This window comes from Artibeus jamaicensis, unplaced genomic scaffold, assembly GCF_021234435.1.
Source record: "Artibeus jamaicensis isolate MK-2021 breed Jamaican fruit bat unplaced genomic scaffold, CSHL_Jam_final contig_786, whole genome shotgun sequence".
NCBI classification, from domain to species: Eukaryota; Metazoa; Chordata; class Mammalia; order Chiroptera; family Phyllostomidae; genus Artibeus; species Artibeus jamaicensis.
The window spans coordinates 3,689,091-3,925,755 of record NW_026521971.1 but is presented as its reverse complement, the minus strand read 5'-3'; the positions used below and the strand labels follow the sequence as shown (position 1 = coordinate 3,925,755).

At 41.5% G+C, this 236,665-nt stretch overlaps 5 protein-coding genes, 1 long non-coding RNA gene, 2 other non-coding genes and 1 pseudogene across 21 annotated transcripts; 3 read left to right on the top strand and 6 right to left on the bottom strand.

Moving 5' to 3' along the window:
- Positions 1–742: 742 nt before the first annotated feature.
- On the bottom strand, positions 743–39,759 carry LOC119044169 (thioredoxin domain-containing protein 15). 4 transcript variants are annotated; one of them, XM_053672734.1, is made up of 6 exons: positions 39,492–39,759; positions 34,286–34,550; positions 6,338–6,822; positions 4,821–4,984; positions 2,962–3,092; positions 743–1,142 (listed from the first exon to the last, which is right to left on the bottom strand). In XM_053672734.1, the coding sequence occupies exons 2-6, from the start codon at positions 34,545–34,547 to the stop codon at positions 946–948; spliced, it is 1,239 nt and encodes a 412-aa protein (XP_053528709.1). In that variant the 5' UTR covers positions 34,548–34,550; positions 39,492–39,759; the 3' UTR covers positions 743–945. The 4 variants fall into 4 exon arrangements, with proteins under 4 accessions (XP_053528709.1, XP_053528710.1, XP_053528708.1 ...); XM_053672735.1 differs by lacking the exon at positions 39,492–39,759 and adding an exon at positions 38,816–39,428; XM_053672733.1 differs by lacking the exon at positions 39,492–39,759 and adding an exon at positions 38,474–38,789.
- LOC128628498 (uncharacterized) lies at positions 17,361–20,742 on the top strand. 2 transcript variants are annotated; one of them, XR_008392900.1, is made up of 4 exons: positions 17,361–17,446; positions 18,269–18,359; positions 19,679–19,722; positions 20,230–20,742. It is a non-coding gene; the product is annotated as an uncharacterized LOC128628498 (long non-coding RNA). The 2 variants fall into 2 exon arrangements; XR_008392899.1 differs by having other exon boundaries at positions 19,512–19,722.
- On the top strand, positions 23,142–23,277 carry LOC119044176 (small nucleolar RNA SNORA21). The gene has a single exon (XR_005081557.2). It is a non-coding gene; the product is annotated as a small nucleolar RNA SNORA21 (small nucleolar RNA).
- A 6,919-nt stretch (positions 39,760–46,678) lies between the features above and the next one.
- Positions 46,679–97,630, bottom strand: DDX46 (DEAD-box helicase 46). 5 transcript variants are annotated; one of them, XM_053672754.1, is made up of 23 exons: positions 97,437–97,630; positions 96,316–96,504; positions 92,967–93,110; positions 89,402–89,501; positions 83,211–83,376; positions 78,266–78,417; positions 77,259–77,372; positions 76,552–76,717; positions 75,723–75,843; positions 74,952–75,127; positions 73,869–73,990; positions 72,051–72,129; positions 70,227–70,309; positions 64,737–64,901; positions 64,074–64,236; positions 62,509–62,702; positions 59,351–59,488; positions 58,885–59,034; positions 55,243–55,419; positions 53,616–53,834; positions 52,782–52,926; positions 48,710–48,783; positions 46,679–47,227 (listed from the first exon to the last, which is right to left on the bottom strand). In XM_053672754.1, exons 1-23 carry the CDS (start codon positions 97,451–97,453, stop codon positions 47,180–47,182), a joined length of 3,102 nt encoding a protein of 1,033 aa, XP_053528729.1. In that variant the 5' UTR covers positions 97,454–97,630; the 3' UTR covers positions 46,679–47,179. The 5 variants fall into 5 exon arrangements, with proteins under 5 accessions (XP_053528729.1, XP_053528731.1, XP_053528732.1 ...); XM_053672756.1 differs by having other exon boundaries at positions 55,246–55,419; XM_053672757.1 differs by having other exon boundaries at positions 77,259–77,369.
- Positions 97,631–103,565: 5,935 nt separating this feature from the next.
- On the bottom strand, positions 103,566–113,066 carry CAMLG (calcium modulating ligand). Of its 2 annotated transcripts, XM_037150875.2 has the most exons (4): positions 112,788–113,065; positions 110,763–111,223; positions 108,890–108,955; positions 103,566–104,683 (listed from the first exon to the last, which is right to left on the bottom strand). In XM_037150875.2, the coding sequence occupies exons 1-4, from the start codon at positions 112,957–112,959 to the stop codon at positions 104,492–104,494; spliced, it is 891 nt and encodes a 296-aa protein (XP_037006770.1). In that variant the 5' UTR covers positions 112,960–113,065; the 3' UTR covers positions 103,566–104,491. The 2 variants fall into 2 exon arrangements, with proteins under 2 accessions (XP_037006770.1, XP_037006771.1); XM_037150876.2 differs by lacking the exon at positions 108,890–108,955 and having other exon boundaries at positions 112,788–113,066.
- A 9,209-nt stretch (positions 113,067–122,275) lies between these two features.
- On the bottom strand, positions 122,276–188,268 carry SEC24A (SEC24 homolog A, COPII coat complex component). Of its 5 annotated transcripts, XM_053672767.1 has the most exons (24): positions 187,821–187,911; positions 186,797–186,881; positions 172,043–172,522; positions 167,617–167,787; positions 166,879–166,956; positions 165,960–166,120; positions 165,494–165,666; positions 164,564–164,666; positions 160,799–160,925; positions 157,968–158,077; positions 155,496–155,608; positions 154,174–154,292; positions 147,922–147,977; positions 146,632–146,838; positions 145,650–145,770; positions 145,180–145,338; positions 136,768–136,941; positions 133,718–133,828; positions 131,719–131,894; positions 130,223–130,360; positions 128,534–128,638; positions 127,683–127,775; positions 122,966–123,069; positions 122,276–122,699 (listed from the first exon to the last, which is right to left on the bottom strand). In XM_053672767.1, the coding sequence occupies exons 3-24, from the start codon at positions 172,500–172,502 to the stop codon at positions 122,585–122,587; spliced, it is 3,174 nt and encodes a 1,057-aa protein (XP_053528742.1). In that variant the 5' UTR covers positions 172,503–172,522; positions 186,797–186,881; positions 187,821–187,911; the 3' UTR covers positions 122,276–122,584. The 5 variants fall into 5 exon arrangements, with proteins under 5 accessions (XP_053528742.1, XP_037006762.2, XP_053528740.1 ...); XM_037150867.2 differs by lacking the exon at positions 186,797–186,881 and having other exon boundaries at positions 187,821–188,268; XM_053672765.1 differs by lacking the exon at positions 186,797–186,881 and having other exon boundaries at positions 160,799–160,922; positions 187,821–188,266.
- A 1,544-nt stretch (positions 188,269–189,812) lies between these two features.
- Positions 189,813–189,921, bottom strand: LOC119053365 (uncharacterized; annotated as a pseudogene).
- A 2,229-nt stretch (positions 189,922–192,150) lies between these two features.
- Positions 192,151–192,255, bottom strand: LOC119053366 (U6 spliceosomal RNA). The gene has a single exon (XR_005083283.2). It is a non-coding gene; the product is annotated as a U6 spliceosomal RNA (small nuclear RNA).
- Positions 192,256–199,018: 6,763 nt separating this feature from the next.
- Positions 199,019–225,288, top strand: SAR1B (secretion associated Ras related GTPase 1B). Its single transcript, XM_037150866.2, has 7 exons — positions 199,019–199,167; positions 209,255–209,330; positions 211,140–211,259; positions 216,780–216,845; positions 218,380–218,483; positions 219,475–219,606; positions 221,723–225,288. The coding sequence occupies exons 2-7, from the start codon at positions 209,273–209,275 to the stop codon at positions 221,837–221,839; spliced, it is 597 nt and encodes a 198-aa protein (XP_037006761.1). The 5' UTR covers positions 199,019–199,167; positions 209,255–209,272; the 3' UTR covers positions 221,840–225,288.
- The last annotated feature ends 11,377 nt before the right edge of the window (positions 225,289–236,665 follow it).

The window sequence follows — 236,665 nt, the reverse complement described above, 5'->3', positions numbered from 1 at the left end:
ATCAACTGTCATACCTGAATTTAAGATCTTTTAGAAACAGCTTTTCAAAAAGTTTGTATAAATTACACGTGTTTTCTACATGTCTTAAAACTACACTAGAATCAACTTGTGAGCAAGAACAGTGTTTTTATTTCTTTTGGCTCTCACTAAATGTAGCACAGTGCTAACATTTTAAGGTTCACTTAATGCGTTAGCACAGAACCGAAGCTAAAGAAGCTTCAGTATGATACCTTCTAGCATCTGCCTTACCCAGAAAACACTTCTTAAACCACTTCAGGTTCTGTCCATGAAGTTAGAGGTCCCAGGCAACAGGGTGTTTTCCCATCGGTTGCTACTTGTAAGGTCACACTTAGCAATTCTAGTTTCTCCTTCCCATCACAACACTCTCCCCTTAAAGTGTGAGAGAGCACCTGCAGATGAACAGAAAGCCCCACCTTCTTAGACATTCAGGAGTCAAGAGTTTTCTAAAACTCATCAGAAAGGCCTGTTTCTGCCTTTTATATAGTTAGCAGATTGCCCTACTCGTTATTCCACCAGAATACACCACATTTCAAACTGGATCATTCCCTTAAAATACTGGATTACCTGGCTGGGGCATGTGAGAGGCAACCAACCCATCGATGTTTCTCTCCCTCTCTTCCTCCCTCCCCTTCTGTCTAAAAAAAATAAATAAAATCTTTAAGAAAGAAAAATACTGGATTATGTTCTGGTAGTAAAAACAAGAATAGTGAAGTCCACTGGATGTTTTTGCATTGTTTTATTGGAATACTAGTTAAAACACCAGTTTATAATTTTTTACACATTTAACAGTTCAACGAATGCATGATTCTTTGACTGCAGTTGTCAGCTCTTCACTGGAGAGAGAAAATGTATGAAATCGCAGCATTCATTTCTGAAACAAAGGACTGAATGAAATGCCTCTTTCCAACGTCCTTCACTCCATCCCTACTCCGCGTGCTCCTGCTCCTGTCCTGGAATTAGCCGCCGGATGTTCTCAGTTCGAATGGTAGCATACATAATAAAACTAGTTAAAAAGAATAAGGAGAACACGAGCAACCAGTCCACATTCCTTGTCGTCGTGCTGGGAAGAGGGCCTACTTGGTCAGCTTGACTTACCACCACATTCTTCTTGGCTTCTATACCTGCAAGAGAAATCACTTGTTTCCAATCAGATAGAAAACGCACCCACCAAGGACCTTTCTGAAGTATTCTGCATGACTCACAAAATGACGTGCAGTCTTAACCGCCACTGCTGATCTGTCTGGGACGGGTCTCACTTGCCTGTCGGTGTAGTTTATGATTTGCCTTCCCCCCACCATGTCAAAGGAACAGGAATCCATGCAGCTGTTCTAACTAAAACACTAGAATTTCTGTGCGTTCCTAAGATGTTAAGAGCTGTCTTTCATTCTCTTTATTTTTATTTATTAATTTTTAGAGGGAGAGGAGGGAGGAGAGACAGAAACATCAATTTGTTGGTCCACTTATCTATGCATCATTTGTTGCCTCTCGTGCGTGTCCTCACCAGGGATCAAACCTGCAACCGGGATGCCGCTCCAACCACCGGGCTACCAACCAGGGCCTTTTGTTCTCTTTAGAGACCAACGCTCAACAAGTAACTAGTAAAGCTACTCTCAGGAAACTACAGAAGGTATAAATTCAAAATGCTTTTAATTTTTTCCTTTCTGTTTTTTGGTCTCTTTGTCCTTATATCAAAATGCTTTTAAATGAATTTACTGAAAGAAGTGTTAGCACAAGCAACAACTGGGATTGCTGATCACTGATTTCATTTGTATCCTATGTTTTCTTTAGAACATTGAACAAAATAGCTCCCCCTCTCCATATCCATCTGAATGGCAGGACCTGAAATAGCTAACCACCGGGTGCAAAGCTTTCTGTGAGGTCACTCAGCTTTGTTCTTTAGTGTCAGATATCAGTAATTACATGCAACTTAATATATATGGAAGGTATGTTATAATTCCTATTTATTTCCAGGGAATATACTTTGGGAAGAAGACGGATGCTCATTATTGAGGTGTTAATGCTTTTGAGGAGCAGACTTTTGTAATGAAGGAAATTTCTTCAATGTACGATGCTCAGACTTTTACAGAGTAAAGAAAATAAGGCCATCTGGTTTGGCAAATACTAAGGAGTTAAAATAGCATCTGCAAATGGATTAGTAAGTGGAATGCTATCCAGGAACAAAAAACATAGCACAACCCTTCACAATGGTGCAGATGGACCCACAGATATAATGGGGAGTGAAATAAGCCAGACAGCCCATACTTTGCCTCCATTGATATCAAGTTCAAAAACAGGCCACACGAGTCTGTGATGTCAGGAGTCAAGACGGTGGTTCCCGCTGGGAGGGCAGGAGCAGCAGTGCCTGAGGGGGCCGGTCGTGTTCTCTTTCAGGATCTGAGTGCTGGTTACCCAAGGTGTTCACTCTGTGACAGTTCATCACCCAGTTCACTATTGACTGATGCATATTCTTGTGTAAATATGATACTTGAATGAAAAATAGATTTAAAAAGGTATCTACATTCCCAGTCAGGGCACATGCCTGGGTTGCAGGCCAAGTCCCCACTTGGGGGCACACAAGAGACAACCACACATTGATGTTTCTCTCCTTCCCTTCCTCTCTCTAAAGATAAATAAAAATAAAATCTTTTAAAAATTTAAAAATAAGTAAAAACAAAAAGGTATCTACAGGTGTATGGTATGCAAATTGTCTGAATAAAGCTGTCCATTTTTTAAAGGTGTCTTGGATCATGAAAATCACCTATTCATGGCAGGCTGGTTGGGAGACATTCAGCAGGCCCACGACAGTTACTAGACGAGGAGTCTCGCTCCTCACCGCGATCTTGAACCCTTCGCTTAAGGGTGACAGCGGACTGGAGCCCACAGAAGGCACATCCCCCAGCAGTAAAATGTCTTCGTCTACAGCACATTACTTCTACCTACCTGTCTGGTTAAAAATGAAGATTTTCAGCGTCTCCAGTGTTCGGTCTGTGTGATTAAATCTAGCCATCGGTTTAGCTCCTTGAAATAACAAGATGTTAGGAACAGCTACCGTGCCAAACCTGGTTGAAAGGCTATGAGAGAAAGTCAGAAAACCTGAATTAACAGTGGGCATTCTCGCGCCATGACCGTATGAGAATCGATGGCAATAACTGAGACAGGATCTGATACTGCACAGAGGTTTCTGGCCTCCTTCCTCATGGGTCACAGTTGGGGGCATAAGTTCCTAACTTCCAGATCAAAAAATTCTAACTCATGGGCAAAGCACACTGGGTCAATTTACTTGACAGAAGACATTTCAAACTCTCCAGAATGCCCACCTCCACCCCTCACAAAAGATTCAACTTACAGTAAACAATTAGTAAGTTGGCAGTAAGGAATCTATGACAAACACACCAGGAGGTTCACAACTGGGGCGGATGACTGAGAGGTAATGTGACCTGCGTGGCTCCGCTCCACCTTTTTGTAACGGCAGCGTCCAAGCTTGGAGTCAGAACCCTCTGGATCAGCCTCAATTCTGCCTCTGGACCAGGTAATCTGTGTAACCTGCAGATCACCTTTCCTCTTTAAGCCTCAGCTGCTCCCATTATAAAATGGTGATGTTGGACAATCAGGGTTTTTTCTTTCATAGACATGCTGTAACTTAAATATTAACAGGAGACAAACTTGCATCCCACACTGTCCACGTAAGAACAAGTACCCTGTATTCTCCATAATTAAGGCACCGTACCAGACTTGGAGAAGGACGCGTGCAGATGGAGGAACAAAGCAGGTGATAAAAGCCTGCAGGGAACGGGGATGTAGTGGGGGTCACAGTACCAGACCCCAAACCAAAGAGTTCTGGGTGAGTGATGGAGCTACCCTGCCAGCCTGGAGAAAGTGAAGGGCCCAGTCAAAGCTGGACACTGGGCTGAACCATCCTTCCCATCAATCCCATCAATCTTAGGCCAGGCTACTTAGATCTACTTCCCTGATGCCCTGGTGAAAATGACTAATTTGTCGGGCAGTTTCCTTCTTCATGAGCAGTTTCAGGTGAACACAGGCAGTCACCCACACCAAAAATCCCCAGAGCACAGGTCATCAAGTCTTACTCCATGTTTACCACCTACCTGACCCTCACCCGACCTCCTGCCTTCACTCACACACAGCGCTCTGCTGGGAGGGCCACACACCGCTATTAGCAGAGGCAGAGGCCGAGGGGCGATGTGCCGCCTCTCACCAGAGTCCTCAGGAACTTACCTTACTGAGCACTTAAAAAAGACAAGAGTCCACTCAACAATATAAAAGAAATATAAAGTGGGTAAACGTCACTTTAAAGGGCTAAATTAATTCACTGAACTAATTTATTGAATGTCTAGTAAGGAATATTCATGCAAAAATTAATGTAAGAAAGGAAAAGGAAGAGAAGAAAAAAAGAAAAAGAAATCGTAAATAAACACTGAACAGGGTTGCCGAGAGTTGGGCTGTCAGGGCTGGGGACCTAAACTGCAGACGAAAGTTGCAAAGGAAGATCCTACTTGTGATCTGATTCTGCCACTTGGTTCTGGCCGAGACACTAGAAAGTTCTCGGGCCCCTCCCCTGGCATCAGGCAGAGCCACCACACAGAAACAGTCCTCCCTCCCCAAAAGGGGCCTCCAGAAAGGCAGCCATTAGCTTCCTCAGTCGGCTGACACCCCTCACCCCTCACCCACACTTGCCTTCCCTCTGCTCACGCCACCTCCTCTCCTTACTGATCACCACCTCCAAGTAACTGCCACTGTCAGCCCAGCGGGTAAGTCAGAGACCGACACAGGGAAGATACCTGCTATGCTGAGATGCATCCAGGGCCAAAAAATGAAGAGCTGGAAATGCCCGGGGCAGAGAGTTAAAATGAGGAGCCAAACTGGCAGAAAATCGGCACCAAGGGGTGTAAAACAGTACTAGCGTACAGTCACTGCCGTTGGGGTCTAGAAAATCCATAAGGTCCTGCAGTAAAAGAAACAAGAGTTAAAGTCAGCGGTCAATGTACCTTTTCTGGAAGGACAGCCAGGAAACAGGAAACACTGCTGCCTCCGGGGAAAGGAGTGGGAGCGGGCTGGGAGGGGGCCTGTGGTGTGCTCCTTAAAACCTGCATTCTGAACCATTGCATCCCCATCAATCAGCAGAAAAGTACTATCAAATGACAAGTTACAAACTTTCCTCTAGGCTTTCTTAGTATTACTGTAGAGCCATTTTAATACTTCTCATAATATATCCATTCAAATACTAAGGTACTCACAGGGTACAGGCCACCGTCCCAGCCCTTGAGTTCTGCAGTTCACACAATCCAATGGTATTATGAAAAGCACCGTGATCTCAGGCCCGAATGATCATCTCAGTACACCCAAGTCTATACTAAGCAATTGGATCAATGTATTTGGCCAAAGGTTAGTTCAAGTCAAAAGTGCACCATCCCCACCCTGGCTGGTGTGGCTCAGTGGATTGAGTGCTGGCCTGGGAACCAAAAGGTCTCCAGTTCGATCCCCAGTCAGGGTGTGTGCCTGGACTGCAGCCAGGCCCCCAGTTGGAGGCCAGCAAGAGCCAACTGATTGATGTTTCTCTCACACACTGAGGTTTCTCTCCCTTCCTTCCCTCCTTTCCCCCTCTCTAAAAATAAATTTAAAAACCTTTCATCCACCATGTTACAGTGCTCTCTCCTTCGTGCCACTCCTGGCCATGTGTGAGACACCTGTCCCACCTGTGACAAGTCACGGTGCTGACCAGGCCCTGAGGGCAGGGTGTGAGGCCAGGGCTGACCGTGCTCTTAGAGGAGCTACGCATGCTCCACACGCCTTACGTGTCCTCCTGTAGAAGAAGCAGTCACAGCCTCCAGAGCGCGGACCTCCCCGTGTTCGTGCTGCTGCCTCACAGAACGATCTAACGGAAAACTGTCAGTCCTCCTCACCTGCGTATTCTCTGGGGAGTCACGGTCTACCCAACTAGGAACACATGGCTTGGTTTGGGACAACTGTCAAGGAAGTCACCCAAGAATAAACACTGGACTCACAATCCACATTTTTTAAGTGGCTTCTGTTATGATTCTGAAGTCCACTGGGATTTCTGTCATGGGGCCTGGTGGTGGGACAACCCCAAAAAGCATAACAGACACTAGTTACTTCTCCCCCTTTTCCTACAAAGATCGCAGAGAGCCAAGTCCATCCTCCCTGATTCAGCCACTGACCACTGTCCTACTTACAACATGATCAAGATTACCACCCCCATTTGAAAGCTGATCAAGAATCTCGAATCATGATATCGACGTGCTGAAAAGGAGAAGAGCACTAAATCATTTTTTCCTACCTGTGACGTATTTAAAATTTTCAGGGTGAAATTTTCGATGCCAGTGACGTTCCTCTCCTCGCAGTTGACCTTGGGGGATTTCTGGCTGTCCGTGTGATTGGAGTCCTCCGCAGGGGCTGCGTCGGCCCCGGCTACTTCCGGCTCCGGGTAATCCTCCTCATCCCTGTCCGGGAAGTTGGCTCCGGCGCTATCCAGAGAAAAGAGGTGCTCCCGGAGGCTGCACCGAGAGTCCTCGTTCCCTCCGGCCCTGCAGGTGCCATCGCTGGGCTCCGAGCTCCGTTTGCCCTTGGCTTCCCCAGGAACCACAGACAGCATCGCCGCGCTGTCGCCTTCCGCGTCCAGCCCCAGCACTGCCCCGGCCTCTTCTGCTGATATGTCTGGGCCCATCAGGCCATGCGAAGGCTCCTCTTCGCTCATGTACACAGCCCCCACATGGAGCGGGGGGGCCTGCTGCTCCTCTGACCATAAGTCACCGTGTTTCTTCTCTGCAACCAAAACGTGCCAGCATGTTCACAGTCATATTCAGCTTCCAAACACATAAACCCAAAAGATTTACAGTTCTCCTCAAATATGACATTTTCCCTACAGAGAAAAAAGCTATCCTTCCCATTAAACTACCAGAGGGCCCCGCACCATTCTCCAGGCCCTGAAGAAAGTCTCAAGGAAGTACTAGATTAATGAATGCCAAATAAATATGGGACAAGCCCTGAGCGGGTAGCTCAGTGGTCAGAGCACCGCCCTGACACACCAAGGCTGCAGACTCTCTCTCTGGCCAGGTCCCCAGTTAGGGGCATGTGAGAGGCAACCAATCAGTGTTTGCCTTGCACATGTTTCTCTCCCTCTCCTTCTCCCTCCCTCCCGCTCTAAAAATAAATAAAAATTTAGACTTCCAGCCAAGATGGAGGCGTAGGCAGACACACTGTGTCTCCTCACACAACCAAAAGAAGGACAACAACAAATTTAAAAGCAAAAAACAACCAAAACAGACAGAAAATCGAATTGTATGAAAGTCCAACAACCAAGGAGTTAAAGAAGAAACATCCATCCGGACCGATTGGAGGGGCGGACACGGGCAGCTGGGCAGAGAGGACTTGTGGCAAGGCAGTGGCTGGCGGACCCAGCAAGGTGGCCGACTGCAGAGCGGGTGGTCCCACATTCACATGCAGATAAACCGGGAGGAACAACTGGGAAGTGAGACAGACCACACAACCCAGGGTTTCAGCAGGGAAATAAAGCCTCAAACCACTGATTGAAAACACCTGTGGGGGTTGCCACAGCAGCGGGAGAAACTCCCAGCCTCACAGGAGAGTTCACTGGGGAGATGCACAGGGTCCTAGAATCCACACAAACCTACCCACACAGGAATCAGCATTAGAAGGGCCCAGTTTTCTTGTGGGTAGAGGAGGAAGTGACTGAAAACTGACAGAGAACAGAGCAATGACACTGTTCCCTCTGGACCCCTCCCCCATGTACAGCGTCATAAAGCAGTGATGTAGGTTGTCCCACTCTGAAGAATACCTAAAGCTCCACCCCTTACTACGTAAGGTGCAAAAAAATGGCCCAAATGAAAGAACAGATCAAAGCTCCAGAAAAAAATACAACCAAATGACAAAGAGATAGCCAACCTATCAGATGCACAGTTCAAAACACTGGAGATCAGGATGCTCCAGGAACTCACTGGGTACTTCAACAGCATAAAAAACACCCAGGCAGCAATGAAGGTTGCATTATGTGAAATAAAGAAAAATCTACAGGAAACCAACAGTGACAGGAAGGAAACCAGGACTCAGATCAACAGTCTGGAGCAGAAGGAAGAAAGAAACATTCAACCAAAACAGAATGAAGAAACAAGAATTCAAAAAAATGAAGACTTAGGAACCTCCAGGACATCTTTAAACATTCCAACATCTGAATCATAGGATTGCCAAAAGGAGAAGAGGAAGAGCAACAAATTGAAAACTTATGTGAACAAATAATGAAGGAAAAATTCCCCAATCTGACAAAGGAAATAGACTTTCAGGAAGTCCAGGAAGCTCAGAGTCTCAAAGAAGTTGGATCCAAGGAGGAACACACCAAGGCACATCATCATTACCTTAGCCAAGAAAAAGATAAGGAGAGAATCTTCAAAGCAGCAAGAGAAAAGGAGACAGTTACCTACAAAGGAGTTCCCATTAGACTGTCAGCTGATTTCTCAAAAGAGACCTTACAGGCAAGAAGGGGCTGGTAGAAAGTCTTCCAAGTCATGAAAGGCAAGGATCCACATCCAAGATTGCTCTATTCATCAAAGCTATCATTTATAATAGAAGGGTGGATAAAGTGCTTCCCAGATAAAGTCAAGTTAAAGGGTTCATCATCACCAAACCCATATTATATAGAATGTTAAAGGGACTTATCTAAGAAAAAAATATGAACAGTAAAATGACAACAAACTCACAGCTATTAACAACTGAACCTATGGAAAAAAAAAAACAAACCTCAGCAAACAAGTAAAATAGGAACAGAACCACAGAAATGAAGATCACCTGGAGGTTTATCAGTGGGGGAGTAAGAGGCAAAGGGAGGGGGAAAAGGTACAGAGAATAGGTAGCATGGTAGGTACTTAGAGAATGGTAGGTAGAAAATAGACAGGGGGAGGTTAAGAATAGTATATATAGGAAATGTAGAAGCCAAAGAACTTATATGTATGACCCATGGACATGAACTAAAAAGGGGGAATGTGGGTGGGAGAGGATGTATAGGGTAGAAGGGAATAAAGGGGGGGAAATGGGACAACTGTAATAGCATAATCAATAAAATGTATTTTAAAATAAATAGCCCTGGCTGGTATAGCTCAGTGGATTGAGCGCAGGTCTGCGAACCAGAGGATCACGGTTCAATTCCCAGTCAGGGCACATGCCTGGGTTGCAAGCCAGTTCCCTGCAGGCCAGTTCCCAGCAGGGGACGCACTAGAGGCAACCACACATTGATGTTTCTCTCCCTCTCTCGTTCCCCTCTAAAGATAAATAAATAAATAAATAAATATATATATATATATATATATATATATATATATATTTATTTAAAAAATAAAATAATTAAAATTTTTTAAAATAATTTTTAAGTCAAAAATAAATAAGTGGACAAATACATACCTTCAAGCAAAACCCACCACTTGCCATGTGAATTATAAACAAAAGCACTTCAGTACAGATATTCAATTGTGAAAATATAATACAAACATTTTAACATTTCGTTTGATGAGACTATCCAAGAAAATGATGATGGCTCTATAGAACACTATTATGGCAAAGCATTGTTGCACACATCATAACAGTTCTGTGAGATGGACGGGACAAAGGCCATCAGCCCCACTGAACAGATGACCAAGCAAAGGGGTACGGAGAGGTACAGCACAGTGCCCAGTGCCCGATGGCACACAGCTAGCCAGCGGTGGAGCCGGGTGCAGGAGCGGCAGCAAGGAGAAAAAGAAACCCTCCTCCCGCTCTGGAGCCATGAGCTGGGGCCCAGGTAACATGCGCGGACAGGGAGAGAGTCCCGGGCAGGCCTGTGTGTCCGTTTGGCAACCGCTCGCCTCCACAACAAAGACTCCTACCCTCCAACCCTCATTGACTCAACAGCTACCAGACCCTGTGCCAGACACTGACTAGAGGGAACCAAGGAGCCCCGCTACACTCACACGGGCTCGCCTTGTGGCTGGGGAACCACCAGCTGGGGAATGAGCTCTGCCAAGCCACCAGCATGTCGCCAGATTATGAATGACCAACTAGCCTCAGAGTTGGGCAGGGGTCTGGGAGCCTCCTAAGGTATGCACGTTCGTACAAGGTCTTAAAGAATATTCCCATAGAGATTGGCAGGTTCATTCAGTGATTCAAAAACATCCCACTTCTGGCTAAAATGGAGTAACAGGGATCAGATTTACCTTTTCTCCTAAAGTAACCCAAAAAACAGTCAAATGTGTGAAACAACAGTTTCAGAAGACTAGTCCTCAGGAAAAAAGGACAGAGATCCCAATAAACAGTCAACCAAATGAGACGAGCCCTGCCACTGAAACAGCTTCCTGCCCCCCGAGGGAGTCCCCACCACGGCGTGGGGGAGGGGACGCACACACAGAGCCCGGTGGACTCACTGAGGTGAGGGAATGGAGCCGAGGGTCGGAGACCGTGGAAGCTCCGGTTTGCAGGAGAGAATTCTGAGGATGGAGGGGCTGCAGAGCACAGACTCCGGAGATCTGCCGGGGGTCCCCGGGAGTGGTCAGCGCATGCGTCTAAACTCTCCAAAGCCAGGGAAGAACCACCCAAAAGGATTAGAGACGACAGTACCCAACATTCACACAGACCTGCAAATAGTACCTGTACCCAGCAGCCGGACCGAAAAATCTCCTATTTCATGGGGCACTGGGCAGAGTACACAGAGGACTCGCCTTGGTAGTGGAGCACAAGTAACCCTGGAGTAAGTACAGCTCTGCTCCCATTAACAAACTTTAAAAGCATGGATCGAATTGTTTTCAGCAGTTTTTCAGAGGTTGACCTTAAATGTACTGCAGAACAAGACTCAAGAACATTTATAGGGATACTAAAATATCCATCAAGATAAAATTCGTCTCTAGCATCCAACCAATGATTTTCAGGCAAACAATGAAGCAGGAAAATGACCCAGAATGACGTGAATAATTAACCAACTGAAAGTGACCCAGAACTTGCACCAGTATCAGATTAGACAAGCATCCTGACAAGTGTGGCTCAATGTCATTCCACAAAGCAAAAGGTCACCAGTTCAATTCCTGGTCAGGACACATGCCTGGGTTGCAGGTTTGGTCCCTGGTTGGGGCATGCAAGGGGCACAACTGATTGATGTTTCTCCCTCACACCAATGATTCTTTCCCTCTCTCTCTCTCCCTCCCTTCCTCTCTCTCTAAAAACAAATACAATCTTAAAAAAATTATTGGACAAAGATATTAAAGCCATAATTATAACTATGTAACAGGAGTTCAAAAAATTCAGCAAATATAGACGTAAGATTTAAAAAAAACAAATTATACTTCTAGTAATGACAACTACAATTGTCTCAAATGAAAACTGCAGTGGATGGGATTAATTGCAGATGAAACATCACATTAGAAAAGGGTAGTGAATGTGAAGGCATAGCAACAGAACCAATCCAAACATGCAATGGGAAAGTGTCCCAGAAAAAAAAATTAAGAGCATCAGTGAACCGTGTGACAATTTCAAGTGGTCTAATGTACAGATAATTGGGAGTATCTGAAAGAGAATAAAAGGTGGGGGTAGGGGAGGGACAGAAAAAGTATCTGAAAGAATAACTATAAAGTACTAGAAAGAAAATAAGTACAAAAGGAAAAAACTACAAACCTACAATTCTATGCCCAGCACAAATCCCTTTCAAAAAACAAAGGCAAATAAACACATACATACAGAAGATGAAAGAACTCATCACCAGCAGATCTCATGATGAGAATTTTAAAGGAAGTCCTTCAAGCAGAAGAAAAATGGTAACAGATGGAAACGTGGGTCCGCCTGAAAGGATGAGGAGCACTAACTACATGGATAAATATATGTAATTCTTTCTGAAAGTCTGGCAATGAAGAAGAAAAACAGGGTAGTGGCTGCGGGCAGGCAAGGGGCTGAGGGAGGTTTCTGTTTTGGTTTTTAAGACACAGGAGATACAGAGCTGATGGGAGAGCGTGTCAGCAGGGAGAGGTGACAGTACAGGTTAGACAGGGCCGAGTACAGGGCTTGGGCAACAAGGAGGGGCTTTGGCAGAAGAGGGTGCAGCACCTCTGTCACTACGACCTGGAGGAAGGGCTGGGGGCCAGCGCAGGGCACTCTGAATTTTGGTGGGAGTGGGCTCCACACTGGAGGTCTTTCTGCAGCCTTTGTTTGATGAGCACGTGCTGCCTGAATAATCAGACAAATGAACCTGTTTGCTGCATCCTCCACAAGACGAAGCAGGAAATGAAGCCAGAGAGGCAGGAAGTCTGGAGAAGGACAAAGGGTGAGCTGTTGGAGAGCCAGCCCGACTCCCAAATGCCCCAGCTGTGCAGAGACCAGCTCTCTCTGAACCTAAGCAACATTCCAGGGCCGATGAGTGAACAGAGAATGCCAGTGTCCTAGGAGAACCTCGGGAGAAGAAAAAATCAGAGGACAAATTAGAATCGGGTTCTCTCTGAACAGCCTCAGCGAAAAAATGGACAGCCGTCCCCCAGAGAAAAGCAAGAGGGGGTCTGAGTGACGCAGAGAGCTGGCATTTTAAGTTCGGCAGTGTAGTTTCCCCTCCCTGTGAAGATGTTTACGTAGACAGTACAGATTAGGGAGAAAGTCTTACGGCCTCAGGAACCACTGTTTTCATTCAGGTATTGGGAGAAAGAAAATGTTGAATTGCTCCACATAAAGACAGAAATGACTGACCATTTGAGAGCCACTGAACCCTCCCACAGTGATGCACTTTCAAAAGAGATTGCTTCTGACCCTAACAAGCTGCGTGCAGCTTGATCTGTCCATAAGGCGAAAAGTATTGCATTATTGGCAGCAAGGAAGATGTCTGGAGAACACGGGTGGGGGCACCGCGTCCCCTCTGCCAGAGAGCCCCAGCCTAGTCCAGCTCCTCCGCGCTGTGCAGCTTTCCTCAGAAGGCCTCTACCAGCAGCAGGGTTTGGTTTTGTTTTTCAGAAGGGCTTCTGTGGCAGGGGAGCCACGTGTGGGAGCACCAAAAATACCACTGGAACGCAGAAATTCACAGGGATACTGGCATATTAAATGAGAAAAGATGTGCACGGTCCCTAGCACATAATAGGACTCCATGAATGGCCGCAGTGATGTTAGTGATGATGATGATTTGACTGATGTTTACAATTCGAAGAGATGGAAGGGCACCGTAACTAAAGTTGTATTAATACCTCTGCTAAATACATTCTTTTTTTAAAATAAGTAATCACCTTACCTTTTAAATTTTTTTAATTTATTTATCTTTATAAGAGAAGGGAAGAAGAGAGGGAGAGAAATATCAATGTATGGTAGCTTCTGTGCGTCCCCTGCTGGGAACTGGTCCCTGCTGGGAACTGGCCTGCAACCCAGGCATGTGCCCTGACTGGGAATCGAACCTCCATCCTCTGGTTCACAGGCCCATGCTCAATGCACTCAGCTACACCAGCCACAGCTGCTAAATACGTTCTGGATGCACCCACTTCTCCCATCCCCACTGACACCCCTCAGCCCAGGCCACAGCCATCTCTCACCCCAACAACTGCTGCAGCCACCTAACTGGTCTCCGAGGTGGGCCCTCTGTCTCCCCCTCCAGACGCTGTCCTCACGGCCCACGTGGAACTGAAAGTCAGAGATGGACCTGACTGTGTCACTCCTCCGCTGAAGCCTGTTCCACAGCTGACCCGCCCAGTGTGGGAGTCTGCACTCAAGCCTGGATACCAGGCCCCTCATGATGCGGCCTCTGCCCACACCCTGGGCTGGTGCCACCGGCACTTCCGGCCCCTGAAGGTTCACGCTCTCCTCCTCCTTCCTCGGAGCTGCCCAGGGTAGTTTCTCTGCGAGGAGAGCCCTCTGCCCCCTCTTCTGGTTAATCCAACTCATCCTTCAGCTCTCACCCTGAACTTCATGTGTGAGGTGAACTTTGCCCCTCTCTTGCCCTCAGACCAGAGGGGGCCCCCCATTACAACACCCAGGAGTGCCCCAGAACTCCCCTGGAAGCATTTTCCACTCTTGTAATTGACTTAATCATTTGCGGTCATTTAATGCCTGCCTTCCCTGTAAGACGGGAGGACAGGCCTGCTTCTCCGTCTGGCGCAGCATCACCCTCAGTGCCCAGCCGTGTGTGGCACCTGAAGGCCACTCAGTGAGAATCTGCTAAGTGACTGTCTAGCAAGGACAGGCCTGGGGGCACTGAAGCCAGGAGTCACCTCCCATCCCTGGACACCTGGACAGCGCTGCCACCTCCAGTTGCTAATCTGCCAGTGGTGTCCTTTGCAAAAAAAACCTGGAATGGACTGGGTGAAAAAGGTGAAGGGACTGGGACCTACACGTTGGTCGTCACAGCATGGCCCCAGGGATGGAGAGTACTGCGTAGGACATAGAGTCAATAATATTGTAATAACTCTGTACGGTGCCAGTTGGGCACCTGAAACACCAAGGGGACCACTCTGTAAAGTATATGACTGTCTCACCATTCTGCAGTACACCTGAAACTAATACAAAATAAGTCAATGTAAACTCTACTGGAAAATAAAATTTAAAAATAAAAAAGCCTTGGACTTTCAGCCACCCTGAAAAAACCCCAGCTGGTGGAGGTTCCTAGGTCCCCCAGCCACAGTGACCGATGACCGCCCCCACCACCCACGGCTGGTGTTATCCTTAGGTCTACAGGAATATGGCCCTGACTGCCAAGCAGACTCACTGAATGCAACACTAAGTCAGTCCCCTGAATCAGCCAAGAAACAAAAAGCACACTCAACTTGGGCCATTTGAGGAAAGCTTAATAAAGGGACCACCAACATGGGGCTGGGTGTAGGGAAAACACAACCCACAGTAAGGAACTCCAGCGCCAGTAACAGCACATGGCAGACCAGTTACCACTCAGAGGTCTTCTGAGGCCAGAGGCAGAAACAGCCACAGAACCCTGAGACAAGGATGGACTTCTAGAAGCTGGGACTTTCAGTGGAGGGACACAACCTACCTGTGACGACCACTGAGGGAAGGAGCTAAGGCTAAGAGAACGGTACCCCGACCTCTCTCTCCCCTCATCCAACCCAAGGGAAGCCAGGAGGCAGGAGAGACCATGCAGGGCAGAGAAGGCTCGAGAACACTCTGGGAAACAAACAGAAGATACCTGGCACATGCTGTCCCTCTTCAAGGCTGGGGGTTAGGTGTGGTGACGAAAGGGCAGTACAGACACTTCACTGTGAAATCAGACAGGCCTGGGCTTGAATTGTGGCCCCTCATCTCTGGTTGTTTCATGTTGGCAAAAGTTTTATTGATGCTGAGTTTCACCTTTCTCATCTACAAAATGGTGACGATAACAATATCTACTTCATGCGCATTTAAAGATTAAATAAGAGGCCCTGACCAGGTAACGGAGTTGATTAAAGCATCCTCCCAATAGCCAAGGTTGCAGGTTCGATCCCAGGTCTGGGCACATACAAGAAACAAACAATGAATGCATAATAAGTGGAACAACAAAATGATGTTTCTCTTCTTCTCCCTTCCTCTCTCTAAAATCAGTAAATTAAAAAAAATTTTAATAAAGATTAAATAAAATGATGTTGGTAAAGTACTAACACAGCAGCAGCCTCATAGTGAGCACTTTCATTAACGGTGATTATGTTACTATTCCTCAACCTTCTCTCCCGGCTTAGCAAGCCAGCTGCCCTGCCTCCACCAGAACACCCAGACAAAGGAAAGACCTGCCCATTCCTGTCCTGAATGACAAGCAAGACCAAGGGATGTGGACTTGAATAGGCCTGCAAGGAGTGGACTGAAGAGGCGACTGGAGGCAGGCTTCCACTGCTGGAACCGCCCATGCCCCAGGGCGGCTGCCCCGCCCCGCACCTGAGGGCCAGAGAGCCTGCCCTGGCCAGCAGCAGGGCACTCTGGGGTGGGGGCGGGAAGGGGTGGAACCTGACCTAGAGTGGCCTTATTTATTTATTTTTTTGAATCCTTACCTAAGGACATACCGTTGATTTTTGAGAGGGAAAGAGAGAGAAACATAGATGTGAGAAACACCCAAGGGCTGCCTCTCATAGGCCCCCAACTGGGACAGAACCCACAACCCAGGCACGTGACCCGATCAAGAATCAAACCCTCAAGAGCAGGGCGATGATGGGGGGGGGGGGGCGCGGGGATAACGGCGGAAAACTGTAAGAACATAATCAATAAACTACGCTTTAAAAAATTAAAAATTTAAAAAAGAATCAAACTCTTGAACCCTCAACCCTTTGGTACAGGGATGACACCCGACCCACTGAGCGAACCCCGCCAGGCCAAGAGTGGCCAGCAGTGGCTGGTGTAGCTCAGTGGATTGAGCGCAGGCCTGCGAACCAAAGGATCCTGGTTTGATTCCCAGTCAGGGACACATGCCTGGGTTGCAGGCCAGTTCCCAGCAGGGGACACATGAGAGGCAACCATACATTTGTATTTCTCTCCCTCTCTCCTTCCCTTCCCCTCTATAAAGATAAATAAAACCTTAAAAAAAAAAAAAAGAAGGTGGTCGAGCAGGCTTTGCAAGTCTGAGAGACAGGCTAGGCCACTCTCCAGCACTGCAAATTCGGGCAGAGGACCAGGCCTCCCTGAGCTCCACATCTTCCTCGGTAAAACGGAGGTAGGAGGTAGGAGGAAGGAGCGAAGCCGGCCCCGGGCCGCGGGGACTAAATGAGGTAGGATGGAAAGCGCCGGCGCAGCTCCGGGCTCCCAATAAGGGCGGCACAGACGCCCACTCTTCATTATGATTACTACCATAATAACAAAGCGCTCCCCAGAAAAACAAAATGCTCCGATAAGCGCTACTCCACGATCACCCGACCGCCAGTCCTCGGCTGAGGGGGTCTGGGAGTGGCCGGGTCACACCTGGGACTCTCCGCCCTGCCGTTGCCCCCACTGCGGACCACGCACGGGGGCCACCTGGGGAGCGAGGTCGGGACGCGGGGAGAAAAGCTCGCCAGAGGCGAGGCGCGCGCTGCGGGCCTTTGCTCAGGTAGAAGACCATCGGCCAAACAGTCCACCAATTGGCCCGGTCATTTTGCGAACGTCCACCTGCCGCCCCCGAACCGCAGCCCCAGCCTGCACTCACCCTCCTGGCTGCGGGCGGGATACGCCAGCAGCCACAGCAATACTAGCCACCAACAGAGGAGCCCCATGGTGCCAAGCGGCGGCGGAGACCACCGCCCAGCGCGAAGGGAAAGCGTCGCGCAGCAGTGGTAGACGTGGTCCCAGAAGGAGGAGGGCCGTGGGAGGACAGTGCGCGGGCGCGGCCCGCGCCGCCATCTTGGAAGCTGGAAGCGGACGCCATCTTGGTGTCGGGCGACCTGCTTCCGGCTTGTAGCCTACGCGATGGTCTCAGGGATCTTCGCGAGCCGAGCACCAAACATTTCAGGTCATCTGGAACTTTCCTGTTCCTGACCCCCAACTTCTGGGCGCGGGTCCAGCCAACACCCGTGGCCCTCTTTCCGCAGGGGCTAGCCTGGCTGCTGGCAGCACACGCTGCACCTGCTGGGTGCTGTATGATTGGGCCAGGAGGGCAGGAGGCCTCCTCCTTGCAGTGAGTGCCCCACTGCAAACCCTCCAAGCTCCTGTTCTGCCGCTGCTACCCTACCTGGGGCTGCCGGATAGAGTACAGGATGCCCTGTTAAGTTTGAACTTCACAGGAATAATAAATAGGTTTTTACTGTAAGAGACAATGAAATTCAAGTGTAACTGAATGCCCCCTAATTTTATTTGCTACATCTGGTCGTCTTAACCCTAGATGTCTGCTCAGGGCAGGAGGCTTTCATTGGTTTTGTGGACGTAAGAAACATCCAAACCAATAGAGAATTTTTGTGAGACTGAGCTAAATTGACATCAATTGCCAGGAAGCAAAATCTCAACAGATTAAGAAAAAGCTTTAGAGAATGGCAATTTTGCAGCTTCCGAGGGGATGGACCCCTGGAAAAACTGGAATTATCTTGTAGGCGTCATGCTCCTTGTAACCCATCTGTGTCAGTGTACCAGTTGGTGGTGTTGTGAGAGGCTGCCTTTGGCTTCGGTGAATTTTTCAGTACATTGGCCCATTTCATGATGGGTGATTTATAGGCACACCTGGCCATACCATGCTGAGTGTGCAGCAGTTTTTGACCAAAAAAAGACACGACCCCTGTGCCCAATTCCCCCCATTCACTTGATCTTGCCCCTGGCAACTTTTGTTTGTTTGTTTCCCCAGATGAAGAAAGTCCTGGAAGAGAAACATTTTGCTAATATGGAAGAGGTGAAACAAACGAACGAACAAACAAAAACAGCAGAAGCACCAAAAGGTATTAAAATCAATGAGTTCAAAAACTGCTTTGAGCCCTGGCTGGCGTAGCTCAGTGGATTGAGCGCGGGCCTGCGAACCAGGGTATCGAGGTTCGATTCCCAGTCAGGGCACATGCCTGGGTTGCAGGCCAGTTCCCAGCAGGGGACTCACGAGAGGCAACCACACATTGATGTTTCTCTCCCACTCTTTCTCCTTCTCTTCCCCTCTCTCGAAAAATAAATAAAATATTTTTAAAAAAAACTGCTTTGACCAGTGGGGAAAAAATCTCGATTCCCAGTCAGGGCACATGCCTGGGTTGTAGGCCAGGTGTACCAGATGGAGGCCCATGAGAGGTAACCACACATTGATGCTTCTCTCCCACTCTTTCTCCTTCCCTTCCCCTCTCTCTAAACAATTTTTTTAAAATCTTAAAAAGAAGAAGAACCCGGGCTTCTTGGCCATGTGGTGAATTCTGGTTCCAACATTTATAACAGTATATGGTCATTCAGGTCCGTAGCTTTTCTCAAAGTTCAGTTCCTTCATCTATAAAATGGAGATGAAATTATAGAATTATATGGATTATATGAGATGTAATGTGATCAGTGCAGTTACTGATACACAATAAGTACTTCAAAGTGGTAGTTGTTACTAGTTAGACTATATGATTCTAGTAGAGGAACCATAGTCCCCTTGTGCCCATCCCAAATTGTTGGACCAGAAAGTTGCATGATCAATCTGCCCCCGTGGATGATTCTTATATTCTAAGTAGGTTGGTTGGAGCATCTTCCCATAAGCTGCAAAGTGGCAGGTTCAATTCTCAGTCAGGGCACGTGCCTGGGTTGTGGGTTTGGTCCCCAGTCGGGGTGTGTACAAGAGGCAGCCAGTTGATATTTCTCTCTCACATTGATGTTTCTTTCCCTCTCTCTCCACAATCAGTGGGTGTGTCCTTAGGTGAGGATTAAACGTAGATAGATAGATAGACAGACAGACAGCATGCTTTTGCTGCAATAAATTCTCCAGCAGGTCCAGGAGGATGTGACATGGCTCTAGAGCTGATCACTACAGCCATCATTTCGCTAACTACCTCCCTCGCCCCCAACAGTGCAATAACAAACGTTTCCTTCCTTAAAACTTACTGTCTCCCTGTTCCTCCTCTCTGCCCAATCCGAAGGTGCACAAAAGGCCAATAGGACAGAGAAGTAAGGGGATTTAGGATGAATGAAAAGGAGGCCAATTTGACTCATCCAGACACTCCAATACGGATGCCCTACAGTTAACCAACCACTCCTTCCTCTTTTCCTTGTCCTCTCCCTCCCTGTGTGTGTCGGCTCCTTGGAGAGGTGCGCTTACAGATGTTGGAATCCTCGCTTAAGGACTTCTCAGTAAGTACAGTCAACAGGAGAGAATGCACGTTTGACTGTCCACCACCAGGTGTCACATGCACTTATTTTGGGGGAGAAAATTGCCTTCAAGCTTGTCTTGAAACTAATTTTATTTTCGAGTGTTTTTTTTGGTGGGGAGCAGGGGAGATGGGTAACAGTTGACATCATCCTTTTCTTTTGGCTGAAATGAGTTCTCTGCACCAGCACCCTAGGACCTGGGGCTGTTCATACAAGAGGCCGGTAACAGTTGGGACTGTTACGCACAGCCACGCACTTGCACTCCTGGTGTTTTTTGTCCCCCTCGATGTGTTTGCCTATGTTATTTTAATGTAGTGAGTCACAAGGACCTCTCTCCTTTTTCTCTCTTCCTCCCTTTCACATCAACACACCAGTATTTACTTTCGTTTTGATCACTGTGGCAAAGTGTATTTTCCAAAGATTGCAGCAGTAGTGTGCCCCATCCCACAGGCTGTTCTACAAGTAAGTTTGCCACTGCCCCATCAACAGGTGGGATCGAATTCCCCCGCCCCTTGGATCTGGAGGGGCCTGTGACTCCCACGTGACCAACAGAATGTAGCAGTTTGTGACATGATCCTGTATGACTTCCAAGGCCACACTACGTAGGCTTTACCCTTTTGCTTGAAGATTCATACGGGATCCCTGAGTCCCAAAGCAGTTGGACTGTGCAGAGGCTGCCGTGCTCAGAGGAAGGTCACACCAGCTTGCACAGAGCGCCCCGACGCGACGACATGAAAGGCGATGCCCGCCGTCACCAGCGGATCCCAGCCTCACGCTGTTCCAGCTTCAGAGCCCCTGGCAGGCTGCTGCCTGCGAGGCCAGAGCCAGAGAGGCCCGGCTGGAGCTCTCCCCGAATGCCTGGCCCCCAGAAACAGAGATTAAAAGTGTGTTGTTGCTTTAAGTCACTATGTTTTGTGTGACTTCTGAGAGAATAGATAACTTTATTTTGTATGAAATTCCTTTAATCTAAGGAAGATATTTTAATAAATTTTAATAAATCAGTACTTGGGGCATATATGCATGGTTTTATTCCAAGTTCCTTTCCCACTTTTATCATTTGAATGTTATCTGCTGATGGACTTCAGTTGACCCCATGTACTCAGTACTGTCTCATCAATAATAGGTATTCTCTCTAGTAATAACGAAAGGAAACTGACTTGATCTCCTTCAATAATTCCTCCCAAGATGTGTATTTGAGGAGAGTCGTGCCCTGAAACACAGGTAAAGCGATGTATAGTAGTTGCGGGAAGTACTACCTGCCTGAAACTCATACAAAATACTGTCGAATGTAAAATGTAATTGAAAAAAAAAATTTAAGTAACTACAATTAAAAAAAAAAGAATGCTATCTAGCATAACCACAGCTTACACCTCCACTGTACTAGGAGACCTCTGCATTCCCAGTGTGGGTGCCGAGTCCTTGGCATTTGTGTGTTCATTCGGGCGGTTTTCTCCCGGAGACGTGTTTCCCGTTCGACTTGCTGGGAAACTGCCGCACGGAGAACACGGCTCGGTGTCACGTGATGGGGTGTTTCTGACGGAGCTAATGTCAGAACACCAGTTGGAAGCCAAGACTTTATAATAGGGTTTGCAATCAGTGACTCATTTCAAATGATATCACACCGTTCATCAATACTTTTGTAATAGCATATGTAAGCAAATCTTAGATTTCAGTAAGTTAATTGTATTCAAAAGCTAATGAGGAGGGGTTTGAGACACAGAGAGGATAATGTCTGAGAAGTGGGGAAAGGGATCCAGAGAGGGAAAAACTTGAGAGAGAGGAATACCTCCTCCATTGGAACAGAACAGGATGGATGCAGATCAGCTGTTTCCCCGTGAAGAGGAAAGGAGAGCAAGCCTGGTGATACACAAATCTCAGGAGAGTGGAGAGTGCAAACCTGAAATAGCCCGAACGAAGAATGGCATGGGAGCTAAGAATACAGAAGAGCTCTGCGGGAGTGCTGGGGGTGCAGCGGTGGTTGCCAAGTGACTGTAGTGACGAATGGCACCGTTAAGTGTCCCCCCAGCAGCCCGCAGCAGCCCGGGAGTTCACAGTGGCTGGAATTAGCCCAGAGTTAGTGTGTTTCCAGGCCTGTGGGATGGAACGACTTTTCAAATTAGTTGAAAATTATGGTATTTGCTAATGTTTGTCAGAATAGTTAAGTCTTAACATTATTTCTAAAGAGCACTTTCAAGAGATGGCCATTTCTTAGGTTCATGAGTACAGGGTGTAACCTAACAATCATTGTAATCAGTGTATTCGTTATGTTGGGGAACAAATTACCCCAACACTTTGTCTGGAAACAGCAACAATCATTTCTCATCCCACCTACTGAGGTGGGCTAGGGATTCGGGAGCGGCCTAGCTGGACGGCTCTGTCCACAGTCAAGATGTTGGCTGGGCTCCAGTCAGCCGAGGGCTTAATGGGGGCAAAGGTCTGCTTCCAAGATGGCAAGTTGGCGCTGACTGTGGGCAGAAGCGCTCAGCTCGTAACCATGGGGATCTCTCAGTAGGACGATTTGTGTGCTTGTAACACAACAGCCAGCTTTCCCCAGACCACATGAGCCAAGCAAACCCCCAATATCTTGTATGGCCTACCCTCAGAAATCACACATCCTTCTTTCTGCAGTATCCTGCTGGTTACACGATGTAGGAGAGGACTATCCAGGTTTTTATATCCTGGTACCGATGCCAGGAAGTGAGGATCATCACCAGATGTGTGGGAGGCTGGCTTACCACAGCTGAAGAGAAAGATTTGGGTACTATAGTATAAACACCTGATGATGTTAATAATAGGAAAATTAAATTAAACCCTACCCAAGCCATGACCTAACGGTTGATTACCTACTTATCTAGTGTGTTCTTCCTTCCCTTTTTAATTCACTGAATTTGATTTTTTTCTTTTTTTGAGAGGCACCTGAACTTACAACAGGATTTCAGAAGTTGTTTAGGAAGTACAGAATCTTAAAGTAATGAAGAAATTCCTAAATTATGGTTCAGTTCACTGTGTTTGACACTGTATCCAATGGAGCATTTGAAGACACTGATTCATTAACCCTACCTTCAAATTATTAAAACTGACATCAAAATGATGACTACAAAAAGGGAAATGGGCCACGTATCTTTTGTTCTAAAAACAGTACATGCAGTTCCCAAGAAGGAAGATAAAATCATTCAAGTGTTGGAAGTAAGTACCCTTACAGCCAAGCTTTCCAAGGGAGCATACCTGCCTCGACTGGGGGGTCCTCTTCTCACCCCACTCCATCCCCACTCCCGGGAACCCCCGGATTACTTGAGGGTTAGTGGAGTATCTCATGATACTGCCTGGCGTTCTGCTACTACCAGTACCAAAATGCCCAAATAAACGGGAAAATATACAAACTTAAAATGTGAGCATCTGTGCCCCTTTGAAAAGCACTCGTTGGGCCTTTTGCTAATGACCCACTGAGCCGTCAAGAAAGGGCAAAGTAAAAACACCGCTTTTGGGTGAAGTGGCAGCATGTCGTGTTGTTTCACTTCAATCGGTGGTGTGACAAGGGGTTAAAAATAATAGTAATAATAATAAAATTAAATAAAATAAATAAATAAATAAAATTGAGCATCTGTTTTTATTTTATTAAGATACTTTGTTAAAAGACCTTTTAACAAACTATAGTATAAACACCAGATGATGTTAATAATAGGAAAATTAAACCCTACCTAAAAAATGTTTTATTTTTAGAGAGAGAGGAAGGGAGAGGGAGAGAGAGAGGGAGAGAAGCATCCATGTGGGAGAGAAACATCCATCAGTTGCCTCTCATAAGGCCCCAGCTGGGGGCCCAACCTGCAACCCAGGCATGTGCCCTGGCTGGGAACTGCTCCGGTGACCTTTTGGTTTGCAGGCCTGTGCTCAACTGACTGAGCCACACCAGCCAGGGCTAAATGACCTTTTTGAGTGTATAACAAAAACTAAAATTATCGTACTATCACATGCCAAGTGCTGGGTTAAGTATTTGATTATATATCCCACGAAGTTCTTAAAATATCCTTGCCATAGATATGTTACATATGTTAAAAATAAAGAAAATCGCCCTGGCTGGTATGACTTGGTTGGAGCATCATCTCATAGAATGAAAGATTGTACTTTCAATGCCCAGTGAAGGCACATATCCAGGATGCAGATTCAATCCCTGGTCAGGGCGCATATGAGAAGGCAACCGATGTTTCTCTCTCTCTCTTTCTCTCTCTCTCAAAGCAATGAAAAAATATCCCCAGGTGAAAATAAATAAATATATATAAAGAAAGAAAATAAAATACTAATTTTCCTAAGGTCTCACATTAAACGACATATCCTGAATATGAACCCCAACTCAAACTCTGTCAGTATGTGAAATGACCCATATGTATTATTCTCGTTTAATTCTCACTACAAGCCCATTTCTGAAACTTAGAAAAATTAAGCAACAACTTGAGAAAGTTCATAAGCTAGTGAGTTGTGCAGGGACTCAAATCTAGGTCCACCTCCACATCCAATGTATTTTGCCGCAAACATAGAAAAGTGACATATTACGGATACAAAGTTAAGATGAACCCAGTAGGCCACGGAAATAGGTGGGGAGTGCCCTGGAACAACGCGTAACCAGTATTCAGTTTATCTTCTCAAAATCGGGACTCAGACAAAGGTCAACAATATCTGGCTTCATGTGAGCAACGGCAGCAAAAATACTACTTTACCAACTGCCGTGAAAAGAGTGAGCCTCTGTCCAAGTGCTCCCGTTGGCACGGAAAAGCCTCTGTGGGGTGTCGCGGCGGGGCCGAGAGGAAGAGGAGGCTTGGAGGGCGCTCTGTCAGAGCAGGGCACTGGGTGTGAGTAAGGTGTCCGTGTGCAGGAAGGACTACAATTTGACAACAAAAGGGATGTACTTAGTGGCATCTCACACTTCCAGCATCTGCTCAGAGGGACGCCCTGGAATCAGTTTACTAGGAACACACGGACGAACTGGAAGGCAGCACTTCGAACCAGTGCCTTTGATTTTCTTTGCTTTCCCTCCTGACCCCACCTCTTTCTTTAAATATCCTCTGTTTACAAAAAAAAAATTTTTTTAATGTGTCATTGTAAGGATTCTTGCAAATAGTTTTCATATTTTGTAAGACGGCAATTTTTTTAAATAGAGGACATTTCTTCTAAGCCACATACACCCTAAAATTCAAGACAGCTTCCCTGAATTGCCTCACTGAGTCCAAAGACCTGTCTGTGAGTCTGGGACATTTTATCACACTAGGGTTACATCAGAATGATGTAGCAGCCAAACTGGTTCCTACTGGCCAAAGATGGAGCAATTTGAGCATAAGAATGAATAATTTCAATAGCAAGAGATACTTCACATTAGAATCCATGAATTCATACTGATATTATTAAAATGTTTTTTAGAACTTCCGGCCAAGATGGAGGCGTAGGTAGACACACTGTGCCTCCTCACACAACCAAAAGGAGAACAACAACGAATTTAAAAGCAAAAAACAACCAGAACTGCCAGAAAATCAAACTGTATGGAAGTCCGACAACAAAGGAGGTAAAGAAGAAACATTCATCCAGACTGGCAGGAGGGGCGGAGACGGGCAGCTGGGCGGAGAGGACTTGGGGCAGGGTGGCACCTGGAGGACCAGGATGGGCCTGTCTGTGGCTGTTGGACCAGGTGAGGTGGCAGCTGACTGACTGGGCGGTCCCACGTTTACATGCAGATAAACTGGGAGGAACAACTGGGGAGGGAGGCAGACCACACAACCCAGGATTCCAGGGGGAAAATAAAGCCTCAAACCTCTGACTGGAAACACCTGTGCAGGTTCAGGTGGCAGAGGGAGAAACGCCCAGCCTCACAGGAGAGTTTGTTGGAGAGACCCACAGGGTCCTAGAATGAACACAAGCCCACCTAGGAATCAGCACCAGAAGGGCCCAGTTTGCTTATGGGAAGTGAGGGAAGTGACTAAAATCCAGTAGAGAGCAGAGCAAGCGCCACTGTTCCCTCTGGACCCCTCCCCCATATACGGCGCCACAACGCAGCATCATGGATTGCCCCAACCTTGCCAATACCTAAAGCTCCGCCTCTCATGTAGCAGGTGTGCCAAGACACACAAAAAATGGCCTAAATGAAAGAACAGAGCAAAGCTCCAGAAAAAATACAATTAAATGGTGAAGAGATAGCCAACCTATCAGACCCACAATTCAAAACACTGGTAATCAGGATGCACACAGAAATGGTTGAGTATGGTTGCAAAATAGAGGAAAGAGTGAAGGGTAGGCAAAGTGAATTAAAGGAAAATGCACAGGGAACCAACAGTGACGGGAAGAAAACCAAGTCTCAAATAAATGGTTTGGAACAGAAGGAAGAAATATACATTCAACCAGAACAGAATGAAGAAATAAGAATTCAAGAAAGTGAGGAGAAACTCAGGAACCTCTGGGACACTTTAAATGCTCCAACATCCGAATCATAAGGGTGCCAGCAGGAGAAGAGGAAAAGCAAGAAATTAAAAACTCATTTGAAAGAATAATGAAGAACTTCCCTAATGTGGCAAAGGAAATAGACTTCCAGGAAGTCCAGGAAGCTCAGAGAACCCCAAAGAACTTGGATCCAAGGAGGAACACACCAAGGCACATCATAATTACATTACCCAAGATTAAAGATAAGGAGAGAATCTTAAAAGCAGTAAAAGGAGACAGTTACTTGCAAAGGAGTTCCCATAAGACTATCAACTGATTTCTCAAAAGAAACCTTACAGGTAAGAAGGGGCTGGAAAGAAGTATTCCAAGTCATGAAAGGCAAGGACCAACATCCAAGATTACTCTTCCCAGCAAAGCTATCATTTAGAATGGAAGGGCAGATAAAGTGCTTCCCAGATAAGGCCAAGTTAAAGGAGTTCATCATCACCAAGCCCTTATTATGAAATGTTAAAGGGAAATATCTAAGAAAAAAAGATGATAAAAAACATGAACAGTAAAATGACAACAAACTCACAACTATGAACAACTGAACCTAAAAAAAAATGAACTAAGCAAACAACTAAGAACAGGAACAGAATCGCAGAAATGGAGATCACAAGGAGGGATATCAGCAGGGAAGGAGAGGAGAGAATGGGGGAAAAGGTACAGGGAATAAGAAGTATAAATGGTGGGTAGAAAATAGACAGGGGGAGGTTAAGAATAGTATGGGAAATGCAGAAGCCAAAGAATTTATATGTACAACCCATGGACATGAACTAAGTGGGGAAGAATGTGGGTGGGAGGGGTGTAGGGCGGAGGGAATAAAGGGGGGCAATGGAACAACTGTAATAGCAAAATCAATAAAATACATTTTAAAAAATGTTTTTTGACTAATTAACCCTTTGGAAGATGCTGGAGAACCAACTCTATTCAGATGATTGGAAAATAAAAGGAAAGAATCAGGAATTTATGTTCCTGACAAAGATTATTATTTCAGGGTAACCAAATTATTTGATAAGGGGAAGGTTTTTAGCATAGAAATATTTGACCCAATTGATACTGAAACGATAGAATTAAAATTGAGCCCTGGCTGGTGTGACTCAATGGATTGAGTGTTGACCTGCGAACCAAAGGGTTGCTGATTCTATTCCCAGTCAGGGCAGACGCCTGGGTTGTGGGCCAGGTTCACAGTAGGGGCACTCGAGAAATAACCACACAGTGATGTTTCCCTCTCTTCCTCCCTTCCCCTCTCTAAAAATAAATAAAATTTTTTTAATTGCAATTTTGCGACTGCTAATGTAATAAAGAATGTTGGCCAAGATCACCAAAGGCTACAGCGATGGTTGATTTGATGTGTAAATTTGACAGGGCTGAAGGGATGCCCAAATAGTCAGTAAAACATTTCTGGATGTGTCTGTGAGGGACACCCATTTTGTGAGACACTCAAAATCCAACACCCATTCATGATTTCAAAAATAAATCTCAAAAAAGTAGGATCAAAAGGAAACTTTCTCAATCTATTAAAGGGCATCTACTATAAACATGTATCTAACATCATACTTAATAATGAAAGATTGTTTCCCCTTAACCTCAGGAAAAGGCAGTGATGTCTGTCCATTTTGACTATTTCCTTTTTTAAAAACATTTTATTTATTTATTTTTAGGGAGGGGAAGGGAGGGAGAAAGAGAGGGTGAGAAACATCAGTGTGTGGTTGCCGCTCACTTGCCTCTAACCAGGGACCCAAGCCACAACCCAGGCATGTGCTGTGACCAGGAATCAAACCAGCAACCCTTTAGTTTGCAGGCTGGCACTTAGTCCACTGAGCCACACCAGCGTGGGCCATTTTGACGATTTCTATCTAACATTCTATTGATGGCCTAGCCAGTGCAATAAGCAATAAAGAGAAACCGAAGGTGTACAGTTCAAAAAGAAGGGACAATGTTTTTTAGGTAGATGATATTGTTCCTAGAAAATTCCATGGCAACTACCAAAACAATACCAGAAAGTGATTTTAGCAAGGTTGCCTGATACAAGATCAACGGACAAAAATAGATTGTTTCTATATACTCACAACAATACCAAAGTGAAATAAAGAAATCAATTCCATTCAGTGTCATCAAAAATACTCAGGAGTAATCTCAGTAAAGAAGTGCCAATTCTGTACACTGAAAACTATAAAACACTGCTGACTGAAATCGAGGGAGACCCAAATAGATGGGCAGATAGATCATGGCCATGATTGGAATATGATAGCACATCTCTCCAAACTGATACAATATAACCTCTAACAAAATCACAGGGCTTTTGTAGAAATTGACAAACTTATCCAGGAATTTATATGGAAACACCAAGACTGAAATATTCAAATCAATTTTGTGGGAAACCTCCCCCCAAGACTTAACACTAACTTAAAAACTCAAGACAGTATTGCATATAGATCAGTGAGGTAGGCAAGGAAGTCCAGATGTAAATCTACACATTATGTGGTCAACTGATTTTCAATAAACATGCCCAGGTAATTCAGTGGGGTAAAAATTGGTCAGCCATACAAAATACAATGAACTGTACACTTACATTGATTGACATCTTTGATATGTAAATTATGCTTCAATAAAAGTACTAAAGAAATTCTTTTTACAATTATGAGACAACTTGAAGTTTTAACTGTCTACTTGATTATATTTAGGAATTATTAGTTTTTAAGGTATAATGGTATCATGCTTATGTGTTTTAGAAAGTCTTTAGTTTTAGATGTGTTAAAATATTTTAGGATAACCTAATATGATTTGGAAAATTTTGCTTCAAAATAATTGAAGAGGACAAATTAGATTTACAGATCAAAACAAGTGAACAAAAACCCCAGAGAAGTATCTTGAATTTTTATTTCCAAAACTTGATGGTCACTACACTCTACACTTATTAAATTCTGTGTTTGTAATTTCCAAAATAAACAGAATTTTCAAAAACTTCACAAAGCTTTTTTTTGGGGGGGTAGATTGTGACAGTCCTATAGTTACTCAAAAAAAAATCATGAGTTTCATTATCAGCCATTCTGCACATGGCACACTGAGGATGCATAACACGATGTAGTTACTGGTCTTCATGCAACAGAGGAGTACAACAGCCACACTATGTAGCTCCCACCAGGATGTAAAAGCCAGCGTTATCACAATAACGTTTTTCTTGTGAAATTCATCTAAAACGTAGCCTAAAGCTTAGAAATAGGCAGATGAACTGTAGTAGCTTCACTGGTTCTGTGCTAAAATTAATTAGCTGATTTGAGAAATAAAGTATGCTAAAATGTCAATTCCGAATGAGTAAAAACTGGCATCACATTGTTTAAGTTCTATGTATTAAGGCATTTGTTCTCTGCCAGGCATTCCTTGAAGGTAGAGACTGTGTTATTCAGTATGTGACCTACCACACTGTAGAGTATGTGCTCAATAGTTACTAAAGTTTGTTGACTTTAATAGGCTAGCTGAAAGCTTGGGAAAATTACTACTTAAAATGTTTTTTTAAAGCACAATCCAAGAAAAAAATATAAGATCCATGGTCATAAAAAAAGGTGTAATATTTACCATTCCTCTACTTAAATAAAGTAGTAAGCAAGTTGGCTTTAAAGTAATGACTTTATTAATAAATATACATCCATATGATGATGTAGATACAAATCATGAACACTACTCCATTCCCATACACATAATTGCACACGAGTAGCTCAAGTTCATGGACATAAAAACATACACAGTATCTATTCAGACTTTTTACAGCAGAGGACAGCGTGCTTATATCAGTTCATTGGTAATTATTTTCTCCACAGTTATCTGTGGAAAAAGGAAACGGTGAAACTTAAAAGAGTCAAAGTGGTCTGATTACTATAAATCACACACTTGATTTACTACAGCATTAAATTTTCCAAAAATTAAATACATTATATGTGAGAGCAGAGATTTATCTACTTGGAGGTGAAGGGGAAAAAATAAAGATTTAGATACACCCTAGAGTTTAATAGGATATAGTTAAGCTATAATAAAAACAGAAACCTAATAGCATTAAAATATTTTATGTCCAAGGAAAAATGTTTTCAACAACTGCTGTGAATTCTTTTATTTTACTATAAAGGGATCATAAAATTTTACTGCATATAGAGACAATGACTGACAAAGTACCAGTTATCGTCAACATCCCCTGAATTATCGTTTAAAGCTTCTTAGAATATAAAAGAGGTGTTGTTGTTCCTTTTTTTTCTTTAGCTCATACACTGGTTTTTCTTACACTGGATGGATTATCTTTAACGTAGTAGGTGGAGTCAGATATTTTTTTCCTCCTTAACTGAATCTCTATTCTTATTTCATGAAAATATACATGTAAGTTTACACAAACATCAGTTTGGAATGAATATTGCTTTTACTACTCTAACAGATTTTTTTTAAAAAGTAAATAAAAATATAAAGAATTTCTTCAATTGAAACATTGATTTTAAAAAGTCCCAATATTAAAAATTAAGCCAATACTTTTCTTCCAACACAATGTGTATTTTTTTAATATCCAGTGCAAAACTCCAAAGACAGTATCAAAATCATCCCATACTAAAGATTAGTTTTGCAAGGTTATATTTGTCAAAAGATGAAAATTTCATCTGCATTATCTCATTGGTTAACATGAGAATAAATAAGGCATGTTAAAACATTTTTAAAAGAAAAAAGTATAACAAATGACCAGCAGATCATTTTCTGAGCAACAGTTTCAATATAGAATAGTGAAACCTATTTTGTGAAGAGAATTATACAATATAAAATTAGCAATTCGCCTTTAAAGGAAGAATCATACAGTCGGAAGAAAAGTCCAGTTCTCCCCAAGTGATATTAAAGTATAGGCATTTGTTTACATGCTATTTCAGTGTTTATCATGACAACAGACGGTGTTACAAAAGATGTACAATGTAGTCTTCAGATTATAGAGAAGTAAAAATATTTTATATTTTAAGACTTCGTGTTATTACTTAGATGTGTCTTTTTAAAAATGTAATCTTTTATTGTATTTTTTGTCCATTACCATTTAGTCCCTTACACCCCCTCCCCCACTGAGGAGGTTTCCTCTTCAGCATGGCACCAATAAACTGTTCACAAGGAGAAAAGGAAGTAGGATCAGGAGATGCTCACCAGCACACAGACATAGTAGTCCACGCAACTGACACGAACAGAAAAAGTCAGCTTCCCAAACGATGTTATCCACTCACTCCCTTTTTTCCCTAAGACACAGCTCCTGATACTAATAAACACTGTTACGAACATACTTCCTTGATTTCAGCATTTCACTGAACATGTATAAAAAGTTCAGCACACAGGAATCTACCTGCTCTACTTCCTGACACACAGCACAGCACGCTGAGTGGATGTGCCGGACAGTGCGGAAAGGGCAGGGAACTGAACGGAGGTAAGGGCAGGGAGGAAGGAAAGGTTACATGTAACAAAATCAGGAATCAAAATAAACTGAAGGACAATGTCAAATGGACATACTAAGAAACACAACATGCAATCAAATGTACAGTAGGACATTTAATTAAACGACTGTACTCAGGAACTCAAAAGAGGATTTCTAAGCAGTCAGCTGCTGAACATCACCTTGAAAATAGCTAAATGACAGACACATCATAAAAGTGGATAAACATATAAATAAAGATGTAAGCATTTGTGTGTGTCAGAAGTTATACTGCTTTGAGTAAATTACTAAAATTTTATATTTTAAGCTTCTGCAAGAAGAAACTCGTGTAGCAATTTAGCTGCCAAAATGTTACAACTGATTATGTAGTCACCCAACATTGTTCTCTATGGTTTGTGCAAGGTTAAAACTGCTGAGGTCACTGTCTCAGATGCCAGTGCGCACAGTTCCCACGCACAATGCTACACCTCTCACTGTAAAGAGCAGCACACAGTCCAGCTCATCGTGTCAGGCATCACTGCAACACCTGAAGGCTTGCTGCTTTTCTCCTGATAAAAAAGGTATGAAACATGACATCCATTTGCAAGCAGAGGCTGCACTAACTGGGAGCAAGCCTGAATAACACAATATACGCCTTTTTAAACTTTTAATTATCTTTTCTTTTAATAGGAAGCATGGATTTTTTTAAAAAGATTTATTTACTTTTAGAGAGTGGGGAAAGGTGAGAAAGAGAGGGAGAGAGACTTCGATGTGTGGTTGCCTCTTGCACACCCCATACTGGGGGCCTGGCCCACAGCCCAGGCATGTGCCCTGCCTGGGAATCGAACTTGGCGACCCTTTGGTTCGCAGCCCGTGCTCCATCCACTGAACTACACCAGCCAGGGCACTTTTAATTATCTTAAGTTTCTGGGTCCTGCAAATCTACTTTATAATCTCAAAAAGCATTTTAAATTGCAAATACATACATTGTAACTTTAAAGTTCAGTGGAATTTTTTTCAAATCCAAAGTTTATAATAGTTTATTTAGAACAAACACAGAATAAAATATGTATTAATAAAGAATATTATTTTCAGAAGGGGGGCAAAAGAAATTTCCTTCTGTCCTTACTATACACATCTACCCGATATTTTTTTTTTCTAACTACCTTGCTTCGAGAGAAAACACTGTTGGAAAAAATCTGGAGTGGAGGGGTGAAGAGAGCCACAAATAGATTTGTAATTAAACTAACCAACGTTATTTTTTACATGTTTCATGTACAGGTGGATTCCTATATATTTCTTAATATTTGTGTTCTGACAGTCAGAAAACTGAGTGCTGTTTGTATCAGTGTTACAGCCTACCATGTCCAAAACTGAAACCACAGTAAGTGCTAATGCAAAGGGACAATTCCTCAGAAAAAAACTAAAAACATTCTGAATATATGAGTAATAATAATAAATGTTTTAAGCATGTTTTGAAACTAAGTGTATGAAAAACAAAATATAGTGAATGCAGTTCCACGCAAACCTTAAGAATGTTTTTTTCTATTATATTACATATGCTAGTCTCAGAATGCATCGTATTTCACCAATAATGTAATGTGCAGTTTTCATTAAAAAGCTTATTTTTTTTGTAAATATGAATTGTTTGTAGTGTTCAGTACATATGGTCTTAGGCAATTAAAAAATATACAACCTATCATTGCTGAAAAGCAAACACTAAATAATTCCTTTTGGAACAATGGTTAAATCAATTAATGCCATTTAGATCAATAAATAAGAAGCTGCCTAAACCCAGAACACTAAAAATAAAAATTTTAACATCTAAAGCCTATGTAAATGCCAAAGCATACAAACAAAATATCTGTGTCTTGTCTCATGAAAATACATGTTACAAAATTTCACAGCCATACTTCAAACAATCTTGAATCATTAGTTTGTTTTGTTCCATCAACTAAAAATACCTTAGATATTACCTTTAGTATACTGTAGGCTTACTTCACAGACTAATAGGTATAATGGTTTCAGTTGTTTAGCACATGAAGCATCTATTTAGAATAGCCCAAAAGTAGTAATGAAATATGAGACATAACCATACTCTAAAGAAAAAGCAAATATGATTTGGTTAGGTGTTACACTTGAACCTATGTACAAATTCAAAGCCACTGCTCATGCCCTGAGTGCATCTGTCAGCATACGGTGGTTTTTGAGCAAAAGCAGGGGGGAAAACCACCCAAACAAACAGGAAAACAAATTTGGAAAGTCCAGGCCAAAAAATCTTGTGTGTCAAAATAAAACCAAGAAGCTTTGGGATTATTCACAACCTTCCTTTAAACCTGGCCCTCCTTCCCTGCCTCACTCACTCACTGGGAGGCTTGACTTCACTGCTATTCTCCTCTACCCCGTGCACCGCTCTGCCATGCATCATAGGGTAAGGAAAAGCAGCAGTGCCACAACCATAACCAAGATCGGCGAGGCGGGACAGAGCTTTGATGCTGCCCGGAGGTCTCCCTGGGCTGACTTTGTACCCTGCAGCTTTGGTTGTGCCCAAAGGTCTGCCTGGACTCGTCTTAAATCCAGCTGCTTTGGTGGTCCCCAGGGGTCTGCCTGTGCTGGTCCGGTATCCTGCTGATTTGGTGGTTCCAGAAGGCCGGCCACGCTTACCAGATCGATTGAGACTTTTCTTTTTCTTTAGTTCATCTTTTATCTCTATGCTTCTGCCACTTGTAGTCTGCAAGTGCGTGTCGTTTAACGGGTCTGGCCTCTGACAAGCCATTGGTTTGTGGCTGACTGTGTGGCTGTATTTGCTTTGCTGGGAGGAGTATATGTCAAACTGATCGGCAGCTCTCATGGCATCTTCACTGAGGCAAGAAGGCTTGCCAGGCCCACAGAAAGCTGGATTACTGTTGGCAACAGGATGCATCATTTTCTACCAAAAATAAAATACAAATATGCATAAATACACATATACAAATATATATCTGCATGACAGCATTCAGTGGGAAAACAGTCTGTCTTCCAGCAACTATGCAGGCTACCTAAAATTAGGCCGACCAGGCAGGGCTCCAGACCACTTATAAACACACACACTTCAGCAGATTCAAAGATACTTGTTTTTCTCAATTTAATCATGGGTAGAGACAAAATGCCATATAAACTCAACGATAATACAGATATAGTAGCTATAATACTCTCTGCTTAGGAAATTAAAAGGTGTGTAGGTAGAAAAATGTTATATTCTGTAGGAATATCTTCTATTTTCCTATATAATCTATATTCTCTTTTCTTTTAAATTACTAAACCCCAAAAGGATAACAGTAAAGACAAGAACTCTTATTAAGATGATTTTTTCAGTTTGCCTAACATTCTTAGAATGTGTCTCCCTTTGGCCTTTTATTGTATTTCTCACATGTATAATTCTGATCTGGCCACAGTTTCCAAAACTCACTCATCATTACTGCAATTTATTATTTATACAGAATCCTGAGTGTATGTTACACTTTACAATAGATGGAATGTACCAAACAAGGAACACAATCTCTTGGCCTAATGTCTGGACTCCCTTCAAACTACTCTATTCAAACAGAAGGCAATACCAATATAAAGAGTAAACAAAGGTTTCCATTAGCTAAAATGTTTGTTAAATGAGCGAACATTTATATAAACAATTGAGACCTATATTACAAAAACGTGGGTAAAAACCGTAACAAAATACTTTGCTTTGAAGGTCTGGTTATTAAGACAAAAAGCTGAATGTACAACACCGCTTTCTCCCTTGATCATAAATAGCACGTGGATATGTTTCCCTCCCAGGAGCCCCGTGACACACCGCCTAAAGTCTGTTTCGTCTGTAAGGGCCACCCTGAGATCTGTTTTCTCTTTATAAAGGCTGTACCACCACCACCACTGTGACAAACCAGGGCTAACAGCCACATCATTAAAACACACAGAAAATGAAGAGTTTACGAAAAAGATAAATATATGGGTTCTGATTCAGAAAGAGTCTCAAATGTATACGAAGGCCTAGCCCCAAGTTGTTAGATATTTCCTTATACCCTTACCACATGCAAAAGTGCACCAAAACCTCACAAAAGTAGTTACTCTCAGAGGCAAAAAACAGTTAATGAATGTGAGTCAAAACCACTGTAAATTTATTTCAGTTTATAAAGGCCAGAGGAAATGGGGATCAAGTCACAGAATTGAATTCTGTTAAATTACTAAGTATTTGCTGAAAATCATCAGATACAGGGCTGTTAGCCAGCTGGCTTAAAGTCTTAACTGTCAAGGAAAAACACTGACAATGAGAAACTATGTGTTTATGACAGAAGCCTTATAGTCTTAGAACATAAAACAAGACTGAGCTAACTAAACACAAATATAAAGGAGTAATTCTTCACTCATTCCTCAGGGATACAGTGAGAACTAGGTTACTAATTATCACTAGCTCAAATTCTAATTTCAGATGAGAAATAAGGAGAGATCATCAAGACATGTTCAAAATGTATTAACATTAGCTGGAAGTTAACAGTTTTTGAACATTTTCTATGTGTCAGGTAATAGGATTACACTTTGCACATTATCTGATTTAATCATCACCACAACTCTATGAGGAGCATACAATTATTAACTCTGTTTTACAGAAACTGAGGCAGACTGCAGCAACTTCCCAGGGTCACCCATTAGGAAATGGTAAAGCCAAATACGAATCAAGATCACCTGCCTTCGGAACCAACAATATCAGTATAGTGTAAAACCGTACCAGGGTTTCTCAATAGTAGCCCTGTTACCTGGGTCATAATTCCTCATTGTGGGGGGTTGTCCTGTGCATTGTAAGATGCTTAGCAGCATCCCTGGCTTCTACTCGTAGATGTTTGTAACTACACCCTCTTCTTTCTCCTCCCAACTTCTGACAACCAACAATTTCTCCATTCATTGCCAAATATTCCCTGGGGGACAAAATCCACCCCCAACAATGAGAATCACTCAACTATACTAAAATGAAAATATAGGACTTAATTTAAAATATTTCTGATTAAGTTTTTATTTACTTCTTTAGCCCCTACCTATTCAAACATTCACAAAACCTTCCTGTTGATAACATCTATAAACATTTGTTTTCCAAATTGAAGAGGAGCCAATACTGGGATTTGTGCAGGGACCAACCACATTCCTCTCCCCTTCATGTTATAAGCTAATTGAGGAATATGCACAGACATTAGATAGGAATCAAAACACTAGTTTATTTCCAATAAAGATGGAATAGAGACCAATCGCAAATACAAAGAGAAACATACTCAGACTTTTGAGCAGAATATTGTAGAGAAAAGGTGGCCCCTGTTTCAATGTTATTATTCAGAAATCACCCTTCTGGAAAGCTCTAGTAAAAAGAGGCAGAAAGGTCCAAATTCTCTTCCATAGGAAGCACTGCCAGTAAATGGAGAAAAACTTTTCCCTACACTGCTTTATAGTTCCTTTTCACTGCTGTATAGTTCATGCTTTTTAAGTTCCTATCACTAACTTACCAATACCTTCCCTCAACCCTACAGTCTTTAACTTCATTTTTTCTTAATATATCAGAACATTTACCATCTATTAGCACTCAGAATATATAGAATCCCAACTTAGATTTGTGTTAGAATTTTATTTCATTTGAAAACTTTTATAAGAATCTATTTCAGCCAAATTGATGACATATGCTGGGAAGCAAGATCTCAAATGCTCCCACATTAACACTGGGCAATTTTAGAGGCAAGATGCTATTTGACATCCATTACTCAGAAACCAACCAACACTGGAAAGAAAGAAAAAAAACAAAACAATCACTGTAAAAAAATAGTTCTGCCCTGACTGGTGCAGCTCAGCTGGTTGGGTGCCTTCCTGCAAAAATGAGAGGCCTGGGGTTGGATTCTGGGTCTGGGAACAGGCCTGGGTTGCAAACTCTATGCCCCTTCTCCCCGAGAGGCAACAGTTTTGATGTTTCTCTCCCTCTCTTCCCTTCTCTCTAAAAATAAATAAATAAAATCTTCATAAAACTTTCCCAATTAAAAAAACTAAAGTATTCCTTCAATTTTTTTAAAACAAAGTACCTTTCCCCAATTCCTTTAACCTTTCCCAGAAATGTATGCATTTGGTTTGTATTATGTTAATTTACTTCTGACAAAGCTCACATTTACTGAGGACCAACACCATGCAAAGCACTAATACACAAAAAAGGAGTAAAGCTGTTTATTCCAACAAAAAGACAACGACACAGGGACTTAAAGTACATTTCTAAGGGCAGTTTTCTGTATATTCTGCATTTTCCTGCCCCGCTGCTGCCAAGAAAGCAGTGCAGTATTTTGCTTATTCCCTAACTACTTAACAACCTGGGCAAGAAATTTATTTTAAGTTACTCATGTAAATAGTTATCTAAAAAAGAAAACAGAGCTAAAACCAATCTTTTTCTACTTTCAGATTTCGACCTGTTAAGACTGCACCATTAGATCCTTGTGTGTGTAAACTATTTACATGGAGGTGTAAGTGTGCCGTAGTTGTATATACAGGCATTAATCCTGCACTTAATAATCCTTTCCCACTCCCACTTCAGGGCTCGCTGTTACTTCTTGAAGGACTCTTCCCACACTACGCGCAGAGTTTACTGAAAGTACGCAGAGCACATTTCCTATCTCGGAATTAATTCCACGATTCTAGAAAGTCTGGACTTAGTGAAAGACAAGCATTACAGAACAGACTGTGTGTGGACTACCAAGAGTTAGTTAATTATCTATTAAAATAGTTCACTGAATATAAGGGAGCCAACTAGGAGCTTCTATATATTTTAACTATGTCTAAGTTAGAATTTTTAAAGCTTACGGTAAATTTTGCCATCCCTGGAGTTGTTCTGACGGTGTGTGTAGCCCCTAAAGTCTTCCGGTGAGCTGTTCTTTAGGAAACAATTCCTTTCCCTCCCCCTGAGGGGTGGAGGTCATTAATACCATGAAGAACTATATTTTTAGTAACTTTCAAAACATTCATGAAGCTTTCTAAACACGGAGGAAATCTGCCTTTCGAGAATTCCAAGTTCTGCCCTCTTCCAAAGATCCAACGTCATATAATTCTCAGAGATGTATTTCAGATCATTTGGCTTCTAACAACTGTACAGGATCATAGACGAATTTAAACCTCTAAATGAAAGTCCGTTTGTGACTCACCCACCTCAATCACCCAGAAAGTCCACGCAGCAAAGACCAAACAAATGCCAATAGCTCCGCGTCCTGCCCACCACGGAAAGTTTTGACACTAGGGCAGAGCGTATAACGGCCTCTTTGTCTTCTTTCCACTCCTTAATTGCGCCCTACGGCGCAGTTTCCCCACTGCCAGAATCCTTAGCTGACAGTAGGCCTTGGGAAACGCAGTACCTGTTGTGCCTGAAAGCGATTATTACTGTATTAGCAATAACAACTTTGCAGACCATACACGCCCACGCTTAGAGAAAGGGATGTGCGCCCTCCATAATCGAAATCTCCCGTCCGCCGAGCGAGCACTCGGAGTTGTGCAAGCTGCAGAAGTCCACAGGCCACTCCATCGCGATGTCCCCGTCGAAGAGGGCTGCTGATTTTGACCTCTGAGGGAAGAAAGGATGACCCCTCCCGTCCGCAGCAGAGGAATTTCCCCCCATTAATGGCTCCAAGCCCAGGGAAGAGCAGGCTACGGCCCGGGCCCCTCCTCCCGCTCCGGGCTAGGCCAGAGCTCCTCCTCAGGCGCGGGTCCGAGACCTCGCCTCACTAGCTGGCAGGGCCCCGTTCTCGCCATCGTCTAGACTTCTCCACGAGACCCCGCGGCCCCGACTCTACTCCCAGCCGAGCTGACAACTCCCCTCGCGTCCACCTACCTCAGCCGCTAGTAGCCCGGCACCTCAGCGCGCCCAGGGGCTGCCCATCGGCCGCGAACCTCACGCTGGCAATGCTCCCTTCCAAGCCCGCCGCCTCTGCACTGCGCGGAGAAGAGCCCAAGGCAGAATGGCAGACACGTAGGTCGGCGGCGGCGGCGTGGCGGAGGATGGCTACCGACTACGGCTGCGGCCACAGTTCAGGGTCCTGCCCCGAACGCCAAAGGAAGAGGCCAATACAGCCCCGCACTGAGAGGGGGCGGGGTGGGGCGTGCGCGAGCCCATGAGGACCGCGCACGCGCACGCACATCGCGAGATCCAATCTCCCGCCGACGACCAGCGCGTAAGCTCGAGGAAAGGAAGGAGGCAGCCAGAATGCGCTTGCGCGTCGTGGGACCCGCCGGAGGCGGAGCGTAGACGCCAGTGTTTCAGACTCTAGTAGACCCTGGGCTGCTGCCGGGATGGAGGTACCCACCAAGAGGGAAATAACTTTAGTGAGTTGTTTCACCCCAATTCTGTGATGATGAAACTACTGATCCCATTTCTCAGGTTACAGGATTAGTAAATGGTGGAGTCAAGATTTGAATACAGCAGTCTTGTTCCAGCTTTTAAGCACTGTTGGCACAGATTTATTTTCTCATTGTGCTAGGCGCTGCTCCAAGCATATTAAAGACTCGGCTTCTGCCCTGTAGTTGCTTATGTTGGGTAGAGTGAGACCTCCACCTGCAAACAAAATACAAGTATCCAAATAATAGGTGGTATTTGGATTCTCAGTTCTAGGATTACATGATAATGAAATGCCCGATTTTGTGGGACACCCTTAATTTAAAGTTTTTACATCCATGACCTCCTCAGAATTGCCATATTCATTCATGCTCACAAAAAGTAGTTTGCTTACAAACCCGCCCACTCTTTTACATAGTTATTGAGATTTCTGGCATGTCAGTCACCCCATATATACCATTTAGCAGAAGGGGTTAGTTTCCGTAGTTGTTCTTCCATGAATTTGAAGATGTCAGAAAGGCCAGTATCTAGAATTAGGAAGGCTGCTGAGAGGAAGACACTTGATTAGAAGTGCAAAGAGGCTAGAAGTGGGTGCCTGTCCTTTTTGCCCAGTGTTTGAGGAGATGGTTCTCAGCACCAAGCTCTAACGTGATGAGCACAGAGCAAGTTCCCTGGCCAGGTTCTGCTGTCAGTAGGAAAGAAAGGAGGAGCAACTTTTCTGGGTGAACACACAAGCCAGGAGTGAAATCAAATTCAGTACATAAAACAGGCAGGCCCATTCATTTTCTGGCAGGCAGTGTTTCATAACTTGATTTTAAATACCATTCTAATTACTATGAAAACACTAGAAAACAAGACTGATCATACTAGTATTACTTACATATAAAATGAAAATACCCATATATAAAACAGCTAAAATGTGTACACATAATGTGTTGGTTTATTCATATTAAATATCACTTCAACAAACTTCTTTAAAATGTTTCCCTAAGCATGGCTTCTTTTTTAAATGGAATTTGAGAATGCATTAGTTTCCCATACCATCACTATTCCAGATCCATAACTTTTAACTTCTATCTGAAATGGCATTTGTATATAAAATCACTTAACAGAAACTTTTGTATTAACAAGGTCAAATAATTTACAAGCCCAAATTCTCCTTTGGAGAAGGAGCCAAAGTAACAGAGAAGTCAGATATTCCTGGGTTTGAATGCCATTTTGCTATTTGACTCCTTTGGTACCTTGGGCAAATCACTGCTATGAAGACAATGCCCTCATTGTAGGGCTGTGCAATTAAATGAGGTACTAGGTGAGTAGAGATGTGATTTTAAATTCCAGGTCTACCACTTCCTAGCTGTATGACTGTGGATAGTGATTAGTCAATTCAATTCAACAGGAATGTATTGAATGCAAGGAACTACATAATGCCATTTCAGATAAAAGAGAACTAAGGTTCAAAACATATACTAGGGATACAGGATAGACATGATTCCTGACCTCAAGAAGTTTACATTTGGTGAGGTAGACAAAAGCTCAAATAATCAGTATAGCATTAAATGAAAAGTGATCTGGTGTTTTCTGATAATTATCTCAGGTTGGTCTTAATGAGGTACACAATACAGGTATACAACGTACCACTACTTCTGGAAGTAGAGGTTTTTTCAAGAGCGTAGCCATTTATCATCACTTCAATTACAACAAAAGCATACTTTTCAATCTCACATTATTTGATGTACCTCCCATTTCTTCTTCAAAAGCATACACCCTGGCCTCGACCAGAGTGACTCAGGTGGTTGAGTGTTGTCCCGCAAAGTGAAAGGTCACCAGGTAGGTTCCCAGTCCGAGCACATGCCAGGATGCGGGCCCAGTCCTATATGAAGCTTGTGCCTCCTATAGGCTGATTGTGCAGGAGGCAGCCAATCGATGTTGCTGTCACATATCAATGTCTCTCTCCCTCTTTTCTCCCTCCCTTCCCCTCTCTCTAAGAATAATAAATACAATCTTTAAACAAAAATGATGTACACCCTTGTAATATAATTTGGACTCAAAACTTTTCTTTTTCTTCTCCAAACCTTCAGCCTGGCCCAGGGCAGGCCAAACCATAAAGACAAATCACCAGTTAGTAAGATTTTTGAATAAAAAATAATAAAAAAGGTCACTGTATATGTGCAAAAGGAAGGACATAAAAAGAATCTGTCTGGAGCTGAGAACTGGCTGCCTCTAAAGACCTTTCAAATGAGGCAACAAGTATTCTTAAACACTTTAATGTCAAAGAAAAGATACACATAGAAAAAAGGAATCTCACTTTCTAGACTTTAGTGCACCACCAATTGTCCTTACAGGTACATGGCTTATAAAACAATTTTGAAAGTTACAGTAATATTGAAACATATCACAGGAAAACCCACTCCCACTTACCCATTGTAGTGATAACAGTACCAGTATTTACCAAGTGCTTACCACATATATACCAGACACTGTCTTTCTATGCTTTAAGGCTTTCTATGTTGTTATTTCACCTCATTTTCACAACTCTGAGAAATAGATATAATATTCTCATTTTATATACAAAAAAACAGACGTTTCAAAGCATTTAAGCAACTTGCCTAAGGCTGTCCAAGTACCTCCCATACATGTAAATTTATTTTTAATTATGTATACAAACAGTTGTACCAATACTGTAAGGAAATAGTATTCATAATATATTTTGTAACAACACATCATAAAACCTACTCAAAAAAATTTAAAGGATGATTTTAAAATAAATACAAATAGATGCTCTGGTGTAGTGTTCCGGCTTCCCAATGGCTTACTATACATGTGCCCCACTTTTGAGACCACTGCTTTGTATCAGAGAAGTCAAAATCCAAGAGCAAAAGAAAGTCAAGATCATCACTTGTTTTCAAACTTGAATGTGTATCACAGAATCATTACCACCCCAGACACACTAATAATAGCAACAGCAGACCAATAAAAAGTTACAGAGGAACTTATGTCTCTTTGAAGTTTCCAGGCATGCACTCCCCCGCTCCCTCCACCAAGCTTTCCAAATCTGAAACTTGGGCCTAGGATGGCTTTTGGGATAGAGAGGACTCTTTTCCAAAAATCCACAATATAGTTCTGGGTATCTCAGCTCCCAGAAGGCTCTTAGGCAAAGGCATGGAGAAGAAATACTCCCTTCAAAGATCTCTGCACTGGCTGGACCCAGGCACCTGAGAGCCTCCAAGGAATTCAGGAGTAAAGGTCAAGGACACTTTAACATCCAGAACAGCTACAAGTGCCTGGAATTGATAGGCTGCTAAAAACCCATCTACTACAAAATGCCAAGTTCAAATGACGTGCTTTTTCTGTGGACAAAGAGCACATTTCTCACACGGAATTCTCACATGTTCTTTATTCTATAAATAGAAAAAACTAAAAAAGGAACTAAGATTTAAAACATGTACTACCACGATTTTCCAAATATTAAAAATGATTAGGATTTTTAAAAATTCTAAACTTTTTTACCATAATACCAACAATGTATGACAGAGTAACAGTTACAGTTCCCCAAAGGGATTCAAACTTTTTCATTTCATAGTTTCCCCCTCCACAACAGAACAAGGTTAATGCAAAGTTAAATTTTATTTTTGAAGGCTGGAGCTTCAAAACCATGTACTCCTATAGGCTGATGCTATGTTTGGAAGAGAACAAGGTCAAGAAAAAGAATAGAAAGTAAATTCTTCACCAGTCACATGATTTACAGTAAGTACTTACCATACATATATAAACTAAGCCAACTGGCACTAAAAAGGTGAAACCATTGATAATTGTGGCAATTTTGCAAAGAATACATTTGTTCACATTTTTTCTTCACATTTCCACTTGGATTCTTGCCTGAGGAACCTGTTAGTTGATACAGAACTTACAATCTTGCATCAAGTATCTGCATTGGCAACATGTCAGGGAATCTTTACCCAGGGAGGGAAGTGTAGCCACTGTTAGCTCCAGAGAGCTGGGCTAAGAGACTGTCTTTTTTTATTAGTCGGTGTGAACAAAGATGTTGCTAAACTCCAAGTTAAAAGCCCCACTCATCTGAGATTTTATTAAGGTGTTCTGATGGTTACACTTAAATAGAATATAAAGTCTACCCCTCCAGATATACTCATTTATTTGCATTCTCTGTATATTTATTCGCACTACATTTTTAAACATTAACTTCCACTTTCAAGTAAACAAATACTATCGGGGGGGAAGCTTTTCATGTCAGAAACAGAAAGTATAAGAAAATGTCAATAAATTGCAATTCTTATTTAAAACCATGTACCAAAATGTGAACTGGTAGCTCCAGACTCCAATCTAATAGGAAAAATATTCTCATGCACCACAATGGGCTAGCCACGCAAAGCTCCTGCCTGCTCTGAACACTCAGCAACCATCATCTATAAAGCACCAAAATGGAGCATTTTACTATAAACAAAGTGTAGCTTTTTACCCTAAACTTCATTGCAGCTCCTATCTAAGCAAGTACTGTGTTATCTGTCACTAAATGACTGCAGGATGGGATTATCACACAAAGAAAGGCAGCACAGGGAAAAGACACACAGCCAAGTTACACATTTGGAGGCTGGGCTCTCTAGCCTTTCTTAAAATGCTAATGTGTTAAGTTAGGAAAGGACCCCACTCGGGCTTTGTGGGAATTATATAATCTCAGGCATTCAAGAATTGGCTCTACTCAAACACCTCTGTATGTGGAGGGGCTGACTGCTTTGAAGGAACCATCACACTCAGAGGTACACTGTGCCTGTGAACACCCATGTGCACTCACCAGGCTAGTAAGCCCTGATATACAGCAAATGATAAAGTATGTAAAGGGAGCTGGAGAGAATTCAGCCATTATCATTTAATTCTATACTTTCCTATCCACGAGAAGAGTGTCACTGTGGTAAAACACCAACTGGCACACGAACCAATTATTTCCCCTATAGTTTATCTGTCTTATGCCAAATACAAGTATCATCAAAGACTAAGAGGTTGTTTAGGAACATATGTTTGAATAAAGCTGTATATTTAGGGTAGTAAGTTGCCAGAATTTGAAAATAAAGAGAGGCCTGACCAATGTGGCTCAATTGATACAGCATCATTACGCAATGCAAAAACAGCTGCAAGTTCCATTCCTGAGTAGGGCACATGTCAGGGTTGGGGGTTCGGTCCTGGGTCGGGGCACATACCAGAGGCTACCAATCCATGTTTCTCTCTCACATTAATGTTTCATTCCCTCGCTTTCTTCCTCCTCCCCCCTAAAAATAAATGAAATCTTTAAAATAAACACAGAATACAATACTTTGCTGCCATGACTACCAATATAAGCAAATTCAGATAAACAGCAAAAGAAAGACATTTCAGCAAAGATAATTTTAGGAAAATGCAGACTGAATCAACTTTATTTTATAAGGAATTTAGAAAATACGACCAAGTACTGATATTTTGTTAAAAACAAATTATGTATCATTCAAATTTTAAAAATCAAGGAGCTGATGTGACACTAAAAATGTAGTAACAGAGAAATGTGTTTCATTGTAGAACCAAATACTATCGATGGTTTGTATCAACTAGATATACAAATATAAATTAGTAATGCTGAAACACGGTAAAACGCCGAGTCCCAGAGTGATCCAGCAGGCTGAAGGAGCGCCAATCACCACCAAGGCAGGACTGCCGCACATTCTAGCAAAGAAAACAAACTACCACGAGGGAATGAAAATAAGAAAATAAATAAGCTGTGAGGAAAAGGAGCCCAAGATGCCCGGAATTTCAGGGTAAATGATTTATTTGGTTCTACTGGCCTGTTTTTTCCATTTTCTTCCTCTAAGAAAGACAGTGGATATGTGAAGCATCTAAGAATATTTCCCAGTTAATATTGTAGTTTTTCAGTAATAACACTATATTGCAGAAATAATGATCAGTAGTCATCACTTAGTAGTCAGTACAGTAATACTGTACTATTAAATTGATTTGTTTTAACAGCAATAGTATCCTTTCATTGTTTTTCTTTTCTTTTCTAAAATCTCCAAGTCAAGAATATTTGAAGGAACCATCTCTTAATTTAAGAAATACGTCTATTTAATTCTTAAAATTTTTCTTTTTTCAAGAAGTGACAATAATATAAAGTTATATACTATACCAGGAGTCTTGAAAAAAATATTAGGTAATCCAATTACAACAATTTAAATTAGAATACTTCAGGAAATATATCTAAGGGCTCAAAAATATGATTTACGATTCTTGTGAACTAAATTTGACTGAGGTGCTTATGTCTAAGTCTAAAACATGGAATAGTGACGTTTGAAAATTTTAAAGAAAATTCACAACCTACACAATAATCCTAAAGAAAAACTAGATTAAAATGAGTAGGGTGTTTATATGTACATATGTATAAACAAATATTTTCAGGGGGTAAAAGGAATTCTATTAGTATTTACAGACTCAAATTGATTTTTTAAAATGAAGATTAGAAAAAGAGTTAGTAGCTAGGTATAGAGCCAGAGGTTTTGAGGGGAACCTAAAAGTAGTAAATACTAAAACTCTTTGCAATGTAAAGAAATGCAAAAGACTCTTATACTACAAACCTTTAATTTTACAAAACCAAAAAGCAATCCAACTATTGCCCATTTATGATGATAAAAATCGAAACAAAAACTCTGAACCCATTTTGTAAAAATTCTATTATAACATTCTTAAATCCAGTTCATATTGTTCCACTGAGTTAAGTAAGATTTAAGCTCAAGGGGGACACAAAATCAGACAGAAGTGTACTTTTCCTACGGGGATGATCACCATTTCAGCACAAGAGGGTAAGATGAACAGCCCCTTCGCAACCTGTGTACTTTATTAACTTCAATAGAAAGTCCAACTAGTTCCCTTTTTTAAACTTCTGGAATACTACCCAGATATTTAAAATGTTAATATTTAAGCTTTACAATAAAGGACATCATACTCTGAAAACAGGCCCGCTTTCAATATGGTCTGATAATTCTTAGGGGTACTTACTGCAAGAGGATTTCTTTAGCAAATACTGGTCTCTTGTATTTTAAAAAATCATCAAGGCAGAATTTAAAAAATCTTAATTTACAATACAGTGTAAACTGCAGACAAGAACTGCCACACGTATCATGACCGGCACAGGTAAAGAGTTTTTTTCAGATGTTTTATAAAACTTTGTATCTTCCTTTATTTGTTGGTTGGTATGAATTTTGCTATAATAGAGAATAAAAGACACATGGTAAGAAAATGTCAAAGAAAAAAAAGAAACATACATTAAGGAAATTTCCTTTACCAACTACCAGATATTTAAAATACAAGCGTTACTATTACATGGAGGCAGAAAGAACTGCTCAGTAACAAATCCCTCCTGTGTTCACACGACAACTGGCCAACCGTTCTGCACTGACTAAGGGGGGTGGCGTCAGGTTCTTTTCTATGGCTCCTTGATGGAACACTCGCAAGCAATTGATTTAAAGCTTGTTTTTCTTCTTCCCTCTTGTTTTGTGTACATTCTATTCTTTAAACTTTTTATCCTCCCCTAAAGAATGTTCTATACAGAGAATTTTAAAAAGGCCTCAAAAACACATTCTTAGAGAAAGGATAACATTTCCTTCCAAAGGGTCCTCATCCCAATATACAAACTGTACAGAAAGTTTCTAAGCTTCAACCAACACTAGAGACACGGGGATGTTCTGGCTCCTTTGGAAAGCTGGTCCATGAAAGGTGCCTTTCCAAAATCAAATGAAGTCCTTACCTAAGTGTAAAAGCACTGATAACACCTGTAACTGCCAGAAAAATGTAGAGAAACTGGAAGGTTCACACAATGTTGGAGGGGATGTAAATTAGCATAACCACTCTGAAAAATTATTCTGTAATACCAACTTAAAGCTAAACTGCACATACCCTATAATTAGTGATTCTACTTCGAGGTTTCATAACCAAGAGAAAAGCATCCTGATGTGTATTAGAGAGACATGGAATAAAATATTTATAGAAGCATTATTTGTAAAAACCCAAAACTAAAATAATCCCAAATCTAATATATAAATAATTGTATGTTCACACAATTAAATGCTATATAGCCATGAAAAAGAATGAACTGCTACTTTTTCATGGAATAAGGACTGATTTCCTAAAAGTAATATGGAATAAAAGAAATTAGATATGAAAGGGTACACTGCATTGGATTCCACTTTACATGGAATTCAAAAATAAGCAAAACTAATCTATGATGTTAAAAGTGATCATTGCCCTGGCCGGTGTAGTTCAGTGGACTGATCACAGGCTGGGAATCAAATGGTCGCTGGTTCAATTCCCAGTCAGGGCACATGCCTGGGTTGTGGGCCACGTCCCCAGTATGGGGTGCATGAGAGGCAACCACATATTGATATTTCTCTCCCTCTTTCTCTCTCCCTTCCTCCCCTCTCTAAAAATATATTTTAAAATATTTAAGAAAAAAGGGGAACATTGTTACATCTGGGGGAGATGAACAGTGAAGAGGGGCCCGAGGAGGGATTCTGGGGCACTAGGAGACATTCTACACATCTTGGTGTGGATAGTGACCACATCAGTGTGCTTATGACTCTGTGAAAATTCGTCCAGCTATGTTTATGATTTGCATGCTTTTCTCTATGTTACAGTCTAATAGAACATTTATTAAAACAACAAAATAAGTCCTTGAGGTTTTCACTCACCAGCCGGATCAGCTCTTCTTTAATGAGCCTGGTGATCTCTGCCTTCGCTTTCTGCACAGCCAGTTCATTGGCACCTGGTGAGCGAGTGGAAACATTATTTGTTATCACCAGAATCACACTGGGTATTCGTCCATGTCATGGAGAGCCACCAGGCACACTACAGATGACTTTCAGGAACACTGTGCTGCCTGCCAAGATAGCCTTTCGCTACCCGGAACAGCACTTCCATTATATAATGGCTGCTTGTTGTTCTCCCCCCTTCTAGAGCTTCACATGAAACCCATGAGGTCACATCACATGCAGTCTTAAAGCTGTTCTTGGTATGTTGATTAGGGAGAGTGAAGAAAAGATGATTAGTAATTTGTCCAAAGAGAATAAGTTAAAGGGAAATACAACTTTCTTGAATCATTTATTTAACAAATATTTATCAGACATTCTCACAACATTATGTTCTTTAAAGTCAACGAATGTTTCAGAAAGGTGTTATCTCAGCAAAGTCTTAAAGATGAACAGAGAAATCACCAAGCTAAAGGGGAAGAGATGGCATGGAGAAACTTTTGCAAAGGGAATCACATGTGCAATGGCACAGATGCAGAAAGGCATGCTTAAATGCTGCAGGTAAAAGATGTACATTGTGGTTGGAACAGAGTGGGAGAGGATGTGGCAAGGTAGCCAAGTGGCTGAACAGCAAGCTGGAGACATTCGTTTACAGTTACTAATTCAAGGAACAGTAAGTACCCATCATGTCTGACATGTTGTGAGTCATTCATTATACAAAGAACCCTGTGCTCATTAGTCTTTAGACCACTAGAAAAACCACCTTATAAAGATATTACAACCAGACGAGTCGCTAGGAAGAAGTCTGCCAGAGTAACTTTTAAATATCACTTCTCCCAAGCAGCCTTCCCCCGACTTCAACACAGTTACGGGTTTTCTCCTCAGTGCTCTCACAGGACTGTGTTCATACCACCGTGAAAGCACATTTTTTTTTGGTTGAATGGACAGACAAAATGTTTTTTCTGACTAGATGTTAACAGTAAAGAAGAGATACAAAGTAACATGCTGAGAGTTGAGCAGAAAGTAAAATAAGAATAAAGAAGATACTGAATCCAAGAGAAAGAACAGGTGTTATCAGCAGTGATGCTGGACAAAATTCAATTCTGAGATCACTGTAGCCCAGGTGCTCCTGGGGCATCAGCTGGAAACATCAGCAATGCCAGTGAAAACACGGCCCAGTAGTTCAGGAGAGCTAGAGATCAGGGAGCCGTCAAGGGGACGTGAGAACAGATCTGGGGCCTGGGACAACGACACAGAGGAGGTATGTCTAGATGGACAGCACAGTGGATGCTAAGAGGAAAAGAAGGGGACCAAAGAAGCAGACTGGAGATTAAGAACTAGGAGTGGCATGTCAAAGAATAAAAGAAGCCCTGACTGAAATGGCTCGGTTGGTAAGGCCTCCTGCAGAGCAAAGGGTCACCATTTGGTCCCCGGTCAGGCCACGTGCCTGGGTTGCAGGCTCAGTCCCAGGTTGGGATGGTGTACAAGAGGCGACCTATCAGTATTTCTTTCTCATATCGATGTTTCTCTCTCCCTTCCCTCTCTCTGAAAATAAGTAAGTTTAAAAAGAATAAAAGGAAAACTGGGCTTGCAATGCGGTGAACTGTACCTTAATTATTCTGTATAAGAAAACAAAATGAGGAAAAGAATTCATGAGAAATGGAAAAAATTTCCAACTTACTACATGTGAATAACCCTGTTGACCCCAAAGAGAAGGAAAGGGGACGGGGAGGGGAGAATGTGGAGGGAGGGGAGGAAGAGGAGGGAGGGGAGGGAAAGGAAGAAGAGGAAGAGGGAGAAGAAACGGTTGAACAACAGGAAGGACAGGGCCACGAGTACAGCTGGGAAGTCACAGCATCGTATCTAAGTCCTCCAAGCTCCACCAGGGACCAACCACCACATGCTGAAGCTGCGGGCAATGGAAGGGAAGAGGGAGATGAGAGTACAGACGAGGGTGGAATCGAGAACCACGCCAGACTGAAGATTACACCCAAAAAGAAATCAGGAGGAAAACATGCTGCTTGGCACGAGCTGGTGTGAGTGAAGCTTGCCGATACTCTGCTATTTTAAAAAGAAGGAAAATGACTCTCACCTAGGCTGAAATGGAAGAATGACTTTTCTATTTTAGTTAAAGCCTGACCATTTGGACCAGTTTAAATTTTTGACTTACATAGCTTCTTTAGGTAATAGGTTACATATGTTTATAAGCTGCCATGAAAAAGAGGCATTTCCTTTCATTGGTCCTAAAACAACTCTGGCTGCTTTTAAGGGATTCTCCACTAATAAAAAGAGGGTCACAAAAAAGACTATAAATTATACGGGGTGGCTGGGCATGTGAGTCCTTCCTGTTCTCCTTCCCGCTGCCTGGTGGGAGGCCTGGAGCTGCTGAGCCTCCAGAGCCTCTAAGGAGCCAGGCGGTGGGGTCCCTCCAATTACAGAACGAGAAACAGATGACATCAGGCTCCTTCCAACACCTGTTTCCATCCTGTTAGTGTTCAGCTGATTTGGTTGCAGTTTCAAAATCTAAAAGATGCTTTCAGTCCTAATCATCTATGAAAATCTGCACAGAATTAGATCATTTTAATTACCAACTCCCAGCTCCTATCCAGGATCTTATGTCTGCCGAATTTCCAAGATTCATTTCTGAAAAGGTTATCTTTATCCTGGGGACAGGGTGCTTAGATTATAAAAATTAGACATTATTTCCTGAGTTGACAGTGAAGAGAAGTGACCAGAACCACTCTCAGTGGGTGGAAAAGCCAACGGGAGCTGCGGGCTTCTCCTGTCATTTCACTTTGTAGTATAGGGGGTGTGTTCCGATAAAGTTATATGTAAACTGAACTCTGATACATTAACTATACTATATTACACAAGCATAATTACCTTTAAATTAACAAATTACATAGAGGATCTTCTGTCAGATCAGTCATGTCTGACCTCTTAATGAGGCAGGAATTTAAAATACTGGTTTTGCTTCAATACCCATGACATTCAAGCAGAGGCCCAAGGCCGGCTCCGTGCGCACCAACTGTTTTGTCACCGGACTCCCCTGCATGGGGGCCAGTGAACAGAGCAGTGAGGGCAGCCTGTCCAGTTCCAAATGCAGGAACGTATCAGTATTATCTTCTCTCCTTGAAAATCTGGGTGCCGGCAACCCCCCTCTATTATTACTACACAACCAAAAAGTGTCACATGATTTAGAAATCACGGAGTAACTAGGAGACTAAAAGTCTTTCAGGATACACAAAAGGGTGCCATTTAAAAACATGACTTGAGCCCTCGCTGGTGTGGCTCAGTGGACTGAGCCCTGGCCTGAGAACCAAAGGATTGCAGGTTCAATTCCTGGTCAGGGCACATGCCTGGGTTGCGGGCTGGGTCCCGGGGGTGGGGGGGCGGGGGGGGGCGGCGGCATGTGAGAGTCAACCACACATTGATATTTTTCTCCCTCTTTCCCCTCCCTTCTCCTCTCTCTAAAAATATATATATTTTTTTAAAAAAGAAAGAAAATAAAATGAAAAGTGTTTTTTAAATTTATACATGAATGTATGAAATAAAGGTTAAAAAGCAAACCAGATCACTCTTAGTTAGTGCATTATTTATATCCTTTCAGTTATGGTATTAATTGTCCTCTTGTTAGTTTTTTAAAGGTCTGCGCGAACTTTTATGGACATAATTTCAGAGGCAATATTTGCTTAAACATTCATTAAGTGGACTATTAATATAGTTGATTTACTTTCTAACCTAAACTTTGACCAGATTGTTCAACTTAATACTAGTATAAACAGATTAATCCTTAAAAGAAAAGTCCTTTATATTTAGTTATTTTCAAATTTGACTTAATTGTCAAGGCTTAAAGACTCCCAAACACAGATTTTTCACCTTTGTATGTGTACTAAACTTCTAAATAAAAAATGAAACTTTTAAAATATGTACCCCCTATTTTTTAGAACTGATTTCACATTCTCTCTCCCTACCACATCTAGGTCAACCTTGAAACAGAATCAACAGTACATACTCTCAATTGCCAAGTAAATTTTCCGCTCTCCTTCCTTGGGTTCCTTGCCAGGTGGGAAGTATGTGCCTCTGATTGTAATTGCAGCTTCGGAATATTCACTGATTCTCTGCAGAGCTTCCTTGGAGGTAACTTTCCACCTAGCGGTCTATAAAAGAAAGGGTGGGGAGAAAACTCACTTCATAACAGGAATTAAAAGCTGAGTGTACTGACAAAAACTAGGCTGTCTAATTCATAACATGGTCAATTTACCATTACAATTAACAACTTTATTATAAACTCACTTATATCCTAATGTACCCAGCCCTAGCTGGTGTGGCTCAGTGGCTTGAGCACTGGCCCGAGAGCTAAAAGGTTGATGGTTTGGTTCCCAGTCAGGGCGCATGCCTGGGTTGCAGGCCAGGTCCCCAGTGGGGGGCATGCAGGAGGCCACCAACCGGTGTAGGGGCACAGGGGTATTGCTGTTTCTCTCCTTCTCTTTCTTCTCCCTTCCCCTCTCTCTAATTGGTAAATAAATAAAATCTAAAAAAAAAAATCCTAATGTACCTAGAACACAGTCATAAAAATGGAATTTCTATTGTTGTCTCCCCCATCTAGATAAAAAAAGTAAAGTAGCTACTATTTAGTTCATGGCACTTCGTAAAATATGATTTTTCTAACCACTACAATATAAACCTGAAAGTAATACAATACAAATAATATCGACTATAAACTGTCATTTAAAAAATAAAAATAAATAAGTAAAATAAAATGTTCATGAGTTTTAAAGAAGGGATTTTCACTCCTATGAAGCAAAATTTTCTACTCTACAAAACAATTCTTAAACTTGTTACTTGCCTGTGGGAAGTCATTGATCTCTAATTCTTCCTCATATCTCTTAAAAGATTCATTCTGCCCACCATCCTGTCTCTCCTCTTCCTGTTTCTCCAAAGGCACATAATTGAGCTTGGCATTGATCTTCTCAGCAAGTTGCTCTGCAATGGTTTTTGCAGACACAGTGGGAGCCAGGATGGTGCCACCTCTGAGAATTGCATTGGTGGCCTGTTGCATCACATCCTGCAATTAAAGGAGCCTACAGTCAAATCTCAAATGAGGGCAGAGATAAGATCAGGGACCCCACTAGTTACTCTCTGGGAAGCCACGAACTAAAAGCATCTTTCTAATGCAGAGACCAAACGTATGTGCAATTTAGCAGTACACACTGGTAACTGACAGTTTGACATATCTCCCTCACTTTGATGAGAAAACTACAGAACATTCAACTCTTCTGTTAAATAAGGTTCTACTGGATCATGGATAATTAAGCAACACTTGATATTTAACACAGTATATTTCTAAAATCATTTACACGCTTTGGGGCTCCTGAGAATTTTCTCTAAAACAGACTGTCCACTACGACCTCTAAGTTCCTTCTCTCCCCACAGCCCAACCGAACATTTAGTAAATTACAGTAAATGACTTACTCAGGACCTTTTTGGTTTTTAATTTGAACTTAATTTTACTATCTGCCTAACATGTTCAGAATTATTCTGTGGGTAATACATGAATCATACGTCAAGATCTTCCAACAATGGTGAAAAGCTACAGCTATTTGATTTCTCCAATAGAGTCATTAACAGTAATAATCCCAGAAAATTTAGGTCCTGCCATCCCTGCTCTCAGAGGTGGCACGGGCTTGGGTACAGTCAACACCTTGTGATAACTCAATGGTTAACCAAAGCAGATGCAAAGACCAGAGGAATCAAGCCTGCCTGTGGCTGCCTCGCTCGGTCAGTGCACTAGCACTGGTGCGGTCATCCCGGGTTCGGCGCTACAGACCTCAACCCATACAGCCTGCTAGACAGAGGGCCCTGCAGGTCCCCAGACTCAAAAACCTTCAGAATACTGTTAAAATTAATACAACATCCTTTGGGAACACTGTGAAATTTCTACCCTTAGTTAAAAATTTAACAAGCTGCAAAGAGAAAGATAACATAAAATATTGAACACATTTTCTGCTGTTTAAATCCACGTTACTTTGAGTCATGTAACTAACTTGGTGTTTGCACTTCCACGGAATTGTATGTGTGCCCCAAAACCCACCCAATAAAAACAGATCAAGAGAGTTACTTCTTTAGATTCTGGTAAGAGCGATCAGAATCGTACTTTAAAACCTCTCTATAGCTACCACACTCAACAATCAGGACTTTCAGAACAGGCATTAAGACCTCAGTTAACCACACTGGAGAAATCACTCGAATACAACAATCAAAGGATTCTGTATTCAGAATGTTAAACTTTCATGCACTCAGTGTCTAGTGGACTAGTTCACTTGTGCTGACCGTAATTCCTAAAAAGCATTTAAATCAAAGAACTAGTACGGGGCCAGTGGCGCAATGGATAACGCGTCTGACTACGGATCAGAAGATTCTAAATCAAAGAACTTATGGAAAATACTGACTAAATCTCAGAACAAAATACTTAATACCTGAGACTCAATGCCCAAATTTTTCTGAGCATTGATTCTAAGAGCCAATCTCTTGGCAATTTCTAACTTCTCAGCATTTCCTGCAGTTGGAGCAGGAACACTAGATGTTCCAGGAGCGGCCATATCCTTCACTCTCTTCTTTGAATTAAACATGCTTTCAATTTGCTCATCAATCTAAAAACAAGAGAAAGTTAATAGAAATGAGATTTAAAATACCAATTTATGTATACGTGCAGCAAATAATAAAAAATATTTCTACCAAAAGTCTGGTTATATTTATGTTAATTCAACCACACAGATCAACAGAAAAATATACCAGCTGTTGGTTAAGAGTAACACGTTTCATTAAAAAAATCCATTGTCTCCTGGCTGGTGTAGCTCAGTGAATTGAGCGGAGGCCTGTGAACCAGAGGGTTGCAGGTTTGATTCCCAGTCAGGGCACATGCCTGGGTTGCGGGCCAGGTCCCCAGTGGGCAATCACTCGAGGCCAATGGATTAAAAACAAAAAAAAGAGTCAGTGGTTTTCAGGGGGATGGGTACAACATGTTCCTAAAACAAGGCTCCCCAAATTCTTCCCAACTCCTAAAATGCAACTAGATGTGCCTTAAATCTTGGGTAACAGAATTACAAAAGAACGTTTTACTGCTTTACTCATTTGAACCAAGAAAGAAAAGAAATTAAAGTTGGGTTCCCCATCAAAGGAAAAGCAATGCGGAGGGCCTCCGCTCTGCAGGGATCGTATGATTCCTGCAGCGACTACAATTCTCAGGCTGGCCACATCCACCCTGTAAACTGTTTGCATTTCCTTTTAAAGCCGCCTTTCACCAAGATGATGACTGACACTGCCAACCACAGAGACGTAAACCCCTTCATATACTCACATTAGGCTAATAAGGCTTTGTCTCCTAGACCACAAGTCAGAGGAAATTTTGTTCAAGGTTTAAAATTAATTAGGTTAATTTAGAAAGCCCTTTAACTGAAATAGCTTCTTTTAAAAAATACTTGTTATCTGCCCTGGTTGATGTAGCTCAGTGGATTAAGTGTGTGGGCCTGCAAACCAAAGGGTCGCTGGTTCGATTCCCAGTTGGGGCACATGTTTGGGTTGCGGGCCAGGCCCCTGTATGAGGCACACAAGAGGCAACAACACATTGATGTTTCTTTCCCTCTCTTTTTCTTCCCTTCCCCCTTCTTTAAAAATAAATAAATAAAAATATTATTTAAGAAATCTGTTATCTAATAAGGGATTTTAGTTATGAACTACTTTTAACCTTACCATTTAACTGAGTAAAACAGCATATATAGCATTAAAATACAAAACAAATGCATAAAAGCGAAATGGAGAATGTATATGCTGCTACCTGGCTGGGTTAACTTTACTTTGAACTTTATTCACTTCAGTATTGTTTTGATTTTTTTACCAACAGTATATATCATTTTAATAATCAGAAAAACAACGAACATACTGCATTTTGAGATTTTAAAAAATGTTCAAAGTACCAAAGGGTCACCAGTTCGATTCCCAGTCAGGGCATGTGCCTGAGTTGCAGGCCAGGTCCCCAGCACAGGCATGTGAGAGGCAACCACACATTGATGTTTCTCTCCCTTTCTCCCTCCCTTCCCCTCTCTCCAAATAAGTAAATAAAATCTTTTTTAAAAATAAAAATAAAAAATGTTCCAAGTGACAAAAAAAAATGAAGCGTAAAATCAAGGCCATGAATTCTTTAACACTTTTCCCTTCAAGAGGTGGAGCCTGTCCTGGAGTGTGGGCTGGACTGTGACTTGCTTCTAATGGACAGAATGAAGTGGCAGCGCTGGTGTGTGGCTTCAGAAGTCTCTGAACGTACTCGGAGGACTAGTCGTCCTCAAACGTACTCGGTCTTCCTCTTTGCTCCCTCTCTGAGGTTCACTGCTCTGGGGGAAGCCTCTGCCGCCTTGTGAGGACATGCAGGTGGGGGGGGGCGCGGTAAAGAACGGAAGGAAGCATTCTGCCAACATCAAAGTGAGGGAGCCATCGTGGAAGAGGATGGGTCCGCATCACTGCAGTCGGACAGCAGCCTGGCTGCCACCTATGCGACCCCCCGCCAGAACTACCTGGCTAAACTGCTCCTGACTGCCTGACCCTCAGGAACTGAAACAACAAATGTTTATTGTTTTAGCCAACTAAGTTTTGGACTGACTTGTTACACCATTACAGATGACTAAAACACTGACTTAACTGAACTTCAAGCCAGTCTGACACACTAGAAAGAATGGCCTGGTGTTCATGGGGGACCTGGGTTCCGGTCCTGGCTGCACCTAACAGCCAGCGTGGTGATAGACTAAATACTTTTCTGGGCCTCAATTTCCTCAACTGACAAGAACTGACTGAATTTCTGATTTCCAAAAGTGTGTTCTAAGCTGAGGTTTAACGGAGTATGTCAAAAAATGTGTATGATCAAAGATCAAGTATGTTGAAAAATTTCTGGGTTAAGCAAAGTTAAATAAGCTTCTTTAATTAAGGAATTTTCACATCCTGTGATATGCTGATACCACTACTAGTGGTATATTCGAGGCACATTTTTCCAAAATTCTTTCATGATGAAAACATCTTCTTGGATACGCTTTTGCTCCTTTTATGAGTGAAACATAACAGTCTGACAAATTTGTAAAAAAAAAAAAAATCTTCTAAAGCTCAAGCTTCCGAGGAAAGTTCTCTGAAACCTTCAACTTGCTAAGTCTTCAATGTCCCTCTTCATCGATAACAAATGATTCCACAAGCTAAGGACACGGACTTTAAAGTAGAATGCAATGGGCACGGGTCCCAACTCATTACCTCCATAGCTATATAATCTGAAAAGGTTATCATTCGTTCAAGCCTCAGTCCCCTCAATGATAAAATGGGAATACGCCAGTGTCTACCTCTCATAAGGAAATAAAAATAATTCCTGGCATAGTGCATGGCATTTAGTAGCACTCAGTAAATGTTGATTATTATTATTAATAAGGATGTTCAATAACAATTTAAAAAGATAAACATTAGCCCAATGCTGCTAATGGTACGGGGAGCCAGGCACTCTGACACGCCACCACAGTGAGTGCACACTGGTGCAACTCATCTTGCTGGAGGATAATCTGGCAGTGTTTTAAGACCAAATTAGAAATACCTTTTGGACTAGCGATTCCTTTTATACACTCATCATCCAGACTGAATCTGATGAACATGCAAACTTAAATGTACACAGATGAAGCAATGAAGTATAGTTTATAAAGTATAGCATATTCCAAATAATAAATATACAGAAATAGCCTATATGTTAAAAAATAGGGGTTTGATTCATTAAATGGTAGAACATCCATAGAACAGAATATTATGTAGTCATCAAGATTGATGTAAGAGTGATTATGCTAAAAAGGGGAGATTTCAACATAAGGCTGTTACTGTAAAATAAGCCATAAAGCAGCATGACCTCATTTTTATGAAAATACAAACCAAGCTCATATATGCTTATATGAGCATATAAGCATACATGAGAACAGGCTGGGAAGAGTACAAACCAAGTTCCCACTAACTGGCTATCTCAACAAGCGCATTGTAATACCACCAGTACAAGAGGAACAACTATTTCAAAGGGCAAGAACAAGGTTTAGGACAACACTTACGTCGACTGCAGCATCCTCATCATCCGAATCTTGCAGACCCAGAGCCGCTTTCTGCAGCTTCTTCCTCTCATTAGCCAAAGCTTGTTCTGTTTCATCAAACTTGAATCCCTTACCAGAGAACCCACTACTCTTTTTAATTATTTTCCCCTCCTTTCAAGAAAAAACAAAACAAAGTTAATTTCATAGTAAAAAAAAATTAATCTTCGGGAATTTACAGCAATTAAATATCTTCAAGGAGTAGCAGTATGCCAACTTAACAAAAACACTTCATCTAGCATGTGAAAAAAATAAGATCCCCAGGTAAACCACTCAAAATACTAAGTTGAAGCAAAAGGATTTTGTTTTCTCTTTTTTCCCTTTTTAAAAAGATAAATGCAAAGAATTCTTTCAGGATTTAGGAGTGTTAAATATTCGATACTTAGGCCCCCATGACAGTGTGCACTAAAACGGGAGCTCCAACACTCACAGCTTTCTGCTGGTCTTTGAAGTCACTCCACAGCTTCTCCAGGTCGGGAGGCACTGTGGTCCCCGACAGTTCCAGGGCCTTAATGATGTCGCCGGCATAACGCGCCTGGTCTTCTGTGATAAAAGTGTACGCGTAACCCTACCAGACGGGGACAGTGACACTGTTAAACACCAGCAAGGTAAATCCTACTTAGATAATTCTAAGTCACCCAATAAATCTTTTTTTTTTTTTAAAGATTCTATTTATTTATCTTTAGAGGGGAAGGAAAGGAGAGAGGGAGAGAAATATCAATGTCTGGTTACATCTCATGCGTCCCTTTCTAGGAACTCGCCTACAACCCAGGCATGTGCTCTGACTGGGAATCGAACTGCAATACTCCAGTTTGCAGGCCCGCGCTCAATCCACTGAGCTACACCAGCCAGGGCCCAACAAATCTTTTTAAGATTGACTCCTTACTAAAGAATTTAAAAAACCATAAAAAGCCCTACTGAATTCTTTAATGGTTGAAAGTGGAATATCTAAGTTTAACATTTGAAAATAAAATAAGCAAAACCAGAAAAATCTCTAGTTTCTTATGTACAAGTAGAAATGTTATTTTACATAAGTGAAATACTATCTATTGCATTGGCATAGATAATTTTCTTTAATATGGTATTTTCTTTCCCTCCTTTGCTTACAGTCCCTTCCTCCACCACTGCACCACCCTACCCGAGCTACCATATCAACCTCCTAGAATGTAGCTTCCCATCTATTCTATAAAGTTTATTTATTTTTATAGAAAGGAGAAGGGAGGGTCAAGGAAAGGGAGAGAAACACTGATGCAAGAGACAAACATCAATCAGCTGCCTGTCATAGGCGCCTGCGCCCCAATGAGGGGCCAAATCCAAACCCTCAACCCAAGCGTGTGCCCTAACTGAAATCGAACCAGCAGCCTTTCGCTTTGCCGGATGATGCCCAACCAAATGAACTACACCAGTCAGGGGCCCATATTTTTAAAGACAAATAAAGCGTACAAAAGCGTATGTGTGCCCTGGCCGGTGTGGCTAAGTGGACACTGGTTTGACTCCCAGTCAGGGCACATGCCTGGGTTGACGCCTGCTGCCTCCCCAGCTGCCCTGCAACACCCTGTGCTCTCCCCTTGGTGCTCTTTGGTCTGGGCTGTGCCTGAGACTTCTCAGATAAAGTCATGGGTAAAAAAACAACAACAAAAAGAGAAGCATATGTGTATATGCATATGGTGTATAATGGTTTTCTATACAAAAGTGAGTGACTTTTAAAAATTTATTTATTTTTGTAACCATCTTGCAAAAACTGAGACAGTGACACCATCTCCTTGGGATCGCTGAAACCTAAGGCTGCACAGGTCCCCAGCAGCTTTCGGTTCAGGCAAGACAAAGACTAAACAAAGTTCAAGTGCAGGACTTGCAAAACACAGATGCCATCTTTGCAAAATACTCGGCCTCTACCACTGAACTGCTATAAATTTTAAAGTATGGTTTAATATTTCAGCAATATCTAGTCACCAGGTCTGACCCATGGTCTGCTTCTGCACCGCCCATGAGATAAGAATGGCATTACATTTGTTTAAGGTTGTATACACCTGCACACACATATATGACAAAAAACGTACATGGCCTGAAAAGGCTACAGTTATTTTAAAAAGAATTTTTAACATTTTAATGCAGTTCATATCAGCACATGTGATTCGTTTCAGCTCCTTCACTGCCCAACCTGGGGCAGGGACTACTTCAGTTTCTCTGCCTTCTCTTTGTTTATGACAACCAAGGTACAGAGGGATCTGCTGCATCACACTTTGAACTTCACATTATCCTTGCTTTTCTTGATCTTAACAGATCTGGCATCCTTTTGCCTGTCTGGGAGCAGATAGTCCTTGATTTTTTTAGTTTTGTGAAGCACAGCTACGAAGGGTGGAGAGCACATGGCCAGCATCTCAAATGACCCCCTATTCCCCACATACTGACCTCAAGAGTGTCAAGTCCTGGCCGGCTGGCTTAGCTGATTTTCCCAATAAACCTATGTCATAGGCTCGATCCCCAGTCAAGGCACATACCTAAGTTGCAGGTTTGACCCCAGGCTGGGATGCATACTGAAGGCAACTGATCAATGTCTCTTTCTCTCTCCACCCCTCCCGCTCTCTCTAAAATCAACAAACATATCCTCGGTGATAATTATTTTTTAAGTGTCAAAAGACACTTAAAACGCTACAGTTTTTACTATCTGGCCATTTACACAAAAAGTTTCCCAAATCCACAGAGTAACTCAGGTTGAAAGAATAAATGCCATCATTAACTTATTAGCTGTGTAACTTTGGGCAAGTAATTTGATCTTTATGTGCCTCAACTTTTCACATCTATTAAATGAGATAATATTATCAAACCTCCAAGGGAAGTTGTGAAGATGAAATGATAAATATAAACAAAGCACTACTGTGGCGGGCACTTAGTCAGCCCTCCATATATACACCCTATTACTATCAATGCCATTATTGCTTCCACACGCAGAAATGACTAGGGTTGGAATACCAGCTATGTCATTATCAGTGTTTCCAAGAGCAGAATATTCTGCTCCTTCAAAAAGAATGAATCCGTTCCCTCCTTCCCCCTCCCTCCTTTCTCCCCTGCCTCCTCACCTGATCTCACCCGCCTGCCCACAGCTCTCTTCCCTCCCCTCTCACCCACTGGAAAAAAAAAAATTAGACCTATATACTTAACCAGAATACATGAGTCAAAAAAGCAAGAGATATGTATGTATGACAACAGGGGAGATTAGTATGGGCATGAGTATATTTTATGATTCCACATTTTTTTCCAAAAGCAATGAAATATTCTGATTTATATACATGGATGTATATAAAAACTTTCAGGCAGGTAACAAATCCTAAAAAGGGACATACCAGTTAACACCACCTCACTATAGACGACAGCAAGGTATCTGGTAATTTTCAAAATATTTAGACATGTAGAGCATTAACAATACTTACAAATATATGTACATAAATGATGAACACCTCAACTATTCCTCATACTTTGATGAATGAGGATTTTCAAAATGTTTCCATAACTCTGATTAATTACTCTTTAAGACAGTAAACACTTATACTTTAATATAGTAAAAATCAACCTAAAATTATTTTTTACTTTGTTGCCTGCTCTCCCAGTCCGTCCTGCTCTGTGCACATAATCTTCATAATGGTTGGGGCAGCTGTAATTTACTACCAGAATCAGATGTTTCACATCTAGACCTCGGGCAGCAACAGAAGTGGCCACAAGAAGCTTGCAGGTCCCATTCTTAAAGTCATTTATGATGCTATCTCTGTCATATTGATCAATACCTGCAAGTAAGTTACACATAAGAGTTGTAAAGTCTCATGTTCAAATTAAACTTTCCACTTTCTCTGACACCCAGAGAAAGAAGTTAAACAGGAAGTAAAGGACAAATCCAACTTATAATAATCGCACATCCAACAACTGTGACATAGAAAATAAAACACCAAGGAAGTGTATTGGCAAGATCAAAGGCTACTGCTATTAACTCATTCATGAGCCTTGTAAATCTGCCCCTGCTGCCTGCTTTCGTGTATGTAAAGCTTACAGTTGCAGAAGCCCAATCTCAGATTCACTACCCTGAATTCATCTCGTCTGGGGAGCAGCTGAAGAGAAGGCAGGCAGACTGAGCCTGTGTTGACAGGATTTAGATCTCGCTCCTTCTGCAGGTTTTATGGAGACTCGCCACTCAGTTTGGTCCAAGGCTTGTTAAAAATGCAGAATGTCAGATTCGCCCCCAAATTACTGAAATCAGATTCTGCATTTTAACATGATATTTGGGTGGCTACCTATGCACACATTAAAGTTTGAAGTACACTGGTAAAATCCACCCGATAGGAGCCCTCTTAAACATGTCACCCCAAGAGCCTCAAACTAAGACCATATGCTCTGCTTGAGCTTACAGAATTTTACTTTGTTTATTTATTTTAAACTTGGGGGAGGGTGGGAATGCGGCTGGGCAGTTAGGTAGGGAAGTCAAAACCTGAGTAGAAATACAGTCTTACTAAAAAGAAAGAATTTAGGACAAACTCAGGACTAGAAAAGAGAGGCTAAACCCCAGGAAAAACAGAGTGGCCACACTCAATTATGTATAAAAATGCTTTACAAAATATTTGATCCCTAAGCTACATATTCATGAAACAGGAACCAAATAAGCCTAGTCATGGCTAAAAAAATTAACAGAAATTTCTGATACCACCCATTACAAAAAAAATTGAGTTTGGAATATGGGTCCAACCAAGTTGATTTCCTGTTTAAAAAACATAATTCCCACTCACTTAAATCCCGATATATTTAACAATGGTGGTATTATAAAGAAATTAAAATGTTACTTTAAAATTTCAATTAAATCCCTAACATGAATGATGAAAACCTTTAAGTAACATGACACAATGAAAAAATATATAACATGAATCAGAAAGTTTTAATTTCAATTCCTCCTTAGCTGATTGATGGCTACGAAATTTGGTCAAACCAATGTATTATCTTATTTTACTTAAAAAATGGAGTCATAATAATAATAGCACTGCTGTAAACAAAAGTGAGATAGATGATGTAAAATCTAGTTCTAAATTAAGAGTACAAAGTAAACATCACTCAGTACACAGAACAGTACCTGACCCAGTTAGGTATTTAACGGGCATTTCATTAAACATTACCTCCATGAAGAGACATGCAAGGATAAGATGCTCTCATTAAATCTTTCAGAAGACCATCAGCATGTTCCTGCTTATCCACAAATATAATGACAGATCCAGATTCTTGATAATGGCCCAGAAGCTCAAGTAACTTCAAGAATTTCTTTTCTTCTTCAATCACAATCTGAAAACAGCAAATTAAAGTTAATGGAATAAAAATGCAAATAAATCTCTTGAACAAAAATACCGATTTTATTTGTGGCAAATGGATAAATGACAACACCTTGCTAAATCCCTAGGAAGACTTAGAAAAATTTTGATGATTTAGTAAACAAATAGGACAAAAAAAACCTCTAACTTTCAGAGAAGCAGCAGCCTGCAAACATGCACAAATGGTCCCCTCTCTTCACTATACACCCCATTAACCAAAGAATGAGACCCCTATGTGATGCTCCCACCTACCAGCCCCCCACTTCTGGGGGGAGAAACTACAAGTGTATCTTAAACAGTCAGTGTCATGAATAGCACATGTTCAAGTGTATCTAGTAAACGAGGAAAAGGCTGCAGTTGATGTACACTATTTAGTTTTAGAAATTATCTGCCTGCATCACAAGAGCGATCTCAAAAGGACCACACACAGCCTAAGCATCAGGGGAACTGGAGTATCCTAAGGACTGTACCCACCACTTGCTGCTCCACATCCGAGCAAACCACACTCCTTCCTCCAACCTGCACTTCAATGGGTTTACTCAGGATTCTGCGAGCCAAAGCCTCCATAGCTCTGGGGAAAGTAGCTGAAAACATAACTGTCTGCCGATCAGGACGGACATTATCCACAATGCGCATGACCTGAGAAAACATTATAAAATCAATATGGTGAGTGTGATCTCTAAAAATCAAATGATGTTAAAACCAAGCAGAAGAAACTTTTGAAAAGATCTATTCAGTGACTTAATTTGCTTCTCAGTTTTCCTCTCTCGAGAAATGACAACTCTATCTCTGGCTGGTGTGGCTCAGTAGATTGAGTGCTAGTCTAGGAATCAAAGGGTTGCTGGTTCGATTCCCAGTCAGGGCACAGACCTGGGTTGCGGGCCAGGTCCCCAGTAGGGGGTGCGCAAGAGGCAACCACACACTGGTGTTTCCCTCTTTCTCCCACCCTTTCACACTCCTGATGTTTCTCTCCCTCTCTATCTCCCTCCCTTCCCATCTAAAAAATAAATTAATAAAATCTTAAAAAAAAAAAAAGAAAGAAGAAATGATCATTTTAGTTATCCACGTGTTTAGGCCAAAAAATCTAGGCACCATCTTTGACTCCTTTCTTGTCACACACCCAATCCATCAACAAATTCAGTAGTCTCGATCTTCAAACTGTATCTAGGATGTAACCATTCTCCACTGAATACCACTGTTTACCTTCATTTATTCAAAACACTTTTATTGAGCAACCATTATGTGCCAGGCATTTTTCTAAGTGCTTGACATAAGCAATAAAAACAGACAAAAACTTGTATTTGTGGAGCTTATATTCTAATGGGTGAGACAGATAAATATATTATTCGTCAAATGGTGATAAGAGATACAGACACAACAATGAACTTGGACATACTGTTGAGGAGGTGGTGGGATACAGGCCCCTGAGGCCTCAGTGCCTACAGAGCCCTGGAGGAGTCGAGAAGTCCTGGGATTCGCGGGATGACTGGTGTAAACGAGCAAAAAAAGACCTAATGAGAGTTTCAAGCAGGTAGTGTTGAGTGGTCAGAAACTGGGAATGGTGAAGGTCTTGCCAAGAATATAAAGAATTTTAGGATCACATTTTCACTCCAATCTGAGATGATACGAAATCTGAGAAAGGAACAGTTCTACCCACACACTTGTAAATCCTGGTTTCCTAGCTAAACCTCAACCAGCTCTCACCTCACCTGTGTCCTAAAAGGTCTCCCCGCCTTCACCCAACCAATCTAAACTCTGTTCTGCACCAGTGCTTTCAGATAAAACTATTGGTTGACCACAGACATTTACTTTTCTTCCCTTGAAAAACTCTGTAAAAATACAGGGATTTAGTCCTTTAGTCAAGGACTAAAGGTGGATTTAGCAGTAAACTAAGAATAGAGTGCTTAGTTGAATAAGGCCATGAAGCACACATACACCGCCCATCACCCTCCTCAAATATATAACGGTATTATTTAATCCTATTATTATTTACCATAACTACTAGAGGAGATAAGTCGTAACAAGATAAGCATACTGGAAAGTGAGCTTGGATAACTCAAAGCATAGCTTAATCCCAAAGCATCTAGCTTACACCTAGAAAATATCATACAAACATGACTGCTTTGAGCCATATTTTTTTTTAATTAAACAAACAAATGAAGACAAAGATGACAGAAAATGGCAGCAATATTTTGATTAAATGGTATCTCACTTAGCCAACCCAAGAACTCTGAATACCACAATGAGAACGAACTGGACTTTTGAGAAGCAGTTCCCTCACACCCAACCTATCACGTTCCTCTTCTTCCAGACGGTCACACTTCACCACCTAATCCACCTAATTTTTGCATAAATCTGGGTCAATTTAAGTCTTCTTTAAAGCATTACAGAAGTTCCATAATTTTCTACAGATGTATCTTACATAACTTTTATCAGGTTTATTTTTCATTGCTTTTGTAAAATATTTTCTAACTTGCTGGGAAAGAAATGTAATTGATTTTGTTCATTGACTTTGTATCCAGAAACTTTACTATTTTCTTATCAATTCTAATTCTTTCCCCACAAATCAGTCTGAGTCTTCTCCAAGGGTGCTGCATCTCTACTCTCCAAGCATGAGATTCTTCTCTACTTGCTCGGACCTCCTCTAAAATGCTGACTGCTGAGTATTTACATTGCTATTTCTCTCCCTCCCTTCCCCCTCTCTAAAAATAAACAAATACAAAAAATTTAAAATAATATTTTTAAAAATGCCTTTCCTATATTTAGACAATGGTTTTTTTCTTTATTCTAAAATAGGGTGGACTATGTTACTTAATTTTTCTAATCTTAAACTGACTTTGCATCCAAAAGATACCGACTTCAATATGCTATATAGTTTCCTAATATATTTTTTAGAGTTTTGTGTCATTGTACATGAGACTGCAACTTGTATGATGTTATCAATATTACACTGTCCTATTTTAAAATAAATGGACCATTATGAAAAAGTTTGAGTTTCTTAAAAAGTTAACCTTTCTTTTTAAAGATTTTATTTATTTGTATTTAGACAGATGGGAAGGGAAGGAGAAAGAAAGGGAGAGAAACATCAATGTGTGGTTCCTCTCATGTGGGCCCTACTGGGGACCTGGCCCAAAACATCCTGCAACCCAGGCGTGTGCCCCGACTGGGAATTAAATCAGCGACCCCTTGTTTTGCAGGCCCGCGCTCAATCCACTGAGCTACACCAGCCGGGGCTTAAAAAGTTAATTTTTAAAAATATTTTATTGATTATGCTATTACAGTTGTCCCATTCCCCACCTTTATTCCCCTCCACCCTGCACACCCCTTGCCGGCCACACTCCCCCCTTTTAGTTCATGTCCATGTGTCATAAGTTCTTTAGCTTCTACATTTCTTATACTATTTATTCTTGCCCTCCCCCTATTTTCTACCTACCGTCTATGCTACTTATTCTCTGTACCTCCCCCCTCCTCCCACCACACCCCGCCACTGATACCCCTCCATGTGATCTCCATTTCTGTGATTCTGTTCCTGTTCTAGTTGTTTCTTAGTTTGTGGGGGTTTTTTTCTAGGTTCAGTTAAAAGCTGTGATTTTGTTGAGTTAAAAATAAATTTTCATCAAACCCAGCAATTCTACTCTTTGGTATCTACCCAAGAGAAATGAGGAAATAAATCCCCACAAAGACTTGTATGTGAATGCTGATGGCAGTAATAGTCGTAACAGCCAAAATGCGGAAATACAAATGTTCATCATTTGTGAACATTTGCTGGCTGATGGAGAAACGAAATACGACACAGACCCAAACAAAAGTATCGAAGTACTGACAACGTGCTGTGACGCGGCTGAGCCTCCAACACAGTGTGCTGAGGGAAAGAAGCTGGACGCCTATGCTATGATTTCATTGATGTGAAATGTCCAGAAAAGGCACATCTCTACTGACAGGAAGCAGATCAGTGTCTGCCTCGGGCTGGGGGTGGGAACAAAAAGTAAGTGTGAACGGCACGAGGCACTGTTCCGGTAACGGATACGCTGCAGCGCAGGCCTGTGGGGAGGGCCGCGCAAATCGCTGTGTGCACCAGAACTGCTGTATTACACACACAAACACAGGTACGTTTTATGGTGTATAATTAGACTTTAACAGAGCTCTTTTAAAAATAAAAGATTACAATGATGTTATTAATTGGTGAGCATTCCTTCTTTTTCATACTTTAAAATAAAGTATAATTAGGAATATAATTATTCATTCCATGAATGTCTGGAAAAATTTGCTAGTAAAAAATAACCAGGCACTGGTATTTTCCTTGTGGGAAAACTAAAAGTTCATTTCTTTAATAAATGTTAAGACTATTTCAGTGTTCTTGTTCTTGAGTCTATTTAAAGCTTTCAAATACACTGGCATACACAAAAACGAACGTGGAGAAAATACATTTGCAAGGGGAAGAAAATTCTCAACAACCTAGTTCCACCTTCCGTCTGAGTCTTCAATTCCCTCTACTCGCTTTCTAAAAATAAACCTTGGGCTCTACTCAAACACATGTAAGAAAAGCACGTTCAGTATCTGCCCCTCCCAGAAACTAACCTGTTTCATCTCCAAATGTCTGTCTAGTCCTTTGTCACATTATGCTCAGATCAAGCTCTGCACATCTTCCCCAAAGAATAAATTGTGTTTCTTTCTTTCTTTTTAAAGATTTATTTACCTATCTACCTAACTACCTATTTATTTGTTTGTTTATTTATTTAGGTGGAGGGGAAAGGAAGGAAAAAGAGAGGGACAGAAACATCAACGTAAGAGAGAAACATCGACTGGCTGCCTCTCTCGTACATGCCCCAATGGAGGACCGAACCCGCAACCAGGCCTGTGCCCCAACAGGGAATGGAACCGCCAGCCTTTCACTCTGCAGGGAGACATTGAACCGACTGAGCCACACCACAGTGACCTTTCACATGACAGACTTCTCCACAGTGCGGAAGGATGCTGTTAAGTCCTCTCCTCCAAGTTAAATACTCCTCACATGGCTCAAGCGTCACCATGCCGTTTCCTCCCTTTCGCACCCCCCGGATCTCACTCAGAATGCGGCCCTGAAACTGAACCACAGTGCATGCACTCTCACACGACGGGCAACACATTTCTAGAGATACATAAATAACTGAGAAGACTGCAGGCAATTTTAATCTTATCCCTTTCCAATATCCCATTTCTGTCACTGCAGTTTGTGATTTAAAACAATTTCTGGCAACTCATTTTGCCCTTAACAAGAATTTCTAGCATCTTTTAACATGTATTTCTCTAAGTTTATAGCACTAAAATTCTGTATTTGAGCAAAGAGCATGTGTGAGGAATACGAATGTCAGGCAAATGCTTCAGGCCTGAGATTCTACACCCGGAGAATGCAAACATGTGCTGACTAGACCATGAGGTGGTCAAAAGTACGAATTAAAGCAATTTATTTGGGAGTATACAATAAAACTACAAAATACAAAATTTGAAAACTTAAAGCTTCTTTTATTAGCATTCTAATTTTACTAATGATGGGGTTTTGTTTTGAGTTTTTTTAAATTACCGATTTAGAGAGAATGGGGAATACGGAGGAAAAGGGGGGGGGGACATCAATGTGTTCTTCCACTTAATTATGCCCTCACTGGTGATCCTTGTATGTGTCCTGACTGGGGATCAAACCCACAACCTCGGTGTACTGGAACGGTGCCCTGAACAACTGAGCTGCCCAGCTGGGGCCCACGATGGTTTCAGATGGCCAAGGAAAGCCTGCACAAGTACCTCCTAAGTGAGTTTTATGGACAATTAAAAACATAAGCATCTATTTCAATTTCATATGTCCCTAACCTACTATATAACCACACAACAGAAATGTGTGTGAGAATTTTAGAGACCACACAAAAATTTCATTCTTATGGTTGTTTCATGGTTTATTTTACAGTTGAAAACAGTAAGGAATTTAATGATTACCTGTGGTTCAAAACCCATGTCAAACATTCTGTCTGCTTCATCTAAAACAACATACGTCACTCTTCGAAGATTTGTGACCCGACCTAAGATAAGGGGAAAAAAGAGACAGAAGGAAAACTAAAAATCAGTCACCATTCATTTCATGGCTACCAAGAACATTAAAAAACTGTAAAGGGAACTAAAATGCCTGACATAACCAGAGGGGCAGGTTAGGTATCTTTAAACAGTGGAAAGAAATTCTGGTCTACAATGTCTTAATCTAATGGCAAATACTTTCTGACAATGGATATATGAGGCCCTTTAGTTTGTCAAACTCGTCTCTTGCATACCATCATAGGGCCTGAAGAACCTGTAAAATTCAGAAAACAGCCCTCTCCAAAACACATCATAAAACTAAGACTGAGATGAAGCATCGAGCCACATCAGCCATTATCTGACCGCACCACCTAGGAAAAAACATATTAGAGATTACAGCGTATGTGTGGAAAGCAAGTTCCAGTGCCAACTATTTCAGAAGCAGAAAACCTTTCTTTGTATTACCTTATAACCTACTTCCATAGAGTAGGAAACTTCTAACAGGCACGCAAAAAATTAACAAGAAGCTATGCAACACATTAGGTAGCTAACGTATCGCACAAAAACTAAATACCAAAACGTATCACATAAATACATTTTTCTATACAAAGATACAAACTCAATTTTACTAAGTGCTCCCACTGGTTTAAATACATGTGACAGGCTTCTTAGGCAGTGAAAATTAAATACATAGACAGAAAACCCTTTCCAAACAATTAACACAGGCACTTCTATCAATTGTTGAATCAATCACCTAGCAAACAGATATTAAATATAACCAAAAGCACAAATACGGGAAAAGGGTAAAATTAATCAAGATGAATTTCAGAAGGAGACTGAATCAATGCAGCGTTGAAAAGAAATAAGGGATTATTCCATCAGCATTCAACCCAAAACTTCCCTTATGCTAGGCACGCACGGTGACTTATCAAACAGTTTTGCTGCCACTCTGCCAGCTTCACACAGAACTGGAATTAAATATATACAGAAATTCCAGCAGAATGCTGTTAGATCCATGCTCTATTTGGTTTTTAAATCTCTATTGTGTATTTTCTAACTACTGCAACAAAAACCTTTGAAAGCATTTTCTCCAAAAAACAGAAATAAGCCCCAATAAATGCTTTCTAATATTTAAGTATTCCAAACTACCATTTGCAGCCCCAAGTAATTTTGCAAGGTTGGGAACAGCATTAAATTACCTACCTTTGATGGTTTAAGTCTCGGAAGCCCAGTTCTATAAATCTTGAAGGGCCTTTCTCCACAGAAGTTAAATAATGTCAACAGTTTAGTAACAGTTTTGATAGGGAATAATTTAACAAATTACAACATTTGAGCTAAAAACATGCAATATTTACAAAAGATAAAATTTCTTGAAGCTGCAATATCTTAATTTATCCAGTATTGCAAGAAAATACTAACACCCGTATAGAAAGTCTAAACTTTACAACAAAAGAAAAGATAGCCCCCCACCCTTCTAACAGGAAAGTTGGGCTAAACCTGGATAAAGAATCCATGTTAAGTGCTATAAAAAGGTCAGATAGAGCTAGTTTTGAAAACAAATTTTCATTTAATTTGTAAACATATTATGAACACTTACAACAATAAAGCTTTTTACAATACAAATTTTAAGATATTACAGCTTTAAGAAGAAATGTAGAAACCTTTAGATGGTTTCTTCTATCTGCTGTGATTTAACAAAAATGTATAGAATTCAAAAAGGAAAAATGAGAAAAAAAATCCCCAACTTACCACTGTTAGCTGCTAACATGTCAATCATTCGACCAGGTGTACAAACAATAATTTCAGCACCTCTTTTCAGTTCAGCAATCTAATTAGAAAAATAAAAGAACTTTTATAGTCTGTTTATCGCTACTGCTTATTCAAAGAGATTTGAAATACTTCCAGGGTCTTTGCACAGCTCCATGAAGAAACAGGTCTGATCAGAAGAGCCCACGGCCCCCCGTTCACTGCACCGGCACGCCGGGGCCCTGCTAACGTGCAGTGGCCACACGGCTGCACGATGCTATAACTTTGAAATCGATAAAAATCAGAGATTTTCACCAATTTTAATTTGACAATCCCTCAAAACCAAGAAGGAACTTGAGACAGCAGTAAATAAAGTAATTATAAGGTGAATGTTTTTCTTTTTTAAAAAAGATTTCTTTTTTTAGAGAGAGGGTAAGGGCGGGAGAAAGACAGGGAGAGAAACATCAATCAGCAGCCTCCTGCACGTGCCGCGACAGGGGACCCAACCCACAACCCAGGCACGTGCCATGACCAGGAATCGAACCGGCAACATTTCCCTCTGCAGAACAACACCCAAGCAACTGAACCACACCATTTAGGACTATAAGATCAATGTTTTTCTAAACGAGAATTGTTTCCATCACGATTCATGAAATCCATTAAGTCCAACCAGCATTTTAAAAATGGAATAGAATGAAAAATATTACAGTGTGTTAAGACTCTAAAACTTCTGTTCGACTTATATGTATAAACATACTAATCATGCATGTCCCACGTTACTTTGCAAATGAATTTCTTACTATAGGCTGTGGTAAAAAAAAAAAAAACTGACAAAGATAAACTTAGAAAACTAAGATCAAGTGTTCAAAATAGCACTGGGCTAAGAGAAGCAAACTTTCCTAAGGTGTGTTCTAGAACCTGAAAACACAAGTCCTCAGAAAGAGTTTTGTGGTTAACTAAGGTCAGAAAATGCCATCTAATTTAACCCATTTTCCTAGCAATACAATATATTGAACCTAAGCACATTAAAGAGGAAGAAGTCTTGTGAGAAAGCAACTTGTTTTAATTTTGTATAATCCGCCATGTCCAAACTTATTTGATCATAGAATGAACCCAGCTTCTTTCTTCTAGTTAAAGCAAAATATCCAATGACTCTCTTTTTTTTTAATGTATTGGTTTTAGAGACACAGAGGAAGGAAAGACAGAGAGAGAAACATCCATTTGCTGCTCCACTTGTTTATGCATCATTGGGTGATTCTAGTGTGTTGCCCTGACTGCGGAACAAGCCTACAACCTTGGTGTATCAAGACAACACTTTAATCAACGATGGTCACTGTTTAGAAGACACTTGGAGAAATGTCATATTAAACAGTGACTGAAGGTATGTTTAAATAATTCTTCCTGAAATCATTAAAGAATTAGCTGAAAATCTGATATTAATGCATCCCACTCATTACCACCTTTCAAAGGTGTCACATAAATTAGAGAAAATACATGGTGTGCAGAAATCAGAAGACCTAGGTTCCTAGATAAACTACACCTTGTTAGCCTAAGGACTTTGGTCAAAGTACTTAACCTTCCTGAACATTTTCTTACATATAAAATAATACCTGCCTTCCTTGAGCAAAGAAAGAGAAATGAGAAAGCTAAGGTATAAGGAGCACTAAAAAATTCCAATATATAACCTATTCATAATTCATTCTTAGTATTTCTTTCATATGTCACTGTTTAAGATTTTAGAAGCAATCACTGTACAAAACATCACATTATAAAATCATTCAATTTAAGAATAAAAATAGTGAATGTCCCTTTCGTAGCTACCTGCTCACTGATTCCTGTTCCTCCATAAACACACACCACTCTCAGCCCCAAGGTCTTCGAAAACTTCTTGCACTCCTTCGTAATCTGCAAAGCCAGCTCTCGAGTTGGCGTCATGATCACAGCTGAAAAGAGAAACATGTCAGATGCCTAACCACCAAAATTCTTGAGAGGCCATGTTTTAAAGTGTTAAATTTAACTTCTGCAGTAAAGTTTAAATCTCTTGGTCTAATTTTTCTTTTTGTTTTGTTTTATGTACCTCTGAAAACCCTGTTTCAAAAGCTTTATAAAATAGCAGAGATTGTGATGGAGGACAGTTTTAAGTAGATTTAAGACCATGTTATAGGAAAATAAATCAGTTGAATACCTACTCAACCATCACGAAAATACTTGGTTGAAAGAATGCAAGTCATTCTCAACTGCAAACCACAGAGCAAAGACAATCAAGCTACTCACTGTGCTGCAGAGCCATTCCCCGGTTTCTGGAAACAACCTTGGTCTGAGGGGCACAGACAGAGAAGAAATATACTGTGCCCTAAATTTCCAAGAGAGAAGCTGGTAACAACCTTCCAAAACCCTACTCAGATTTGCAAAAGAGAGCTCTGCCAAATGAATCAAGAGATCTGAATCGGAAGACCAAATACTGAATGCAGCGCTGGCACTACAGCCTTTAAGGCCAAAAAAAAAAAAAAAAAGAAAGAAAGAAAGAGAAAGTAAATACACTTCCCTACAATCTTCTATGTTGAGTTTATAAGTCCACTGATACTGGGCTAAAAACAAACCTCAACATAAATGAACAGATAGATGCACGAGGAGTCTACCTGCCGAGTCAGAGTTTAAAAACTGAGCTGTGCCAGGAGAGGCTGTTTTTGTACTTCTGAGATGTCACTCCAGAGCTCTGAAGATTCTCACTCCACCTGCTGGTAAGGGGAAATCAGCCCCAAAGTGCCAAATTTATAAAGGAAAGGTATATATACATAAAGATATCTTTACTGTTTAATTAAGAACAATATAATGTGTCAGGTCTTTCTGATTAACTGACAACAAAATTGTTATCTGAAAAAAGTTTAATGGAAGAAATTGTACCTATTGGCCCCTCTCCTTCTTCTAATGACCTCTGATCCATGATATGTCTAAACATGGGCAACAGAAAAGCAATAGTTTTTCCACTTCCGGTCTTGGCAATGCCAATCAAGTCTCGTCCAGACATTATAGCAGGAATTGCCTGAGATTGGATTGGTGTGGGCTTTTCATAGCCGTGCCTTAAAAAGAAAACCAGAGGAAAACAAGGTAAAAAAATTAAGATCTCTTCGGCTGTCAAAGTTCCCTAAGAATAAGGTTTTCCAAAAATATGGTATATCCATGCAGTAAAATGTTTTTTGGCAAAAAGGAATAAAGCCCTAAGACACTGTATGTACATCCTGGCTGACCTTGGAAATGATTATGCTAAGTAAAAGAGGTCAGTCACAAAAGACTCTACACTGGTATGCTCGCCTTTATACAAAATGTCCAGAGCGGACAAATCTACTGAGCCAACAGGGTAGTGGGCTGCCCGGGAAGGGGAAAAGGAAGCGGACAGACTACTAATGGACACAGGTCTCTTCAGGGGATGATAAAAATGTCCAAAATTTGTTAATGGTGAGAACTCCATAACTCCACGAATACACTAAAGAATCACTGAATTGTACACTTTTAAGGATAAATTTTGAAATGTAATAAATTACCTCAAAAAAGCTGCTTAAGAAAAGACTTATTTTTCTCTTAAGAGTAAAAAGTATAACCACAGAGGTATTTGTGTGAAAGGACACTTTTAAGCAGCGAGACTTTGTAAAATGAGAACAGCCACCACACACTTACTTTTTCAGAGAATTTAGGATCTTCATGGAAATTCCACACTGGACCCAAGACTTAATCGGCTTGGGGCAACCTTTTCCCTTGACCGTGATGCCTTCCATTTCCAACCGAAAGACATTCACCTCTACAAAACAAAATCCAGACTAACAACTGTTAATTATTGTTCCATTATTAGTGTCTCCTACTTTCCATGAGGCATGATAACATTAAGAATCTATTTTTTTTTTTAGTGCTACCACAGATTATTCCATAGAAAAGCAGTGAATAGCTCAGAGAGGCAGTTAAAGCAATTACTGTTGCAACCAACTAGAGATGAAAGGAAATATCCCTAGTTCTACAAGTTGGCTTTTATTTTATCTTCAATTCCAAGAGCAATAAAAGAACAATCATTGACAAGTAATATAACCGTCATCTTCTCCAAGCAAGAGCTGCCCAGATTACCCTTGTTCTACCAATATTACAGATGCCACTGGTTCCTAACTCCCCAATCCCAGAAGGAAAAACTAAGAATATGCTGTTTGCTAACTTCCCATGAAAAGTATTTCCAGCCCTAAAATTCCCAACTATATGGGCCAAGTTTTTTCATTTTTTTAATACTTTCAGAAATACACCAATTCCTCACAATTCTGAATTTTTGCAGATGATTTTTCCACTCTCTAGAATGAATTCTTGCCTTCTAATTTCCTCTTTCAATTCTCCAAGTGCATGAGGCAATTCCCCCAACTCAGGTATCAACTAACAGGCCTATCTACATCCCTCCTGGATGAAAAAAAAAAAGAATATCCTCTTTTGTTCCCACAATAACCAATATATATGCATAAAAGAATTTTACCCTCTTGAGACATTTTTGCTAGTTCTGGAACTTCAACATAAAAGTTCTTTCTGAATGGTTCGTATTCAATCTTTCCATGATCCACTGGTTCCAGAAGCTTTCTCTGTTTTGTCTGATAGCCTGTGAGAGCTGTCTGCAGGTCCACTTCTTCCTCTTCTGAAGAATACTGTAATTAAAAAAAAGTGCTAAACTCATTTCTATTTTCTCCTTATGGCAATCAACATCTCTAGCTTTTAAAATCCTCCTCTCCTACAACATGTTCTTTGGCTTTTACTTTTTAAAATTCTGAATTTTTAAACCTGGTATTTCTTCTCTTTTCCCTTGTAGAAAGTTGCATGAAAAGATAAAGCTAAAATAATAAGATAATCTCATACAGCTTTAATCAAGTTTTGCTATAGTTCCCTATATAAATCTTAACAATGCAGGTTAATGGGAAGAAATTTCACTGCCACTTCATTTCTTCCCTCCCTATCGTGTGTCTGAGATGAGCTGAAGAATCGCAAGACAGAATCAAAAGTGAACATACAGCAAGAGGTCAAAGGTGTCAGAATGCGCTACCAGCTGGGTATTCAGCCACTGTTAAGAATGGCAAGAATTCCTGACAGCAGTCTGCATAACTGACAAGCCCATCTCCATCAGTGCTTCCTGGTAAATATCCACACTTCCAGGGCAGTATCATGAACAAAGTCAAATTAACGAAAAATTACCTCCATGGCATCCTGGTCATTCTCCATCAGCTCACCTTTCTTCTTATCAGCATCTACAACTGCTTTTTTGGTTGTCACAACAGTGACAACTTTTGTCACTGTTGGCCCAGACTTCTGAAATAAAAAAGGAATATAAGATATTCTGCAAAGCTGAAATAGAAATCATACACCAACTGAAATAACTGTCACAATTTATAATTTGAATTAATTTAATTATTACAGGAAACTAAATGAAAAGACAAAAAGTCGTTTTCTCACTTGTTTAAATTTTACAGTGCAACACATCACATTGTATTTTATAATACGTTAATATGGGGTGGGCAAAAGTAGGTGTAGTTAGCTGTTTGTATGGAAAAAGCACACTGGTTGTGATTATTACAATAGCTTTATTAACTGTGTTTCACATACTCACAATTTCTGTCAACTCTATATATATGTACTTTACTGTATATGTAATTTTAAATAATATTATGTAAATAATTTATTTTAAAACACTACTAAATGGTACTTTTCACTTATTTGACAAGTAAGACACCATTCTGGGAGCTCAGGATAAATCAGTAAACAAAACAGGTCAAGGTCACTGCTAATGAGGAGCTTTTATTTTAGAAGACAAAAGGGACCAATAATAAACATGATGAAAAATTAAATTATATAATTTGTCAAATGGTAATAAATGGCATTTAAAAAAGAAAAACAAACTAGGGTAAAGGGGACAGGAATGTGAAAGGTGCAAATGCTGGCCAGGTCCAGGGAGGACAGGACCTACTGAGGAGGTGACAAGTGAGCAAAGGTACTAAACAAAGATGACGATGGTGAGAGCATTTACAGCTGAAATTCACCAGTATCTCTGGTACTGAGAAAAAGGACTGGCATTTCTGAGATGGGAGGAGGAAACAAAAACATTATAAAGTCACTGAAGTCACTGAGGTCAATGCAACAATCAAAATCAAGTTATCCATTCAACTAGGAATATAAATCTTCAAAAATAAAATAAAATTCCGTACCTTTTCATTTCCCCCACCACCTTTTACACTTCTCATATTAAACTTTTTTACTTCCTCCTTCACTTCTTCCATATAAGCATCTAATGGATCTAACTCCTCACCCTCCATTTCATTCCCTTCCTTTTCAGCTTCTGCGGGATCATCTTCATCATCTAAAATATGAAAATACACTTTCTTTGCACATGTTTCAAAAGCAAACACTTTATAGTCAGACCACGCACCCCCATTCTCTTGCTACGCAAACACCCTCCTTCCCAGTTAACTCCAGCACACTGCAGTTCAAATACAATTGAAAGTCTTTAAACCTAGCATGTATTACTTATGAATAATAAAAGAAATAAATTATAATAAATTACAAATTATTAAATTGAAGCAAAAGAGTGTGCCTAAAAAAGGGAATTTCTCAAGAGAATGCTCCTTTCTGTTACCTACACACACTATTTGGAAACTCACAGCATACAGCACTGTTCCCAACCACCAAAGCAAACAAGCCCTAAATGATTCCACAGAGCTCATCTCAAAGGACTTAATTATACTTTTACTGGGCACAACTGGAGGTGTTTAATTGCAATAAAAAGTATCAAATTTCAAAAAAAGTCCTATGTGAGCAAAACATAAAAATGAATTTCCATAATGCAATATAGAATTGTACACCTGAAACCTATATAATTTCATTAATCAATGCCACCTCAATAAATTCAATTAAAAAAAATGAATCTCCAGTATTAAATCTTTTTTAAAAATACATTCTTTTCAGACTTCCGGTCAAGATGGAGGCATAGGTACATACCTTTGCCTCCTTGTGCAACCAAAAGAAGGACAACAAATTAAAAAAACAAAAACAAAAAAAACCTGCCAGAAAAACAAACTATATGGAAGTCTGACAACCAAGGAGTTAAAAAACAAATATGCATCTGGACAGGTAAGAGAAGCAGAGACCAGAAGCTGGGGTGGAGAGGACTGGCGGCAAGGCAGCAGCTCTAGGACTGAGCAGGTGGCAAGGTGGCGGCCTGCAGACTGGGCAGATGGCAGCTGGCAGCACAGGTGGTCCCACATTTGTGTGTGGATTAACCAGCAGAACAAATGGGGAGCGAGACAGATCATGTACCCCAGGGTTCCAGCGCAGGGGAAATAAAGCCTCAAATCTCTGACTGAAAAAAACTGTGGGGGTTGTGGCAGCGGGAGAAACTTCCATCCTCACAGGAGAGTACACTGGACAAATGCACAGGGACCTAGAATGTACACAAACCCACCCACCAAGGAATCAGCACCAGAAGGGCCCAATTTACTTTTGGGCAGCGGAGGAAGTGACTGGGAGCAGGCAGAGAGCAGAGCAAGTGGCCTTGTTCCCCTTTGGGCCCTTCCCCCACATAAAGCACCACAGTGCAGCGATGTGGGCTGACCCACTCTGGTGAACACCTGAGGCTCCACCCTTTACTACGTAACAGGGATGCTGAGGAGGAAAAAAAAAAAAATCAGCCCAAATGAAAGAACAGATCAAAGCTCCAGAAAAAAATAGCCAACCTATCAAATGCGCAGTTCAAAACACTGGTAAACAAAAGGAAGCTCACAGAATTGGTTGAATATGTTCGCAAATTAGAGAAAAGAGTGAAGGCTCTTTCCGCTAAAAAGTGAAATAAAGGAAAATGTACAGGAAACCAACATTAATGGGAAGAAAACTGGGACTCAAATCAATGATTTGTACCAGAAGGAAGAAATAAACATTCAACCAAAACAGAATGAAAAAAACAAGAATTTTAAAAAACAAGGAGAGGCTTATGAACCTCCAAGACAACTTTAAACGTTGCAACATCTGAATTATAGGGCTGCCAGAAGAAGAAAAGGAAAAGCAAGACATTAAAAACTTATTTGAACAAATAATGAAGGAGAGCGTCCCCATTCTGGCAAAGGAAGTAAGACTTTCTGGAAGCCCAGGAAGCTCAGAGAACCCCAAAGAACTTGAACCCAAGGAAGCACACACCAAGGCACATCATAATTACATTACCCAAAATTAAAATGAAGGAGAGAATCCTAGAAGCAGCAAGAGATAAGGGGGCAGTCACCTACAAAGGAATGCCCATCAGACTATCAACTGAGTTCTCCAAAGAAAACTTACAGGCAAGAAGGGACTGGAAAGAAGTATTCCAAGTCATGAAAGGCAAGGACCTACATCCAAGATTGCTCCATCCAGCAAAGCTTTCATTTAGAATGGAAGGACAGATAAAGTGTTTCCCAGATAAAGTCAAGTTCAAGGAATTCATCATCACCAACACCTTATTATACGAAATGTTAAAAGGGACTTACCTGAGAAAAATAACAAAAATATGAATAGTAAAATGACAACAAACTCGTAACTATCAACAACTGAACCTAAAAAAACAAAAGCAAACTAAGCAAACAACTACAACAGGAACAGATTCATAGAAATAGAGATCACATGGAGGGGATCGGCAGGGAAGGGAAGAATGGAGGAAAAGGTACAGGAACAAGACGCATAAATGGTAGGTAGAAAATAGACAGGGGTAGGTTAAGAATAGTATGGGAAATGTAGAACCCCAAAAACTTGTATGTATGACCCATGGACATGAACTAATTAAGGTAGGGGAATAATGGTGGGAGTGGGGGCACGGGGCGGAGGGGAATAAAAAAGAGAAACAATGGGACAACTGCAATAGCACAATCAATAAAATATATTAAAAAGAAATGTATTCTTTTTATTTACTGACTTTATCTTTAGACAGAGAGAAGTATCATTTGTTGTTACACTTACTTATGACTTCATTGGCTGATTCTTGTACGTGTCCTGACTGGGAACCGATCCCACAACCATGGCATGTCAGAACGATGTTTGAAACACCTGAGCTACCTGGGCAGGGCCCCAGTATTAAATCTTACAATTACACTATTAGATATCAAACTAAAAACCCTGTTAAATATGTTTAACTATTTTTTTAAAGATTTTATTTATTTTCAGAAAGAGGGAAAGGGAATGAGAGAGGGAGGGAAACATGGAAATAACTGATCATTGGCCTCTCACACACCCTCAGCTGGTCCGCAATCCAGGCATGTGACCTGACTGGGAATCAAACCAGTGACCTTTTGGTTTGTAGGCCAGTGGTCAATCCACTGAGTCATAGCAGGCAGAGCTAATTACTTTCTTTCAATTACCTTTCTTTAAAGCACAGAAAGAAAAACTAGTAACACATTCTTTATTCAAGACAATCTAATTTTTTAATATAACTCAGACATCACCACCACTTAAAGACACAACCCATTCATCTATGTAATCCACTCTTAGTGAACTTTTTTTTTTAAAGATTTAAGATTTTATTTATTTATCTTTAGAGGGGAAGGGAAGGAGAGAGGGAAAGAATATCAATGTACAGTTGCCTCTTGTGTGTCCCCTGCTGGGACCTGGCCTGCAACCCAGACCTGTGCCCTGAATGGGAATTGAACTGGTGACCCTTTGCTTCACAGGCCCGCACTCAATCCACTGAGCTACACCAGCCAGGGCTTCTTAGTGAACTTTAAGAGGAAATGAAAAATTCACAGGAATTGCCTCAGAAAATGAGGCAAAATTCCACTTTCCTAGAAAATTCCACTTTCTTCCTTCACTAACAAGTCAAAATCAGATATGGAGGGAAAATGTTTCTGTTTTAAATCATAAAAACTCAGAGGAGAGACCTGAAAACATTCCCTTCCTTTACCTCATCCCTAACATTCTTGTTTGTAGTAAAAACTAAGAAGCTATTTCCGGCAGTGCTCTGGGGGGGGCGGACGACAAGCCCGCACCAGTCCAGCCTGCCTACGGTGTGTTACCACCGCCTTTCTCTCTCCGGAGCTCCAAGGGCCCTTCTGCTGCCCCTGAAACTTGTTTCCTCAGCCTACACAGCCTAGCCTGCTCACTTCTACTACCCAACTTTCTAAATAAACTTTCTCTTATAATTTCAAAAAAAAGCTATTTACTGACTATGCCTTTAAGTGTCCACCTTTCCACTCTAAAGTAAAATCAGTTATGCTTTATAAACACTACTTTACAATTTCAAACTTAACATATGTGTTAAAAAGGGATATTTAAGCCCTGGCTGGTGTAGCTCAGTGGACTGAGTGCGGGCCTGTGAAGCAAAGGGTCACCGGTTCAATTCCCATTCAGGGCACAGGTCTGGGTTGCAGGCCAGGTCCCCAGCAGGGGACACATGAGAGGCAACCACACATTGATGTTTCTCTCCCACTCTTTCTCCTTCCCTTCCCCTCTCTCTAAAAATAAATAAATAAAATATTTTAAAAAAAAGAAGTTTGTCTTAAAAAAAGATATTTAAAACCTCCATACATACACCCAGAAGAACTGAAAGCAGGGACTCAAACAGAATAACAGCAGCATTATTCACAACAGCCCACAGGGGCAGGCAACCTACATGTAGCAGATGAACAGAGAACAAAGTGCGGTGTGTACTGTGTGTGTGTGTGTGTGTGTGTGTGTGTGTGTAAAACATGTAAGTGTTGTTGAGGCATAAAGGAAAACAGAATTCTGATACATGCTCCAGCACGGATGAGCCCTGAAGACACGACGCTAAGTGCAACAAAAGGACAATTGTACGATTCCCCTTTTGTGAGATACCGAGAATAAGCAAATTCACAGAAGCAGAAAGCAGAATAGAAGGGATGGGGGTGGAAGCAAGATAGACTCATTGTTTAATGGGTACAGAATCTGTTTGGGATGAAGAAAAAGTTCTAGAAATGAACAGTGGTGATGGTTGTACTTTGAATGTACTTAATGCTGTGAATTATACACTTGAAAATGGTTAAAATCATAAACGTTACGTTGTATATGGCTTTCCACAATAAAAGAGAAATGGTCTAAAAAATACCAGTATTAGAATTACTCATAATTCTAGAATATTCTACATGAATAGTTGTAGGCTATTAGTCTAACAAGTGAACATACCATCATCATCTTCTAAACTCCATTTCTTCCCCTGTTTCATCTCTTCAATTTCTTTTTTCAGTTCCCCTATGTTCTCCATGGCCTTCTTGCGTTGCTCTTCTCGCCATTTTTCTACCCTTTCTTTCCGCTTTCTCATTTCTTCTTCCAGCTTATTTTGGTCAAAGTTCTTTGGGGGAAAGAAAGAGACAGAGGAAAGCAAAGATTAACAATTTTAAGTTACTGTTATATTCCAAGTGATATTCCAAATATTTTCTTCAAAGTATAAAAAAAGGAAAAAACAGATGTATATACAAACTTCTACGATGAGACCAGATTGAGACAACATATCTTTTAAGTATATCTGTAAATACACCGGCAAAAGGAAAACAGAAAAAAAGCATCTTCACCTGAGAAAGCAGAAAGCCAGACTTCAAACATCATAAATTAGGCTCATTTTAGTTACAAGAAATATGTACACATAAATTCAACTTCTTCCTCCAAGCAGAAACTACCTGACTTATCAAGCCAAGTTCTGTACTTATCAGTTACTCTCAACTCTAACTCCTCTGCAGGGGTGTCCAACCAGCGGCCCAGGATGGCTATGAATGAGGCCCAACATAAAATTGTCGCTTTACAATAAAAATTATGAGAAATTTTTGTGATTACATGTGACAATGTAAAATATGTGGCCCAAGACAACTCTTCTTCCAGTGTGTCCCAGAGATACCAAAAGGTCGGAAACTCCTCGCTTCCAATACTGCCTCCATAAAAAGCAATTTTCTATTAGTGGGAAATAACACTTATTTATCAACACAATTAAGAATTTTGTGGGACTTCCAGCTAAGACAGAGGCATAGGTAGACACACTGTGCCTCCTTGCAACCAAAAGAAGGAAAACAATTTAAAAACAAGAAACCACCAGAACCAACAGAAAATCGAACTGTATGGAAGTCCATAACCGAGGAGTTAAAGAAACATCCATCCAGACCAGTAGGAGGGGCAGAGATAGGCAGCCTGGGTGGAAAGGACTCGAGGCAAACCAGCAGCTGACAGAGTGGGCGGTCCCACATATGCATGCAGACAAACCAAGAGGAACAACTGGGGAATGAGACAGACCATGGAATCCAGGGTTCCAACACAGAGAAATAAACCCTCAAAACACTCACTGAAAATAACTGTGGGGGTTGAGGCAGCAGGAAAAACTCCCAGCCTCACAGGAAACTTCCATGGAGAGACCCACCCACTGGGGAATCAGCACTAGAAGGGCCCACTTTGCTTGTGGGTAGTGAGGGAAGTGACTGAAATCCGAGAGAGAGAGGAGCGAGCACCACTGTTCTCTCTCAACCCCTTCTCCACATGCAGCATCACAAAGCACCAAGACATAGGTTAACCCACCCACGTGAGGGTTAACCCACCACATGGGTTGCCCCTTATATGTGGCAGGCGTACCCAGACCAAAAAAAAAGGCCCAAATGAAAGGACAGATCAAAGCTCCAGAAAAAAACACAACTAAGCAACGAAGAGGTAGCCAACCTATCAGAGGCATAGTCCAAAACACTGCTAATCAGGATACTCACAGGACTGGCTGATTTTGGTCACAAATTAGGTGAAAAAATAAAGGCAATGCTAAGTGAAACAAAGGTAATGTACAGGAAACCAATAGTGACCGGAAAGAAGCTAGGACTCTAATCAACGGTGTGGACCAGAAAGAAGAAAAACATTCAAGCAGAAAAGAATGAAGAAATAAGAATTCAAAAAAATGAGAGGCTTAGGAACCTCTAGGACATTTTTAAATGTTCCAACATCTGAATTATAGGGGTGCCAGAAGGGAAAGAGGAAAAACAAGAAATGGAAAACTTATTTGAACAAATAATGAAGAACTTGCCCATTCTGGCAAAGGAAATAGACTTTCAGGAAGTCCAGGAAACTCAGAGAGTCCCAAAGAAGTTGGACCCAAGAAGAAACACACCAAGGCACATCATCATTACATTAGCCAAGATTAAAATGAAGGAGAGAATCCTAGAAGCAGCAAGAGGTAAGAGGACACTCACCTACAAAGGAGTTCCCATCAGATTGCCAGCTGATTGCTTTTTTTCCTTTCAATATATTTTATTGATTATGCCATTACAGTTGTCCTATTTCCCCTTCATTCACCTCCACCCTGCACACCCCTCCTCCATTCCCCCCCTTTAGTTTATGTCCACGTGTCTCAAGTTCTTTAGATTCTATATTTCTCATACTATTCTTGCCCTCTCCTATCTATTTTCTACCTACCGTCTATGCTTATTCTCTGTACCTTCTCCCCCCTTCTCCTCCTCCCACTCCCCTGTTGCTAACCTTCCATGTGATCTTCATTTCTATGGTTCTACTCCTGATCTAGCTGTCCACTTAGTTTGCTTTTGTTTTAGGTGTGGTTAATAATTGTGAGTTTGCTGTCCTTTCACTGTTCATCTTTTTTATCTTCTTTTTCTTAGATAAGTCCCTTTAAACATTTCATAGAATAAGGGCTTGGTGGTGATGAACTCCTTGAACTTGATCTTACCTGAGAAGCACTTTATCTGCCCTTCCATTCTAAATGAAAGCTTTGCTGGATGGATAGAGCAATCTTGGATGTAGGTCCTTGCCTTTCATGACTTGGAATACTTCTTTTCAGCCACTTCTTGACTGTAAGGTCTCTTTGGAGAAATCAGCTGACAGTCTGATGGGCATTCCTTTGTAGGTGACTGCCCCCTTATCTCTTGCTGCTTCTAGGATTCTCTCCTTCATTTTTATCTTGGCTAATGTAATGATGATGTGCCTTGGTGTGTTCCTTCTTAGGTCCAACTTCTTTGGGACTCTCCCAGCTCCCTAGATTTCCTAGAAGTCTATTTCCTCTGCCAGATTGGGGAAGTTGTCCTTTATTATTTGTTCAAATAAGTTTTCCACTCATGGCTGTTCCTCTTCCCCTTCTGGTACCGCTATAATTCGGATGTTGGAATGTTTAAAGATGTCCTGGAGGATCCTAAGCCTCTCTGCATTTTTTTGAATTCTTGTTTCTTCATTGTTTTGTTTGGTCATTTTTTCTTTTTTGTGGTCCACTCCATTGACTTGAGTCCCAGTTTCCTTTCCATCACTATTGGTTTCCAGTGCATTTCCCTTCATTTCAATGAGTTTAGCCTCCACTTGTTCCTCTAATTTGTGACTAAAATCATCCAGTTCTGTGAACATCCTGATCACCAGTGTTTTGAACTGTGCATCTGATAGGTTGGCTATTTCTTGGTTGCTTAGAGTTATTGGCTCTGGGGCTTTGAGTTCTTCTTGAGCCATGATGTTTTGGTCTGTTTGTGCCTGTTATGTATGAGGGGCAGAGCCCCCGGTGTTCACCAGGGCAGGGGAACTCAGTCCCTGGGTTGTGACACTATATGTGGGGGCGGAGTCAAACAGGGGCAATAGCGGTCCCCTCTGCTGCTTCCCGCCGCTGGGGCCTGCACAGTCTGTCTCACTGCTCACTGCTTTGCCTGGTTTATCTGCGCTGGAATGTGTGACTGCGGTCAGCCTGTCACCTTGCGCCCTCACTGGGTCTGCCCGTTGCAACCCCATGCCTAGGATCCACCCACAGCTGCCCACGTCTGGGTCTGTCTGGGTGAGTTTTCCTGTGCAACCCTGCTCCGCCAGCCGCTGACTCCGCCCCTCTTACTGGTCTGGCTGAATGGTTCGTTGTTGTTGGACTTCCATACAGTTCAATTTTCTTTTTTGGCTGTGTTTTTGTTACTAAAACTTTGTTGTCTTTAAACTTGGTTGTGCGAGGAGGCACAATGTTTCCACCTCCACCTCCATCTTGGCCGGAAGTCTGATTTCTTAAAAGAGACCTTACAGGCAGGCAAGAAGGGGCTGGAAAGAAGTATTCCAAGTCATGAAACTCCAGGACCTATATCCAAGATTGCACAGTAAAATGACAGCAAACTCACAGTTATTAATAACCACACCTAAAACAAAAACAAAAGCAAACTAAGCAAACTAGAAGAGGAACAGAACCACAGAAATGGAGATCACATGGAGGGTTATGAACAGGGGAGTGGGATGGGGAGAGAGGGGGAAAAGGTACAGAGAATAAGTAGCATAAATGATGATAGGTAGAAAATACACAGGGGGAGGTTAAGAATAGTATAGGAAATGTATTAGGCAAAGAACTTACATGTATGACCCATGGACATGAACTAAAGGAGGGGAATGTGGGTGGGAGGGGGTGTGCAGGGCAGAGGGGAATGAAGGGGGGAAATGAGACAACTGTAAAAGCATAATCAATAAAATATTTTTAAATAGAATTATTTTTGGTCTTTTATCCATTAAGTCTAACTTTTGTAGAAACAAGCCATTCTAAAGCCATTATCAAGATTATTAATAATATCTTAAAAGAAGACAGCAAATCATTTTCATGGCCATAATCAGAGACTTAAGGATTAAGCATTATATAAATCAGAACTTTATATGTTACAATTATAGACAGGTATGGAAATACACATGTCAAAAACAGGCAATTAAAATACTTCAAAACAGTATTAGTAATGGTGTTTTGGGCAGCTGCGATTACAGAGAATTACTTCTGACTTTCCACTTATCTTGTGGTGTGGCTATATAATGCTGGTATTTTTTTTTTTAAAGATTTTATTTATCTATAGAGGGGAAGGAGAGAGGGAGACAAACATCAATGTACGGTTGCCTCTAGTGCATCCCCTGCAGGGAACTGGCCTGCAGAGAACCTGCCTGCAACCCAGGCATGTGCCCTGACTGGGAATCGAACCGCGATCCTCTGGTTCACAGGCCCGTGCTCAATCCACTGAGCTACGCCAGCCAGGGCTGATGCTGGTATTTTAAAAATTAATTTAGCTCTGGCTGGCGCAGTTCCAGCGTAGTCCCACACAGCAAAGGGTCACTGGTTGGAGACCCAGTCAGAGCACATGCCTGGGTTGCAGCCCAGTCCCCTATTGTGGCTCAGGCGAGAGGCCGTCGATGAATGTTTCTCTCACCCATCAATATTTCTCTTTTTCCCTCCCTTCCCACCCTCTAAAAATAAACAAAGAAAATCTTTAAAAATAAAAACAAAAGACACACAACTCAAAATGATACCAATTACCTCCAATTAAAATGGCAAAAATTAAAATTTCCAATCCTCAGTTGGCAAGGAAGAAAACAGACATTTTCATATGTAATTTTCTTTAAAAAATTACAACTTAAAAAAAATATTTTTTAGAGAGCAGGGGAGTGGGGGAGAAAGAGAAGGAGAGAAACATCAATGTGTGGTCACCTCTTGCATGTCCCCTAGTGAGGACCTGGCCCGCAACCCAGGCGTGTGCCCTGACTGGGAATGGAAGAAGTGACCCTTTGGTTCACAGGCTGGAGCTCCATCCACTGAGCCATGCCAGCCAGGGATATACAACTTTTTCTTTCTTTTTTTTAATGGTAATTTGACACCACTTTACCTTATGCTACAGTCACAAAAGACATGTACAAGAATTAATGCACCACTGTTTATAATTGCAGAATAGAAACAACCTAAATATCCATCAAAGGTAATCTTTCTACCTTTTTTCAACATAACACTATAAGGTCATTAATAAAATTAAAAAAAAAAACAAGAGCCCTGGGTGGCGTCGCTCAGTGGATTGAGTGCTGGCCTGTGAACCATAGGGTCACAGGTTCAATTCCCAGTCTAGGGCACATGCCTGGGTTGTAGGCCAGGTGCCCAGTAGGGGGCACACAAGAAACAACCACACATTAATGTTTCTCTCCCTCTTTCTCCTTCCCTTCCTCTCTCTAAAAATAAATAAAATCTTTAAAAATGATCATAATAATGAGCTATATCTATGTACGCAGTACAGAAAGCTGTCTAATATAAAAACAACTGAAGGCAACAAGGTATTCTATTTATAAATAAGGTGGTGGGTATACTGTTGCTTTTTATTCTTAAGGCCTTATATAGTGATAAAGTAATTTACATTTTAAAAACAAACAAAAGCAAGATATAAAATGGTGTATATGGTATAATCATAGTTTGTTAAATGTGTATAGATATGCAACTTTTTTTCCAAAAATATTTCACAGAAACAACTATTAATTGTCTTTCTACCTTATATATGTTATATATTTAAAAATAAACATATAACATTGAACAGTAAGAATGTCACTGCAGAAACAAGTTTGAGTTATATGGTTATTTATGTTAGTAAACATACGCCAGCATCTTTTTCTTTTTCATCCTCCTTATCATCTTTGTCTTTTTTCTTCTCTTTCGAACTTTCTCCACCATCTGTTTTCTCTCTGGACCGAGACCTTCTAAAAAAGAGAGGAAGACACATTATCTATTTGTGCTTGGAAACATTCATTTTAAAGTGATGTTACAGACTCCTCCTTTACTTTTTAAGTAAGAAATAAACTTCCAATAGTCAACTGCATTGTTAAATTCCATTAATTCATACCTTGGAAATATAATGATAAATTAATGCTATGACTGTAATTACAAATATTATTAAATATTTACCAATTTGCCCAAGAAAAACTGGACATATATATTTTAAATCCCAATAGGTTTAAATCCTAATCGGTTTAAATCCCAATAAGGTACCATATGTTGACCCTCCTTATGGTACCTTAAAATGAATAAAATTTGATTTTAATATAATCAAACTGGTTGATCTCCCCCCCAACTCCCCATTATGATTAGTGCTTTTTAAGGTTCCTAAACTTGGCTGTAAAGAAGGAAATTTTATCCTCTGCAACAGCATGGGTGGGTGAGCCTGGAAAGTATTATACTAAGTGATGTACGCCAGTCAGAGAAAGACGAATACCACCTGATTTCACTCATATGTGGACTCTAGTGAACAAACTGAACTCACAAGCAAAACAGAGACAGACTCATAGAGAGAGAAGAGCTGACAGCAGTTGGCGGTGAGAGGGGCCTTGCGGAGAGGGGATGAAGAAAGAAAAAGGAAAAGGAAGAAAGGGAGGGAGAGAGAAGAAAATAGGAAAGAATAGAAAAGGAAAGAGAGAAAGCGAAAGCAAAAGAGAAAAAGCAAACCCACGGACATGGTCAACAATGTGGTGACTGCCGGGAGGAGGACAGACGGGGGCAGTGGGGGCGTGTACGGCAGGATAGATGGTGATGGGAGGAGACTGAATGCCTTGTGGTGGTGAGCATACAACACAGTGCACAGATGATGTGTTCTGGACTTGTGCACCTGCAACCTGTATAATTTTGCTGACCAGAGTCACCCCAGTAAGTTCAATAAAAAGGAAAACAGTAAAGTACCTAGAAATCTTTCCAGATTTGATGAAAATACCCAGAAATAAATAAGATGTTCTCTAGTAGAAACTTATAGTTTTGGCCTTTGTCTTGGACCTGATGGAAAGGCTTGTTGTGTACAGAATGAGGCAGCAGTCCTACTTCCTTACAGGACACCGAACATCCCCAGCACCACTTACTGGAAAACTTTTTCTGCCTGATCACATTACCGCTGTGATGTATCAAACCACCACGTTTGTGTGGCTCTGCTTCTGGGCCCTTTGTATGGTTCCACTAATCTATTTCTCTACCCCTACACTACAACCACACTATTTTAATTTCTACAACTTTACAGCAAGTGTTGGTATGTTATTCTTCAAGAGTGTTAATGCCCTTTGCATTACCAATTTTCTAATCAGTTTGTCAAATACTTATCTATTCAGTCTGCTAATAACTCTTAAACATGAACACAGGTTGGGAGCTAATACAACACTTTTCCTGCATCTCCTAAAACAACCATGACTTTTCTCCGTTCATCTTATTACTACAGAATATCACGCTGATTTTCTAATGGTAAACCAATCTTCCATTCTTAGGATAAATCCAACTGGTTTATAATTGTTATCTGTTTTAGAGAATTCAGGATGCTATGTTTAGATTAAATAGAGACTAATTTTCTTTTCTCATACTGCCCTTGTCAAGTTTAAATATCTATGTTCTCAACTCATAATTTTTTCTTAAATATGTTTATTAAAACTATCATTAGAGTACAGCGACACACCAGAGTAAGAAAATATTTGCCACTCATATAACAGACAAAAACCAACTACCCAGGATATTTAAAAACAAAACCAAAATTTTCCTATAAATCCATGTTTACAGAGAGAACCCAATAGGAAAATAAGCAAAAGATGTGAACATGTACTTCAGAAAAGAGGAGAGCCAAGTGACTGATAAACACATGCAAGTTCAACCTCATCGGTAATCAGAGAAATGCAAATTAAAACCACAACCATATTGGTATTACATGTCTATTCAATTAACAGAAATGTAAAGGGCTGACAATACCAGATTATCGTCAAGGGTATGGAGCAACACAATTCTCATACACTGTTTGTGGGAGTGTAATTAACAATACTCTTTGCAAAGCACTTAGGATTACCTAGTGAAAATAAAGCTATGTTTACTCTACAACCACACAATTTTTCACTCTTAGATATACACACTAGGAAAACTCATGCATATGTCTACTAGTATCATAAGTGTTCATAAAAGCTCACGAGTTATAACAACCCAAACATGACCATCAACAGAATGGAAAAACAGTGGCAGAGCAGCACGAGTATTCACCAATGAAAATGTACTACTGTTACAAGCAACAAAGATGAGTCTCAAATAACGCTGAGCAAAGACACAAAAGAACACATGACTCATTCATGTAAAGATAAAAAACATGTAAGTCTAAACTGCTTTTTCCAGAGACAAATGCAGGTGGTAAAACTATAAAGAAATATAGGACAATTACTAGCACAAAAGTCAGACCTGGTTTTATCCAAGAAAGCAGGAGCTGGGGTACAGAAGGGATGTGGAGGGCCTTCCGGGGGTGCTGTTCTATCTCTTGACATTGGTAGTGGTTACATGGATGCTGCTCTATAATTATTTAATAAACTGCATGTTTATATTTTATTCATTTTTGTGAATTTGTTTATATAAACACACACATACACTTTTTAAAATTTATTTTTTTTTAATTTTAATTGTTATTCAAGTACAGTTTTCTGCCCTTTACCCCGATCCCAGCCCACCCCCCTAAAATTTAAAATAAGCCCTGGCTGGTGTGGCTCAGTGGACTGAGTGCCAGCCTTTGAAGCAAGGGGTTGCTGGTTCGATTCCCAGTCAGGGCACGTGCCTGGGTTGCAGGCCAGGTCCCCAGTAGGGGGTGCACCAGAGACAACCACACACTGTTTCTCTCCCTTTCTCTCTCACTTCCACTCCAAAAATAAATAAATAAAAACTAAAAGAAAAAATTTTAAATAACCCCAATGGTTTTTATCACACTGACAATGTTATATAAAAATATAATTTACAAAGTAAAATATGACATGGGAAAAATACTTATGACTGATATAAACACTAAACAGAAAAGAGATACAAGACCATTTATAAACTATCCCATGAAACCGCTTTAGAAACAACAGGGAAAGAACAGACCACTGGCAAGAGAAATACAGAATAAACATATTATGTCTAACTGACCTAACAACTCGAATTGAAACACATATGTTTAAATTATACAAAGTTCACCCAGCAGCAATTCAGCAATGCACACGAATTCGAGTTATTTCTCAATGTCAGAAAAATTAAGAAAATCATTTTGAAGGAAAAAAACACAGTTCCAACAGAGGCATTTATCAACTACATTTCTGACGGTTATCACATAATGGGTCAGGTGCATTACGGGTGAAGGAACAGGGAAGAGGGTTCCCCACCGCTGCAGACGCAGCCGGGTGCCACGTTACCTGTTCTCAGCTTTCTTGCTTTTGTTGCCAGGACTGGAGGATCGGGATCGCCGGCCGCGACTCCTACTCTTCGAGCGTCTCCTGTCTCGACTTCGGGATCTTCTTCGCTCTCGACTTCTGTCTCTTTCTCTACTTCTGGAACGCCTGAGAAAGGGACATGTTTCATATATTCTACGATCAACTGGAACTATTTCAACTACCAAACCAGCTAAATAGGGAATAATAATGCCAATTCTTAGAAGTGGTCACTCAGAAAACAAAGGTAATAATTTCAAAATGAAGTTTACAGAAAAACATAGCTAATCTGTAATAATGGCCTATAATACAGAAAACCCAAATGTGAAAGATAGCCTAAACCGAAGTATAAGGATAGACAGAGACAGGGCTGTGGGAAGGTCACAGAAATGAAGACGAGGGGACAAGAATATCTACCCTCACGCTGCCAGTAATTAGTGACATGACACAGAGCAGATCAAACTCTCTGGGTCTGTTTCCTCCTCTGCAAAATATGGAGACTTTGCAAAATAATCTCAATATCCTTTTTTCTGTAAAATCTTGTGATTCTACTTTCACACCAAAAAGGTCAAGGACCAAATCTTAAATAAACAATTTCACTTCACAAGGTCTTGACTGAACTGTACGAAACTGCTCCTGGGACCCCATAATATAAAACTGAGAGAGTCAGCACTATCTACCTCGTCGAGGGGTGTACTGGCCCTGAGTATTAGGTAATACCTTTGCATTCTCTCCTTCCAATGTTTGAAAAAGATAAAGTCTGTCTGTGATCAGAGCAACTGTACAACCTTGTCTTCTTTCCTATTTCAATGAGAAACTGTTTCGTCTTTGGTGTGGGGAGATTATTTTTATTTAAAGATTGTTTTTCACCCCCAGAAAGTGCAAGGTGAAAGGTTCAAGGAATGGCTGCTTCACTGGATATGTACTCAAGTAAAAGAAAAAAATCTGATGTTTTTATTTATTTATTTAATTTATTGACTGCACAGAAACAGAAAGGGAGGTTGAGACAGAGAGAGAACCATAAATTTCTTGTTCCATTTATTCATGCATTCACTGGTTGATTTCTGTACGCGCTGTGACCAGGAATCGAAACCACAACCTTGGTGTATGAGGACAACGAACGCTCTAACCAGTTAAGCTTTGGGGCCAGAACCAGATGTTCTTTTACTAAATCTAAAACAGTTCTGCCCTGCCCTGGCTGATGTAGCTCAGTGGATTAAGCACAGGTCTGCAAACCAGATGATCGCAGTTTGATTCCCAGTCAGGGCACATACCTGGGTTGCATGCTGGTTCCCTGCAGGCCAGTTCCCAGCAGGGGATGCATGAAAGGCAACCATACATTGATGTTTCTCTCCCTCTCTCCTTCCCCTTCCCCTCTAAAGATAAATAAATAAAATCTTTTAAAAAATAAATAAATAAAACAGTCCTGCCCTGCCCTGGCTGGTGTTACTCGGTGAGAGCATCTTCCCATACACCAAAGGGTGGCGGCTTCGACTCCTGGTCAGGACACCCACCTAAGTTTCCAGTTTGCTCCCCAGTTAGGGCGCCCACAGGGACAACTGGTTGATACCTCTCTGTCACATACATGTTTCTGTTCCCCCCCCCCACTTCCCTACCCCTCTCTTTAAAATCAATGAGTATGTCCTTGGATGAAGATTAAAAAAATCTAAGACAATTCCTTCCCCCTAAATGTGACACATACAAGATTCCACCAATGGGTGCATGGACAGGCAGAACAACAAAACACCGTTTCTCCATTTCTCTTTCCCTCCCTCCCTCCCTCCCTCCCTTTTCTCTCTATCTCTCTGCCCCCCATCCCCTTCTCTCTTTCTCTTTACATCTCTCTATTTACCCTCCATGCATAGTAAGTATAAGGCCCTGGAACATTCCTACAGAATGTCAACCATCTGGATCAAGCAATTGACAAACACACGTTGCCCTGCCTGGGTAGCTCAGCTGGTCAGATCATGTTCCCCATACACCAGGGTTGCAGGATCAATCTTTGGTCAGAGTGCATGTAAGAATCAACCAATGAAAGTGTAATTAATGGAACAAATCGATGTCTCAATCTCAATCTCCCTTTTCTCCCTCTCTCTGGAATCAATTTTAAAAAACTAAATCAACAACAAAAAACAGTTCTCTAAAAGTCTCAAAAAGCCGCAGCCAGCATGGCTCGATTGGTGGAGCATCATCCAGCAAAGCAAAGGGTCGCCAGGTCAATTCCCAGTCAAGGCACATGCCTAGGCCACAGGCCCAGCCCTCCCTCCCTCTCTTTCTCCTTTCTTCCCCTTCTCTCTAATCAAAAAGCAAGCAGGACCTGGAGCTGGCGCCACCCTGTTCCTTCCTGTCAGCTTTAGTGCCTTCCCTGAACACAGTGGTCAGCTCTCTGGAGATGGAATTGGAATTGAACCCCACTGAGGGTCTTTCGTTGCCTCGCCTGTTGCTTCTTTCTTAACCTATCTAAGGGGGGCTTCCAGGGTTCTCTCTGGATACAGAAAATACAACCTAAGTTTCCAAACTTAAAATACTGTCTGAGGGTCTTTGTTCTGGATCAATGATTTTCGACCACTGTGCTGCAAGAATTTTTGAAACATGTAACACCTCACTATTTTAGTCAAGGGCACTAACTGCTTTTCCCTTAGACTGTTCTGTCTTGAACCATAAATATACAGGTCATATAACAGAGTTGCAACTTATTGGTCATGTCACGTAACAAGGTTTAGTCTGAATGGTTACTTCTTGGTACCAGAAATCCTTATAGGCACTTGATTTTTTTAAAGTCACTTTGGCCCTGGCTGGTGTGGCTCAGTGGAGTGCCAGCCTCTAAACTGAAAGAGTGCTGGTTCGATTCCTGGTCAGGGCACATGCCTGGTTTGTGGGCCAGGCAGGCCCCTGGTTGGGGCATGCAAGAGGCAACTGACGTTTCACACATCAATGTTTCCCTCTTTCTCTTTTTCTCTCCCTTCCCCTCTCTCTGAAAATAAATAAAACCTTATAAAAAATAAAATGTCACTTTGAAGCAAAACAGGTAATTACTATTTCTATTGTAAATCAAACAAAATTATACCTATTTTCTTGTCAGATTTCGAAAAAACATATTTTTGGTGTGCTGCAGAATGTGAGTAAATAGTTCATATATGCCACAAGATGAAAAAGATTGAAAAATCGCTGTTCTGAGCAAATCAGTTCTAGTCCCAACCAAGCAAGCTGAAATTAAAACAAAGAGGCTGCAAGGGGGCCACTAAATTCTTGTCCAAAACACAGTTTTGAGGAAACCTGATTTAGCTGAGAAGGCTCAATTTATCATGGGTCCTTTGGAGACTAATGTCCTTACCTCAGGCGCTTCCTGTCCCTTGACCGAGACCTTCTTTTATCCCTGCTGCGAGACCTCTCTCTCCTTCTGTCCCGATCTCTGCTCCTAGACCGTCTGTCATCCCCACGTTTACTTCTTTTGTCTGAGGGTGAGCGACTTCTAGAGCGACTTCCAGAGCGTCCCCGCGATGCTGATCGCTTCCGGTAGTGGCTAGAACATTAAGTTACAGATTAAGTTTAGCAGACACAGTTACCTTCTACTATATCTTATTTACTACATTTTTCAAAAAAAATTTCGGCAGACAAATTAAATACTGAAAGGACTTTTTACTCATTTTTTTAAAATAATTCACATTAAAGAGTGAACCCTTTTGCGATAGCACAGACGGAAGGGAAAGAACTATCTTAAAAGGGCAGCAAGGAGAGTAAACAAAACAAACCAAGCCCCAAGCAGCTTACATTCTATAAAGGAGGACATGACAGTCCTGGCCGGGTTTGCTCGGTTCATTAGAGCACAGTCCCAATATTGCAAGGTAGTGGGTTCAAAACCCGGGCCAGGACACATACAAGAGTCAACCAATGAGTGCATAACTAAGTGAAAGAACAAACTTGATGTTTCTCACTCCCTCTCTTTCCTTCCCTTCCTCCCCTTCCTCTCTTTAAAGTCAACCTAAAAATTTTTTTAAAGCAAGACATGCCAAGTATAAAACCAAATATACAAAATGCCATGTGGTGCTATAGAGAAAAATAAATCAGAGTAAAGAAAAAGGAAAGGACAGGAAGTAGATTTGCTATTTTATACCAGGGCAGTAAGAGAAATGAAAATTATAGTCTACACTCAATCTGAACATAAAGACTAGCCTACCGAATTCAACAACATAAGAAAAAAGGTAATACAATCATGAACCGGTCCAGAGGCTTGAACAGGCCGGTGGTAGTGCAGGGGAACCCTGTGCCCGTCGCCGGCCAAAATACGCCCACTCCCTCAGCCCGGGGCCCCCAGCCCCTCCAGTGGCCTCCGACAGAGCCGGGCACACGTGGGGCTGCGCCGGGCCAGGCCTGGCCCCGCGGCCACTTCAACTCCCGCCTCTTGCCCCCGCTCCAAGGAAGCCGCTCGCCCGCCCGCCCGCAGCCCAGCCTCACCGTGACTCCCGGCCCATGCTGCGGGCCACGGGAAGGCGGCGCCCTTTGGGCCGGCGTGCAGGAGGACCGGACAAAGGCGAGCGCCACGCTACACTCTTCTCGCAGGGGAAAAAAGCAGCACTAACTGGAGGTAGAAGGTACAGCGCTAGAACCCATCCGCAAGCAGCCAACGAAAACAGGACTTGTTGGCGCCGGTGGCACAAGGAAGGAAAGGCGCGCCGGAAGCGGCTGCCTCCTGACAGCACCACCTATCGGCTGGAGGCCGCGCAGCGCTGATCGCGCAGATAGGAGATGCCTTGGCTGGGTGTTTCCTGCACCGCGATGGAAGGCCCCTGCCTGAGTCTGGGAGAGACTTTCCTGCAACAGCCAGCGGGGTGCAAATTGCATTCCTGCTCTCCTAGGACTGGTACTGACATCCGCCTTAATCTGCGCTGAGTGATGCTACAAATATCTCCATTCACTCTCATTCATTTATACATTAATTCATTAGCATATTGATATGTGTCGAGGGGTGTGCTGAATCCCGGGGAGTTTACAGTCTAATGGGGCACTACGTTACTAAAACACAAGCAGATGTAATACAACAGGAAAGAGATTCCAACATAGGAGGGAGAGTCAGAAAACAAGCTCCCTGAGGACGACATCTTTAAGTGGGAGACTTGAAGACTGAGTAAGGAGTTAACTTGATGGAGAGAAGGAAGAGCTTTAAAAAATTCCCAAAATTATAATGGTTCTCAACATGACCGGTGCCGGAAAGCTTAAAAAAACAAAACAAAAACGGACGCGTGTATGCCATCCCTATAATGACTTCATCGGTCTACAGTGCTTCCTGTGCATTGGGAATTTCCAACATTCTCATCTGGTTCTTAAGTACAGTCAAGGTTGAGGAGACTCGCCCCGTGGGAGGCACACCGATATGTTATTTTCACAGAAAGTTGTAATGGAGTTGGGGAGAGGCTCTCGTATTTTCGTACTTCTGTACTGTTTTACTTTCCTACACCTAAGGATGGTAGAAAAGGAATGTTTTGCCCTGTCTGGTGTAGCTCAGTGGATTGAGCGCTGGCCTGTGAACCAAAAGGTTGACTGGTTTAATTCCCAATCAGTGAACATACCTGAGTTGCCGGCGGGTCCCCAGTTGGGGGCAGGTGTGTGGCAACCACACATTGATGTTTCTCTCCCTGTCTTTCTCTCTCCCTTCTCCTCTCTCTAAAAATAAGTAAATAAAATCTTTTTTTAAAAAAAGTTCTGTCTTGATTGTTGCCATTGTTGAGTGAATGTATGCATTTATCAAAATTCATTGAATTGTTCAAAAGTTGATGCACTTTACTGTATGTAAATTTTACCTCGATGCATTTGATTTTTAGAAAAATATAACCAAGCCCTGGGTGGTGTGACTCAGTAGATTGAGCGAGGGCCTGTGAAGCAAAGGGTAGCCAGTTCCATTCCCAGTCAGGGCACATGCCTGGGTTGCGGGGCCAGGTTCCCAGTAAAGGACAGATGAGAGGCAACCACACATTGATGTTTCTCCCTCTCTTTCTCCCTCATTTCCCTTCTCTCTAAAAATAAATAAATAATTTTTAAAAAAAAAGGAAAAGGAAAAATACAACCAGGCTAAGGCTCCAAAACCAATTTTGCACTTCCTCTGTGGCTTACTACCCTCCTGTAGCGACAGTGCAGTCTGTGCCAAAACTTAAGGAAGGCTTGTGCTAATATGTGACAAGAACAGACACCAGTGTGGGGCAGGTATCAAAGCCACTCTAAGTTGTTTCTGGATTCAACCTAAAGCATGCAAGTTTCAGCCAGAAAGAAATAGGAAACCACTAGTGACAAACTGGCAATACTAAGAGGTATTCAAATTCTAGATATACTATTCCAGAGGCATCTCTCCAAACACTGACTGTTAAATTAGATGCAAACTGTGAGGGGGAGAAAAGAAATAAAGATACTCCCTGGTTTTGAACAGAACTACTGTGGATTGTAGTGAATTTGTGGAGATGGGAAATGCACGAAAGCAGCAGATTTGGTGGGGAAAGAAGAGAAAATCAGTGGTTTTGTTTTGGTAATGTAATGTTTGAGATGCTCACTAGATATCCGGAAGGAGATAAGGGCTCCTGATGGGAATATAGGAGCTTAGAGTTCAAGGGAGAATTAGAGGTTGGAGAGGTAAGGGTCACAAGCACTTTACACAATGCATAATAACATGATATTTGAAGCAACAATGGGATGAGGCCATGCAGATTTTTGTTGTTGTTGTTTGAATGTATTTTATTAATTATGCTACTACAGTTGTCCCATTTCCCCACTTCACTTCCCTCCACCCTGCACACCCTCTCCCACCCACATTCCCCCACTTTAGTTCATGCCCATGTGTCATAAGTTTTCTAGCTTCTACATTTCCCATACTATTCTTGCCCTCCCCCTGTCTATTTTCTCCTTAGCATCTATGCTACTTATTCTCCATACTTTTCCTCCCTCTCTCCCCCTCCCACTCCCCTGTTGCTAACCCTCCATGTGATCTCCATTTCTATGGTTCTGTTCCTGTTCTAGTTGTTTGCTTAGTTTTTGTTTTAGGTGTGGCTGATAACTGTGAGTTTGCTGTCCTTTCACTGTTCATCTTTTTTATCTTCTTTTTCTTAGGTAAGTCCCTTTAACATTTCATATAAGGGCTTGGTGATGATGAACTCTTTGAACTTGACCTTATCTGAGAAGCACTTTATCTGCCCTTCCATTCTAAATGAAAGCTTTGCTGGACAGAGCAATCTTGGATGTAGGTCCTTGCCTTTCATGACTTGGAATACTTCTTTCCAGCCCCTTCTTGCCTGTAAGGTCTCTTTGGAGAAATCAGCTGACAGTCTGATGGGAACTCCTTTGTAGGTGACTGTCCCCTTATCTCTTGCTGCTTCTAAGATTCTCTCCTTCCTTTTAATCTTGGCTAATATCATTATGCTGTGCCTTGGTGTGTTCCTTCTTGGGTCCAACTTCTTTGGGACTCTCTGAGCTTCCTGGATTTCCTGGAAGTCTATTTCCTTTGCCAGATTGGGGAAGTTCTCCTTCATTATTTGTTCAAATAAGTTTTCCACTTGTTGCTCTTCTTCTTCCCCTTCTAGTACCCTTATAATTTGGATGTTAGAACATTTAAAGATGTCCTGGAGGTTCCCAAGCCTCTCCTTATTTTTTTGAATTCTTGTTTCTTTATTCTTTTCTGTTTGGTTGTTTCTTTCTTCCTTCTGGTCCACTCCATTGATTTGAGTCCTAGTTTTCTTCCCATCACTATTGGTTCCCTATGCATTTTTTTTCATTTCACTTAGCATTGCCTTCATTTGTTCATCTAATTTGCAACCAAATTCAACCAGTTCTGTGAGCATCCTCATCACTAGTGTTTTGAACTGTGCATCTGATAGATTGGCTACCTCTTTGTCACTTGTATTTTTTCTGGAGCTTTGATCTGTTCTTTCATTTGGGCCATTTTTACTTTTTTGTCTTGACACTCCTATTATGTGGTGAGGGGCAGAGCCTTACACCTGGTGAGGTGTTCACCAGGGCAGGTCAACCCACATGGCTGATTTGTGTCACTGTATGTGGGGGTGGGGTCAGAGAGGGAACAATGGCACTTGGTCTGCTCTCCTATTTCAGTCCCCTCTGTTGCTTCCCACAAGCAAACCGGGCCCTTCTGGTGCTGGTTCCCAGGTGGGTGGTTTTGTGTATGTTCTAGGACCCTGTGGGTCTCTCCAAAACACTCTCCTGTGAGGCTGGGAGTCTCTCCCGGTCTCTCAACCTCCAAAGGTGTTTTCAGGATTTATTTCCCGTTGCTGGGACCCTGGGTTGTGCAGTCTGTCTCATCCCCAGTTTCTCCTGGTTTATCTGCTCGTGAATGTGGGAACATGTGGTCTGCCAGCCGCCCTGTTTGCCGTGCCCCTCCAAAATCTGCTGCCTCACTGGTTCCACCTGCTGCCACCCTGTGCCCAGGGTCCACCAGCCACCACTTTTTTACCACGACCCGTCTCAGCCTGGCCACCCGACTCTGCCTTTCCTACCCAGGTCTGGATGGATGTTTCTTCTTTAACTCCTTGGTTATCAGACTTCCATACAGTTCCATTTTCTGTCAGTACTGGTTGTTTGTTTTTAAATTATTGTTGTCCTTCTTTTGGTTGTGTGAGGAGGCACAGTGTGTCTACGTATGCCTCCATCTTGGCCGGAAGTCCCATGCAGATGTTAATGTTACAACTTAAACAGGTCTTTATTTTTATTTTTTAAATTTAATTATTGTTCAAGTACAGTTTTCTGTCTTTTACTCCCATCCCAGCCTACCCTCCACAACTTAAGACAGGTTTTTAAAATCACATATCAATTTTAAGTGAAAAAACTAAGACTTGGGAAACAAATTTAATCCTAGATCACTAACCTTTTTTGAATCTAAGCTGATACCAGAGCCCAGGCCTCAGGATTGACCAGAGCTCTAACTTCTTTTTAAGAGAAAACCTCGAAGTGACAATTGACTGGCTTTTTATGCCCCCAATATATGTATGGCAAGTTTGCAGTAGGTCTACGTCCCAAAAGAAGCAGCTTTTATTTTTTAGTACATGTGAAAAAAAGTACAAGCAGACGTTGTTTTATTGTGGTTTGCTTTGCTTTACTGCGCTTCACAGTTTTTTATAAATTGAAGGTTTGTGGCAGCACCATGTCAAGCAAGTCTATTGGTGGCACTTTCCAAGACTCAAATGATGTTTGGGTTTTTTAGCTGTAACTTTTTTTATTGGTCTTCTCCTGCCTTTGGACTCAAAAGGAAACATCTGGCTCTTCTTGGGTTTCCGCCCTGCTAGCTTTCAGACCGTGATTTACACCATCAGTTCTCCTGAGCCTCAAGCTTGCTGACTGCAGATCTGGAGACTCCTCAGCTCCATAATCTTAGGAGCCAATTCCTTATAATGAATCTATCATCCACTTAAAATAAATATTCGCTTACACCTCAATAATGTCAGCTGATGATCGTTGGTGTTAATGCCAGCAGGAATCCATGATTTGGGCTGCAGTGAAGGAAACTTTACTTAGTGCTGACAGTTCAAGGGCCAGAGCCTGGCCGTGAAAACAGCACCGCAGCCAAGCAGCCCCACAGTGGCGTGCAGCAGCACGGTGGTGAGGCTGCCCCAGGCCAGGCCACCCCTCAGCTGCCACGGCTGCTCCGCCCTGCTCAGCCCCATCCTTACCACTCCGCTCCAGTGTTTCAGGTCCAGTGGGGGAAACGCAGTCCTCAGCCTTTGGTAGAAAGTGCACTCCTGTAAGTATTTCTGAATTAAAGTTATGTAATGTTTTGTAGAGGCAATGCTGCCGCACACTTTAATAGACTAGTGTAATCATAACTTGTATGCACCCTGGGAAACCAAAAAATCCCCATGCGCATTACAGATACTTTCGTCACGGTAGTCTGGGACCAGACACGCAGCATCTCCAGGGTGGTCCTATCATTATACTCCATTGTGTCTCCAATGTATCACTTTTAGCAAATGACCCTGGGCTTCCAAAGCAGGCTTTTATTCTAATTAACCCAGTTCTGAGTATCTCAAAACCTTCTTGCTATTCTTAGGACCAAGTGTGAGGCACGTGTCCATTATACTAGTCAGGTTAAAAAGCTACTGATCAAAGATGTTGCCTTTCAGCAACTGTCCTACTCAATCTAGTTTTAACCCATACACATTGCAAGTCCCTAAAATTTCCAAAGAAAATTCTTTTTAATTATTCCAAACACTGAGAAATATTTGTTTGATACTACTCAACACAAAGTGGCATGAAATCAACACAGGTACTCACAGCTTCTGCTTTTGAAATAAATTAAGAACCTGTAGTTACTAAACCTTTGCACATTATCAATTGGCTAAATGGAGCCTTTTATTTTTATAAGAGACAGAAAAGTAAAAACGTGCAGGTGAAGACTACTAGTGTCTCCCCAGAGGCTGGAGGCTGGGGGAGATGTGCCAAGTCAAGGATGATTTCCAATCAATACTAGATTCCTCGCGGGATCAGAAAAAGTGTGTGCTTGTAACTGTATTCTAAGTCAGAGGCCTAGACCTCAATTACATTTACTCTGCATTATTCTGATTCAAAATAAGGTGACAAAAACCAAGACTTTGTGAGTAATTTTAAAAAAGGATATGTTTTTAATATCACAAGGATTAATCAAATAGACCATACAAAAATCTGTAAGGAAATGTAATACCAAGCGATATAACACTTATGTTTCATACTCTTTTAATACAAACCTTCCAAATATAACAGTATTACCAAGTTAAAGGGACATTTATGCTATTGAGTTGCATACTTCAATTCTTCACATCCCATTTTTATATCTAATCATTATAGTCTAGTTTGCTTAAAAACATACTTCTGAAAGTTGAAAACTCAAAAGTGAAAAATTCCAATTCTCAGATGGGTAATAAGAAATGTTTCATAAATAAAAATTCAAGATTTCACAAATACCTTCTAATTTCACATGTATGAATCTTAACCCTTCCTCAAATTATAATATTTGCACTGGAGTAAGAATTAAGATACCAATTCAACAAGAAAAGATACAACTGGCTACCTTATTGAGCCCTTATAAATTAAAATGTGCAGAGTTAACATTAGACAGTGTAGTTTCTTTTGTTTTATTTTTAAGACGGCTCCATTTCTCAGGACAGAACAACATAAATACAAGATGCAGTCTCCAGTTACAAGGAACTGGCCAAGACCATGTTCTTCTCCCCCCCCTCAAAAGCACTAGCTCAGCCCCCAAGAGAATTACAAATTGAAGAACTTAAGGAACGGGTAGACTAGGGATTCTAACTAAAGCAAGATCAGTTAATGACACTGGTACTCTATTCTTCGCATCAGTATTAATACAAACTCGACCCTTTCAAATCAGGGAAACTGCCCTTCCACTCCTAATGAAGTAGTTTCACAACTCCCACAAAGTAAAAGAGTCACATAAAGGTGTAAACCGATGGGCCGCCTTTAGAGACACTGCAGTGCGGAAGAGAAACTGGTTTTCTTTAAGCGTCTCCTTCCGGGCTCTGCAGGCGTTATGGTCCCTCAGAGCCCCAGTACTCAAGCAGTTCATGGCAGAAGATGAAAGTGAAAAAGTAGACACAGAGATCTGTGAAAACTTCGCCCATTTTGCTGTAGGTATCCATCGATCGGTTTATTACTTCAGCAGGAATTCCAGATAACAGCAGGGCAGCTGTTAGGACTGTGGTCTTCATCTTCTTTTCGCCCTGTACAGAGCAAGACAAAGAAATCTCACAGCTTTCAGACGGTAACTCAAACTCTCCAAGAACATCATCAGAGCTATTTTGGCCTGATTTCAAAACTGTTAATGAAGTTTCAAAATAGCAATCAATAATAGTATCAATAAACATTTACTGAACATATAATATATAAAGTAGCAAATGCTAAGCAGTAGGGAAAAAGACACTATTCTTGCTATCAAAAATTAAGCCCTGGCTGGCGTAGCTCAATGGACTCAGCTCAGGCCTGTGAACCAAAGGATCAAGATTCGATTCCCAGCCAGGGCATATGCCTGGGTTGCAGGCCAGTTCCCAGCAGGAGACCCACGAGAGGCAACCGCACACTGATATTCTCTCCCTCTCTCCTTCCCTTCCCCTCTAAAGATAAATAAATAAAATCTAAAAAGAAAAAATCTTTTAAAAAGTAGAAAAATTAAATAATAATAATAATAATAATAATAATAACAAATCATATATGTAGCCCTGGCTGGTGTTGCTAAGCAGGCTTAGTGCCAGCTTGTGAACCAAAGGGTCATGGGTTCGACTCCCAATCAGGACACGCGCTGGATTGCAGGCCAGGTCCCCGATGAGGGGTGTGTGAGAGGCAACCACACACTGATGTTTCTCTCCCTCTCTCTCTCCCTCCCTTGTCCTCTGTCTAAAAATAAATTAAATCTTTAAAAGAAAATTGGATAATGTGTGGCATAGTAGCTCAAAGGAAATAGAAATCACCCCAGGGTCTTATATATAAATAAAGCACGAGGAAGGATTTCAGAAGGTAAAATTCAAAACAGGCTTTCAAGTATTAGGTGGGCAGAAGTGAGAGGAGAAATTTCAATGAAAGTGAAGTCCCATGACAAACGCCGTCAGAAGAGTGACAGGTGTGCTGCAGGACAGTGAGTTACTTTGTGACAGAACCGCAGGAACAGTCTGTGGAGCCGAAGCCCACGCAGAGCAATCCGCACTCGACTGCACACGCGGGAGGGTGCCACCAGACACCGATTTCCCAATTTTCTAGTTTCGTTTTTTTGGAGATTCGAGGCTAAATTTTCATTTACTTTATTGATTTGATGTCACTAAGTCCAGTGGCATGACACAAAAATTTTAATAATATAAAAAGCTACAGTTATCAAGAGAAATCAAAGCCTATGTCCACAAAGAGATTCACACAAGGAAATTCTTAGCTGCTCTGGTCATAATGACCAAAAATTGGACAACCAAAAAGTCTATCAACAGATTAGACAAATATTTACACAATATTTGTCTAATATGGTTATATTTACACAATAAACTATTACTTGGCAAAAAAGGGGAGGGGGGAATAAACCACTAATACACTCCACTCAATAACATGAACGATGATCAAAATACTATGCAGAATAAAAGAGGCCTTGTGCAAAAATGTCTGTCTAAGAACGATTCAATTTACATGAGGAACTAAAAACAGAAAAAAGAAATCTATCTTGGGAGAAAGAAAATCTGACCTTCGGAGTATAGAAGTCTAGAAAAGGCATGATGGAATTCCCTAGAGTCAAGTTCTAAACCTTTAAAAGAATTTGGGCTTCACAGGCCAGACAAAAGTCATTAAATGGTGCACTAAAGACTTGAACTCATGAAACTTTCACCAAAAAGAAAGAGAACCATAAAGACACACTGAACTATAATGATATGTAAGCCAAAATGTGCAGGGGTAAAATATATCGATGTCTACACCTACAACATATATACTTTGTAATGCATAAAGAAAAAAAGACGCATTAAAAACTGGATAGATCTGGCTAGTATGGCTCAGTGGACTGAGTGCCAGCCTGCAAACCAAAGGTTTGATTCCCAGTCAGGACACAGGCCTGGGGTGCAGACCAGGTCCCCAGTAGGGGGTGCAAGAGAGGCAACCACACATTGATGTCTCTCTCCCTCTCGTTCTCCCTACCTTCCCCTCTCCCCCAAAATAAATAAAAACAATAGATAGAAAACTGGATAGATACAGGACGAATATAGTGAAATGTTAATTATAGAATCTAGGTCGTTAAGTATAAATGGGTGTTCCTGCACAATTCTTTCAACTTTTCGGTGCTTAAAAACTGGGAGGGAAGCATAAGGGGGATAAATGGTAATGGGAAAAAGTACAATAAAATTTTTTTTTAAAAACTGTTACAAGAAAATGTTTTGAGAGAAAAGTAGGAGCAGTCACCCTTCCTTCTCTGTCCTCCATTCATCCAGTAACCTGTATACTCATGCGCTGTTCAAAGTTTCATGTAATATTCTTCCAGTTTCTTTACACATACATAAGCAAAGTCAAGTATCTATATTTTCTTCCTGTTTATGAAAAAGAAGTGTAATGTAGATCCTATTCCATATTTTGATTTCTTCTCTTCATATTTCTGGGCAAGCTTACCTTTATCATACATGAACAGCTTATGAATGAATAGGCAATAATTTTTTTCAAATTTTATCTTTATTGTATTTTTTTTCCATTACCATTTGGTCCCCTTATACTCCCTTACCTCCAGCCATAATATTTTAACTAGTCACTTGTTAGTAAACATTTAGGTTGTTTACAAACTCCCGCTATTGCAAAACTAATCAATATTTCAAGGGTAAATTTCTAAACAAATGCTTTTATTAAAGTTATTCTTTTGGAGCATCTGAGATCTTGTTCCCTGGTATATGTTGTCAGTTTGACTAGAATAAGCTCTTTTTTGTTTTTGAACAATTTTTTTAAAAGACTGTGTTTATTTATTTTTAGAGAAAGTGGAATGGAGGGAGAAAGAGGGAGAGAAACATCAGTGTGTGGTTGCCTCTTTTGTGCCTCCAACTGGGGACCTGGCCCACAACCCAGGCACATGCTCTGACTGGGAATCGACCCTTTGGTTTGCAGGCCAGTGCTCAATCCTCTGAGCCACACCAGCCAGGGCTCAAATAAGCTCTTATAAATTTTTTTTTGTTTAATTTATACTTTTGGAGAAGGTCAATAAATATACATTTGGATCTGACCAGTGCGGCTCAGTTGGTTGAGTGTTGTTCCACAAAGTGGAAGGTCACAGGTTCGAATCCCATCAGGGCACATGCCTGGGTTACACATTCAGTCCCGGCTGGAACACATATAAGAGGCAACCAATTCATGATTCTTTCTCACACTGATGTTTCTCTCCCTCTCTTTCTCCTTCTCTTCCCTTTTCTCTAAAAATAAATAAATAATCTTTTTTAAAAACCTTTAAAATAAATATACATCTGTACCATCAAAAAGTGTTTAATTAAAAATAACACCTCTTTCTTTTACTCTTTTACTTTGTGTATTTGACTTATTTGGCCTCTTAAAAATATAAATGCTTCAGCCCTGGCTCACATAGCTCAGTGGATTGAGCCTAGGCCTGCGAACCAGACGATCACGGTTTGATTCCCAGTCAGGGCACATGCCTGGGTTGCAGGCCAGTTCCCGGCAGGGGACTCACAAGGGGCAACCATACATTGATGTTTCTCTCCTCTCCTTCCCTTCCTCTCTAAAGATAAATAAATAAAATCTTAAAAATATATATATATATAAATGCTTCGAATCCATAAAAAGATACAAGGTCTATCAGCGCCATACAAATCACTAAGCAAATAACCAAGTAGCTGCTTCTCAGCAAAAGACCCACACAAAACTCAATCACACAAGCAGAATTCTCTCCTGTGCCAGATAAACCAAGGCCCACAAACTGTACATAATCTGTAGCCAAGCAGACCAGGCAAGCACTGACATTCCCCATGGTTCTGTTCTGCAATTATGGCCAAATATTTCTTGCAAATATCAGGCCCTTGGCATTAAAAATCAAGTGCACTGTTAAGTGTCCACTAAGGAGCACAGTAAGATAACTGAACCCATTTAACAATTAATTTCCTTTATCATAAACAAAATGAATTACTAAATCTTTACTAAGTCATTAAATTGAACACTTTTCTACACTTTTTTTCCCACCAGTCCATGGTGGACCAACATTGTTTAAAATACGACACAAATGTTATGGCAATGTACAGTTGCTATAAAAGTGTCTCATCACTCACTTTCTGAACTTATTACAGAAGGAACAAAAAGTTTGACTGGTGGACAACTGATTCAGACCAAAAGTATGACAAATTTTGGAAAGTTCTTACAATTGTCTAGTCATTAATCAATCTATATTCATCACCATAATTTAGAAAAGATGTATTTACCTTGGGAAAATATTTGTATAGTCCCATGTATGCAAGTTGTAAAGTAAGAAATGGAGCAAATATCGACTGTGAAGACAGAAGATAGTTATATATTTCCAACATAATCATTGAAATCACAATGAATCAAACTAACAGCAGCTATAAATTTTAAGCAAAAAACTGTAAAAAATATTTAATTTTAGTAGCTGAAAACAGTCTTGTTTCTGCAGAAGAGTGAATAAAGGGATTTGATTTATTAACATAAACATGTTTCTCAAGTCAAGTCACCTCTTAAGTGTCCTAAAAAAATGTCTTCCCTCATAAAAACTTACCTTTTATTCAACTTAGAAGTATTCACTGGTGATAGATATATAATAAATACATCATGCAGTAACATCTCTCTCATCTGGAGGTAATTTATGGATCATTTAAAAGCACACAGAAAAGGCCCAGTACTCAAAGTAGATGCCCATACATTCCTCAGACTTTGGGGCAAGAAATGAACTCATATACTACATCTGGCTCTCAAATGACAAGCTACCCTTATTAACGATAAAACAGCTTGGTGATCTTACTTCTCACACAATAAAATAAAAAAGATAAAAATAATACCTAATTTACACTTATTTCTAAAATTAAGGCTATTATGAAGGGAATGAAAGAGCAAACATTACTAGATGGAAATACAGTGAGAGCCATGAGAAATAACAATTGAAAATGTGACAGCTCCCTGGCTGGTGTGGGTCAGTGGAGTGGGCATCAGCCTGCACACCAAAGGGTTGCCAGTTGGTAGGTCTGATGCCTGGTCAGGGCACATGCCTGGGTTGCCTGGCAGGCCCCCAGTTGGGCGCAGGCAGGAAGCAACTGATCAATGCTCCTCTCCCTATTTTTATCCCTCTCTTCTTCTCTCAGGAAATAAATAGATAAAATATTTTTTAAAGTGTTAAAAAAATAAGAAAATCTCATAGTAAAGAAAAACAGAAAGCCAAAAAACTCATGCAAAAATGAGGAACAAAAATAGAACGACTTTAAAGCATGAAAGCACAGAGCGCTTGCAGATGAGAAAAAAACAGCCGCCTGGCTCACTAAATGCTGAAAGCCATGAAAACAGTCACATTTGTTCAACAGATTCTCTTTAAGATTTACATAGAAACAGGTTTTTAAAATTTTTGTGTAATAACATAAACCATAATTATCTAAAAAATTTATTATCTGCCTAAACTATTATGAGCTATGCTTTTCTTCCTTCTCCCACAAGCTGTAAAACGAAAGGATCTGTAAATCCCAGCTTTCAATGAACAGCCATTGGCACATGAAGGTACAGCAAAAATGGACGGCATTTCTGTCACACTGCATTCATTATAAAATGCGGAATTGCCTTCTGAACTGTAAAAAACTTCACAGTGCATCATGTTCAGGACCACACGAACTGCAATGTAATGCTTAAAATTATTTGAGAAGTGTAATTAATATGCAGTGTGTGTATGTACTTTACCCTTTGGGTTCAGAACACACTGCCTGGGTTCAATCCCAGCTGTCATTTAGTAGCATTGTGACCTTGGGCAAATGATTTAACCTTTATGAGTCTTCATTCCCTCACCTACAAAACAAAGATTTTAGTTCAAAGGGATGAATCAGTTAAATGAATCAATGCATGTAAATCACTTAGAATGGTACCTCCATGTAGAAGGAGTTTAGCAATTTTTATTAGGCTCTGTACTTAACCAGAATACCTCCTACAACTAAGGTGAATAGCAATTTATAGCACATCTCCAAATAGTCCTGTGACTGGCAAACAGGAAGCGAATACTGACAATGAATTCTATGGGTTTGTTATTGTAACTATTAACACTCATTATTATAGCTAATTTTCATTTCCCGTTATGTTTCTTACCAAATATTTGCAAACAAAAGCTCTGACTCCAAAGGCGAGAAGAGCACAGCCCACCAATCTAAATATTCGGAAAGAGTCAAATTCCTCTGCTGTGTTTCCATCCTCTTGACTGGGTTTTTCACTTATCAGCTGTTTCCTTAGCTTCATTGCTTCTTCAAATCTGGAGAGGTACTGTTCTAGGCCGTGGCGAGACCCCCTCTGGACAGTGTCTGCTGTCAGGTCCCCTCTGTTTCGCTGCCGGAACTCCAGGCTCCCGTCACTGCTGCCCTCAGGTGGTTTAATGAAAGAGTCCAGTGTGTCTCCCAGCTCAGTCCCCTTTCCCTCTGCCACACCACTCTGCTGGTCAGTTGTTCCTGTACTGACCGAATCACCCAGCACTACTCGCTTTGACACTGAAGGAATGGTGAGGGAGTTCAGTTTATCACTGTCCTGTTGCTTTGATTTTGTTTGACTTTCTTCTTCTGAGAAAAGAAATTTAGAAGTCTTATGTACAATATACAGGCAAACACCCTTCACAGTAATATTAAAAAACATGCCACTGAGCTAGAACTCTGAATCTAAATTAACCGATTCTGCATAAAATGTAAATTAGTTCCTTCCTCTACATCCTCAAAATATGTAACTCCAAAAAGAGTACCCCTACCGAGACTACAAACCAAAATTTGGGGGTAAAGGCCAGGTAAGCAAATTGGGAAGGACAGGTAGGGAGGCAGCCGGCTTGCAAGGACCAAGTTTTCGGGCGTAATCCACCCCTGCAGTATGGCTGTTGCATCGCCTGCTCCAGCGTGTTTGGTTAAAAACAGAAACCCATTAAAGCTTTTAAAAATCTGTATTGTAATACTGCATTTATGAATACCGAGTCCTATCAGCACAGGGCGTGGCAAGGCTTACGTAATCCTTCTGGAGTCAGGGAGCCATTAGCAGGGACGCAGGGGGTTTAGGATGCTGTTGTCCTTTAAAACAAAACCAAACCTTAACGACAGAAAACGTTTTCGAAGCAACATTACAAACTACGGAATGTCCCTCGAGAACGACAGTAAATACTTTGGGCAAGAGTAAAAACATTCTATTAGTCATTAAGGGCAGAGAACCTGAAAGAGTCCACTGGCCTTCCTCAGCAAGCGTTGGACCTGTGACCTGTCTGTAAGTTCAGAACTAAGTTCATGGACCTAAAGCCCCACGAAAAAGAAGTCACAGGGACCTACGGAGCTGGCCGCCAGCGACTGAAGGCAACGCTCAATGGGAACACCAGCACGTCCTAGGGGTTCGATACAGACTCACATAAAATACGTAGACAGTCACGTAAAAAGTTTTAAAGGAGCTCATTGTGCAAGCCATCGGGGGAGAAATTCGGGACTCGCACGAGTTACAGGCAGCGCTCGTAACTCAGCAATCTATCACGGCAATCCCGGCGCCCCAGGGAAGGAGGCCTTGGGCGAGCGCGTCCCACTTGTTGGGTCCATAGGGACGGCCACTCCGAGTTTCAGACCTGTAGGGGACAATGCTGAGGGCACTCAACCCCGGCCGCAGGAGCCCCTGACCCACGCAGAAAGGACGAGGGAACAGTACAGTAAAGACAAGCTCCCGTGGGCTGGCAGTAGCTGCCAAAGGCAAACGAAGGCGGACGCTGGGGAACTGGCGGGGAGGGACGGCATCTGGCCCAACTAGCACAGCAGCACGCCGGGCAGACCACGCGCGTGCCCTTCCACAGTGACGCCGTGGGGGAGGGAGGAGGGATCGTCTCGGCAGGCTGGGCAGAGGGCACTACCGCGAGTCGAGGGATGGGAGTGGGGGGGGGCGACCCTGGAGTGAGGGCTTCGCAGCAGTCGGTGAAGGGGCTGAGACCGCTGAGCGAAGCCCCACCCCCGAAAACTCAGCAGAGCGACTAGACCGTCCGAGGGTCGAGTGAGAACCGGCCCGGAGCAAGGCTTGATCAAAAAGGTCAGCGGGACGGAGAAGGAAGAAAATGCTCCTGGGGACTGAGAAGGGTGGGCAGGACACTGGGGGAAAAGCGGAGGACCTCACCCGCGCCGCTCCCGGGCCTGTGGAAGCCCATGATCCGGTTGATGCGCTGTTCGGAGTTCATGAGAAGCTTTCTGCGCCGCAGCTCGGCTCGACGCTGGGAAGCCGACAGGCCTGCGCCCGCCGGGGCCCCCGGCCGCTCCCCGCTGTCAGTAGCCACGGTCACCGGCTCCATCTTCCCTTCCACAATCTGGGGAGTAGCGGCGGTGGTACTGGCAGCCTCAGGGGCGGAGCGATGACTTCAGACCCCCGCCGCAGGCTGCGTCGCCGCGCCGGACTGTAGACCCGCCCCCGAGCACCGCCCTGCAGATTGCGGCATAAACTCGCGCGCCGCCGACCAGCCGGAGCGGAGGCTGGAGCCGCCATTTTGAATAAGGGCAGTAGGGTTGCCCCAACTTGTGCCCCCTCCGCTGTCCTTCACCTTTCCCTTCCCCTGCCAATTGGCCCCTCTGCTGCCCAGGCGGAATTGAAGAAAGTTAGCACACAGCATGACCAGCGGGGAAAAGAAGAAAATGAGTGGTACAGGGATGCAGATGGCTGCCAGAAAGCAAAATGGAGGTTGCAGCGGCAGACACTTGTTTCCACTGACCTTCCCTCGCGTCGCTTATTGGCCGCGGGAATACGTAACTCCGTAAGTCCCTGCAGGGAGCGTGGCGTTTGGGAATTTTTGTTGATGATTCCTAGTCCTCAACCGTTCCTTTCCCAAGTGTGTATGGTTTGTTCGGGGCTTCCCTTACGTCTATGTTCAAGGCTTTCCCTGGGCACCCCCCCCCCAGTCCATTTCTATTTAAATCCCTTCCAACACTCCCCTTTTTTAAATTAAAAAAATAAATAAATATAAATATAAATATATATATTTAAGATTACAATCTATGATGCTATAATTTTTTTAAAGATTTTGTTTATCTTTAGAGGGGAAGGGAAGGAGAAAGGGAGAGAAATATCAATGTATGGTTGCCTCTCATGAGTCCCCTGCTGGGAACTAACCTGCAACACAGGCATGTGCCCTGAGTGGGTACTGAACCCTCCACCTTTCACTTTGCAAGATGCTGCGAAAGCAAATGAGCCACACTGGTCACAGCGAATTTTTTATTTCTTAATTAGTTCACATACAATATAGTAGTAACAAATGGTGTTCATAGTTACTAACATTTACATGATTTATGAAGTGATCCTGCCGTAAGTCTAGTACTGATAGGGGATTTAAGAGTTGGAAAATTTTAGTTTAAATAATAGTCAATAAGCTTAGGAATCAATGCATGTAAAAGCTTTTGTTCCAGGAACTGAAGGTATGACCTACCCTGACTCCAGGAGACCGTAACAGTTCCACCTTTGTTTCTCAGTGGGACTGTAAGCAGTTCAAGATGGTATCTGAGCCACTGTACTTCAGGGTGAGACGACCACGCACAGGACACAGCTAAAGACCAGCGCCCAAAGCAAGAATGCTGGAGTTCTTTTTTTTTAAAACCCATTTAACTCCTCCCTGAATGTCAAAACCCCTCACCACACCTCATTTATTCCTTGCAATAAAAACCTTGGCCTGGAAAGAAAAGACAAGATGGTCTGTTTTGCCATCTTCTCAGGTCGTCAGCCATCTGAGAAAAGCACCCATAAAGATTCAGTCCCTGTCTCTGCTTATTGGGCTTGGTAGTGACAGGCAGCCTGAACTCCGGTGTCTTTTCCGGTTTCAATTCCTATACTCTTATCTGCCTTTTTCTGCTCAACCCTTACGACCCACTCCCAAACTAAAAACTTATGTATGTATTTTTCAGACTATAAGATGCACTACCCCCATTTGGGAAGGATAATGGTTGTTTATGCTGCTGTTGAGTTCTGTTTATATTTACATTGGTGCAATATTGTTATTTATGTTATTAAATATTTTACCACATTTTTTACTTCAAAAATTTTTTTTCCTATTTCCCTCTACAACATAGGTGTGTCTTATGGTCAGAAACATGTGGTACTTATTCTGTTTACTGTCTGCTTCTCCGTGAAGATAAGCTTTGTGTTTTGTTCACGGCTGAAATGCACATCAGTGTGAGCGCTCAACCCAGTCTTCTTACGCAGTGTTCGGGGCCCACAACAGTCTTAGGAACCAAAGAAAATGTTTTAAATTTCTTTTTTTTTTAATCTATTTCTTGATAGTGATTTGAGAGAGAAAAAAACAGGGAGAGAAACAGCAATTTAGTGTTTCACTTATTGTTGCATTCATTGGTTGCTTCTTGTATGTGCCCCAACCAGAGATGGAGATCTAATCTTCAATGTTTAAGCACAACCTTAGCAGGCTGGGTCACACTCTAACCAAGTGAGCCACCTGGCCAGGGCTGTTTTTTAATGAATCCAACGTGGATTCATTGCACCCCTGCAATGAAGCCAGCTGCACAATCACACTCAAAATTAGCAAGCAGGTGAAACCACTTTTAGAAGGCAATAAAATTATATATTAACTGTTAGTCCTATATAACCCTGCCCCAGACTAAAAAGGGGTTTGAGAAAAAAGTGTAAAAAAACAAACAAAATTTACCTTTTGGACTCAACCGTATAAGAAGCTCAAGTATAAGCACAACTTTCCCTTTTGATTGCATGAAAGCTATTAACATCCCTAGTTAATAATTTTAAAGAACTAAAAGAGGTCCCAAGCATGTACATACCTACATCTCTGAGACTCAGACTGTGTCTTTTAAAAATTCTACAATTGAACAAATTGTTAAGTAGTAACAGATGGGCAAAACCTGATGAAGTGCAATCCTGATGAGTCAAGACCAAATAACGGTTCTAGGATAAAAGATTTTTTTTATTTCAATTTTTTTTTCATTTGGGAGAGCCTATAGAAGCCAAATTAAAAATTAAAAATTAGTTTGATTGATTGATATGAGGGAGAAAGACATCAACTGATTTGTCATTCCACTTATTCGTGCAGGCTTTGATTGACTCCTGTGTGTCCCCTCCTCAGGGATGTTTGTGGAAACAGAATCATGGACACAGAGAACATTTTGATGGTTGCCAGATGAGAGCAGGGTAGGAGAGAATGGTTGAAAAGGTGAGGGGATTAAGAATTACAAGTAAGTAGTTGTTGGAAACCGTTTCGGCAGCTGTAACCTCGCTAACAGGCAAGAGGGTCCCACAAGGGCTGAGAGAACTTGGGACCATAAATCACTAAGGAGACAAAGCTTATCCTCCTGGCAGGTGCGCAGTCTCTGCCCCTTTACTTCACCCTGCTTGGCCCTTGGAGGGCAGCTGGACAGCCAATGACAGGTAAGATTCCTCAAGGGAGGGAAGACCTAAGGCATAGTCTCAAAGGGGCCATCAGGGAAGGATTTAGGGGACTATAGAGAAGGGGCAAAAGGCCCTCACCCCTTGGTTTCATCATAGCCTGAGTCCTCATTCTATCTGTAAAAAGACTCTTCATCTCTTGGCTGCCTTGCTTCCCGCACCCGACTCAGGCCTGAAACAATGCCGGAGGTGGGTGCAGCCCTGTGCTGGAAAGGGCAGTCAGGCCTGAGAAAGAATGCATTAAATCCTGTGAAACCTGCTTTGTTAAGAATGCCCTGAAGTTAATGTATACTAAATGTTTAGGGTCCAAGCACAAATGAGTTTTGTTTCCCCAGGTTTCATGGCCAGTTGACATCACTCTGTCTTCTAGACTCTGACTCAACTGACTCAAAAGGACCCTCTGATCCCAGAAATGTTATCTGTAAACCATACCTCCTTTCTTGGATATGTATGCCTGTGCAAGCTAAACTCAACAAAAGCCCAAGGAAAAGATGCTCAGGGCTCTTCTCTGAGATTAGCTGGCCTTTTCTCCCCAAACAGATTGTCTTAGTAGTCTCCTTCCATCTGCCAGTCTAGGGGACACTGCGGAACAGGGTCCCCTGCAGGCAGTCACAGAATAGTCACAGGGATGTGCAGTACAGTATAGGAAACGGAGCAGCTGAAGGACTTCTGTGCATGACCATGGACATGAACATCAGTGGGGGGATGGCCTGAGTGAGTGGGAGGTGCTGAGTGGAAGAGGGCAAAGGGGAAAAGTCAGGACAACTGTGATAACATAATCAAAACATAACTAAAATATTTAAAAATAAAGTAGCTGAGAATATTCCAGAATTGAAGATAGACACAAGGATCACTGAATTAAAGTGTCCTCTGAAAACCAAGAGGATAAATAATAAACTCAGACCAGTAAAACTATAGATTATTAAGGATAAAAGAAAAATCTTAAAAGCTATCATTATCCTCAAATAAACAACAATTAGACTGACAGTAAGTATTTTATCAGTAACAACGGGGTCAGAAAGTCAATGTAGTGCCTTAAACATATTTAGAATTTAAAAAAATTTCAATCTAGAATTTTAAACCCAGCTAACCTTGAGGAGTAGCATCAAGAATTCATCTTATAAGCCCTGGCTGGTATAGCTCAGTGGATTGAGCACGGGCTTGTGAACCAAAAGATCACGGTTCGATTCCCAGTCAGGGCACATGCCTGGGTTGCAAGCCAGTTAGTTCCCAGCAGGGCACACATGAGAAGCAACCATACATTGATTAAAAAAAAAAAAAAAAAAAAGAATTCACCTTCTAACCTCCCAGACAGTGACTTAGATTTAAAAGCACCTTCAGTAATGGTTTTTCCACGAACTGGGATGCAGGACACAGCACTACTCAGCAACTGGCAAACCACTGAAATCACTTCGCCCCGACTGCTGTGGCTCAGCTGGTTGGGTGTCATCCCGCAAAGCAGAAGGTTGCCAGTTTGATTCCTAGTCAGAGCATGTACAAGAGGCAACCAATACATGTTTCTCCCTCACATCAATGTATCTCTCCCTTCTCTTTCTCCCTCCCTTCCCCTCTGTCTAAAAATAAATAAAATCTTTAAAAAATTACTCATATGGACTTCCACCAAGATGGAGGCATAGGTGGAAACACTGTGCCTTCTCGCACAACCAAGTTTAAAGACAACAAAGTTTTAGTAAAACAAATACGCAGCCATAACACAGAAAACTAAACTACCTCTAAGTCCGACAACAAGGAACCCTTCAGCCAGACCAGTAAGAGGGGCGGGGCCAGCGGCTGGCGGAGCGAGGTTGGGCAGGAAAACTCGGCCAGACTGACCCAGGCGAGGTCGTGGCTGGCAAATCCCCAGGCGTGGGGTTGCCATGGGCAGACCCAGTGAGGGCGCAAGGTGGCAGGCTGACTGCAGTCACACATTCCAGTGCAGATAAGCCAGTGAAGGAGTGAGCAGTGAGACAGACCGTGCAGGCCCCCCACCCACCTCGGAGGGAAGCAGCAGAGGGGACCACTATTGTCCCTCTCTGATCCTGCCCCCACATACAGTATCACAAACCAGCGACCTGGGTGGCCCCACCCTGGTGAACACCTAAGGCTCCTTTCCTCATACGTAACAGGCACAAACAGATCAAAACATGGCTCAAGAAGAACTCAAAGTCCCAGAGCCCATAATTCTAAGCAACGAAGAAGTAGCAAAACTTTCAGATGCACAGTTCAAAACACTGGTGATCAGGATGCTCACAGAACTGGTTGATTTTAGTCACAAATTAAAGGAACATGTGAAGGCTAAACTAATTGAAATGAAGGGAAATGCACAGGAAAGCAATAGTAATGGAAAGGAAACTGGGACTCAAGTCAAAGGAGCGGACCAGAAGGAAAGAAAAAATGACCAAACAGAAAAATATGAAGAAACAAGAAATTTAAAAAATGAGGAGAGGCTTAGGAACCTTCAGGACATCTTTAAACATTCCAACATCCGAATTATAGGAGTACCAGAAGGAGAAGAAGAACAGCCACCAGTGGAAAGCTTATTTGAACAAATAATGAAGGAGAACTTCCCCAATCTGGCAAAGGAAATAGACTTCCAGGAAGTCCAGGAAGCTCAGAGTCCCAAAGAAGTTGGACCTAAGAAGGAACACACCAAGGCACATCATAGTTACATTACCCAAGATTAAAATGAAGGAGAGAATCCTAGAAGCAGCAAGAGATAAGGGGACTGTCACCTACAAAGGAGTTCCCATCAGACTGTCAGTGGATTTCTCAAAAGAGACCTTACAGGCAAGAAGGGGCTGGAAAGAAGTATTCCAAATCATGAAAACCAATGACCTACATCCAAGATTGCTCTATCCAGCAAAGCTTTCATTTAGAATGGAAGGGCAGATAAAGTGCTTTCAGATAAGGTCAAGTTAAAGGAGTTCATCACCAAGCCCTTATTATATGAAATGTTAAAGGGACTTATCTAAGAAAAAGAAGATAAAAAAGATGAACAGTAAAAAGACAGCAAACTCACAGTTATTAACAACCACACCTAAAACAAAACTAAGAGGACAGCTAGATCAGGAGCAGAACCACAGAAATGAAGATCTCATGGAGAATTAGCAACAGGGGAGTGAGAGGAGGAGAAGGGGAGAGAAGGTACAGAAAATAAGTAGCATAGATGGTAGGTAGAAAATAGATAGGGGGGGAGTGCAAGAATAGTATGGGAAATATAGAATCTAAAGAACTTGGCCTGGCTGGTATAGCTCAGTGGAATGAGTGCAGGCCTGTGAATCAAAAGATTGCATTTCGATTCCCAGTCAGTGCACATGCCTGGGTTGCAGGCCAGTTCCTGGCAGGAGCCAGTTCCCAGCAGGGGATGCACAAGGAGCAACCATACATTGATGTTTCTCTCCCTCTCTCCTTCCCTTCCCCTCTAAAGATAAATAAATAAATATTAAAAAAAAAAAGAATCTAAAGAACTTGAGACACGTGGTCATAAACTAAAGGGGGTGAATGGTGGGAGAGGGGGTGTGCAGGGTGGAGGGGAATGAAGGGGGAAATAGAACAACTGTAATGGCATAATCAATAAAATTTTTTTAAAAATAAAAGGGTCAAAGGGCAAAAAAAAAAGAAAAAATTATTCATATCACTTTAAACAGCTAGTCACTGTATGTAAACTCTTTCGATTACCTTTATTGAATAGGCAAATTGATTAAATTAGCACAGTTCAAACCACTGTTTGCATGGGTTACAAATGATTTTTTTTTACAGGAATAAAACTGTGAAAATTACAAACTGTAAAAAGGAAGACAAATCTTGTCTCTAACATTTCAGAGGAGCAAGATTTAACACAGCACATTGAAGATCAATACATATTTGAATTTGAGAACAAGAGCTTAATGTTACAATATTATACACTACTTTACAAAATTAAAATTTCTATATAAGGATTATATTTGTAATAGTTAACAAAATCTTGAAATCACATTTGGTGGTCCCCTAGATAATAGCTGTTACGAATCTTTGATTAGAAGAAATAAGTCTTTTATTCTAATTATTGTAAAGTCTATTAGACTCAATACATTTAAAGTAAAACAGTGCCAACTAAAATAAATGGTACAGCTTGAGTGAATATTAATGTCAGACTTACAGAAATGTTATTTTAAAAATCCTAGAAATTAGAAAAATAGAGTACTTTTTATGGTAGAACTGCCATACTCTGATTTAAATACCAAGATTGCCCTTGTCTGTTACTTTAGTAGTTGTAGATCTGTAGAAAATTCAAGGATCTTTCATAATTTACAACTACAATAAAAAAAATATGGCATAGTGTAAATTAGTTGCTTTGCATAAAAAAGTAATACAAGATTAAGTGCCCTACTGCAAAAAAAAATCAAACTAAAAAGCACTTTAATATTGCAAAAAATGATTGCTTAATATCAACATTTCCAAAAGGTTCATTTGTTCCCTCATTATCCAGAGAACAAATATTGTGAATCCTAACTGAAGTTACGGTTTTTAATGACCTGGCTATTATAATAAAATTATCCTAGATTGCACATGTTACACAATATCTAAAATAACTTTTTAAAGTAAGACTTTCAAAGCAAATGTGTGAAACACATGAACGAAGCGTGGAGTAATAACAAGAGCCACACCCGCAAAGGGATGAAGTGAGGCACAGGAAGATTACTGTCCCTAGAAGCACAGACTTTGCCCTCTGGACATTATTCACTACAATTAAGAAAGGATCTACAAACATCAACACTCAAAATTCACATTAAGAAGAGAATTTTAGTTAAGAAACATCAGTGCATAATAATGACTGTTTCTTTGAAAGAGGGGAAATATAAATTTTAATTTGCTACAGTGTGAAAACTGCTTCCTAAGAACTGAAGCAGCTTTCAAGCATATTTCCAGTTCAATGTACAACTTGCATACTGAAAGTAAATCATAACACTGCTTAAGGGAGATATCTTTATAAAACACAATTCATTATTCTTGTCTGGCTAATAAATAGTAGTGTATACTCCAGTGGGACCTGCTTTTTCCCTATCCCAAACAACTCATTTAAGTCAGCTCATATTGCTGTAAATCTGATAGTTATCATTTCATTGGTGATCATATGAGACCAAGATTGTAAACACATTTTTCTAACCCATGAAAACAAACAAAAATCTTTTCCTCAAGTATTACACATGAGCATCTTTAATAAGTTCATACAAGGTATATCTGTGAAAACTGGGCCAAACTCTTTTAAAGATATTCCCTCACAGCACTTTAAATATACAAATGTATAATTTACCTATTTGTAAACTTATTTAATGGTTTTGACTATAATATTTCTCTGGCTGAATCAAAAAAAGCAGTCTCTTGAGCATGTTCCGAAATCAAGTTTCTTTCCTAAATAACTTCAATCTACTGAATTTGTGTCATCTTAATACCCATTAAATCAAACAGCAGCATTCATGCTTTAAGAAGTTTCACTATCCAAGAATAGACACCTTATGAGTGGCTTTCAATTTCATTAGTAAAACTCCTCAGAAAAATGTTACTGATGTATTTTAGACAGCATTTAAGAAAACAATTTCTCTCATTCATATTCATTTCATCAATATAACACATTTATTATATATCACAGAGCAGACAAAAAATACCCACTCAAAGGATCAAGGTAACCAAGGTTTCTCATCTCCCTAATGTCATTGCCAGTCCCAACATATATAATGAAGACAGCTCAGGTTCTTTTCCATTCAGAGTAAGACAGTGTGTCCAAGTCTTTTGCAGTCAAATCAGAAAACCACTGAATTAGTTTTCACATCAAATCCAGGTGATTTTGTTCAAGTATTGAGAATACTGACAAATTTTAAAGCTTGACTGTTATTTCATAATCTTCTCTTCAAGCTAGACTAGAGTTAGTTTACTCTAGTTTTAGTTCAGTTAACATGATGATCCTTTTTCTTCCTTAATTAAGAAAAAGACAGGTATGGGGAAATAGATTCTAGTTTTTCTAGAATCTTTTATTTTCTAGAATAGATTTCTATAATAGATATAGAAAATAGATTTCTATATCTATTTTCTAGAATACTATTTACTTCTGACAAATTTTTTTTATTTTAGAAAGATCATTATCACTCAATTTGTAACTTCCCTGCAACATGTAGTCTTGTGAGGTTTTAAATGCAGCAGCCAAAATTGAGATAATAAAAAAGAGAGAGAGAGAAATATACATTTGGAACACAGAAGTCTTTATTTTACAAAATCCTCTTTGCCTCTGCAATAATCTCATCTTATTTCAATCCTTAACAACTCAAACATAATTGGCAGCAAAGAAAAAAGGTATCCAATCATATTTAGGTATATTCTGATTTGAAGAGTACAGTATTTCAGAGTTGCATGTTTGATTCTCTGCTGTAGTCTTTTACTTGCTATAGTTTGTTGAAATCACAGTGAGAACATGTAATCATCACATCAGTCCGCAAACCTAATAGGAAGGTATTTCCTTAGAAATAACTAAGCCAAATATCTTCACCTGTTCATTTATTCACTTGCTGTTGTATATGCAAGAGAAATTCATAATATGATAATGCAGATTCCGTTCTGTCTTCTACCATGTTTTGGAGGAAATTTGCTTTCATTGGACTCTCATCCCTTAGGAAAATAGAAGGAAAATATTTATATACATTAGATAAAATATAATAGTAAAATAAACAGGATTTTTCACAATGCTTTTCACACATTGTTTACTTACAATGGGATGTAAAGCATAATTCAGTAATGTTTGAAAATTCTTTTTATTTTTTTCTATGTTCTTCTAAAGGGTTTACTTAAGCAATAGATCATATATCTATGACTCAAAGTAAGTATTTGCAGGGTAAAACACACTGTCACTATTAGCAAATGAAAATTCAACTTACCTTATTACATAAAGTATTGGGAAAAATGGTCTTTGTTCTCTAAGCCAAGAGATGAAAGCTATTGTTCTGGCAGATTCTGGTGTATCAAGTTCCGGAAGGTCTGTCTATTAAACAGAAACCAGCAATATTGAACTTAACTCTAACCATACGTATCATCCTAAAGTAACTCTCAAATTTTATCATGTACAATAGTACCCCGTTATCCATGGGAGCTGCATTCCAAGATCCCCAGCTGATGTCTAGAATCACGGATAGTACTGAACCCTATGTTTTTCACATACATACATACATACATATCTTTTCATTTAAAGGAAGGAAGCGCTTTACAGCTTCTCTTTGGCATATCCTAATTGCCAGCAGCACTGCTCTTGCACTTTGAGGCCATTAGTAAGTAAAATAACGGGCTCCTTGAAAACAAGCACTCTGATGCCCTGACAGTGGATCTGATACTGAGACGGCTACCACGTGACTACTGGGCAGGTGGTGCACACACCGTGGATGCATCAGAAAAGGGATGATTCACATCCCAGGCAATGAAGAGAGATGGTGTGGGATTTCATCATGCAACTCAGAACAGCGTCCAACTCAAAACTTATATACTGTTTTAAATTTATTCTGGAATTTCCTATTCAATGTTTTCAGACTGTGGCTGGCTGTGGGTAACTGAAGCCATGGAGAGCAAAACCACAGATAAACAGGGGACTGCTGTATCAGAGCACCTGGGTTCTTCCTGAAACTACAGATAGGATTCAGGAGGTCGGGGAGGTGCTTGAGGTTCTGCAACCATTATTTTCTAGTAAGAGATGAGCAAACCTCTTGAAGACCCAGCTGGTAAATATTTTAGGCCTGCAGTTCGTTTAGTCTCTGTTGCAAGTACTCAACTCTGCCACTGTTCCACTAAAGTAGCCACAGACAATATACATGTGACTGAACACAACTATGTTCAAAGAAAACTTTATTTACAAAAATGGGGCCCTGGCTGGGTAGCTCAGTTGGTTAGAGCATCAACCTGAAAGCCAAAGTGTGGGTTCAGTCCTAAGCCAGAACACATACAAGTGTATGTGGTCTGCCAGAATCAACCACTGAATGCATAAATAAGTGTAATAACAAATCAATATTTCTCTCTTCCTCAAAAGTCAATAAATTAAAAAACAAAAAACAAGTGGCAGGCCGTCTTGGCATAGTTTGCTGAGCCCTGATCTAGAAGAACATCCTAACTCTTCTCTTCATTTTATTACAACATTTAGAACTGGTTCCTTCCAGCAGCTGTCACAAATATGACAATATCTCATCTCCTCATTAAAATATCTAGTCATTCAGACCACTGGTTTTACTCAAAGCCCAAAGCTCCTGCTAATCCTAGCTATAATCTCTAAATTAAAACATATGTTTTAATTTTTTAAAAATATTTTATTTTTATTTATATTTAGAGAGAGAGGAAGGAAAGGAGAGAATCATCAATGTGTGGCTGCCTCTTGTGTGCCCCCAAGTGGGGACTTGGCCTGCAACCCAGGCATGTGCCCTGACTGGGAATAGAACCAGTGGCACTTACATGTTTTAATTTTTTAATTTATTTTTTTATTTATTGATTTGAGAGAAAGACAAAGCATCAACGTATTGTCCCACTTATTTATGCACTCATTGGTTGTTTCTTGTATGTGCCCTGACTGGGCATTAAACCCGTAACCTTGGTGTATCGGGTTTAATGATTGTTGGTGTTGGTTATGATGCTCTAACCAACTGAGCTATCCGGCCAAAGCCTGACATTTTTTAAAATATATTTTATTGGTTATGCTATTACAGTTGTCCCATTTTCCTTCCTTCATTCCCCTCCACCCTGCATACCCCCTCCCACCCACATCACCCCAACTTTAGTTCATGTCCATGTGTCGTAAGTTCTTTAGCTTCTATGTTTCCCACACTATTCTTGCTCTCCTCCCTATTTTCTCCCCACCATCTATGCTACTTATTCTCTGTACCTTCTCCCTCTTCTCCTCTTCCCACTCCCCTGTTGCTAACCCTCCATGTGATCTTCATTTCTGTGGTTTCTGTTCCTGTTCTAGTTGTTTGCTTAGTTTGCTTTTGTTCTAGGTGTGCTTGTTAATAATTGTGAATTTGCTGTAATTTTACTACACTTGTTTTTTTATCTTCTTTTTCTTAGGTAAGTCCCTTTAACATTTCATATAATAAGGGCTTGGTGATGATGAACTCTTTGAACTTGACCTTATCTGAGAAGCACTTTATCTGCCCTTCCATTCTAAATGAAAGCTTTGCTGGACAGAGCAATCTTGGATGTAGGTCCTTGCCTTTCATGACTTGGAATACTTCTTTCCAGCCCCTTCTTGCCTGTAAGGTCTCTTTTGAGAAATCAGCTGACAGTCTGATGGGAACTCCTTTGTAGGTGACTGTCCCCTTATCTCTTGCTGCCTCTAAGATTCTCTCCTTCATTTTAATCTTGGCTAATATCATTATGATGTGCCTTGGTGTGTTCCTTCTTGGGTCCAACTTCTTTGGGACTCTCTGAGCTTCCTGGATTTCCTGGAAGTCTATTTCCTTTGCCAGATTGGGGAAGTTCTCCTCCATTATTTGTTCAAATAAGTTTTCCACTTGTTGCTCTTCTTCTTCCCTTTCTAGTACCCTTATAATTTGGATGTTAGAACATTTAAAGATGTCCTGGAGGTTCCTAAGCCTTTCCTCATTTTTTTGAATTCTTGTTTCTTTATTCTATTCTGTTTGGTTGTTTCTTTCTTCCTTCTGGTCCACTCCATTGATTTGAGTCCTAGTTTTCTTCCCATCACTATTGGTTCCCTATGCATTTTCCTTCATTTCACTTAGCATTGCCTTCATTTGTTCATCTAATTTGCAACCAAATTCAACCAATTTTGTGAACATCCTGATCACCAGTGCTTTGAACTGTGCATCTGATAGGTTGGCTATCTCTTTGTCACTTAGTTGTATTTGCTCTGGAGCTTTGATCTGTTCTTCCATTTGGACCTTTTTTTTTTGCTCTTTGTCATACCTGTTACAAGTGAGGGGCAGAGCCTTAGGTGTTCACCAGGGCAAGTCAACCAGTATCGCTAATTTGTGACGCTGTATGTGGGAGCAGGGTCAGAGAGGAAACAATGGCACTTGGTCCGCTCTCATATTTCAGTCCCCTCTGTCACTTACCACAAGCAAACTGGGCCCTTCTGGTGCTGGTTCCCGAGTGGGTGGGCTTGTGTACGTCTAACACCCTGTGGGTCTCTCCTATGAACTCTTTCATGAAGCTGGGAGTCTCTCCCAGCACCTCAACCCCCACAGGTGTTTTCAGTCTGTGTTTTGAGGCTTTACTTCCTGTTGCTGGGACCCTGAGTTGTGCGGTCTGTCTCACTCCCCAGTTTCACCTGGTTTATCTGTGCCCGAATGTGGGGCCACCTGGTCAGCCAGCCACTTTGCGTGCCATGCCTTGCTTCACAATCCACCACCTCGCTGGGTCTGCTTGCTGCCATCCCACACCTGGGGTCTACCAGTTGCCGTCTTGTACACCCCGGGCCTATCAGCTGCTGCCTTGAGTGCCCAGTGCCACCATTTTTATCGCTGTGACCCCTCTCTGCCCGGCCACCCAACTCTGCCCCACCTACCGGTCTGGATGAATGTTTCTATTTTAACCACTTGGTTGTCAGACTCTCATACAGTTCAATTTTCTGTCAGTTCTGGTTATTATTTTGTTTCTAAATTGTTGTCCTTATTTTGGTTGTGTGAGGAGGCACAGTGTGTCTACCTACGCCTCCATCTTGGCTGGAAGTAGCAGCCTGACATTTTTTTTAAGTACAAGAATCTCCTAATGACTTCTATGAATGGAGTTAAACCCAGAAATATGAAAAAATGCTGACATAAAGCACACACTCCAAAGTTGCTGACAAATTGATAGGAACTAAAAAAAATATAACACTAAATAAGACCATGTTATAATTAATTCTCACTTTTCAATTTAAAACTATCCAAATGCCATATAATTTAACAAATGACTTCTCATGGATTATTTCAATTACTCTTCTCTAAGCAACAACATTCTTAATTTACAAATGAGACTGTTAGTTACTTGTCCAAGGTCACAGAGGTAGTGACAGAGTCCACTACTACTTTCTTCAATAATCAATAGTGGTCCAGCTGACACTGATCACAAGTGATTTGCTTATGAGGCAATTGCCTTGTCACTCCAAAGCAGCAGTTAAGAGAACCCTGCCAAAGAACAGCAGAACCTCATGCCCAAAACACTTACAACAAAAACAACGAAAGCTATGAACTAATGCTAATAGCAGCAAGCTATTTCTTTCTTTTTTTTCTTTTTGCCATTAATGAAATCCATTACTTTCTCTGAAGAAATAGTCTACTACCAGCCACATAAAAACAGATAAGTCTTCAGGATGATCACTCATAAATTATGTAAACATCTAATCACTATGTTGTACACCTGAAACTAATAAAATACTGTATTTCAACTAGAACTCAAACATTTTTTTAAATTGAGAAAACATAAGTCAATGATCAAAATAACCTATAAAATGCCTTCAAAACATAAAATGCGTATTTTCAATTGAAAGAGAATCTATGGGAACATTTTCTGTTTTGGAAATACTTTAGTATTATGCTATGATTTCAAAATGGGGTCTTCGAGTTTTTTGCCACATTTGAAATGCTCTTTAAGCGCATTACAATCACTCTAAGACAGTCTTACCATAGTATGTGGAATTGATGCATAGTTTTGAACTCCTAGAACTTGGCTGAGAAAATTTTGTCCACAATTTTTTCCAACCCAAAGCATCAGCACCTGGGGACAGGAAGAGAATTGTTTTGAGATGTAGATTAAGAGTGAGTTGTTGACTCACCTTTCCCACTGGTAATGTTTTGTTTTGGTTTTTTTTAAAGATTTATTCATCTTTAGAGGGAAAGGAGAGAGGAAAATTATTATCAATGTATGGTTGCCACTCGTGTGTCCCCTGCTGGGAAACTGGCCTACAACCCAGGCATGTGCCCTGACTGGGAATCAAATGGCAATCATTTGGTTTGCAGGCCTGCGCTCAATCCACTGAGCTACACCAGCCAGGGCACCACTGGTAATTTTTTAAAAGATCAAAATGTAAATGTAAGTTTAGTGATAATGTAGAGCCTTCACCTGAACTAATTAACAACTACTACTTACCAAGATGAGACATTTTTTTAAACTTTTTTTAAAAGATTTTATTTATTTATTTTTAGAGAGGAAGGGAAGAAGAGAAGGAGAGAAATATCAAGGTATGGTTGCCGCTTGTGTGTCCCCTGCTGGGAACTGGCCTGCAACCCAGGCATGTGCCCTGACTGGGAATCAAACTGCAATCCTGTGGTTCGCAGGCCCGCACTCAATCCACTGAGCTACACCAGCCAGGGCCAGATGAGACATTTTATGCTTGGTATGAAAGGAGGCTATAGAGGCAGAAGGTGACTAATACAGAAGTACACAGAAGTACCCGTTGAGGGAGAGAGATACTGAGGGCCGAGAAGATACGACAGAGTGCAAAACTAAGGGTCGGAATCCGACAGGCTACTCACAGAGCCAGTGTCCAGGAGAAAAGCCCCGTCCCTACTCAACTTCTCCACTGAAAGCTGAAGAACAGGCGGCTGAGGTACAGTTCGGTCACTGATGTTGAGTGCTCCCTGAGGAAGGAAACAAAAGATTAAAGCTTTTACATACAATTGTAATGTGGAGTCACAATTAACCAAAAAATGTTTACACATATTCATATTCATACTTAAATATGAAAAAAGGTGAAGAATATTTATCACTTATTGAAACAAAGCCACTGTAAAAACCCCAATAAAGCCAATACAACAGCTTCTGATCTTCTATTACTTTAAAAACTAATACAGTAATATGAAATCGATATCCATATATCCTGAACAGATAAATGATTCATATAGGCTTCACATACAGCCTGGAATTTAGTTAGTGATCGTGGCTGGTGGCCTGGCCTGGGGACATGCACATCCGGCAGGAAGATAGGAGCATAATACAAACAAGAGTTCAATAGTTTATTTGTTGAGGCCAGAAATGGAAGTTTCTCATTTATAACTGAGTATAATACTGTTATCTAAAAACACACACGCACCTCTAAATATTCATAACTATTTATTTGTAAGACCTCTGGCTGCAGGACATTTGGGGAGCAAGAGATACAGTAAACCAACCAGAAATCCCCCCTAGAGGTTTTCTAATATGAACTAAGAAAAGAGAGCCTTTTCTTTCTCTGGTGGTAAAGAAGGGACGACATCAGTGGCTGTTTTCTAGTCTTGTAGAGAAGACTGATCTTAAAGAACGAGGCAACGCAGACTCTGAGCCGGAGCCGACCCTGAGAGCAGCTCCGCCCTGCCCGCTCCTGCGGTTCGTGGCTCAGCGCCGCCATCCACTTTCCTCCCCAGGCTCGAGTCCTGACACACACACGCTGACATGCTAATGGCGCTTGTCTCTGAATGCAGCTAACGGGTGTTTTTCTCCTCCTTCCTTCTGGTGGCTTCCATATTATAGACATAGAATACATCACATTTATATTTTTATGTTAATGTGCCATTTTAATGTGAAAAAATGTAGGTCTAACTATTTGAACTTGTTAAACACAGGATTAATCTTGAGTTATTATTTTTGTAATACAAACTAATAGTGTTTTCAACAGTTCTCATTTGCTAAAAGTTACCACAGGTTTCATAGGCAATTTTTCCCTTCTATATGCAAGATGTCTTGAATTCTTTAAATTTTGAAAGTTTTAGCCAAAATATTACTTGTAACATCCTAATTTGATTACAATTTTAGAAAGAAAAATTATGACAGCATTTTTTGTGCTTGGGATCTTAACTTGGGTAAATTTCCTATTGTGGACAAATAATGTTACAACTTAGATAAAAACTGTTCTTTAACTGAAGAACACCATTACAATGAACATTGGCCTGGGTGTTTAGATGTATTTGGATGCTCAGGATGCTCCGTTCAGATCAATCTGTTTAAAGAAATGAATCCTAGGTTGCTCTGATCAATCTGCCAATCTCTTTATTTATTTAGATCTGCTCTAGAAATAAATAAAGGCACCATTTTCAGAACTTCCCCAAAACCAAAATTTCTTCTCATAGACCTAGTAAAGGAATAAAATAAAAACCTTAAAAACACTTTGCTCATTTCTGCATAGGACTGAATATAACTAGGTGCATAAACCTTCAAGTACAGGCCACTAAAAAATGAATTAATCTTACCTCATCTGAGAGATTGTCGACTCTGTACAGACTGGGGTGAGTGGTGAGCATAAGGTAAAACAAGGGCTGGCTTTTCACTTGACACATAGCAAAAATGCGTTCATCTAGACGTGTATTTGTCCCAGTCTGGAATGATTTCTGTAACAAAAAAAACACCCAACCAAAAAAAGGAATTTAAAAAATCCTTGTAAAACTTTGCAAATATCAGTTATTAAAAAAAATCTTCAGACAAAATCAGCAAATTTGCTGTTAATTATTCTTTGAGATATGTCTTTTAAGAAGTCGCACACAGGTACTAAACTGGGGGTCTATCCCCATCTAAAAGTCTTGAGAAATTAATGACTGAACACAGCAGTCACTGCATCCCTCTGGTGTGTGTTTCCTCATCAGTGAAACAGATCTAAACACTCTATATACCATGTAGTGATAGTTATATAAAAACAAACACCACAAGAAGGATAACATTATATTACAGATGACAAACTAAACACATCTATGAGAAAATGAAATAAAATAAATAATGTATGAAGAACCAAAGATCTAAGTGGTCTGCAAATGCAGGGTGAAGGTCAATGGTGGTTAGTTACCCTGGTTTCTCTCACAGTTAGAGAAATTAAACAATGCACAAAGTTTACATACAAACCAGGGAAAATAATAATACACATAAGAAAAATTACCCATCAGATTAGAATTTAATAGGTAATTGTAAGTTTTAATTGATATATTAGCTTCAGGGAGAATAATGAAGTTCTTTTTGTTAAAGATTTTATTTATTTTTTAGAGAAAAGGGAAGAGAAGGAGAAAGAGAGGGAGAGAAACATATATGTGCAGGAGAAACACTAATCTGTTGCCTCTTGCACGCCCACAACTGGGGACCTGGTCGGTGACCCGGGCATGTGCCCTACGTGGGAATCAAACCACAGTCTTTCAGTTTGTGGAATGGCATCCAACCCACTGAGCCACACCAGGCAGGGCAGAGAATAATGAAATTCTGAGGTAAGGTTTTAAGCATTCCTAGTGATGGAAAGGAATAAAAAGAGGTGGAGAGATAACAGCAATGAAATTATGCCTTAAAACAAGCACATTAACTATGAGTAAAGGGAGACTTTAAAAGGGTTTTAAGATATTTAAAATTGGTATGTGGATAGTCACTAACAAAGAAGAAAGAGTACTATAGAAAATGAAAGAAGGAAAGTTTCATTTATACATTAAAAAAATATTTACTTATTGCCTACCATGTACTAGGAACTGCTCTAGGTGCTGGAACAAAGTGATGAGTGAAAAAGATAAAAACCCTGTGCTCACGGACAAAAACCCTAGCAAGGGAGAAGTAACAAACAAAATGTGGTGTCAGGTGTTAGTGAGTGTTAGGGTCCTTGCCCTCAGAAAACTTAGCTGGCAAAAAGTTATATGTGCAATGTTTATGGGGCTCAGATGAAAAATATTCTGCCTTTTGACATTTTCACTGTGTTAATTTCTGGTTTTGATTCTCTTACCTGTTTAAGGAGAGCCAACACAAAGAGTGGAAAAAGCCGCAAAGAAAAAGGAACCATGAGCCCCGGCTGCTGGCTACTGAGGACCGAAGAACGGTAGGCTGAGAGGGAGTCTATGACGGCGTTCACGAGGGCGTCCCGAGCATCACTCAGACTGGCGGTCATGGACCTGTCGACAGCTAGTGGAGGAACAAGAGAAAAAGAAAACAGATGTTTAACTCCCACAGAACAGAAAAGCCAGTTTTCAGTTATACAAATTCTCTCTCCAATTTATTGTGTATGCAAGGAGCCAAATGTAGCAGTGAAAAGCGGATACTCTGGAGAATCCAACCAATGTCTGTAGAAATGCTGCTCTGCTATTTCCTTGCTGTATGACAACTTGGCAAGTAACTTAACCTTCATAAGCCTCAGGTATCTTATCTGTAAAGTAGGAAAACTGCACTTCATAGATTCTAAGATGTTATTAATTGTAATCCACTATTTTATTGTATACACCACTGAGAAAGAAAAACTCTGCAATTAAATATACATGCATTTTTATTTTTTACTTCTTATTCTTCTTATTTTTGAGAGACAGAGCAACATCCATTCGTTGTCCCCACTTCCCCATGCATGCACTCATTCATTCTTGTATGTGCCCTGACCCGGGATCAGAACCACGACCTTGGCATGTTGGGACAATGCTCCAACCAACTGACCCACCCGGCCAGCGCTAAACATACATGCCTTTTTAATACAGAGAATTGTTCTTATATTTATTGAAAGAACTCTTCAAGGATTAATTATGTTCATCATCTGTCATGCTATTCTGTATACATTCATTCTGCACACTCAAAAGTTTTTTTCAATACTAAAAACACTACATTGTTTTGAAAACCTCTCAAACTACTACTAAATTCATGTGGTACCAAAAATATACCCAATCAAGTGATGTTATAAACTGCTATGAACAAATTTGTACATAGGCAAGAAAAAATGAAGACTACTGCTACCTAGTCAACAATAACTCTAAGACTTCATCCATTTAAGACAACCTGATTTTGATAAAATGTGAAAAGTGTGCATGTTGGAATCAACCAAATTTAGTAACAGTGAAAAAAACTGTTATGAAAAAATTTTTTAAATCCATAATACTGTCTGATAATACATTATAGTTGTTGGTGATAATAATAAAGATACTTAAAATGATAATACTATTACCGAAAAGTATTAGTTAAAAAATAAATGCAGTGACTCTCAAATTCCTTCAGTCACAATCTTTAACTTTTAACAATACATGAGAATACTAACGAGGGTTTGGACCCTTTACCAGGTCCATTAAAGAAAAAATTTTCCCAGTAAGAAATGAAAAAAAAAAAGGGAGGGGGGTAAATATTCCAATTATAGGCAGATTCAAGTTCAAAGCACTGACTTGCCTGAAGGAGAAAAAGAGCAAGAACTAAAATGATGTGAAGCTCTATGTGTATGAGAAAGGGACTAAAAGGAAAAAAAGTCAGGAAGGCAACCACTGTGAAGATACGAACACATTTTCTGCGGACCCACAGGGTCTGGCCTCGGCCGCACACTCACATGTGACAGTGGTGGGTGTGCGGCCCGGGGGCCACAGCTCCAGGCTGGTGACCTTCGCAGTGCTGTCTCTGTAACCTCAGTTACAGAGCTCATTAAAAAGCTACTGACTGCCAGTACCAGATATGATGTGAAAAATGGTGGCTTGAAGTCCACAATAGGCAGATTATGAGGCAGAAAGCAGTTCAGTGTTGCCTAAGGCTGATGGGGGAAGGAGGAGGAAGTGGGCTGTCAATGGACATGAGGCCCTTTTGGGGGTGATAGAAATATTTTTAAATTAGATTGAGGTGATGGCCACACAACTATGTAAACATACTAAAAACAATGGATTTGTACATTTAAAATGGGTTAAGTGATAAAGTACGTAAATGATATCCTAATAAAGCTGTTTAAAGTTACCTGCAAAATATTCACAATAGGTGATAACAATTCTTACCCATATTGGCCAATAACCCTGAAATTGCTTGAACGTCAGCTCCAAGAAAGACCTCGTTCAGAGTTGACACTACTGGCAGACACAAAGTGTGAACACGAATTCTCCTCTCACCTTTGGGAAAACACAAAAGTGATAGGAAGAGACAGCTGTATTTAAAAAGTTTACATTAAAGTCATTTCTTTTTGATTCAAATCCAAATAGGGATAGTCAGTACAGATAGTATCAAAACTTTAATGTGAAAGCTAAAGTTTATTATTTACTGTGAAATTCTTTTGTTTAATGTATTGCTGAAAAGACAACAGAGATGGTATTCAAATGATGGTAACACCGTAGCTCTAAAAAAATCTTTTCTGAACTTTTTCTTGTTAATTTATCTACTTTATAATAAAAATTGAGTGTGTGTATATCTACATACACACACAGAGACATGCAAATATATATGAAAACACTAGTCCAAAATGTGCTGTGTCTTTTTTGGTTGCTGTTTTATTTATTTTTAGAGAGAGAGAGAGAAATATCAACTTGTTGTTCCACTTTCTGCATTCATTGGTAGATTCTTTTTTTTTTTAATTTTATTTATTTATTTTTAGAGAGAAGGGAAGGAGAAAGAGCGGGAAAGAAACATCAATGTGTGGTTGCCTCTTGCCTCACTGGGGACCGGGCCAGCAACCCAGGCCTGTGCCTGACTGGGAATCAAACCAGTGACCCTTTGGTTCACAGGCCAGCACTCAACCACTGAGCCACACCAGCCAGGGCCATTGATAGATTCTTGTGAGTGCCCTGACTGGTATGGTATTGAAACCGAAACGTTGGCATTATCAGGATGATGCTTTAACCAACTGAACTACCAAGCCAAGGCCTTGAATCTTATTTTTTTAATGTATTGATTTCAGGGAGAGAGAAAGAGAGAGAGAAAGATTGATTTGCTGTTCCACTTATTTATGCATTCATTGGTTAATTCTTGTATGTTCCTTTACCGGGGATCAAACCTGCAAACTTGGCTTATCAAGGGAATGCTCTAATCAACTGAGCTATCTGGCCAAGACTTGAGTCTGTGTCTTGATATTTGAAGTCCAGAAATAAATCTTATACTTTCCTCTTTTTTAAAAGAAAATATTTTATTTATTTATTTACTTTTAGAGAGGGGGGAAGGGAAGGAGAAAGAGTAGGAGAGAAACATCAATGTGTGGTTGCCTCTCATGTGTCCCCTACTAGGGACCTGGCCTGCAACTCAGGCATGTGCCCTGACTGGGAATCGAACTGGTGACCCTTTGCTTCACAGGCTCGTGCTCAATCCACTGAGCTACGTTACTTTCCTCTTTAATCACAGAAAAAAAATTAAAAATTGACTAACAGTCATAATACTTTGTCTCTGGTAATTTAACCACAACAAAAATCAATAAATATAAGAAACAAAAATGATAAACTTTTGACAACCATCAAATATAAAACACTATGTCAACCTTTTAAAAATTTCTGATCAGCAATACCTTGAACCCCAGAGAAAAGAACAAAAACCTAGAGATGAAAATTAAAACCTAAGACTAATGAAAATACACATATGAGAAACTCATATAAATTACTTTCAAAGAGAAGAAATGTCTGCATAAAAGGGTAACACTGTTTAGAGCTCCTATTCTAGATAAAGGCCAAAATGAAAGGCACACTTGAGGGGACTACAAATTAGTAAAATCTTTCTGAACAGCCATCAGACAATACCAAGATTTTTTTAGACAGTTCATCTCTACATTCTATATTTCCAATTCTGGGAGTCTATCTTAGGGAAATTATTCCAAATGACAGATCTGTGTACATGCATATAAATTATAATCACATTTTCATAAAACAACCTAAGCTTCTAACAGTAAGTATATGAAAAGATACCCAACAGTAGTTATTAGGGAAACACAAAATAAAATCAAAAGAGATATTATACTTTATTAAAATGATTAAAAACAAAAACCGCAAATGAAAAAAGAAACCCCAAAAACAGAAAGAAAACCTAAATCCTGAGACAGCAAATCCTGCTGAGGATGCAGAGCAGCTGCAGCTCTCACAGGCTGCTGGTGGGAATGCAAAATAATGCAGCCACTTTGGAATTAGTTCGGCAGGTTCTCAAAGAGTTAAACATACACTTAACATACAACCCAGCTATCTGTCTCCTAGCTATTTAGCCAAGTAAAATAAAAACTTACTATGCTCACACAAAATCTGTACATATATATTTAGAGGGGCTACATTTGAAATTGCCAGAAACTCGAAACATCTAAAATGGACCTCAACTGGAAAGTGAACAAACAAACTGAGTACAATGGAATACTCCTTAGGAATAACAAGTAACAAACTACTAGTTGGTGAATAACACAGATGACTCTCGGATGCACTATATACTAAGTGAAAGAAGCCAGGTACAAAAAAATGCCTGCTGTAGGACTACGTTCGTATGACATTCTTGCAAAGACCAAACTATGGAGTCAGAAAACTGATCAACGGTTGCCAGGAGTTGCGATCGGGAGAGAGGCTGACTATGAAAACGTGAGAAGGGGTGTGTGACTTCTTCATAAATTCTGGATAATCAATAGACAGAAAAGGGACTGGGATATTCTCCTTATGTTATATAATAATGACATCAAGAGACAGAATCTATCTTTTATATGTATGGTGTGCTGTTTGATTTTAGAGGGCATGTAAATGTGAGTGGACATAGCATAAAACACTCCTGAAACTTTAAGGAGGTAAAACAGTAGGTGAGAGTGGTAAATCTTTAAAATAAAAAATTAAATTTAGCCAGTCTTCACATCATTTTAGGACAAAATACATTAATCTGCTTTCTAGTTCTCCTTACTTAATATCACTATATAACATACTATTATCTCCAAAGGAGACAGTTTATCACAAGCCATAGAATACATGACCAAATCAAAAAACTTACCTCCATCACAACATTGTTCTTACAGTGAACAATGCTGGACTGTACACTTAAAAGTTTGTTAAGAAGGTAGATCTCATGTTAGGTGTGTTTTGCTACAATGAAAAACCCAACAACGCACCTTTGCTGGACGTATACAAGAGCGCCGACTGAAAGGAAACCAGCTGAGTGTCAGTAAGGTTCTCTTCCACGGACATCTGCACCGCATACCCGGCATCGGGGTTTACATTGGGCAAAGAGAGTAAGTCTGTTGACCGAACAAAGAAGTTCCCGTGGAAAGTGTGAATGGAAAGACCTAGAAGAAAAAAATTTATCAAAATGATTTATATACACCTGGATATTTATATTTTACTTTTGTCACTTATCAAATGGGCAGACAGTAAATAAAAAAAGTTCAGATGTGATATTGTGGTTTATAATAAAAAATAGATACTTGGTCTTTGCCCATTTGTGGCACAGAACTCCTAAAACCCTTAGAATTTCCCAAGTAACAAGAGTCATAAAGGTATTTTTTGCTATGTTAATGAGATGGCGTTTACAAAGCATCTAGATTATCTAAGGTGGGGGGCTGGTTGCCAGAGGAACCCACTATGTGATTAGAGGGTCGGAACTTTCAGTGGGCCCCCTTCACTCAACACACATCCAAGGGAGGGTAAAGAGGCTGGAGGTTGAATCAGTCACCAACAGGCAGTAATTTTCTAGCAAATTAATGGAACCCAAGTAGGGGTTCATTGGAACTTCCAATCTATTACCAGACAATGAGAAGCACAGGCAGCAACCTGGACTCAAAATTAGCTTCTGAAGTGTATGTGTGCATTTGGGTGAGGGAGTTCGAGGGCCTTAACCTGCGGGATCTGATGCTATTTCCAGGGAGATGGTGTCAGAATTGAGGCAATTGCCTGATGGTATGGGAAAGAGCAACCCACACATTGGAACGGGGAGCAGAATGGCATTAGGAATACACAGTATCTAGTGAGGGTGAGGGACGGGTAAGAGATATCTTCTCAAAGGAAGGCGAGGATTCAAATTTTCAAAAAACTTTTTGGAAGGGTATGGTGGCCATATCTACCAAAATTCTAAATGAATATTTACTTTAACCCTAGTAATTCCATATCTAAGAATTTATCCTAAAGATACACTCATTCAAGTGCCAAATTATTTATTAAAAAATAATTAAGCAGTACTATTTTTATGTTATAATGAAAAAATCAGAACTATCCTCAGTGCCAATCAATAGTAAAGTATTAAACTGTGATTTGTACATTCTACTGAATACTAGTAGAAATTTAACAAAATGAGAGAAATTGATATAAATGAGTATTAATGAATCTTCAAGATTTGCTGAAAACATGAACAATGTCACATAAAAATCGGGAGGGATATCTCAGGAGTAAGAGGCCCCAGCCCCACACCAGGCCACCTAGTCCAGGGTTCCAGCACCAGGAGTGTAAGTCTACATAACTTCTGGCTTAAAAACTAGTGGGGAATGAGGCTCTGGAAGATAGAAATTTCTGGGATCTCAGGCAGTTCCTCTCGAAGGGCCCACACACAGACTTACTTAGACCCGTTCCCTCTGAGCTCCAGTGCTGGGGCGGCAGACTGAAAGACATCAGAGACATGTGGGGAAAGAACTGAATGGTCCAGCATCAGATCAAGAGTTGAGGGACAGCTTTCTCCCAGACAGAAGTGCTGGCAGAGGCCATTGTTCCTTTTCTGAGCCCTGCCACTACAGAGCCACAGAGCTGGTGGGTGGGCACCATATCTGAGATTCCGCCAAACTGGCTCACACTATTTGCCTCATGCTGATGATTCTCTGAGGCCCTGCTCCACCCAACTTTAAGGCCCAGCTGAGCTGTTTCCAGTGGCAGGCATGTGCCCAGAGAGTCCCAAACAACCCACCCCAAGACACATCATTATTAAAATGCCAAGGTTAAAAACAAGGAGAGAATCTTAAAAGCAGCAAGAAAAAAAGCAGTTAGTTACCTACAAGGGAGTTCCCCTAAGGCTGTCAGCTGGTTTCTCGAAAGAAACTTTACAGGCTGGAAGAGATTGGCAAGAAATATTCAAAGTCACAAAAAACAGGGACCTACAGCCAAGATGGCTATCATCAAAGGGCAGTTAAAGAGCTTCCCAGACAAGAAAAAGCTAAAGGAGTACATGAACATAACACCAGCATTATATGAAATTTTAAAGGATCCTCTTTAAGAAGATCATCAAAAATATGAACAATAAAATGGCAACAAATATAGATCTATCAACAATTGAATCTAAAAAACAAAATAAACAAGCAGAAGAGAAACAGAATCACAGATATATTTTGATGGCTGCCAGATGGGAGGGGGCTGGGGGACTAGGCAATAGAGGTGAAGGAATCAAGTATAGACTGGTAGTCACAGAACCGCCGTGGGTATGTAAAGTATAGCACAGGGAACAGAGTAGCCAAAGAAAATGTACGCATGACCAATGGACATGGACAATGGCGTGGGGACTGCCTGAGGGAGTAGTGTGAGGGGAACCCTGAGTGGAGGGAGACAAGGGGAAAAATTGGGACAAGTGTAATGGCATAAATAATAGAATACAATTAAAAAAAGAAAAGTGATAAATGTAATGCAACACATTAACAAAACAAAGGAAAAAAGGCATGTGCTCATCTCAAAAGTATGCACACACACAAGCTAATGCAAAAGGACTTCAGCTTTATCAATGATGTTATTACTCTACAAAAGGAAGTTACTACTTTCCACAAGAACAGATACCCAAGACAGAGGCATGGGTAAGCATATCTTGCCTCCTCACACAACCACAGCAAAAATTACAATTAGACTACAAACCAAACATCACCCAGAATCACCAGAATATCAAGCTGTATGGGAGTCTGACAACCAAGGAATTAAAGAAGCTACTACATTCATCCGGATGGGTAGGAGGGGCCAAGAAGAGGAAGATGCAGTCACACACCCACGTATGGTATGTAAAAATTGGGAGGGATACATTGGGAATGAGGGACCCCAGTCCTGCACCAGGCAGATGAGTTCCCATAACTTCTAGCTGTAAAAACTTGTGGGGGTTGGGGCAGCAGAAGAAACTGCAGGATTCTCAGTAGTCTCCTCTTAAAGGCCCCTCAATAGACTTAAGACTCATGCAGAGTCACTGCCTTTGGGCTTTAGCACCACAGCAGCAACTGGCAGGGCACCAAATGCACATGGGGAGAAACTGAAGTGACTGGCATCAATCAGGGAGTGAGCTGGGAGATATCTTTCTCCCGGGCAAAACTTCAGAGGCTAGGCAGCCGCATGGTCCCCTCTGTGAGCCCTCCCCCACACAGACCCACAGAGCAGTGACACAGGTTGCCCCACCCCAGCAATTCCCTAAGGCTCCACCTTATCAACTTATTGGTGTGCTTTCTACAATAGGCCACACTAAGACAGGGAGTCAAAGCAGCTCCACCTAATACACAGAAACAAACACAGGGAGGCTACCAAAAATGAGGAGACAATGAAATATGGCCCAAATAGAACAAAGACAAAACCTAATAAGCAAGTGACCACAAAGATGTATTAAATTAAGCACTCTAGCAAGAAGGCAAACTGTTGGTATGCTGGTCTACTTTCAAGCTCTTTATGCAAAATTAGGTACATGTAATATATCTTATGTCCTACAAATAGAAAAAGTTTTAAAAACACCCTTAGGATATATATTTCCAGGAATGTATAGCCAGTACCTGTAGAAATAAATAATTTTTGAGGTCCATCAATCTTGAATGAATGGAATACAACAAATGGGCCCTTTAAAACATAAACACTAAACTATCAAATAAACTAAACAAGTTTAGTTTAGTTTACATAAACTAAAAACTATCAAATTACTAAATAAGTTCAGCAAGACTGTGGGATATGAGATCAGTATACAAAGTATTAATTTTCTTTATATAAAGTAGCAATGAAATTTTTAAAATAATGCCATTTCTAATACCATCAAAAATATTTAGGAATAAATTTAAAGAAATGTAAAACTTATACACCAAAAACTCTGAAACATTGTTGAAAGCAATTAAAGAAGACACAGATAAATGGAAAGACATACCACAGCTGTGAACGGGAAGACTTAATACGGTTAAGATGGCGATATTCCCCAAACTGATCTACCTATTAAATGCAATCCCTATCAAAATCCCAGCTAGCTATTTTGCAGAAATTGACAAACTGAACCTAAAATTAATATGGAACTATAGGAGACCCAGAATTCCGTAACAATCTTGGGAAAAAATTAAAAACCTGGTGACTCATACTTCCCAATTTGAAACTGACTAGAGAGCTACAATAATTGAGATAGTTTGAAATTAGGTATGAATAGGCTTATTAAAAAAATAAAAGTCAGAACCCAGAAATAAACCCTCACATTTATGATCAACTGAATGCAACAAGGGGACAGGGGTCACAAGATAATTCAATTGGGGAAAATAGTCTTTTCAATAAGTGATACTAATGTGGGAAGCTTTGGAAAACCTTTGTTCACCTAAGATCCCAGGTGCCATAGGAGAACGATAAGGCCGTCTGAGAAAGCAAATAGCCGGAAAGTCAGTAGGGCTGGAACTAGCACCCCCGCTGATAGAACAATTATCACATTCTGCTTCTGTATCCCACTTTTGTCACGTAGACAGGAAGACCCCTAAGCTATATAACCCCCCAAGAATCCTTTGGGGCTCAGAATTTGGAGACAGACTCCTCTGGGCCTGTGCACAAAAATAATAAACCTCGTACTCTACAATCCCTCGGTGTCTGGTTGCTTCATTTTCCTATAACAATACTGTAAGAATCATATGTTCACATGCAAAAGAATGAAGTCAAATACCTACCTCAAATGAAATACAAACATTGATCCAAAGTAGCCCTGACTGGTGCAACTCAGGGGATTGAGTGCCAACCTGAAAACCAAAGGATCACTGGTACTATTCCCAGTCAGGGAATATGACTGGGTTTAGGGCTAGGTCCCCAGTTGGGGACGTGTGAGAGGCAACCACACTTTGACATTTCTCTCACTCTCTTTGTCCCTCCCTTCCCCTCTCTCTCTCTTAAAAAAAAAAAATTAACCCAAAGTAAATCAAAGACTCCGAATATAAGAAGTATAACTATAAAGTTCTTAGGAGACAGTATAAGTATAAAATGTCTGTGATCTTAGATTTAGCAGTGTTTAATGCTATGACACCAAAAACATAAACAGAAAAAGAAAAATATTGATGGGCATCAAATTAAAAGCAATTGCACTGCAAAGAGTACCATTAAGAAAGTGAAAAGACAAAGGCAACCTACCAAATGGAAAAATTTTTTTGCAAATCATGTATCTGACAGAAGTCTTCTATCTAAAAATATATAAAGAACTCCTACAACTCAGTATTAAAAAGACAAACCAAATTTTAAAATGGAAAATTAATCTGAATAGACAGTACTCCACAGACTTGAAGTAACCAATAAACCTAGGAAAAGATGTTCAACATCACTCATCACTAGGGAAATATAAATAAAAACCTCAATGAGTGTTGAGAACTGCTCTGGCTAGCTTCAGAAACTGTGGCCCCCCATGGCTAAAGCTGAGTAAAAAGACCTTGGGACCATAAGGTACTAAGGGGAGAAAGCTTATCTTCCCAGCAGGGGCGCCACCTCTGCCCCCTTTACTTCACCCTGCTTGGCCCCAGGGCAGATGACTGGTTAGACAATGATGGTCAAGATTCCTCAAGGAAGGCAAGACCTAAGACATAGTCTAGAAGGAGCCATCAAGGATGGACTTGGGAGGCTATAAAAAAGTGGATCCTCACCCCTTGGCTTTGACATAGCCTGAGTCCTCATTCTGTCTGCAAGAAGTCTCCTAATCTCTTGGCTGGCTTACTTCCCCTAACCAACTTAAGCCTGAAACGATGCTGGAGGTGGGTGTGGCCCTATGTTGGAACAGGCAGGTTTCTGGAGCAATCAGGCCAAGGAAAAGAATGCATAAAATCCTGTGAAACCCGCTTTGCTAGGAATGTCCTCAATTTAAACAATAAGGTTCCAAGCATAATATTGAGTGTGTTTCCCAAAGTTTTATGGCCCTTTAGCTATCTGACCCTGACTCAGAATAAGCCCGCATAGTTCTTTGACTGTTATCTATTTTTTTATCATTACTGCCTGACAATGATTGATGAGCATTACAGATACATACGTGCCCCATATTCTTATGCAAATTAAACCCAATAAAAGCCCATTGAGGAACAGGGTCAGGTCCTTTTCCTTTGAGAGATTGGCCACCTTTCCTCCCTAAGCAAATCATGTCTTGGTAGAATTATTCTTATCTGTGACAGAAGGGGGGCTCTGCTGAACAAAGCTCCACCACAAATGAGATACCCCATCAAATCCATTATAATGGTTAAAATAAAAAATATAGCCCTGGCTGGTGTGGCTCAGTGGATTAAGTGCTGGACTGCCAACCCAAAAGTTACTGGTTCGATTCTCGGTCAGGGCATATGTCTGGGATGTGGTCCAGGTCCCCACTTTGGGGCATGACAGAGGCTACTAATCGAGGTTTCTCTTCTTCTCTTTCTCCCTCCTTTTCTCTCTCTCTAAAAATAAATACAATCTTTAAAAAATAATAATAAAAGAATACAGGGCAATAACAAGCATTGACAGGAATGTGGAGAAATCCGTACTCTCATTTGCTGCTAGTGGGAATGTAAAATGGTGCAACTGCAACCACAGTCCACACTTACTCAAAAAAGTTACACATACAGTTACCTTATGACCCAAGTAAATACTTGAGAGATACAAAAATATGTCTCTGAACCTCTATACAAATGTTCACAGAGGCATTATTCATAATTCCCCAAAAGTGGGAACAACCCAAACATTCATCAACTGATGAATGGATGAACAAAATAATGTATCTATACAATGGAATACTACTGGGCAATAAGAATACATAAAATATATTTTTTTAATTAATGAAATACTCATACATGCTACATGAATGATCCTTGAAAACTTTTTGCTGAGTTTAGAAAGCCAGTCACAAAGGAACTCGATATTGTAGGCTTCAAGTCCTGTGAAATACCCGGAAGAAGCAAATCCATGGAAATAGAAAGACAGGCAGTTGCTGAGAACTGGGGAGTTTACTGGGGAAATAAGTGACTGCCAATCGGTACAGGTTTTCTTTTGGGATGATGAAAGTGTTTTAAGATCGGTTATGGTAATATCATGGTAAATATATTTAAAAACCAGTGAATTCTACACTTCAAATGGGTGAACTGTATAGTACGTTAATGTTATCTCAACAAAGCTCTTATACATAAAAATGAAAACAGAAGGCTACTGAGATAATTCATTGGTTATTATGGGTGACGATAATACTGTGAGTTGTTTGGAGTTGTGGCAACCTCTTAGGTGTTTATTTGATACTTTACATAAGAGATTGCGTATGTTTTCTTTTCTACTGTTTCACTCAATCACTTTTTTTCTTTTTATTACAGTAGTAGATAAAAACCACTTACTTCATTTGGCACACGGTTTGACCAATAGATTTCAACATTTATCTAACAGATTTGTAGATCTTTATCTTTTGGTATCTATTTTTTAATGCATATTTCATATAAACTTTCCACTTTAAAAAAAGGATTGCTTCATACCTTCTTCTGAGCAATAATATTTTAAAATGTGAATAAAAGATCAAAACCATGTTGAAAATGTGGAGAAATGAAGTATCAAGAATTACGATTTCCCATTTTAATAGTAAAACAGTTATCATTTAGCAGCCACAAAGTATTTATAATCAGAAACAAACTGGACACAGACATTCTGAAACTGTGAGACTATTTCCAAAAGAACACAGTGAAACTGTCAACGGCAGGTGCGGGGTGAAGGCACACGCAATAAGGCTCCTGCTAATGGGAATGGGTGATGGTCATGGATGCCCAACTACGAGAATGGACTTGATGCCACGCAACTGTGTACTTAAAAATGGTTAAACAGTATAAATTTTGTTATGTATATTCCACCACAATTTAAAAAATAATTGTTGAAGTGGAATAAAAATCCACCAGTAATATGTTTTATTTCCTTTGGGGACATAATCTGTTTTCATTGAGATATAATTCATATACAGTAAAAATCACCTTTTCAAGTGTACAACCTAGTGGTTTTTAGTATATTCAAAACATTCTCTTTTAAATTTCTTCTCTCTTTCTTTATTTTAAACATCATTGCGTGGTTGCCTCTTGTGTGCCCCCAACCAGAATCCTGGCCAGCAACCCTGGCATGTGCCTTGACTGGAAATTGAACCAGCAACCAGTTCAATTGGTTTGCAGGCCTTTGGTTCGCAGGTCAGTGTTCAATCCACTGAGCCACACCAGCCAGGGCTATTTCTTCTTACTTTTAATTGAATATTCTATCAGAGTAAAATATCTTAGAAGAGCTAGTTTTGAGATAAGACTAGTTAAAGCATGTATATTTATTACTGGTGGTATCAAAAGCAATTTACTCTCCTATGTAAATGCAAAAAATAGCGCTCCCACCTTTGGTGCTTCGAATCCTCATGACTGCCTCAAAGCCAATCTTCCGAGTGAGGTATCTCTGCAGCTCCTTCTGTAATTTCTGTACTTGGACTGGGTTGTGCTGATGGTGGTAAGAGGGATAGTAATAGACACTGCCTGCTGAATACCGAGAAATACAACCTGGAAGAGAACACACACTCCTTTGAAATTCTGCCATTCACTACTATTACTACATCAAAGTAACTACAGGCATTTGAATCAATCTTTCTTTAACTTCCCCAGTCACTGCCAAATAGAATATTTCATTTCCTTAAACAGCACAGAAATCTCTCTATCATAAATTCTTAAAGTAGAAGACTATATAGGGTTTATATTGACTAACTCTGCCAAGGAAATAAAATTTCTTTCACTTTGTCTTCTATTTAGAATACCATTATACAAATAGCATTTTGACATTCACTTGAAAGAAATAAGCATGAGGAGAAACTTACACAGAGAAGCCAAATCAGAATACTGTCCACTGAGAAGAAACAAGTCAACGGCCACCTGCTGACCAGAACAGTCCAAGGCTAATTTCTTATAGAAGTCAGTAGATGGTGTCAAGTGAATTTCCTATTAATGATAAATTAAAAACAGAAAAAAATTTAAACAATTATATTGTCACAAAACTTAAATTTCTATCTATACATAACCAGGTGTTAACAATTATCCTTGGGAATTCTACAAAATCCTTTTGCTTTGGAATGTTTTTGGGTTTTCAGTACGAAACATATGGCTTAAGAATTTTTTCTTTTGATTTACTTTTAAAAAGAAATAAATCTATTATACTAATTTCAATAATCTATTAAATTCTTAGTATGCTGGAAATGTTCTAAACAATTCACAGGTAGTACCTATTTAGTCCTTTTAACTACGATTAATAGGTGGGAACTATCATTATTTTCACTTTATAAATATAAGAAAACAGAGGGGCAAACAAATTAAGTAATTATTCAAGCTCATACATCTAAAAAGCAGTAGAACTGGGGCAGACTGACTCCAGGATCAACACCACAGTCATTATTATGTATGGCCTTTCATAGTCTTTTGAGAAATACACATCTCAAACCAAGTTTACAGACACGAGGTGCTCAAAATCAATCCATGGCAGTCAATGTACCAAACCATGAGTACTTTGTAGTGGTCACCCAGGTCCTACCTGGTCCCTAGAAAGCTGATTCCCTCAGCCTACCTTCCTCAGCCAAGGCAGGCTGCATTGCTAATGGCCTGCTAAAGATCGAAAACTAAGGCAAGAGTGAATAAAGTAGAAAATACTGTAATAAAACAGAAAAGTCTACATAAAAAAGAAATGTTTTATCTATTTCCTCATATTCCCTCCTCTCCACAACTGAAATCTAAATAAAAAACAAGCTGTTTGGTCAAAGAGACAGAGCGCCAACATAAATTTTAACATGGATCTGATGACCTTCTAACCTTAGCAGATGACCTATGGTTGGGTTCCTCTCGCGGTTTCAGGGCTCCCACACCTAGAGTTGGGAGTTGTGTTTGAAAGACAGACATTCGACCACCACTTGTGGACATCAGCTTAAAGGCAGCCTGAAGTGCAGGACCCAAGGCACTCTGGGTCTCCAGGGTCTTGGTGAACATTTGTGGCAAAGTTTTCAATAAATCTTGGACAAGCTTGTGAAATAAAGCAAGAAAATGCAAGAGTGTTACAATTAAAATTTTTCTTTACAAAAACTAATACAATAGACAAGACATTGAGTCATGATAATGGTCAGAGAATGTACAGACAGTACAGTAAACAATGAGGTTGGTCAAATGACAAGAAAGCTCGTTCAAATAAACATTATCGATTGGCAAGCAAGACAAAAATTGGGGCCTTATAGTTCTTGCACATGCAGTAGTCCAGCAAGACTATAAGTCCAAAATGTATCTAAAAGAACCATCACAGATTAGAGATTTATTTTAATGCCATGAAATATGGCCTTCTCAATCACCTCTACGCACTGTATTCTTTTGAGTTCCAAAGAGAGTTTAACTCTTCCCTATTACAAAATCTAAGACATCCAGTAAATTTGCCAACTAGTAATAATCACAACAAAAGAAAAACAAAACAAAAAACAACTACCTATTCAGGTTAGGTTGTACAAATAAAGAGAGTTAATGGGAAAAAAATACATCGCACCATGGCGAAGTCACCATTGCCAACAGCTGAGACCATAGACTTGCTAGTTAAAATGTTACCCCTACGGCATATATGCATGTACAGGGTAGACAACATCCCCCCTTCAGACACATTCTGTTCACCTCTCACTGTATTATGTCATGGCAATTTCCAGGCAGGTAATAAGAGTTTCTTCTGAACTGACCCCAATGACACTCTGTGAATCAGAAAAGCAAAGGGCACTGAAAGCAGCCTAGCTAAAGTGCTTCTATGCAGTGAGCAGAAGCTAGCTCAGCAACCCTCCCAATTTCCCAAATGGCTGGCAAGGCAGGTTTCCTTCAGGTCTTCCTCCTTAAAGGAGTAGGCTCATCTTCTATTCTACTACAAATCACTTGCTACATTAGACTTAAAAGCAATCAGTTCAAGGGCAAACTCAAGAGCAGTTCTTCTGATGAGTTTTAATTAACAGCAAAATATAAAATACTACACATCTTAGAAATGTCACAGAAAGAAGCAAAATTTTACTTAATGTCATTGCAAAAATATATTCCTTCAATATTGCAATTCAACATGTCAGATAGGAAAACGTGCCTTACCTCTTTACTTTCATTTAAGTTTACTAATAAGTTCTCTGGCATAGGCATAAAAACATCTGAAAGGAGAAACAAATATTTTTTAAACAAAACTTAGTTGTTAAAGGTGATTCAAATGTGTAAGACTAATATAAGTCACATGCCCATACTTACAGAAAAGTCCTTCCTCCACTATAATAGCACTGTCTACGTGTGTTCAGAGACCCACGGAGCACTGATTTGGGTATTTACCAGAAGCTGACTCGTACTGTAAAAGGTAAATAGCCTCCCAATCAGAAAATATTGATCTGTAAGCACTCCGTAAGGGTTTGCACAAGCACTCTGCTGATTAGGTTAAAGACAAAAATTCAGGATCCTGCTTTATGTTCTTGCTTAGCCCCGGAAGCCATTCAAAGAAACATTCACTTTAAAAAAAAAAGGCTGACTCAGATGACATACAAGAACACCATGTCTTTACATAAACATAACATAGTCCACTGGCAGACTGTCACTCAAAAAGCAGGTGCTTTCTCATAAAGAAGGTGCCTGCCAGTGCCTCTGTTTGTGGAACTACAAAATCAAGTGAATCACAGGTATGCTGACCGGCCACCACATCATGGGCTGCTCAGGATTCAAGTCTTTTTTTTTTTTTAAGATTTTATTTATTTATCTTTAGAGGAGAAGGGAAGGAGAGAGGGAGGGAAATATCAATGTATGGTTGCCTCTCGTGTGTCCCCTGCTGGGAACCGGCCTGCAACCCAGGGATGTGCCCTGACTGGGAATCGAACCGTGCTCAATCCACTGAGCTACACCAGCCAGGGCTGATTCAAGTCTATTCTTGCTTAGGAATTAAATTCCTTTGCTGAGAAGGAAGCAAACTGGGAAGGAAATGTGGTGGTGGAGGATTATGAGGGGTCTCAATCTACATCAGTGTACTGTTTGTTTTTTATTACAAATAATTAAGGTTCACTATAATATTCATAAAAAACAAACCGACAAATAATTTGAATCATTAAATACTGACGCTAGCTGTCATACAAAAATTCTACTGTTTAGATTTCTCCCCTTCTTTAAAATTAAAAATACGTTTTATTGAGATATACCTCACTCTTGTAGAAGACATAATTAGCGACTGTTAACACATCCAGAGTTGAACGACCACCAGCACCACCTAATCCCAGATCCTTTTCACCATCCCCGAAAGAAAAGCCTGTCCGGTCAGCAGTCACTCCTCACTTCCCTGCCAACGCCCTCAGCTCTAAGCAGCCTCCAGTCTCTCTGTCTCTGCATTTGCCTATTCTGCACATTTCATATCAACGGAGTCACAATAGGAGGTCCTTTTTGACTGATTTCTTACACTCAGCATATTGTTTTCAAGGTTCCTCCATGTGGAAGCATTTACCAGTACTTTATTCTTTTTATTCTGCAGATATACCACATGTTGTTCATCCATTCATCAAAAGGCGGGCCTTTGGGTTGTTTTTACTTCTTGGCTACTTTGCTATCAACATTCATGTATACTTTGTTGAGTAGACTGTATTTAATTGTCCTGAGTATATACCTACTGAGGGGAACTGCTGAGTCACACGGCATCTAACTGGAAGATCTGACAGACTATTTCCCACAGAGGCCCATCTGCTTTCCATTCCCACTAGCAGTATATGAGAGTTCCAATTGTTCTGTATCTTTGCAATACTTGTCATTATCCTTTTTACCCCTATTTTAAAATAGTTTTCGTTTTTCAATTACAGGTGACATATATATTACTTTCAGGTGTACAGCCCAGTGATTAGACATTACATAGCTTACTTACTGAGAGCATCCTACAAATCTCACACCCACCTGACACCATACAGTTATTAGAAGATTATTGACTATAGTCCCTATGTTGTACTTTACTATTCTGTAACTACTTACTCCGTAAATTTGTAATTCTTAATCCTTTCAACCTTTTTCACCCTTCCCCCAAAGCCTCCTTCCAACTGGCAACTGTCAAAATGTTCTTTATACCTATGAGTCTATTTCTATTCTGCTTCTTCCTTTGTTTTTTTCCTTAGATTAAACTGATATGTATTATTTATTGTCATCTTCTTGTTTATATATTTTCTTTAAAATTTTTATTTTATTAATTTTAGAGAGGAAAGGAGACAAACAGGCAGGCAGAAAGTGAGAGAAAAACACTGATTTGCTATTCAACTTATTTACACACCCAATGGGTGGTTCTTGTATGTGCTCTGACTGGGGATCAAACCCACTGCTTTGGTGTATCAAGACAACACCCTAACCAACTGATCAATCCCGTCAGGGCTTTTTTCTCTTCTTAAACAAGAGTCTTCAACATTTCTTATAATACTGGTTTAAGGGTGATGAACTCCTTTAGCTTCTTCTCATCTGGGAAGCTCTTTATCTGTCCTTTGATTCTAAAGAATACCTTCTCTGGGTAGAGTAATCTTGGTTGTAGATCCTTGTTTTTCTTTTTTAAAGATTTTATTTATTTAAATAAAAATAAAAATAAAAAAAGATTTTATTTATTTATCTTTAGAGGGGAAGGGGAGAGGGAGAGAAACATCAATGTACGGTTGCCTTTCATGAGTCCTCTGCTGGGAATTGGCCTGCAGGGAACCGGCCTGCAACCCAGACATGTGCCCTGACTGGGAATTGAACCGCGATCATGTGGTTGTAGATCCTTGTTTTTCATCATTTTCAATATTGCTTGCCAATCCCTTTCGGCCTGCAAAGTTTCTGTTGAGAGAAATCGGGTGACAATCTTATGGGAGCTCCCTTGTAGGCAGGTAACTGTTTTTCTCTTGCTGCTTTTAAGGTTCTCTGCCTTTAACTTTTTGCCTTTTAATTATATGTGTCTTAGTGTGGGCCTCTTCAGGTTCATCTTGTTTGGGACTCTCAGGGCTTCCTGGATTTGTATGTCTATTTTCTTCACCAAGTTAGGGAAGTTTTCTGTCATTTTTCAAATAGGTTTTTAGTTTCTTGCTCCCTCTTTTCTCCTTCCAGCTCTCCCATCATAGAAGCTTATACACATGCAGTTGTCCCAGAGGCTCCTTACACTCTCTTCACTTTCGGGGATTTTTTTTTTTTTTTTTTTGCTGTTCTGGTTGGGTGCTTTTTGCTTTCTTTTATTTTAATTTTTTTATTTGTTGCTTCTTTATATTTTAAATCACTGATTTGATTCTCTGCTTCATCTACTCTACTGTTGATACCCTGTAAATTATTCTTCTTTTCTGACTGGTCTTTTTTATACTGTTAAGGTTCTCATTAAGTTCACTGAGCATCCTGATAACCAGTGTTTAGAACTTAGCATCTAGTAGACTGCATATCTCCATTTTGTTATTTTTCTGGAGTTTTATTCTTTCATTTAGGACACATTTGTCTCCTTGTTTTAATGGCTTTCCTGTGTTTGCTTCTATGTATTAAGTTGAGCTGCTATATCTCCCAGGCTTGGTAGGTGGCCTAATGCAGTTGTTATTCTGTGGGACCCAGTAGTACATCCTCCCCCATTACTCAAGCTGGGCACTCAAGGTGGGCTGTGTACACATTGCTCTTGTGGTTGAGCCTTGATTGCTATTGTCACATCAATGGGAGGGATTTACCCCCCAGGACAATCACCTGCAAAGACTGGCTACAACCATTGACCACTGACCTCAAAACAACATGGAGAAATCAGCTGTGCTGGGGCCCACCACCCAGAGCAGGACCTAGTTCACTGGGGCACTTGTGCCTGCTGAGTGTGTCCTCTGAGTGTGCTGGTGGAGGTCATTGGGCGGTGATGCTTCGACGTGATCTAAAGCTGTCTACTGGATGTGAAGGCTCTGTAGCCTCATGGGAGGTGCGGGCCAAGGTCAGCTGCCACCTGTGTTCTCTGGGTGGGGCCACCTGGCAAAAGCTACAAAGCAATCTGCAGACAGCTGCTACTTGTGCTACATTTGGAGGCGCCCAGACGAGGCCAAAGCCTGCTATTGCTAGCACCAGGCCTGAAGCCCCACAGCGAGAGGTACAGTGCACACTGAGGCCAGGTGCTGCTTGTTTGAGAGATTTCAGGAAAATCTGAAACATGAACCAAGACAGGCCATTTGTATGAAAAAGCCACTAGAAACAGCTTGGGTGGGCCAGCTTTTTGGGTGGGGTAGAGCCTCAGGGAATCACCGAGAGGAGCAAACAGTATCAGCCATGTAGATGGAGTCTCAGATATGAAGCCCACCTGCCGGATCTGTGGGGGCAGGAATCACCAAAAAAAAAAAAAACAGCCTCTGTCAGCACTTCTGTCTGAAAGAAAGCTACCCCTGCACCCAGCTCTTGCCCTAAGGCCAGACAACTCAGTTCCTTGCTGTATGTCTCTGGTGCCTTTCAAGATGAGGTCCCAGCACTACAGCTCTGAGGGAAAGTTTGAGTAAGTCCATGCACAGGCCCCTTGATAGGAACTAACAAGGTCTCCACAAGCCATCTGTCTCCTCCAGCCTGAATTCCCACTGGTCTTTACAGCCAGAACCTATGGGGATTCTTCTTCCTGGCACTGGACCCCTGGGCTGGGGGGCCTGGTGTGGGGCTGGGATGATTTGTGCCTCGGGCAGGATCTCTGCAGCCCAGATATCCCTCCTGATTTTTATTTGCCACACACGGGTGTTGGTCCAGCCCATTCTGTGTCTCTGCCTCTTCTATCAGTCTTGATATGTCTTCTTTAATTCTCTAGTTGTACGTCTTCCATTCAGTCCAACGTTAGGTGGTTCTGAGTGATGGTTGTTCTGTAGTTTAGTTGTTATTTTGTGGTTGTGGGAGGAGGCAAGTATCATGTTTACCTACACCATCACCTGGGTGGCAAGTCCTCCTTTTCCACCACCATGTTTCATGGATCTGTTTCTATTATGTTTAGTCATTTGTTTTGTTTTTTTAGATCCACATATATGCGAAATCACATTATTTGTCTTTCTCTGACTTATTTCACTTAGCCTAATACCCTCTCAGTTCCTGCATGTTGTTGCGAATGGCCAGATTTCATTTTTTATGAGTAATATTTCATTTCATTATGTATGTACACACACACACACACATCACATCTTCTTTCCCGAGCTTGCTTTCCATGCCTTGGCTATTATTAGTACTGATGCAATGAACACAGAGGTACATATGTGTCTTCAAATTAGTGTTTGGTTTTCCTCAGATAAATATCCAGAAGTAGAAGTGGGTCAGATGGTAGTTCCACTTCTAATTCATCGAGTACTCCCCAGACTGTCTTCCACGGCGGCCACACCAGCAGTGCACAACAGTTCCTATGTCTTCACATCCTTGTCAACATCTGTCACCGTCAATTTCTGGATAACAGCCATGCTAGTGGATGCGAAGTGGTACCTCACTGTGGTTTTGATATGCATTTCTCTGATGACTTATAATGTTAAGTACTTTTCATTATTTCATTATTGTATATATTCTTTAGAGAAATGTCTATTCAAGTCCTTTGCCTATTTTTGATGTGTTATTTTGTTGTTGTTGAATATTCTTTAGATGTTTGGGATATTATTCCTTCCTTAGATATATGATTTACATATATTTTCTCTCATTCTGTGAGTTGCCTTTTTACTCTCTTGATAGTGTTCTTTGATGTACAATAGTTTTGAATATTAATGAAATCCATTTTTTTTCTTGTTGCCTTTCCTTTGTCATATGCAGAAAATCACTGCCAAATCCAATGTCATGAAGATTTTCCCCTATGTTTCCTTCTAAAAGTTTTATATTTTATAGTTTTAGCTCTTAAGTCTAGGTCTTTCAGCCATTGAGCTAATTCTTTTGATCTGGTGTAAGATAAGGGTCCAACTTCTTTAATTTGCACATTCATTATTCCCAGAACTACTTGTTAAAAAGACTGTCTTTTCCTACTGAATGTTTTTGCATCCTTGTCAAAAATCGAATGACCTTACATATAATGGTTTATTTCTGGGTTCTCTAATCTATTCCACTGGGCTCTAAGCCCATCCTCAAATACTTTTTGAATGAATAAAGGAAAAGAAAAAAAGAGCTAACCTGAGTTTTAGCATCAATGTTTTTGTTGCCTTGTTCAGAATTCACTTTACTTCCCTTTTCCTCCTCTATTAAATGAGGGGTTGGACTGACTAAAGGACATTTACAATTCCAACAACCTTATGATTTCATACTCAAGGTTTTCCTCAATATAGTGGAATTATACCATACACTCCTAATTTGTCAAATAGTCATGAAATAGTTATAGAGCTGAAAATGACTAAGATAGTTCAGTAAGTATATAATATATACCTTCAATATCTGAAACTATTAGCATCTGAGGTTGAGAGAGACCTTCTTGAAGACTGTAGAAGTGGATTGTACTATCGAATGTTATGAAGCCAATTTTTGTCCTAGTGTTGCCAGGCAGCCTAAAAATAAATTTAGAAGTTAATTTTATCAAGTTTTCCCATATACATATATATGCATTAAACATCAGCTAAGAGTTACATGTAAACATCTACTTTCACATTATATGAATGTTTCACAACATAAATGTCTAACCCACCCAATATTTCATCACCATGAAAACATACCCAACTTAAAGTGAAAACACTACAATAAGCCAAACAACAAAACCCAGCAATAATACAGCAATTCAAAACTCAATACATCTGTACGCAATTATATAATCACTTGGGAAATGGCATATAAAAACATCGAAAAACATACCCAAAACTTTGTAGGTAATTTTCATTCATAAAAGTACACAAGCCAATTACTATACACCCACTCTAAAATGTAATATAAATGTAGGTACTGCTCATCTTTTAAAAATTTTACCCATGCCTGGGTGAATCAGGACTGTCCCTCACCAGACAGAACCCTACCCCACCCGCAACGTGAAAGTGCAAGTGCTGGCAGGACCACGGCCGCTCCTGATCAGAAGGGGAGGGGCTAGTCTGCTTCTGATGAGATTCGGTTTTCCAAATTCTTCCATACAGCACAAGAACGCTGGGATTCATTACACTAAAAAATCGCATGAGCTTTTATAGGTTACGTTACATATCTGAGCACCATGTAAAGTACAGATATTTTAAGGGACTTAAGAGATATGACAACCAAATTCTACGTGTGAACCCAGTTAGGTTCTTATTCGAACAAAGCTACAGCATAAAAACATTTTTGAGACAACCAGGAACAAAAACTGAACTGGTTTAAGTTCACACTATGAAATTATTGGTAATTTTGTTTAGCATGGTACTTGTATTTTAGTTAAGGCTAAAAATAATTCCAAGTATTTATAGGTAAGATGACAGGCTGATTGGGATTTACATTAAAATACTTAAGGGGGAAAAAAGTATGTGTGTATGATTACGTGAAGCAAGAACAGCTGAATGCTAAAAATGCTGAAGTTGAGGAATGGATATCTGAAAGAACTATTACTATATGTTTAAACTTTTTCCATAATAAAAGTTAAAATGAAGTTTCTCGGAGAAAGCAAGGCCTAAAGTTCACAACTGATTTATGTGGGCTTTTAGAACATAATTACATAGCTTTTGTTGTATTTTGAAACTACTTAGCCATTTTGCAAACACTGTTGTTTCTAATTTAAACTGAATTAAGATACTTACGAATCCAGATTGTTTAACAAACTCTGGCAAACTGAATTCAGGTATCCAGTTTCAACTGCATTGTGAGACACGTCAAAGACAAAGAGGTACACTGGAGGCTGAGGTGGTCGTAACTGAAGAAAGAAGGGGTCTCATTAAATACGCTTAATAAGATTAAGTTTAAATTCAACATTTGTCATGTCCACATACAGCAAAACAATAAAATAAGCATTATTTAGCCCTGGCTGGTGTAGCTCAGTGGATTGAGTGTGGGCTTCGAACCAAAAGGTCACCAGTTCAATTCCCAGTCAGGGCACATGCCTGGGTTTTGGGCCAGTTCCCGGGTGGGGGCCACGTGAGAGGCAACCACACACTGATGTTTCTCTCTCTCTTTCTCCCTCCCTTCCCCTCTCTCTAAAAATAAGTAAATAACATCTTCAAAAAAATAAAATACGCATTATTTACAGATTGAGTGGAGACTCTAATAAACAATAAACAACATAAAAAGAACATAAGTTTAAAAAACAAGCAGAGAAAAAATAAAAACAGGCAGAAGTATATTATATTGCTTTCAGATGCACACTTAAGAAAAATGAGGATGTGACTGCCATAAGTCAGAAGAGTGTTTTCTCTAGGACAGAAGGGATGGAAACGTAACAACAGGGCTTCTGGGGTATTAGCAGTGTTCAATTTCCTGACCTGGGTGGTGCTGACAGAGCATTTACAATTATTTGGTATCCTATATATTTGTGTTTTATAGACTTCTCTGTATATGCATTATATTTCAAAATTTAAGGGAATTACAGTTCTGAAAGGTATAAATTCCTAAGTTGTCTGAGCTGGTTATTTGACCAACACATTTCAGCCAAGTTTCTTAAAAATGTACAACTATATTTTTAAACTTCCAAATTCAAAGATCTGTTTTCAGTTCAACTAAGAGCATCAAATAACCACAACCAGAGCTGAGCATATAGTGCACTATACTAACTTTTATTTTATTTTATTTTTTTGCATACTTCATTTGTGGAATCATAGAAATTGTTGCCCAAGAGGTAAATCAGGAAAAAGCAAAACCTCTTGCTACAGGCAAGTCCCAAAATTAAAGAAAGCCATTTTTGCAAAACCTGGAAGATAAAAGAAAAGAAACCCAGGAAGGCCAATTCAAAAGAACAAATGCTTCTGCATCTTTTGGGTTTAATTCAGCAAAGGGACAGCTACGCTGGAGAAAGGTATTTACCAACCATGTAAGCATCACAAAAATGTTTTCTACTCTGAAATTTCTCTGTGGTGAAAACATATGGAACGCTCATAATTTCTATACTAAAATGGCCCCAATAGCTCAGGTACAGAAAGACTATCTCACAAAAAAATACTAAAATAAAACATTAAAAGTTGGTGTTAAGGCCTATCTTCATACTCCCCTTTCCTTACAGGCAATTATGGCATGGCGAAAGAATAATCAGATCAAAAGACCTGGAATTTAACGTGAGCTCTACCACTTATTAAATGCTATTTAGCAAATCACTTAACCTACAGTTAACATAGTAAGTCTCTTTTCACATCTGTAAAATAGGACTAATTGTATTTCCTTAGCTTAGTTCAGAGAGTTGTTTATGATAAAAATATAGTGCTCTGTGAAATGTGAAGTGCTAATTAAACATTAAACATTATTATTATTTTTAAAATGCAAGACCTCAGATACTTACACAAGTGTATAAAAGTATTTGCAAGAGGATGTTTATCACACCATTATTTGTAATAAGCCCTGGCTGGTGAGGCTCAGTGGATTGAGCACCAGCCTGTGAGTCAAAGGGTCACTGGTCTGATTCCCAGATCAGGGCACATGCCTGGATTGTGGGCCAGGTCCTCAGTAGGGGGTGCATGAGAGGCAACCACACATTGATGTTTCTCTCACTCTTTCTCTCTCCCTTCCCCTCTATCTAAAAATAAATAAAACCTTAAAAAAAAATTGGAAGTGACTTAGAAGTAAATATGGTCCCAATGTGATATTGTAAATTTCTGGATGAACACATAAGAAACATAAATGGAACTTTACACACACTTTTCAGACTTACCCTCATATACTAATTAACTATTTTAATAACGAACAAGTATAACTTTTATGAATTTTTTCCATTTGGAGAGTATGTGTATTAAAGTTGGGGTCACTGACACAAGGAAGCGCTTAGGAGAGAAGCAACAGGAGAGCACAGGCGAAGGCCACTGTGACTCCCTGGAGGGTCAGAGAAAAGGGTCTTGGAGACAGGCCGGGGGGCGGGGGTGCCTGGGAAGAGCTACTGCTGCCCACTGCTCCCCTGGCTGCAAGCCTCACGGAGATGCACACCTGAGGGGAGAGAGAGGGGAAGGAAAAGGCACAAGCATGCTACTTTTATCAATTTAAAACCATAAAATTTCGTTAAAGGACACTATATCGTTTCATTTAATATCCAGTATTATCAGATGAATAAGCTGTATTAAAAACTGAAAACTTACCATGTATTCTACAGGAGCCATAAACTCAATTGTAGCATTTTGAACTTCAGGTCTTTTGTGAGGTTCTCCATAGATTCTGGTCAAAGGGTTGCGCATGAATTCTTCAGGAACTATTAAGTAAACACCATATAATGATAAAACTAAAAGATTAAGTTTACTAAACCCTGCATCTGGCTTTTGTCTTCATTTAGTAATTTATAAACACTTCGATACACACTAAATATTAAGGGGTAACACATACACCTTGTTTTGAAGATTCATTCAAATCCCGCATATACTGAATGGACCTGTGTATATCTTGTTTCTGTAACTAAATCACTTCCTAAGTGTCTTCCAGTATCCTCTTTGTCTTAATTCTTGCTATAGCAGCTTTTCTAAAATAGCTTAAAAAATGATAAAAACTCATTAAATGCCAATTATTTTCTTAAATGCAAGACTAAACTTTGTCTTAAATTTCAATGGTACAAGAACATTCACATTTGACATATAATATTCATGTATGCAGACTCTAACTGCTCCTACAAAGTCTAAGGGTTTGTTGAATTCCATTAATTAGTGAGGCCACTGTGGAACGTCAGCTGCCCATCACTTATTATGATAGAGCTCAGAGAGTGTCTTCTCAGCAAATTATCATTTCATCTGTCTTCCCACTGTTTAGAAATTCAAATTTCTATGCAAGCCACAGTTCATGAAATGGTCTGGGATACATATAAGAGTGACTTCAACCTTTATTACAATTTCATTTCACATACTGAAACACATACACATAAGACTTTTAAAATATTTTCTTTATTTATCTTTAGAGGGGAAGGGAAGGAGAGAGGGAAATATCAGTGTATGGTTGCCTCTTGTGCGCCCCCTGCTGGGAACTGGCCTGCAACCCAGGCATGTGCCCTGACTGGGAATCAAACAGCAATCCTTTGGTTCACAGGCCCGTGCTCAATTCACTGAGCTACACCAGCCAGGGCCATACACATAAGATTTTAAAGGTGTATTAAACACTGTATACAAATTTTCTTAATTATTATAGAGAAAAATGAGTACTCTAAATCTATCCTCACTTCCTCCACTCTTTTTATTTTTTAAGAGAGGGGGAAGGGACAGAGGGAGGGAAACACTGATGCGCAAAAGAAACACCAACTGGTTGCATTCTATAGGGGCCTCAAACCCACAACCCAGGCACATGCCCTAACCAGGAATCAAACAGGAGACCTTTGTGTTTGTGGAACAACACGTAACCAACTGAGCCACACCAGCACTTTCCTCTACTCTTAAACAATACAAATAATAAAAATGGCTTTTAAAAATATCTTAAATTCCTTTATTTCCCAATGCTTAATAAAATTTCCTTCCAAGCAGAGACTTAATTTTCTTTTTTTTTAAATGACTTTGCTTATTTTTAGACCAAGGGAAAGGAAGAGACAAAGAGGGGGAGAGAAACCCCCATGGGCTGCCCCTGATACACACCCCATCCGGGGCCCTGGCCTGCACCCCAGGCATGAGCCCTGCCCTGACTGAGAATCCAGCCAGTGACCTTTCACTTTACAGGACGATGCTTAACCAATCTAGCCCTGTAGGTCAGGGCCAGAAACTTAATTTGCGGTGGATATCAGCATACCTTTTTTCTTTTATAATCCTATTAAAGTGCTGTTGGTTAGATGATATTCCTCAAAAATAAATTATGAGTTACTAAAAGAGATCTCCTCCTCCCCAGTTACTGAGAAAACATTTTACTAACCTTCTAACACTGCCCAAATCTGCCTTCACACAGCAGTGAATGAAGCTAATGGCAGCTATTCTGTGGATTTATTTTCTTTTACTCTAGAGCAACAATTTTCAACCTTTTTCATCTCATGGCGCAAAAACTAATTTCTAAAATTCTACAGCACATCAAAAAATATATTTTTGAGGATCTAGTAAAAAAATAGGCGTAATTTTGATTCATTCACACCAAACAGCTATCATTGTGTTGGCTGCTGTCATTTACTTATTTGACAGTCTAAGGAAAAAGAGGTCAGTGCCCATGATTCAACAGTTAGGTAGTGCATGTTTTAAAAATTCTTGTGGCACACAAGAAAATCGCTGTTGAAAATTGCTGCCCTACAGTAAAGGCATCAAACAATTTCTTTTCTTTAATTTAATTATTTTTCAAGTAAATTTAATTATTTTTCAAGTACAGTATTCTGTAAATAATTTCTAAATAAAAATTTCTTTAAAAAAATTTTAATTGTTGTTCAATTATAGTTGTCCGCATTTCCCCACCCCACCACTCCCCCCCAACCCCATCCAAATCCACCTCCCTCCCCTGCTCCCACCCTCCCCCTTGGTTTCGTTCATGTGTCCTTTATAGTGGTTCCTGAAAACCCTTCCTCCCAATGTCCCCTCCCCCCTTTTGGGTATTAGATTGTTCTTAATTTCAATGTCTCTGGTTATATTTTGCTTGCTTTTTTGTTGTTGTTGATTATGTTCCGGTTAAAGGTGAGATCATATGGTATTTGTCCCTCATTGCCTGGCTTATTTCACTTAGCATACTAAATAAAAATTTCTTAAATGACAGTCTTAATTAATACCATAAAATTTATCACTTATTATCTACCTTATATAATAAATTTAAAAAGTGGTATCAAAGTAATATTACCACTGTTTTGCTTAAAAAGTATGTATTTATATGTAAGTATAAGTGCATAGAAAAAAGTTAACAGAAGCTAAAACTCTAAGTGGAATAATTATAGGTAATTATTTTTTTGGTTTTTGTTTTCACTTCACATCTGTATTATCTGATTTCCCTACAATACAAGTAGAAACTTCTACATGCTGAAAATAAAACATACCATCGTTGACTTGGTAACATATGTTACACTTCCATCTTCTTTGATCGAGAAAGCTGACAAAAGGGTTGATGTACGTCCTGCACTGACGGCATCTCACAATTGTGCTGGAGGTGACCACCGGCGGCTGCTGGTGAAACAGAGTTCATTGTTTAGCAGCAGCGATCATCATAGTTAAAGGTGAGGCATTAATCGTACGTCCCAAATTATGGTTGGGATATCACAATTTTGTGAGAAAAAAACCTAAGGTAAGAAGATATGTCCAAATTACCACACACAAAAATTACATAGCAGAAACGTACTGATTTGAAACCCCATTGCTTTCCTTCAGGACTAGTCTCTTACAAAGTTTACCTTTTACTTATTTTTAATATATATTTTAAAACGGACTTTAGAGGAAGAGACGAAGAGAGAGAGGGAAGGGGAGAAACATCCATTTGTTGTTCCACTTGTTGATGCTTTCATCGGCTGCCTCTTTGTGTGCTGACCAGGGATTGAACCTGAGCATCAGAACAACACTCTAACCAACTGAGCCACGTGGCCAGGGTTTAAAATCTACCTTTTAATAAGTATTTACTTTCTTATTAAACATTTACATTGCAAAACCAGCACAGTAAATTTTTTTAAAAGATTTTATTTACTTACTTTTACAGAGAGTGAGAGGGAATGAGAAAGAGAGGGAGAGAAACATCAATGTGCGAGAGCTATGTTGATCGGTTGCCTCTCACATGCCCACAAATTGGGGACCTGGCCCCCAACCCAGGCATGTGCCCTGACTGGGAATCAAACCAGTCACCTCTCAGTTCATGGGCCAGTGCTCAATCCACTGATCCATGCCAGCCAGGGCAGTAAACTTACAATGTATTTTTGAGATGGGTGGCAAAGAACTGATAAACATTCTAAAACAAAGAACTAATGAAATTATTTGGAAGTTTCTTCATGTTACATTAAGAGGCTAAGTTCTCATGAAAGAAGAGTCATATTTAAATATTCAATTTAAATTTTGCAATTATGTTCCTATTTAATGTTTATCCTACATATTAAAAGTTGTCAAGTCTTCATATAAAAAACTCCGTAAAGGCAATACAATCTTATCATCAAAAGGAGATTTGTTTGGGGAAAATTAATTTACTTATGCACTGATCCTCTCAAGAATATGTGCCCATATGTCAAAGTGCCAGAGCTTTAGGTCAAAAGTGAAAGGACTTGCCCTGGCCTATGTGGCCTGGTTGGAGCACTGTCCTGTAAACCGAAACACTGCCGGTTCAATCCCCAGTCAGGGAACATACCTAGGTTGCAGGTTCAATCCCCAGTTGGGGCACAAGCCAGGAAGCCACCAATTAGTTTCTCTCTCTCAGCAATGAAAAAATGCTTCGGATGAGGATTTGAAAAAGAGCCCTTTAATTAACAACTTCTTAAACGAACAAATTTTACTCCAAGAATGGGAGAATGGGTAAAGTATATTAATGGGTAAATAATTTTATAACTTTTTTCAATGATATGGTTCATTTATTTATTTTCTTTTAGTATCTTTATTCTATTCAGTACCTCTTGGATTCTTCAACAATATGCTTATTTTACCATACTTCAAGAGTTTGGGGGGACTTCTGCCAAGATGGAGGCATAGGTGGATGTACCGTGCCTTCTCACACAACCAAGTTTAGAGACAACTAAATATTAGCAACAGAAAACACAGCCAGAATACAGAAAATTGAACTTTTCGGAAGTCTGTTAACAACAAATTCTTCAGCCTGACCGGTATGGGGCGAAACCAGCAGCTGGAGGAGCGGGGTTGCACAGGAAAACTCGGTCGGACAGACTCAGGTGCGCGGAATCCAGGTGCAGGGTTGGACCTAGTGAGCAACCTAGCGAGCAACCGAGCGCGCGACCACGGGGGAAACAGCAAGGGAGCAGGGCTGTGGGTTGACTGTGGTCATGCATTTGTGCGCGGACGAGGGAGTGGGCAATTGGACCGGAACCCAGCAGGTCCCCACAGCAAGCAGCAGAGAGGGCGCCGCCATTTCCCTGCTCTGACCACGCCCCCACATACAGCGTCATAACCCAGTGACTCTGAGTGGCCCGGCCCAGGTGAACCACCTAAGGTGCTGCTCCTCACCCAGCTGCAAGAAACAGCAGAGGGGACCACCATTTCCCTGCTCTGACCACGCCCCCATATACAGCCTCACAACCCAGCAACCTGGGAGTCCAAGGCGCTGCTCCTCACACTTAAAGGGCGCTAACAGACCAAAAATGGCGCAAGAAGATCTCAAAGCCCCAGAGCCTTTAAATCTAAGTGATGAAGAAATAGCAAAACTTTCAGATGCACAGTTCAAAACACTGGTGATCAGGATCCTCACAGAACTGGTTGATTATAGCCACGAATTAGACAAATATATGAAGGCAAAACTAATTGAAATGAATGGAATTGCACAGGACACCAATAGCAATGAAAAGGAAACTGGGACTCAAATCAATGGAGTGGACCAGAAGAAAGCAAATAATGGCCAAACAGAAAAGAGTCAAGAAGCAAGAATTCAAAGAAATGAGGAGAGTCTTAGGAACCTCCAGGACATCTTTAAACGCTCCAACATCCGAATTATAGGGGTACCAGAAGGGGGAAAGGCACAGCCACCAGTGGAAAACTTATTTGAACAAATAATAAAGGAGAATTTCCCCAATCTGGCAAAGGAAATAGACTTCCAGGAAATCCAGGAAGCTCAGAGAGTACCAAAGAAGTTGGACCCAAGAAGGAACACACCAAGGCACATCATCATTACATTAGCCAAGATTCAAATGAAGGAGAGAATCCTAGAAGCAGCAAGAGATAAGGGGACAGTCACCTACAAAGGAGTCCCCATCAGACTGTCAGCGGATTTCTCAAAAGAGACCTTACAGGCAAGAAGGGGCTGGAAAGAGGTATTCCAAGTCATGAAATCTAAAGACCTACAACCAAGATTGCTCTATCCAGCAAAACTTTCATTTAAAATGGAAGGACAGATAAGGTGCTTCTCAGATAAGATCAAATTCAAGGAGTACATCATCACCAAGCCCTTATTATATGAAATGTTAAAGGGACTTATCTAAGGAAAAGAAGTTAAAGAAACATGAACAGTGAAAGGACAACAAACTCACAGTTATTAACAACCACACCTAAAACAAAAGCAAACTAAAAGGACAGCTAGATCAGGAGTGGAAACATAGAAATGAAGATCTCAAGGAGGGTTAGCAACAGGGGAGTGGGAGGAGGAGAAGGGGGGGAGAAGGTACAGAAAATAAGTAGCATAGACAGTAGATAGAAAATAGAAGGGGGGGCAAGAATAGCATGGGAAATATAGAATCTAAAGGACTTGAGACACATGGTCATAAACTAAAGGGGGGGTGATGGTGGGGATGGGGGGTAGGGTGGAGGGGAATGAAGGGGGCAATAGAACAACTGTAACAGCATAATCAATAAAAAAAATTTAAAAAAATAACTAAGGGGGGTGGAAATGGGAGGGAGTTGGGGGACACGGGGCGGGGTGGGCTGGGATGGGAGAAATAGAAAACTGTACTTGAAAAATAATTAAATTAAAAAAAAAAAGAGTTTGGTTATATATACCATGATTGAATTACAAACAAAAGCATCTGTCAACAGTCAAATTCCTAAAGATAGTTTGAGTCCTAAAGAATTCAAACAAATTCTCCACGTGCTTCTTACGCTGCTACAGAAAACTCTTCACCACCGGGACGATTTTCTCTAAGACATGTACTTGCAGTGGTGAAACTTACCACAGAGTCTTTGAAAGGATGCAGCAGCAGTCCCAGAGGCAGCTTGGCTTTACTCAGCAAGGCCTGAGTCTGCGGGATGTTAGTCAGCGTGCAGCGGAATGACCTACATTGACACAGAGATGCCCTGTCAGTTGTGGCCATGACCATCTTTGAACAACAACAACAAAAAGATTTAAAAGGTACACATTCTGACGCTGGATCAGATTACAGATAAAATATTTCAATGGGCCCTCTCAAATTTTATCCCAGTTGAATATTTAAGTCCTATTTAGAAAGAAAGGGTAGATGTCCCAATCTCTATTATATAATTAAGGAAAGTCTCTGCTGTGCGTTTAAGAGAGTCCAGACTACCAAATGACCGATTTCTTTATATAAATCTAGATTAGCTTGAAATAACAAGGTGATAATCTAAATATGTACATGCAAGTTAAGTTTATTGATGAAAAGTTCAGCTTTGATAAAAGTTCTAAAAGACTATTACAATTTGTTACTATTTATTCAATTTATCAGAACATCTTCACTACATACATTTAAAGCTACATGGTCAACTTTGGGGAGGAAAAGGAGTATTATAATTACATGTATTACGAAAACAATTTAAAATGAGAGCAAATAAAGGGTTATATAGAATCCAATCTCCGTACTTCGTGCTGAAGAAACAACACAGCCACCGTAATGACAGTGAATGTCACTCCCACTGGAGCTGGTAAGGGCCGCAGTCACTGCAGGGTTACAAACCTATTTCTGAACTTAGGACATTTCAAAGACCCATTAAGCAAGCAACTAACAGAGTTGTTTTCTGCATGCAGAACCACTTAATAAGTTACTGTATTTGTACAACTTGTTCATAATATACGAAGCTCAAGAAATCTGGAAAGTTTTTAGAATGAGTAAAAAGTCCTATTTAACAAGAACACACTGAAGCCTTACTCTGGGTTACAGTTGAGCCTCTGGATGTCTTCATGCAGATTTGGAACCGGAGGCTGCAGAGGTGTTGGTGGAAGCATGTTTCTTTCTTGAAGAAGATTCACAACTCTTAGCCCCTCTGGATGTAGACTTAACCCACTCATGCTTGCAGTTAAATGATTAGCACCTAAGGGAGTCTAAAGATATATAATTTCAAAATAAGCAGCCTTTATAAAGTCTTCCGCTGAAAAGAGAAGTGCATAAAGACTTAGTTACTTAATTTCTCTCTAAATAAAACCATAATCTAGACTCTCTGGTCAACTTTTTGGTTCTAGAGATATGTAACAGAACCAAAGTCTTATGAAATATCCATTGTTCTTATTCTAATTGGTTAAAAATGTTCATTATACACTTCCTAAAACTTTTTCATGTATGTACAGTTTAAACCAAATGATGAAAAATAAGTAATAAAACAAAAGCAAGACTTTACCTGAGTGAAGGCCTGTGGCCCACTTGGGTAACTCAGGGAAGAGGGCGGCATTCCGGCTGCACTAGGTGCTGTGGCGTTCTGATAGCCGGGTGGTAAGGAGGGATAGGAATATCCGACACTTCGGCTCACAGTGGTGTTCTTATTAGTAAGCTGTGGTGTTGCTAGAAACAAAGTAACTTTTAAGTTCTATTTTATACTCCAGAATAGTTGCAATCAACACAGAGAGCCATGGAATTATAACTCCAAAGTCCTTTGGATAATACAGTACTTTCACTTACTAATTTTGTAGAATAAGACAAATAAACATTAGTAACAAAGTAATAGCAATGATTAAATTCTATTTAATGTAGATTACAGCTATAAACAAAAATGTTTCATAGTTAAATTTTTATATGTATTAAACTTTGAATTCAGAAGAAAATTCTAATTTAAAAAAACTTTAATGAAAACATATTTCCCTGGTTAGTGTAGCTCAGTATATCGAGCGCTAGCCTGAGAACCAAAGGGTTGCTGGTTTGAGTCCCAGTCAGGGCACAAGCCTGGGTTGCAGGCCAGGTCCCTGGTAGAGGGCACGGGGGAGGCAACCACACATGGATGTTTCTCTCCCTCTCTTCCTCCCTGCCTTCCCCACTCACTAAAAAATAAATAAATAATATCTTTAAAAAAAAAACATACTCAATGTTCAACTGCTTACATAAATTTTAATAGCTCTAATTGATTAAAAATACCCTATAGTCATAATATAATAATAAAGCCCACAATCCCAATTTTAATGGGAAAAACTAACAAAAAAATCTATATGCATGGAGATTAAAAAAAAGCTAAGAGTAGGTATTGCTGAGGATCATGATTATGAAGATTTCCTGTTTCTAGGAACGAACACATAATTAGGGGGAAAAAAACTTTCATAGCATCTCACCCAAGAAGCCACCGCCTTCAATTTCATCATAACTATTGTGAACCACCATAGATCCATTATTGGTACTTGATGTAATACCTAAGAAGTAAGTTTACCAATATTTACATTAGAACATTGTTACAATATCTGCAAGATTGTAGCTAATTTCAGATAACTTTCTGAATGACAAATAAGGTTTCAACCACAGCCCAAGAAAAACATCAAATGTTGAAATAAAAATTTCAAACACTGACAGTTGTTAAATATACGATAACAAAAGTATCAAATAAGTTTATAAACTTCTAAAAGGGGTGGTCCTTTGTGGAGTTTATAAATTTATAGACTATCTGAAAGATTTCAGCATTTCTGAGAGCAGCGTTAAAAAACTCTGAAGAGCCCTGGCTAGTGTGGCTCAGTAGATGGACTTCTGGACTGCAAACCAAAGGGTTGCTGGTTTGATTTCCAGTAAAAGCATATCCTTGGGTTGCAGGCCAAGCCCCCAGTTGGGGACGTACAAGAGGCGACTGAGTGATGTGTTTCTCACACATTGATGTTTAGCTCCCTCTTTCTCCTTCCTTTCCCCCTTTCTAAAGATAAATAAATAAAATCTTTAAAAATTTTTTCTGAAGGCCAACCCTAACCAAACAAAACAACTAAATTTTCTGGAAAAATATGATACGGATGCACAGATTTCAGATACCATTCATCCCCCTAACCTAAGTCAAATGTTAGGATTTGCCTTGGTTTTGCCACACTTACCTTCTTGGCTGACAGCTGAACTGAATAAGGGCTGGGGCCCGGCCCCCTGTGATGATTTCTGAGTAGTGAGCGCCCTCACCAGAGGTGGTCCTCCCATTGGAGGGGGCGGAAGAGGAGCTCCTGGTTGAAAAGTGGTAGGCAGAGGTGAATTCACCATGGGGGGTGCCGAACCTATGGAAACATTGGTTTTTCACACGTTACTTAAGGATTTCAGACAAAGGCCAAAACAGCCTTTTACCAAATCTGAGTAACTTCAAAATTTACATTTTAATTATAACTGCCAACAAATTACCAGAAATATGTTAACTTCTTAGGTTTATGATTTAATTTATATGCATATTTTACACATTTCAAACTCTTCCCTACAATGCTTCTTACCTCTCAATTATTAAAGCAGTGTAAGTATGAACTCAGCATCAAATAATTTATAGGGCAGGTATAGTGTCCATCAGTAGATGTGTGGATAAAAAAACTATGGCTGCCCTGGCTGGTGTGGCTCAGTGGACTGAGTGCTGGCCTGCAAACCAAAGGGTTGCCCATTTGATTCCAAGTCTAGGGCACATGCCTGGGTTGCGGGCCAGGTCCCCAGTAGGGGGCGCACAAGAAGCAACCACACATTGATGATTCCCTTTCTCCTTCCCTTCCTCTCTAAAAATAAATATTCTTTTAAAAAGATAAAATAAATATAAAATCTTAAAAATAAGAAGCATTAAAAATATATATATTGCTTCCAAATTTTCATTTGCTAAAGAGGAGAAACAAAGTCTACAAAGTAGATTAAACACTATAGATTAGTATGTGATTTAATTTTCATCCCAAGACTTTTTTTATCCTCGGAATTTGTAAATGAAACAGATAATACATTTTACTTATAATATATTCTATAGTTAATTCTGTATTTTGCAAAACTAAAGGAATAAAGATAAGCAAATACAAAAAAATTCAATATGCTTCCTCAATAGTGTCCAATTCTCCAGGGCTGAATCAAAAAATTATCGAATTACTAAACCTTAGAGCTCCTAACAAGACTAATCAGTGCCCTGTTGACAAAAGTGAAGACAAAGATTATTACCACGTAACTCCCTTATTGGAGAAGCACCCACACAGATCTTTGGCAACACAGACAAGTCAAAGGAACAAAAGGGCAAGGTACATTACCAACTCAGCATGAACAAGAATGTATGATACATCTGGCTGTAAAAATGAAACAAACTAATGTTTAACAGCGTGCAAGTGCACTTACAGAGATTTCTCAAGCTTTGAAAAAAGTAATTTTGAATCCAAATATATGCTACATTTAATAGAATAGACATTTTTTTCCAAGTTGCATAAATCTTATTTATAACACTAATAACTACAGTTTTAGAACCTGCCTTCTGAGATCCCTACAGCTAAAGTAAGGATGGGGGAAAATTTTTAATATGTGAACTAGAAATTTAGTGTAACTTCGATACACAGTTTTGAAATCAATCAGGCACCTACTATCAATGATTGTTTAAAAAATGAGGACTTTTTTTAGAGGTCTCATAATGAAAAAGGTTAGTCATACATTTATTTTAGGTTCATTTTATTAGTTTACATATCTGTCTTCTTCTTTTACATAGAAACCTTCATAAATAAGTTCGACACTTGTGTCTCTTTCACCACACCTGTGCTGCAGTCAGGGTGCTCTCCCTGCAAGTTTCTGTTACAGCCAAAAATATTTCAGATCATGTGCATTTAAACAAGAAGCTATACCTACTCTTAAATAGTTTTTAGAGAGTACCTATTCTCGAATTATTTTCTTGTGGCTTTGCGTAAATTATTCAAGCCTCAGATTTCTTGCTTGTAAAGGAGACTGTTGTGAAAATTAAGTAACATAACACATATAAAAGGTTGCTAAAGTGCTGGAAAATAATAAATATTCAGTAAATGTTACCTTTATTAATAATGAAGTAAATATTCACTATTTTAAGTGATTATGCTCACTCATGGTGTCAAATAAATGAGAATAAAAGTAACCAGAAGAAACTGGTGCTAACAATTGTGGGTCAAAAGATTTCTACAAAGAAACTAAATTTCTAGAATTAGCCTTAATCTTTACAAGGCCAAAATGCATTTACCAGGGCCAATGGCTAGTCAAGAAGCTAAGAGCTAAGAAAAATAAGTAGTTCAGCAGTTAACAAACTACAAGCCTGATGAAGGGTATATAGTATATAGATGCAGAAATACACATGAGTATAAAAAGGTAACTACTGACATTACTATTTAACTTGGATGTTCTCACTAGTTCATCTCCTTAAGGATGTCTGCTGAGCAGAATCAACCTGCAAATCCCAATACAGGATTTTAAATGCTTTTCAAAATAACACTACTAATGTTGGTAAGTGTATAAGACAAATTTTAATAGTTAAATAAACCCACTTTTGAAAGAGATATGACCAAATACTGAGGTTAAAAATAAAAAGATCCAAGTCAATCTAAGAATATAGATTTCTTCCTAAAGTGATACAGTTTCAACATATTTCCTTGTCAAAACCCCAGTTGTCTTTTTTTTTTTTTTTTTTTTTTTTACAAAAATGGACAAGTTGATTCTAAAGTTTTTATGGAGAAAAGCAAGGCACCCAGAACGGCCAAATCAATCTTGAAAAAGAAAAGGCAAGTTGGTAGAGTCATACTTCCCAAATTCAAAGCTCACTACCAAACCTCAATAATAAAGATGTTTAGTACTGGTATGAAGATAGACATATAGATCAGTAAAATAGAATTCAGAGTCCAGAAATAAACCCTTACATTTAGGATCAACTGATTTTCAACAAGGGTGCCAAGACAATTCTATGGGAGAAAGAATGGCCTATCACATAGTCCTGGAACAACTATATCTTCACATGCACAAGATGAACACCCACCTAACAACATACACAAAAATTAACTCCAAAATGATCAAAGAGCCCTGACTAGCATGTCTCAGTTGGTTGTGCAATGTCCCACAAAGCAAACAGTTGCCGGTTCGATTCCAGGTCAGGGCACATGCCTGAGCTGTGGGCCTGGGCCTTCTTGGGGCATGTGGGAGAGGCAACCAATTGATGTGTCTCTCCCTCCCTTCCCTAAAAATAAATAAATAAATAAATAAATAAATAAATAAATAAAATGTCTTTAAAAATTGATCAAAGACCTTAATGTAGGAGCTAAAACTAATGGGCTGACCTGAAAGTTCCTTTAGTTTTTTTTCTGTACAATGGTTCGAGTAGTGCTTAGTTGTCTTCAACTTCATTCAAAATTATTCTGTTAGACTGTATTGTGACAGCTGTCATATCAGCACGCATAAAAAAAACTTATCAAAATTGGTGAATTTGTGTGCAGACATTTTAATAGTGAATATGGAAGAAGATGTACAATATTTTAGTATGTTATGCTTTATTATTTTACGAAAGGTAAAAATGCAACAGAAACACATTTTTTTTTTTTTAGAGAAGGTGCTGTGACTCATCAAACTTGTCAAAAATGGTTTGCGAAGTTTCTTGGTACTTGTGACAAAATAATTCTGACCGAATAATTCTTTTTTTTTTTTAAGATTTTATTTATTTTTAGAGAGGAGAGGGAAGGTAGAAAGAGAAAGAGAGAAACATCAATGTGTGGGTGCCTCTCACGTGGCCCCCACTGGGGACCTGGCCCACAACCCAGGCATGCACCCTAACTGGGAATCGAACCTACGACCCTTTGGTTTGCAGCTCACACTCAATCCACTGAGCTACACCAGCCAGGGCCTGACCAAATAATTCTTTGCTGTGGGGCTGTCATACGCACTAGAAGATGTTCAGCAGCACCCCTGGCCTCTACTGAGTAGAAGTCAATAATGGGAGATAGCTGACATACTCAGAATAACCAAATTAATAAAGTTATTGGTGAAAATGAAAAAATGTGTCTTTTATTTTACAGAAAAAACTAGTGGATTTTTTTGGCCAAGCTGATATAAAACTCTTAGAAGAAAACACATACAAGTCTCTGTCCTCACTCCAAAAGTATTTATCTGTTTTGACATCCAGGATCCTACAGTTCCTAGGGCCAAAACTGTCTATGCCATAACGAAAAGATAACCCAAGCCTCAGATCCAGACCAAAGAGAGGCCACAGGGACTGAGCTTCCCTGGAACATAAACAGAACCCAGTTGTGAAAAGCGATGACCAGGCGTTGAGGAGGTGGTTCCACACACACACCAACAATCCCTGAAATATCCTAAGTGCCTCAAAGAAACAGAGGATAAGGAGAGAAGCAGGAACAACTCATAATTTTAAGTTAACTTAAAGGCTAGAGAAGTAATTTATTTAAATGTTAACAATGGTTTAAAAAAAATCAATAGTCTTCCATATGGTTTTAAGGCTTGAAGTATTAATTCAAACATCTGAATAAGAAAGTTTCCCACTTCTATATTTTTGAAAACTCTTACCTGATTTTATGAAGTTGTTTTGAAGTGAAGGATCTCCAGAAGAAACATAGTGATGACCTGTTGTCAAATTTGTATTCCCAGACATAGCTGGTCCGGATGATACAAGAGGGCCATGGTTTGTCTGTAATCCTGTGGATGGGTAGTTATACTGCCAATTCAAAGGCGGTGATACATTGGCTCCAGGATGAAAGCTACCAGAAGGCACTGGGGTAGCAGCTGGATTCTGAGATGCATGTTGTGGCATTCGGGGAACGGGCCCACTATGGAGTGAAGGTGTTACCGGATTAGAAGCCACAGGTGGTCGATGAAGAGTCTGCCCAGGTCCCTGATAATTACTTAATGGAGAAACAGTCTGAGAACCACCATATTTAGACTGTACAGAGATGGGATTCAAAGTCTTTGCTGGTATTAGATGAGAGTAGGACCCTGGAAGCTGGGAATTATATCCTTGTGAAGACATCAGTTCATTGTGGATGGGACCTTCCAATTAGAAGAGAAAAAAACCCTCATTTTTGCAAACAAATAAAGCATACTTTAAAAATACAATAAAACATATGGACTCTTACAACTCAACAAAAAAAGACAAATAACCTAATTTTTAAAATGAACAAAGTATTTAAATAGATATTCAAATACATTTCCAAAGAGATATACAATTATATGGCCAGTAAACACATGCAGAAAACACTTAATATTAGTCATTAGAGAAATGCAAATCAAAACCACAATGAGGGGGTAGAGGGGCACAAGGGGACCAAATGGTAATGGAAAAATAACATACTATAGATATGTTTAGAAAAAAACCCACACAATTAGAGCTCTGGCTGGGTAGGTCAGTTGGTTGGACTGCTGTCCTCATGTGACAAGGTTTTCGGTTTGATCTTAGGTCAGGGCACATACAAGAATCAACCAATGAGTGAATAAATAAGTGGAACCATAAATCGATGTGTCTCAGTCTGTGTAACCAATGTACAAATGTCACCAGACTATCCCAATGCTTTCACAATTATACAATGTTTATACAAACATACACAAGCCTATGTATACATAGCGAGAGATAACTCAGGAGGCCCACAAAAGCATACGTAGATATATAGTGCAAGTTGGAGGGAGAGAGTTAGTCTACACACATTGGTCTCTCTCTCTCTCTTAAAAAAAAGGTATCCTTCCAGGACAAAAGAAAGAGATCCAAATATGTTAGCTGCAGCATTGTTTATAATGATGAAAAACTGGAAACAAATGAAATATCCATCAATAGTAGATGAAATTGTAGATGAGTCACACAAAATAGACCCTTTGTCAATAAAATGGATAAACAAGATGCACATCTAAAAACAGGGATAAGTACAAAAAGAATATTAACAGAAAAAAGAAAGTTACAGAGATAATTATGAGACCTTTCTCATAAACTTTTTTATTAGGAAAAATTTCAGATATACACAAATGTATTAGACCACTTAAAGCAATCTCCCACAAAAAACTGAAATGTTGAGTGAAACTACATTTGATTTATATATTAATTGTGGATTATTGATATTTTTATGATAGAAAACATTTCCCATTTAGAAACATGGTATAGTTCTTCATTTATTAGAAATTTATATCTTCTAATTATATTTCATGCTTTTTTCATAAAGATGCCATACCTTATTTAAATTAAATTTTGTTAATTTCTTGGTATTTTGTAGCTTGTGAATAGTATGAGTAGAATACTTAATTTCATTTCTAGTTAAAAGAAAAGAACTAGTAATTATTCAAAGTACCACAAATGTCCAACTATAAGGTAAGATTTTCCTCAAAAATTATTTCTCAAAAAAGAAGTCATCATATATATGTCTGCACAAAGATTTTCATTATACAAGAATGCTTTGTCATAGGAGATTAACACTATTTGTCAAACAGTAGGTAGCAATCCATTAATAGGTTATGAAATTAAAGACTTACAAACTATTTGTTTTGCAATGAGACAGAAGATAGTTAACAATGAAAATTATCATGACCCATTACATGTAATAAGAGCAAATATTGTATAGTTTCATCTATAAATAAATATACATATACATATATATATGAATATATTCACTAGGTCACAATTTAAAAAATATTTTTATTATAGACTACACAGTCTGAAAGCCACATGACCACTGAGACCTTGAGTCCTCCCTTACCTCTCTATACGCATTATCTTTTTAAAAATTATTATTGATTTTAGAGAGGGGGAATGGGGGAGGGAGAGACACATGGGTTTGTTGCTCCAGCCATTCATGTGTTCATTGGTTGAGTCCTGTATGTGCCGGGAACTGGACTGAACCCGCAACCTTGGTGTGGCACATTGGGAGGATGCTCCAACCAAGTGAGCAACCCAGCCAGGGCTACACCTTACCATATATTTTTAAAGGTTTTATTTATTTATTTTTAGAGAAAGGAGATGGAAGGGAGAAACAGAGGGAGAGAAACATTCATGTGCAAGAGAAATATCGACTGGTTGCCTCTCACACACCCCCAACCCAGGACCTGGCCCACAACCCAGGAGCTTTCCCTGCTCTGGAAACCAACTGGGGACCTTTCCATTTCCGGGATGACATCCAACCCACTGATCCAAAGGGTCAGGGCTACACTTTACTTTTAAAACACAGATCATGCCTCACAGGCTTGGGTCAGTGGGTTGAGTGTCGTCCTACAAAGCAAAAGGTCACTGGTTCAATTCCCAGTCTAGGGCACGAGCCTGAGTTGCAGGCCAGGTCCCCAGCAGGGGACATACGAGGGGAAATCACATACTGATATTTTTCTTCCTCTTTTTCTCCCTTCCCTCCTTGCTCTAAAAATAAATAAATAAAACCTTAAAATAAAAAAACAAACCCATGAATCCACCTGGCCACATGGCTCAGTTGGTTAGAGCATCATCCTGATACACCAAGGTGGTAGGTTCAATCCCTGGTCAGGGCACATAAAAGAACCAAGCAATAAAGAAAGAATCAAGCAACACATAAAGAAATAGAATAACAAACTGATATCTCTCTCTCTCCCCTTTCCTCTCATTCTCTAAAATCAATCAATTAATTTTAAAAAAACAGATCTTATTAATTCCCTTATTCAAAAATTCCAAAGTCCCTGGCTGGTGTGGCTCAGTGGATTGAGTGCCAGCCTGAGAACCAAAGGGTTGCCAGTTCAATTCCCAGTCCAGGCACATGCCTGGGTTGTGGGCCAAGTCCCCACTGGGGGACAGTTGACAGGCAACCACATATTGATGTTTCTCTTCCTCTCTTTCTCCCTCCCTTCCCCTCTCTCTAAAAATAAATAAATGCAATCTTAAAAAAAACATCCAAGTCCTTATCTTAGTTTAAATGACCCTCTATGTCCTTGGCTTCTTTTCTGGTCTCATCTCCTACTTTCTTTTTTTAAATATTCATTTTATTTTAATAGTGCCAGGATAGTATTTAATAGTATTAGGTAGTGCCAGAATAATACATATGTTCCTTCTGATCTGGAAGTAAGTATACTATATTCTTCTGATTCTATTTGTTTCTTACTCTCTAGACAAATTTTAGTATGAAGTTCAATTTTTCTGTAAGGTTGGGTTTAACATAGAGTACGTCAACTCAGACAAGAAAGTGGCCAATGTTTTAAACCAGAGTCCCTCAAACTATTTTTGTGGTATTAATCAAACATGGCTTTTCTCTTATTAGGCTCCTCCAGTTCCAATATGATTTTATTATCAGTTAATACTTTTTCATCTGTATAGACCATGGAGTTCTTTTACGAATCTCCAGTTCTGGAGCGGCAGCTATGCTGCTGTGCTAAAGGATGCCAGTGCCATTTGTTACTGTGGCCCATTTGCCTAGCAAACCTATGACTTGTTAACAAGACTGCCATTTTACTCTTTGGAGCTTAAGTCCCCAGGCCCGGAAATTACTGGGAACCAAGAACGGAATGTGACTAACCATCTTTCCCCACCTCCCACAGCCAGAGACAGAAGATAACACTGGAGCAAAGTATGGCTAATGCAAAACAAACTGATACCCCCTGTGTTACATCGCCCCCAACAGCCCAGAGCAACACAACAGCAACCCCCACATCCTTTTATAATCCAATAAAAGCTCAAAGCTGTTGTCTTTCTCTGTACCATGCTCCTTTCCACTCGTGGAAAGTGAATTAAAAACTGTGCTCTCTGCATTTGCTACTCTGTGAACTCTTTCACAGCCCCCGCATCATCGGCCACCCTGACACTTAAACCAACTAAGAGCAGATTTGCAGTTCCAAACAAATATATGCCTTTACAATTCTACCTTTTAACAGTTTGCAACACAATATAAAATGGCTTAGTAAATACTTTCCACCAAAGACTGAAAGTCCCTTTTAAATTGAATGTATGATGGAAGCCGCCTTCTTTGAGTTCAGCAAATGCCTGTGGTGAGGTGACAGTGTCAGCTGACATCAATCACTCCATTTAATGGCTAAAAGCCTTCACTAACAAGCTACCCACAGAATGTCCTACACCCCTTTCTCTCTATTCAGCTCCAGCCACACTCACCTTCTTATAGTTCCTTCAAGAAGCTGAGATATGGGAATGGGCTGGGATGGAAGTAAAAGACAGAAAACTGTACTTGAACTACAATTAAAATTAAAATAGAAAAAAAAAGAAGCTTAAATATGCTCCCACCTTAGGACTCTTTTATTCTGCCAAGAATACTCTTCCCATAGATACCAACACTCTACCCATTCAAGTCCCTCTCAGAAATAACCTCCTCAAAGAGGCATTGCCTTAAAATATCTGAAATAGCACCATGTTCATCCTCTTCCCCTCTGACCCTGCCCTATTTTTCTTTCTAGTGTTTATCTGACTACATTATTTATTTATAGTCTGTCAACCCCACTATTACATAAGCCCCATGAAGGCAGGGACTTTTTTGTTCATTACTGTACTCTCAGTGTCTAAAATGTGCCTATCACAGAGTTGGTGCTGAATAAATGATTGTTGAATGAGTAAGAGTAAATATTATAGCGCAGTCTCTCGTGTTGAACAACAGAGTACTCTCTGGGGAAAAGTGAGAATCAACTTGAATAAAAGCTCGTTTCAACCTGATCGCTACAGCGATCACCTGATGGGACCCCTTAACATGATTTCACAGTACGGACCCATAATGTCGGATATTTCTGTAAGCCAGACTTTTAAATAAACTAAAAGAGCAAAATAGTCTCTTATCTGAAAAATTCAGTCCTGAAGACATGAGGCGGGATAAGCATCTATCAATAAACTGGGGGAAGCTGGAGTCCGGTGAAGGGGGCAGCACCAGCAATGGGAGAATGGTTACATGCAGGGGTGCTGACCAAACAAATATACATAGGATAACGGGAACACGGCCTCTCCCGCTCAGAGAAGAGTATTACAAACATGGAAAGAGAAAACCAGAATGAACCTAGTGGTGGTGGGCCTGTATTGGGGGTTACAATAAAAACTCATGGATTTCCATATAAATAGGTAGATTCCCTAACTCTGTCTGCTGAGACTGTGAGCAGAGACACGCTGATAGCACTTATCATATGTAGTACAGAAATCTTGGTCTCTGAATACTATGTTCCATTAAAAGGGATCATGGCTAATTCCTGAGCTCAGAAAGTACAAGATGAGCCTGCAACACCTTATGGTGCCAGAAAGCAAGAAAGTGCCCAAACATGATGAGACACGACAAGAGGACATAGAAGGCAGCTAGAAGGGGCACCCAGAGGCCCAGTCTGAGACACGAGCATCAAAATACATAATGAATTATACCACAATGAATACAGAGTCTATACCAATATAAATAAATGAATCAAAGTCTAACAAGAAATAAGATATTTGCGTGGTCTGAAGGTACATCCCCATAACATATTTATTAATGACAAAGGGAAAAGAAATCTTCCCATGAAGAAGCTTGGCAGATACCGCCTTAATCAAGTGATTAAAGTGAACATCATTGATGATGGAAAAAAACGAAATCAGGCACCACGGGATAGGACGGGATGAGAACTGAGCATCTCTTCTGTACTAGTCCTGCTACACCGCATAGCTTAATCACGACGAACGTCAGACAATCAGAATTGAGGAACATACTACAAAGTAACTGGCTTGTAATCTTAAAAAGTTAAGGAAGGACTGGGGAACTGTTCCAGACTGAAGGACACTAAAGAGGCATGACAATTAAATGTTAAGTGTGACTTCGGACTGGATTCTTTAGCTACAAAAGGGGTATATTAGGACAACTGGTGAAACATGAATGGGGGTTCGAGGATTAGCATTAATGTTAGATTTCTGTTTTGATAGTGGTGGTGTGATTTTTAAAAAACACTCTCACCCATAGGAAATACAAACAAACTGAAGTACCTAGGAATAAAGAAATATCCTGTGAGCAACTTACTCTCAAATACATGGTTCAAAAACATGCCTTTGTAATGTACTTGCAACTTGTCTATAAGTTTGGGATTGTTCCAAAATAAAACGTTTAAAGCAATGCTAAGTAGTTATATCGTAGAGACTACACATCACACCTACTTAATAAGTGAGAAAAGCTACTAAGAACTTAGTGGCTTAGGGTGAAATTTCCAAAGACAGCAGCTTACTCAAACTCAAACTGTAGTATATCAAACAATTTTATTTCTTATTTATTTATTTATTTATTTATTTATTTATTTATTTATTTATAGTGTTTAAGCCATTACAGCTGCCCTCCCTCTTCCTCACCCAGCCCACACTGGTGTCCCCGTCCACAGCTTGTGCATAAGTGTTCTTTGGTTAACCCCTTGCCACCTTTCAGCTCACTCCCCCCCCTCCTTTCAGGCACCGGTCAGTCTGTTCTATGCATGAAAGTGTCTGTTACTACCTGGTTTGTCAGGTTATTGACATATAAGGTTCATCAGATTTCAAACGACTTTAAAGCAAGGGAAAATTATACACTCTGGAAAGCTGTTCTAGTAGTACTGACAACACTGATGTCAAAGGTTAATGTGAAAAACTGTAATGAAATACCAGCTCACACCGATTAGGATGGCTATCACCAAAGGCTGACAATACAAAAGTGTTGACCAGGATGTAGAGAAACTGGAAACTAATACATTGCTAGTGAGGAGCTGTAGCCACTTTGGAAAAGTTTGCCATTTCTCAAAATGTTAAACATAGATATGCATGCTCCATCAATTCCACTCTTAGCTATATATATCCAAGAAAATTGATAATGGTAAACACTCTCCCAAATACCTATCAACTGGTGAATGAATAAACAAAATGAGGTATATCCATAAAATGGAGTATTATTTGGTCTGAAAGGGAAGTACTGATATAGAAAAAAATATTTAGGGGATTATAGAAGGTCAGAAAATCAAAGACTGGCAGAATCACAGTCATCTGTCCAAATAACAGGGAAAAATCCCACTGGCACCAAAAGGAACAGTTAAAGTCATTTAGTTCTGGCTCCTGGCAAATGCATTGTCTCCACTAAGGACATTTCAGGTTAATTTCTTAATCTTTCTATTTTAATTACGTCTTCTTTTTCCTCACCAAAGGAAATGTTTTTATTGCTTTTAAAGAGAGAAGAAAAGGAGAGACACCGATGTGAGAGAGAAATATTGACGGGTTGCTCCCCACGTGCACCCTGACTGGAAACCCCAAACCCGGAATCCAGAACCCAGGCACGTGCCCTGACCAGAACTGAACCCGTGACCTTTGGTGTGTAAGGGACCATGCTCCCACCAACTGAACCACCGGCCAGGGCTTAATGAGGGTTTTTCACTGATCCCTGTCTAAAGACTCTGAAGAAAGCAATATATTTATAAAATGTGAAAAGTGACATAATAATCCAATGGAAAAGCGTTTAAAGTATTTAAATAGTGATCCGACGCCTAGAATCATTTTAAGATAAGCAGAATAAAAGATTGGCCAGAGAGAAAGAGACTACTATTCAACGGCACTACCAATGAAAATGCTAAATCTGTACTTTATTTTATTATTATTATTATGTGTAATAACTATTTTTAAATCCTCATGCAAGGATATGTTTATTGATTTTTAGAGAGAGAGAAGAGAGGAAAGGGGAAAGAGAAATATCAATGTGAGAGAGAGCCATCAATCAGCTGCCTCCTGGACGTACCCCAACCAGGGATTGAACCTGCAACCTAGGTATGTGCCCACACTTGGAATTGAACCCACAACCTTTTGTTGCACGATAATGCTCCAACCAACTGAGCCACCCAACCAGTGCCTAAAACTATACATTAGAAACAAGGGAGCATTCTGGGTACCTTTAGACTGATCCTACTCTTCAATATAATCAGAAAGCAGCTAAACAATGTGACTATTTTACCATACCCAGGTTTAAAAGGTTTCACTTTCCCTAAATTTTACCCCCTTGATGTTGATATAACCCATTTATACAGTCATCTTGAATCCTTGGAACACAATGAGTAGGGAAAAGAGAGAAATCATAAATAAATTGTATCTCTCACTGATCTGCAAAACATCAAATCAGAGGGATATATATGTTCTGGGAAATTAACTACTTAGGTTTTCCAAGAATACCCTGCTTATATATGCATGATTTATCAAACACTAATAAATGAAATACAGCATCTAAAGATTCTGGTACCCTGAGAAACCAGAGGCTTACAGCAGCTAAGCAACTTGTCCCAAATCACACAAGTCAACGTAGTTCACCAAACTCAGTCATTTTCTATATAGTCAGTGCCATAGTGTGGTGCATATTCCATTTCTGGGACTTAACTATAGAACACTATCTTCAAAAATGTCACAGCCCGGGCTGGTGCGGCTCAGTGTATTGAATGCCAGCCTGCGAACTGAAAGGTCATGGGTTCGATTCCCAATCAGGGTACATGCCCGGGTTGCAAGCCAGGTCCCAGGTTGGAGGCATGCGAGAGGCAGCTGGTGAATGTTTCTCTCTCACACACATGATGTTTCTCTCCCTCTCTTTCCCCCTCCCTTCCCCTCTCTCTAAAAATAAACAAATAAATGCATAAAATCTAAAAAGAAAAGTCATAAATCCTATACAATAAACTTCCTGATAATACAAGGTCACTCTATATCAGAGATTTGTCATAGGTGCACTACAAGAATTTTTAAAACATGCAATCTGACTAGTCAGGGGCACTGACCTCTTTCCCCTTGGACTGTCAAATAAAAAAATAACAGCCAACACAAAATAGCTATAAGGTGTGAATGAATCAAAATTACACCCACTTTTTGTCAGACTGGAAAATCACATTTTTTGGTGTGCTGCAGATTTTTAGTAATTATTTTATGTGTGCCATGAGATGAAAAAGGTTGAAAATCACCGGTCTATGAAATGTTTATAGGAAGAGGCATTATAAGGGTGGGATTAAGAGCACAGACTGGAATAACTGAGATCTAATTCTGGCCTTGAAATTTAGTAACTGTTTGTCCTTGAGCAAGATATTTAACCTTTATAGACCTCAGCATCATCTGCAGAATGAGAATAGTAATAGAACCTATACTACCGTGTCAATGTGTATGGTAGGTAGAAAAATGATGCCCCTAAATATGCATGCCCATGTCCTAACTCCTGGAACTTGTATCTGTTAGTTTACATGGCAGAAAAGGAATTAAGGTTGCAGATGGAATTAAGGTTGCTAATCAACTGACCTTGAGCAGGGAAGTCAGGGTGAGCCCAATGTGACTGCAAACACAGAAGAGGAAGGCGGGAGACTCAGGGTCAGACTGGTGCCAGGTGAGAAAAACTTCACAGGGGATTGCTGGCTTTGAAGATGGTAGGGGTCCAGGAGCCAAGGAACAGATACAGCCTCCAGGAGGTGGAAAATACAAAAACCATGTTCTCTGCTAGAGTCTCCAACAGGGAAAACAACCCTGATGACCCATTTCAGACTCCTGGCCTCATAACTATAGGATGATAAATGTGGTTTAAGTCACTAAGTTTGTGGTAATTTGTTATAGCAGCAATAGGAAACTAATACAATGTGACAACGAGATTTAGGGAAATGTTTATAATGGGGTTTCTCCTATAGTTAGTACCCAATAAGTGTTTGCTACTGTCATCCCCTAAAAAACACATATTTGTGTTCTTAAACAATTACAGCACTCACCAATTTCTTCATTACCAGTAAATCAAATAATTTCATCCAAACTAATGTTTTTTTTCTTAGTCTTTCACTTAATTAAAGACAGATCCTAGCCCTGGCTGGTGTGGCTCAATGGATTGTGCACCGGCCTGTGAACCAAAGGGTTGCTGGCTCGATTCCTAGTCAGGGCATATGTCTGGGTTGCAGACCAGGTCCCCAATAGGGGGTGCTTGAGAGGCAACCACACACTGATGCTTCTCTCCCTCTTTTTCTCCCTCTCTCCCCCTCTCTAAAAATAAATTTAAAATAAAAATAAAAGACGGATCCTATATTTAGACTAATTGCTCATTTTTTCCCCCAAATTGTTAAGAACATTCTATTTTTCCCTGATTGAAAAGACAAATTTTACTAAATATCTCCTGAAACACAAAGGTGAGGCAAATCCACTCTATCCCTGCTCACAGTCCAAGGGAAGACAAAATTTCAATTTAGGGAGAGCACCTTTCTAGTCAGTTGCTAGAGGGTATGCTTTTGGTTCATGAATCACTTAATAAACCCAATTAGGAAAAAAATCTCAACTTAGAACATATCACGTCACACATCAAAATCTCTGATCTCTTAAAGAGATCACACTCTGATCTCTTAAACAGTTGACCGACTAAAACTATAAATACAACAAATGGATGCCACTGCATGAGTACAATTTGTGAGCCAGGCACTAAAAAAAAGGGCTTTAAGAAAGCAATGGCCCTGGCTGGTACGGCTCAGCTGGGTGGAGTGTCAACCCGTAACCAGAAGGTTGCAGGTTCGATCCCCCCCGGTCAAGGCACATGCCTAAATTGCAGTTCAATCCCCAGGCCAGGTTCGATCAATCCCTGGTCTGGGCACATACGGGAGGCAACCAATCAATGCTTCTCTCTTGCATTGATGTTTTGCTCTCTCCCTTTCTCTCACTCTAAAACCAAAAAAAAAAAAAAAAGTCCCCTCCTGGCTGGTATGGCTCAGTGGATTGAGATCACTGGCTGGATTCCTGGTCAGGTCCCCAGTTGGGGGCGTGCAAGAGGTAACTAATCGCTGTTTCTCTCCCTTTCTTTATTCCTCCCTCCCCTCTCTCTAAAAATAAATAAGCAAAATCTTTTTTTTAATGTCCTCAGTTGAGGATTTTTAAAAAACATGGAAGGAATTAAAGCAGAGGTAAGAGGCAATTTCAGGATCCACAAGACATTTACGAAATGTGATGTTGAAACAGCAAAGAAATGGACTAAATACTAAGAAAAATTAGGGTCAGGTCATGTATTAATTATAATCCAAATAAGCTAGGTGACAATTTCAAAAAATACCAAGCAACATTTTCTGCAATTATATGTATCCACATAAAGAAACCAAAGAGATCCTTGATTCAGGCACTCATTCAAGGAACTAAGTCCTGGGATTGAGAGATAACCACCAGACATATTGAGTAACAGTGGTTAAGTGAGACTGCCTAGGTTTAAATCTAGGTTCCACAAATCTCGGTTATTAGCTGTGTGACCCTGAGTAGCTGCTTGACCACTCATCTCAGTATTCTTGTCAGTAAACATAACAGTTCTTTTAAAAAAGATTTTGTTAATTTATTTTTAGAGGGAAGGGAATGGAGGGAGAAACAGAGGGAGAGAAATATCAACTGGATGAATGCCTCTCCCACGCTCTCAACTGGGGTCGTGGCCTGCAACCCAGGCAAGTGCCCTGATGAGAATCAAACTGGCGACCTCTCAGTAGGCACGCCAGCACTCAAGCCACTGAGACACACCAGCAGGGGTCGTAACAGTTCTAACCTCATAGGGCTGTTGTGAGGATTAAATGAGATGACATCACATATAATGTAGCCTAGAACAGCAACTGGCCATAGAGTAAGTAAACAGTGAACGTTCTTATTGCTACCATTTCTCTTTCAGGAGCTCCCAGTGTACCAGCAGAGACAAAAGAGAAGCTCAGTGCAGGAAGTTCTAAGGTTACAGATGGTATTAAGGTTGGGAGTCCAAAGTTACTTGTCCCACTGAAAACAGTCACAACAATCAGTATTACAGACCACAGGCCGATTTTATTCACAGCCTGCTTTGGTCTTAACTAAAGATTTCCTATATAAAATATACAATCCTAAACATGGTTTCACACATCACAGTGAAACTAAAAGAGAGCTATACTTCTATCATGCCTAAAACAGACAAGTCTGTTTGAGTACAAGTCTAGCATTTCAACTGATGACTAAACCCCCTCACACACATATTCTGTTGAGCTTCTGCTGACAGTATTATTCAGAACTTCACAGAAAAATTCACCAGAAAAAAAAAGTTGGAAGTGAGCTCCAATCTTACAATGAATAATTCAATTCATGTTTGGCGACCTAAATTACAAAATATCCCAATCTAAAACTTTCATTCAAAAAAATAGTAAGTCCTAAAGTGGGGGTAATGGTGGGGACGGGGGGGGGGGGGGGAGGGGGAGGGGGAGGGAAATGAAGGGGGGAATAGAACAACTGTAATGGCATAATCAATTAAATAAATAAATAAATAAATAAATAAAAACTAGTAAGTCCTAAAAGACACCATGGGGGAAATTAGGGAGAGGATGATGCACAAAAGAAAATATTCTTGCCCTCGAAGGATTTATAGGCTAGAGGCAAATCAGATATTATTTTACAAAATTATAATATAATTTTGAATATGGGAAGAAGAGAGGGTTGAGAATATTCTTCTCACCCCTAATCTACATGGGAAAGTGAGTATTACATAAATATTACCAAAATAAATTTATTAAAACTGCAGTTTCTAACTGCCTTGGCAAATGGATTCAAACAGTCAAAATAAAGCAGCTAATCAACAGGAGGAATTATGATTTGCTTTAGCCATATGACATGGTAGTCAGATGAAGATGCGCCAGTTTAAACAGTTTTAGTTTCACTATCAATTTTTGCAAAGGAAATAAATGTAGACAACTCTACACGGAAACTCAGAAAAGCCTGTCTTGACTATTTTATTTTTTCTGTGTTTCTTTTTACTTTTTTTTTTCCATTTAAAATTACAATGCAATGTAACAATCTACCACAGAAAGAAATGTCTCTGTATGTGAGGAATTTTGTAATATAAAGATACCATACAATATCATACGAAAGCAAGTTATAGGAAAGTGAAAAAGGTGATTACACTAGTCCCCCTCATTCAGTTTCATTGCCTGCAGTTGTGGTACCTTTGGTCAACTGCGATTCAAAAATACTAAGTGGAAAATTTCAGAAAGAAAAAATTCATAAGTTTTAAATTCCATGCTGTTCAGAACACCTCACTTCATCTTATGTGAGCCCTGTATCATCCCTCATCATCACGGAAAGAAAGGTGAGTACAGTATAAGATATTTTGAGAGACCATATTCATGTAACTTATTACAGTATATTATTTAACTTTTCTACCGTATTACTGGTTATTATTGTTAACCTCTTACTATGCCTAACTTATAAATTAAACTGTCTCACAGGTACGTGTGTGTAGGAAAAAACATGGCATACACAGGGTTCAGTGCTATCAAGGTTCCCGGCGTCCACTGGAAGGCACCCCCCCATGGATAAGGGGGACTACTGCATTTGGTCTTTTGATTACAATCTAAAAATACGTGAAGATCCAACTGAACCATAATATGTCATTTAAGCAGGCTACATTACATCTAAAGCTTAAGAGTATTTGCCCTGGCTCGTATGGCTCAGGGGATTGAGTGCTGGCCTGCAAACCTGGGAGTTGCGGGTTCAATTCCCAGTCAGGGCACATGCCTGGGTTGTGAGCCATGTCCCCAGTTGGGGGTGTGTGAGAGGCAACCACATGTTGATGTCTCTTCCTCCCTTCCTTTCCCTTTCTCTAAAAATAAATAAATAAAACATTTAAAAAAGAGTATTCAATAGATTATTTATGGAGCAATAATTGCCTTGAAAGAGTTAACAAAAACAAACAAACAAAAAACACTACATTCCAACAATGAACTTCTGTTCACCTTCTAGAAAAATACCTTCCCTTCCAATTCTCTGTATCAGTACTCTCTTTGTTACTACCAGCATGTACAAAAAAGGAATCCAATTCAGGACATTAGCAATTTTGCCGAGACTACCTCTACAAAAAACTTTAGAAATGGGCATATAAAAAGACTGTCAGTTATAGCTTTTAAAAGATATGTATTCATGCAGTTCTATGATTTCCCTCCCTATATGAATTCCCATTTGTCTCTGGGTGGCCTGTATACAAGGAGCAGGCTGTACCCTGGGTTTTATTTTCCCAAGGACAGAACTTAGAAGGTGTGCAACAAATGTCTGCCGGACTGTATCAAATCAGTTTCATACCATCTCCAGTTCACATTATCAGTGGCTACACGCCTTTGACATTTCAACATTAACAGACCTATACTTTCATATCAGCTTACAAGCATACTTGCAGTATTTGCCATTTAAAGTGCATGTAAAATTGTAATTTATAGATTAAAAAAAGCCACAGCCATGCTATCTTGCTTAAGTTATTTTTTACCTTAAAGTAAATTTCTTAAAGTGATTTCATCCTCGGTATGTTAGTAAATAGTCTAAAGTAAATGTAGTTTTATACAATGTTACCATAAATTTGAGAAAGAACAACTGATTCAATTTAATGCCATTTCAATGCTTACCCCTACTTGTTCTTGCTTCTGCCCACTCACACACATTTTTAAAAGTCTTTTAGAGCCTTCTTTGTCAAAAAGACAGCAATCTTCCCTAAAAATAATGTAAATTAGCTATTTTAGTCATTGGCTACATTCTAGAACTTCACAGTAATTTTAGATTCCCAAGGGCAATTTAAGTATTTTTTAGTATTATTCTACCTTTGTTTCTATGAACCAAAAAATTATAGGTAAATTGGTAATTTGGAAAGATGTAGGCAGACAGTCCGTCTTTATTATAACATTTATAATAAAATCGCAACACAGGGCAATTTTTAAAATCCTAGAAGAGGTACCAAATGACTTTCACACCAAATGACAAATTATAGTGCCACATGCACACTCGAAAGAGGTTCGAAAAGTTGGATCCAACCACTCTCCAAGTGCCGTCAAGACATCTGGAAATCAAACAGGAGGTGCTCCCCTCTATGTGGTTCTTCCAAAGCAGAACTACTTAACAGGTGGCCCAAGTACAATTCCAGGGAAGTTCTAGGAAAGATGAGAGCCCTAAAGGGATCGCCAGAAAGCACAATCATTCATTCATCTCCGTAAATTCAGACTGAGTATGACCCCCATCACACTGCAGGCCCTGCAGGATCGAAATCAATCAGACCCCAAATTCTGCTGTCTAGAAGACAGGCTAGGTGGCGCGGAGTGGGAAGGCACATAAACAACTATGAGCTTTGTATTCAAGTTTTGCGGTACGGACTGAATCTATTTTTCATCCAGGTATATACAGGCTTTGCTCACAGCAAGTGCTCACTGTCTGCTACACAAATGAACAAATAAACAAGCAAATATGAAACGCTAAATAATCCGGGGGTTGCGAGGGTATCCGCCTGGGTCTCCGTGGCCCAGCGGCCCACCGCCACCGGCCCCAGGTCGGGATGTCACCCTCTCCTCCTCTCGCCTCAGGCAGCAACCAAGGTTCAGTTCCAGCCGGCCCCAGGCTGCGCTCTCCCCGCGCCCCCAAGCGCCCCCAAGCGGTACCTACCATTGGTGTAGGGAGACCCAGAGGCCGAGGCGGCCCCGTTCTGGGCCTGGAGGCCGGTTAGGGCACCGCCGGAGGCCGGTACCCCCGGCTGGGACATGACGACGGTGGTTATCGGGTTGGAAGGGGATGGTCGGGATCTGCCGACAGCTCCGGTGAAAGACGACTGCTAGAAGCGAAGGGAAAGAACTAACGACTCAGGACTGAAGGCGGGGAAGAGAGACGGCGGCGCATCAAGCCCTAGGCCTGGCACCACATTGTTCCCAGCCCACCGGTGGCCACCGGTTGGCCTGGGAGCTGAGGGTAGAGAGTCGGCCGTGGGGCCGGAACGCCGGGCTGGAAGGAAGCAGCCAAGCTAAGACAGGGGAGAGGCCCCCCACCGGAAGTGTCTGTCAGTCCCTGGCTGCGCAGGCGCAGTCAGGACACGTGGCACTTCCGGCTCCGGGCTAGTGACTGCCGCTGTGTTCTATACTCTCCCAGCCGGGCTGCCCAAGGGCTACCTGACAGCTCAGGGTGTCCTGGCCCTAAGGACTGTGCTCGGCCTCCCCTGCCACGTCACTGACTCTCCCCACAGGCCGGAAGTGGTGTGTGTCACCGTTACGGAAATCCCCACCGTAGACGTCATCTGGCCAGCAAGGTCAGGATCTTAGCACAAACAGGGCTTCACTGGCTCCTTTCGTGGACTGGGACTGACAGTTCCTCTCCTCGGTTTTTTGTGAAGATTACCTGAGATTGTAGACGTCATCGTCTCTGTTGAGACTATGTCTCTGGTAGCTGAACCGATTAATGTTCATTGCAATATTTCATTTAGTCTTCGTATCTCAGATGTAAGTTGTAAGGGAATTTTTAAAAAGAGGTGGTTAATTATGTAACTGTGTTAAAAGTGTATTCAGCGTGAAGAAAGCCTTTGCTTTTTGACCTGAGAATTCAGAAGTAATTTTAATTGTGAAACTCGCTGATTCATAGCATAGTCACGCTAAAGTTTATTGCTAGCACACTAATCAGCACGTTTAAAGGCAGTTTTATTTCCTCATCTTAAGAGTTTACATTCAAACTTCCTTTCTGGGCGAGTAGACTTTTTTTTTTTTTTTGCGGCCAAAGGGAGATAGAAACCAGAATGATTACTCAATATAGTTAATGGATGATCTCAATAATCAACTTAGCTATCTCCATTCTAGGTAGGTTTTTCCTGCTCTGAGCTAACGATAAAGTCCTTTAAACTACAGATTTGAACTGCTGATTAATATGTGATGTCAAAGTTTTTGCAGTCCCTGAAGTGCATATTACTTACTTCAATAGCAAATTCCTGCTGTAAAATGTTAGATTACATACAAAATGAGCACGCCCTAAACCACTGTACAGGCCTGAAAAGCAAACAGTAAGAATTCAAAAGTATTAAATTTTATCCTAACCCTATTCAATCATTTTCCTGAGAACCTAACTAAAAATGTGTTTGTTCTGTGTGCCATTCCACAACTCCTTTATACAAGTTACAAAGTCTTGAGTTTTCTTTGGAATGAAGGTGACACTTTCCATCACACTGTTGTCACCATATAGCCCCATCACAAACTCCCAAATCATGTAGCCTGAAAACACTGAAAAAGATGCACAAGCACAGATGTCTCAATCTTTTAAAGTGAAAACAGACCTCAAAGAGAAACTGAACCTTCCTGAGGTCAGACAGAAAATCAAGTGACTCTTCAAATAGGCAAATACTTAATTCTGGTCTCAAATTTGCATTAGTTTCTTTCTCTTTTTTATGCAACTCTTTAATGATCTTGGTTTGTTGACCTTGACACAGGAATTTGATTTGACTAATTCAAGCTTCTTTGAACTTTGTTCTGTTTAAGCAGTATCTGTTTTCAGAGGGGGGGAGAAAACCTGATGGAGAGGATTAGCCATTTGAAAAAGTAAATAACCTCATTGGTTAAATCAGGTTAAATATACAAATAATTTGCTAATAAGTAAACAGTGTTTTTTTTTTCTAAAATTTGTTCTACCCTTGTTGCTATTACTCCTCCCAAAATTGTAGTTAAGTTCCTTAATTTTTTTGTTTACATTTTTAGTAACAAACTATAGAAATGATCCCTGAAAGTATAGTCTTGTTTACATTTTTAACATAGTCAGCTTTAAAATATCGAGAAGAAAAGCAGCATTTGTCATCCTCAGGGACAATAGGAAGTTAAGTTTAAAAGTTTAGTATTGTCCACACATTGTCAAATCCTTCTGACTTCTAAAATGTGGTCACACAAATCTCAATAAAAAAATTGTAGTGCTATTACCAGTTGTTAAGGGTACTGATATTTCTTTGGTCAACTTCCTATTCTACCCCTCACTACCCTATACTTTTCTAAACTGATGTCAGTAATATGTTCAACTTTTTCATCTGTTTTCCAGAACAACAGAACCATTCTGCCACATCTGCACCCTTTGTATATATTATATGTGTCAGATTTTCTGTACATTATTTTCGGAGTCTTCAACTCTGCCTGGATAGCTCAGTTAGTTAGCATGCTACCCTATGCCAAAGTTGTGGATTCGATCCTCACTCAGGGCACATGCAATAATCAACCAATGGCCCTAACAGGGTGGCTTACCTGGTTGGAATGTCACTCCATACACCAAAAGGTTGGGGGTTCCATCCCAGGTCAGGGCACATACCTAGGTTACAGGTTGGATCCCTGGTCCAGGCAGGGCACATATGGGAGTCAATTGATCAATGATGGATGTTTCTCACATCAATGTTTTTCTCTCTCAAATCAGTAAGTATATACCCTTAGGTGGGAATTTTTAAAAAGAATCAACCAATGAATACATAAATAAGTGGAACTACAAATAAATGTTTCTCTCCCCACCTCTCTCTCTCTCAAATCAACAAAAAAAGAAAACAATAAAGTGACATCAAAGTGTTTGAGTCAGGAGACAGTACTATGCAAAGAACATTCCATTAAAGGTTATTATTAATTTAGACCCACCAGAGAGAGAGAGAGAGAGAGAGAGAGAGAGAGAGAAGTCACTGATACATGAAAGTGGACCTAGGCTCACAGCAGGGCCCCTTTGCCTGCCTGCTCATAACTGTTGAATTGTCAGCTGATAAACAGAACCAATGTGTTTACTTTTCAGGGCGGGGAAATTATTTTAAAGCCTTTAATTATTTTACTTTAAAAAAGATTTTATTTATTTTTAGAGGTGGAAGGGGAGAGAAAGAGGAGGGAAACTTCAGTGTGCAAGAGATACACTGATCAGTTGCCTCTCGTCCCTGCCCCATCTGGGGATGGAACCTGCGACCTGGGCATGTGCTCTGACCAGGAATCCAACTAGCGACCTTTCTTTGCAGGACAGTGCCCAACCAACTAAGCCACACCAGTCAGGGCTGGGTTTCATTACTTTTAAAGATTTGTTCCATGTCAAACAAACAAAAAATGAGTTCAATTATGAACAGCAGGTTTGTTCTGAAACTCTCGTGGCTCCCTTTTAGGAACAGTTCTTTTAGCCTCATTTGCCTCTGACAGGACATCTGCTTGTATCTGAAGTCAGCAAATCCAAAGCTGCAGGAGAAGTACATTCATCTCATACCACGCCAGGCAATCCTTTTTCTTTCCTTGAAAAGCTCAATTTTGTGTAGTTCTTGCCTTTCTCTGTCCCCACTGATTGCTTTCATCTTGCACTTGAACTGTTGGGATAGCCTTTCTGGTTTCCCTCTTTTGATATATCCTACATGTTGGATTGAACTCCTCAATACTGATTCGGGTTTATTTCCCTGTACCCCAATACCTGTTGCTACATGTGCCTGCTCCATCAAGTTAAAGGTTGTCTGCATGGCCTTTCTTATCTCATACTAAGGAAAATCAAAGTCCTTCAAGGCCCCACATGACCTGGTCTTGCTACCCTGCTGTACTCATCTTTTTCCATATTACCTGTCACTCACTCCACTCCAGACACACTTGCTCTTTCTCTTGCCACCCAAGTAGAAGCCTGCTTTCTATTTTTTTTTAGGTATTCTTTTTTTAAATTATATTTCATTGATTATGCCATTACAGTTGTCCTGATTTTTCCCTTTTTGCCCCCTCCACCCAGCACCCCTCAGGCAATTCCCCCCGCCATTTTGCATGTCCGTGGGTCATGTGTATAAGTCCTTTGGCTACTCCATTTCCTATACCGCACTTTACATCCCCATGGCTATTCTGTAACTACCTATTGTACTTCTTTTTGTGTGTGTGTGTGATTCCATTAGATTAGTTTTTATTTTTGTTTTTCTCCAGGGCAAATTTACCCAATTATTTTTATTGATCTGTGGGACATAGTTGTCATAGTCTTTAATAGACCAGTTACTAAAAATATGGAACACTTCACGAATTTGAGTGTCATCCTTGCAGGGGCCATGCTAATCTTCTCTGTATTGTTCCAGTTTTAGTACGTGTGCTGCTGAAGCGAGCATCCTATTGTACTTCTTAATCCCCTCACCTCTTCACTCATTCTCCTTCTTGCCCCTCCCATCCGCAACCTTCCAGTAACTAAATTTTCTCTTGTTTTTAAGAATCTCTCTTTATCTTTAACCTTTGGCCTTTTAATAATAAAGTGTCTTGAAGTGGGCCTCTTTGCATCCATCATAATTGGGACTCTCTGTGCTTCCTGGACTTGCACGTCTATTTCCTTCACCAAATTAGGGAAGTTTTCTTTCACTATTTTTTTCAGCTAGATTTTCAATTTCTTGCTCTTTCTCTTCTCCTTCTGGCACCCCTATGAGGCAAATGTTGAACCTCTTAAAGTTGTACCAGAGGCTATTTATATTCTCCTCATTTTTTAAAACTTCTTTTTTCTTCTCATTTCTCTGCATGGTTGTCTTTTGCCTCCTTATGTTCCAAATCATTGATTTGATTCTTGGCTTCATCCACTGTACTGTTGTTTCCCTGTAAATTGTTCTTTATTTCAATTAGTGTATTCTTTCTTTCTGACTGAGTCTTTTTATGCTGCTGAGGTTTTCATTAAGTTCTTGGAGCATCCTCATAACCAATGTTTTGAACTCTGCACCTGATAGATTGCTTATCTCCATTTTGTTTAGTTCTTTTTCTAGAGCTTTGTTCTGTCCTTTCATTTGGGCCATGTTTCTTTGTCTCCTCATTTTGGCAGCCTCCCTATGTTTATTTCTGTGTATTAGGTAGAGCTGCTTTGACTCCATGTCTTGGTAGTGTAGCCTAATGTAGTAGGTGTCCTATAGGGTCCAGTGGCACAGCCACCATTATCACCCAAGCTGAGTACTTGAGGTACGCCCTTTGTGTGGGCTGAGTAGACCCTCCTTTTGTAGTTGAGCCTTGGTTGCTGTTGGTGGATCAATCAGAGGGGTTTATCCAGGCCAATCAGCTGCAAGGAGTAGCCATGACCTCGCCCTCTGTGGAGGATCAGCTGTACGGGGTAGGGTGGTGTTCTGATTTGGTCAGTAGCTGTCCATTGGGTGCATTGGCCCTGGGTTTTCCTGGGTGGTTCAGACCAAGGTCAGCTTTCATCTGTATTTTTCCTGGGCCACCCTGCCTGAGTTGTAAAGCAATCTGAGATGCTGGCTACTTGTGTGGGGCTTGGAGATTCCCAGGTGAAGCCAAGCTGTAACTCAACTCTGGCTGCCACTAGGGCTCACTGAAGCCAGCTGTTGCGTGTTTGATAGGATTTAGGAACCAAGGCCAGCCATTCATATGGAAAAGGAGCATGGGTGGGCAGGTAAGTTGGGTGGGTTAGAACTTCTGTGGATTTCCAAGGTGGGTCACACAGTGTTAGCCAGGTTGTTTGAGTCTCAGATATGGCACTCTGTTGGTGGGGAGGGCTTGGCAAAGGGATAATGTCCTCTCCTCACCCTGATGCCAGACACTTCAGCCTCTCCTTGTATATCACTGGTGCCCTTCAAGCTGCCAGCCTGGGGCTGCTGAGTCCATGTGTGGGTTCCCCAAGAGGAACTGCTTAGGGCTCCAGTAGCCTCCTCCACTGATTCAGTCCCCACTGGTTTTCACAGCCATACATTGTGGGGACTTATTTTCTTATTTTCTTGGCGCTGGAATCCTGGGCTGGGGAGCCTGGTGTGGGTCTAGGATTCCTTGCTCCTGAGATGTCTCTTCTGAATTTTTATCCATGTTGGTGAGGGGACGAGCATGTTCCATGTCTGCACCCCTTCTACCAGTCTGGATGAATGTAGTTTCTTCAATTCCTTAGTTGTCAGACTTCCATTCAACTCGATTTCTGATGTCCCTGAGTGATGGTGGTTCTATATTTTAGTTGTAATTTTGATGTGGTTGTACGAAGAGGTGAGCCATGTCTGCTTACGCTGCCATCTTGACCAGAAGCCCCTGACTTTTACATTTACTTCCATTATCTGGGTTCCTCTTCCCCAAGACACACATGTAGTTCAATCTCTCACTACCTCTGCCTTTATTCAGCTGTTACCTTATCGAAGAATCCTTCTCTGAACACCCTACGCAACAGCATACCCTCCCTGCTCCCTCTCTATCCCCCTTACCTTGCTTCCCTCCTCCATAGTGCTTCTAATTATTGTTATATATTTGCATCTGTGTTTACCTTTCTTCAGTGGAATACAATTATATTCATATCCCATCAATTCTACAGGCAGCATTGTGGTTTCACATCTGCCCCCTTGTTTAGGTGTTACAGAGTAGAGGCTGGGCACTGTGTCCTCTTTACCTTTGTGTTTTCAGCCCTTGGCTTGGGGCCTCAAACTTCGCAGGTGTTCTATGAACACTTTCAAATGAATAAATTTAAAGTGCGATCTCTCCTAATCTTCCATTCCGACTATTTTGACCTTCATTCATTCACTACTATAAGATCATATGGTATTTAGAGCCTAAACCACACCACCAGCACTTGTTACTAAACTATGTTTGTCTCTTATTCTTTTAGGTTCTTAACTATTAGGCTACCTGGTGTCCCATCTGGTGCAGACCTAGTAGTGTAATTGAAATAGTGTCAACCTCTGGTCAGGCCCTGTCTTCCCTGGGCAGCACCAGAGGTACTATATTTGATACAATATCAAATGCCGATCCTATTTTTCCCTTAACCCCAGAGTCATCCTTTTGCTCCCACCTCTTCTACAAGCACCCTGGCACCCAAATAGCAGAGATCTAAGATGCAGCGTCTCCTCTAAACTTATCTTTCAACATATTTTCTGCTGAATGTGCTCACCAGCTCTTTCATTCATTGATTAACTAATTCATTGATTAACTAATTCGTTCAACAAATATTAACTAAATGCCTTTTATATGCCAGCCATTATGCTAAATACCAAGCAAAATCAAAATAGAACATACAGGGTCTCTTCCTTCTGTGGAGTTTACATTGGAGGAAAAAAAATTAAATTATAAATTAATATACATCTTAAGTTTAAAATTGGTAAGTGCTAGTGAGGTATTTGGTACTAAGAGACTAGCAAGCAGAAATCGGATCTGGATAGGATAGGCAGGACAGGAGGGGATATTTATTTAATGTTTTAAATATTTTATTTATAAGTGTTTAGAGAGAGGGGAAAGGAGGGAAAAAGAGAGGAGAGAAATATCAATCACCAGCAACCTTTCAGTCCACAGGTCGGCACTCAATCCACTGAGCCACACCAGCCAGGCCAGGAGGGGATATTTAAGTTACAATCTAAAGTAAGGGCAAGCTGAGCCCTGGCCAGGTAGCTCAGTTGGTTAGAACATCACCCTGATATACCAAGGTTGTGGATTTCAACCCCAGTAAGGGCATACAAGAAGCAGGCAATGAATGAATAAATAAGTGGAACAATAAATTGATGTCCCCTCTCTCACTCACCAATAAATTTAAAGTTTTTTTTAAAGTAAAAGAAGGGAAAACTAGCTATCTACATGAAGAAGATGGGGAGAAGGGGGGATCTGGGCAAATGGAACAGCATCTACAAAGGCCCAGAGGCTGCACTGAGTTTGCTGTGGTGAGCAAGGCAGAATGGCAGGAGACGTGGCTGGAGAAGTAGAGGCGGGCAGAGCAGCGAGAGCCTCATAAGGCAGTATAAGGGGAGTAATTGATCCAACTCAGGCTCAAAGATGAATCCATTTCTCCAACAGTTAGTCCAACAGCTGTGAGAATAATTGATTGGGAGGCAAAGAATGGAATTGTTGTAACCCAGTCCAGAGCCGATAATGGCCTGTGGTAAAGTACGTAGTGGAGACAGCGGACTCGCTAATCCAAGTGAAAACTTTGACCTTTGCTATCTCCTTTACAGTAGCTACCAACATGCACTCCGTCATAAAATCTTATAGGTTCCAGCCTTCACCCTTTCTCACACATGACTCCTTATGTCTCTGTCCCCACTGGCCCAAAGCAGGTCCTTGTAACCGCTCACCTGCGTGACTGCAGCAGCCTCATTGCCGACCTCAGCTTTCAGTCTGGACTTGTTCCAGTCTGACCGGCACGATGTCGCCAGAGCTAATGTTCAAAAACTCAACTCTGACCATATTTCTCTTCTGCTCAAAATCCCCCAAAGGCTGAATGGTTTGGGAGTCAAGGTCCCTGAGAGTTCAGCCCAAATCCAGTCAAACCTGGTGCTTTTCCCATCTCTGTTCCTTTCTGTGCGTTATTCTCTCATTATAATACATCACTCTTTCTGGATATTAATCCCCACTTTACATCTACAGAAACTGGAACTTTGAGTGCCTAGTAATGTTAGAACCAGAGTCTCAAGCTAGAGGTTGTACTTTCAACTATTATACTCTATTTAAAAATGCAGCCATTAAAATTCATATTTAGAAGAATACTTAATTATATGCAGAAGTGCCCATCTTAAATAATTAAGATTTAAATTTTAAATGTGTTGCAAACTATGCATAGTATAATTAAATCTTATAAAATTGATTATATTTGTGAGGTGTAACCGGGGGTGATTTTTGTTTCCATTTTATTTTTCTTATCTTTCCAAAGTTTTTACAATTACTATGTGTTACTTTTATAACAACAATAATCATCAAGACGATTAGGGGGAATAGCCCATGGATCCTTTCAGGCTTTTCTCAAACACTGGCATCTCCTGCCTCTCCTCCCTCTCACCCCTGCCACCACTAGAACCTTTTAACCTTTTCTCTCCCCTGACTTCTTTTATAATTGTGACCTAATACGTCTCCCCGACAGACCAAGAGGTCCTTGAGTGATGACACTATGTCGTGCTTATTGTCACATTCCTCCATTTCCAGTTATTGTATAATACGTTGCTGAAGCCAGTCTAAATCATAATTTAGATTTTTAAAAGGCTGGCTAAAATGCCAGAAATGTCAGGAGAGAAAGGCTATCCAGATAAGAACCACAGAGTTATCTGGAGAAGCCCAATGAAGTGCCTCAGGCCACCTATTAATGCAAACTGACTTCAAAAGTAGGGGAGGGAAGGCAGACTAGAACAACAGGATCCTGTAACTCAGATCAGTGGACTCTCAGAAAATTCTTCTACCCTTGAGGACAAGAATGTACCTAAGAGTCCTTCATATTATGAATAATCACTTGCTCATATGTACTGAGCACCTGTTGTGTGCCAGGCACTGACAATAGGTTCAAGAGGGGGAAAGGCAGATAGGGTTCTCAACTTCAGGAAGCTTACAGAATGTCTGTCGAGGGAGAGGTTATATAAATAAACATATATACAGTGGTACCTTGGTACTCGTTGTTAATTCATTCTGGAACTAGAGACATGTTCCAGAACTAGTGACAAGTGCCAAAAGTGATGAGTACTGATCGATGAAGTATTTTCTCTAACAGGGCGGTGTCATGACTCATACGAGTTCTAGCAAGTGCGATGAGTCCCAAGCAAGCACCCAATACTGAAAGCTTTTTTTCTTGTCAAAATATGATGAGTGGGGGGTTTGACAAATTCTGAAGCCGATGATTACCGAGGTTAGTTGTGCTATTACTGTACTTAGTTGTGCAATTAAAAGATAATTTCAAGGATAAAGAAAGTTGTCCAGGTGCTGGGGAAGTCTGCAACAGAAGACTTAACCAAGTCTGAGAGAGGCTTAGATGAGAGAGGGCTGTCTGTGCTCTCTCATCTAGAGAGAGCTGAATAGTGTTCAGGAGAGAAGCCTGGAGAAACCTCTCTGGCAGAAGGAATGGTAAATGGTAAGGGAGAAGACATGGCGTGAAGCATTTCCTGAGACTGGAGCAGAAAGGGGAAAATCTGTCAGAGCTGATTATAGGCCTTGTTGAGAATCTGTTGAATAATGTGATTTGGTCTCCAAACAGCTCTTCCTTCTGTTCCCATCACTTAGAATCCTAGGCTTGAAAGTTTAGATGAAAAGGGGGTTTTATTGAAAGTAATTTCATAGGGTGATGTAATCATAAATTCCTAACTGGGAAGGTCAAGGTGGGTAGTCACAGCCCAGGCACATAACCTGTTAGTGTAAGGTTTACTCTTTGCCTTATCCAAGCAAAGGTATTTTGTTTGCTCTCCATTGTTCTTGTATAGCTAGGTTAACACACTTTTAAAATGCCAGGATAGTCCTTTTTCTTTCAAACACCTAGGAGGCATAATCACCCTCAAGGGAGATTATCGCAGAATCTTGCTAACCACTTCATAATCCAACCCTTACCTTGCTTTCTCCCACCTTCATTTAATCTTCCTTAGGTCCCCTTCTTAATTCCAAATTCGGGAAGGAAACTGTAAACAGTCATTCTAGAAAGCATTTTTTTCCTCAGTCTGTTGAGAACTTGCTTCTAGTTGTGTCCTGTTTGGCTCAAATAAATTTATATAAAAATACAAGTTTGGACCTTGTTACAAGAGCAATCTTAGAAGCACTGTCATCACACCTTCCATGCAAGGCACCCAAATATTCCCATTTTACACACATTCAAGGAAGGTAGTGGAACACTAATCTATAAGCAATGAGCTGCAGAGCCAAGACAGTCTTGTTAAAGCTCAATATCCAGCATCCAATGCATCGCCTGGTATTTTGCTACATTTTGTAAATCACTTGTGGATTCAAGAAACAGGTATACTTTAAAAGCATATTCTTTAAAAATGATGTCACGGATAATTTCCCCAAGTTAGAGTCTGGTATTTCCCTCTCCGCTTAGGCCCGTTGGCCCCTGAAGCTCCTTCGGCCCAGTGTGGCGAGGCCAGGCTGTAGGGAGGCACTCCCCCACCCACAGGGGCGTGCTCAGTCTGGGGTTTGGCTGCGGAACCCTTTCAAGGCGGAACTGCGGCCGCTCGGTGCCACAGTCCAGCGGACAATCAAGAGTGAAGCACCCTGCCGGTCGGGAAGGAGCTGACGCCAGCTGGGTCCCCGGCAGCCATCAGCCACCCCGCTTTGAGGTTCGGTTTCGAGGCCAAGCTAAAGAATTGCATTCTCCCCAGTCACAGGTGAGTGACGGGCAGGAGAACTGGCGGGCAGCAGCTGTGGATCCTAGGGAAGGTGCACTTTTGGGGGGCCTGAGCCCACCCAGCGCCGCTGCCCGTGGCGGGGCGCCCCTTTTACGCCCCGGAATCCGGCGGTGCGAGGCAGGATGCGTTCCTTTCCCAATGTGCGGGGCCTCTGTGATGGTCTTCTGGGCAGGACACGGCCGCTGTCCATCGGTGGGTTAATTCAGGAAGAGTGAGACGACTCTAAACTGCAGGCAAGCCCTTCCTTCCCCTCGGCCTCAGTTTCCTCACCAGGTGAGGTGAAGGCGGGAACCTTTGACAGCTCGAGAGGCTGTGACGTGGTGGGTGGCTTTCAGGTCTCCCAGTTAGTGTCTTACCCTAGCCCAACGCCCATTTTAGCTGGAAAAAGATACAGTACTGGGGAAAGCTGTAATGATTTGTAAATCATTCCAAGATTTTACAACAAGGCAGAAATTTGTTTTGACAGCAGCGAAAACTCTGACACCGTTGGCTAAAAGAACCACACTCATCAGAAATTTAGGGTATTTGTTACATGGGGCAAAATTAGGTGAAGATTGAAATTCTTTTATCTTGAAAAATTAAGACTAGTATCATTGGCATGTTTGTATATCAAGATCTGTATTACTACACGTCTTACTCTGAAGAGTGTCTCTGTTCAGTGCTAAGTATGAGTTAAGAGTAAGTCACATTGAAACAAACGAAAGAAAAAGAAAGGAACGCTGACTGTGTGTAAGGCGCTACGCATACAACAATCCAGTAAGGAAGGCTGTGGTATCACTTCCATTTCACAGACAAGGAATGAGGGCAGACTTACAATTGGTCAATGATTAATAGTGATTATAAAAGGAATTTGTAATATATGTAATATTGTTTAGTGGATTTGCATTTGTTACCAAAATATTTTGAACTTTAAAAACTTTAAGATTGTGTAGTTGGTTCATGGGCATTTCTTGAGTTTGCAGAAAAGGAAGGTATTGCCTTTATTTTAGAAATGTTAAAGGAGTGTTTTCAATAATTGTGAGGATTAGCAGTTTAAATAAGGGACACTTTTAACTTTCCTTTCCCTGCATTTCAAGCAAGAATTGAGTCCAAAGATTAGGCTATCGGAAATAGAAGTCACTGCCGTGTCATCTGAATCTTACAAATCAAAATTCTATAGTAATGATTCATTATTTCTCCACCCTCTTCTCTTGGCTGAAACTCATTTAGATTATTTCTACAAAACATTACTAAGCAAATCATTTTAAAATCACAGTGTTGAAAAGTTTCTCTTCCTTGTGCATATCTTTAGAACTTCAATTAAAAGTATTTAAAGGATTGATCCCCTTCAGGGCACACGCCTGGGTTTCAGGCCAGTTCCCAGCAGGGGCCAGTTCCCAGCAGAGGATGCACCAGAAGCAACCATACATTGATATTTCTCTCCTTCTCTCCTCCCCTTCCCTTCTGAAGATAAATAAAATAAAATAAATTATTTTTTAAAAGTATTTAAAGGATTGAATTTTTCATTACTTATGTCAATTTTCATTTTGTTAATTTAGTATGAGTAAGTTCAGTACTCAGACTCACAGCTTTTTTTATAACATAGAGTTTTTTCCCCTCTTAAAAAAGGAAAAAAACTATTTCTATTTGTCAAAGGTTTAACCATCTTTCAATGGAGTGCCACTTTTCCGTCTGGGAAACTTGAGTACTTGTTGTTAATTACATAAGCCAGAAGGTCTTGTTCCATTATTGTGAGTGCTATGCATTCAATGCTAAAATGTTTTCTTGAGTTTATTTGCATGACTGCTTCAAAACTTTAAAGGCCATAGAAAGGAAATGTAACAATTTTAGGGGAGAATATTGATAAAGTAGCAGTGTCTTGAGACATTGAACATGGTTACCGTCAGCCCTTGGTAATGTACAGGGCCTTGCTGAAATTTTGCAAAACATGGTCAAGAAGAGTTTCTGGCCTCTTTTTTAAATAATTTTTATTTATTGATTTTTTTTAGAGAGAGAAAAAGGAAGAGGGAGACAGAGAAACAATGATTTGTTGTTCCACTTATTTATGCATTCATTAGTTAATTCTTGTATGGGCTCAGATCTGGGATCGAACCCGCAACCTTGGAGTATCGGGAGGGCACTCTAACCAAATGCTCTGCCCAGCCAGGGCAGATCTTTATACTTTGGCCTTCTTTATACTTCTAGTATTTCAGTTCAAGTATTTCAGTTCTTTATACTTCTAGTATTTCAGTGCATAATTCCTAAATTAGCTTACAGATAGTATACCCATCTTATGGATTTTATACATGTTTCCATCATAAATCTGATACAGTTATGTAGAAAATTATGATTAATCTCTTCCGGTGAAACTCTTTTTTTAAACTTGGAGTGTAAAGAAACTAGTCTAATGCCTTTTCTGGAGCCAGTCAATGACAGTGTTGTTTGAAGTAAAATCAGAATATCATTACAAATTTTTTCATATTAAAAGTTGTTAATGTTGAAGTTCATTTGAATATTGACATTTAAAGTTTTGTGCATTGAATTTAGCCTGATTGAGTTAAACTACTTTATATCGTATACTATTCAAGGGGTTTTCAAGTGCGTTATCATATTTAATCCTTCTTTCCACTCTGTAAGGCAGATGGTGTTCCCATTACGTGTAGGAGGAAATTGGGGCCCAGAGAGAGTGACTTTCCCAGGACGAAATAATAGTATTGATACTTCAAAAGACACACATTAAATCCATATTTTTTTAAATTCCAGGATATGTACTCTGTCCATTTTACCTCAGCTCTACCATTCTTTCCTTCCCAATTTATTATTAATTGTATAAGCCACTCTCATATCGTATTTAGTGTATTTAGACTACTATAGCTTTCTGTCTCCCCCAGCTGTACTTCCTGGAGTATTTGTATCTTGTTGTATTATGTATATTTTTCCCCTTAAAGTACATACCTAACTGGCTCTGCCTGATTACTTGTATAAACCTGTTGTAAATATTAAAAGGTCATGTAAATTTGACTTTAATTTTTTAATAATAGCTGTACTGAGATCATGTATCATAAGTCCACCCTGGTAGCCCCAGTGCAGGGCTCTCTGTGCACTCACAGCGTTGTGCAACCACCACCACGTGTAACCCGGGACATTGTCACCCCCGACAGGACCCAGGGCGCAGTAGCACTCACTGCCGGCTGCCCCTTCCCCTGCTGAAAAACACTCTTCTACTCATTCTAAGGATTTGCCTGTTCTGGACATTTCACACAGATGGAATTATCCATATAAGTTTAATGGAATGAGGCTTTGAGAAGTTATTTTTAATCTGAGAGGTTCTGTTCCATTACACCCTTAGCACTGATTTTCACGTTACTTGAGCAGATCACTTTTCTAACCTGCATAGGGCCTTTTCCTGTTTGGTGTTCATGCAATAAATAAATCTGCTGACGTGCATGTGTTTCCTTGTTCTTGACCTTTGCTCTTCACATGTCTTAATAGGGTGTTCATGGTGTTGTGTAACCTGTTCTCAGGGCTCAGGTATCTGTTTATGGCTAAGTAACTTGTATTCTTAGTTGGGCATTTTTACCTCTATTTTAAAATGACTGATGAAAGCTCCTAGCTTGTTTTAATGTTCTTGGGAACCATGTTTCTAGAAATATAAATATCTCATTATCTTTTAAAGCAGAGTTGCCCCATATAGGTTATTAAATTATTTCTCTTGTGATAAATTTTACAGCAGCTAATAGCCACCATCCTTATGTAGGAAAAATCCTTTTTCCTTCAAGGTTTACCCCATTCTACCCTCCCTATAGTTCTCACCTACGGAAGTCCTCTTTAGTGAGGACCTGGCTACCTGATTCAGTGTTGGGCTTTGTAGCAGAGCCCTCCCTTCTTCTAGGTGATCCCACTGCCCATCAGTGTGGACAGTGAATGCTATAGTTTGGCTTCTGTCTTTCACCCCAGCTCTCCTCAGCTGCCTCCCCCGCGCCAGGCCTTGGAGCTTGCCACCACCCAGACCTCATCCTCCCTTGAATTCTTGAACCCCACCTTCTCCCCTACTCTGCTAGCACAGCCGTGGCCCACCTTTCACTTCTCTCACTCTTTTACTGCATCTGGGCCTGCTTTCCCACTAAAGGCTTCCCCCCTTTCTCCCAGTTCAGTGTTGTGAGAACCCCACTGTTGGTCCCCATCCCATACACCGTCTGCCTTATACCTTTGTCCACCCAGCCTGAACTTCTGATCAGATCACACTGGTCTCATTCATACTCCCAAACTCCTGTTGTCCTTGTCTTTTTTTTTTCTTTTAAGATTTTATTTGTTATTTTTAGAGAAAAGGGAAAGGAAAGGGAAAGAAACATCAATGTGTGGTTGCCTCTCACTCACCCTCAACTGGGGACCTGGTCCTCAACCCAGGCCTTAACTGGGAATCGAACCAGCAGCCCTTTGGTTTGCAGGCCAGTGCTCAGTCCACTGAGCCATATCATCCAGGCTTTTCTCTTTTTTTTAGTTTCTATCTTGAAAGTCTCTAATTCTCTTTTACTCAATGTTCTCTAAAGTTAAGCACTGCTGGGGAGTGAGGGTGGGGAGGAGGGGGCGGAGATTGGAAATCGGTGCAGGTGGGCACTGCTCGCCAGTTTTCATTCCTCTGCACCCCTTCTTCACTCCGGGAGTCAGCTTCCTGCCACCTCCACTGTGCATTCCCTGCCCCTTCCTTGTAATCCTGGAGGAAGAGTGTGCTTTCAGTCCAGGCTCTTCTTGAAACTGCCCTTTTTGGTTAACTCCTTCCTTCTCCTTCTCTCTCATCTTTAACCTCTTCCCTTCAGTTTATCAACATACTTGAGCCTCACCCTTCCTTAAGAAGAAAATCTTGCCCTGGCTGGTGTAGCTCAGTGGATTGAGCGTGGGCCTGGGAACCAAGCAACCACAGTTCGATTCCCAGTCAGGGCACATGCCTGGGTTGCAGGCCAGTTCTCTCCCTCTCTCCTTCCTTTCCCCTCTAAAGATAAATAAATAAATTAAAAAAAAAAAAGAAGAAAATCTCATTTCCCTCATTTCACTTAGACTGTTCTGAAAGAGAAATCTCTCCTCACTGCCTCTACCTGTTAACCTTTGTCTCATCTACTTCTTAAAAACAGCAACTAAGTATTAAATACTGACTTTGCGCGTTGTGTCTCGTGTGGTCTTTACAACACCCCGAGAGATTCTGCAGGAGAAACTTGTAACTTGTTCAGGGTCACATAGTTAATGAATTGTGGAGATAGGCTCTCCTGTACTGCAGTGCTACTGCGGGCTGCTCATGCTCTCCACAGTTGTCTCCTTGTCACCAAAGCCAGCCATGACATCTCCGCAGCTGTATATGATGGGACTCACTTAATTCCTTTCCAGTTTTGCCACCGCCTCTTCTAGTTCAACCCTTCAGGGGTTCCACTGGCTCTTCCACCGCATCCGTCCTTCAGAGGCCATCTCGGGCGATGGCTCCCTTCTACGGCCTTTGGCTGGTCCCAGGAGGGCTTTGGGCAGAGGTGGTGGGAGAATATTCTGATGTTGGGAAGGACAATGCATAGAGGCTCTAAGGTGGTAAAATACAGCTCACCAGAGGTGAATGGCAAGTGGTTTACTCTGGCCCAGGAAAAGCTACAGGTAGGGAAGTAACGTGGACTAATCTCGGGAGGATAGTTGGAAGGAAGACTGGCAGTTCTGGAGTAATGGACTAGGAGTTTGACTGGATCCTTTCTCAGCTTACAAACCTCCAGTGGCTCTCTGTCCACATGTACGGGGTGACCACATAGTTTCACACTGAAATAGGACCATTTTGAGTGTGAAAAGAGGCGGTATTAACAGTCACACTGAGAGAGCTGCTAAGGCTGTCCTCAGCACGTTAGGAGGCATAGTCACGCTGACTGTGCAAAAAGTCGAGTCCAAGGTGACTCCTCTTTAATCCCCACCCAAGGACGCTTTTTAGGGAGAGGGGGAGGCAGAGAGACTATGATTTTAGAGAGCAAAGTGCCAATTGGTTGCCTCCCATATGCAGCCAGACCAGGGGTCACTTGTGCCCAGACTGAGAACTGAACCTCAACCTAGGCGTGTGCCCTGACATGGAATCGAATCTGCGGCCCTTCGGTTACGGGACAGTGCTCCGAACAACTGAGCCACACTGGCTCGTGCCAAGGTGACTTTTTAAAAAATCCTCACCCAAGGACATGCTTATTGATGTTAGAGAGGGGGGGAGGGAGGGAGAGAGAAAGGGAGAGAAACACTGACTGGCTGCCTCTCGTGCACCCCCCAACTGGGTACCGAACCTGCAACACAGGCAGGTGCCCTGACCAGGAATTGAACCCCTCGCACCCTTTCGGTTTATGGGACAATGCTCCAACCAACTGAGCCACACCGATCTGGGCCCTAGATAAAAATTTGATGAAACCATTCTTGAGGATGTGTTCAAATGAGTAGAAACAAATTTTGAGGTTAAGGTAGCAGTTTAGGAATGTGACGTAAGGTTCTTGACTTGGCAACTCCTGCGGAAGTCAAAGAAAGTTTGAGACTCCTCCACAGAAGTTGGGAGAACTGGGGAGTGACTGGGTGTGGGATGGGAGGGAGAAGAAGGATTACTTGTCAGAGCCATGAGCTGAAGAGATTAAAGAATGGTACTTAATACTTTAAGCAAATTTTGACCTTTAAATCTGTTTGTTGTAAAGCTTTAGAGTTGCTCTGTGGGAAAGGGGATGGGCTTGAAGTCAGAAAGACCCAGGTTTGAAACAGTGATGTGCCGATCATTAACAGTTGTGTTTTACTTTCTTTTTCTGTAAAATGGTAACAGTAATGTGTTTACTTTGAAGGTGGTTGGGGTGGTTAGTGGTGATACATGAATGTAAAGCACCTAGCACTGTGGGCCACGTAGTAGGAGAAATAACAGTAACAGCAGCTGACAGTGAACGCTTACTCCATGCCGGATGTGCGACAGGAATTCATTTAATCTTCACAACAGCCCTCCTAGGTAGCCACTGTTTTCCCCACTCTACAGGTGAAGGAAGTGAACTTGCCGCAGGCAGACAGTAAGTGGCAACGTCCTGGCTCCAGAGCTCTTGCTCGTACCCTCTAGGCCACAGGTGCAAACACAAGGCCCACAGGTTGACTCCGGCCTCCACCTGGTTTTATCCGGCCCGCACCTTGTTTCTGCCCGGCAGCAGCGCCGAGCTCCTTTCTCTAGTTAAGGAGTAGTGACATGTATACAGTCCTAAAAATTACATCTGGCCCTTTGAAGGCAACCTCGGGGCTGTTGTGGCCCCCGGTGAAAATGAGTTTGACACCCCTGCTCTAGACCATAATGCTCATGGAGGTTCAATAAGGGCTAGCTGGTTTTTTGTTTGTTTTGCTTTGTGATATTAAATGAAAGATTGATTTTGTATCCTCGTTTGTTTTGTTTTCAGATTCTATTTATTTATTTTAAGAAAGAAGGAAAGGGAGGGAGGGAGGGAGGAAAGAAAGAAACATCTATGTGGTTTTCTCCCAACTGGACCTACAACCCAGGCATGTGCTCTGACCGGAATTCAAACCGGTGACCTTTTGCTTTGCGGAACAACGTCCAACGCACTGAGCCACACGAGTCAGGGATTCTGTATTGTTTCTTATGTGTGTGTGTGTGTGTGTGTGTGTGTATATATCAAATGCCTAGACTGGTCTCACATTTGTTTATCACTTTGGCTTCTGCCTCACTAATTAGGACCCATTGATTTTTGCTCTTGGTTTGCAGGTTTTACTTCAGTCATTTTGTCTAACAATACCTGACTTTTTGCTGTCCCCATTTAATTTTGCCCCTCTACACATGATAGGACCTTCACAAACTTTTAGCAAACTCTTACTCAGTCTTCAGGATTTGGGCCAAACATCATGCAAGAAACTCTTCCTCAGTTGCGCCTTGTCACCATAGAACCATGGGAAAGGACTGTGGATTTAGAGACAAGCAGGACTTGTGAGCATACGTCTGTCCAGAAGGCACCCAGCCATGTACTATGAAAGATAGTAGCATTTACTGAAGAAGATACAAGAGATAAGAAACTCTGTACACAGGACAATGACGCCTCAGTCCTCTTCTAAGTAGGCACCTTGGGAGTTCTCCCAGTTGCCATCACACAGTTCTCCCAATTGCCATCAGCTGCCCCATTGTATTTTCCTGAATCTCACTGATGGTTTGAGATCTCTTCCTTGTCAAAGGTGACTTTAGTTTTGGGAAAATCCAGAAGTCACAGGGTGCCAATTCTGGGCTGTAGTGGGGCTGAGTCACCTAGGTGATTTGATGTTTTTCCAAAAAACTCTGTATGAACATGATGCATGAGCAGGCGCATTGTCATGATGAGGCTACCAGTCACCAGTTGCCCATAGCTATGGTCTTCTGAATCATCCAGATAGTTTTGGTGGAGGAAAGTTCAAGCTTAGCGCAAAATTTGATGCTGATTTATTGCTCTACTCACTCAGTCATTTTGAATGTTCCAGCCACACAGTGCACATGCTCAGTCAGTGGCATATACCGCCCCCACTGACTAGTACAGTGAAGTTGTCATTGTTCACGCATGTACATTCCAGTCCTCTCTCCTTGGCTGCCAGGTTACGTCAGTGTCTTGCAGACCATTCCTGTTACATTAACAATGGCTGGACTTTTTCCGACAGACAACCACCTACAATTTTCAATTTCTACCTGATATAGAATGGTAATAGTAAAAGAAGGTATAATTTCAACTGGAGTAAAACAAGAACTATTAGACATTTGTATATGTAAGTCACTGTCGTAGATCTCATTCTTGCGATCCCGACACATGAAACTTCATAATTTACCAGTCACTGTCTTAATCAGGAGCCATCTGGTTGCAGGAACAAAATTCTGCTCATGGTGGTTCAGGTAAGGGTGAGGGGCTATTTCCAGGACCCAGGGCATCTCCTAGTCGACACTACTAAGTCTTGCACAGAACCGGGGTGGGCTGCCTCTGTTCTCTGTCTCCTACTCTCAGGGATGCGGTCTCTTAAGGCCTTACCCTCCAGGCATTCTGGTTTGCTGGGCCCAGCGATGTCTAAGTGGCAGCCACGGGACTGGGGAGCGGGCAGAGAGAGCAGTGCTGTGCGTCACGCTCTGTCTGAAGAACGTCAGAGGTAGCGCGGCCTCTCAGTGTTTTGGATTTGGTCCAAGTTTGGGGCCTGAGTTTTTTTGTTCAGCTCCAGCAAATGAACTTTACTGACCTGAAAGTATATCTTTATATACAGTACGTGATCTTTTCTCAAGAGGCTTCTTTCTCTTAATTTCCACTGTAAATCCAGTGGAAATTAGTTTATCAAGCACATGTCAATTAAATGCTGAGTTGAACTATGCCCTGCATTTTCTACTGTGATTTAAGATTTTTTTAAGCATTCAGTGATATAATTCAAATTTGAAAAATGCAAAAAAATAAAGCCAGAAGTTAACCACTTGGTTCCAACTGCTCCAAAAGACCAAAAGAAATAGAAAAAGGGGTTTTACTCCTTTAGGTATAACTGGGCTTTGAAACTTCATCATCATTAACTTTCTTCTCCTTTCTCTTCTCCCTGCTCTTCCTCCCCAACTCCATCACTTTGGTATATATTCCATAGGTCATACATACTAGAATTAATTTAATTTGAATTAGATTATCTCCAAATTTTTCTTATGTAACATTTTGATGCACATCTTTATATGGAAAGCTTTTCCATATTTAGGACAATTTCTAAAAGTAGAATTCTTGGGTCAAATAGTATCAACAGATATATCATTGCCAAACTGGTTTTGAGAAATGTTTGTAGAAATTTATACTGTCACTAACAATGCCCCCTTCACCACACCTTTCATAGTCCTGGCTGTTATAGTTCTTTTTCACATTCGTTCCTTGGATGGACAAAAAGTGGTCTCTCCTTGGAATTTTAATGGCATTTTGGTTTTTATGCATCAGTATAGATGAAGTTAGACCAGCCTGGATAAGAGTGTTTAGTTCTTTGCAATAAGGTTGTTGTAGGGTTATTTACTCAGTGTTGTTATTTAATGAATATTGGCACTTAATGTTGATTACTAAATTCGAACACTTTTGTTTTCCAGACCCTGTAAGATTTGGATATGTCCTTTATATTTGACTGGATTTACAGTGGTTTCAGCAGTGTGCTACAGTTTTTAGGTAAAGTTGGCCCATTTCTCTTAGCCATTTAAGCCTACCTTTATAAAAGTACTGATTTGTCTAGAGCCACTTTATAACATACCCAGTAGTTATGAGTGTGGGCTTTGCAATTGTACAATCATGTTTAATTATTTATTGTATCTCTTTCTTCCTCTCCATAAAAATATTGAACATATAAAAATCTTTTTTTAAAAAAAATGAAAGAAATGAGCTATTAAGCCACGAAAAGACATGAAGGACCCTTAAGTGCATATTACTAAGTGAAAGAAGCCAATCTGAAAGGACTACATACTATGAGATTCCAACTATATGACATTCTAGAAAAGGCACAAGCATGGAGACAAAAACAGAGGTTGCTGGACAGCGGGGGTGGGGTCGGGGCAGGATGGACAGGCAGAGCACAGATGGTCTTCAGGGGACCGAAAGTGCTTTGTATCATGTTATAATGACATTATAGAGGTGCAATGACAAAGGTATACCGTTATACCTTTGTCCAAACAGAGTGTACCCCACCAAGAGTGAACCCTCAGGTAAACTTCGGGTGATTGTGATATGTCAATAGAGGTTCATCCTTGGTTAAAAAGATACCACTTTGGTGAGTGACATTGATGATATGTGGGGAGAGGGGGGTTTATGGGGAATTTTTGCCTTCCTGTCAATTTTGTTGTAAACCTAAAACTGCTCTTAAAAAAAAAAGTCTTTGAAGAAAAATTATAAAAGTCAATGTGGAATTTTGCAGTAAATGCCCATCTACTACAATTTGGTCACTGCTGTCTTTTTTCTATTTATCACTTTATCAATGCTTAGTTGATGTATCTGAAATTCTGTGCTTTTTTGTTTTTTCTTAGTTTTATGAAACCATGTGAATGGTTTAACCTTATTCTAAGGGAAATTTGACAATGAACCAAACTTTCACTGAAATACTAATTTTTGTGAAAATACTTAATTTCATCCATCAAATTTGTTTTTTTAAAATCTGACTTCATAAATACATGATTTCAACTACTCTATGAACATTTCTCTAGTAGAAGACACATAGATTTTTTCCCCCCGAATTGTCAAGGGGGTGGCATTTTGACACTGCAGATAAATTTAGTTTTATAATTCTTTGAATTCCCAAATTATAATGCATTTAAAATAGCTCTTCAAAACTAAAAATAGGTCACAAATCCAAGCTTATTCAGGATAGTTTATAAAGTCTTAAAAGTTCAAAATGTATTTCTTTTCTTTTTTTAAAAAACACTTTATTTAGTTTTAGAGAGGGGAAAGGAGGGAGAAAGAAAGGGAGAGAAACATCAGTTGGTTGCTTCTCGCACGTGCCCCAACTGGGGACCTAACCTGCAACCCAGGCATGTGCCCTGACCAGAATCGAACCAGTGACCTTTTGTCCCACAGAACGAGGCCCAACCAACTGAGCCATACCAGTCAGGGCTAAAAAGGTATTTCTTTATCAAAAATCTAGAGTAATTAGGAAAAGTATCTAAATAACTAAACTGTTAATGTACTTTTACTGAAGGTCATTTTATTTGTTTTTGTTTTGAATTTCATTCAATTATTTTTAGAGAGAGGGGAAGGGAAAGAGAAAGAGTGGGAGAGAAACATCAATGTATGGTTGCCTCTCATGTGTTCCCTACTGGGAACCTGGCCTGCAACTCAGGCATGTGCCCTGACTGGGAATCAAACTGGCAACGCTTTGCTTCAGAAGCCCATGCTCAATCCACTGAGCTACACCAGCCAGGGCATGAAGGTCATTTTATTTGGATAACTTGTGTCAGATATTACTTTGACTAATCATAGCTCTCTCTACAGGATTATATAAGAAAACTGGTAAATTGGTATTTCTTGGACTGGATAACGCAGGAAAAACCACCTTGCTGCACATGCTAAAAGATGACAGACTTGGGCAGCACGTCCCGACGCTGCATCCCAGTAAGCACCCTCCCCGTGCCGGGTTATCACTTTTAGCGACACCGACTCATAGATGCAACCGAACTGTTTTTGTTTGGGGGGTTTTTTGGTGGATAAATTATAATCAGGTGACTTGACCTGTTTTTAAATAATAAATAGTAGGTGACCCAATTCCCAGAGAGTATATTTAAATCTTGAAACAATACTCATATGTTTTTATCAGTTAGTACACCCTTCTCCAGCCAGAGGAATTAAAAAGTTATTGTCTCAGGGACTGTGATGTAATCGAGGCCTGTCCGACCAGATGACACCGAGGCTGCATGAGTCCACATAACCTTGTTTGCATGAACCATGACTGAACACATACCGTCCTGTATATAAGTTTGTGTAATACATACCTTTTGAAAAAGTGAAGTTAAACTGACAAAGTTATTCCAAAGAAGCTTAACTTACCAATAACTGGAATCTCACTTTGACTGTTGAAAAGACTGAGTCAAGTAGACACAGAGTTTAAAGACAATTTAATCCACAGATTGATTATGAAATAATGAGCGTAGTGTTAATAATAAGTATAACATTGAGAATTGGACCAAAAAATAGATAGTATGATAGTTATCTAGTTTAGTAAATAATTGAAGAATAAGGAGTGAGAACAGGACAAAACAAGTGCCATTTTATCTATAAAACTATTAGTGAAGTTGGAAAAGGGAAGATTTCATAAAATTGACAAATCTTTTTTTATATTAGGAGAAGAGAGTGGGATATGGCAAATAAGATTGTGATACAAGAACAGTACTGTTAGAGGAAATTGATCATGGTGAAATTGAGTTTATAAAATTGTCTGCAAAACAGCAGAATTGGACGAGACTATATTAGGTGTAAGTCGCATTTTAATTTTTTTAAAAATATTTTATTTATTTATCTTTAGAGGGGAAGGGAAGGAGAGAGGAGAGAGGGAGAGAAACATCAATGTATGGTTGCTTTTCGTGTGTCCCCTGCTGGGAACTGGCCTGCAGGGAACTGGTCTGCAACCCAGGCATGTGCCCTGACTGGGAATCGAACCGCGATTGTCTGGTTTGTAGGCCCGCGCTCAATCCACTGAGCTACACCAGCCAGGGCATTTTAATTTTTTGATGTTGCTGTCTCGTGTCTATTCAGTGGACACCTATTGAGCGCCTGCTTTATGTCAGACGTTGCTCTGGGTGCCAGGAGTGAAAGCAGTGGCACAAACCTGTTGCTATCTCAGCCTTCCCGCTGCTCACCTTCACTTCAGTTCATATCTCTCAGTTCATCAAAAGGATGCGTGAAAAAAGTAATGAGTCTACCCTGTGAGCTGGCAGTTCCACTGCCAGGTATTTATTCAAGAGAAATGAAAACAGACTTCCGGCCAAGATGGAGGCGTAGGTGGAAACACTATGTCTCCTCGCACAACCAAGTTTAAAGACAGCAAAGCTTTAGTAACAAAAACGCAGCCAAAACACAGAAAATTGAATTGTACGGAAGTCCAACAACAACGAACCATTCAGCCAGACCGGTAAGAGGGGCAGAGCCAGCTATTGGCAGAGCAGGGTCGGGCAGGAAAGATCAGCCAGAGTGACCCAGGAGCACAGGCAGCAGTTGGCAGATCCCAGGTGTGGGTGGCAACAGGCGGACCCAGTGAGGGCGCAAGGTTGCTGGCTGACTGTGGTCATACACTCATGCGCAGATAAACCAGGCAAAAGGAGCAAGCAGTGAGACAGACTGCAGGCTAGGGCCACAGCAACAGGAGTGAAAGCCTAAAAGCATCAATTGGAAAGACTTTCGGGGTTGAGGTGCTAGGAGAGGCTCCCAGGCTCACAGAGAGTTTGTTGGAGAGACCCACAGGGTCCTGGAGGGTGCACAAGCCTACACACCCGGGAGCCGGCACCAGGGGGGCCAGGTTTGCTTGCGGGAAGCAGCAGAGGGGACTGAAATCCAAGACAGAGCAGACCAGATGCCATTGCCCCTCTCTGACCCCACCCCCACATACAGCATCACAACCCAGCGACTGGGTCACCTCACCCTGGTGAACACCTGAGGCTCCATCCCTCATACGTAACAGCACTACAAAGACCAAAACATTATGGCTCAAGAACAGCTCAAAGCCCCAGAGCCAATACTTCTAAGCAACCAAGAGATAACCAACCTTTCAGATGCACAGTTCAAAACACTGGTGATCAGGATGCTCATAGAACTGGTTGATTTTAGTCACAAATTAGAGGAACAAATGAAGGCTAAACTCATTGAAATGAAGGGAAATGCACAGGAAACCAATAGTAATGGAAAGGAAACTGGGACTCAAATCAAGGGAGTGGACCAGAAGGAAGAAAAAAAATGACCAAACAGAAAAGAATGAAGAAACAAGAATTCAAAAAAAGGAGGAGAGTCTTAGGAATCTCCAAGACATCTTTAAATGTTCCAACATCTGAATTATAGGGGTATAAGAAGGGGAAGAGGAAAAGCAAGTGGAAAACTTATTTGAACAAATAATAAAGGAGAACTTCCCCAATCTGACAAAGATAATAGACTTCCAGGAAATCCAAATCCAGGAAGCTCAGAGAGTCCCAAAGAAGTTGGACCCAAGGAGGAACACACCAAGGCACATCATCATTACATTAGCCAAGATTAAAATGAAGGAGAGAATCCTAGAAGCAGCAAGAGATAAGGGGACAGTTACCTACAAAGGAGTCCCCATCAGACTGTCAGCAGATTTCTCAAAAGAGACCTTACAGACGAGAAGGGACTGGAAAGAAGTATTCCAAGTCATGAAATCCAAAGACCTACATCCAAGATTGCTCTATCCAGCAAAGCTTTCATTTAGAATGGAAGGGCAGATAAAGTGCTTCTCAGATAAGATCAAATTCAAGGAGTTCATCATCACCAAGCCCTTATTATATGAAATGTTAAAGGGACTTACCTAAGAAAAAGAAGATAAAAAATATGAACGGTGAAAGGACAGCAAACTCACAGTTATTAAGAACCACACCTAAAACAAAAGCAAACTAAGAGGACAGCTAGATCAGGAGTGAACCATAGAAATGAAGATCACATGGAGGGTTAGCAGCAGAGGAGTGGGAGAAGGAGAAGGGGGGAGAAGGCATAGAGAATAAGTAGCATAGACGGTAGGTAGAAAATAGGGGGGAGGACAAGAATAGTATAGGAAATATAGAATCTAAAGAACTTGTGACACATGGACATAAACTAAAGGGGGGAATGGTGGGGGAGGGGTGTGCAGGGTGGAGGGGAATAAAAGGGGGAATAGGACAACTGTAATGGCATAGTCAATAAAATATATTTTTTAAAAAGAAGAGAAATGTTCACCAGAACCCCTGTACAGGAATGTTTATAGTAGTGTTGTCATAGCCCAAAACTGGAAACAGCTCAGAAGTTCACCAGAAAAAGAGTGGGTAACCAGTGGGATTCCAGTCAGCAAGCAGGAGGAATAACCACTGGTGCACATACTAGTGCACGTCATACTGCAGGGAAGAAGCTGGTTACAAGGAAATTGCACACTGGATGCTCCTATTTCTGTAATTCCAGAACAGCCCGGACTAACCTGTGGTGGCCGATTCAGATCAGCAGTTGTTTCTGGGAGTGGAGGCAGGGACTGCGTGGGAAGGGGCTAGAGGACACTTCCCGGGTCGTTAACAGTGTTCCGCATCTTAGTTAATCACATGGGACTTTTTAGTATAACTGAGGAGGTAGTTTGAAAACCACGTCCAAGCGTTATCTTTTCCTTATGGAAAGGAACACACTTGACCACAAATTGCATGAACTGTTTATTTAGTTGGCACACTGTGTACAGAATTTCTAACAAGATAAACTACTCTGGGGCCTTAGCAGTTACTGAATAGTAAACAATTACACCGAACCTTTCATTGTATTGTAGGAGACTTCTGCTTTTGGCCATGAGGGAGTAACAGAGTCTGGAATTACCTTTCCACTGTAAACAACTAGGAAACGGGACAAAAGTGTATCAGATAGGAGACAGCAGCGAGCATATGACTGTGACTCCTGACAGAAGGAAAGCAAACCCTTCCTTCTCTAGTCGAGCTTTACTGCAGGAGACAATCCTCAGACCACGGTGCAGGGAGTGGAAAGCCAGATGTAACCCAGAAGTCTTGCTGAGTTGAGGAGACGGAGACCAGCATTTGGAGAGGCAGAGGTGACTAGCATTTGCTGGGTGAGAGTACCAGAGAGAAAGGAGCTCTGTAGAGAAAGAACTCCAGGAATTGTTGTGGCTGAATACCAGTCTGCGGGCATAGGGGTAAAACTCCACGTGGCCAAAAAACAGTTTCTGGAGGAGAGGTTATAGCAGAGCTGTTAGCCAAATAGTTCCTAGTGCTCACATGGCCCCAGGAGTCATTCATGTTCCCATCAGCCCGGGTGGAGAGATCTGGTTGAATACACAGGACATTTGATAGACACTCCAAAAGGATCAGACCTTAGTAATGGGTTAAAGTAGCCTCAAAGTAAAGGCTACTTTAGATCTGCCCTAACAAAGCTTAAAAACTGGTCTGTGATCAGTATAACTGCCTGTCAGAACAAAGGCCACTTCCTTCAAAAAAATATTGACAAAATCCACCATCCAATCAAAAAATTATTAGACATGCAAAAAAGCAGAAAAGTACAATCCATACCCAGGAGAAAAATCAATCAGTAGAAACAGATCTAGAACTGACAAAGATGATGGAATTTGCAGATAAGAAAGTTAAAACAGCTGTTCTGAATGTGCTTGAGTGTTTAAGGAAAACGTGAACATAATGAGAGAAATGAAAGATGTAAAAGAACCAAATGGAACTTCCAGAAATAAAAAAAAATGAGTATCTGAGATGGAATTTTCACTGGATGGAACTAACAGCGAATTAGTGCCAGAACTGCAGAAGGAAAGGCCAGTGAACTTAAGTCAATGCACTAGAAACAGAAGATGTAGCACAGAGGGAAATAGGGACTGGAGAACACAAACAGGGCCTCAGTCGCTGTGGGGCGATGCTGAGCCGCCTCACAGGCCTGTTCTTGAAGTCCCAGCGGGAGAAGGTAAGGAGTGGAAAAAACGTTTGAAGAAATAATGGCCAACTGTCTTTTGTCATCATTGCGTTGTCATTAAAGACTGTCCCCTGTAAAACTTGACAGCCATGAGAGAACACTGTGTATTTCACCTGTATTGTTTAAGCCGACTCAACTTGCAGGAAAAATGATTAGGTTGGAAGAGTCACTTGAATTCACAAAAAATAATTGTCTGAATAGATTAATGTTTCCAACAGGAGAAATGGGGAAGGAAAAATAAGTAAGTGGTGGATTTGTCATAGGCAGTAAATGCTAGAACTGAATATTACCGTCACTGGTGGCACATGGTCACTGTGAATTGGAGTAAATCTAAGTCCGACAGAGAATTCCTTTATTAGTTCCTAACTGTTTGATTTGACCTTAATGGCCATTAAAATAAGTCAAACATTAAGCAATATATACCATGAATGGATTTCTGATTTTCATGTTATAAAAATATGTTTTTTTATTATTTAGCTTCAGAAGAACTAACCATTGCTGGCATGACCTTTACAACTTTTGATCTGGGAGGACACGTTCAAGGTAAGATTCAATTCCTCTTACAGTGGCTTTATTTCAACCTAGTGAAAAGGTGACTGTGATGTTCCAATGCGTGCGTGAAGTCTCCTCCGGCTCAAGGAAGGCCAGAGAAGACTTAACATTTAGGAATTATTACCCCCAGATAAATGTTTTAAAAGCAAAGGGTGATTTTTCATGAAACTCCATGTCAGTTTAAGTCGGAAGTGCTTTTGGAGTAAGGCACATGAGCCAAACTGAGCCTGTGTTCTCTCTGCCCTAACCCGCCTCTCACTCACTGTCACAGCATGTAGTGACTGTCACTGCTCTGTATGAAAAACCTTCACTGGCTAAGTCTTCACCTACAAATTAAAGGCCAGACTCGTAGATCTGGCCTTTGGGATCCGTACGATCTGATTCCAGTTCACTTCTCAAGTCTTTATTTCCCACCGTTCCCCTTCCCATTCTCTTTACTCCAGCCAGACCGAACCTCCCGGTGTTCTCCCGCCTCTGTGCTTTTGCTCACGCCACCCCATCTGCACATGAGCGGCCCACCTCGGGGCCCAGGGTGAGGGCTGCTACCTTCCCCGAGGAGCTGTGCCCAGCCGGGAGTGCTCCCTGCTACACGTCCGCAGCTCCGAGGGCACTTGTGTGCATGTCTACAAGTTCGGGATAACTGTCTCATCTCCTCTCCCAAACTTTCTGGGACTAAAACCCTGTTCATTTGTTCTGTCTGCAAAAGGATTTGGCAGTACCCAGCACACAGCAATTCACAAATGAAGAATGGTACAAAGTTGGTGGGCCTTCTAAAAGCCTCATGAAAAATAGTGGAAAAGATTTTAAGTGATTGTGGCTAGTGAAAGCACATCTGAGACATAATGATCATTTGAAATACACATAAAGTAATTTCTGGGATAAAATACTTAGAAGGAATTAGATCCTATTGGAACTCATCTGAGACTTCATTTCTATATTTTTTGTAGGATATGTCATAAAACTGAAGTCAGAGAAAAAAGGTCTTTTCCTCTGGAGTATCCCAAAAACTCTTTTCTCTAGAAAAGAATGCCATGGGAAAAACTACCCTAATGGCACTATAGACTAAGTTCTGTTACGAATGGAACAGTTTGCTTTTATTATTTTAACTTAAGTCTGTACCTGGTACTGATTTCCTTCTGCCACTGACTCCAAATTTACCATTGGCAAAAACCCAAAAAACTGATACACTGGAAATGTCAAAAACCGAATATGCATAAGAAAATAGTAGCAGTTCTCCAATGAACCTAACGCGAGCATCGCATTGTCCATTGGTAACAGATGGGAATTCTTCTAACATGGGGTAACTGGGGCACAGGAAGGCGTCGACTTGCCCACCATCAAGGAAAGCCTGAAATTTCTTCTTCTGGAAAGATCTGGACAACACTGGGTAAAAAATTAACTCGAGTATATAGCGAAGTAGCAGCAGCTAAGGGATAATTACATTTGATATCTTATTGGACTTTCATCAAAGCACCTGCTAGCTTTGACCAGCAAATGAAATCTAACTCCTGATTGTTTTTGTTAGCTCGAAGAGTGTGGAAAAACTACCTTCCTGCTATCAATGGCATTGTATTTCTGGTGGATTGTGCAGACCATGAAAGGCTGGTAGAATCAAAAGAAGAACTTGATGTAAGTTAAATGATTAAAACGAAACAGAGTTGAGTTGCTAGGAAGCCTGAGAAAATAGGTTGGCCATCTAGGTGTCAGAGCGCAGCTTTTCTGCAGTCTCCCATGTACCTCCTGGCAATTGGTAGAGCGCGGTGACCACTTAGAATGCAGAGCGAGCAGCTGTTGAGGAAGTGCCAGCACAGACCTCCTTCTTGAAGACTTGTGCTCCTTCTGTGCAGCGTGCCCTGTAGCGTATGTCATGTGGCTCCATTCCTGGAGTGGCTTGATCTTGAGTCCTGGTCATACTAGGATGCCAGCTTCTTAAGGCTAGAACCTGGAAATGGTGTAACGTACTATCTTGGTCACCTCTGCCAGGAAGGAGCAGGGCCATGAGCAGCAGGCAAGGCCAGTGCTAGATCTAGGGCCTCAGAGAGAGCAGGCCCGTGATTTGTCTGAAGGTTGGCTTGCTCATGCCTCTGCCCAGAACAGGCACACAGATTCTTGTTCATGTGAAAAGTCCAGGTAGGCTCTGTGGTCGTGAAACAGGGCCAGGGAGTTCCTGAGTTGCCACCTGATGCCGCACACGATGCATATTACCTCATTTAATCCTAATTCTCAAAGCGCCTCCATAATGTAGGTGCTGCTGCTCTAAACTCTCTTTGAATCTCAGAGAGACCTACTTGTCCAAGATCTCCCAGCTTGGAAGCAGCAGAACTAGAAATGAAACCAGTCTGCCCTTTTTCAAGGCGTTGGCTCTGGTCCCTGTACCTCCCTGATGCACAGAGCAAGCAGCGTGAGCATCCACAGAAGGAGCCTTAGGGAGGCGGAAGGATTGAGCTGGTGGTTCACTGAGCTCACTTTAAACAGAGGGAAAGTTTGCAAAAAAAAGTTGGCAAAACTGGCACGTCGTGATGGAGAACGAGCCCTTTGTGCCCGTTTGTTTTGTCAAAACAGTCCTTCGGAGGGCTTCATACTGACATTTTGTGTTTCTTTCTGTTTTGATTGTTTTCAGTCACTAATGACAGATGAGACCATTGCTAATGTGCCTATACTGATCTTCGGGAATAAGATCGACAGACCTGAAGCCATCAGTGAAGAGAGGTTACGAGAGATATTTGGTTTATACGGTCAGACAACAGGAAAGGTAAAAAAGAAGTTTGACAAGTGCGAATATCTCACTCAACAGTATATTTTTATCTTCTGAAATAGTTTATTTCAGCCCCTAACAGTAATCATGTTTTTTTGTTGTTGTTTGTTTGTTTGTTTTTAAGATTTTATTTATCTTTTAGAGAAGAAGGGAAGGAGAGAAGGAGAAATATCAATGTATGGTTGCCTCTCATGAGTCCCCTGCTGGGAACTGGCCTGCAACCCAGGCATGTGCCCTGATTGGGAATCGAACTGCAATCGTGTGGTTCGCAGGCCTGTGCTCAATCCACTGAGCTACACCAGCCAGGGCAGTAATCGTGTTATTAGTCTAATTGGTACAGTCTGGCTTCATTTTTTAAAAAAATTAAGGTATAATTGACATTATACCTTATAACATTATACTATATATTATAACCATATAATATAACATTATGTTAGTTTCATGTGTACAACAAAATGTGTTTTTACGTTACTATCATCCAACTACAAAAGCCCATTATTTTTTTTCTTAAAAACTATCATTTACTGAACATAACTAATAATTAGGGAAATGCAAATCAAAACCATATGCACACCAGTCAAAATGGCTATTATCAAAAAGTTAACAAACAGCCCTGGCTGGTGTGGCTCAGTGGATTGAGTGCCGGCTTGCGAACCAAAGGGTCGCTGGTTCAATTCCCGGTCAGGGCACAGGCTTGGGTTGCAGGCCAGGTCCCCAGTAGGGGGCATGTAGGAGGCAACCACACATTGATGTTTCTCTCCCTCTCTTTCTCCCTCCCTTCCACTCTCTAAAAATAAAAAAAAAATCTTATTTAAAAATTTAAGGAAAAGTTAACAAATAACATATGTTGGCAAGGACGTGGAGAAAAGGGCAGCCTTGGGCACTGCTGGTGGGAATGCAGACCGCGGTGCAGCCGCTGTGGAAAACAGCAGGGAGGGTCCTCAGAACATTAAAAGGAGAACTACAGTATGACCCAGCAAGTCCACTTCTGGGCATTTATCTGAATTAGTTGAAAACACTAATTAGAGAAGATCTGTACACTCCTGTTTTCAGTGCGTGTGTGTTAGGCAGCAATTAGAAAAGAAATTTTGCCATTTGCAGCAACGTGAATGAACCTGGAGGCCACTGTACCGAGTGGATCAGAGTGAGACAAGTACTGTATGGTTTTACTTCTATGTGGAATCTGAAAACAAACAAAACAAAGCAGAAACAGACACCCTGCTGAGGGCGGGGGGTGGGTAGAAAAGCTGAAGGGGAACAAGCCAATAATACTGTGATAAGTTTGTAGGTGACAGGTGATGACTGGAATTGGTGGGGGGACCACACTGAGGTACACGAATGTTGAATTACTATATGGTACACCTGAAATTAATAGAACTAATATAACGTTGTATACCACCTATACTTAAATAAAAATGCCTGTCATTTACACATTTGGGCCTTTTTTAATGTCCTCACTTGTTTTTTTTCTACCACTGAATGAGACCTTTTCTTGGTGATAAAAATGTCAAAGCTCATGTTTATAGGAAACTAAATGAAAGCTTTCAAATTTTTTTAAAAATAAGTTTTCAGAATCAACTACCAAATAATATGCTTGAATGTTTAAACATACCATTGGTGTATTTAGGCCCCCAGTTCAGTGTTAAGGCCCTGAACTCACTAGACACAAAAATAGAATGTAAGTAAACTTGGGCGTAGGAGCGTTTTAGTGTTTTCTGAACATATACTTTAAAAAGATGTATTTTTGCATTCGTTTCTACTAGTATTTGTTTGGGAGAGGGACTTTTAGTAACTCAAGTCCATATTAATTTTAGGAAATGCCTTGTTTTGTCATAAAACCTTCACTCAGAGAATATTTGTCCTTAATATTTGTGAAGCCAGTTTGAGCAACTTCAGTTTTTTCCAAGCCAGTCAAAGATTGTTTGTATTCTGTGTGCCTCACAGGCCAACCTCTGTCCCATTCTGTCCTAAAGCAAAACGAGAGGACACAGGTGCCAGCTGTGGCTTGATCCCCGCCACCTGTTGTTCTGAGACATAGAAACTGCCTCTCTCCTGGGGCGCGGAGCTCTCGTTTCACAAGGGCTCTCGGCATAGTGTCTGTCTTCTCTTCCAGGGCAACGTGCCTCTGAAAGAACTGAACACCCGGCCCTTAGAAGTCTTCATGTGCAGCGTGCTCAAAAGGCAAGGCTACGGAGAAGGCTTCCGCTGGATGGCCCAGTACATCGATTAACAGCCCCTGCCACCGAGGCAGCCCCGGTCCAGCCTCGCCACACAGGCCTGCTCCGAGATTTGATTGCTGACCATGCATAACTTGAATTCAATAGACTTTCATTGGTTAGAAAACAGATATTTTTTAGATTATTAATATTATATCAACTTAATTTGAGTGAGAATTGAAATCCGAGTCAAATAAGTTTGACCATCACAATGTTAGCTTTCTAATTCCATGAAGATACTTGGTTTTTACTCTTTGTAATCTGACACGCCCCCCAGTGCCATTTATGAAGAGCAGCTTCCCAGCAGGACAGTTGAAGCCGTTTTTAACAATATGAAACTGCAAATATAAACCACAATTAAAAGCTCATCATGTTAAATTTTTATGTACTTTTTGAAACTAGTTTTTCAATTTTAGATTATGTACACCCACCTACCTGAAGTGTACAGCTAATAATTAGCTTATTGATGATTGCATGATGCCTTACAGGTTTCAGTATTTTTTCTTATGCAAAAGTCATGCAATAAAACAGACCCTGGTGTTTGGCATTGCTGCTGGACAGATGTTCCGTTCAGGGTCTCACCTGGCCAGCGCGCCCGGACCCTGGAGCGTTTCTAGTGTACGTGGAGGTTGTTGCCGAGAAACAAGCCTGCCTCAGAACACTCAGATGTTGCAGCCCTGGGGACGTCCCCGCCTGCCAGGGGACCGGCTGCTCTTGGTTGTCCCTCGCGCCGCATTTCTCTGAACCGGTGAATTTTTGCAGCGACACTGGCATCCCCGGTACCGAGGGGGTCCGTGTCCCGGCCCCCATGGGACTGCATCTGGAGGAAAACACTGCTCCCCGTGCAGCAGGAGGCCCCTCCTGTAGCCCCGTTCCAGTTGTCTCTCTCTGGAGTGCGTCGGTCTTCCTTGTGCCTGCTTTGGTCATCTGTGCCCCGTCACCAAATGTGACAGGCACCAGTCTCCCCACATTCATACTTCATGGCACTTCCCAGGGCAAGCGACCCGTGGGGAAGCGGAGCCTGTCCTGCTGCAGCAGCCCCGCCGTGCGGGTTGCGGGGTTTGGCCCCCGCCCTGAGCCACGTTTGCATCCTACTCCGTATTTCACTTCTTGGAAAGAAAGTGAACGCTTGTGGTTCATTGTCCTTTTCCTCAGTGGCTCTCAGCCAGCCATTCGCAGTGCGGCACAAAGGCTTTTATTTTTGGAGGTGAGGCTTGTCCTTGGCCGTGTGCGCGAGCCTCGCCGACAGCTTCACCAGCAAAGGCGTGGCTAGCTTTTTAATGCATTCTAATTTCCTAAGACAGTGAGTTATTTTTCCATTTAAGATCCCCCTAGTTAGTAAAATCAGATGAAAGATAAGTGCCAACTATGTATCTTTACAGACTCTCAAGCTTAAGATCTCTCTGTTGGTTATAGGCCAAGATTTTACAGTGTATTTAACCAACTGCATTGAGAATATATTGCTCCAGTGCCATCCAGAATAGTTTAAATATTAAAATTAGTGTTTTCTCTAGCTGTTGTCCAAATCAGCTTCTCTTGTCCTCTCGTCAGCGATGGGAGATAGGAGCGGACGAGGACTGAGGGCCTGGCTGGGACTCTGAACAGAACGTGCGGGTGCAGTAATTTGGCTATTTCACTTTCAGCTTCCTCCCTGCTTAGAAACGTCAGTAGCACCATGGGAAAGGTAGGAAATGACATTTCAGCCTGTTGGTTCATTATGTTTAAGGTCCTCACTTGTGATGCCCTCACTACACAGAACTGGGCCTTATTGGAAGTGACTGCCACTGGTGGATGGAATGCTCCTTCAGTTCAAGTATTATTTCCTAATATCTGTGGTGATGCATCAGAAGTCAACTACTAGTCTCACAGATTGGTATGAAGGCAGAAGCTTACCAGTTTTTCCAGAGGGGGAACAATGCTTTTTGGTACAAACTGCCTTGCTCCAGAATTCTCATTCTCGTTCTGACTCCGGGATCAAAGAAACCAAGTCACTCTGTGGACCGCATCTAATAAACTGTGGGCGTTTTCCCACTGACGTGTGGCCTGAACCCCTAGAAAGAGCTACATGTAGCAGCCACATCTGTCCTCTGAGCGCCAGGGACACAGGCCTGCAGAGTCCCCAGCCAGGGGCCGCACTCCGGCTCCTTGGCTCCTTGGGCTCTCACCCTGAGCCCCTGAGCCCCACCGCCCAGGAGGGCGGCAGGGAGTCGTACGGCGCTCCGGGGGAAGCCTGTGCGGGTGTGCACGCCTCGGGGGGGCTGGCAGGTGGACGGCCTGGGGGTGCAGATTAATGTGCCTCCACTGCACGGCGTGGAAATGTGCTTGTTAACGCTCACGTGCAGGGTGAGATTTGGTTCCTTCTATGTTGGGCATGTCCAAAAGATGTGTTAAAATCTTAGTTCCAAAACCAAAAATACAAAGTCTCAGTCCACTTTCGTATTTCTAAGGAGATTCTCAACCCCACACCTATTTCAATGACTGCTGTTAATGTTATTTGGGTAACTGGTTCAGTGGATAGATTCCAGCTTGTCTTTATCTCAGTCTTTTTAGAATGGAGAGCACAGCATTTTCTGAATCGGGGCGTAGACACTCCCTAAAGCACAGTCGTGCCCCCTTCTCTCATGGGAGACAAGTTCCAAGGCCGCCCGCTGGGGTGCCCAAAACCGCAGACAGCACTGAGCCCTCTGTGCTGTGTTTGTATTTTTTTTGCAATGCATATATAGCTTTTTGCTGTAAGGAAGCACTTTATGGCTCCTCGGCATATTTGAATGCCATTACTCCGTTGCTTCAGGCCTGTTGTTAAGTAAGAGAGGGTCGGTGGGGCCGGGCGCTGACACACTCGTGCCAGCTGCTGAGTGACCGACGGGCAGGTTGTGTACCAAGTGGACTCACTGGACAGAGGGATGGCTCACGTCTCGGGTGGAGCAGGGTGGGCGGCGTGAGATTTCATCACAGTGCTTTTCTCAGAGTGGTGCGCAGTTTAAAATGTGTGGGTTTTTTATTTTTGGAATTTTCTATATAATATTTTTAGATATTGGTTGACCGCTCGTACCTGAAACCTCAGAAAGTGAAACCGCGGATACCGGGGGGGGGGAACCACTGTGTATGAAAACTACTCCTTACCATCGCTTAGTTAACCCAGTATCTTTGAGTGCCAAAGACGTGTGAATTTAGACACTGCCTGCACAGACCTAAATTTTAGTTCTGTGTGCCTGTGTACGTAAGCACCATGTACTGTGGTTTACAATGTCTGAGCAGAATGCTGTTGCTTTTCCTTAGTTTTCAACTGGCTCACACTTCTCCACAGCGCTTCCCAGGATTAAGGACGTGGACCCCTTGTAAACCACCAGGACAGGGCACTGGCTGTGCTGATAGTGTTGCTCGCCTTCTGCAGAATGATTTCATCAGCCACATTCAAAATCCAGCATTTTCCCGAATCCCACCATTAAAAACTATACCTTTACATCAGTGTGTTTTTTTTCTTTCCCTCTAAAATAAATGTATCCTGTAGTGAGGATTGAACACAAACAGTGTACTTTTTACTTGACATGATTTGAGAGATTCAGGAGAAAGATTCACGTTTTGTAGAACTGTAAGTGGTGTGCAGCCAAGTGTGGCCTTTGTCTCGTCAGTCGCACGTGTGACTGAAGTTTGCAAGAATTCATTGCCAAATATTTTTTTTACCACAATGCACTGATAACAGCTACTATAAAGGAAGTCTCTCAAAAAAATCTTGTGTTCATTTTCTTTAGTGGATAATGTTTGGATCATCTTAAACATGATGTAAAAGTTGGTAAAGCTTCAAAAAATTCTCCAGGAAAGCATGGCAAGTAGAGGGTAGCAAATACAAATTCCTTAATTTAAAGTGAATAGGAACTTAAAGGTTTTCTATAAGCCTTTGCTGCATTTTGATGTAAGTATGGATTCAGAAAACAATAAATCTTGAGTGAAAGAGAAAATTCTCAAAGCTCCACATTGATGCTTCTGGTCATTTCCATCATTACCCTTCTTTGGAAATTAGTGCTTTGTAAGCAAATAACAAAAAAGAAAAAGAACAAGCCCTTGTAATGTGGGACTGTCCCTCTGTGTAAAGTGACAAGGATTTCGTTAAAACCACGCCTCCAGTCCTGACCCTTCACACACACCCCTGCCCCACACCAGGACAAAAAGATCCCCGTGTGGGAACGGAATCTCCAGTCTATCGAAGATGCCGCTCTGCCACCACCAATTCTTGTCCTCGTAAAATTTAGAGCATTGAGTAGCTGGTACGCGTAAGGCCCCTGGCTGGTTGCTCGGGGCCTTGACCACACTTTTGAGTAGAGTCTGAAGTAACCAGTCAAGTAAGCAAGCTCATGTGAAGCCCACTTTGTCTCAGGGGTGTTTTCACCCCGAACTGATTTTAGGGCAGGAATGGGAAAGGCTTGTGTGTGGTTTTACACAGAACTGTTTTTGGAAACCACTGGAGTAGATGAATTCGTCAGCATGTAGTTCAAATACGGGAGGGAATATTAGGTTTAATGTTAGTTTAAAAATCTTGGATGTAAGCCCTGGCTGGCGTGGCTCAGTTGGAGTGTCATCCTGTAAACCAAAGGTTGCGGGTTCATTCCTGGTTGGGGCACATGCCTGGGTTGTGGGTTTGTCCCCAGTCAGCACAGGTTCAAGAGGCAACCAATCCATGTGTCTCTTTTTCTCTCTCTCTAAATATCAATGACCGTGTCCTCAGGTGAGGATAAAAAAAATTCCCTCGGAGGTTAAAAAAATGTCTTAAAAATGAGTGGACGAAAAAGGGGGACAGTTCTGCAGTGTCCACCATCCGAGTTGTCTTGGGAGCTTTTTGCTGTCAAGTGTGAGGGTTCGCACCAGAACGGCCAGCTCTGCACGGGTTCCTGACTCCAGTCCCCGGTGCCGCTCCTCGCCCGGCCCAGTCGGCCGCCACACTGAGGCCGCAGCGCTCAGGGCAGACGCAGCCGAGAGACTTCCTGAGTGGTCCGTGTTCCCCACAGTGGGGCCTCCAGGTCCTGGCTGAATGCAGTGTGCTGTGGTGGTGAGGTGGTGACACGCTTCTCCTCACTAACCCTGTCTGCACTTTGCATACCGCTGGCACGAGCATCTTAGTGTGGTTTTAACCGTTGTTTTACAGTGTGTACAGATTGTTAAGCATAATTTATAGAAAGATGTTTCTGTTTACCTTGATGTATTTTACAAAGAACTGTCAATACAATAGATAGTAAATGTTCTTGGATTGTGTTTGTATGTTATTTTATTATGTTCTATTACCCCTTCATCCCATATGGATTTGACTGTCAGGAGCAGAAAAATAAAACGCCAACCTAGACTCTGAAAAACGCTGGTTTCAAGTGCCATTTTAACCGTCCAATTGTAATTTTCATTTTACTCATTAGACCGTGGAACTGGGAGGATGATAGGACTTTCCCTTTGTACCAGGACCCACGGGAACTGCTGGAAGTACCGAGGGTTACTCTGCCTTGTGAGACGGACCACGACTGTGGGCAAACCAAAGCAGGACCCTACAAAGCCACCTCTGTTGGAGAAGTAAGGTAGCCAATTGGTTTTCTCTCCATGAGGGTTCTGCTAGTGTGCATCAGTCTCCTGGGGCTCTTTAACACCACCCCCCCCCACACACACACACGGAGGGAAAAAATCCCACCAAAGCCTGACTCAGCAGATACAGGGCCGGCGGGGGTGGGGTGGGGTGGGGCGGGGTGGGAGCAGCGATCTGAACCTGTGACAAGCTCCGCACCTTTTCTGGGGCCTGTGTGGATTTTTCATTCAGGAGAAGCAGTGCCATAACAGTACTAACGACTAACAACACTAAATGATCATTAGCTATTCAGAGAAGAAAAAAATCGTTTTGGGAATGATGGTCAAAAGCTCCTTTTGAGACTTAAATGCAAATATGAAACCTTACGACAGCCATCCGTTCAGCCTTCCCACGCCCCACGTGCAGAACGGCGATGAGCTTTGTGCCAGCTTCCCGACAGGACCCCTCCCTCCGCCGGCTCTGTTATCGTCGGCTCTGTCAGATGGAGACTTGCCTGTGGACTCCCGTTATTTGTTGAATTGAGACAGAAATTACAACTGCATTGAAGGGACAAATGCTAATAAAGTCCAGGGTATTCTGCTCTTTTTTTTTTAATTGAGCTCCATAATCATCAACTAGAATGTCTGATACTTGTACCAATAATGCAAGCGACAGCCCCCAGCAGGGTCTGAGAAGCACCTTGGTGGGACAGGGAAACTTCCTAGGAAACGAAGCAGATGCAGCCCTTTGGGCACTGGCCACCGTCCTCCTTGAAACGTGAGAACAGCAGCACAGAAGCCAAGTGAGTAACAACGGACGGACATCCTCCTCCGACGACAAAACGAAGGTCCTTGCACGAGGCTGATGGCTCCCCTCGGGGTCCGGTTCATTCACAAAGGTCACGGCCCCTGTTTACAAAGCCTTTTACGTTGGCTTGTTTAAAAGGAGACACCAAGTCTCCATTTTGTCTGTTACTTAGTAAACAACGGAAGCCTTACTTTGGAAGTCGGAGTTTGATTGGGACACTGGTGAACTGAAGATGTGTATTGAAGTCGCTGTGACATCAGAGGTGGCAGTGTGCCCTTTCAGACAAGCTGATTATGATGCAGGGAGCAACTGAAGCGCTCTCCCCCTGGACCGCAGTGAGAGGTCTGGGGGCGGGGTGCAGTCGGAAAGCGAGAGGGGGCGGGAGTAACTGAAGGTGGGGTGCAGGGGGACAGGCGGAGAAATACCTGGGATCACAACCGAAATTCTCTACGCTGCTTTCTTGAGCTAAAAGGAGCCGTGTGTGAAGTTCCACAGTGGAATCACAGTCCCATTTCAGCTGAAATTAGCAAAATCTCAGACACTAGAGAGATCACAAATAATTATCAAGCACCATTTTGAGGTTCGCTCCCAGGATGGGCAAGGGTTTGGGTGGAGGTCTCTCTAGACCCACCTTGGGGTTGGCAAGTCCCACCGGAGACTGCAGCCCGGAGAACAGCAAGTTGACTTCCCTCCGTCCTGGGGTCGTCCCTTTTGAGCCCTGAGTGGCTGAGAGCCCCTCTTTGGGTAAGGGACAGACGGGGCGCGAGCTAGCCCTGCTCTCAGCTTGTTTGTGAGGAGGGGCTCTGTGGCAGGGTTGCAGTTCCGATGGCGCCCAAAGGAAGCCTGCAATGCCACCGCCTTTCCTAACCGCCGGGCAGCCGACGGCAGGGCACAGAGCTGTTCAGGGAGTTGTCTGAGTTTTTCTCCAGCCCACCTTCCAGCTGGAGCTGGGCTCAGAATTCCTGGTCCTCTGGCAGTGGGGTGGCTGTGGGCACCTTCCGGATTCTCCGTGGCAGTGCCCTAAGGTTTCCAGTGACCTGATGCCTTTGCCCGCCCCTCCAAGGGCCAGTGCCGGGGTGGGCACAACAGGGGGCAAGGCCCCCACTTACCAGGTTTCTCTCTCCCACGCAAAGCCTTACCCACACAGGAGACCATTTGTTATCATCAAGCATTTACTGAGGGCTGTGCTGGTGCTGGATTCAGGTTGGGGTGCGCGCCTCACTGCCTGCCTGCCCCTCCCCTGAGGTCGGGCAGGTAGCAGGTATTTCCTCAACACCTGCCTGCCGGGGACTGGCATCACATGATCAAACCTGGGCAGAGATCTGCTGAAGGCACCTTGGGAGGCAAAAGGAAAAGGCCCCAAACTCTTGAGGAGGTTTCTAGAAAGGGGGCACCAGAGCTGAATCTTAAAGGAGCGTGAACTGCTAAGTGGAGAAGAAGCGAGGGAGGGTATCCAAGGGGCGAGAGCAGCAGACAGAGGCGTGGCAGAAGGGGCTCAGTGTGACCACACGGGCCGGCTGGCAGAGCCCAGGGCCTGAGGCGTCCTCCACCACGGCACCGCCAGCCACAGGCTGGAAGGCAAACACAGGAGGGGTTGATCTGTCCAGGACTGCAGGGCAAAACGGACCACAGGCTGCTCACATTCCAGCATGGGTGTGCATGCCTGTGTGTGTGTGTGTGTGTGTGTGTGTGTGTGTGTGTGAACTTGGAATCACCTCCAGGCACCTGCTGCTGTGATTCTCTAAAGGAGAAGAACCCAGGAGCCGACTGCGAGGAGCCACAGACCACCGAGCCCCTCTAACCAGCCTTGTGGCCCCCGACCTTTCCCGACTGCTGCCCCCAGCTGCTGCCGAATGGCAGTCACGCCTCCCCCAGAACTCACCCTGCTTCCCCTTCTCCCACTCCCTTTATCTGCAGCCAAAGCTTCCCAACGACTTACACCTCTTCCCCTCAGACTTGGGGTGCAAGCAGCTGGTCATCCCCAGGATGGCGGCCACATCGTCGCCTCCACCCAGGCCTGCGGCCGCTGGCTCAGGCCGAGGGCCTCCAGGCCGGGTTCATTTTTTGGCTAGCGTGTGCCTTAATAAACCGTTTGTGGAGGAAGGTTTTCAGCTGTGAAGCTTGTACTTTGTTGTTTAGCAGGGAAGATTCTGTTCAAATTAGAACACATGTTGAAGCTATTGAAACAGCCGGGATTGCCAACCTTCCTGTCACCTGCCTGAGGCCGGGGTGGGGTGGGGTGGGGGGCTCTCTGTGGACCCTGCGGGACAGAGGGCAGCTGTCCCCTCTCCGACCCTTCTCTCTGCAAACCTCTGACCTGGGGCACAGTGTGGGGACCTGGTGGTCCCTTCCAGCAAGCAGAAGGGCAGCGGAAACAGAGGACTCTGCTCCGGGGCAATCCTGGAATTCGCAAAGTCACGTGGGTAGGGCGTCAAACTCATCAAATAGCCCCGAATGGACTGGGTGTCATCTCTGTGGCCCCAGGGTTCAGGATGACTATGAACAAAACTATCAAGTTACAAGGAGAGGGCTGCAGTTGAATTTAAGGAAGATTTTTTTGTTTTTGTTTAGCACAGATGGCATAGTACAGGGGTACTTTCAGAATGACAGCTCTCTGTCACTGGAATTCGGAGGCTGTCCTAGAGAAGGTAGTTAGTTGGGCACAAGCTTTCCTGCCCCCCCCACCCCCGAGGACCCAGGCCCAGGAGGCCCAGGCCCAGGTGCCCCGTACCCTTCTTGACTAGAAGGCAGTGCTCCGGAGGGACCCGGGTCCCAAAGATTCGAACATGTCCTCCTCCGACTCCCAGTCTGCTGCCCTCCCTTTGACGGGAGCCCACCTGGGAGTCTTGCACTGCAGGAGGCAGCGGTCGGGCCGCCAAGCCTCCTGGGCTTCCTTCTGCAAAGCGCCGGGCAAGAATATTACAGCTGGCAGTGGAAGCGAGGCCTTGTGCACCGCGCACCTGTCGCCAGAACCAGGCACTCGCCCGGAGCCCCAAAATAGCAGTTCAGGAGCTTTCTTTTGCTGAGTCACTCTCCCTGCTCTGCTTCTCCTGCAAATCCTGGCCGTGCTGAGTTTCCTGCGGATCATGACATTCAACATTCGATCCCTAGCAAGGGGACATTCCTTCTTTGCAAAACGGGGCAGGGGGTGGGGACAGGAGAGGTGTGCTCTTCAGCTGCTCCTGGCTGGGTTACAAGGGGTCAGGTGTCCAGGCTGGCCCCAAAGAACCCAGAGCGGGCAAGACGGGTGTTCTGAGATCCAAGCAACTGAGGGTCACATGAGGCATCATGTGAGCTGCTTCCCGGATGAGCACCAGCTGTTTACAACCAGGGCAGGGAGGCACAGGAGAGCTTGTCAATGACAGGCTTAGGGGCTCAGCTGCCCAGAAGTGTAGGCACTCGGGTCCCTGCCCCCCTCTGGCCTCCTGCTCTGGGCGCTGCCTCACTCACCGGCGCTCTGCTTCTCGAGGCCTCTGACACCCTCCCGGGCTCCTCGTCTTGCCCACTTCACTCCCCTGCCGGCTCAACGCCTTCGGCCACCCTGCGTGGTGGGCCCAGCAGCGCCTCGCAGCCTTGTTTCGCAAGTGAGCACACTGAGGCCCCGCGAGGGCCAGCACACAGGCCGCGACTCCCCGTGAGCACCCCCAGGCCCCCGGGCTTCCAGTCCCAGTGTTCCCCCTTCTGGTGCATTCACGGATACCGTCTCTAGACCCGCACGGCCCCGTGTAGCTCGCCTTGGGCTGAGGACGCAGGGAAGCGGGGGTCACCCGACGCGCACAAACCCCCAGACCCAGGACGAGCCCACCCGGACTTGCTGTGGCCCCCGGCACGGAGGCCGCCAGCCCCGCCCTGGAGGAGCCGCGCCTCCCCTTTCTCCCAGTGCCTGGGGCCCTGCTGCGGGCTGAGCCCCGCCGTCACGTCAAGGGGCCCCGCCAATCCCTGTCCTGTGGTCACACCCGCGGCTACCACTATGCGCCTCCTGCCCCTGCATCTGGTGACAGGAGCATCGCAGCAGCCGATGGCGTCCTGGTTGGGTGCCAGTCGGTAAAGCTTCCTACTGCCCTCCCTTCGCCCAAGTCCGGCCTGGGGCTCACCTAGCCAACCCACCAACCACCCACCTCACCCAGCGGACCTTGACTTAAAGGGCCTGCAGGCTCTCACTTGATCCTCACTAACGCATCCTCTCACCACGGACCCTCCCCCTGGGACCTGGACTTCAGAGATCCCAGTACCGCCGAGCTCTTCTCCCATTGTTCAGATGGGAAAACGGAGGGGCATTAAGTCCGCGGCAGAGAGAGGTGTCGAACCCTGGTCTCCTCACTCCTGGGTCAGCCATATTTCTCGACAGTGCCGGGCGAAAAGCCTTGGGGAGGGAGCAATGATAATGAAAGGAAGCCTGAACTTGAGTTTGAGTTGCGGGCGTCGGGGAGTCCTGGGAGCCCCACAAAAAGGCCCAACATGTGAGCTCTTTCTTCTCTTCAATGTGTTAGAATAGCACCTTTTGCTTAATATTATGTTTGCTGTTGCAACAAAGAAGTTGTATGTTACTGAATGTAACAGAGGTTTTTTTCCTGTATAGTATTCTTTTTTTTTTTTTAATTGTGGCAGAAAAGCACAAAACGAAATTTACCCTCCCAACAATTTCCAAGTGCACAGCACGGCACAGTCCACAACAAGCACACGGCTGTGCCCCAGATTCCCAGCACCCCACACCCTTCCGCTGCACCCACGGAGTACCTCACACCGCCTCCGCCCCAGCCTCTGCCAGTCACCGCCCTACTTCCTGTGTCTATGAGTTTGATACATTGTAGGACCTGTAGATGGCTCACATAAGTGGGATGGTGCAGGATGTGTCTTTTTGTGACTGGCTGATTTCACTTAGCAGAGTGTGTTCAATGTCATGCATGTTGCAGCTTATGTCAGAATCTCCTTCCCTTTCCAGACTGAATACTATTCTGTTATCTGCATCTACCACGTTTTCTTTATCCCTTTATCTATAAATGGGTACTTGGGTTGCTCCCACCTCTTGGCTCTAGTGAACAGTGCTGCAGCCAACCCGAGTGCTTTCAAAGGCTGCTGACCCAAGTCAGCAAATAAATGGGCTGGGGGCCTCACGGAGCTGCAGGGAGCCGGGCGCCTTGCAGGACTGTCCAAGTTGGGAAGTAAGATGCGGCAGGCGCTGTAGCTCACACAGTGAGACAGATGTGGGCTGGGCTCTGTCTGTTCTGGCCACTGCTGCAGTGTCCTTCCCACTGCTCTCACACTGCAGGGGTGAGCATTTTCTGGGGCTGTGGCAATGGTCTTGGATCGGCTGCCATTTGTACATGACGGTAAACCCCACGCCAGCACCAACCCTCTGCCAGGGCCCAGGGTAGTAGAGGACACAAGGCCTCCCAATGGGATTGCCAGGAAAAATACAGGATGTGGTGTTTGGAACATATGTGTACTGAAGCATTCTTCGTGTGTGTTCTGTATTTTTATGTGCTAAATCAGGCCACCCTACCATCTAGCCCACTGGAGGCCTCCCTGACAAGCCAGCACCAGGGCCTCTGTCTCCCAACCCAGGTTCCCTCAGAGTGGATGACGTGGACACTTCTGAGCTCCAGGCCTGGCTCGGGGCACTGGGGATGGAGCAGCCCCCCGATCCAGCCAGCTGCCCCTCACGTCACGTGCTTGATGAACCCCTCATCCTTTCCTCTCTTTCTTTGACTCCTGGCAATGAGTCTGCCTGAACTCCCAAGGCTGCCCTGAAATTAATATTTTGAAAGATTTTACATATTTTTAGAGATAGGGGAAAGGAGACAGAAAGAGGGAGAGAAACATTGACGTTTGAGAGAAATATCCATCAGTTGCCTCTCACACGCCCCCAACTGGGGGCCTGGCCCACAACCCAGGCATGTGCACTGACCAGGAATTGAACTGGCAACCTTTCAGTTTGCAGAATGCTGCTCAACCCACCGAGCCACACCAGTCAGGGCTAAAATTCTTATTTTTGAAAATATTTTATTTATTGATTTGAGAGAGGGAAACATGGATTTGTTATTCCAGTTATTTATGCATCTCATGGGTTGATTCTTGTATGTGCCCTGACAGGGAATTGAACTCGAAACATTGGTGCATATCAGGGTGATGCTCTAACCAACTGAACTACCTGGCCAGGACTAAAACTTATATTTTGTGATCTCTCTCTTTTTGTTTCAATTGGGCAACACCATCTGGTGATCGTGAAGCCTCCTGTGCCTCTGCCTGAGCCTCTCTCTCATCATTGGGGAGGAAGAGTAGATGGAGGGGGAGACACACACAGGGGGAGGTGAGGGGCTGGCTCAGTCACAGTGTGAAGAAGTTGGCCCTCTGATTGCCCGCAAGAGCCTGGCCAGGTGAGACTGAAGCGCAGGGGTCTCCTGTGAAGGGGAGGGCAACTGTGAGATCACTGGGAGCAACCTACTGTTCAGCCGGAAGGAGTCCTGAGATGTCTCCAAGAAAGGGGGCCTTTGCTGCCCCCCTCTGGCAGCTCTGGGCACAGACACAGGTGCAGGAAAGGGACTGGGGCGGATGCTGCGGGCAGGGAGCGCTCACTCTCCAGCCCTCGGCGGACTTCTGCCTTTCTTCTTCAGCTGCGAGAAGTCAGAGCCTGGGTCTCCTTGGCCTCCCCAACCCACCCGGGGTGGGCACCCAGCAGGCCTCAGTCAACGCCTGTTCTCCCAGGAGGCCTCTTGTCCGTGTACTGCCTCCCTGTTCCAGAAGCTGATAGAGAAGATCCTTCTCTGCACTGGGAGGCGCTGGCGTGCAGGGGTCAGGGAGAGGGAACTGGAGTTCTGAGATGGGGAAATGCAGGGCTGGCCCCCCGCCTCGTGGGCCTCGGCTCTTGTAGTTCCAGGCTTCAGGGCTTTGGCCCGGCAGGTGGCAGATGGCACCCCAGAACCTACTTACAGGAGTTTAGTGAGGACAGGGGAAGGTCAGGGCCGGCAGAGACCTCCCTCCCCGCCGGCCTTGGGCTCACTGGCAGCACAGAGCCTTGGGATGCTCTGGTTCGTCTGCTCTCACTCTGGCCTGGATTCAGCACGGACGCCCGTGGTCATCCTCATGGCCTCAGGCACTCGGAGGGCTGAGTCAGTGCAGCGAGACTGGTGTGGGGATGGGCGGACAGTCCCCTCCGGGGAGGCGCTGGCAGAGAACCGGCCCTCCGAAGGGCAGAGCTGGGGCTGGGGGCGGGGTGGGGGGCGGTGACGGCAACCAGGCGGGCCTACACTTGTGCGGTCCTGGGCTCTCTCCCGGCCGGGACTGCAGACGCAGTGGCAGGAGTGCAGGCCCAGGAGCTCGATCGGAGAGGAGACCAAGGTAATCCAGGGGGCAGCTGAGGGCACCTAGGGCCGGACCAACCAATGGAGAGCTATTAACTACATGACTGTTGACCTTGAGATGTGACCGGTCTGAATCGAGATGTGCTGTGAGTGTAAGCCACACACTCAGTGCGAAGAATAATGTAAAGTAGTTCATTAATTATTTTATATTACTCACATGTTTAAGTGATCACAATGGACTTAAATGGATTAAATACAATTTAAAAAATCATTTTTTCCTGTACTTTTTACTCTTTAAATGTGTGGCTACCAGAACCACTCGCACTGTGCTTCTGTTGAACGTTGCTGCCTCAGACGCCCAGGGGCACCCCCACAACCAGCTGGGCTGCTGTCAGGCGCAGCTCCACCGGGGCCTGGGGGGACCCTGCCTCACTCTTCTGACCAGTAGGGTGTTGGGCTGGCCAGGACAGGAGGGGCAGGCTGGGGTGCCAAGCCGGGGCAGCAGGCCAGAGCTGCTCCACGCCTGGGTGGGATGGGCTGGCTCCCAGGATCCCCAGGTTCACTTCTAATGCTTTTCCGCATTGTGGCGTCACAGAACTTTGGCTCTAGAGGTGCCTTTGGGGACTTGCCACTTACTGCACTGGTGAGGAAATGGGGCAATTCTCTGCCTGAAAGGACTCAGTGGGTCCAGAAGCTAGATTCCCTGTTCAACCCTCTCCACACAGCCTCACCTTGGGCTCTGAGGTTTAAGACCCCTGCATGCAGAGTTTAACTGGCCTTTCCGTGAGCCACGCCCTCTACTGGGAATGCTTCTGGTCTCTTCCTTCTACCCGGCTCCCCTGGGACGAGCAACTGCTTATTTTTCAGGTTCCATTGCCTGGAAGCTCTTAGAGCAGGTCCTGGGGCAACACATAGCCAACGAGCCAACACACTGGCAGAACCAGGTGTACAGTCAACAGATTCCTTGTTGAGTGAATGAATGAATGAACGAACGATGTTGCATCCTGAGTGTCCCCCTACCCAGACCAGCCCAATGACTCCCAGTTCCTCCCTCCTGCCTGGACTGTGAGCTGCCCTAGACAGGGCCGGTGACGTTTCCCACACTTCCCAGAGCCTGGAGTGGAGTTCGTTCTCAGAAAACAATGAATGAAAAACAACCCTGGGCAAAATTCTTCCCTGATGTAGGGACA

Coding starts and splice junctions, on each gene's coding strand:
- SAR1B (XM_037150866.2), top strand. CDS start 209,273: ATGTCCTTTATATTTGACTGGATTTACAGTGGTTTCAGCAGTGTGCTA. Junction 209,331..211,139: donor CAGTGTGCTACAGTTTTTAG/GTAAAGTTGGCC, acceptor CTCTCTCTACAG/GATTATATAAGAAAACTGGT. Junction 218,484..219,474: donor AATCAAAAGAAGAACTTGAT/GTAAGTTAAATG, acceptor GATTGTTTTCAG/TCACTAATGACAGATGAGAC.
- CAMLG (XM_037150875.2), bottom strand. CDS start 112,959: ATGGAGCCGGTGACCGTGGCTACTGACAGCGGGGAGCGGCCGGGGGCC. Junction 111,224..112,787: donor CAGGCCCGGGAGCGGCGCGG/GTGAGGTCCTCC, acceptor TTCTTTTCTCAG/AAGAAGAAAGTCAAACAAAA. Junction 104,684..108,889: donor TATACAAATATTTTCCCAAG/GTAAATACATCT, acceptor TGCTCTGTACAG/GGCGAAAAGAAGATGAAGAC.
- DDX46 (XM_053672754.1), bottom strand. Junction 76,718..77,258: donor ATGACCAGGATGCCATGGAG/GTAATTTTTCGT, acceptor TTTTAATTACAG/TATTCTTCAGAAGAGGAAGA. Junction 73,991..74,951: donor AGAAGGAGAGGGGCCAATAG/GTACAATTTCTT, acceptor TTCTCTTTTCAG/CTGTGATCATGACGCCAACT.
- LOC119044169 (XM_053672733.1), bottom strand. Junction 6,823..34,285: donor GAAAAGTCTCAATCGATCTG/GTAAGCGTGGCC, acceptor TTTTGGTTGCAG/AGAAGAAACACGGTGACTTA. Junction 3,093..4,820: donor GATGCATCTCAGCATAGCAG/GTATCTTCCCTG, acceptor TTTCTCTCATAG/CCTTTCAACCAGGTTTGGCA.
- SEC24A (XM_037150867.2), bottom strand. CDS start 187,917: ATGTCCCAGCCGGGGGTACCGGCCTCCGGCGGTGCCCTAACCGGCCTC. Junction 155,609..157,967: donor TGGCTCCTGTAGAATACATG/GTAAGTTTTCAG, acceptor TTCTTTCTTCAG/TTACGACCACCTCAGCCTCC. Junction 127,776..128,533: donor TTCTCCTGGACACTGGCTCT/GTGAGTAGCCTG, acceptor TCCTGTCCCCAG/GTGCTGATGCTTTGGGTTGG.